Source organism: Pan troglodytes, chromosome X (assembly GCF_028858775.2).
Source record: "Pan troglodytes isolate AG18354 chromosome X, NHGRI_mPanTro3-v2.0_pri, whole genome shotgun sequence".
NCBI classification, from domain to species: domain Eukaryota; kingdom Metazoa; phylum Chordata; class Mammalia; order Primates; family Hominidae; genus Pan; species Pan troglodytes.
Window position 1 is genome coordinate 20,590,652 of NC_072421.2, and position 288,358 is coordinate 20,879,009.

Sequence of the window (288,358 nt, forward strand, 5' to 3'; positions counted from 1 at the left end):
TCTGAATAATTTCTTACCATTATGAACCTTGTACCAGCTACCAGGGCTGTGACCCACAGAGTAGGCCCCTGAGAATCCTTTAGAAGGCCAGGTCCACTGAACAAATGGAATTTATTCTGTCCTCCCAGTGGGCCTAGGAAGATTCGGTTTGTCCTAGAACAACCTACAGGTCCCACAGTGATGACTGAATTCAATCCAACAAGCTTTACGCACGTCTACTGTGTGTGGCACAGCCCTGTCCTACTTGTTAGTTCTGCGTGGATGACTTTCCTGTTGTTTCAAGATGACCCTACACACGCTATTAGGAAAATTTAACTAAAATATAAGTACAGCCAACAAATTGCTGCTAGCTCTAATTCTAAAAAGAAGTTACTTTCCGCAAAGGTTCAATTGCTTGGAACTCTATTCCTTGCATTTCCTGAGATGAGGTGAGATGGGGAAAGCCTGCCTTCACCATTTCTTGGAAGTCCCGAAGGCTGGCAGCTTTCGACACTCCCCAGGCCCCAGTCCCTTGTTGCCAGTTGAATGGCTGCATTATTTCACTGCAGCATAGAAGCCTCGGCAGGAGGTTCTTGTTGATTTACTGCAGAGCATGGAGGGAGGGGAAGGGGGTGAATTCTCCACGGGCAACACCTGCAGCATTTTAGCTCCCTCTGCCTTTTGCAAGGGGACCCTCAGGCTCTGGGCAGTAGGTGATTTCTTTCCACAGTGCCATGAGTGCCCATTGCCATGGACCCTGGCTTGGACCTTAGAGGGGAAAAAGAGGGCACTGAAACACTCCCTCCCTGGTGGTTAACGTGGGGGATCGGTCCCAGAAACATAAGGGCAAGTAGACTCACAGTGTAAGTCACCCCATGCCCGAATCCGTGGTCATTGTTAAAGGCATGCCTCCAAAGGTTCAGAATTTTCAAAGTGTCTTAAATTACAGCTTCCCCCAATCCATGTCTCTCATCAACCTAGGAGCCCATGCTGGGCATCTGAGAGGTGAGCCTGTGTTTGGCATTTGATCCCATGTTTATGAAGTGAATGTGGAACAACACAAAACAGCCCACACTCATTGTGACATAAACATGGTCCTAGTTTGTCCTATTGAAGGGGTAAGATGGGGAAGTGACTGCTTCAAAGAAGAATGCTATCTTCGAACCCCATGTTCTTGCTTTCAGGTACAATGAGAACTTGAACTAATGGCTGATAAAGCCAAGCTTTGCTGCTTTGAGTAGATGAATGGATGACAAACCCTTGAAAAAGCACTCCGGTAAAAATGTTCTAGAATTAGTAGTGATGGTTGCACAACTCTGTGACTAAAGACCACTGTATTCTATACTTAAGATAAATTTTAATAATGTCACTACATTTAATAATATATCTATATCTATCTATCTAATCTATATCTAATTTTGAGACGGAGTCTCATCCAGCCTGGAGTGCTGGAGTGCAGTGGCACGATCTCGACTCACTGCAACCTCCACCTCCCAGGTTCAAGCAATTCTCCTGTCTTAGCCTCCCGAGTAACTGGGACTACAGGCGCCCACCACCACGCCCAGCTAATTTTTGTATTTTTAGTAGAGATGGGCTTTCACCATATTGGTCAGGCTGGTCTTGAACTCCTGACCTCAGATGATCCACCCGCCTCGGCCTCCCAAAGTGCTGGGATTACAGGCGTGAGCCACCGCGCCCGGCCTCAATATGTATTTTAAAGCACCTTCAGAACTAGGAGTTTCCATGAGGGTCCTGGTCCTTTGCTACTCCTTTTATAAGTGCTTGCTCTAGCAAGACTTTTTTTTTTTTTTTTTTTTTTTTTGCCCTGCCTACCCCCTAGCAAAACAGTGTTGCTGCTCTGCAGGGCAGAAAAGCCTGTCAACTTCCCCTGGGGGTACTAAAGCTGGGGTCCTGGAAGTCGGGCGCAGTGGTTTGTGCCTGTAACCCCAGCACTTTGGGAGGCCAAGGCGGGAGAATCACCTGAGCTCAGGAGTTCGAGACTAGTCTGGGCAACATAGGGAGAATGTGTCTCTATTAAAAAATACGTATCTTTAAATACATATAAAAAATAAAGCTGGGGCCCTAGAGTCACAGCCAGCTTTGCCAAGTTCCAGCTGTGTGTGTCCTTGGGGAAGTTACCGTCCCATACCTACCTCAAAGCATGAAATTTTTTTTTTTTTTTTTTTGAGACGGAGTCCCGCTCAGTCGCCCAGGCTGGAATGCAGTGGTGCGATCTCGGCTCACTGCAAGCTCCGCCTCCCTGGTTCACGCCATTCTCCTGCCTCAGCCTCCCGAGTAGCTGGGACTACAGGCGCCCGCCACTACGCCTGGCTAATTTTTTTGTATTTTTAGTAGAGACAGGGTTTCACCGTGTTAGCCAGGATGGTCTCGATCTCCTGACCTCGTGATCCGCCCGCCTCGGCCTCCCAAAGTGCTGGGATTACAGGCGTGAGCCACCGCGCCCGGCCAAAGCATGAAATTTTTGAAGCAACTCAGTACATGCTGTCTGTCATGGCCCACTGCCGCAGAAGCCTAAAGCAAGGTATGCAGAGGCCTGCTGCTCCCCACTTCCTGAGAGCCTGGCACATCGCGGGGGTGCCTGGCAGCTCAAGATCTTTACAGGATGCTCCCAAGCCTTGCATCTAAATTTCATCCCTGACTTAAACATTGATCCATGAGTGGTACCCTCACCTTGGATCTCTTTGCTGTCTTTATCATTTCCTCACTGTGACTTCTGGGCCCCTGTCCCTACCACATCAGAGATTCTAAACTCAATTGACAGCCAAGCCCAGTGGTTCACGCCTGTAATCCCAGCACTTTGGGAGGCCAAGGCGGGCAGATCACTTGAGGTCAGGGGTTCGAGACCAGCCTGGCCAACATGGTGAAACCCCCATCTCCAGTAAAAATACAAAAATTAGCCGGGCATGGTGGTGGGCGCCTGTAATCCCAGCTACTTGAGAGGCTGAAGCAGGAGAATCGCTTGAACCTGTGGAGGAGGTTGCATTGAGCTAAGAGCACTCCACTGCACCCCAGCCTCAGGGACAGAGTGAGACACTCAGAAAAAAAACCCCAAAAAACAAAAAACCCTCAAAGTTGACACTCAGGATACCTGCTACCTCTCTACAAGTACAATGGCCCACGCCCAGCCCCATCATGCATTCAATTCTTACCGATCTTGGGTATTTCTGATCTCTATAGCTATTCCAAATTCTATTTCTCTATCAGAATACCATTTCAGTTATGGAAGTTTTATCATGCATTTTACTATTTGTTGGGGGAAATTCTTCTTTAAAAATTCCTAGGTTTCTTAGCTTTGTGTTCAGCTTTTAAAATGAACTGTACAATTCTATTATTATTTTTGAGATGGAGTCTCGCTCTGTCACCCCGGCTGGAGGGCAGTGGTGCTATCTCGGTTCACTGCCAGCTCCGCCTCCCGGGTTCATGCCATTCTCCTGCCTTGGCTGCCTGAGTAGCTGGGACTACAGGCGCCCGCCACCACGCCCAGCTAATTTTTTGTATTTTTAGTAGAGACGGGTTTTCACCATGTTAGCCAGGATGGGCTTGATCTCCTGACTTCGTGATCCACCTGCCTCGGCCTCCCAAAGTGCTGGGATTACAGGCGTGAGCCACCGCGCCCGGTCCCTGCAATTCTCTTTTCAAGTTGCTGAAATGAAATCTCATTGACTGGAACCAATGTGAGTGCTGCCTATAGGATGAGCCTTCTTCATATGCATAGGATTTCCCATTCAGGGGCATGGCGTGTCTTTCCATTCACTTCAATTCTAACACTCCTCTCGTTTTAGCTGGTTTTTATTTCTATGAAATTTATGGTTTTTGTTGGAACCTATTTCCAGTTTATTGCTGATATGTAAGAAAAAGACTCGTCTGGCCAGGCATAGTGGTGCACACCTGTAATCTCAGCACTTCGGGAGGCCAAGGTGGGAGGATTGCTTGAGCCTGGTTGAAGACCAGCCTGGGCAACATAGTGAGACCTCGTCTCTACATAAAAATTTAAAAGAAATTAACTGGGCATGGTGGTGCACGCCTATATTCCTAGTTACTCAGGAGGCTGGTGCAGGAGAATCACTTGAGCCCAGGAGTTCAAGGCTGCAGTGAGCTATAATCGTGCCACTGTGCTCCAGCCTGGTCCTGTGCCCCTATGCCCCCCCAAAAAAACTATTAATTTTTCTTTGATAGTTGGCCTCCTTGTGAAATCATTCTAAGAGATTTTCATGGGTTTCCAGAAAAAAAGACCATTTGTGAAGCTTCTCGTTTCTGAGAGTTCTTGCTTCATTTTCTTACATAATTGTGCTTTTTAAAAAGAGACAGGGTCTTGCTCCATTGTCCAGGCTGGAGTGCAGTGGTGTGATCATAGCTCACTGCAACCTTGAGCTCCTAGGCTCAAGTGATCCTCCTGCCTTAGACTCTCAAGTAGCTGGGATTACAGGTGTGTGCCACCATGCCCAGCTAAGTTTTTGAAATTTATTTTGTAGAGAACAGAGGTCTTGCTTTGTTGCCCAGGCTGGTCTCGAACTCCTGGCCTCAAGTGATCCTCCTGCCTCGGCCTCCCAAAGCACTGGTATTACAGGTGTGAGCCACTGCACCTGGCCCATAATTGTGCTTTCTGAACAATGCTGAGGAATGGGTATGGAGGTCACCCTGTGCTGTGCCCCACTGTAATGGGTATACTTCTTGAGATGAATTAGTTCTTTACATTTGCTTTCTAAATTAACAAAAGCATCTAATAGGAAACCTGTACACACTAAGAAAAAATTTGCAATGTTCACAAACAAGAAACTGTTCTTAGGAATGACTGGCCACCAATGTAGGCCCTATGGCCAGAGCTCATGATGACATAAGCTACTTCTAATGCCCCTCCCAGAGGTCTGCATATGGAAATAGTGTCTGCTCCTGTGCCCTGACCAGAGGCTTTGTCAACAGAACTGGGGAAGGCAGCAATGACCGGGCCCTCAGCTTCAGAGATGGCAGCCCAGAAGTTACCACAGGGGTCTCTAATTCCAGTCCTGCCCACCTGGCTTCTGGTCTGGCCTGGTACTGTCTCCAGGCAGTGGAAAGCCTGTGAGTTAGACATTAAAAAACAAACAAGCAAACAAAAAAAACTGGTCTGGGTTTCAACTTACCTGAAAATAAGGGTCAACATTCCCATTATAATTTTATTTAAATGCCAAATTGCTATGTGCAATGTTATCATAGATTATGGTAAGGTTAACTGTATCTTAGCTAGAAAGCCCTCACACCAGTGGTATGAAAGTACAGGAACTTGGCTGGGCGTCGTGGCTCATGCCTATAATTCCACAACTTTGGGAGGCTGAGGCAGGAGGATTGATCACTTGAGCCTAGGAGACCAGCTTCAGCAACATGGTGAGACCTTGTCTCTCCAAAAAAAAAAAAAAAAAAAAAAGGAAAGAACAGCAACTTTTTTTACTATACTCAGAAGTCCATTGTGTTCTAGTGACAGTCATCACTTAAGAGGCTTTATGCAGTTGACTCCACTTGGCACTGGCAACAAAGGAATTTTTAATGAGTTTGACAGGGAAAGGACACCCACACAGGATTTTTTGGTTTTCTTCTACACAGGTTTTTAAAAGCCTGGTTTGGTTTCAGCACATTGAGCTTACAGAAAAAATAAAACGCTAGCAAGTCATCAGACTCTTCAATGAAAATGTATTTCACATTAAACACAATGTACATATCATGCAAATGAGGCATCACCATGGTCACAATGGTGCTGTGAGGTACAACAAATCACAAGAAAACAGACATTTAGCAAAATAAGGTTCCAGGAAAGATGAGAGGCATTTTCTGAAAGCCAGAGCATGCTATGGTTTCTGTGTGCCTGTCATAAAGGGACTTGGCCAGTATTTGCCGAGATGGACAGCACCGCATTATGTGGAGGCATGTACTTTATTGAGTAGAGACACATACACAGACATATAATTTCTGTAACTAATACATTCTTAAATGTAGCTGGCTGTAAAAGCACATGAACAAGATTACTACTGAGACTTCTTTGTATCTCCTGGTTGCAAACCTCTCTCAGAATTATGAATCTTTCCAAACCCTTAATTATACAAGTCAAAACAAAAAGTTTCAAAGAAGAAAAGGTCATTTTAATTTGAAAGCCACATTTCGCCACAAGAAACAAAATTAAGAAAACACACCATTATATGGCATAAAATGTGTGGAGTATACATTCTAGTGTCATTTTTCCCATTCAGATTTTTTCTTAAAGTCCATTAAAGTGACATACTGGGTCCAATGTGGGCCCCCTATTGTTTCAGAATGCTATGGTTTTTGTTTGCGCCTGGTTTTATTAAAGCTGGGCAAACACAGGAGCAAACAAAGAAAACTCCCAAGATCCAATAGAAAAAAAATTAGCAAGAACATTGAAAACCAACCACCTGCACGCGAGACATAGGATTCATTCAGCTGGAAAGCCACTCCATGGTCTGGAGTGACTACAGCATGAAGATTTTAAGGTGTGACACGAAAGAGTCCTTGCTAGATTCAGTTGCCCATGTATACACGAATATGCATAAGAGAACAGAAATCATTACTGACTGTTTTGACTTCCTTCCTCAACCAAACTTACTACTTTAACCCCAAAAGAATAATGTGGGGCAATGCATTTCTGCAGGTGGCAAAGCTTAACAACAATTTTTTAAAGGCTTCTTGATACTGCTTTCCAACAGAGAAACTCTGGAGATGGGGAACCTCCTGAATTTCTTCTCTGTCTCAAAAAAGACAGGGAGATATACAGTGCAAGTTGAGTATATGTTGAACTAGAGTTTGGGTAAATGTCTAGAATATTTTACAGGAAAAGACATCTAAATGTTTATGTGCTCCAACTTTGGGAATAAGAATGGTTATAAAGCGAATTGCCGAGCCAGTCACTCAGGTTATTCAGAGGGTCACTATGATAATAGAGAAGTTCAGGAAGTGCTTTATCAGTAGCTGAAGCTCATAAACAGAACTGTAAAAGGAAACTTTGCTAAAGCCCAGCAAGGTGAAAGTTTCAAGGTTTCTACCAAGAGTGGCCAGTGTTTGACATACTACCTAGGAATACAGTTACATTCTGAGCTAATAATTTGGGATCCAGCGGTAAGGGTGACAGAAGCTTCTTCAAGCAGCTAGTAGCTCGGATTTGACTATCAGCAGCTTTACGGGTTCTCCAAACACCTGTGTCAATTCAGAAACAAAACCAGATGAGATCAAAGGGAAAACCAAGTATTGTGCAGTTTGTAGCACTATTCTCTCACTAAAACGATCACAACACACTGTGGCACTTTCTACCTTCTTGGCAATTATATTTTCCTCCTGGGCTTATACAGTATTTCTCAACAGAAGTGATAGAGTATTTTACATAGGACTATTCTTTTAGATGGGTCAAATTTTCCTTGTATGGAACTTTTCTAAAACCTGCAGATGTTTAATGTCTCAAGCTTTGTCTTTCAAATGCCCCCAGCCACTCTGGCAACAAAAACCATCAACGTATGTCCAAACGTCTCCTGGTGGGGGTGGTACCACTTTTGGTAGAGAAGAATTTGAGAACTAGACCTAATCATAATTAAAAATATACAAGCAGTGTGAATAAAATAATTTCAGATTTTTCTTTTTGGACAGGGGTTTTGCATTTCTTTTAGAGATGTAAGAAATAAATTTGAGGACCTATGAATACTCTAATAAATTTTGTGGATTCTCTGTTCCTTACTGTATAGTGAGGTAAGTGAACTGAAGGGAAACTAATTTTAAGGTCAAAGTATGTTAAAAACACAAAAAACCTCTTAATAAATATTAAGCAACGTAACTGTCAGGGAAATAGAATGCTCAGGTGATTTAGTGTTTTAAGTGTCCAAGAAGGCAGCTGCTTTTCCAAACCAGTGATACAGTTTACTCTAAAAGTGACCCACCACACACCAAGAACCAAGAGAAATGGGCTCTCAAACTTGTCTTATAGGCAAGAGCTGAGGTCAGGTAGAAACAAGTATACAAAAAACACAGTGACCTCAGCTCTGTAGCCTCTCCCACTCGTTTCCTCATTTGAAAAATAAAAACATTGGACTGTTATTTTGGCCAGTGAATTTGTTATGGGAGTGAAGTATAAAAAATAAAGTGACTGAGAAAATGCCGAGAATATAAAAATGCTTTTAAGAATCTAAAATGGCCGGGCGCGGTGGCTCACGCCTGTAATCCTAGCACTTTGGGAAGCCAAGGCAGGCAGATTACCTGAGCTCAGGAGTTCGAGACCAGCTTGGGCAACACAGTGAAACCCTGTCTCTACTAAAATACAAAAAATTAGCCAGGCATGGCGGCGTGCACCTGTAGTCCCAGCTACTCGGGAGGCTGAGGCAGGAGAATGGCTTGAACCTGGGAGGTAGAAGTGGCTGTGAGTGGAGATCGTGCCACTGCACTCCAGCCTGGGCGACAGAGTGAGATTCCATCTCCAAAAAAAAAAAAAAAAAAGAATCTAAAATGGATAAATGGATGCAAGACATGGTAGCTCATGGCTGTAATCCCAGTACTTGGGAGGCCAAGGAGAGAGGATCACTTGAGGCCAGGGGTTCAAGACCAGCCGGGCAACATAGCAAGACCCAACCTCTACAAAAACTAAAAAAAATTAGCTGGGCCTGGTGGCATGTGCCTATGATCCAACTACTCAGGAGGCTGAGGCAAGGGGATCTCCTGAGCCCAGGAGTTTGAAGTCTCAGTGAGCTGTGATTGCGCCACTGCACACCAGCCTGGACAACAGAGTGAGATCACTTCTCTTGAAAACAAAAACAGAATCTGAAGCGGGAGGAGCAATTGGAATTATTAAATTATTAAAGGATTTGGTGACAGACTCTAATTATGTTTTCCTTATTCAAAAACAAGCCCCAAACTGAAGTAAATCAAATGTGAGGTATATGTAACTAAGTATACCTTACTACAGAGTGTATATAACTCATAGACATTCTTGCTCAAATGAGAATAGCTTCTGGAAGCACTTTGGCAAAAATAAAAAAAGGCCAAAGGTGGGGAAAAAACCTTCAAGACACAAAAACTGCAGTTCTCTCTCCCTCAGGTATGATCCAAGAATAGCTGTCTGCTTTGGAAGAATCCAGAATGGGTCAAGAGAATAGCAAATCCTGTGGCCCTGTATATGAATGATTCTAGATAGAATGTGGGATGTCACTGAGCAAAACTAGAGGTGGGGAAATTCATCTTATTCATATCACCTTGCAACACTACTAGAGTATTCTTTCCTTGCCCCTAAAAAAGCTACTCAGGCTGGACTGGTAGTCAAACCTTTAGCCAGTGTTCTCAACTTTCCCATCTACACACCCTAAATAGCAGGGTTAGGACAAGGCGGCTCGGCGCTGAAGGCTCGCAGATCAATTAATTGAAATCTGTCTCAATTCTTGTGTGTGTTGTAGTATACCATAATATATTCATGTTTGCATTTTTCAAATAAAATTTGACCATCCAAGAGGCTGAGTGATTTACATCCTATCTTCACAAACCCCAGTTAAAGGGTTATGAAGTTAGAATATAATCAAAAGACTGTACCTTTTATTAAAGGGATGCTGTATTTGTCAACAGAAGGTGTTGAGAGGAGTTTCTTGGCCAGGACTGTTAAATCCTTCGATAAGGTTTTTGTTACAGTCGTCCAGGCTGAGATTTTCACTGGATCTCTTGGGGAATGTGGGGGGACCAGTGAAATCTAAGAGATCTTGAAGTGCTCGGGCATTACCAGTTCCATTTTGGTCCAGAGACACCCCAGGAATCATTTCACTCACTGGTGAAAATTCCGGGATAGAGATAAGCTCTTCTTTTGAAACAGGACTAGAAGAGATGAACGAGAGGGAGAGAGGCAGAAAGAGACAGACAGACAACATGGCACAATATATTAATTCTATTTGCAATATTTTGTTTTACTACTCTTCTAAAGAAGAAGGATTTAGAGTCAGAGTTTTTGTGTAACACACTGTAAAAAATACAAGTGGGCTCAAATCTGAGAAGGACAGATGGTGGACACGAGGCCCCATGTATGAGAACAGGGAAGCAGATTGAGCAGGGCTGTGATGGCCAAGGTCACATTGCCCAAAGGGTGAAAGGACAAAAACCCACAGGCACCAGCATTCTACTACAAAGAAGCAAGGCATTCCAGAACTTTCTAAATGGGACATTCAGACAGAAAGCCAATGCCAAAAGTTCAAAGCAAGTTGAAGAAGAACCCTAATTAACAGTGGGGCTCCCAGTGCTGCCTTTCTAGTAGTGCCACCTTGGGCGAATTGCTTTTCCTTCCTGCAGCCTCAGTTTCTTCGCCAGTAAAATGGGAACAATTGTTTCTCTCTGCCAGGGCTCCTGTGAGTGTGAATCTGATCGTGCTGAGAAGAGTTCATGTGGAAACGCCTGAAGTGCTCAGTTAAGGTTGGGGGGCCCATTATGAAAGGATCCCACCACAGCCCACGTCATCACTGGCAAAGCCAATCTCACGCTCTGCTTCCTCTCTAAAGTGAGGCTTCCAATCCACTCTGACTTATCCAGCTCCAGCCCAGCCAAGGCTGGTTTTCTTTCTCTCTCTCTCTTCCTCTCCGTAGAGATGGAAGGAGGAGTTTCATAATTGCGCCAGCTGTAAGGCCTAGCAAAGGAACAAATCCAGGCTCTGAAGAGTGGTGGGCTGGGGGCCTGTCACCAGGAATCTCTTAACAGCCAGAGTAAAGCTGCTGCCAGGTTCTTCTTTTTCTTCCTTGTGAGATCTTAGAGAAGAATCTAGAAAAACCAGAACTGCAGAAGCTCAGAGGAACTGTCTCTGGTGGAAATTCATCCTCCAGAGCTCCCATGGGGTCAGCTGAGAAGGCATCCTTGCTTAGCGAATTCCCTCCTTCCCCTTTCTCCTGAAAAACTCCCAAGAGCTTTCCTCTAACAAATCACATGCCCTAGAAACTCTGTTCCAGGCTCTGCTTCTAGGGAACCTGACGCAAGACACTAGAATGTTATACCACTGAGAGCTTTCCTGTAATGTCAATCAAACCTGCTTTAGGTGATTTGGTTGTATAAAAGACGAAGAAACCAACTAAAAGAAAGGGTAGTGTTTTGAGAAGTGATGAGGCTTAAATGCAAAAGAAATGAATATACCTCACATCCATAGACTGAACTTCTTCAGTTGAATCATCCAGGCTATTTGATTTCCCATCAAGGGCATCCAGATGAATGAGTCCCCCAGCTGGCTTAAGCCCATTAGAGAAAATGTCTTGGGGATAAGTTTCTGGGGCAGCGTGATCCACACCATTAACTTCCTGGCAGGTGTTCAATCCATTGATTTCTGATCGAGAACACAAAGTCCCTTGTGTTAATCATAAAATGTCTAAATAAAGTAACAGAGAAATATAGATCAAGGCAATTAATTTAATGCTCTGCTTCACTGATACTGCAGCATCTTTTGTGGAAAGAGCCACAAATAACCCCATATAATCACCTTCACACAGGAGAAGAGAAGACAAATCACATTATCAGTGTCTGTGCAGAACCTCTGGAGAAGAGCAGAGTCAGGTCCTAATAGTAATAAAACCTGACCAGCAGTTAAGCTCCGTGGAAAGCACTGTGAGCCAGCAGCCAGAGTGCCTCCTATGCTGGGATTATGGGAGTAACCAAGGAACCCAGTGGGTTCCCAAGTGGAGCTGACAGTCCCTGTGCTGGAGACACATTCCCAGGGAAGGGAAACTGCACAGGCCCCTGCCAGCAGTCACCCTCTTGGGATCCATGGGTCTGTTTACCCTGCACCAAGTCTTACGAGCTTTTGCTACTAAAAGGAAGAACCCAAGAACCAGATGTCACACTCACCCATTTTGTTGGGGACAACCAGTTTTGTCTTCTTTTCCACACACACAGCAGGCTGGACCCCCACTTTGGGGTCTTCTTTCTGAAAACAAATGGAAGGTGAATGAAATGAGGGAAGGCTGACATCACACAGAAAAAAAGTACTTTTTAAAAGCATCCGATGATATTTTGAGCCTGGACCATCTGCCTGTTCTGTGGTAATTCTTTAAATCTTCAGCTGTGTTTCCCTTATTCTTATGTATTTTTATGTCAGGATTCTCTTTTTTATTCATGGACTACTATGCCTCTCTCTTCATCCCACCTCCCATGACTCTAAGGAAATCTCTTACCCATCCCACCTCTGAAGCCCCTCTTTCTTTTCAGGTACCTAACCCTCCTTAACCTAGCCAGGAACAAAGCAGGAAAACTGCATTTTTTTCTGGCTAATCGTCGCCAAGACCTACAATTTCACTGAGTGTATTCTGCTGTTCTTTTCTACTTAGTACATAAACTATTAAAATGGTCATTTGAATTCCTACCTTCACTTGTGGAGACACATCACTTTTCCTTGTTCTCTTCATGATTTCATCTATTCTCTAAAAACAAAAAACAAAAAACAAAATCAAATAAGAGGACAATAAGACCAAAAACATAAAAGTAGCTTGGTTTACATGCAATGTCACATTTCTCAGAAAACTTGTAAAAGGCAAAAGTCAGAAGAGGATAACAAGTATAGAAAGGTTTTCCACTAGTTTTGGAGATGTACACCTCCGGCCCCATGGACAAGGTCAAATGCTTGAGAAGTTAACTAGTACGTATCTAGAATCAATATTCAATTTATATCCCATATTTCTCCTTCTTCTCCTTAGGCTCCGTATAAATCAACAAATTACCACCTGCCATTAAAGAGGACCACCCTACAGAAAGTGAGGCTGAGGCTGAGGTGCATCTCAGGAGAGAAGGCCACAGGCTGGTCTCCTGGATCCCAGGCCTACAGCAATACAAAGCCCAGGTTGGGCCTAGGACACCATGAGAATACTCCTTTATAATCAGTCTGCTTAAACCCAACTTTACCCATAAGTATAGTTAGTGTAAATGGACTAAACACTCCAATTAAAAGACAAAGACTGTCAAACAGAATTAAAATAACAATTCCTGGCTATATGCTCTTTACTTATAAAAACACACAGAAGAAGTTTTAAGTAGAAGGGTGAAAAAGATTTGACATACAGACACTAATCATAAAAGGGCTGTCAGGCCAAGCACAGTGGCTCACGTCTATAATCCCAGCACTTTGGAAGGCCGAGGCAGGAGGATCCCTTGAGTCCAGGAGTTCGAGACCAGCCTGGCCAACATGGTGAAATCCCATCTCTACTAAAAATACAAAAATTAGCCAGGTGTGGTGGTGTGTGCCTGTAATCCCAGCTAGTTGGGAGGCTGAGGCAGGAGAATCGCTTGAACCTGGGAGGTGGAGGTTGTGGTGAGCCGAGATCGCACCACTGCACTCCAGCATGGGCAATAGAGTGAGACTGTCTCAAAAAAATAAAAGGCAGGGGGCTGTCAAAGTAGACTTTAAGACAAGAAATATCACTAGAGACAAAGGCATATCACGATAAATATATATAAAACAAAACCTGACAGAACTGAAAGGAAAAATGGACAAATCCATAATCACAGATGGAGTTATTCTTTTTTCTATTATTTGGGACAGGGTCTCACTCCTGGTTCCCCAGGCTGGACTGCAGTGGCATGATCTCGGCTCACTGCAGGCTTAACTTCCCGAGTTCAGGTCATCTTCCCACCTCAACCTCCTACGTAGCTGGGACTACAGACACATGCCATCACACCCAGCTATTTTTTGTATTTTTAGTAGAGACAGGGTTTCACTGTATTACTCAAGCTGGTCTGGAACTTCTGGGCTCAAGTGATCCTCCCGCCTCTGCCTCCCTAAATGCTGGGATTACAGGTGTGAGCCACCATGCCTGGCTACAGATGGAGTTTTTAACAATCTTTCTCAATCACTGATGGAACGAGATGGCAAAAAACTAATAAAGACATAAAAGATTTGAACAGTGGTATCAATGAACTTGACCTAACTGACAATCCTAGGACCATTCTATCCAATCACTGCAGAAGAGAACTGGATTTACTTCCTGTTCACTTACCCTAAGTCTTCCTGACCCTCAGCCCTTACCTTCTTTCTCTCCAGTCTCTCCTGCTCAATCTGCAGCATAATCTGTTCTCTCTCGAGACGCATCTGTTCAGCTACCTCCCGGGCCTTTGTTTCTGCTGCCTCTTTCTAACAGAAACAGGTAAATCAAGGCAAAGCTTTAATAAGCTAAGAAAACAGTGTGGTAATTCCCTGGCTTTGCACATGTTCCTTCATCTCATCATCTGCCCTAAAGTGGATGCTGCTCCAATGTTCAATGTGGATTTATACAAACCACTGCATGACACAGCAAACATGGTTGGACCTCATTCATATACCCCTGGCTCACCATGCAAATCACCTGCAGACAGTTCTCACACATGGCCAAGGCTTTTCTGTGTCTGTGGGCAGGCTTGGGCCATGAAGTGTGCATGTGGCCAGATCAGAGAGTTAATTCCCCAGGGAGTGACCTTCTACTACAGTGAAGGGCAGGATGTGGTAGATAAGTAGTTCAGTTTCCTCATCCCTCAGCTGGACAATTCTAAAGCATGATCCACAGTCTGTCAGAGGTTCCCAATGGGACTGTGTTCCAGTCACCCACAGTAACATATGCATCAATGCACTTACATTGGCTTTTCTCCTATTCCTCTACCAGCTTCCTGGGATTCGCTTGCAAAAAAAAACTGCTGGCACTCAAATTCTTATCCCAGGGTTTGCCTTTGGGGAAACCCTAACTCACAGATGGCAAACATTACCAACTTCACTGCAACTGCCCCAACTTATATTTAATAACCAGCCCAGACAGTTTAAGAAGAAACTTCAAGTAAACATTATGAGTCATTGAAATTTAACTAATTGTACCTACTATCAAGGTCCTTAAAAAACAAGTAAAGTCCATCTGAGGACTCATACAGTACCTGCTTTTCAATCATGGCTTTCTCTTGTTTTTCTTGTTCTTGCTTTTCTTTCAACAACAGCTCCTCCTCAGCCTTCCGCTTGGCCTCCTCGCCTGCCTTTCTTTTCTCTTCCTCTTCCTGTTTTTTCTTTTCCTCTTCCTGCCGCTTCCTTTCTTCTTCCTGCTTTCGGGCTTCCTCTTCTAGGCGAAGCCTTTCCTCCTCTGCCTTTCTTTTCAATTCCTCTCTCTCCAGCCTTTTGAGAATACAACTGTTGTTAGAAGATGACATGCTCGAAAAGCAAACTGCCAGAGAACTGTGTGCTGACGGCAGAGAATAATGCTCCACATGGTAACACACACACATACCTTTCAACGAGCATTCATTTAATAACATGATTCATCCTTCCTGGAAATCCACTCTGGTCCATATATTTACCAAAAAATATTAACCAGGCTTGACTTTAAATTCTGTAATACAGCAATGAATGATGTGTTGATGTGTAACGCATACTGTATTGAAAACAGATGCTCCTCAGTCAATGAACAAATGACCACGGTGACAGAAAGCCAAGCCATCATTCTTATTGAATGACAATTCTTTTAAAACCTAAGCAGAATATTTAAAACCAATGAAAGCTAGGAAAAATGGGAAGTGTCTCAATGGCCACAAATGTGCCAGTCAGCAATTTAAGAGCAGTGACTATGAACTCAAAAAGTCATACCAATTTGGTTCTAATTGGTATGTGACTTATGAAGCAGCAAATGGAAGAAAATGCTCAACAGAAACTTGACATTTAATAAATTAAAACCTCTATTTCCATTTATTTTGGCAATCTTTAGAAATCTATTTTAGCTTTCTTTGCTATATGAAAATTAAGTGGCATTTAGACATTTTCGTCCACAGTCAGATGAATGGTTCATGGTGTAGTGGTAAAGAGCTCGAAGCAGTAAGGGAAAATTCTGTAAAGTCCAAGAGCTTGTTTTAACCTTTCTAATGTTCCTCCTCCTCACATGTACGTCACTTTCCTTGGGTAATCACTGGCAATGTGATGTATGGGCATGACTCAAATTGTACTCTGATTATGCCACTCACTGTGTGACACCTGAAAAGTCACTCAATGTTCTTGATGCCCATTTAAAAAATGGGAAAAGCTATACTATTGTTCTATGGCTTTACTGTGAGAATGAAAATGCCTGGCCCTAGAAGGTTCTCAAACATTAGTTTGTTTTACAATTTAAAATGAATCCTCTCTCCAAGCCCCAATGTCCTTTAAAGTGCACCTATAAATCTGTATGTCCTTTAGAAATTACCTTCATTTGGAAGCATGTGCCAATGACTTACTGGGATGCTGTTGTTATAAAAAGGTCAAGACTTAAAAAGAGCATCCATCCATCCTAATGGTCAGCTTCAGAACTTGTGCAGGCTAACAGCCTATGTATGACCAAAGGAAATATTTTGTTTATTCATTCAAAGAAATATTTTAAAAGAAAGATAAACAAATACTTAAATATATTAGCCTGAGACTGTAACAATACGTGATAACACTAAATTAGGTCACAATGCCTATAAACCATTGTGAAACAAATTATTAACAGATATTCTGGAGAGGAGCATTATAGAACCTATCAGAAAGAAGCTCCCATTTTCTTAGATTCCTCAATGAAATACTAAGTATGTCCAACACAGGATTATCCAAAATGGATGTGTTAATAACAAGATGTATCTAAAGGTTAACTGAAATACCATTTCATTTCTTACCCTTTATTAACGAGCCAATTATGATTGTCCCAGAGAAGTTAACACACAAAGGATACATTGTGTATTAATTAATGTATAAGCTACTTCATAAAGGACCTGCTGTCTTCATCTCCAGGACCTGAAAATCCATTCTCTTTTTTTTTTTTTTTTTTTTTTTGATGGCGTTTCACTGTTGTTGCCCAGGTTGGAGTGCAATGGTGCAACCTCGGCTCACCACAACCTCTGCCTCCCAGGTGCAAGTGATTCTCCTGCCTCAGCCTCCCAAGTAGCTGGGATTACAGGTATGCGCCACCATGTCTGGCTAATTTTGTATTTTTAGTAGAGACGGGGTTTCACCATGTTGGTCAGGCTGGTCTCAAACTCCTGACCTCAGGTGATCTGCCTGCCTCGGCCTCCCAAAGTGCTAGGATTATAGGCATGAGCCGCTGCACTTGGCCTCTGTTTCTTGTTTTTTACCATCAGGACTTCAGAAGTGCCCAGATGCACACATGTAAGAACATCCTTATGGCCCCTGAACCTCCATAATCCTCATTATCACCCAAAATATAAATCCCCACAAGCCCATGAGACCCTGCTTGTCCTTTCCATAGCACCTCCAGGGAAATCTTGTCCTTTTTTTTCTTTTTTTTTTTTTTGAGATGGAGTCTCACTCTGTTGCCCAGGCTGGAGTACAGTGGTGTGATCTTGGCTCACTACAACCTCTGCCTCCTGGGTTCAAGTGATTCTTGTGCCTCAGCCTCCCAAGTAGCCGGGACTACAGGCATGCGCCGCTATGCCCAGCTAATTTTTGTAGTTTTAGTAGAGATGGGGTTTCACCATGTTGGCCAGGCTGGTCTCGAACTCCTGACCTCAAGTGATCTGCCTGCCTTGGCCTCCCAAAGTGCTGGGATTACAGGTTTGAGCCACTGTGCCCAGCCCCTTCATCCTCTTATATACCAAATTCTCTCCCTTAACCACACTTTGCTTCCCCAAAGTAGGTAAAATTCAACAAAACAAACAACCCTGGCTTCCCCTGTGTGAAACCAGGTCCCTCACAATCCTCTCCGAGGATGAGCATTCCTTCTGTCTCTGCTCAAAGAACCAGACAGCACATTAGATTTCATCATTTTCCCCACCGCCCTCTGCCGTGGGCTACCCCGAGCCTACCGCCCTTGCCGTCATTACTAAACCTCCAAAGTTCATCAGCTCTGTGTGTAGTCCTTTTTTTTTTTCTTTGTAGAGGCAGGGTTTCGCGCTGTTGCCCAGGTTGGAGTGCAGTGCTGCCATCACAGCTCACTGCAGCCCCAACCTCTCAGGCTCAAGCGATCCTCCCACCTCAGCTCCCAAGTAGCCAGGACCACAGGTGAGTGCCACCATGCCTGGATCATTTTTGAATTTTTTTTTAATAGAGACAGGTCTCATTTTGTTGCCCAGGCTGGTCTCAAACTCCTGGGCTCAAGTGATCCGCCCACCCCATTCTCCCAAAGCACTGGGATTATAGGTGTGAGCCAGTGCCTGGCCCTGTGTGTAGTCCTGTCACCCTCTCCATCCTTGTTCTTGTCATTCACCCAAGTCCCTCTCCCTTTCCTCACTATGTACAAAGTACCAGAAAACTGTGCATTACTGTCATCATTTGGCATTCAGTGGATGCGTCATCCCTTGTCCCTGTCACTGGCCATTTGAGGAGGATCTTCATATATTGGCTCCTGTCTGTTGGAAACTCCAGCACCTCACCCCCTTTTCTGTCGCTCCCTGTTAACCTTCCTCATGTCACTGACACAAACTTAAACTTGAATTGTTCAATCTGAGGGACGAGTATGTGGGTTTCACTGGTCTCTATTCTTACGTGCTTAAAAGTTTTCATTTTAAAACAAGCCTAACCTTCAACATTAATCTTCTTTGATCTGATCACACCCCATCCTTCTGCCTTTTTCTCTCCTGACCTGCCCTGGTTAGCGCTGTGCAGTCTACTTGTATCTGCTTCCCTCTCTCTCAGTGTCCCCCAGGCCTTGGGTACCCTTGTGAGCATTTCAGAGATGGCATGGAGGTCACTCTGCTGCCCAACTCCAGGCTTGGGTGGTTTCCAGGACCACTCCTGGGCTGCCAAGCACTGGTTAGAGAGAGGCGTAAACAAGGCTGGCTGGTTATCTGCCTGCTGGCAATTGCATTCCGGCCTTTTAATCCTCATCCCCTGGATCCCTTATGGACACAGTCCCAATTACCACTTTTCTCAATCTTCGTCATCTTCCTTAGTTGATGGTTATCACCAACTGCTATACAGAGAAGACTGAGGCCACCTGATCTGAGCTTCTTAAACTCTCCTCTATGACATTACTGCTCAGAAATGTCCCCATTTGTTCCTCTGCTTAGATGGAAATGCCACCACTTGTGCTGTGAATTCCACATCCTCCACAGCTATGTGTCCCTCCCACTAGCCCCTCTTCCCTTCATTTGTCAGTTTCAACCTTCTGCATGCATGTTTTCCATGTCCTGGAAAAATGCTCATGTCTCGGGAATCACAAGCAACCCTCCTCAGTCCTCTCTCAGCTGCTTCTCATTCATGACTGCTTAACAGCCAGCTTATATTCTGGGCCTGTATCCACTCATCTCTTCAGGCTGCTTTGTCTCTATCCTACTTCTCAACAATTTCCCTCCAAAATCTCTTTTCATCTCCTAAATCCCAAGACCAACAGCCTTCATCTTTGATAAGCCTATGTCTTATCAAAAGTCCTGCCCATGTGGCTCTCCCTACAGCCCTGTGCTACATAAGGCTGCATGACCCTGGCTCTCTCCTACCTCTCTTGGCTTTCCCTTCCTGCCTCAGCTGCTGCTACATCCTGCTGCCCCACATCGCATGTGCCCCCACCTGCCCTAGCTCTCACCAAAACCACCTGCCACCTGTAGGCTCAGCAGCAAAAAGCCAGGTCTGAGCAGCCTCGAAGACCTCTGCCTGTGGTTCCTGGCCTGGCCTAACTCTTGCTTCGACAAGAAACTTTAGCCTGGCTACGTGACCTTGCTCGTAGGGAGCTGTCTAACTGGAATATTCTCTTTTCTTCAATTTTTTAAAAAGATGGGGTCTCGCTACGTTGCCCAGGCTCAGCTCGAACTCCTGGCCTCTAGTGATCCTCCCACCTCAGCCTTTCAAGTAGCTGGGACTACAGGTACAAGCCATTGCGTCTGGCTGGAATATTCTTTCATGTGAACCCCTAGTAGCTATTTTAGCTTTTTAACATGACTTAAAGTGATCCGTCTAGGAATCCCATTAAGATCTCCTGCTTACTAGTTCCTGCCAGTGCCTTCCCCAGGGTGGACCCGGGGTCTAAGGTTTCCTGCCCCACCTCTAAGAATCTCACTTTATATCTTGGGCCATCCACAGCCTGGGGGCTGGGCCCTGTTGTGTTTGGGAATGGACCAACTTTTGTTCTTCTGCTTAGGGCCTGCTTGTCTGGACTCCTGGTTGGCCCTTCTGTTCTGGTTCCCCCATCCTTGACTTGGATGGTGTTTCCCTTACCAGTTTGTGACAATAATTGGGCTTTCCACGGTTTGACTCAAGTAACTTTATTTTTCTCTAAATTATTTTATCTGGCAACATTTCTGTGGCTTTAACTATTAACTGTAAACATAAAACAGATGTGAGGATGATCTTATTCCAAGAGGTGGCCGCTGTGTTCCAGCCCCAGGTTGTCTGGTACTTTCCTTCCTCACTCCTCACCTCCCACGTGGCACTATGCAAAGCTTCACATTCTGGCAAGAGAGAGGAAAACTCATTTGGGGTCAAGTGTATTGCTCTAATTTTTACCTACACCCCCAAGCTTCAATTCCATCTCCAATCATCTGGACGTACCGTAGACACCATAACCTCACCTAAAATCAAATGAATAACTTTTATCTTTTAAAACCAAATCCTTATGTCCTTTCTTTACCTGTTATTGGGTGTACCATTCTCGTAAGACCTTAGAATCAAACCTCAGCATCAACTTCAAATCTGCCCATTTCTTTGGCATTGTGTAAGTCCACAGAGACTGGCTTTTGCAGGTCTGCCTTCACCATACTACTTTAGCCCTTCTGTTCTCTTAACCTACTACTACGATGGTTTCTTAGTCAGGATTCTTCCTCCTTCTGTTCCTTTCTTGTACATTTACTGAGCGCCAGGCACCAGTGATCCAAAGACTATGTCCCAGCCTTTTAAGGTGCTAACTGGGGAAAGGAGGCCTGTAAACAAATGAAGCTATGTTAGTCAACTGAACAGCTGGGCTCAGTATGGGTGAAGAGTGGGGGGTGGTCAGTTCTGTCCCAGGCACAGGGCCAGAAAAGGTACAGGGAGGGAGCAAGACTTGACCTGCATTTTGAGAAATGAAGAGGTGTCTGGCAGGAAGGAGCACAAGTCCACGTGGGGGCAAAGTAAAAGCACAGCTTTGGAGGTGTGGAGCCGTGTGATGGGTGAATGTCAGGGAGCTTTGCACACTGGTGTCTGGAGGAAAGCAAGGAGTAAGAGGCAGGTAGTGGCCAGTTCATGGCAGGCCTTGAGGGCCTGTTGACAGGTTCGGGTGGATCCAGTGGGCAGGGGAGTCACTGGCTTGTTAAAGGGCAGGAGAACAATCATATTTATTTGAGAAAGGTCAGTGTGGGCCCAGCGTGGACAGGGGACAAACTCTAGGAGACCTAGAGCAGGGAGCTCAGTTGGGATATAACAGATACAGTCCAGGTGAGAAGCGATGGGGGCTGGAGCTGAGGAAGGAGAGGAGGGACTGGAAGGGAAGGGAGAGAACAGAGATGCCAATGTGACAGCTGATGAAGACTGGACCTGACAACCACTGGGAAGAAGAAGGAAAGGAAAGAGCTGAGAGTGGCACTGAGACTTTTCACTTGGGTGTCTGAGGAGATGGGAACACAGAGCTCATGAAAGAGAAGGGAAGTTTGGGGAAAAAATACTAAGTTCTGCTTTGGAAATGCTGGATTTGAGATGTATATGGGACACACTCAAACGAAAACTTATTGCAGCTGGAAATACAGTCTCTAGGTTCTAGACCAGTGCTATCCAATAGAACCTTCTGTTGAGTAGGAAAACAATCTATAGATTTGTGCTGCCCAATGTGGTGTGGATCCACATCTACTCAGATGCAGCTCTTGAGCACGGAAATGTGGCGGGTGTGGCTGGGGAAATGAATTTTACTGAATGTATATTTTGGTGGCCACATGTGCCTAGAGGGTCTGATAGTGGACAGTGCAGCCCTAGACAGAGCTTGGGCCACAGGCATAGTTTTAGGAGTCATCAGTACACATGTGTTATTAGTGCCTCCCTTGTTCCAGAAAGTATGGAAGGTTTAGAAAGCAAGCTGCAGTTAGCTTCAGAAACGGACAATAAAACAAGACAAAGGGAAAATGAAGGTGGGAAGTGAGATGACAGCAGAGCTGGTTTAGCACAACAAAGGCTCAACAGAAAGCTGTTGTGTAAAATGTGGGCCCTAAATCTTTTGACGCCATAGGAAACTGGCAGGATGGCAGGGACACTGGCAGAACAGGCAGGAGCAGTGCTGTTCGGGAGAGCTTGTTGGGAGAGAAGCTGGTCCAGGACTAAGGGCTGAAAGCCCAGGCAACATTTAAGGGGATGAGGGGCAGACAGAGGAGGCTATGAAGGAGAGGCCAGAGAAGCAAGGGCAAGCTTGACAAGGCCAAAGCCAACCAAGAAACTGATTAGTAGTTAGGCAACGAGGAGGAGTGGTAGGTGTGAGGTTTGAAGACTGAATGTGAGTTGAGAAAATAAAGACAGAAAGTTCAATCAAGTCTTTCAGGAGCTGGGCTGTGAAGAAAATGGGAGATACAGACGGTGGTAGCTGGAAAGTAAAGAACATCACCTTCTTTAGCACACGACTACGATCATGTTACTCACCAGCTCAGAGCCTACATGGTATCTCCATGGCCTGCAATTATCAAGGCCTGTCATCTGAGGTCCTGTGATTCATCTTTATCTCTTGTGACCTCCCTTCACACACCTTAAGGCCCACCCAAACCAGCCCAAACATGCCACTCGACAAAACAAACAAACAAACAAAACACGTCTGTATTGACCAAAATGTTGGAAACAGGAAAACAATCAAAGAAGTCCCAAATTTCAAGAAGGGACTGTCGAGACCTACCCCACTGTCCCTTTTAAAAAATAGATCAGCAAACCTGTAATCAGAGACCACAAAGACTTACCAAGGTCACTAAAGGATCAATAATATTCTATTATTTATTACTCTAAATTCGGTGCTGGCCTTGAAGTGCTACAGCATTGCCTGCTTCCTGTCATGATAATTCTCTAAACAGTATTGGATTGTACTCTGTGATGAGCCTAACGGCTTCCTTTATCAATTTAATGATAAAATCGACCTTGTCCTTCAACATGCTTTCCTCTCTAAATAAAAAGATCAGAAAAGGAAGGTCTGTCTGTATTGTGACAAAGTACCCTGGTACTAACATCACAGTGGTTCTCAAACCCTGGCAAGCTACTAAAACAGAACAGGGCTGAGTCCATGTGTTTTTACTGCATTCCCCGGATGATTCTGATGCTCTTCAAGGTGTAGGGACCACTGCAATGATGTCTTTTGTCTTGCTCCCAGATGGGACTCCCCATACCTCACTGTTCTTAGACTATGCGGTTGCCCCTACACACAACCCTATGCCTAGGGGACACTGCTCAACCCTCCCCTCTGTCTCTCACTTTGGGGTGTGAGTTAGGATAATTTGATGGAGGAAACAATTTGGAAATCAGAATCAAGACCAAAACCAGAATCTTGAACCTCTTGTTTTCCCAGGGAGAATCTCATTTTTTAAACAAAGTTCAGACTTCCCTGATAGCTCTAGGAGGCCTGCCTGGCCCCAAAGTCCAAGAGGAGAATGGGAAGATGCCTGTGCCATTTAGATCCAAGAGCTATGAGTTTCCAGGTCCTCTGAAAAGAACAAAGTTCCATTGTTATTAATAATTACATCTAATATAAGACTCAGTCTCCTGAACACCTTCCATGTAGTTCAGACATTCTAGGTTCCCATACTTCTGTTCAAGTTTTATCAATACCAACGCTGTAAAAAGAAAGGCAAGCTGCTGTTTCCAACACAACAGTTACATGAGATCACACCGAAATTCTGAGCACTAGCATACCTATCTTGTTCTTCCTTCTCCAGTCGTTCTTGCTCCTCCTGTTCCTTCTGCAGCCGGGCCTGTCTTCTCTTTTCAGCCAAGATCTTCGCAGCCTCTCCTGCATCAGTGGTGCCTGCTGTGGGCTTCCCCAAGGCTGCACCAGAGGAGAGGCATCAAGAGGAAAAGATCAAGGGAAACGAACATAATGATTCCACTCACACAGCAGCTGCCAGTTGGAAGTGAAAAAAAATCCAACTCAGTGTGGTGATGGGAAATGCCGTCCAGACTAGCACAATCGACCACCAAGCAAGAGAAGCTGTCATGGGCTGGCTGGAACCCTGGACGCATTTTACAGTGGAAGACAATAGAAACATGAGGAGGAAAGACAAGGTCACTAGCAAGTGCCACAGCAGCCACCATCTGGGTGAACTCACTGCATCATAGAAGCCTGAAAGTCTAAAGGAAGATCTTCTTTTGTGTGAGGTGCAGATGCGGGCCTGTTTTACTCAGCAACCCCGTGAGCTTCCACAGCCATGAGTGGAGTCAGCCTCTAGATTTCCTCCAGGGGACCCTCAGAAGACTGAAGGAAAGAACTCAGAGCAACGTGCAAACCCAAGAAAGCTGCACGAGGGGATGCACTTGTCCCCAGAGAAAAATCCCTCTCCCTCCCCAAAACATGAGAGAATGGCACGTGGATTGGGTCTGAGGAGAACCGTCTTGGGAAAGCCAAGGCACGGTGGCAGCATCTACCTGCGCTGTTTTCGGCTTTCCCTCCTGCGGCAGCAGCATGCTTCTCGCTGGCATGCTTGTCCACTACATGCTTCTCTAGGGCTTCCTCTCCTTGCGGGCCAGCAGCCAAGGTACCTTCCCTTTCCTTGTTGCTCTTCTCTTTCTCCGCTTTCCTCTTGGGCATGTCTTGGCCAGAAAGGGCAGGTAAGCGGTACTTCACAGGAGACCCTGGGTAGGGAGGTTTCGTTGTCTTTGGAGACTGTGGATAAGCTTTAGTAGCTGTCCTGGAAAACAAAAAATATGCCAGAGGATGATTACTGGGCCTGAACACAGAGCTCTCTGTTCCTAAGACACCTAGTTCCAACAAGCTGAACAATTTCATCGTTCCAGAGGAAGGAAAATAGGGCTTAGCACACACTCAAAAGTCACTAAAGTGCTCTCAGCCCAACAGGAATATACGGTCTCTCTAAGATGGCCCTGGTGGAAAGGGAAACATTTTAAGAAGCCCAGCTGATGATGCCATGTCCTAATCTCACTTAGGTTTCATGACAATGTAAAGATGGAGTATTAGGCACTTCCCTACTCCCTCTTTTTAGGTGAACATCAGGGTTGAATCTGGTTTCAGCATATGGCAATGAACATGCTGGCTCCTTTTAAAAAAATTGTGACAAAACATATATAACACCAAATTTACCATTTTAACCATTTTTAAGTGTACAGTTCAGTGGCGTTCAACTCTCCATTCCCCTCCCCTCAGCCCCTGGCAATCACCCTTCTACTTCCTGTCTCTGTGAATGTGCCTCTTCCAGGTGACTCGTATAAATGGAATGACACAGTATTTGTCCTTTTATGTCTGGCTTATTTTACTTAGCAAGTCTTCAAGGTTCCCCATTTCTTTTTAAATGCCAAGGAACACAGCCAAGAGATGGGGATGGGGGGTGTTTTTTGGAGGGTCTCAGGTTTAAAAGAATCTCTCTTCTCCCAACTGGGCAGATGCAAAAGGTGAGGACAAGCCACTTGGTTAAAACACAGGAGCTCGTCTTATGTCTGCTGGGAAAGGGTCCGTTACAGGTACGCCAGCCTAGGCTGGGCTCCTGGTGAGTGCTGCTTGTTCAGGACAGAGGTAACAGCTTAGCTTGAGATGCCCAGTTTCCCTAGAGGTTTGAACAGGGATGTGGGCATTTGTACAGAGTTCCTCTAGGAAGGATATAAAGTAATGTATACAGAAATTACAAGTCATCACCCTCAATCCTCAGCAGGTTGAACCATGAATTGCTAATATCTGACTTTTTTGATCTATAAAAACAGCAATAAAAATGGCAAATCACCCTGATATTCAAAGACGATTTTTCACCAGAGGCTTAGAGTTACCAAATCAGATCCTGGTAATAAGGGGAAATATGATCAGATCAATATTAAACTTGGTCTTGAAGGAGAAAAGAATCCTCAAGTGGCATGTGGACTTTCATATTGGCCAAGTGGCTTCCCTGTGTCCTCATGCCATTAGGCCTGGAGCAACTCAGAACTCCCAAGACACCTTGTCTTTGTGGATGGTGCTTCGACTCTCTGCAGACTATTTTCCCCTCTGGCCTTGGGCTCAGGCCCCACACTCGGGTTCTCCTAAGGGATGTGGTTTTTCAGAGTGCTTAGCAATCAGGTGGTTTTTTCCAGGTACACTATATAACGCTGGTCTTCTATTTTTTCCTAGACTTTTACCAAGTAAAAGCCATGCAGAGAATCCCCCTGCCCCGCCATACATATACGCCCGCATAGCAGGCTTCCTCAACCTGGCATCACTGACATTTGGGGCTGGATAGTGCTTTGTTGTGGGGTTGTCCTGGGCACTGTGGGATGTTTAGCAGCATCCCTGGCCTCCATTCACTAGATGCCAGCAGCAGTCCGCTCCCCACGCAGGTTATGACAACCAAAAATGACTTCAGACATTGCTAAACGTCCCCTTAGGGACAAGATCTCCCTCAACTGAGAATCCCTGAGACATGGGGTAGGGCGGGGAGGGAGAGAGGGAGAGAGAAAGAGAGGGAGAGAGGGAGAGAGAAAGAGAGGGAGAGAGAAGGGGGGGGAGAGAGAGAGACAGAGACAGACAGAGACAGAGACAGATGCACACACACTCTGTCTGTACCCAGTAGGTAAGAGTGGAGCTGTTCTGCTTGGAGGGGTAGTGTCCAATCCCCATGGTGACCTTGAGGCTCCTGAGAGCCTTGGCTTGAGAGGTAATGTGTGAGTGCCTCTACGATTCAGCACGTTGAGTCCTCATGTGTTCTGACACAGTCAGACCAGGTCCTTACCCTGGCCATTTGGAGCTCAGACCTCCATTCACACTCTCTGCAGTTGTGTCCATGTTTACTGAGTGCTGTCTACACACCAGCCACTAGGCTGCTAAATGTCTACAGACACATATTTGTGTACATATGTGTGTAAATGGTATGACACAGGTACTATTATCATGGCCTCTTTACAGATGAGAAAACTAGGCTTAGAGAGGTGAAATGGCTTCCCACAGTGAACTAAGCCACAGAGCCTTCTTACAGCTCTGCTCTACTTCCTGTGTTGCCAGGGCAGCTAAGTCTGAGTTTGGGGTCACCAAGACCCCAAGATGTCCTTTATAGAACTGGCATAGAGTAGGCACTCAATAGCTGTTAGGTATTGGTGTTGATCAATTAGATGATAAACTAAAAATCCAAATAATCCTCACAGACAAGAATGAACCAAAACCAGGAAGATGAACTGTAATAACAGGGGAGCCCATGTCCTGCTTGCTCACACTGACAGTGCTCCATTGAGCATGGTTTTCCAATGAGTTACACAATGTGTACTAACTGTACACATTAGCTGAGCCTGCATTTAGTCTCAGTTAATATGTATAAAGATACAGCTGGTGGTCTTTTGCTTGGCCACGTCTTCCTTTCACGCTGTTATCTAAGGTGAGTGGCGCCCACAGTAGAGCTGTATACCCGCCACCCAACCACCACGAGGGTGTCTCAAAAGACTTGGTCTAGTGCCTTGCCAAGATCAAAGCACATTACCTCTCCACTGGATTGTCACGTGAATGATATGTGTCCTTTGATCCAACAACAGTACAAGGGCAGGGAGTGGATTTGAAACTTGGAGATAGAGGCTGTAGGAAAGACTACTATCTCGTGGTAGATGATAACAGATGGAAATACTTTCTCATCCCATAAGCATTCCTACCTTGACCTGTTGAGGAGGACTTTCTGGCATTGGAAGGCCTGGCAAATCTCACCTGATCTTCTTGCTTGCCCTCACCCTCCTCCCCGTGGAATGAGGTACGATTTCTCTGATTGGTGAGAATGAGCAAAGCTGCTGGGTGTGCACAACCCTGCCTGTTCTTGTTCTCTCCCTGGAACTGGCCTGCGAGCCCACACTCTGGGCTTCTCTAAGCAGTATAGAAAGAGTTGGGCTCTGCTTCGGGGGTCCCTGAAGTGTGCTGGCACTTCTGCCCATGAATGGGTAGGCAGACAAGGAGCCTTCCTGCAGACATGACTCCGACCACAAGGGTCTCCAGGGCTGGACTGGGGGGAGTGGGTGGGAGGCCTGAACTGGCTGCAGCCTCAGCAGCCATAGCCAGCATCTGAGTTCCAGCACGACCTCTGTGTCTGCTTAAATGGCTCACACACTCAGTCAGTGTGGCAGGAGCCTGTTGGCTATGTCAGACCCATCTAAGTAAATGGAAATACAGGACAAGATCCTAATCCTAGGGAGAAAAGGCCAGGGTGGCCTAGGTGGGGGAGGTTCTGACAGCCTCAAGTTGGCATAGCCCTGAACAGCCTTGCTTGTTTTAAGAGAATGGTCACATGTAGGTTCAGTTCACGCCACAGACTGCAAGGTTCCATTCTAAATAAAACTGGACCAATTACCCATGAGCACACATTTAAAAATAACTTCTACCTGAGAAGTAAGGGTGGATTCTTTGGGATAAAGCTCATTAAGAAGTCTGTTTACAGTCCCCGACCCCAGCCCCTGCCCAATAAACAGAGTAAGTTAGAAAACACACACACTCGTATGCACACACAAACATGACCTTCAAATTAGAAAAGTGTGGGCAAGTCATAGATTTTTTTTTTTACAGTGAGTGAACAAAATACAGAATTAAAAAAAAGAAGTTCCCAATGTTATCTACAATCTGTCAAGTTTCCTGCTCATCCTGCTTTGCCACTTGCTTACATGGACTTTGTACCCTGTCAGCTGCCCTGCAAAAGTGCTAAGCACAGGTATCCGGAAGAAACTAAACCACAAGGCTGGTATGTCAGACTGCACGGCTCTCTGGCCAGCCCTGCTCACATTGCTGAAAGCCAAAGAAAGTCTGGCAAGCTATTTTTCAATTTCCTGGAAATAGGTATTTTGGCTGATTTAAGAAATATGAATTAATTAGGGGAACTCACTGTGCTTGTATGGAGGTTTATTCTGAAGTACCTTCTCATCTATTTAACAAGGGTCTATTTGATTGCCACAGTAATCCAGTGAGGTACGTAGGAAATTGCTATTAACCATATTTTACAGAAGAAAACCAAAGTCCTAAGAGTTTAAACAACCTTTCCCAAAGAAATGCAAACAGACAAGAGTGCCAGGGCTGGCACTCAAGGCATTTGTTCATTGTCTCACTTTTTTAGCTCTTCCACTTTAATTTTTTAAGGTCCAATAAAAATATAACAAAGGGGATTCACAAGGTGTGTTCAGGATGGTAAACTAGACCTTCTAGGAACATAAGGCAGTATGATATAACCTTTTAGGTTCCATGACTGGCAGAAAATACGAACAAACACCTCTGTAAACACAGTGGCAAGAATAACTCTCTGGAGAGGGTTGTCATGCCTCTGAATGTGAGTTGACTGCAAAGTGGAACCCCCAAAAGACTTTTTTCCTCCAATCTTGGAATCTAGTTCCATGTTCTCCAAAACCACTTGACTCCATGCACAGTGAGTGAACACGGCCCACTCACTGCATGGGAGGGGTCTTGGCTTCATCAGCACAGCTCAGCCAACATTCAGAAAAGTTTGTTACTTCCTAGATAAGAAAGAGCAGCAGTTTTATACCGGAGAAACCTGGGAACACCACCTTAATCCAGTAATCAAAGTTAATATCACCAGTAATTAAACAAACTGACATCATAGCCTCCTGATAAGAGGTACTGAGAAGGACCCAACACCTCTGCCACGAGATTCCTGCCCAAAGAACACAACCTGAATGCAATCAGAGGAAACGTCAGGCCTATCCAAACTGAAGGCAGTCCTCAAGACGACTAGCCTATATTCTTTAAAAATGTCAAGGTCAGCCGGGTGCAGTGGCTCACGCCTGTAATCCCAGCACTTTGGGAGGCTGAGGCGGGTGGATCACGAGGTCAGGAGATCGAGATCATCCTGGCTAACATGGTGAAACCCCGTCTCTACTAAAAATACAAAAAATTAGCCGGGTGTGGTGGCATGTGCCTGTAGTCCCAGCTACTCGGGAGGCTGAGGCAGGAGAATCACTTGAACCCGGGAGGCGGAGGTTGCAGTGAGCCGAGATTGCACCACTGCACTCCAGCCTCAGTGACAGAGGGAGTCACCATCTCGAAAAATAAAATAAAATAAAATAAAATAAAATAAAATAAAATAAAATAAAATAAAATAATGTCAAGGTCAGGAAAAAGAATGGCTGAGGAACTGTTTCAGTTGAAAGAAGACTAAGAAGGTGAGACAATTAAATGCAATGTGGGACCCTGGGTTGGACCCTGGACCATGAAAAAAAAAATGATATAAAAAATCTTATTGGGCCAGACCTGGTGGCTCATGCCTGTACTCCCAGTACAAAGGGGAGGGCGAGGCAGGCAGATCACTTGAGGTCAGGAGTTTGAGACCAGCCTGGCCAACATGGTGAAACCCCATCTCTAATAAAAATACAAAAATTAGCCAGGTATGGTGGTGTGCCCCTGTAATCCCAGCTACTCGGGAGGCTGAGGCAGGAGAATCACTTGAACCTGGGAGGCGGAGGTTGCAGTAAGCCGAGATCACAGCACGGCACTCCAGCATGGGCCACAGAGCGAGAGTCTGTCTCAAAAAAACCCAGAATCTTACTGGGACACCTGGCAAAAGTTGCACATACATTAGAAATTAAGTAACAGTACCAAGTTAAACTTTCTGATTTCCATAACAATGGAAAATAATGTCTTCGTTCTTAGGGGCAAAGGGGTATGATGTCTGCAAGTTACTCTCAAACGGTTCTGGGAGAAATCTGGGTATGTATGTCTGTGTGTGCATCTATGGAGGATGAATGTGAGAGACTGTGCAAGACTGAGTGAGGGTGATAGGGGATGGGAAGGATGACAGAAATGTGGCTACACATTAATACAGGATAAAAGGTGGGGAAGAAAGAGTTCTGTGTTCTAGTCTTGTGATTCTTTTGCAAGGTTGAAATGATTTTGAAATTTAAAAGCTGAAAAAATTGGTCTAAATTCAAATGATCCTCTGATAAGACTCAAAAATACAGGACTGAGTGAGTATATAGGTATGGCTGCAAGGAGGGGACATCACTTGACATTTTCAATTACCCTCTTCAGGAAGAATTTCAGGTAAGAATGTAAAAGCCTACTAGAGAATGATGTGGTGGCAAAAACAGCAGTTAAGTCGCCCTTGTGGGAGCCTAGTCTGCTGTAGATGCTTATCTGTGGGAGAGGATAACCAAGCCACACATCTCCCAGAGAAGCTTATGGGAAGGACACTTGGCCAGGATCCATTAAATGTCCTCAGCCACCAAAGGGATAGCCTGTGTCTGGGAGGGAGCCTTCCACGGGCCTGTGATTTGGAGTAAAGTGGGAGGTACTTGTTTTGGGCCATCCAGACACCTTTATCCTAATTTTTTCCCTCATATGGAATATGTTTTGTTTTCAACACATGATAAAGTGAAATTAAACTAGGTCCCTGAAACAAAACTGATCTCAGCTATGATCTACCTCTGGAAGTGATTATCTTTGGCACACTGAATTTTCCAAAGTTGGCCACAATAATATCTCCCATCCCACAAGATCTTATCTTTTGAGTTTATCTCTCCATCCCATTGAATCTAGGTTGGCCCGACTGCTTTGACCTATAAAATACAGCAGACAAGTAAGGCTGTGCCAATTGAGAGCATAGTCCTTCACTGGCCTGACAGCTTCCGCTTCCTGACCCAAAAGATGCTCAATCTTGGGGCCATTTCTTGTTGGAACCCAGTCACTGTGAGAAGCCTAAGCCATACAGAGAAGCCATAGTAGGCACTCTGGTTTGACAGACTCAGCTGAGCTCCCAGCCAATAGCCATCATCAACTGCCAGGTAGGAAAATGGCCCATCTTGAACCTTCAGCTCATCTGAGCTCTAGGTAACTGCAGCTCCAGTCAACACTGGACTGCAATGGCATGGAAGACCCTGAGTAACCCAAGTCAACCCACAGAGCAACTGCACAAAAGATCCAAAGAGAGAACCTCCCAGTAAGCCCAAGTCACAGAACTGTGAAAATGAATAATAAAATACTGTTTAAGCAACTCAATTTTGGGGGCTTTGTAACAGCAGTAATAGATAGCTGAACTATTACCTATCGTAATGACCAAACTGACTTAGAATATATTTCTAAGAATATAAAACCATTAGAGAATATTTCACACTGAAGACCTGGAAGTACAGGCAGCATCAACACTCAAGAGGTAGAGACGGGCTGGACAAATCCACTTGGCCACACTGGATTTCTTTTCTCTAGGTTATGGGAACAAAGCTATGCTCCATCTATGTCTTTCAGAGTGTTGTTGAATCTAGTTTTCTAAAACCCGTGCAAGTACCCAATGATGAAAACAATAAAAATAAACTTGAACGCTTAAAAGAGCAATGCTATTAACATGCACAGCCACCCAACAGTGGCTTAGTTTATCTGACATCAGGCAGGAGAACAATGCACTGTCAGAGCTTAGGACGTCACAGGAAAAGATATCATTAATCACATGACCTGCCTGGGATTCTGGATGGGTGAGTTCATAGGGCTAATTAAGCCCCTTTTCAAAGCCACATCATTTCCAGTGCGTTTTAAAAATCACACACTTGGTCTGCACAGAAAGAATGTCAAAAATACCAGTTTTGGTGGGGGTTTGTTTTGTGTGTGGCATCATTCTAAAAATCAAGTAAGTCTTTTCTATTATGTTTTTCCAACAATGAGTATGCAAGAGAATATTTACAAAACATGTAAGGTATAAAGAATGATATAAATGGCCGGGTGCGGTGGCTCACACCTGTAATCACAGCACTTTGGGAGGCCAAGGCGGGTGGATCACTTGAGGTCAGGAGTTCAAAACCGGCCTGGCCAATATAGTGAAACCCTGTCTCTACTAAATATACAAAAATTAGCCAGATGTGGTGGTGCATGCCTGTAATCCCAGCTATTTGGGAGGCTGAGGCAGGAAAATTGCTTGAACCTGCCAGGCAAAGGTTGCTGTGAGCAGAGACTGAGCCACTGCACTCCAGACTGGGCGACAGAGTGAGACCCCGTCTCCAAAAAAAAAAAAAAAAAAAAAAAAAAACAGAATGATATAACTGGCCAGGTGCAGTGGCTCGCACCTGTAACCCGAGCACTTTGGGAGGCAGGGGCAGGTGGGTCATTTGAGCTCAGGAGTGAACAAAGGGCAAAGTCCTCGAGCAGGTTTGGTCTCAGCATTTTCCCTATCTGCCAGGTGACCCTGCCCTTGCCCCCCAGCTTCTCCTTCCCTTCTTAGTTGCATCCCATACCACTGCTATGTCTGAATGTTTCTGTCTCCTCAAAACATGTGAGTTGAAACCCTAACCCCATGGTGGTGGTATTAGGAGGTGGGGCCTTTGGGAGGTGATTAGGTCATGAAGGTGGAATCCTCCTGAATGGCATCAGTGCCCTTATAAAAGAGACCCCCAGAGAGCTCCCTTGCGCCCCTTCCATCATGTGAGGACACACTGAGAAGATGGTTGTTCATGAATCAAGAAATGGGCCCTCAAGAGACACTGACTCTGGCCATACCTTGATCATGGACTTCCCAGCCTCCGGAACTGTGAGAAATACATTTCTGTTGTTTATAAGCCAGTCAGTTTAGCAGCCAAACAGACTAACACACACACATACTGAGCACCTACTGTGCAACAATAAATCAAGACAGTTCCCAACCTCATAGCAGTCTAGCAGGAGATTGCTAAGTATAAAATACTAACACCAAGCAATGAGGCATAGACCAACCCCGCCTATGCCCTAGTTTCATGCATGGCTCTGCTATAATGTCACCTTCTCAGAGAATCCTTTCCTGACCACCTTATCCAGCTACTCCCTTCCACCACTCTGTCATCTGAACCGGTTTAATTTTTTTTCCATAGTGCTTATCGCCACCTGATCTTATCCATGCTGTTCACTGTCACATAAGCTCCAGGAGGGCAGGGACTTTTGCATCCTCAGCCCTTAGAAGAGGGCTGGATGTTAAGTGAGTGAATGAAAGAGGGCTGCACATGATGCTCTGTCAACACAGAGAAGGGGATGAATTCAGCTTTGGCTGGCTCTGGAGAGGATGATGGCTGAGCAGAGTCCTGAGCAGATGGGCGGCTCTTTGGATTAGGGCCTGTACTGTGCTCAACTGTGTACAAGGCTCCCCGCACCTTGCTGGAGGTTCCTTGAAATAGGGACTGTTCTCACTCATTTGGGGATTCTCTGAGGCACTGGGCATAGTGACCTACATTCATTCATTCCACAAATATTTATAGCACCTACTATGTGCCTACTAGTGTTCTAGACAGAGTGGAAATTAAATTTTTTTTCTCTAAATTAAACTGCATAAAAAAGTCTGGAATTTTAACCAAGTCTCTTTGATCAGGGACAGCTTTTACAAAACTCAGATGATGTGTCCTTTAAAATATAAAATAGTTGGCCAGGCGTGGTGGCTCACACCTGTAATCTCAGCACTTTGGGAGGCTGAGGCAGGCATATCACAAGGTCAGGAGATTGAGACCATCCTGGCTAACATGGTGAAACCCCATCTCTACTAAAAACAAAAACAAAAACAAAAACAAAAAAAACCCACAAAAAATTAGGTGGGTGTGGTGGCACGCACCAGTAGTCCCAGCTATTTGGGAGGCTGAGGCAGGAGAATCGCTTGAACCTGGGAGGCAGAGGTTGCAGTGGGCCGAGATTGCACCGTTGCACTCCAGCCTGGGCGACAGAGCAAGACTCCGTCTCAAAAAAAAATATGTGTGTGTGTGTGTGTGTGTGTGTGTGTATAAAATAGTTCTAGAAACACAATCTTCTTCAACATTTTCGACTTCACATTATTCTAAGTGAACTAATGCAGAAACAGAAAACCAGACACTGTATATTCTCACTTATTAATGGGAGCTAAACAATGAGTACACTTGCACGTGAAGAAGGGAACAACAGATATTGGGGCCTACTTGAGGGTGGAGCGTGGGAGGAGGGTGAGAATCAAAAAACTACCCATTGGGTACTATGCTTATTACCTGGGTGGCAAAATAATATGTACACCAAACCCCTGTGACATGCAATTTATTTTATTTTTTATTTTTTGAGACGGAGTCTTGCACTGTTGCCTGGGCTGGAAGTGGCGCGATCTCAGCTCACTGCAACCTCCGCCTCCCGGGTTCAAGCGATTCTCCTGCCTCAGCCTCCCGAGTAGCTGGGATTACAGGCGCGTGCCACCATGCCTGGCTAATTTTTTGTATTTTTTGTAGAGACGGGGTTTCACTATGTTGGCCAGGCTGGTCTCAAACACCTGACCTTGTGATCCACCCACCTTGGCCTCTCAAAGTGCTGGGATTATAGGTGTGAGCCACCGCGCCTGGCCTGTGACACACAATTCATCTATAGAACAAACCTGCACATGTGCCCCTGAAACTAAAATAAAAGTTTTTTAAAAAAAGATTTTCGGCCAGGCGCGGTGGCTCATGCCTGTAATCCCAGCACTTTGGGAGGCCAAGGTGGGCGGATCACGAGGTCAGGAATTCGAGACCAGCCTGGCTAACATGGTGAAATCCCATCTCTACGAAACATACAAAAATTAGCCGGGCGTGGTGGCGCACCCCTGTAATCCCAGCTACTTGGGAGGCTGAGGCAGGAGAATCACTTGAACCCTGGAGGCGGAGGTTGCAGTGAGCTGAGATCGCACCACTGCACTCCAGCCTGGGTGACAGTGTGAGACTCCATCTCAAAAAAAAAAAAAAAAAAAGGATTTTCAACTTCAAAGAAACAGCACAGAGCCAGTGAGCCAGTTGTGACCTTGCTTCTGAGAAGCCAACTCCAGAAACCCCAAAACCAACGAAAGAACTCCATCCTTAATACTCTGTTCCTCTAGAACTACTCCTGGTACCAAAATACTTCTAGAGGTACAGAAGTAATAGGATAGATGTATATATAAAGGGGAGTTTATTAAGGAGCACTGACTCACAATCACAAGGTGAAGTCCCACAATAGGCCATCTGCAAGCTGAGGAGCAAGGAAGCCAGTCCTTGTGATCTGAACTGCCTATCATGAACTGGGTGCTTTCTGACCTATCTAGCCATAAAGTGGGGTGTGCACAGCAGCATTCTATCATCAAATGGAAATGGTATATACATGATCGGGCTCGAGCAGGTCCTGAGGGCACAAGCAAATTACATGAGGAAGTGGCTCAAATGCCCTGTCACCCTGCCTTCTCTCCCCCAGCCTGCACCGATGGCCTCATGGGTGGTGGTGGGCGGTTCCCTATGATCAGTTGACAGAGGAAGAGAAGACTAGGGCCTGATTTACAGATGGCTGTGGATGATATGCAGGCACCACCTGAAAGTGGACAGCTACGGCACTACAGCCCCTTTCTGGGACATTCCTGAAGGACAGTGGTGAAGGGAAATCTTCCCAGTGGGCACAACTCCGAGCACTGCACCTGGTTATGCACTTTACTTGGAAGGAGAAATGGTCAGATATGTGATTATATACTGATTCATGGGCTGTAGCCAATGGTTTGGCTGGATGGTTAGGGACTTGGAAGAAGCATGATTGGAAAATTGGTGACAAAGAAATTTGGGGAAGAGATATGTGGATGGACCTCTCTGAGTGGTCAAAAACTGAGGATATTTGTATCCCATGTGAATGCTCACCAACAGGTGACCTCAGTAGAGGAGGATTTTAATAATCAAGTGGATAGGATGACTCGTTCTGTGGACACCACTCAGCCTCTTTCCCCAGCCACCTCTGTCATTGCACAATGGGTCCATGAACAAAGTGGCCACGGTGGCAGGGATAGAGGTTACACATGGGCTCAGCAACACAGATTTCCACTCACCAAGGCTGATCTAGCTACGGCCACTGCTGAGTGCCCAATCTGCCAGCAGCAGAGACCAACTCTGAGCCCTCGATATGCACCATTCCTCAAGGTGATCAGCCAACTACTTGGTGGCAGGTTGATTATACTGGACCTCTTCCATCATGAAAAGGGCAGCAGTTTGTACTCGCTGGAATAGATACTTACTCTGGATATAGGTTTGCCTATCCTGCACGCAATGCTTCTGCCAAGACTACTGTCTGTAGACCCATGGAATGCCTTATCCACCTTCATGGTATTCCACATAGCATTGCCTCTGAACAAGGCACTCACTTTACGGCTAAAGAAGTGCAGCAGTGGGCTCATGCTCATGGAATTCACTGGTCTTAACATATTCCCCATTATCCTGAAGCAGCTGGATTGATAGAACAGTGGAATGGCCTTTTGAAGTCACAATTAGGCCAATTAGGTAACAATACTTTGCAAGGCTGGGGCAAAGTTCTTCACAAGGCTGTGTATGTTCTGAATCAACGTCCTATATATGGTACTGTTTCTCCCATAGCCAGGATTCACGGGTCCAGGAATCAAGGGGTGGAAATGGAAGTGGCACCACTTACCATCACCCCTAGTGACCCATTAGCAAAATTTTTGCTTCCTGTTCCCGCAACATTACGTTCTGCTGGCCTAGAGGTCTTAGTTCCAGAGGGAGGAATGCTGCCACCAGGAGATACAACAAAGATTGCCCCCTGGACACTTTAGGCTCCTCCTACCTCTAACTCAACAGGCTAAGAAGACAGTTAGTGTTGACTGGGGTGATTGACCCAGACTATCAAGATGGAATCAGTTTACTACTCCACAATGGAGGTAAGAAAGAGTATGCGTGGAATACAGGAGATCCCTTAGGGCATCTCTTAGTTTTACCATGCCCTGTGATTAAGGTCAATGGAAAACTACAAGAGCCCAATCCTGGCAGGACTACAAATGGCCCAGACCCTTCAGGAATGAAACTTTGGGTCACTCCACCAGGTAAAAGACAACGACCTGCTGAGGTGTTTGCTGAAGGCAAAGAGAATACAGAATGGGTAGTAGAAGAAGGGAGTCATCAGTACCAGCTACGATCACAGGACCAGTTGCAGAAACGAGGACTGTAACTGCATGAGTATTTCTTCCTTATTTTGTTAAGAACATGTTTGTGCATGTATACACTTACTCTGGATATAGGTTTGTCTATCCTGCATGCAATGCTTCTGCCAAGACTACCATCTGTGGACCCATGGAATGCCTTATCCACCTTCATGGTGGATGAAGAAACTATTGTCATTTCCTTTCTCTTTCCTTTATCATGTGACATAAGATTTATTGATGTCATATCAGCATTTAAGTGTTAACTTTATGTAATAGCATTTGGGTTGGGGATTGGTGTGCTTCCAGTTGTAGGAAGGATAGGCATAATTACGACCTTATTATTTGTCTTTATTTGAAGATTATGTATGATCTCAGGAGATGTGTATGGGTTCAAGTCGACAAGAGGTGGACTTGTGATGGTTAATACTGAGTTTCAACTGGATTGGATTGAAGGATGCAAAGTATTGTTCCTGGGTGTGTCTGTGAGGGTGTTGCCAAGAAGATTAACATTTGAGTCAGTGGACTGGAAGAGGCAGACCTACCCTCAATCTGGGTGGGTACCATCTAATCAGCTGCCAGCATGGCTAGGATAAAAGCAGGTGAAGGTGGCTCACACCTGTAATCCCAGCACTTTGGGAGGCCAAGGTGGGCGGATCACAAGGTCAGGAGATGGAGACCATCCTGGCCAATGTGGTGAAACCCCGTCTCTACTAAAATATAAAAAATTAGCTGGGCATGGTAGTGCATGCCTGTAATCCCAGCTACTCGGGAGGCTGAGGCAGGGGAATCGCTTGAACCTGGGAGGCAGAGGTTGCAGTGAGCCGAGATTGCGCCACTGCACTCCAGTCTGGTGACAGAGCAAGACTCCATCTCAAAAAAAAAAAAAAAAAAAAAAAAAAAAAAGCAGGTGGAAGAGTGTGGAAGGACGACTAGACTGGCTTAGTCTTCTGGCCTACTTCTCCCATGCTGGGTGCTTCCTGCCCTCAAACATCGGACTCTAAGTTCTTCAGCTTTTGGACTCTTGGACCTTCGACCACAGACTAAAGGCTGCACTGTCGGCTTCCCTACTTTTGAGGTTTTGGGACTTGGACTGGCTTCCTTGCTCCTCAGCTTGCAGATGGTCTATTGTGGGACTTTACCTTGTGATCGTGTGAGTTAATACTCCTTAATAAACTCCCCTTTATATATACATCTATCCTATTAGTTCTGTCCCTCTGGAGAACCCTGACTAACACAGGCTGTTTCCCTTTCTTATGGTTTGTGTGTTCACTGGAGTAGCACTTTTAATTTCCTTCAATAACTTTTCCTTTGCATTCATGACTTGGCTAACTGGTGCCAGAGGCCTAGCCTTCAGCCCATGTCAGCTTTTGATGTGCCTTCCTCACTGAGCTCAATCATTTCTAGCTTTTGATTTAAAGGGAGAGATCTGTGGCACTTCCTTTCACTTGGACACTAAGAGGCCATTGTTGGGTTATCAATTGGCCTCATTTCAATATTACTCTGTCTCAGGGTGTAGACAGATCCGAGGAGAGGGAGATGGGGGAATGGCCTGTCAGTGGAGCTGTCAGAACACACACATTAAGTTTGTCATCTTATATGGGTGCAATTCATGGCACCCCAAAACAATTATAACAGTAACATCAAAGATCATTGATCACAGATCACCATAATGGATATAATAATAATAATGAAGTTTGGATATTTTGAGAATTGCCAAAATGTGACACAGAGACAAGAAGTGAGCACACACTATTGGAAAAATGGCATCGACAGACATGCTCAATGCAGGGTTGCCACAAACCTTCAATTTGTAAAACAAACAACAACAACAACAACAACAAAAAACAGTATTTGCGAAGTGCAAAGTACAACAAAACTAGGTATACCTATAATTCTCATTTCTATAGAAGATACTACCATTTACAATAATAATGATGAAACTTGCAAGCTAGTATCCCTGCAGGGACCATGAGTCCAAATTCCAGCAAGACAGAGAGAGGGTGGAGCCTGTAAAAGTCTCAGCGTAAACTAGGCTTTTCTTTCTGTTAATGCAAATGTCCAAAATTAACATCAGAGTAATGATGCATGGGTGGAAGCTGAAAAAGGCTCAGAAATAAGACAGAGGTAAACGGATCGTAGAGTCCACATAATAAATTTAAAGAGGTGGTAGGATAACAACACCATAACCAAAGATGGGCAATACTAGCACAGAAAGGTTGCAATGAACTAAAAATAAATAAAGAAAGAAAAGTAGGCTTTTAATTCAGTGATGTGCTATGGAAAGATTTTCCTTATGGAGGACAAACACATCAATGGCAGGTATTAGTAGTGTATCAAAACCATAGTGATCTCTAAAAAAAATTATTAATAGTAGTGAAAAAGTCTCTATTAGAAAGCAACACATTGGAAATTTAAGAGCTGATGTCATCTTTAAATATTTTTGACAAATTCGCAAGTGTTCATTAAACTTGTGTTTATCCAACATTCTCTGAACTAAACTGATACACTGAATAAAGTTTATATGATTCTCTCCATATAAAAACTTTCCTGTTTTCCCAAATTAAATCATATTTCTCTTTCTTTCCCTGTCCTACTAAAGATGGTTTCCACTGTCCTACTGGACTGAGTTATTTACTGAGTCTTTTGTCAGTTACTGTCAGTAAAATATTTTAATGACTTAAGACCTTGGTGGTCACATAGTTATTGTAAATTTTTCAGTTACATGGTTTCCTTGGTGAGTTTACCTAGTTCCTAACAAAAATTAGGCATGGTGGCGTTATGGTGCATGGGCATAGTGGTCCCAGCTACTTGGGAGTCTGAGGCGGGGGGATCACTTGAGCCCAGGAGTTGGAGGCTATAGCGTGCTGTGATTATGCCTGTGAACAGTCACTGCACTCCAGGCCTGGGCAACCCAACAAGACCCCATTTCTTAAAAACACACACACACATATATATTTGCTTCATTAAAATACTGTTGATCATGGCTGACAAGTTATTATTGTCTCTCTATTAAAGAGAGAGACAACAAGGTGGGGGAGAATGTCAGGAGGAGCCCAAGCCCAATGCAATCACTTAAATCCAAATGCAACTGGAAAAAGAATACCAGAAAAGCAGAATGGAATTCATGGACCTAAAGAGAAAATGCTGAATGCATCATCTTGGTAAATAAAAGCCCTGTTACGCACTGGGGTCCCTTAGCAAAGGATCTTTCACCCAGAAGATACACAGAGAGTCAAGCCAGGTAACTCCAAGGCCAGCATTTCTCCCACTTACCTCTTCTGGCTGGCCACGCCTCACGGGGGAGCAGGAGCTGCAACACTGGATGGCACAAAGCCCTAGCAAACTGACTCATGACAGTCAGACTGTCTGGCAAAGGGGAGAGATGCTTACTTGGATATCACAGGAGAAGATGGTCTCTTAGGAATGCCTCCAGAAAACTCGCATCTTCTCAGAGGGGACCCGAAGTTCACAACGGGAAGAGAAGTTGCTGTTCGTTGCCCCCGCTTCACCTTCTCCACCTGTAGGGGACACAGGATAGCCACAGTCCATGACTGGCACTACTTCCACAATTTATAAGACTAATACCCCAGATGGAACAATGCACAGCTTTCTTTCAGAGGGATCGATATGAAGCTGTAACGCTTCACATGACAGGCATCTTTGCGGGGAGGCAGGATGAGGTCATCACATTTGCATTATCCAGTTAAAAAAAATCAGCCTCAAAATGCAAAGATTTCCTTCTCCTTGTTATCTTTCAAAGAGTTAACAACTGAACCATATTATGGTCTTAGACATATAGGAACTGAAAAGAGTATAAAAATGTAAAATCACTACAAAAAAATTACAGGTGGGTAAAAATGTGGTTACAACATCCAAGACAGTGAGCTGTGGCCCCTGATGGTATACATGGTATAATGGGTCTGCAACCCCACCTAGTCCTGTAGGTCTTCCCATTACCTCCTTTGGCAGAAGGGAACAGACATCAGTGCCCAGCCTGCAGAAAGTGCTCCACAAGGGTTAGCTCCCTTCTCTCCCTATCACACTTTTCTGCAGCAAGTCCTCAATTGGCCCCCACACTCACATCCATCAATCCCTTTCAACACTAATCCACTGTATAGTAAAATCCGAGAGTCTAAAACATGCACTTCTAAGAGCCACAACAGATTTGAAAAGAAAATATGGCATTATAAAATGCAGTAGTTTTGAAATAAGTCCTGACATTATTTGATATTCCTCCCTTCGACAGGTGAAGCTTAATTCCTCTCCCCTTGAGTGTAGGTTCATCTTAGTGACTTACTTAAAGGACACTGCAGCTTCCCGATAGCTTGCTTGGAGGGAAGCCAGCTGTGGCATCATTTGGATACTCAAGCAGCTTTATGGACAGGCCCATGCAGTGAGGAACCGAGGCCTCCTGCCAACAGCCATGAATGAGCCGTCTCAGATGAGGCCCAGACATGCTTTCAGATGATGCAGCCCTGGCCAACATCTTGACCACACCTCATGAAAGACCTTGTACCAGAACCACTAAGTCACTCTGAATTTCTGACCCAAAGAACCCATGAATTAATAGATATTTGTTATTTTAAGCTGCCAAGGTTTGAGGTGATTTGTTAAGTAGCAATCGATAACTAACAAAAGTAGTATGGCACTGTGTAATTTCTAAATAAATAGACACAATTGGGGGTGCCTGCTCAACATTTAATTTACTGATAGTGCCAGTATGCCATCAAAAATGTTTAAGCTTGGCATAGTAACATGTGCCTGTAGTCCCAGCTACTCAGGAGGCTGAGGCAGGAGGATTACTTGAGCCTAGGAATTCAAGGTCAGCCTGGGCAACATAAAAAGACTTCATCTCAAAAGAATATTTAATGATTACTTTTGTAGGTAAAAGTTGACGTAGATCCTCAGTTCCACTTAGATGCACAGGCAAGACTGACCCAGAATCAGATATCCGTAACGAGGAAGACAGAGGATATTTAGAACATTCCTTCTGACTCCTGTCCTCTGGAGGGCAGGCTGTGACAAGGACATCATTAAGAATTTGCTCCAAGGTACTAAGACTTAAGAGGGTGCAAAAAGTTAAATGATTTTCAAAGGTTGGGTAAAATTTTGAACTAAATCTACCCTTTCCTGCTTTAAGCAGTCCCAGGAGATTGATGGAAACAGACAGCCCAGGTCAAGCACAGAAGTAATCACACCATCAGACAGAACACAGTCTAGAGGAGTGAGTGGGTGGGTGGTTTTAAACCTACCAGAGAGGCCTCTCCTCCTGAAAGGGCTTCTTTCCCAACATCTCCTGCACCAGATGTAGACGTAGATGTAGCTTTCTTCTTCTCAATGTTTCGAGTGGGTGAAGACTTGTAAGAAGGGTTAAGAGGGCCAAGAGGAGCTAAACGAGGACAGACATGGAATACTAGAAAGTTACAATATAACAGCCAGAAGGACAGAGAGTACAGATGGAAAAAGTAGAGCAGAGAGTTGGGAAGAACACATTTCTGTTAAAATATGACCTGGGCAATCAATATCATACTTTTCTATTGTACACAGGATGGATCTTACCCTAAAAAGGCTCCCATTATGACTCAAGAGTCAAGTTTATTCAAGTTTATTTCAGGGGTTAAAAGTCTGTACTTTGGAGCCACAGAGACCTAGCACTGCCACCTAACAGCTGGATCACCTTGGGCAGGTTACTTAACCTCTCTAAACATCGATTTCCTTGTGCACAAAAGGGTTAACATAGCAGATCTGACTGCTGTGCTTAGAAAGGCCTGCTTATAAGGGTGGCCCTTGGCTGGCATCTGAGAACTTAGATTTCAGGAGGGTTCCCACCATTAACTGATGGGTGTCTAAACTGTTTATACAAACAGTATGGTTTATGCTAAGCATCTGCTTTTCTTGTGGGAGTGTGGAATCTGGGTATGTGCCTGGGAGCGGATGCCTACATATCTAGCCCCCAGTAAAAACCCTGGGCACTGAGTTTCTAGCCAACTTCCCAGCCTGGCAACATTTCATACATGTTGTTACAATGTGTTGGTAGAGGAATTAAGCTCGTCCCATGTGACTCCACTGGAAGAAGACTCTTGGAAATCCACACCTGGTTACTTCTGAACTTAGTCCCATGCACCTCCTCCATTTGCTAGTTTTTTCATGTTTCCTCCTGCTATAATAAATCATAGCCATGGGCCGGGCATGGTGGCTCACCTGAGCTTAGGAGGTTGAGACCAGCCTTGGCAACATGGTGAAACCACAGCCCTTCAAAAAATACAAAAATTAGCTTGGCATGGGGGCACACTCCTGTAGTCCCAACTACTCTGGAGGCTGAGGCAGGAGGATCGCTTGAGCCTGGAAAGTTGAGGCTGCAGTGAGTCAAGATCGCGCCACTACACTCCAACCTGGGTGACAGAGAAAGACCCCATCTCGAAAAAAAAAAAAAAAAAAAAGCTAAGAAAGAAAAAATAAGTCACAGCCATGCGTGGAACTATGCTGATTCTTCCAAGTTCTCCTAGCCAGTCATCAAACCTGGGGTGGTCTTGGGGAACTCTGGCACAACTAGTGTCAGAAATGGGAATTGCTGGAATGACCCTGATTTGCTGAAACGTGGTAAAATCACATTTTGGGAAAAGGACAAAAGGGTGGAGAACAAACTTGTGATGCCTGGGTGGCTATGAAGTTATCCATGGTATAAAACAGCAGCTGAGCTGTTGTGAGAGGTAAAAGTGACCTACGGAATTTAAAGATGACCAAGACAGCTCCAAGAGAGTTGGCTTGATGGATCCCCCTGGCTGCTTTTGACTGTAGCATGCTAGCTAAAGTGAGGGAAAAAGCACAGCCCAAGTGATGCCTTTGGTTTTTGTTTTCTCCTCCAAGTGAGAGTTAGACACAACCTCCTTGCTTTTTGCCAGCAGTGGGTAGGCTGGAATTTAAACTCCAAATATTAGAACCAGAACAAGTCTCTGTAGTAGATTTTTCTGCTATGACTTTTGTCTAATGGAGCCTCTTAAAAAGGGGAGATATGAAAAGACAGGCAATTTCTAGAAAAAGACATGCTTCTGGAGTTTTAAAAATCGAGTAGGGACCACTACAAACATAGAATGCCCTTCATGGGGCCCAAAACTGTAAAAAGATTCTGGATGCTGCTAGACTGGGTCACATACAAGTGCCCACAAGACAGGGCTTGTTCTCTGATGGGACCATCCACAATCAAGCTGCTCATTGGCTCTATTATTTCTGATGCAGAGTCTGATTATATTCCCAACACATGATTCCTACAAAAGCTCCAAGTCACATTACAGGCAATGTGACTCTTTCAGCCATCCCTGACAGACTGAACTCCATCCCCTCTGGGGAAAGTGTCACTGCTGTTGATGCTTTGTGTTTAATTTTCTGGAGTAGCTGCAGTTTGTAATAGACTGAGATCCTGACTATATTTCCTCTACCTTTCTCTCACTACACACGTCAGTAAAGCAATTTGTTAAATGCAGCTGTCACTGGAAAGGGATTGATCTTTTCTAGGCTGCTCACTGGATAAAATGATCAAGATGAAAGGGCTCAGAGGTGATACAAACCTACTTTAAAACGTTTTGAAAACTTAGGATTTTAGCCTAATACCTGAACACAATATATCTTTCTGGTTAAGTTGGATAAAAATGGGTTTTAAGAAATGCTTTTGTCCTTTCTTTGAAAGGTCTGGGTGAGAGTAGGGGATGATTAAGAAAATGTAAAGTTTTGATTATTGAATAGGACATGGAGAAAAACAACATAATCCAACACCTGGGGTAAAAATGATACAGGGATACGGAAGGACATTTGTGTTCTGTTTTCCATAACTGCTCCTGGAAGCGCTCTCCTTCCTGAAGGAAAACTCCTTGTGCTGAAAGCACCTTGGACTCAGACCCATGGCTGAGCCTAGATGGCATGTGACAGCATGACTATGAGCCAGCAGGAGTGGGGCCAGTTCCTACCTGTCCCCACAGAACACCTCCAGATGCCATCTGCACTTGCCAGGAAGATGAAGTAGGGTCACTGGTAGAACTGTTTGGGACTGATGGCCTCAGGCAGCCCCCATAAAACCTGGGACTGAGCTGAATTACCTGCACTGGACTGAGCATCCTGAGGCACCAGTCACCACAGTGGGAGGCCACACTGGGGACTGACTGACCAATGATACCCTGCTAGTGTGCCCTAACATCTTCAACTCTTTTTTTCCAGGGAACCACATGAGCCCTTGGGGATCATAGTTCCTATGTGCGTGCCACGATTATCATGACACGGCGTAAGGCCTGGAAGGCATTCAGATCAGTTTCAACTTACTGGCCAGAGCTTTTCTGGGCCTGAGCTGATGCCACAGGCCAGGTAAAAAGATTCATACAGCAACTGATGGAGGAGGCCACCTGGCTGCCTCAAACAGACCTTTCTAAGGCCAGGTGCAGTGGCTTAAGCCTGTAATCCCAGCACTTTGGGAGGCCGAGGTGGGAGGATCGCTTGAGTCCCAGAGTTTGAGACCAACTTGGGCAACATAGGAAGACCCTATCTCTACAAAAAAAAAAAAAAAAAAATTAGCTAAGTGTGGTAGCACACACCTATAGTCCTAGCTACTCAGGAGACTTAGGTGGGATGATCACTTAAGCCTAGGAGGTTGAGGCCACAGTGAGCCATGATCATGCCACTGCACTCCAGCGTGGCTAAGAGCAACAGAGCAAGACCTTGTCTCCAAAATAAATAAATAAATAAATAAATAAGAAAAAGAAAAGAAAGAGAGAAAAAAAAAGACAGACCTTCTGGTTAATGAGATTTGCTTTAACTGCTAAGTCCCAGAACCCCTAAAGGACATAACTGAGATCAATACTACAGGATGGTCTCACCCCCCGCTATGTGGGGCCCTACTGAAAAATTTTCTGTAAAGACACCTTGGCCAAGGGTCAAGTGGGTGAGCTGTGCAAAAATGAGTTAACATAGCAAGCCTGACTGCTGTCCCTACTAAGGCCTGCTTACAAGGTTAGCCTTTAGCCAGCACCTGGGAACTTACATTTTAGGACGATCCCCCTTTAACTGTTGAGGGGCTCACAGGGCATAAACAAACAACATGGTGTATGTTGAATACCTGCTTTCCTTCTGGGAACCTGGAATTTGGGTATGTGCTGGGCACGGAGTACATGTGACCAGCCCTCTGTAAAAACCGTTGGCACTGAGTCTCTAAAAAGCTTCCCTGGTTGGCAACATTTCATATATGTTGTCGTAACTCATTGCTGGGGTGAAAGGCGTCCTGAGTGACTCCACCAGAGAGGACTCTGCAAGCTTGTGCCTGGTCTTCCCAGGACTTTGTCCCATGTGTCTTTCTCCTTTGCTGACTTTGCTTGCATCCTTTCACTGGGGATCCTGTGAGTCTTCCTAGCAAATCACTGATCCTGGAGTTGCTCTTAGGGAACCCCAACATATTCCTTATTCTCGAAATGGGGTACTTCCTACTTGCTAGGGTTTTTTGATACATAATTCATATACCATAAAATTCACCCTTTAAAAAGTATACAGGACAGGCATGGTGGCTCATACCTGTAATCCTAGAACTTTGGGAGGCCAAAGTAGATGGGTCGCGCTTGAGCCCAAGAGTTTGAGACCAGCCTGAGCAACATAGTGAGACCTTGTCCCTACAAAGAATCCAAAAAATTAGCCAGGCATGGTGGTGTGTGCCTGTAGTCCCAGCTACTTGGGAAGCTGAGGTGAGAGGAGGGCTTGGAGTTCGAGGCTGCAGTGAGCTATGATCACATCACTGCATTCTAGCCAGGGTAAAAGAGCAAGACCCTGTCTTTAAATACATATACATATATATACATATATGTATACGTATATGTATACGTATACATATACACATACAATTTGGAGGTTTTGCTACATTTGCAAGGTTGTGGAACCATAACCACAGTCTACTTCTAAAAACATTTTCAAGATTCCCCAAATAAACTTTGTCCGTTAAGCAGTCACTCCCCTTCCTTCCCTCCTCCAGTCTCTGATAACCACCATCTATTGTCCATCTCCATGGATTTTCCTATTTCAGACATTTCACATAAATAGAAGCACACAATATGTGGCCTTTTGCAACTGGTTTCTTTCACTTAGCACATTTTCAAGGTTCATCCATCTTGTGGCATGTATCTGTATTTTTTTTTTTTTTTTGAGATGGAGTCTCGCTGTGTCACCCAAGCTGGGGTACAGTGGTGCAATCTCGGCTCACTACAGTCTCCACCTCCTGGGCTCAAGTGATTCTCCTGTCTTAGCCTCCTGAGTAGCTGGGATTACAGGTGTGCACCACCACACCCAGCTAATTTTTGTACTTTTAGTAGAGATGGGGTTTCACTATGTTGGCCATGCTGGTCTCGAACTCCCTACCTCAAGTGAACCGCCCACCTTGGCCTCGCAAAGTGCTGAGATTACAGGTGTGAGCCACCATGCCTGGCCTGTATTTCTTTTTATAGCTGAATAATATTCTACTTTATGGGTATATCATATTTTCTTTCCACTTTGTGGCTATTGTGAATAAGTTTTTGTGCAAACATATGTTTTTAATTTCCTTGGCTGTATACCTAGGAGTGGAATTGCTGGGTCGTATGGGAACTCTATGCTTAAGTTTTTGAGCAACGGTCAGACCGTGTTCTACAGTAGCTGCATCATTTTACATTCCCACCAGCAGTGTGTGAGGGAAGAGTGTCTCCACACCTCCACCAACACGTGGTTATTTCCCCTTTTAAAAAAATTCTAGTCATCCTAGTGGGTGTAAAGTGGCATCCCACTATGGTTTTGATTTGCATTTCCCTAATGATTAATGATGTTGAGCATCTTATGAACTTATTAGCTATCTGTACAACTTATTTGCAGAAACAGTATAACTGTTTGGAAGCAGCTACAACTAGGCAGAAGTTTTATCTCATTTATGTATCATCACAACTGAGTACACTATCTGGAGAACAGAGAGTAGACCTGACCTTAGGTGGACACAGTGCTGCTCATCTGGAAACAAAGAGAATGCCAGCCGCCACAAATCCTGACATGATGACTTGATCTGCTTTGATAAAGGCAGGGCTTTGATGGTCTGGTCCAGTGTTTCTCAGACTTCAGTGTGCAGGCTAGGTGGGGCCTTCCAACCAAGCTCCTAGATGCTGCTGCCATTGCTGGTCCATGGACCACCTTTTGAGTAGTGAGGCTAGAAACTTCTCAAAGTTTCTAGCTTTCATTCTGTGCTAATCATTGTGCTATCTCATTTGCATGCACTCTCTCATTTAATCTTCAAAATAATTTAAAATAGCTCCATCTTGTAGATGAGAAAACTGAGGCTTAAAGAAGTTAATTAACTTACCCTCAATGGTGAGAGCTAGTGAGTGGTAGAGCTGGCTATGGGACACCCCAGACTGGTCTACAGGCTGTTTTGCCACACCGTCTCTTAAGAAAAGTCTACTAACCTCCAGAGTTCATCAAGTGGGGTTTTCTTCCCCTAAAGAACATGCTCTCACTCATAAGATAATTTACTCACCTCTGTGACACTCAAAAGAAACATAAAACAGCAAAACACTGGTATAAGACGTTATTAACCAATGAAGACTTTTCACAAAGCCAGCAAATAGGAAGCAAAATCCAAAAATTCAGGAGTAAATCCTAGGCTGACCAACACCTCTTCGGGCATTTTCCTTGGTGTTACCAGCTTAGCCTCTTTTACCTGAATCATTGGCCTGCCCAGAGAGCATGACTGAAGCTCTGCTTCTGGCTAAAGAAGACTGTGTGGGTGTCAACAGTCGCGAAACAAGAATGGCTTCCATTGGACTAAGGTGCATGTGATGAGCTGAGGGATGGAATCAAATGAAAATTTTAAAAAGCAAAATTAAAACAAAACAAAATAAAACATTTAAACAACACAATGCATGGTGCAAATTAACTTTTGGGTGGCAGAACATGGAAAATAAAAATATTTGAACAAAGGATGGATTTGGAATTTGTCATCGTAAAATAAAACAAATAATGTGTCCTTTAGAGTTTGGGAGAGTGCATTAATTGTCACTAGGTACCAAAATCCATTCAATATGCTATTGCAGTACAGTAACCTGTATCACTCAGAGAATTAGCCCACCTCCCAGATGTAATATGGACTCAGGAAATCATTTATGGCCAGGCATGGTGGCTCATGCTTGTTATCCCAGCACTTTGGGAGGCCAAGGCAGTCGGGTCACCTGAACTCAAGAATTTGAGACCACCCTGGGCAACGTGGCGAAACCTCGTCTCTACAAAAAATACAAAAAAATTAGCTGGGCATGGTGACATGCGCCTGTAGTCCCAGCTACTTGAGGCTGAAGTGAGAGGATGGCTTGAGCCCGGGAGGCAGAGTTTGCAGTGAGCCAAGACTGTATCACTGCACTCTAGCCTGTGCAACAGAGAGCCTGTCTCAAAAAAAAAAAAAACAACAACAACAACCAAAAAACCTTTACTCCAAGTAGAAAACAAATTATGCCTATAAAACACTTGTTTTAGGTCCTGCGCTAAGAAGCATTTCATAACACACTGATTTTTAAATAAAATGTCATCTTGTAATAGTATAAAAATATATCTTTTCATACTTTTTACATGTCAATAAGGGTAAAAATTAAGTGAGAGGCACAAAAATACAAACAGCCAACTGATTATCAGCTTTAATGAAAGACAAATAGTAGTATTCATAATCTGGAAGTCAATGACCAAAATATTTAGATCAGTTTTGAATGTATTATATATGGCAATGAATTAACTTTTCCCTCACTCTGTATTCAGCTCTTCATCACTTCCAGGTTCCTGGTGCTTACCATGAACTGCATCACAGATCAGTAGCGTTATGAACCTTATAGGGTCTCTGACACACATAATATGCCTCTGGGATAGAGGTACAAGGTCAATGTCAGTGGAAACAACCAGGAAGGCACACCAGCCTCTGCCAAGTCGCAACCAGCCTTTTGCTCTGCCCTTGGTGATAACTTGTGCTAAACACTCCACTGGCACCTGATACTTCTTCAATGTTGCTTTAGAATAAACATTTAGTGCATGGAGAGCTTCCGTCATTTCCTTAACCTGTATACTCTGAAAGGTATAAACAGACTTTCAGTGACTTATCTGAGCCTTTGTGAGAATGCAGACCGTGTTAAATCTACTCAGGTTCTGGAACTGGCACACGTCCCATACACATCATCTCCTAACTCAAAACAGAGCGCCACCCAACCTTTTCCTCTTTTAGAGGCCTCATTAGTTCTGTGCTTCTCTTTTCATCTACAAAATGGGCAGGCCTATAAACCACAGATGACTGCAGAACCCCATTTTTTCACATATCTAAGCCTCCCATATAACTATAACTTATCAATTCTGCTCTTTCTGGCTAATCAACTGTATTCCATCATTGACCAGGCAGTTACTTTAATGGTCACATCTGCCCACTGGTTAATTAATTCCTGGGCAGGATAACTCCTACATGCAATGTGGAAAACAGAACAGTCTCTTTCAGACTGGGAGACTGCATTAATTCCTACCTCTATTCAACAACGACCTGGCTCTAAAGAGCCGTGCCACGTTCCAAAGTCCCACTGACAAGGCCCTAGAGCTCCCACATTCAGACCACAAGACTAGGACAATGATGGTATCTGCAGAAGGCTCAAGAGGAGACTCTCACAAAGACAAACGTTAAGATGCTCACACCAGAAAAGAAACAAACTAGAGAGACCAAGTCTACATGTTCACTTGCCTCGGTCTGGGGAATAGGATATTGCCACGGTGGACGAAGACAGGCGTTTACTCATGGGAGGCTCCGTCGGCTTTGGCAAACTCATAGTTGATGTTGAAAGTTTGTCACATGCTGCAGAGAAATGCATTAAAGACATTGGTATTCATCACACTACTGTAGAACCAAGAAACACATATCCCGAAGTGTCCTTCCTGTCCTCATCCACGCACCTCCTAAATGTTGTGGCACAGCATGCTCTGCTTTCATCATCCTGGCATCTCATTATCCTACTCTAGAAATGACCAGGCTACAGCAGCCCTTGGTCTGCAGCAAAATCTCTGCAACTTCTTCACTGTGTTGTCATCTTCAATTTCAAATGTTCAACCTCACTCAACTGTTCAACTGAAGCCCTGTTAATCCCACCAACAAATCATTTTCTTTTGTCTAGGGATTTTTGAGCATGCTCACATCACACAAAAACAAAACCAACTTGGACCCAGAGACAAATCACCACTGGAAAACGCCCTATGGTCTGACTGTCACCGCTTGCTGAAACCGACTCTTTTATGAAGGTTATCTGTAGCTCAGGTTGGAGAGAGATGAAATCCGTCCTCTCAGAGTTGTATTTAAAGCAGAACGGCCTCTTTAGCAGTTGGTTTTCCTTTTCTTACTTAGTAAGAGACAGATCAAAATGGTCCTTTTGCAAATGCTTTAACTGTTTGAGGTTAGGATTTTAACAGGCGACCCTGAGTTTGGTGTTCTTATTACGTTCCAGTCATTATTTCAGACGGCAAACAAAGAGATGCTGACAGTGCCCTGTCAAGCTAAGTTAGAGCCTGAGGCCAAAAGAAAAATGTGTGCTCTTGGTTGTAGAAAAAGCAAACTCGTCAATAATATTTTCAAAATCTACTCCTCTGCTCATCGTGTTTTCCCATGAGAACTGCCATAAGAACTGCGATGTTCTATAATTTCTGCTGACCAAATGACAATCTTAAATAATTTTTTTTTTGAGACAGAGTCTTGCTCTGTCTCCCAGGCTAGAGTGCAGTGCCACGATCTCGGCTCACTGCAACCTCCGCCTCCCGGGTTCAAGTGATTCTCCTGCCTCAGCCTCCTGAGTAGCTGGGACTACAAGTGCATGCCACCACGCCCAGCTAATTTTTGTATTTTTAGTAGAGACAGTGTTTCACCATGTTGGCCAGGATGGTCTCGATCTCTTGACCTCGTGATCTGCCTCAGCCTCCCAAAGTGCTGGGATTACAGGCGTGAGCCACTGCACCTGGCCCGATAATTTTTAATTAACTAAAGCTGAAGTAAAAGTACAATAAATTTGATTTGTGTAGAAATAAAACTATTTAAAGTTGAAATTATATGAGTTTTAATACTCTTACTTTTCAATTTTTCCATATTTTAAACTACTTTAATGTTTTGAAAAAATTAAACATTAGAAATTAATAAAACCACGTATATAGGAGTACACATTTTCCCTTTTGCTTCAGGCTCTGATGTGCTCAGCATGGCACCAGTCTTTAGAAATTTGTTGTTTATTATGGATTGTTTTGCATTAATTTGGATTTTAAAAAATATCACATTAAGATATTATTTTATCTTTATTACTGAGATTTTTGGCACTCCCTTAAATTGTATGCTCTAGTCAAGTACTGCACTCATTTCACCCTGGCCCGGGCCCTGGGTGCTGATTCCCAGTGGGTGATTACTCCACCTCTCTGCACCTTTCTTTTTTCTTTTTTTTCAAGACAGAGTCTTGCTCCGTTGCCCAGGCTGGAGGGCACTGGTACGATCTCACTGCAACCTCTGCCTCCCGGGTTCAAGCAATTCTCTTGCCTCAGCCTCCTGAGTAGCTGGGGCTCCAGGCACCCGCCACCACACTTGACTAATTTTTGTATTTTTAGTAGAGGCGGGGTTTTACCATGTTGGCCAGGCTGGTCTCGAACTACTGACATCAAGCAATCCGCCTGCCTCAGCCTCCCAAAGTGCTGGGATTACAGGCACAAGCCACCACGCCCAGCCCCCCTGCACCTTTCTTAGGGGGAAAGCCAGTGCCCACACTAGAGGTAAATCTGCTTGTGCAGCAAAACTGCCGTTACGAAGCACCCCCAGTAAGGATTATTCATTGTCAAAGGAATGTCAGAAACCAAGGATATTGATTCCTACTGCTAATATGACCTTCCGCATTGTTAGTAAATATTGCATCCCTTTTACAGCTTTTTTTTTTTTTTTTTGCCAGTTGAAGATGGATTGAATTTCTAAAGTCATTATTAAATGGAAACAAAGTTTGGCTAGTTCTGTTCTTGATCTAGACCAGGGGAGTTTCCCAGGCCTGTATACAAAACAGACAGCCTATTAAATAAAATCAAGCACAAAGCCAAATTATCTAATTATTTGGATTACCAGTGTTAGCACTGATAAAATTCCTACCACTCCCTCTCAAACACCTCTCCAGGAATCTATCACTTTAACACTAAGCCCAAGTTTTCCATTCAGAACTCCGGGTGATTACAGGTTTTGGTAACCAGAAGTAATCAGAATGCCCTGCTACTTAATGTCTACAACAGATGATGAAGAGATTGTTAAAGATCTGAATGTGCAGAAATCCAACACTGACAAGATTTTCAAGGTAGACGTTAGTGAGTTGAGGATGAAATGTCTCCGGGGCACTAAGATGTAAGGCATGCACCACTCTATAATGACAGAGGAACAAAGAAATATGGGTATGTCATTCACATTGCTAGGAAAAAAAAATTGTGACAGGCCAGACTAAGAAACCAATTGTAAAAGTGCTTGACGCAGACATGGTGATGGGGGAGGATGATCAGAACAGTTATCACAAAATGCTATGGCACAGTGATGCTCGGATATACCGTTGGTGGACTCGGCAGCTGCGGCAGTGGTCCCTGCATCCGGAGGGAGGGTGCTGGCTGCTAAACCTAGAGGAGGGGGTGGGGTATTTTCTGATTCACCTACACAGCAAAAAATCAGAGCAAAGAGAGGTAAAAGAAAAAAGTCCCAATTTCTTGTTGCTTCTTAGTTTCTAATTAGGAAATTAGAAAAAGTAACTGAAATGGGTTGTTGACTTTTCAAAAAAGAAAAAAATAAAGTATATTTACTGCCCAAAGGTGAAAAGCACAATACAGCAAAGTCAAGAACTGTCCTGTAAACACAAATCCATTTGCTCTCAGATAGAGCTAGTACACACCTCCTGCATAATAGAATGCTAAGATCGCTGAAATGTAGTGAGACACTGAAAAGAAGGAAAAGCCATCCAGAGACTAGTAACAATCCATATATTAAATTATACATTTGAAAATTTAAAGATGAGTTTGAACTGGTAATGAAATAAGTCACCTTGAAACAAAGTCGAAAAAGCAACAAAAATTTAAAATGCAGCAGGAAATAGTCCAGCCCTTTTTGGAGGATAACTGCCACTGTGCTTTTCCTGATCGCATCTGGAACAGTGACAGAGCCTCCTGCCGTTTCCCTCCCCTGAAGTCAGAACATCCCTGGGCTTGCCAGCTGGGCCCGGCTCACTGGGCTCTGCGTTCAAAGTCTTCTCTTTTGCTCTCCCTCAAAGCCCAGTTTTTGTGTCAACTGCTGTTTGCTATCAAGAAGAATGCACAGATCCCCTTCATAACAAATGCATGCATAGGAATCTTGGCAGTTTTAAACATCACATCTGAAAGTGGTGCCTCTGAAAAGCTGTGCAAAGCATCCCCCAGATCCTGGAGACACCCAGTGGTGCCCATAATCCCCTGCCTGCTCCATTATTTCCCACCCAGGACCTGAAATACAGGGGCAACCCTACACTCACCATCATGTCCTCCGGGTCCAATGGCCAGTGGTGCTCCCCACGAATACTTCTTTTTCAGCTCCAGCTGCTGTGTGCGCTCCAGGGACCGGCGCATCATCGCCTCCAGCCGTTCCTACACAGTTCGTGTAAGGCAAGTGTTAACAAGATTAACTACCCAGCCCCACCACACTGCCTGCTGCCTCAGTGCACAGTGTGAGTCACCAAATGGGGCTTTCTGTGCTCAGCATCCAAAACCCAGGCATACGTGCTCTCTCTGCCACACCAGCGTGTTCTGAGTAGGTGGAGAGTAAACAATGCGGCTAGGCTAGCACTGGCTCTCAACCCAAACACCGTGTGTCCTGTCCCCTCCCCTCCCTGGGGAGAAGCTGCCCTAGGAATAATGCCCAATAAGCATTAACTCCTTGAGGCCTATCTCAAGCCATTTTGCCCTATCCAGGAGAGCTGGAATTCTGCTCCAGAACCAAGAGCATCCTTTCTAGTTAAAAGCATAAAACATTTTGCTTTGAGAAAATTTTAATGCAAATATAATTTGAGTTTTTGGGGTGATACATGACACTGAGATCTATTTTGCAAAGCTGCATTTTCATCTTAGAACTTCTTAAAGGGGAACCAACTGTTTTACATAGTGTGACGCTTTTCTGCTATATAGTAATCTGGGATAATATTGCATATTTCAAAATTTTCAAGAGGCAAGAGTAAAGAACCTTCTGGCCACAAAAAAAAAAGCATCCATGCGTTCCCAGAGTTACTTAGGTGGAGGAGGCAGGGAGGCAGAACCCAGTAATTTTTAACCAGAAGAGAAAAACAACCATTAGGCTTCGGCTTCTCTCGTAACAGTATTTATCAAAAACACTCTCCTGTATTACCCAAATTGTTACTTTCATAAAGTTGTCCTTGCTGCTGCAGTGAAGGTGCTCTAATTCTGCACTCCCCACCACCTCCGTGACACTGCAAATACCAACTCCTCTCCCTATCTCCACTGGAGAAGGCCTGAGCTAGCAGTTATAATGACACCCTTTTGCCCTCATAAAACCCAACCCCGAGGTGCTCCAGGAACTGGGCTAATCATGGCCCATTCTAAAACAAAAAGATACAATTGTCATGGCTTAAAAAAATACACACAGAAGCAAAATTAATTTAGGACATCATCAACTGAGTAACCATGACTTAAAGATCAGGAAAGGCTCCTTTATGTCACACTTACTAGAAACATATAAAGGTCACTTAATAGGTATCTGGATTTATCCCTTCTGTCTATACCAGAGGGATGAGATGAGGATCTGGCTTCTCCACATCTCAGCCTCCTCTGCATAATTTTTCTCTGAATAGCACTTTGCTAAGAGACTGCCTCTCCAGGGACCTGTGAGCAGAAAGGGGGATTTTTACCTCCTGTAAGTCTTAGATTTGTATTAGCTATTAACTGTGCTCTTGTATTTGGCCTGAGACTCCACAATCGTGAGTATGCATGCCTTGGCAGAGTCCAGTCCTCACGACCCTGGCCCATTAAACGATGATGGCCAACTCTGGCAGTCTGCCTGATAAAAGCTGGGGCTTGGAAGGAAGAGAACTTCTCTGCCATGTGATGCCTCAAGTACAGCCACTCGAGATTGGGGCTGAATAGTATTTCATTATACGGTTTAACGTAAAGTATTTAACCAATGACCTAACTGAAGTGTTGAAACCTTTCATCCTAGAGTGAATTAAGTATTGGGTGGGTTACGGTAGATTTCCCACATGCCAGAAGGACCTCACAAAGTGGTCCCTTCTCTACTAGGGGACCAATGAAAACAAAGAATAGTGAGCTTCACTGAACCAGCCTGACCACTGATCAGCTATCTGGGGGGCACCCTTGTAAGGGAATGAGTGCTCACTGAAAGCCAGACCTGCCCCTGGACTTTTCAGTGGCCTCTAGAAAAACTACCCCTGCCATCCATCCCCAGTCCACTGAGCTGCTCCAAATCCCACCACTGGAGATTCATTCCTTCAGACCTTGAGGAGGCCGATGAAAACACAGTTGTCCCTGAGAGAAAGACACACTCACTTTGTATCACCCACTTTTGGAGAGACGATGAGAAATAGATGATAAGCAAGTTCTAAGAGAAGAGGATTTATGGAACCCCAAAAAGTCAGAATGGGGTGATTCATACATACAGAAAACAAAACTTGTCCAGTGCACAAGTCTTATTTAAGGTTAGTCCTGAATAGGTCAGTATTGCCTCGTGTTTGTGTGTACCTTTTTGTTCCTTCATATGACGAAACAGAAAGGATCTCAGATTTGGAATCAGGAGGTAAGGATTCAAATCCCACCTCTGCCTGACACTTTTTATCCCTGTGACCTTGAGCTAACATTTCAGTCCTGGGCTTCAGTTTCCTTGCCTATAAAATGGGGATGAGCTTACCTACATCACCAGATCACTCTAAGTCTATGGGATAATGACTAGTATGCAGTAAGTCCTTAACCAAAGCTAAGTGAATCTGAATTTAAAGAGGAAGATTCTTATCAGGACCATTTAGAGCAATAGTTCTCAAATCTGAGAGATCAGGTAGGAGAATCCCCTGGAGGAATTATTAAAATCCTGGGGTTTATCCCCAGAGTTTCTGAGTCAATAGGTCTGGGGTCAATAGGCCTGCTGAGAATCTGCATTTCTAACAAGTTCCCAGGTGCTGCTGGTCATGGGACCCCCAAGCAAGAGCCACTGGTTAGAGGAAAGGCTGAGCAACAGAAAGTGAGCATGAGAAAGTTCCATCACATTAGAAAAACAGCATTAATAAATATCAGAACTGCATACTGCAATTCCTGCCAAGTTCTGGTTCTCCTGAGTATCATCTGATGATCAACAGAGGATGGGGAAAGGGCAAGGCAAATCCTTGTCCCTAGAATCTCCTCTATTAGGTAGGGCTTAGTGGAAGGGTGGAAGGAAGGAAGGAAGGAAGGAAGGAAGGAAGGAAAGATAGGAAGGAAGAAAGATAGGAAGGAAGAAAGACAGGATAGATAGGAAGGAAGGAAAGAAGGAAGGAAAAAAGGAAGGAAGGAAAGAGAGGAAGGAAGGAAAGATAGAAAGGAAGGAAAGGGAGATAAGGAAGGAAAGAAGGAAGGAGCGAGCCTCACACTTGATGCCTTGAGGTCTGGCTTTAGATCTGTCTGGATGAACTTGGAGAATCACGACCAAGGTGACCCCGCTGAACTGGCTGAACAGTATTAAAGGTTGCCAGCAGGGCACATTCCAGACACTGTTACTCAGACAGCAGTCTCTGGCAGGAATGGGTGGTAGGGGGTGGCTGTGCCTCTTCAACTGCCATTATATGTGTTCTTTTTTTTTTTTTGAGACAGAGTCTTGCTTTGTCACCTAGGCTGGAGTGCAGTGGTGCGATCTCTGCTCACTGCAACCTCCACCTCCTAGGTTCAAGTGATTCTCTCACCTCAGCCTCCTAAGTAACTGGGATTACAGGTGAGCACCACCAAGCCTGTCTAATTTTTGTATTTTTAGTAGAGATGGGTTTTCACCATGTTGGCCAGGCTGGTCTTGAACTCCTGACCTCAGGTGATCCACCTGCCTTGGCTCCCCAAAGTGCTGGGATTACAGGCATAAGCCACCATGCCCGGCCCATTACATGTGTTCTGGGGATGACACTGCAGGGACACACCCCCAGCGGTCCTCAGCAGGGATGTGTGCAGAAAAGAAAGAAAAGAAAAGAAAAGAGAGAGAGAGAGAAAGAAAGAAAGAAAGAGAAAGAGGCCTTTCTCTTTTCTGTTTAGCATAAGGAACATGAAGTTGGCTTTTCCAAATCCAATTTTCCAGGGCCACTGGTCAGGAAGCTATACTGCCCTGAGAATGGGCTGGCATACCGTGTTGTCAGCCCTAACACAGGTGACAGGAACTTGTTCTGGTAGCTTGGTTCCTGGGAGCTGTGTGGCACGTGAAGGTTCTAAGAACTTAAGGAGTAGGTGGCCTCCAGCAAGAGAATGAGTTTAAGGTCAGGGTGTCAAGTGGACAGTAGAACCACCCCACCCCTCCCTGGGACCCCTCCCTGGGACAGGCCTGACTACTCTTAAGACCTCTGAGAGACAGGCCATTGGTGGTACCCACTTCTGCCCTGGCACAGACATGAGGGGTTATCAAGAGTGACATCATGGCAACCATAGGGATACAGAGCCAGGGCAGGGCTGGGGTGGGGTCAACAGGCCTCTCATGAGCTCCTAAGTATCAGACCCAGAGAGGCAGGATTTGGTGGGCAACAAACACTTTCCAACAGGCTAGAGAAGTAAAATGGCCTGCATAGGATGAATGATCTTCCTGCAGAGGCTTTTCTCTGGCTGACAGAGACAGAACATGACCAAAAAAAAAAAAGACTTCAATCTGACACTGAGAAGAGAATGGAGAACATCCACAGCCAGGCACTGAGCAGGCTGCAGCCCTCCCAGAGCTCCCCTTGAATCATAGGGGCCAGTGCAGAGGGTTTCCTTTGAAGAGGGGCTTCCGTAATGCAGGCTGATCCCTTCTCCCTAAATGTCACCCACGAGAATGCCAAAAAGGCCTCTGTGCCAGCAGAGCACCGACCCAATGTAGCTAACAAGCCAGCCTGTGTGTGGCAAGTCCCTAAGCTACACCTGGGTCCCCTGGGACCCTGAGGGCAGGAGCAGGTGGCAGAAGGAGGCTGCTGTTTCCTTGGGTTGCTACACAACCACAGGAGGCCCAGCCCTCAGCCCTGCCCTGCTGTGCCCAGGGAGAAGAGGGAACCAAGCTCAGCTTGGGCTGACAAGGGTCGGTCGGGCAGCCTCCTGCTTCCCTCCACCACATTAGGGGTGCAAGGAAGCACACAAATAGAAAATTACCCAGAAGGGAAACCACAAAAGATTCAGCTGCATCAGGACCAACCATATGGCATAAAACTCCCTCACCTCCAAGAAGGGGGAGCTGTTCTACTTAATTTAACATGCCTCCAGCACTAATGTTCTGTAGAGAAAAACTATAAACAGAAATTGCCTCAAAAGCAGCCCCCAGTGACAATGCATATGTCAGAGCATGGGAAGTGTCTTATGTGACTTCACAGTACCCCTTCCTGGAAGCAGCAGTGACAAGCTTTCAAAATGGAGAGATCATGGAAGAAGAGGACAAGCTCTAAGTCATCAAGGAATGGAGGATGGGAAGAAAATGGGTGAGTCCAGCAACTCTTGACAAACACAGAAGTTAGGAAAGGAGAAATCTGTCCCAAGTTACCAAAACAGCCTATTATACTGTGGCTTTTTCCCATCTACTGACTCTGTTTCATAAGCTTTTGTGGGTAGCACCCTCTTGACCTTGCTTTAGCCAAGCTCAGCTGAAGTAACTAAACAGAATGTAACATTCCTGAACGATTACTCTGTGCTAGGTGCTTTGCTGGGCACTTTTACAAAAGTCACCTCTTTTAATTCCTGTAACTACCTCTGTTTTGGGCTAAGGAGACAGAGTTAGAGGGGCATGTGACTTGCCCCTGGCCACCAGCTGCTCAGTGGTAGAGCTGGCATTGGAGCTGACATTTGAACTGGGAGCAGATGAAGGCACAGCAATCAGACTGCAGCCAGTAACGGTGAACCATAGCTAAGACACTGGCTTAGACCTCATTTTCTAAGAGGAGGAAAGCAATCACCATGAAAGGGTGCTTCTTGGGCAAAGATGGGTCTGACTGTGTGTGTGTTTTCGTATGTGTTCTTTAAAAAAAAAAGAAGGAAGGGGTAAATATATATAGTGATAAGCAACTGTTCAGAGATTTTAAAAAATACTGAATTTGTACAAACATCTTCGAATCCTATAGGGTTGGAGATTACCAAACCTCTATATTGTTCATACTAAAAGATGAATCATTATACCTTATGAATAAAAAATTATCATCAACTGACATAAGGTTTTTATTACCTCCTAAAAATATAATCGTGAAGAAAATCTATAATCCAAATATGCTTTCTAAATATATTTTCAAAATTTAGTAATAAAGAACTCTGTAGGGGTAATTATGTGCCATTTCTTTTTTAAAAGGTAACTGGAAAGAGCAATTAAAGCAAAGAACTACATTAAAATTTAAATATATTAGCATCTTGGTATTTGAGGGTAGACTAATTTGCCAGTAGCAACTGACAGGATCACATTGTTCTCAACCTCACAAGCTCTTGTTCTGGCCTTGTGCCTGCCCTGGAGGCATGAACTCCCATCTGTAATCCTCAGATTCATCTCACCCAGCCGCTATCCACAATCTCCTCTGAGTCTCTTTTTTTTTTTCCCCTATCTACTAGACCACCAGGGACCCTTTGAGTCTTAGAGTCAGAAAAGGTTATGACTAAAAGAGGCATTGGAGACTGCCAAATCCAACCCTCACTTCACAGACACACAAATCAAGGCCCAGAGAAGCCAACCAGTTTGCCCAAGATCACACAGCAAATTAACACCTGAGTTGAATGGATAAGTCTCTGCGGTTCTATGTCGGTGCTGCTTCGAGTTTCATGTCATGCTGCTGAAAGAAGGCATGGGAGCCACCAAGGAGAAGGTGCACGGCAGGTCTCTCTCCTACCCCAGAGCTGGGCAGGATGCCCAGGCACTCTGAGCACCCTGCTGAGGGGGCTGGAAGGTGGCGGAGGGTGCACCTGGGCCTTACCTCCTCCTCCCGGAGCTTCTGTTTCCTTTTCTCTTCCACAGCAGCTCTCTTTTGGTCCTCCCGCTGCCGCTGCTCTTCCAGTTTTCGCCATCGCTCCTCCATTTGCTTTTCGTACTGCAGCTTGGCTCTTTTCTGTTTCTCCAGGATCTGTTGCTCCCGAGCAGCTGGGGAAGGAAAGTAGAAGAGAGGTGTCATTACCAGAGCATCCCATGCAGTTTGGATTAAGACCAAAAACAAGGAAGCAAGAGCAGAGCCCTAAAAAGAGCCTGGTAGGATCCTAGCATGCAGTGATTGAGATAAAGGGTTCTGGTACCTCTGCCACTAGCTGGGTAACCCTAAGCATGTTAGCTAGATCATCTCTCTGCCTCGGTTTCCTCCTCTACGATGTGGGGACAGTCATGTTTGCCACATCACAGTGTTGTTAAGATTGAACAAGATGATGACCGTGAAGTTCACAGTAAGTGCCTCCCCACGTGGGAGCTATGACTATGACGGCTGTCATTAAGTCAAACTTGTGCATAATGGCTAAACTATATGCTAGGTTGAGCAATGATGCTTATAAGGCTATGTTCATTCAAAAGCAGTTTAACTGTGTGTGCACCAAGCACCAGACACTGAGCTAAGTCAGGGGGTAAAACACACGAACAAAATTTGCCTTACCCTCAAGGCATTTACTAAGGGGCCCTTAATTCCACCTAGCCAAGGCAGGGAAGGGTTCCCTGGAGGAGGCAATGCTTGTACCGATCAGCAGGAGGCAGTGAAGAAGAGAAGAACCTGAAAGCTCCTCATTTGTCTCAATGCAATGGGGAAACGCTATCTCCCTCAGCATCCTGTGAAGAACACTCTGCACTAATCTGTCTACAGCCTGCAAGAGGCAAGACGGCCTTTCTCAACCAGGGCTCTCTGTCCTAAAATATAAAATGACTCAAGTGCTGATTTTCTCAGTTCTCCTGAGGATGGCCCTTTTAGATTCCCAAGAGAGAACCTGAGGGAGTGTACACAGTTGACACTTGAAGGTGTTAGGACTTCCTTCAATCAGGGGCAGCGATTGTTTCTCTTTCTTCAATATCGTAACTGCAGACCCTAACACAGTGGCTAGAACACAGCAGAGGTTCAATGTTTGCCGAGTGAACTATTCTGAAAATTACCTATTTGTGAACATGCCAGTTGCAGTGTAGGTTCACGCCTGATTCTTCATGTTCATCTAGCAACTGTCCTAGTTCCCATTCATTCACAAATTTCTAAGAATCTTCAGAAAAGACACCACCATATCTCCACTCCCTTGGACCAAAATAGCCAAAGTGCATAACTTACCCAGACATTTTTCTCTTTCTTCTCGTCTTTCTTTGGCCAATCTCTGCCTCTCATCTGATTTCAAAAATCCCTCCATGCCTACAAAGGAGAAAACTAGATGATGTTTCAGTTCTTCACTCTTTCCCTATCTGCTAAGTACTATAGGCAACTGGGCATGGCACCCGAGTCTGACTGCACGTGCACATCATCCATCTCCATCACTTCAACCAAAGGAAGTCCAATCTGTCACTCTCCATGACACACACAGCTGAGGGGCAGCAGCGACCACTTTCGCATGCACCTGCCAAGCTGTCCTGTAGTTGGGCCAACATCAGCCCCAGAGGACAAAGCCCCTTCCTTAATCCTTTGCCCCCAGGCAGACAAGGGGTCAGAAAGTACAGTAAGTGACAGACGGGCCTGGCAGTGTGCAGAGAAGCCCACTGGGCCTCGTCTAGTCAGGCTCCCAAGCCTGAAGCAGGACCACCTGGGGGAGAGGAGAAGCACAAAAATGGACAAAATTTTGAATACTGCTCATTACACAGACACTGAACATTTTACTTTTTTTTTTTTTTTTTTTTTTGAGACAGAGTCTCACTCTGTCGCCTGGGCTGGAATGCAGTGGCGCGACCTTGGCTCACTGCAACCTCTGCCTCCCAGGTTCAAGCGATTCTCCTGCCTCAGCCTCTCGAGTAGCTGGGATTACAGGTGCGTGCAACCACGCATGGCTAATTTTTGTATTTTTAGTAGAGATGGGGTTTCATCATGTTGGCCAGGCTAGTCTCAAACTCCTGACCTCAGGTGATTCGCCCACCTTGGCCTCCCAAAGTGCTGGGATTACAGGTGTGAGCCACCGTGCCCGGCCTACTTTCTGAAAGGAGCCAACGTATGAGCTCCTTGGGTGAGCACTATGAAAGACAACACTCAAGTTCAATTTTGGTTCTGCCAAGTTTGTGCCAATGTCAATCTTAGTATCTTAGAATCATCCAAATATCTACAACAAATAAGATGGAACAAATGACAACTTCCCCGAAAATGTCTGAGAAATATCCCTGGAGCTTTTCATCTCCAACCAACCCCTGCAGAACCCTAAAGGGCTTTCTAAACAAAAGATTAAATGGATCTTCATGATCATTTTAGGATTACAAATAATTTACTGCACTCTGTTACAACTGGACCCAGTATATTATCTATATAATATTTAAGCACACCATTCTTTAGAAGTCAGCTTTCATGTTAATATAACCAGGTTCACTTCCCCAGCATCTGCGCCTTCCTCTCTGGGAGCATCACAAGTTGGCATCATAGTGTGCCTTGCTGCCACAGCAACCTGTGCTTCTTCTAAGGAGGTTCCTGCTGCTGTCCAGGAGGGAGGTCTGAAGGCCTGGCCCACAGTGTAGGCAGTGGGAATGAGGAAGGGGGATGGCGTGACAAACACTGGATTGTCATGATTCCCCACATACATCTGGTTTTGCAGCCTAGATTATATATCAGGGATATTAAAATGAGATAAGTACTAGAAAAATCCAAGTGCCATTCTTCATTTTGTTTTTGGTCATCTCTTAATCATTATGACACTATCAACAATATGAACGTCATCAAAAATGTAAAGGCCAACTCCTCAGCTCATTCCAGCCACCCCGCAATCTGACTCCAAACTCTTTTCCCAACTTGACCTCAGCACTGCCCTTTCTCCCATGCACCTTCTAGCTCATGCCATCCCTTATTCTACCCTGCTCCACCTGTTTAAACCCTGCCCATCTTCAAGACCCGCACAGTCCCCCAGCCCTATGATGCTCTGTGCTCCCACATGGTTTGAGGACTCTTATTCTGCTCTCTCTGTAACTCAGTCTCCCCTGGTGTGTTCCAGAGCCATGTGTGGCTGATGCAACTCTGGGTCTATACAGCTCCGGCCACTGTCCCCTTACATGGTGGCTCCAATGCATGCACACAATGCTCAGAGGCAGGTGTGAAGTTAGTGGAAGGGGAACAAGCATAGAAAATCAGGTTTCTTTTTTCTCTAAACACAGTCAGGTTCTAGTGTCTACCTCAAGAGTCTGATTAATAAGAATTAGTTCTGTGTGAAAAGTTACAAAGAAAAGCCTAGGACGCCTAGACAGATGCTCTCATCGGCACCTACACAAACTCACCCACCCAGGCAGGGCCTGAACCTAGCTCTGTACTGCCCATGCTGCCCTCTAGGTGTTCATGGGCCTGCTCCGTATCTAAAGTAAGCCTGAAAATGGCTGAAAGCGCTCTTCAAACAGAGGGAAAAAAGAAAAACAGAGAAGAAAAAGGGCCAAACACACTTGAAACTGCCCACATTACCTTGAGGCTTTACAGAGGCTGCTTGTTCCACAGACATGCATGATTTTAGGCTGCCCTCTCATGGACACACATGAGAGTCACACCTTCAAATCATCTTTCCAGAAAATCTTTATTATCATGCTCACAGTCATCATCACCAGCATCATCATAATAAGAGGTAATAACTGACCAGTTCCCAAGGACAAAGTGCACTGCTCAGACTTTCTCAGCCCAACCACCCTATGATGACAGAGGTGCTGTGATGATCCTTGTCTTACAGGTGTAGAAACAGAGGCACTTGAAGCCAGATTCCAACGCAAGAAACTGGCTTCAGGACCCACTTTAAAAACCATTAAATTTTTTTTTCCTAATCTCTCACATCTGGCTGAAAGGACCCACATTCTCAGTTACCGCTTTTCTGGGCTGCTTCCCTGGCACAGGAAGAAATGTAACACCTTAGTCTTAGTGCTGTAACGAAGTGATGCATGCAGGGAACAAATCTTAACCTGGCCCCAAGAATGAGCTTGCAAATCTAAAGAGAAGTCAAGTGTGACTCATTAGAGCAGTATGAAGTAAGCAGTACTGTGAGCCAAGCGCTGGCCCAGCTGGACACAGATGTGGCCCCTGTCCAGGCAGGCTAATTAGCAGCTTCCTCCTCACACTAGTGGTTTGAAAATGTTTGCTCAGCAATGTTTTAGGGCTGATGCTGGGTGGGGAAGGGGTTACAGAGGACCCTGGGGGAAGCTGTAAGGCCTCTCCTTGCTCATGCCACAATGCATGGCCGTCTCTTTCTTTTTTAAATTCAGTTTTATCCCACTGAAAGGGGTGGAGTGACTCAAACAGCCCAACATGGGCAATGTGGAATCTCTGTGTTCATTTGGTAGCCATGAGCTATACATGGCTATTTAAATTTCATATCAAAATTAAGTACAGTTACAGTTCAGTTCTTTAGTCACACTGGGCACACTTTAGGCACTTAATAGCCACATGTGGCTGGCGGTTACCACCCTGCAGTGAGAAGCCTGGCAGCTCCCTCCTGTGATTCTCTCTCTGCACGTCTAGCTGCTCTGGGGCACATGTGGATAAGGAGGTCTGAGTTGAGTCGGGATTGAGATTTACTGGATGAGTAAAGCTTCTTCCACACAGCATCTGCTTCTTCTGCTTAATTGTTGAGCAAACATTTTGAGAATATCCATTCCAAGAGAAGCCAAATTAACTCATCTCCAGCTTCCACCTTCTGACTCTGTATGTTTCTCCCAAAGGCTGTCGAAAAGCCCTTGAGCTCATTCCGAGGTAAGGAGGGCTGGAGCACAAACCATGGCCTCTAACAAATAAACCAGTTATTACCAAAACACAGCCAGATTTAAACCAGAGGAATTGAGGTAGATTACTGTGAACACTAACACCAGGAGATGCCCTCTAAAGACACAGTGTATCCAAGAAGTAATGCTTGATACGGTTTGGCTCTGTGTCCCCACCCAAATCTCATCTTGAATTGTACTCCCATAATTCCCAGGTGTTGTGGGAGGGAACTGGTGGGAGATAATTTGAATCATGGGGGCAGTATTCCCCATACTGTTCTCATGGTAGTGAATAAGTCTCACGAGATCTCATGATTTTATTTCTGCGTTTGCATCTTCCTCATTTTCTCTTGCCGCTGCCATGTAAGAAATGCCTTTCGCCTCCCTCCATGATTCTGAGGCCTCCCCAGCCATTTGGAACTCTATGTCCAATTAAACCTCCTTTTCTTCCCAGTCTTGGATATGTCTTTATCAGCAGTGTGAAAATAGACTAATACAGTGCTGAATTCAGTTCCAAAAGAAAGTCTTTATGTATGGCCTGAAATCCTAAAATGTCTAACTTTCCTACCCAATCATCCTTTGTCCATGTGCCCTATTTGTGTGCATTTATCATCTTTTTTTAATCTTTTTGAGACAGGATATCACTCTGTTGGTTGCCCAAACTGGAGTACAGTGGCACGATCATGGCTCACTGCAGCCTCCAACTCTTGGGCTTAAGTGATCCTCCCACCTCAGCCTCCCATGTAGCTGGAACCACAGGTATGTGCCACCATGCCTGGCTAATTTTTTTATTTTTCAGTAGAGACAAGGTCTCCCTATGTTGCCCAGGCTGATGTTGGAACTCCTAGGCTAAAGCAATCCTCCTGCCTCAGCCTCCTAAAGTGCTGAGATTACAGGCATGAGCCACAGTCTATGGCCATCTCTTTCTTTTTTTAAAACCAGGGACCCAGTTTTACCTCTGAACTCCATAAGAACTTATGGAGAACAGATCCATGCCTACATGCTTGCCAGGGGTTGAGAGGGTAGGGGTGGGAGGGAAGTGGATGTCTATAAAAGGCATCATGAAATGTACTCTGTCTTGATTGTATCAGTGGTAACATTTTAGTTGTGATACTGTTCTATAGTTTTGTAGGATACTACCACTGGGGGAAACCAGGTAAAGGGAGCATGGGCTCTCTAATTTTTTTTTTTTTTTTTTGAGACAGGGTTTCACTCTGTCACCCAGGCTGCAGTGCAGTGGCACAATCAGCTCACTGCAGCCTCGAACTCCTGGGCCCAAGCGATCCTCTCACCTCAGCCTCCCATGTAGCTGGGACTACAGGCGTGTGTCACCATGCTTGGCTTTTTCTTTTCTTTCTTTTTTTTCTTTTTGAGACGGAGTCTCGCTCTGTTACCCAGGCTGGAGTGCAGTGGTGCGATCTCGGCTCACTGCAACCTCCGCCTCCCGGGTTCAAGCGATTGTCCTGCCTCAGCCTCCTGAGGAGCTGGGATTATAGGCATGCGCCACCACGCCTGGTTAACTTTTGTATTTTTAGTAGAGACTGGGTTTCACCATGTTGGTCAGGCTGGTCTCAAACTCCTGACCTCGTAATCTGCCCACCTCGGCCTCCCAAAGTGCTGGGATTAAAGGCATGAGCCACCGTGCCTGGCCTCGGCAATTTTTTTCTTATTTATTTATTTATTTATTTGTAGAGATGCAGTCTCACTATGTTGCCCAGGCTGATCTTGAACTCCTGGCCTCAAGCGGTCCTCCTGCCTCAGCCTCCCAAAATGTTGGGATTACAGGCATTAGCCACTGCACCCAGCCTATAATATTTCTTATAACTGCGTGTGGATTGACAATGACCTCAAAATACAAAAGTTTAATTATTTTTTTAAAAAATCTGGCCCAAATGTGAAGCCCTGGGAAGGACCTAAAGGGGATACCCTCTCAGAGATGCCCTACCCAGGAGAAGGACAAAGAGCACCCATGTCAGAGCCACCCCTTCCCCACTGTTGATGCAATAATGTTTCCCAGGGCAACAGCATCCAGGCAAACTTGCAACTCTGAAACAGAGGTCTTTTCCTGGGCAATTAATTCCTACAAAAAAATTGGAATAAAACAGGGATACTGAGCAGCCAAACAACTATTTTATGTTAACAGAAAAGCATAAAATCTCATACTTGACTGAGATCCTATTATCCCTGGGCTGCAGGAACACATTTTTAAAAACTAATTTTAAAATGAATTTTATTAGCTTGAAGTACTCTCCTATAGAATATTAATGACCTGATATTAGTCAATTATTCATGGTAAGAACCACTATCAAAATACAAAGTTTTAAAGGGAAGCCAGCTGTGTTCAACTTTGAAAAATTAATCACATTAAATGAATTTTAAAATAACCTTTCCGATCACACTCAGATTTGTGCAACTGCAATGTCCAGAAAAAAAGGGAAGGAGGAATGAAGAGCTCATCCAATAGGAAATACAATGAAGGGTCCTCACCTCCTCTGGGGAGCCATCCTGATCCCTTCAAGGGGTTGCCAGGCATCCTCTGCTCTGTGGACTCACAGGCACTGTTTCCCACCTTAATGGTCACTCTTGGTTGCACTGTGATGATCTGTTTAAGCATGTGGAGACCACCGCTTCTCAACTTTGGCTATACAATGGAATCACCTGGAGAGCTTTCAAAAATATAGATGCCTGAGTCTCCCTTCAGATTCTGATCTAGTCAGTCTTAGGTGTGGTTTAGGCACTGTTGCTTTAAAAGCCCCGCGTGTGATTCTAATGTGCATCCAGACCTGACAGCTGTCCTAGCCTACTGCTCACCACACTTGAGCATGCATCAGAACCACCTGGAGGGCTTGTGAAAATGACTGCTGGACATCACCTCCAGAACTTCTGATGGAGTAAGTCTGGGGTGAGCCAGAGAATCTGCCTTTCTAACAAGCTTCCAGGTGAGGCTGACACCACTGGTCCAGGGCCCACACCTTCAGAACCAGTGTTCTAGATTATGGTGATTCTACAGGGCAGGGCCCTCCCTGTGGCTACTCTCTGTATGACAGAGCTCAGCAGAGTGAGCCCCAAAACAGTCTGCGGAAGGAATGACTGATCACCTGCCACATTCCTCCACAGTGTTTACCTTTGCCAAGGTTGTTACTGTCCTACATGCTATTGTCTAGGTCTGTTTGTTTTGTTTTGTTTTGTTTTCCGTGGAGGTGGAAGGCAGGGGCAGGGGGACTGGGTCTTGCTATGCTGCCCCTGGTTGATCTTTAACTCCTGGCCTCAAGCAATCCTCCTGCCTCAGCCTCTCCAGTCGCTGTGATTACAGGTGTGCACCACCCTGCCAGGCTTTGGGTCTTTTCATTTGACCCTTGTCCTCTAAACTCTTGTCTTATCTCTGAATCTCTGGCACCCTAAAGACTGGGAGGGACTCAAAAAGTTGCTGAATCAAAGGGCCACGAATATTATGTCCCATTGATGGAAACCTCCTAATTTGCAGAATATTTTAACCTCATACCAGAAGTGTCTATAAAAACAACCAACATTTTAAGGCATCTTTGTACCCATTTTTCTGCTAGAGTTGTGGGAGGAATACAAGGGTAAAGAAAGGAAGGCGCTCCATGAGCTGCTCCCCATAGCCCCACCCCCAACACACACACAGATTAATCTTTCCATTGAATTCCATCAGTGCTCTGATTCTCACAGACCTTTTTCCTCTTTACTTCACATTCGGGTCCTTCCCTCTCTCATTCACCACCCTCAGGCACAGGAAACTCTACCCTCCCGATGCCCTCTCTCGCCAACCCTCCCTTTCCAATCCATCCATCAGGATACAAGCTTCTTAAGGGCAGGGCTAAGTCCCATTTCTTCTTGTAGCCCCCAAAGGGCCTAGCACAGTGTTTTGTACACAGTAAGCACTCAAGAAATGTCAAGTTCATGAAGGGGAAGCAGTAACATATACTGAGCACCTCAGTTTTTGTTCTGTCTTGGCCTCCAGGGGATTAGAGGATCCCACCCACGTTGAGGGTGGATCTTCCCCCACCTAGTCCACTCAGACTCACACACCAATTTCCTCTGAAAACACTCTCACAGACACACACAAAAATAATGCTTTACCAGCTCTCTAGGTATTCCCCAATCCAGTCAAGTTGACACTAAAAATTAACCATCACACTGGATAAATATAATATGGCGTTATACATCCATACAATGAAATAATGTTCAGCCATAAAAAAGGAATGAAGGGGATGGGAGACATTGTGAAACACTACTAATGGGTTCAAGATTTCTTTTGGGAGTGATGAAAATGTGATGGTATTTTAGGCAGTGGTGACAGTTTCACAACATTGCGAATGTACAAAATGCCACCAGATTACACTTCAAAATGATTAATGTTATTATTAGTAAATTATATTGCAATAAAAGAATTTGTAGTGATCCCCCCCCACCCCAAAAAAAGCAAAATACCAAAAACCACATCAGGGAGTGTTCCACAACAAGGCTTAAAATCCAGAGCCTAGTTGATCTTATCTGCGGCCTTCTCCCAAATCTTCTAGGTTGCCTGTTTTTCCTTTTCATCCCAAATATCTAGATGATATATCTGGTTCCAAAGGCAAACCTATGTGGTACATGTGAGTATGTAAAAATCATATATATTTCTATAAAGTATCTTTGTCACACAATCCCAACAGCTTTGTTATTAATTATACTTTGTAAAACTGGGGAGCAAAAATAAATGTTAGCAAATTGGAAGAAAAATGAGTGTTTATTTTTAAAAGGGGATGAAAAAAACTGCCAATAAATGATAAATGTGTTGTGATAAACAGCTGCTGTGATGGTTACATGAAATGTGTGGGAAGAACTTCCCGTATAATAAATGCTCATTAAATGTTGCTGGCCATTATTTTTAGAGGGGTTCTTTTCTTTTCTTTTTTTTTTTTTTGAGATGGAGTCTCGCTCTGTCACCCAGGCTGGAGCGCAGTGGCACAATCTTGGCTTACCGCAAGCTCCGCCTCCCAGGTTCACACCATTCTCCTGCCTCAGCCTCCTGAGTAGCTGGGACTACAGATGCCCGCCACCACGCCTGGCTAATTTTTTGTATTTTTAGTAGAGACGGGGTTTCACCGTGTTAGCCAGGATAGTCTCGATCTCCTGACCTCGTGATCCGCCTGCCTCAGCCTCCCAAAGTGCTGGGATTACAGGCGTGAGCCACTGCACCCGGCCCATTTCTTTAATCTAGAAAATAACCTACCGGCCGGGCGCGGTGGCTCACGCCTGTAATCCCAGCACTTTGAGAGGCCGAGGCGGGCGGATCACCTGAGGTCTGGAGTTCGAGACCAACCTGACCAACATGGAGAAACCCCATCTACTAAAAATAGAAAAATTAGCCGGGCGTGGTGGCACATGCCTGTAATCCCAGCTACTTGGGAGGCTGAGGCAGGAGAATCACTTGAATCTGGGAGGCGGAGGTTGCGGTGAGCCATGACTGCGCCATTGCACTCCAGCCTGGGCAACGAGAGTGAAACTCCGTCTCAAAAAAAAAAAAAAAAAGAAATGGAGACTTTAAAACATCAAGTGACCCACCCATCCAATGTCCTATTAAGTGGGAGGAGTCTAATTATCTCTCTGACTTTTAATCCAGTGTGATTTCTTCTGGACTCTGCTGCTCTCCTGGGAGAGAGGAGGTGGGGTCAGATTCAGATCAGTGAAAGGCAGGAGTTGGAAATTCCAGGCAAGGGTAATGATTTATGCAAAAATATGCTAGAAAATAATAAAGCCTGAAATCCAATTGAACTTTTCAATCTTGCAAGTGGAAACTGAAAATCAACTGACAGAATCTAGAAACTTTTTCATTATTGCATGAGGGTATATTGTTTTTGTTCGGAAAGCATCACATACTCCCGCCTCATATTTTTCATTTAAAACCTCAAAACCAATTACAATCCCATAAGGTCACTAAACTTCCCATTTAAATTTCTTTCAGTGTAGGGCTAAATCTCAATTCTCTCCATAACTCAGGATGAGTGCTTTAATACAATGGACTTTTGATGAAAACCAACAGCGAAATTGTGTAGCAACCTAATTTTTCTTCAAAATGAAATTCATAACCATTAAAGGCACTCTGAGAACATCAACAAAACAACCCTTAACAGTGTTAAAATGAGGCCAGGCGCGGTGGTTTACTCCTGTAATCCCAGCACTTTGGGAGGCTGAGACAGGCGAATCACCTGAGGTCAGGAGTTCAAGACAAGCCTGGCCAACATGGTGAAACCCCGTCACTACAAAAAATACAAAAAATTAGCTGGGTGTGGTGGTGTGTGCCTGTAGTCCCTGCTACTCAGGAGGCTGAGGCAGGAGAATCACTTGAACCTGGGAGGTGGAGGTTACAGTGAGCCAAGATCGTGCCACTGCACTCTAGCCTGGGTGACAGAATGAGACTCCATCTCAAAACAAACAAACAAACAAACAAAAACAGTGTTAAAATGAAGGTTTAATCATACCAGCATACAATGTGCAAAAAAAGAAAACCCTAAAAAGTCAATTTAATGTATGATTGGCACTTTCAAAATCCCAAATCATGAAATTTCAGGTGGAACAGCTCTGAGGCCCCATTCAACCAGAGATGAGACTGCTCCATCTCTCTCTCCACCAGAAAGAGAACTCTGTCTTTATGTTCTTGGCTTTTTCCATTCTACCCATCCAATATGAATCAGTTATTGGGCTTTCATTACACAGATGGAGAATATATGTGGGTAGATTTCCAGTACTGTGAGAAATGAATCAGTTTTCATTAATCGACACTGGAAAGGGGAAAAATATGCTGCATGGGGGTGGGGGATGGGGGGAATAAAAGAGAGAAGGAAGTGAAAGAGAGATGAGGGACTAGGAAGCCATGAGCCATGTTGGACTGTTTCTAGGGAGAGTTCTGACTAGGAATTGAGTGAGGGAAGGGTTTTGTGTGACTCTTGGAAGGTACAGTATGTGGGTGTGTCAGTGTGTGTGTGCACAAATAATACTGGGAGCCAGAGGACGAGGCAAAAAGCTGCATATTAGGAATTCATCTTTTGACACTTTTCTAGTCTCCAGTAAATGTATAAATTGCTTTTAATGCCTTTTGACTACTGAATTCTATTTCTTCGACTATTACATGAAGTTCTGGTATTTATTTGGGATACTTATTTTGGAAACAAATACCTAGGCAGGAACTAACCTCAGGGGAATCATATGGTTACAAAGACCTATCAGTGGCCATTTATTCCATTTTCTATCTCTGACAAGAGCAGAACCAGGTGGTTTCAACTTAAATTTGTCTCTCAGGAAGATGCCATTTCTTGCAATAGCTTAATAACTCTTCTGAGCATTTTTTTGGTTGGGGGAGGGTTCTAATCCAATGATTCTCAAGCTTTCGTGTGCATCAGAATCCATTAGAGGGCTTACTAAAAACTGATTGCTGGGCTCTACCCCTAGAATTTCTGAGTTAGTAGGTCTGGGGTGGGGCCTGAGAATTTGTATTTCTAATAAATTCCCAGATGAGGCTGATGCTGCTAGTCTAGGGACCACGCTCTGACAATGAATGATCTAATCCATTTCCTACCTGCTATAATTTTCTGAACTGGCTTAAATTTTCTCTTAAATGGTGATAATAAGTCACTATTATCACCCAATTCATTCCTTGCAACGTGCCCCTTTCAAAGATGTCATGATTCATACTTTTGAATGAGGCAAGTCTAGAACTAAGAATTAAGTTCAATAACTACTGACTACTAGGATGAAGGTATAGACATCCAAAAGGTATAGACAATTAAAAAATGTATACAGGCCGGGCGCAGTGGCTCATGCCTGTAATCCCAGCACTTTGGGAGGCCGAGGCGGGTGGATCACCTGAGGTCAGGAGTTCGAGACCAGCCCGGCCAACATGACAAAACCCCGTCTCTACTAAAAATACAAAAATTAGGCGTGGTGGCGTGCACCGTAATCCCAGCTACTTGGGAGGCTGAGGCAGGAGAATCTCTTGAACCCAGGAGGTGGAGGTTGCAGTGAGCCAAGATCACGCCACTGCACTCTAGCCTGGGCAACAAGAGCAAAACTTAGTCTCAAAAAAAAAAAAAATTGTATACAGATGCCAAAAAGTCCTTGAAAAGAAAGAAGTGGAGAAATAGGGAACTACTTTAAGACTATATACGAATCTACGCCATTAATAGATTTTCATAAAATATGCCCACTAAATTCCCATAGGTTTCCTTTTAAAACAGCTAACTGAATTACATTTTCCAGAAAAATGCAGACATGTAAGATTATTACTAAACAGTTCAAATGATTCCTAAATGATTTTCTTAAATCACAATTGCACAGCTAAGAGAAGGGCCATTTTCCCCACCAAATGTAGAATTGGGCGAAGCCCTAACAATACAAAGTGCATAGTACTTTGACATCAAGGTCAAATAATAATAATGAGACTGGATCCCTCCCCTGACCCCCGACTCCAAAACTTGGCATGTAATCATCACCATTCTGCCACAAAATCCTCTACACACGGTTATCAGAAGAAGGTACAACAGGAGTTCTAGCCGCGCGCAGTGATTCACGCCTGTAATCCCAGCACTTTGGGAGGCCGAGGTGGGCAGATCACCTGAGGTCAGGAGTTTGAGACCAGCCTGGCTAACATGGCAAAACCCCGTCTCTACTAAAAATATAAAAATTAGCCAGGTGTGGTGGCATAAACATAGTACCAGCTACTCGAGAGGCTGAGGCACGAGAATTGCTTGAACCTGGGAGGTGGAGGTTGCCGTGAGCCAAAGTTGTGCCATTGCACTCCACCCTGGGCATCAGAATAAGACTCTGTCTAAAAAAACAACAACGACAACAACAAAAAAAAACAGGAAAGTTCTGCAGGACCTGCTCTAAGCTTCCTCTTCTATAAAATGGAGATAAGAGTAGAACCTATCATAGAGTGAGAATTAAATGAGATATAGGCACTGCTTAACTGTATCCAGCACACAATAGGAGCTCAACAAATCCAGCTATTCTGCGTTGGCTATTCTAATGCACATGCTCCTATTTATTGTTCTCCACCTTCCACTATGGAGGGCCTCTGCACACACACCTGGAAACCTCAATCAGGCTACCTTTCCTAATGGGGGTGATAAGATAGAGTACATTACAACACTGCCAGTGTAAAACTAGGGCAAGGATTCTTTTCCAACAAAAATTATACTAGAAACATGTATATGTCCTCTTGATTTCTCATCTTCTGCAAAGAGTATATCAGTTACCAATCACTGTTTGTTTGCTTGTTTTTGTCTACACATGTAGACACACGCCCTTTATGGTAGAAATGAGAGATCCTGTCTTCAGCAAAATAAGTAATTTCTTATTTAAAAAGTACATAGAGATGACATCTCACAAACACTAATTATGAAGGTGGTATATGATGATGTTATTCTATATTCATACACATGTACTCAGCCACCCCAGGAACTCCTGCGCCAGTAACTCAATCTGGTAAATAAGCTCCCCAGAACCAAAAGACAACATGCCAAGTTATAAAATTCAACAGTGCCTAGTTTTGAGGACTGTACACATATTTGTGGGCTAGATTGTCTTTTTCTAAAAACATGAGTTCCTAAGCACCTACTTCTGGCCAGGCATTATTCTCTACAAATATTATTTAATGCTCACAATAATCCTAGGAGGTGGGAGGCACCCCCATTTTATAGATGAGGAAATTGAGACTCAGAGAGGTTAAGAAATCTGTCCAAAGTCACACAGCTATTAAGTAGCAAAGCATGAATTTGAGGCCAGTCTGGTTGACTCTCAATAATGAGAGGGCCTAAAGGGAAGGAGCACTGACAGAGAGACCTAGATATCTAGAAAATGGTAGCTATTCCTACTGGGAAGCACGAAGGATGATGCTAAGAAAGAGGAGTGGGCTCTGCCCAGCTCAGTTAAATCCCTGCTCAGCACACACTAAGTGTGACTTCTGGGGAAGCTTCTCAGCCTCACTTTTCTCAGCTGTTAAACAGCACCTGTGTTACAGAGTAATGTGGAGCTTAAGGAACAATATATGCAAAGCTCTTAGAACATATTAAATGCCTAATAAATATTAGCTAACAGTATTATCATCATTATTACTGGTTTAGATATGGCCCTTAAATGAGATATGTCCTGAGTATCCAGAAAGCATGAGTATTCCTTAATCTCATTACCTGACCACCACCATGTCTACTACCACAGTCTAGAACCAGCCCCTGACCCTCCCTGATCTTTAATCCTTGTTTTCACATCAGCAATGTCTTCAGCTTGCCCCAAGCCTCCAGTGGGGGACCCATCGGGTAGGCTAGGCCCCGAGAGTGTACATATTTGCCAAAACTCATCAAACAGTAGACTTAAAATTTGTGCATTGTAGTGTATGTAATTTATACCTATTTTCAAAGCTGTAACAACTACAGCAACAAACAGAAAAGGCAAAATTCAGTGCTGACCACCTGCCATATGTTGTTAGTGCCCAAAGCTATGAAGAATAACCCGGGAACTCCCAGGTAACCACATCTTCACTGTGGCCCTGTGAAGAAGTGGGGTGTATTTGGACTCCAAGGGCAGCATGGGAAATAGGAGGTATGCCTCCTGCCAGGGCCAGCATGGGAACTGAAGTCACCTGCAAAGGCCCAGGCAGTGGCTGAAGAGTCAGTGGCTGAAGAGAAAGAGCATGGCAAAAAGGCCTAACCTTGCTGGTTACCAGAAGATAAGGAAATCTAAGAAGCTGGTTCGTTGGTCCTGAACTCTTCCTTGACAGCTGTTATCTTCCAGGGTAACTGTTAACCTGACTTTCTCATGCCTTTAACTGTCTCCAGTCTACATCAGATCCCAGCTACAAATGCCCCAAAGGCCTGGTTCTTTCTACAGCTACCAGTAAAACTGCCTCAATTGGATTTTCTCCCCATTCATAGATAAAGCTCAGCCCCCTCGGCCCTGAGAGCTTCTTCTTGGCTCCATCCATGTGGCCTGCCCAACTGTATCCTAGTCAAGAGACTGGGTAAATTCCTTAACATCTCAGAGGTTTAAATTCCTCTTCTATAAAATAGGAACATTACTACCTACATCCCAAGGTTATGGGGTAGAGGCAAGACCTTTTGAAAATGCTTGGCATGCAGGAGTATTCACAGTTGGCTCCTTTCCCCTGATGATAGAAGAGAACACAGACAAAACAAGTTGGGGCAGATGACCACTGGGCCCCAAATCCTGGAATCATTTCAGTCTTCCCAAGAACCCCATAAAACTCCTCCAGGAAAACCCCCACAACTTCCTAAGAGGTCACAGTTTTCATTCTAAGGCTTTCTCTGCCAAGCTGATAGTTTGCTTAGAAGCTAAGATGAGCAAACTCAAAGGTAGCGAAGGAAGACATAGTCTAGAAAAATTAAACTCAACTGATTATCTACCGAGCACCATGATACGAAAGCTTAGCTCCCACCCTGGATCCTCATCTGGGAGGCAGGAATTACCTAGCTTCCTGTGTTTCTACAATTATATGTAATTTCAAAATAAGCCAATATGCACAGCATATTCTATTCACAGCATGATTTGCTAGTTAAAAGAAACCTATACAGCTAAGCTCAGGGCTCCCTAAGGTAATACATGTGACTCTATGCTAAGGTCTGTCCTCCCAGCCTTCTTCCCTGTGTGGTGGTTGCAAGATCATCTCTCCTCCACCTTCATGCTCTCCTTTCTGTGTAATTCTGTTCATCACAGTTTTTTGTGCATGCCTGTTCTTCAACAACAAGAATGTGGATTCTACCCACCCTATACAAGGTGATCCCAAAAAACCAACAAGCAAATGGGGCTAGAATGAGATAAGGCAGTAAACATGGACAGGGCAGCAAGGGTAGAGTTTTCTACCATGGACAGGGCATGTAGGTCTGGGCATCTGAACTTGGCCTCAGGTCCTTTAGAGATGGAGAGGCTCTGACATGCAGGGCTTTTGCGTGAGCTTCTGGAGTCTCACCTGATAAAGGGCTCCAATCATGCAGACAAAATGACCCTTGAAGAGCACCCCCACATCCCCCAGCAAGTACAGAGAGGGCAGCTGAGTACAGTGCCCTGGGAGCAGGGGCTCCAGAGCCAGGTAGCCTGGGTTCTAACCCCATGGAGATCGCGCCCACTCACTGGATCACTAGGAGCATTAATTGAGAGGGAAAGGATGCAAACAGGAGGAGGGAAAAGAGGGAACTGCTCAGTACACTATGTGCTACACAAGCACTGCTCAATAAATGTCAGGCATCATTATTCCTCAGCCTAACCCAGCCAGTATTTTCCTGTAATGGTGGGGCAGAGGCTGGCTTTCAGGTTACATATCAGGAGAAGCGGTTGCTCAATGAGGGTTGTGTCATGTGAAAATACAAGCTCCCAACTCACCAATCCAAGACAAGACTCAGAAAGGCTTTGAGCTTCTGGAAAGAGGGCCAAGACACGGGGATAAATGACTCTTGCTTAGAAGCTTGTTGCTTTTTCTCAGCAACAAAGCACAAGAAATGTACAAATATCTCTTTTAAACTGTGGACAGAACCCAGCAGGTAATGACTGGTAAAGAGAAATTACCTGTGGAGTTTCCAGTATTAGCAATGTCATTTGATTTCTATTCATGGTGATGTGTATGTGTGTTTAATAACATGAAAGTAAAAGATGTAAAAGAGTCTCATCCTTCCTATAGGGAGATAGCTAAAAAGAAAAAGAAAGAAAAAAGGATCCCAAAGGCTCACCAGAGACCTTTCCAGCCAATCTCCATGGCACTCCTGGCCCAGATGCCCATAAGGCCCCAGGTCCCTACCATAGGACAAGCTGCACTCTTGAGTATGAGCAAGCCAACTGCAAGCTCTTTGTCTCAAGCTGATTATATTGTCCTCATTCCTTGTTTCTGTTTCTGCACAATTACATGTATGTGGTTGTTTGGGGTCCCTCCAACCTCACTGTTACAGGGTTAACAGGACCCTTCAGACCCCTTCCCTGAGGACAGCCCCTTCTTCCTAGGCTGACAATTCTTCCTTGGCCATCTCACTGGGCATCAGATCTGATTTTTTTTTTTTTTTTTTTTTGAGACAGAGTCTCACTCGGTCGCCTAGGCTGGAATGCAGTGGCACGATCCTAGCTCACTGCAACCTCTGCCTCCTGGGATCAAGGGATTCTTGTGCTTCAGCCTCCTGAGTAGCTGGGATTACAGGTGTGCACCACCACGCTCAGCTTTTTGTATTTTTAGTAGAGGCGAAGTTTCACCATGTTGGCCAGGCTGGTCTCAAACTTCTGACCTTAGGTGATCAGCCCGCCTCAGACTCCCAAAGTACTGGGATTACAGGCATAACCCACCGCGCCCGGCCCAGATCTGAGCTTTAATCACTGCTGAGCACAAACTACCCAATGTGAACTGCTTGCTCTCCTAGCCCTGCTATTCCAACTTAGCTCATGGCAATTCCAGCCCACAGCAGAGATGGTCCCAGCTACACCACTGAGTCCAGAGGCCACTGACAAGGCTACTGAAGAGCAATGCAAGTCATTAGGGTAGTGCTTAGGCCTGCTCCTACCACCAGCTAGCTTCCGTTTCAAGAAGATTCCTTAGTTTTAAAACAAAATGCAAAGGATAAATAAAGGGGCTAGGAAAAAAAATCACTCTTTTGGGCTGGGAGCAGTGGCTCATGCCTGTATTCCCAGTGCTTAGGGAGAAAGTGGGAGCATCGTTTGAGGCCAGGAGTTCAAGACCAGCCTGGGCAACATACCAAGACCCTGTCTCTACAAAAAATATTTTTTTAATTAGAGAGTAAAACTCTTGGTATTACAACAATTGGGAGACAGGTTAAAAATGATTTTGAAAGTTAGAACCCCTGTTCCATTTCCATTTGTCTCTGAAAAACATGCCCAGCAGAGTTATCCCCATCCTAGGCCCACAGATCTGTGCGTCTGGCATCCTCAGTCCAGCCACAACATAATTCTTAAACAAGGACAATCTTCAAGGGCACTTTGAGGCCTTGAGGAAACAGCTTCATGGCACAAATAGATTATTATTTTTGTATTTTTTTTGAGACGGAGTCTCGCACTGTTGTCTGGGCTGGAGTGCAATGGCGCGATCTCGGCTCACTGCAACCTCTGCCTCCTGGGTTCATGCCATTCGCCTGCCTCAGCCTCCCAAGTAACTGGGATTACAGGTGCACACCACCACACTCGGCTAATGTTTTGTATTTTTAGTAGAGACGGGGTTTCATTATATTGACCAGACTGGTCTCGAACTCCTGACCTTGTGATCTGTCCACCGCGGCCTCCCAAAGTGCTGGGATTACAGGCGTCAGCCACTGCGCCTGGCCACAAATAGATTATTTTTAAACCACAAAAGCAGAGTACAATGTGTAACCCCATTCAACATTGTTCAGGGCAGTCTGGTTGGCCTTTTAAACAGCCTCGCAGTTATCTCTAGCTTGTCAATTAAATTTACCTCTATCTAACCCACCTCCAGCCTCTAACCGCATCCCTGCTAAAACCCTCTTTGGAAAACAAAAGAACCATGAATCTTAAAGTTCAATTTATTGCTGCCAGTAGTTAAAAGTTGATTTTGAAAATAGTAAAACTACAGATTATGATACAAAAGAAAAGGTAAACGGTGGAACTGAATATTTGGTTCTGGGAAAGATTTGTGAAAAGTAAAACAACGAGGCCTTCAGGGGAGAATTCCCAAGGTTTATGGACATGTACAAGCTTCTCTTTTGGCCGTTCCACAGAAAAGGCCACTGCCATTCCAAAATAACACATAGGAAAAGTGCTTTTCCCATGTGCACTACAGGTATGCCTGAGTATGGATGGTACCTGGGCTGTTGTGGCTGTCACTATTTCTTTCCTTTTCATTTCAGGAAGATAAAAATAAATGATATATGCATTTTCAAATCCTGTGTGTTGCCATTCATCTGTAAAAACGATCATCAAAGAACAGCAATATGCTGTTGCTATTTAAGCATGCTAGCACATCACAGCAATCGGGTTTTGGATGTACCACATTATTTTAAGTTAGCCAAACTGTCATACTTAAAGGTCAATACATACATTTCTATTATAGCTGACCGAAAACTAGTGCTTCAGATGACCACTGCCTTTAAAAATAGCAAGCTACACAATCCTTACACTCTAATACTGTGGTTCTCAATCAGGGGAGACTGTGTACCCCAGTGCTTGGCAACGTCTGGAGATATTTTGAGACTCCAAAATATCTCCTGGGGAGGTGCTACTGGCATCTAGTGGGTACAGGTCAGGGATGCTGCTAAACATTCCACAGTGCACAGGACAACCCTCAGCCTCAAACAAGAATCATCCAGCCCTTGGCTCAGGCCTGTAATCCCAACACTTTGGGAGGCTGAGACGGGTGGATCACTTGAGGTCAGGGGTACGAGACCAGCCTGGCCAACATGGTGAAACCCTGTCTCTACTAAAAATACAAAAATTAGCCAGGTGTGGTGACACGCGCCTGTAATCCCAGCTACTCGGGAGTGTGAGGCAGGAGAATCACTTGAACCCGGGAGGTGGAGGTTCCAGTGAGCTGAGACCGCATCGCTGCACCCCCGCCTGGTCAACAGAGCGAGACTCACACACACACAAAAAAGAATCATCCAGCCCCAAAAGTGAGTAGTGCCAAGGGTAAGGAAGCCTGCTGTAGTAAGCTACACTGCATGTGACAAATAAAAAAACCTTCTTCACAGTGTATACACCTTGGTTGATGCCACATCAATATACGGTAGTAATATAAAACCTCAGAAAACGATAAAGAAAATAAACACGATTCCCATTTGGGTGGCTTTGTTAAAAATGGTAGCAATAATAAAATAATTCTTCAATTGCAGAGAATTAGTAAACTTCTGATAGGTGTTTGACAGCATCAATGGGCATAATTTGTTCCCCTAGGTAGGACTGTACCCTCCCTCCCTTCCTTCCTGTTCCCTCCCTCCCTCCCTCTCTCTCTCTCTTTCTTTCTTTTTGAGACAGAGTCTCACTCTACTGCCCAGGCTGGAGTGCACTGGCACAATCTCGGCTCACTGCAACCTCCGCCTCCCTGGTTCAAGCAATTCTCCTGCCTCAGCCTATCGAGTAGCTGGGATTACAGGTGCGCACCACCACGCCCAGCTAATTTTTGAATTTTTAATAGAGATGGGGTTTTGACATGTTGGCCAGGCTGGTCTCGAACTCCTGACCTCAAGTGATCTATCTACCTGCCTCAGCCTCTCAAAGTGCTGGGATTACAGGTGTAAGCTACCACACCCGGCCAGTAGGGCTGTATCTAAACGCCTTATTAGCAGTGGTAAGGCTTTTAATTATTATGGAATAAACTGCACCAACCTTCCTTTCCCAGATGGCAGTACAGTGAAACCATGGTAGGAACCTACAAGCGAGGCAAACACATTGAGCTGCCTCACAATCTGGAATGGGAAGGCTTACTTGGCCAGGCAACCCTGCTCAACAGGCCACCCTGAGGAGATCAAACACACGCCATCTGCCTTCATATGACCTATACAGGCCCTACCAGGCAAATAAGTCCCCTCCTAAGGACATTAGTATAAATTATACTCTTAGTCATAATCCCTGTTGGTGAAAACAATTCATATTGAGTCTTACAACAAATATCCTGCCTACTTACTGTGGGCACAGGAAAGAGGAGAAGAAGGATGGATGGAAACAGCTTTGATACTTGTAAAAACCCGTAAGTACTGAAAACTGGGTTTACCTGATTTGATCAGCACTAAAAGGAAGTCTGATGTATCTGATCAAAGTTCTTAAAAAAATACAGCATTTCCCTACAGGCACGTTTTTACCATAAAGAATCAGTAAAATGTAGGTTGCCTTACAACCACAGCCACTGTGGCCCTTTTTATAGTAACAAGGAAGGACGTCTGTGTTCCCAAGGTAACCCAACATTCTGCTCATCAATATGGCACTGAGTACTTTCATCGAGCACAGTATCCACCTTCTGAGGTTTCAAAATTGGAGTTCTCTGCTAAGGACAGGGCGTGATGGTTGTATGCACACAATACATAGCCAATATGATCACTAAATGTAAGAAACAAAGATAAAGAGAAGGAACAGGGTAAAATGTTTTCTCAGGTTTTTTTCTTTTTTCTTTTTTTGTGACAAAGCCTCACTCTGCTGCCCAGGATGGAGTGCAGTGGTGCAATCTTGGCTCACTGCAACCTCTACCTCCCAGGTTCAAGCGATTCTCCTGCCTCAGCCTCCCAAGTAGCTGGGATTACAGGCATCCGCCACCATGCCCAGCTAATTTTTCTATCTTTAGTAGAGATGGGGTTTCACCATGTTGGCCAGGCTGGTCTCGAACTCCTGACCTCAAGTGATCCACCTGCCTCAGCCTCCCAAAGTGCTGGGATTACAGGTGTGAGCCACCGTGCAGGCCTGCGCAGTTTTTTTCTAAGTGATCATTCAAGCTGGTAACAAACCATTTCATCCAATTCACCCAAAGACCTTCATTGTATGCAAAGAGATGTCTGTGAGGAATATGCAAAAGCTAATAAAGGCATTTCAAATACAGGCAGGCCCTAAGGTGTGGCCGGTCCTTCTCAGAGCTGCCTTCTCACTGTCCTTTCCTTATCCTGTCCCTCACACTGCTGATGTCCATGTCCCGCACCCAATCCTGTCTTCCCAGCTGCTCCTGTCCCCTGTCCCACACAGGTGGGTCCAGGGCTGGGCCCACGGGAACCCTGTCCTCCCATTTCAGCTACACGGTCCCATTTCAGCTACACGGTCCCATTTCAGCTACACGATAAATGAATAATCCAGATGAGAGGTGATTAGAATCTGAATGGAAAGGAAAGGATAATTCTAGTATGAAAAGGTAGACACTACACATATAGGCAACTGAATGGAGGTGGGGAGGAGAGAGTCAAAGGAGATCTGAAGTTTTGGGCCCAGGAAGCCAGGAGAACAGTGGTTGGCATCGTATGCGGAAATGTGCAGAAATAGGAAGTAGCCTCAGGAGACTTGGGGGAAAAGCCATAAGTTTAGTTGTTAAAGAATTTGGGAGGCATGGAAAATAGCTTAATAAGAGATTTCGATAACAGCCAGTTTAGAGAAATAATGATAATGAGGATAGCAATAATAATGATGATGATAATAATCAACATTGATCATGTCAGGCACAGTCCTAAATGCTGTTTTTTTGTTTTGTTTTGTTTTGTTTTTTTCTGAGACAGTCTCGTTCTGTTGCCCAGGCTGGAGTGCAGTGGCGCTATCTCAGCTCACTGCAACCTCCGCCTCCTGGGTTCAAGCAACTCTCCTGCCTCAGCCTCCCTAAATACTTTACATGTCTACACTTATTTGATTATCCTAACAAATCTATGCAGTAAGTACTATTATTGTACCCATTTTCCAGGTGGGGAAACTGAGACATTAAGACACTTTCCTGAGGTCACAGAACTGGTTAAGTGGCAGAGGTGCATTGCAAACTCAGGCAGTCTGACTCCAGAATAACACATTGGTGGGGGGAGTGACAGTTGCCTAGAGGTGAAAGGCAAGGCCTTGTCTTAAAGGCATGGTTTGCAAAGGAAAATATATTTCACTTCACAACAGAAACCTGTAACACATATGCTATAGTCTGGATAACTGACGTTGACATTTTATCCCCAATATTGGTGGTAAAGCCAGGTGGGAGGAGTTTGGGTCATGAGGGTTTGGTGCTATCCTCGTGGTAATGAGAGTTCTTCTCTGTTAGTTCCCATGAGAGTCCCTCCAGAGCTGGATGTAAAAAAGAGCCCAGCACATGCCTTTCCTCCCTCTCTCTTCCTCTATCTCTGCATGTGGTCTGTGCACATGCTAACTCCCCTTCCCCTTCCACCATGAGTGGAAGTAGCCTGAGGACCTCACTAGAAGCAGATGCTTCTTGCAGTCTGCAGAATCATGAGCCAAATAAACCTCTTCTCTTTATAAATTACCCAGCCTCGGGCATTATTTTATAGCAACACAGACTAAAACAACATATTCAACTCTGGGCTTCTAATTCATTTAAGGAAAAGATTTTCAGAGCCTGTCTTGGCAATAAAACTTCACAAATCTAGCCCTATTTTCAGAAATTACAGTATTTCAGACACATGTGACTATTACTTAGTAAAATATTTAACATCATTTTACCTCTCTGCTAACCATCATGGTCTAACACACAAGCAAATAGCAGGTCCAGGCTTAAAAACATGTCACAAGTCAACTGGGGAGTTTAAGAAGGTCAAAATTCTTTTAACTTATGGATCCAGCAACTAATTTCTTTCCTTTTTTTTTTTTTTTTGAGACGGAGTCTCACACTGTCACTGGACTGGAGTGCAATGGCGCTATCTCGGGTCACTGCAACCTCTGCCTCCCAGGTTCACGCAATTCTCCTGCCTCAGCCTCCCAAATAGTTGGGATTACAGGTGCATACCATCACGCCCGGCTAATTTTTTTTTTTTTTTTTTTTTTTTGTATTTTTTGTAGAGACAGGGTTTTACCATGTTGGCCAGGCTGGCCTCGAACTTCTGACCTCAAGTGATCTGCCTGCATTGGCCTCCCAAAGTGCTGGGATTACAGGTGTGAGCTGTGCCCAGCCTCTATTCACATCTGCACATTTTTGGGGTTACTTGCTGAGCTGCAAGATGTTTTTATTTGCTTATATTTTATTTACAAGAAGGTTGGTCAATAGTTTTCTTTTTTTTTTTGGGGACGGAGTCTCGCTCTGTGTCCCAGGCTGGAGTGTGCCATGACATCATCATAGCTCACTGTCACCTGAAATTCCTGGGCTCAAGGGATCCTACTGGCTCAGCCTCCCTGGTAACTGGGACTACAGGTGTACCCCACCACACCCAGCTAATTTTCTTTTTTTTTTTTTTTTTGTTGCAGAGACAGGGTCCTACCATCTTGCCCTGGCTGGTCTCAAACTCCCGGGCTCAAGCAATCCTCCCACCTCAGCCTCCCAAAGTGTTGGGATTACAGGCGTGAGTTACCACACCCAGCCTGGACACAGTTCTTTGTCTGACATTTTTATTGTGAATATTTTCTCCTCATCTTATTTGCCTTTTAATTTTAATGGTGTCTTTTGAAGAAAAGAAGATTTAATTTTTGATGGTTTGATTTATCAATTTTTTTCTTTTATAATTTGAGCTTCTTGTATTCTAAGAAGTCCTTGCCTATCCCAAGGTGATGAAGGTTTTCTCCTGTGTTCTCTTTTCTTTCTTTCTTTTTTTTTTTTTGAGGCAGAGTCTCGCTCTGTTGCCCAGGCTGGAGTGCAGTGGCACGATCTCGGCTCACTGCAACCTCCATCTCTCGGGTTCAAGCAATTTCTGGCTAATTTTTGTATTTTCAGTAGAGACAGGGTTTCACCATGTTGGCCAGGCTGGTCTCGAACTCCTGACCTCAAGTGGTTTGCCCGCCTTGGTCTCCCAGTGCTAGGGTTACAGGTGTGAGCCACCGTGCTCGGCCTCTCCTGTATTTTCTTCTAGAAGTTTTATGGCTTTAGGTTTAGCTCTATTTTGGAGTTAATTTTTATATATGATGCAAGGTATCAATCACGGGTCATTTTTTGCATATGGATATTCAGTTGTTCCAGCACCATTTGCTGAAAAGACTGTTCTTTTTCCATTAAATTATCTTGATACCTTTGTCAAATATTCAATTACTCATATATGGACTCTGCATTCTCTTCTATTGATATGTTTGTCTATCCTTATGCCAGTATCACACTGTCTTGATTGTAGGAATCTGTGTTTTTAATAAGTACCCCTAGAAGGTTCTCATGATGATGTCCATTTGGGAAATATTGTACTAGATTTTTCTAAAGACCCTTCCAACAATGACAGTATTAAGTTTGTGTATTCTCAATAGCTCAGCCTCAATTTATGCCCTAGTCCTTGCTACTCAGAAGTGAGGTCCACAGACCAGCAATGTCAGCATGAGCTGAAACTTGTTCAAAATGTGGACTCTGAGTCCCTGCCCCAGACCTATTGAATATAAAATGCATTATAAGAAGATCCCCAGGGGATTCCCATCAAGTTTGCAAAGCACTGCCCTAGATGTCATTCCCTTGGAGCAGGAGCTTTCCAACGTTTTAGATCATTAATAACTCCACAATTAGAAATACATATTTACAATGTACATATTTCTGTAGCTGAAATGGGTTTTTACAAAACAATGCCCTCCTATATTTGTGCTTGCTTTTCTATTCCTTTTCCTTTCCTCTCCTCCCTCGTTCCCCCCTTCTCCCTTTCTTCCTACTATAGTTTTCTTGAGGTGTAACTTACATACTGTAAAGTTCACCCATTTTAAGTGACCACTGTGAATTTATATAGTCTTGCAGCTACCCCCATAACCAAGTTTTAGAACACTTCCATCATCCGAAAACATTCCCTTTTGCCTCTTTACAGTCAATTCTATGCTATTTACAATGCTGGCTTTTAGCTCTAGTTAAAAGTGGCTCCCTGCTGGGCCAAGAGCCCTGTGACACGACTTCCAGAACTATTTTTGCACAGGAAGTTATTTTTAGTCTATTTCTGCCATATAATAATGTGTCATAAACTTGTAGGAGCTTTAAGATGTAGAAATTAGTTGCCGAATCCGGCCGGGCATGGTGGCTCACGCATGTAATTCCAGAACTTTTGGGAGGCCAAGGCAAGCAAATCACGAGGTCAGGAGTTCGAGACCAGCCTGGCCAACATAGCGAAACCCTGTCTGCACTCCAGCCTGGGTGACAGAGTGAGACTCTGTCTCAAAAAAAAAAAAAAAAAAAAAGTGAACAAACACTTCACATGGTAATCAACACATGAAAAAATATTGAACATCTTTAATCATCAGGGAAATGCAAGGTAAAACCAATGAGAAACCCATACCATTATACACATACTGGAATGGCAAAAAAAAATTTAAATCCCACAAAAAAATTGACTATAGCAAGTACTGGCAAAGGTGCAAAGCAGTTAGAACTTTCATACACTTCAGGTGAGGGTGTAAAAGAATACAACCACTTGGGAAAAGATTTGGCAGTTCTTTCCACAGTTAAAACATACATATGACCCAGCAATCCCGCCCTGAGGGATTTACCCAAGAGAAATAAAGCAAACACGGGACCACAAGGTGGTTTGCACATGCATGTTCACAGCATCTTTATCCATTATTGCTCAAAGCTGGAAATAGTCCAACTATCCATCAGCAAGAGAATGGATAAAACTTAGCCAGGCATGGTGGCACGTGACTATGGTCCCAGCTACTCAGAAGGCTGAGGTGGGACTGCTTGAGCCTGGGAGGCGAAGATTACAATGAGCCCAGGTAGAGCCACGGCACTCCAGTCTGGGTGACAGAGTGAGACCTCATCTTAGACAAAAAAAAAAAAAAAAGAAAGAAAGAATGGATAAAACAGCAATGGAGCAAAAACACTGTGGTATATTCACGGTGAGTGGAACACTCTTTTTTTTTTTTTTTTTTGGAAATGGAGTCTTGCTCTTGTTGCCCAGGCTGGAGTGCAGTGGCGCGATCTCAGCTCACTACAACCTCCACCTCCCAGGTTCAAGCGATTCTCCTGCCTCAGCCTCCAGAGTAGCTGGGATTACAGGCGGCCACCACCATGCCCAGCTAATTTTTGTATTTTTATTAGAGATGGGGTTTCACCATGTTGGCCAGGCTGGTCTCAAACTCCTGACTTCAGGTGATCCACCTGTCTCTGCCTCCCAAAGTGCTGGGATTGTAGGAGTGAGCCACCGTGCCCGGCCCAGAACACTCTTTAGCAATAAAAAAAACTAGTATTGGCTGGGTGTGGTGGCTCACACCTGTAATCCCAGCACTTTGGGAGGCCGAGATGGGTGGATCACCTGAGGTCATAAGTTCAAGACCAGCCTGGCCAACATGGTGAAATCTCTTCTCAACTAAAAATACAAAAATTAGCCAGGCGTGGTGGTAGCATTTCTTAAACTCCTTCAAAATAAATCAAAAGCCCAAACTTCTTCCCCAAACAGCAGCTTACTCTATTTCTCCCCAAGTGTACTCCAGAATACAAAAAAAGGCAGGACAGATCTTGTTCTAAAAGTACACTGTGCTTCTCTCTGACCTCGCTCAGAAAATTCCACAGCAAGGGCCTGCTGGTACTCGTTTCATTCCCAGCAATACGGAGATGTAATGAAACAGGAGATACATATATGGCATGGAACAAACACTGATGTCTTTTTAACCAAAAACAATCTGTAGATAGACTAAATAGGATCCTGGCTACCTTTTTGGTCGAGGTTATTTGTTTTGAGCAAGATGGTTTGCCTTGAATAAAGCTACCAGTGGCCAATAGTAAATGATAAAATTTTTAAATTATCCACAAGAAATTATAATATCTACAATTCCCAGCAAGAATCTAAGCTTAACCAAACCTTTCATGTGTTGATGGTATCTACAGTTAACACATTGTTTTATAAAAATTTATTTAATAAAATATATGGTTCTAAAGAAACAAGCAAAATGTGGATGCTACCAAGTCTCTGCTTCCCCAGTGTTAACCTGCTAAACTCCTGCACATTATAACATAAATAGGGCTTGAATTCCATTCAAGAAGCTTTGGCTTATTTTTCACAAAACCTAACCTGTGCCTTGTATACAGTAGGCTTACAATAAAATATGGCCTCTTAATAACAGTGTTGGGGCTCAGAAGCAGATATCCCAAAATATGGCACTTTGACGTACTGAACTGAAGAAGCCTCAAGGTCTCTCTGACCTTCCCCCTCCTCCCCCTACCAATGTCTCTCTCAAAGCAGGACGAAGTTGAAGTTCCTTTATGTGCCTAAGGTCCAGACCCACCAAAAGGAACATTTATTTTTTTCTTCCCCTCCTTGTAAGACCAGGAATGTAACCACACCTGAAAGACCCGTTCCCAAGATAGTATACAAGTTATCTTGTCCACTTATTCTCCCTAGTGATCCTCTCAACAGAATTCCTCTTTTTCCCCCGTCTTATAACTTATTTTGCCAGGATGGTATATAAAGCCTCTGAACCCTGTTGGAGGTAGGTAGTCACTCATGGTTCTCCCTGTATAAACGTTAATAAAATGTGTATGCCTTTTCTCTAATTAATCTGTCTTTTGTGAGTTCACTTTTCAGCAAAACTTCAGAGGGCAAAGGGGAAGTTTCATTGAGTTCTGACTCTGTACCAGGTACGAGTAACAGTGCTTCTCAAGTTAAATACTGGTATTTTCAGACTGTAATTTGTAAACTGATTTTGAAACTGTAATTTGACTATTAAATGTTTCTGTTGATAGGAGGATCCAGTGGCTGAATTTATACATCTGGACACTACATTTGTAAGGCAAGCATTTGATTTCTGTCCCAGTACTCACTCACATGGGCCACACACTGAAATCTCAGTTCATTGCTCCCCAGGCTGTGTGACTGATCAATCTGAGACCAGCTTCCACCCAGTTCTCTCTTGCTGGCCTAGCTCGCAGTTCCCACAGCCTCCCAGCCAGTGAAAAGAAGGCTGGCCTCATAGTGACAGAATGAAGGCAGATGACTTCGAAGGGTGTTCGAGGGCTCAAACACACTATTTGTCCATCCCTGGTTTGTTGGATGAATTCCTGCAGTTGTGCCACATCCACCAATTCATCCGGTTTGGGAGCTAATTAAGGAGAATTTAGAGCTAACCTGCTAATATCAGAAGAGGGGAGGGAGGGAAGGGGAAAAGACAAAAATGGAACAGAGATGGAAAAAAGGGTGGTGGCTTATAATTTAGAGAGGAAGAAAGTCACCATTAGCCTGGGCGCGGTGGCTCACGCCTGTAATCCCAGCACTTTGGGAGGCTGAGGCAGAAGGACTACCTGAGGTCAGGAGTCCAAGACAAGCCTGGTCAACATGGTGAAACCCCGTCTCTACTAAAAATACAAAAATTAGTTTGGCGTGGTGGCACGCACCTGTAGTCGGAGCTACTCAGGAGGCTGAGGCAGGAGAATCACTTGAACCCGGGAGGCAGAGGTTGTAGCGAGCCATGATCGCGCCACTGCACTCCAGCCTGGGTGACAGAGTGAGACTCCATCTCAAAAAAAAAAAAAAAAAAAAAATAATAACCATTACACAAGAATGCAAGAACGCTGGTCAAAAATCTATAGAGACTAAGATTAGTAGTTGGGTGGCCTAGGGCAGGGGGTTGGGGTAAAACAAGTGAGGGATTTCTTTTTGTGGTGATGAAAATATTCTGGAATTGATTGTGGTGATGGTTGCATGACTTAATATGCTAAATCCACTGAACTGAACGCTTTAAATGGGTGAATTGTATGACGTATTAAAAAAAGAAAGAAAAGAAAACTGGCCATGTATCTGAAAACCACAATAAAACCATGTCCAAAGCACAAAATATTAAAACCACAACTAAAGGATGAGAACAAGTGAAAACCAGAGCACCCTGGTATATGCATAAATGGCTTGTAATAACAAAAGCAGAGGAGTTGTATTCCTTGTTCCAAAGCAGAGCAATATGAATCTGAAAATCAAATACTTAAGGCATTTATTATAAACAACTTGCTTTATGTTTGGAAATGCAAGTAGCTTCAGAATTTAGGACCAGAACCAGAGAAGGAACAGAAGTAGTTCCCTGCTAGGGAAGGGCATGTGACAAAGCTTATAGCACATGAACACCTGTCTGCTCCTATAGAAGCAGGCTTCCAGAGCATTGCTGGGGAGTCTGACCCATTTGTGAGGTTCTTCAACATCCCGTTCCATAAAACAAGGCCTCACGAGTAGCTGAAAATATGTCAGGTAGCAGGGGAGCCTTTCTAAACTTCAGGTCAGAAAGCCTCGCAGTGGGCAGAGGATTGTTGCTAAAGATTATGAGACATTTCAAGGAATTGGTAATAAAAAAAATACATATATATATATATATATATATATATATATATATATATGTGTTTTTTTTGTTTTTGTTTTTGTTTTTGACAGTCTCGCTCTGTCGCCCAGGATGGAGTGCAGTGGCACGATCTTGGCTCACTGCAACCTCTGCCTCCTGGGTTCAAGCAATTCTCCTGCCTCAACCTCCCAAGTAGCTGAGATTACAGGCATGTGCCACCACACCCAGCTAATTTTTCTATCTTTAGTAGAGATGGGATTTCACCATGTTGGCCAGGCTGGTCTCAAACTCCTGACCTCAACTGATCTGCTTGCCTCGGCCTCGCAAAGTGCTGGGATTAACAAATATCCTGTTTTAAGAGTATTATACATAATCCTGAAAGCTCCCTTCCTTGCACCCAAGCCACTTTCTAGATTCTCCCTCTCCCTTTAGTCCTAAGAGGCTATAAAAATCAGTGACTAGGCCGGGCACAGTAGCTCACGCCTGTTTTCCCAGGCAGTGCAGTGAACCAAGATCATACCACTGCATTCCAGCCTGGGCAACAGAGTGAGACTCTGTCTAAAAAAAAAAAAAATCAGTGACTAGTGGAGATGATCGCATGACCTCGTGAATATATTTAAAACGACTGGGCTGTATGTACACTTTACAAGAATGAAATTTATGTTATTGTGAATTATATCTCAACAATGATTTTAAGGTTTTGTTTGTTTGTTTGTTTTTCAATCAGGGCCAAGGCCACACACAGTGACTCATGTCTGTAATCACGGCACTTTGGGAGGTGGAGGCAGGAAGATCATTTGAGGCCAGGAATTCGAGACCAACCTTGTCAACATAGTGAGACCACATCTCTACAAAAAATTTAAAAATTAGCTGAGTATGGTGACAAGTGACTGTTTTTCCAGCTACTTTGGAGGCTGAGGTGGGAGGATAACTTAAGCCCAGGAATGTGAGGCTACAGTGAGCTACGACTGCACCAGTGCACTTCAGCCTGGGGAACAGAGCAAGACCCACCCTGTCTCCCCACTTCTCCCCTGGCACAAAACAGGGTGAAACATAGCATTTCTATATGATCCAGTAATTCCACTTTTGGGTATATATCCAAAAGAATTGAAGCAGGGACTCAAATAGATGTATGCACACCTATGTTCACAGCAGCATTATTCACAATAGCCAAAAGGGGGAAGCAATCCCAATGTCTACTAACAAAAGAATGGATAAACAAAATGTGGTATATCTATGCAAAGAAATATTATTTGGCCTTAAAAAGAAAAGAAGTCTGGGTGCAGAGTCTCACGCCTGTAATCTCAGCACTTTGGGAGGCTGAGGCAGGTGGATCACCTGAGGTCAGGAGTTCAAGACCAGCCTGACCAACATGGCAAAGCCCCATCTCTACTAAAAATACAAAAAATCAGCCAGGCATGGTGGTGGGCACCTGTAATCCCAGCTACTTGGGAGGCTGAGGCAGGAGAATCACTTGATACCGGGAGACGGAGGTTGCTGTAAGCCAAGATTGTGCCACTGCACTCCAGCCTGGACAACAGAGCAAGACTCTTCCTCAAAAAAAAAAAAAAAAAAAAAGGAAAAAAGAAAAAAAGAAAAGAAAAGAAATTCTGGCTGGGTGCAGTGGCTCATACCTGTAATCCCAACAATTTGGGAGGCTAAGACAAGAGGATTGCTTAAGGTCAGGAGTTAAGATCAGCCTGGGCAACACAGGGAGACCCTGTCCTTTTTTTTTTTTTTTTTTAATTAGCCAGGCACAGTGGTGCACGCCAATAGTCCTAGCTACTGGGGAGGCTGAGGTGGGAGGATCACTTGAGCTCAGGAGTTCGAGGTTGCAGTGAACTATGATCACATCACTGCACTCCAGTCTCCGAGACAGAGCAAGACCCTGTCTCAAAAAAAAAAAAAAAAAAAAAGAAAAAAAAGAAATTCTGACACATACTACTTATACATACAACATGAATGAACCTTGAGGATATTATGCTAAGTGAAATGAGTCAGTACATTGGATAAATTTTTTATGATTCCACTTATATGAGGTACCTAGAATAGGCAAATGCAGGGAGACAGAAAGTAGACTGGGGGGAGGTGGAAAGGGAAGTTATTATTTAGTGGGTATATGTTGTATTTGGGAGGATGGAGAAAGTTCTGAAAACAGATAGTGATAATGGTTACACAACATTGTGAATGTATTTAATGCCACTAAATTGTACACTTAAAATGGTTAAAGTGGTGAAGTTTATGTTATGTATATTCTACCACAATAAAAAACAAATTAAGGTCCTCACCTGTAAGAATCCACACTTGCTATCTACTTCAGGGTAATTCGGCAGCACAAAAAAGACTTCAGAAAATGAATACCCTTTTTGTATTCAAATTTAAGAAGGTTAAAATATTTTAATTGCATTAGTTGATGAGATTTAAAGCTTAGACATTCAACTTGGGTCATTCAGGAGGAAAATCTAGACCACTGAAGCCTGAATGAACATCTATCTTTCCTATTAGTAGACTACAACTATAAGGCAACCCCCTAGACCGGCACTGTCCCATGGAATTTTTTGCAATGACAGAAGTGTTCTATATCTGTGCCATCCAACTGGGCTATGGAGCACTTGAAATGTGGCTTAGTGCAATCAAGAAACTGAATTGTTACTTTTATTTAATTTTAATTAAGTAGCCACACATGGAATTAGTTACCATATTATCCAGTGCAGAGTGTAAACTCTTAAATTTAAAAACTTATAGCACACCAGAAGATTCTCTTGCCAAAAGCCATGTGCAGTTTCCACAGCTCCAGACAGTCAGATGACCTTCTCTTAAGCTCTGGGCCAATGTGTGGGGTGAAGCACCTAAGTAGTGTGTGTCAAAGAGGGGTGGGGCCAAAAAACAAGAGTGCTCTTTTCTTCTTCTATGTCTGTGGAAAAATACTAACTGCACAAAGTGGGAAGAGAAAGCTCACCTAGGACAGTGAGAACTAGGACCTAGGATAAGAGACTTTGACATACTTATAGGAAGAGAAAAATGAACGCTACTGTCAGTGTTGCATTAGGCAACAAATAAAAAGGAATGCTACTGGCTGGACAGCCTCCTGAATAGGGCATCACTGGATACTTCAAGAATTTCAATCATAAATTAAGCACTAGGTGGGAGAAAAAGAAATGTCATTTCTATGCAGAAACTGAAGAACGTGGCCAAAGATAGAGGCCACTTCCAGGTGGGAAGTGCTGTCCTGCTAACCATGGGCCACCAAAGCATAAGTGACTGTCCCTCCCAAAAAAATCACTTGCCTTCGGGACTCATAAATGCACAAAAACTGACCCCAGCTCTCAGCCAGAATGAACTGTTCATCTATAGCCTTATGGTCCATTTTTCTATTTTCATTTATGGTACTTATCAATGCTCAACTTGGATTACAGTAAGTTAGAGACAACCTATCTCACTAGGTTACTAGTTCCCTGGAAGGCAAAGACCATACATAAATATATTAATATGACTATATTGATATAAGTGTACACTATAACAAAAAATCTTTTTTATGTCCACAGACATCCAGCCTAGGTCCTCGTACTGGCTACACGGATGATAAGCTCCCCTCCTACTTCACAGAGTACTACCTCTGTGCAAGACACTGCACTACAAACACTTTCCATGCAACACTTCACAATCCTCCTGTCAACCCCATGAAGTATTTCAGATATGTTCCCATTTCACAGGTAAAGAAGAGGCCAAGAAACTAACCTGTGGCCGGGTCCTATAGCTAGTTAGTGGCCAAGCCAGTAGGTGATCAGATTAAGTGGGAAATTCTTAACCGAGATGAAAGGGCTCACTATGGACAATTTGTGCAAACAGAGAAGAGAGACACCAATGTCACAGGAGTAAACTCCAAATAAAAAGTTACACCAGGAGGGTTTAAACAACTGGAAGTGGTGTAGGCCACAGAAAGGCTCTTGCTCCCCACATTTATGGAGACTTAGAAGTTCTGTGAAAAGGATGCCAAGGGGTTGTCCGCTCTCTCCATGGGGGGGGGGGGCGGGTAGCAAGAGGAGACATGTTTCTATCAACATAAAGAGCTTCCTGACCCAGGAGGTGAAGGGTACCCCTCCAGCCCCAGAGAATGTTGAGCGGAGATCCAGTGCCTGTCCTGGAAAAAGTGAACACCCACCTGATTACAGAGGACAGCTCACCCCATATTCTTTCTCGAGATCACCTCCAGACCTGGATGGCAGGGAGTAAAGAGGGAGTCCAAATCCTAGGGGTACAGTTCTCAGCATGAATGCTGCCACCTGACATTTTCCACATCTCAAACACAGCAGGCAGAGATAAGTGGATGTCTAAGAAGTCAGCAGCACTCCATAAACACACGGCCACAGTTTGGTTCAGGCTGTCCCAACCCTCGTGGTGTGTGTGCCATCCACACTACTCGAGGTCCAGGTGTGACCCACTCTGGCACAGCCAGCTTGTTTCAGATCAGCCTGTGAACCACACATGTACTTATTAAATTACTAAAGCTGTGACACTGTCAGTACATTTTTAAACAGGGACCAATAACTCTGGCACAGGCCTGTCGCAGTACCTCCTATCCTGAGATAATGCTTTTCTTCAAAGACCGACTCCCTTTTGATCCAAATACCAACCAGCCAGGTTTTGGTTGACCTTGTGAGGGCCAAGAAGTCCTCTGCCACATTGCAAGTTTATACTCTCTCTCTCTCTCTCTCTCTCTCTCTCTCTCTCTCTCTCAGGTCACAGCAATGCCAAGCTGCAGGAATGCTGCCAACACCTCGTCAGCCTAGAAAGGTAAGAATGAAGCCTAGAAACCTTACAGCCCTCATGAAACCAGGTGTGTGCCCAGCAAAGTAAACTAGGGAATGAAACAGAACCCAGAAAGTGCTTACTTGCATCAGGATGCTCCCGAAAGAAGCCATCATCCTGTCTGCCTTTTATCTAATACTAATCCCACCTTCCGAGATTCTTTTCTAGTACGAAGACATCTGTGCCCACCATCCTGTGTCCAGGGGCATTGGAAATTCATCTCTACTCTGGCTTCACTTTCTGCAGACATTCCAACCTCAAGTTTCCAAGGTGGGTTTAAGTCTACACACATGACAGACATTCCCTGAGATCAAGAAAGCATTACTTACCTTGGAGTCTTTCCTTCTGTAAGTAAGAAGCTGCAGTATGTTGCTACATGAGTAGAGTCCAAGGAAAAGGAAAACCTGAGTCCCTGCAAAGGGTCCAAGATCAGACTCCCCAGTAGCCAGCTGGAACTGTATTTTCCTCTCATTTACATATACAGTGAAGTCATTTCCAACCAACACCCATAGGAGTCAAGGCCCAAATTTCCTTCTAGGGCATTACTCACTTATAGATTAACTATCTTGGGAAAGACAACAGTGTGCAGAAGGTGGAAGCCAGGTTCTTTGCTCTACTCCTATTTTTATTTGAGGGAAATCCTACTTCCCTCAGATCCGGGGGGCTGAGCAGAGTTGAGACTGGAAGCATGGGCTTTCATTTATATCTTTAGCTCTGCTTCCCTGCTCTGCTGAAAACTGCCCTCAGTCAGTTCTTCGCATCCAAGGACCTTTTATTAAATCAACTACTATATAGCCTGCTCATGAAGTGGTGCTTAGTTTGGCTAAGACAGAGGAATGTAAATACATATTCATAATATAATGCTTATAAGTTGCAATAAAGCTATCACTGGAGCAAAGGAGGATGCACTGCCTGGGGTGGCAGCCTTGGACTTGCCCCTACATCTCCACCAGTATAGCTACAATTCAAAAGACTGACCATACCAAGTACTGACAAAGATGGAGAGGAACTAGAACTCTCATGCACTGTGGTGGGAATGCAAAATGGTACAGCCATGTGGCTGGCAAAATATTGGCCCCAAGCTGTCGATGTTCTAGCTCCCAGAACCTGTGAATATGCTATCCCATATAACAAAAAGACCTTTCTAGATGTGATCAAGTTAAGGCTCTTGAGATGGGGAGATTATCCAGGATTTTCCAAGTAGGCCCAAGGTAATCACAACAGAGGTAGGTGAGTTAGAAAGAAGAGATGTAACAGTGGAAGTAGAGCTGGGGGGGAGGGAGGGGAAGGAGTAAGAGAGAAAGAGATTGGAAGATGCTATGATGCTGGCCTTGAAGACGGAGGAAGGGGCCATGAGCCAAGGAATGCAGGCAGCCTCTAGAAGCTGGAAAAGACAACCGGGCGTGGTGGCTCAAGTCTGTAATCCCAGCACTTTGGGAGGCTGAGACGGGCAGATCACCTGAGGTCGGGAGTTCAAGACCAGCCTGACCAACATGGAGAAACCCTGTCTCTACTAAAAATATAAAATTAGCTGGGTGTGGTGGTGAATGCCTGTAATTCCAACCACTCAGGAGGCTGAGGCAGGAGAATCGCTTGATCCCGGGAGGCGGAGGTTGCGGTGAGCCGAGATCGCACCACTGCACTCCAGCCTGGGCAACAAGAGTAAAACTCCGTCTCAAAAAAAAAAAAAACAAACAAACAAAAAAAAGAAGTCGGATAGGACAAGGAAGCAGATTCTCCCTTAGCGCATCCTGAAAGGCTCTGCTGACACCTTGATTTTAAGACTTCTGACGTCTAGAATTGAGATAATACATTTATTTTGCTTTAAGCCACTAAAGTTTGTGATAATCTGTTACAGCAGCAATAAGAAATGAATACAAGCCACTTTGGAAAATGGTTTGGCAATATCCGCTAATGCTGAATACATGCCTATCCTATCACAGAATGGAACCTGTGTTTTGATTTACCATGTTGGAAACACTCTTTTTGTAGAATCTACGAGGTGACATTTCTGAGCCCATTGAGGCCTATAAGAAAAAATCGAATATCAAGTGATAAAAACTAGAAACAAGCTAACTGTGAAAATGCTTTGTGATGTGTCATTTTATCTCGCAGAATGGAACTTGTGTTTTGATTCAGGAGGTTACAAACACTCTTTATATAGAATCTATGAAGTGACATTTCAGATCCCATTCCACTTCTAGGTATGTACCCAACAGAAATGTATGGGCATCAAGGCATCTGCACAAGCATAACGCTCATAAAAGTTTTAGTCAAAAGAAAAAAAAGCTGGAAAAAAACAATGTCCATCAGCAAGAGAATTGATAAAACAAATTGTGATACAGTCACACAAAGTACTACTACTCAGAAATAAAAAGAAATGAACCACTGGTACCTGTAACAACATAGGTGAATCTTGCAGACATAATGTCAAGTGAAAAGAAAAAAAAAACAGACACAAAGAAGGATATACTTGATGAAAAAGTTCTGGAGATGGATTGTGGTGGTGGCTGCACAACAACATGAATGTACTTAATGCCACTGAACTGTACACTTCAAAATTGCTAAAACAGTAAATTTTATGTTACATATATTTTATCACAATAAAAAAGTATCTCCTAAATGAATCTATTTTAATACAATTTAAAAATAAGCAAAGCAAATCTATAGTGAAAAGAGGTGAGAACAGTGGTTACCTTTGAGAGAAGTATTGACTAGGAGGAGGCATGAAGGAGCCTTCTGGGTACTGAAAGTACTTAACATCTTGATCTGGGTGTGGGTTACATGGTTGTATACATAATCAGACTGTGCACTTAAGATTTGTGTACTTTAGTTTCCAAGTGCCAATCCCAGTTTTATTTGCACATGGTTTATCTGCATTTTCATAATCAATGCTGTAATGGAAAATGAATAAGAAGGGAAAAAACCATCAAAAGTGTGTGTGGTTGGGGAAGGCTTCAGAGAGGAGGTGAGGTGTGAGCCAAGTGCTGAAAGATGAACAGGGTAGACAGGAATGAAGATGGCAGACACAGAGAGGAAAAGAATTCCAGGCGAAGAGAACAGCATGTACACAAGCAGTCACGTGCAAAGTGTGCTGAACATTCTGAGCGGGAGCGGTTACAGGCCAGAGAGATGGGGGTGGAGGGGTAAATTGGAGCCCCATTCCAACATGCCTGAAAACTCCAACAGCAGTTTAGAATATACTCTTTAAGAAGTGCTAGGCAAGTGTCAGAGGAGATTAAAGCAAGAGAATGACATGAAGGATCCATGACAGGGACGGTGACCTGGACGGAGGGACAGAGATCCCTAAGGTTCTTCTGATACTGGTGAGGCTCTAGATGACAGAGTCTGACCCAAAGCACTGGCCATGGGGATGCGGTCATGAGAGATAAAGAAGGCAGAACCCTCGGGTTTGGCTGTAATGGGCGGGGTGGGGGGGAGTCGTTCTAAGCTATGTGGCTGGTGATCCCACTAACGAGAAGGGTAGATAGCAGCCATATGCTTCCCTCTGCTTCCTAGGCCAGCTGTGGAGGATCACAGCATCGCAGAGTTGGAACGCCCCAGTAAGATCACCTTGTGTACAATCTCATTGTACAGACAAGCAACTGAGTTCTAGGGGCCAATGTCTGAGGCCGCAGTTTGTAAGGAGCAAGCTAGAATGAAAGAGCTGAGACTTATCCATTTTACTGAGTACTTGCTAGAGAATAGGGAACACGATTAACTCAGCAAAGGCATCCAATGCCCCCACCAACCTCACTTCCTGCCACGGGGTTCTCTGGCCTAGGGTGTGGTTGAGGTCCCTGCCAACCTTTTGCTGGAAAAGCTCTGCCCACAGCTCACCCAAATCCTGCATAGCTAGCTACTGGTTTTATCTAATGGTTTGGTAATGGCTTGTAAGTCAATCTGGTTTCTCCAACCAAGTTGTGAAACTAAAGACCCTGGCTCCAGTTTTTACTCTTCAGTTGTGCCAAGTTGAAAAGCTGAGACAGGACAGAGAGGATTGGCTGACTGTGGGCACTCCAGGGCCACCACGGAGCCAGGAACAAGTCTTGTCTACCAGTTCGATCACTGTCCTACAGACCTGATACAGTGTCAAGGAGCTAACTGCTGGTTCTGTTCTTGGTGGCCTACCAGCATCTGAGAGTGGTTGAACGACAAGTGCCAAATATCAAAGCCTGTACAGGAGAAACCAAGAGTAGGTGGGTTTGAAGTAACTTTGTTTGAGATCTGAAACTCCTTCCTCATTCCTGATCCTAATCTGTCGAGGTTAGTCAACATCTAGTTAATTGTACAGTCCAATACAGAAGCTACTACTATATGTGTTGATATAAATTCAATTTTTTTTAATTTAGAAATAATTAAAAACTCAGGTCTTCAATGCTCAACAGCCACATGTGGCTAGTGGCCATCATATGGAACAGTTCAGACCTAGAACATTTCCAACATCACAGAAAGTTCTACTGGACAGTGTTGTACCTTGCATGTCTTATCTCTGCTTGAATTAAGAGCCATTTGCTCTGATATAATCTTTACATGCCAAAGTGTAAATAATCCTTTTGATTTTTAAGCAGTAAAGATAAAACTATGTACCACAAAGGACATTCAACACTCCCCAGTAGAAAGGCACTGAGAACCCTTGGGCCTCTTGGTTGAAACAGAGAAACTAAAACACAACTAAGAGAAATTAAAGTTGAACAGGGTATAGTGAAACAGTCCATTTTCCTCACTTAATTGTTCTTCTATAAAAAGGGTTAATCTCATCCCAGAAGATTAGGGATATGTGGAGCTCAATGGACTATTAATAAGAAGCAATTATTCTTCAGAAAAAAATTTGTGACTGGCAAAAGTAAAATCAAGTGAAGTGGAAATTTAGGTGGGTGAGGAGAGGAAAAAGGGAGAGCAGGAACATGTTTTGCAGTAAGAAAATGGCAATTAAAATGCATAATTTTTAATGTTTAGTTTATTATTTTTTTGAGACAGAGTCTCGCTATGTAGCCCAGGCTGGAGTACAGTGGCACAATCTCAGCTCACTGCAACCTCTGCCTCCCAGGTTCAAGCAATTCTCCTGCCTCAGCCTCCCGAGTAGATGGGGTTACAGGCATGCGCCACCACACCTGGCTAATTTTTGTATTTTTAGTAGAGAGGGGGTTTCGCCATGTTGGCCAGGCTGGTCTCGAACTCCTGACCTCAGGTGATCCACCCCTCTCGGCCTCCCAAAGTGCTGGGATTACAGGCATGAGCCACCACGCCTGGCCTAGAATTAGTGATTTTTTTAAAAGAGCTTTTGGTCTGTAGACATAACTACAACTGCTTAAAAATATTGATTATCTAGCTAATGAAAATGAACAATGCTAAATTTTATTCATAACACGTATCTCCACCAGGGGAAAAATTACCCAGGTACAAGGAAAGCTTCCACTGAAGGCTGTCACAGTATTTCACCACCCATTGCCACCCCTGACTGGTGATCAAGAAAACTAAACAAATACAATTAATAGGGTAGAAAAGAGCAACACCTGCTAAGAGGTGATGCTATCCCCATGAACAATACACTTTCCCTCTGGTAAATGTAGTGCTGAAAACGCGCTAGGTATTGAAGGAAGAGAACATACAGGAACCCCATGGGGGGCTGTTTTTAAGAATAAGCACATCAGGAGAATTCGGTTTTGCCCAGTTTACGATTCAGACGGTTACTTCAAGTTAATAGCACATATTAAGGTGTTGTTCTGAAACAGGGATATAGAGCACTGCTTAATAAAGGGCTGCAGGTGCCTGGTGAGACTCCAGCTGCCAGGTCATTTCCTGCCCTCCCTCCCTCCTTCCAGAAAAGATTAAGATTGCTCATATAAAATACAGCAGAAATAAATACAGAAAGTAGGAGAGAAAGAGAAAAACAAGGGTAGGGATAAAAAATGGAGCTGAAAAGGACGTTAATCCCATACATCTACCACAGCAACCAGAGTACCACACTGGTTGAGTTGCTAAACCAAGAGTCAACTCTGAAGGAATCAGTGTCCAACGGTGAAGACAGACCAACTGCTCAGGAAGGAGACAAGCTGGTCTGGGAAGGGGTTCATCCTGCAGGCCCTGAAGCAGGTGCTGGGTAATCAGTCCACTAAGGCCATCTGTAACTAATGGCAGCTCTTTCACATCAAACCTAGAAAGATGGAGGCAGAACCAGCCCAGATACACTGGAACTTCCCTGTTTAATGGTGTAGTTCCCAGAGTTAGGGCATCTGTCCTAACAGTCAATCAGTACCTATTGGTCAGAATCAGCAAGTGGCTTCTGTGGACAAGGCACTAGGAAGACATGACACCAGCTGGGGAAGATGACCAGATCGAATCTCACAGAGCCCATTGAATCCCGACTCAGCAGACCCTACCCAGCAGCAGGGATTCCTGACCCCGACCCCAACACCAAACCCAGGAGATCCTAAGCTGGCTAATACAGCTCTCTCCTCCCACAGTTATGGTTCCATGTTTTTTCAATACCATGCTTTCTGTCTTAGTCTGTTTTCAGTGGCTATAACAGAATACCACAGACTGGGTAACTTATAACAAACAAATTTACTTGGCTCACAATTCTGGATGCTGGTGGTGTCAGCATCTGCTTGGCATCTGGTGAGGGCCTTCTTCTTGCATCAAAACATGGCAAAAGGGCAAGCAAGCCCATGATACAGAGAGAGCAAATGGGGGCCAAACCGAACCCACTATCAACAATAATCCACTCATGAGGGCAGAGCCCCATGGCCTACTCACTTCTTAAAGGTCCCATCTCTTAATGCCATCACAATGGCAATTTTGACATGAGTTTTGGAATGGACATTCAAACCTTAGCACTTTTCCTCGATGACAGCTTAATAATTCCCACAAAGCCAAGTCCATCCCCTTTCCACAGTCTATCAGGTCCCCAAGACAATAATCTGTGTGAGGACCCACTAGTCACAGCCTCGGTGCACTCCCTTCACCCAGGCTGGGGAAAGCAAAATCAGGATATCCCTTCAAAAGCCTGGGGAATCCGGGCCTGCTTTGCCTGATATGGGGGAGCCCATTCCATCAAAGTGTGTTTCCATTTCCTCTACATCCATGAAGAAGAGATCCAAGCTGGACTCACTACCACAGCACACATACTGTGCTTCACGCCATACTTGACAGCACAGTCATCACACTGAATACTTAGTCACCATGAGACTCAATGTAGACCACAAAACTCCCTGCGTGATGGAAATGCTCTAGGTCAGTGCAGTCCAATACAGTAGCCGCTAGCCGCAGTTGGCTATTGAGCACGTGAAACGCAAACAGTCCAAATGGAGACACACTAGAAGTGTAAAATAGACATGGAATTTCAAAGACTTGCTGCAAAGAAAAGAATGTCAGATATCTCATTAATAATGTTTAATATTAACTACATGCTGAGGCTAGGTGAGGTGGCTCATGCCTGTAATCCCAGCATGAGACCTGTCTCTATTTAAAAAAAAAATTCAAAAATGATCCAGGCATGGTGGCACTCACCTGTGGTCCTGGCTACTTGGGAGCTGAGGTGGGAGGATCGCTTGAGCCTGAGAGGTTGGGGCTGCAGTGAGCTGTGATGGCAGCACTGCACTCCAACCTGGGCAACAGCGCGAAACCCTGCCTCTACAAAGAAAAAAAAAAAAAGGACTACACACAGAGCTGATGAACTTTGGAGGTTTAGTAATGACGGCAAGGGCGGTAGGCTCGGGGTAGCCCACAGCAGAGGGCGGTGGGGAAAATGATGAAATCTAATGTGCTGTCTGGTTCTTTCAGCAGAGACAGAAGGAATGCTCATCCTTGGAGAGGATTGTGAGGGACCTGGTTTCACACAGGGGAAGCCAGGGTTGGTTGGTTGTTTTGCCAAATTTTACCTACTTTAGGGAAGGAAAGTGTGGTTAAGGGAGAGAACTTGGTATATAAGAGGATGAAGGGGCTGGGCGCGGTGGCTCAAACCTGTAATCCCAGCACTTTGGGAGGCCAAGGCAGGCAGATCACTTGAGGTCAGGAGTTCAAGACCAGCCGGGACAACATGGTGAAACCCTGTCTCTACTAAAAATACAAAAATTAGCTAGGCGTGGTGGCATGTGCCTATAATCCCAGCTACTTGGGAGGCTAAGGCATAAGAACCGTTTGAACCGGGGAGGTAGAGGTTGCAATGAGCCAAGATCACGCCACCGCACTCCAGCCTGGGGGATAGAGAGAGACTCTGTTTCCCGCCCCCCCCCAAAATTAATTAATTAATTACATGCTGAAAGATAATATTTTGGAATATACTTGACTAAGTAAGTTGTATTATATTAATTTCACCTGTTTCTTTTTCTTAATGTGTCTACTAGAAAAATTAAGATTACATATGTGGCTAGCATTCTGTTTGTATTAGCCAGCACTGACTTCTATTATTTGGTCTTTTTATTTTTAAAATTTTTTTCCTAGACGCCAGGCCCAGTGGATAGTCTTTTTCTTTAAATTGACTTATTTTCGCTTAGTTTTTATAGTTTTTTCACTTTTTACTCATTCTGAAAATATTCAGAAACTGTAGCATGATGTACTAGTTGTAGTTTTAAAATAAATTGAAGAATCAACAGAACTATCAATCTAAAGTTAAAAAGATAAGTCTGTCCACATGCAATCTAAAACCCTCTTATGTACCATACCCTTTGGGAAATACTGGCCCAGAGCAGAGCTATTCAAAGTGTGTCCTGTGGACAGATGCCAGTCTCTCTTTTTTACGTTTTTTTTTGTTTGTTTGTTTTTTTCTTCAGGAAACCCTGAGCAGCCTAACCCTGATGGGCTGTGGGGAGGGAGCACAATCTCTTTATTATTCATTATCAATCTGCAATAAAGAATAAAGGCATAAATTGAGAGCATGCTTCTTTTTTATTTTATTTTATTTTATTTTTTATTTTTTATTTTTTTTTGAGACAGAGTCTCACTCTGTCACCTAGGCTGGAGTGCAGTGGCGCCATTTCAGCTCACTGCAACCTCCACCTCCCTGGTTCAAGCGATTCTCGTGCCGCCGCTTCCCGAGTAACTGGGACTACAGGTATGTGCCACCACATCTGGCTAATTTTTGTATTTTTAGTAGAGGCGGGGTTTCGCCATATTGCCCAGGCTGGTCTTGAACTCCTGACCTCAAGTCATCTGCCTGCCTTAGCCTCCCAAAGTGCTGGGATTACAGGTGTGAGCCACTGCACCCCACCAAGGGCATGCATTTAGAACATTTACAGCAACTGGACAGAGTATTTTGTTACTTAATGAGCTCTTTAAATCTAATATTAATCTAACCTGATATTTAAAAATTGGGACTTGTATTTTCCATGTCTTTCATATATTTTTCTTTACTGTGTTTTACCAAGATATTGGTCAACAGCAGATTGGAAATTTACAAAAAAAAAAAAAAAAAAACTAAAAACTGCTCCTTTACCAGAGTTAGTTTGAGACACACTAGCCTAGAGTATCAGAGAATCTTCCAGGGTCCTTCTAGAGCAATGACCACAGTTACACCAAGAACCTCAATCATACCCAACACAGTGTCCTAAGGCAGGAAGCCGATTAAGGGTATCTTCAGATCCTTAACAATAATTGTGGGCACAGAGAGGATGGGGGGTTCATTCCTGGTAAACTAGGAAATTCCATTAAATGGAACTTATCTTCCTCTAAGCATTTTAATAACATTTTTGCTGTAATTCTAAGAAATGAGATCCCCATCGCCTTTGGGGAGAAAAACAACTGTGTACTAAGTAAAAGGCATACAAGAGCTTTGTAGGATGTGGCTAGATAGTACTGAGCTAGATCCTCAGAGGGGTATAGCAGATGTGGGAGACACACCTCATGCGCGAAAGGAGTTTATTATCCATCCGTGGAGGCACAGTGGCACGGGGGGTTAAAAATTCTCAGCTCTGGGTCAGTCGTGGTGGCTCACGCCTGTAATCCCAGCACTTTGGGAGGCCAAGGCAGGTGGATCATAAGGTCAGGAGTTCGAGACCAGCCTGGACAACATGGTAAAACCCCATCTTTACTAAAAGTACAAAAATTAGCCGGGCATGGTGGTGCACGCCTGTAGTCCCAGCTACTCGGGAGGCTGAGGCAGGAGAATCGCTTGAACCCGGAAGGCGGAGGTTGCAGTGAGCCAAGATCATGCCACTGCACTCCAGCCTGGGCAACAGAGCAAGACTCCGTCTCAAAAAAAAAAAAAAAAAAAAAAAAAGTTTCTCAGCTCCGAAGTCAAACACACTTGGGTGTGAAGCCTGGTTTGCCACTTACTGTGTGCCCTTGGGCAAATAACTTAACCTTTCTTCTTTTTTTAATCTCTCACCTCTGGCTGAATACATAACCTTTCTTAATTAAAACATATAATCAGCCCACTGTATTCAAGGGTTGCATATCCAAGGATTCAACCAACCACAGACTAAAATTATTCAGATTAAGGCTGGGCGTGGTGGCTCATGCCTGTAATCCCAGCACTTTGGGAGGCGGATCACCTGAGGTCAGGAGTTCGAGACCAGCCTGGCCAACATGGTGAAACCCCGACTCTACTAAAAATACAAAAATTAGCCGGTTGTGGTGGCAGAGGCCTGTAATCTCAGCTACTTGGGAGGCTAAGGCAGGAGAATCACTTGAACCCAGGAGGCAGTGGTTGCAGTGAGCCGAGATTGCACCACTGCACTCCAGCCTGGGCAAGAGGGTGAGACTCCATCTTAAAAAAAAAGAAAAGATTCAGATACTCAGATAAAATAAAGTGGATGGTTGCGCCTATACTGAACATGTACAGACTTTTTTTTTTTTTTTTTGGTCATTATTCCCAAAACAACGACACAGTATAGCAACTACTTGCATAGCATTTACATTTATTATCAGTAACCCAGAGATGATTTAAAGTGTAAGGGAGGGAGGGGCACGGTGGTTCACACCTGTAATCCCAGCACTTTGGGAGGCTGAGGTGGGCAGATCACTTGAGGTCAGGAGTTCAAGACCAGCCTGGCCAACGTGGTGAAACCCGATCTCTACTAAAAATACAAAAAATTAGCCGAGCGTGCTAGTGAATGCCTGTAGTCCCAGCTACTTGGGAGGATGAGGCAGGAGAATCACTTGAACCCAGGAAGCGAGGTTGCAGAGATCAGAGATCGCACCACTGCACTCCAGCCTGGGTGACAGAGCAAGACTCTGTCTCAAAAAAACCAAAACCAAAACAAAAATGAGCCAGACATAGAGGTATATGCCTATAGTCCCAGCTCCTTGGAGGGGTTGAGGTGGGAGGATTGCTTGAACCTGGGAGGTCAAGGCTGCAGTGAGCTGAGATCGTGCCACTGTACTCCAGCCTGGGTGACAAAGTGAGACTCTGTCTCAAAAAAAAAAAAAAAAAGTATAAGGGAGGATGTGCATAGGTTACACGCAAATACTATACCATTTTATATCAGGGACTTGGGCATCCTTGATTTTTGGTGTTCTTGAGAGGTGCTGGAACAAATCCCCCATGGATACCAAGGAACGACTGTACTTGCCTATTACAGTAGATATTCTCCAAAAGGGCCACTAACAATTTCTCATTTCCCAGTAGGTGCATGCTGCCCTCACATCAACAGGTGGAGTCTATTTCCTCTCCCCTTGAATCTAGGCTGGCCTTGGGACTTGCTTTGACCACTGAACGCAGCAAAAATGACATTCTGGGACTTCTATGTGCAGGCCTTAAGAGAACTGGCAACTTCTGCTTCCTTATTCAAAGCACAGCAGCCACGCTGTTAGAAAGTCCAGGACAGACTCTCTGTGATTAGGTACCTGGACAATGAGAGACCATCTTGGACATTTCGAGCCCAACTGAGCTCCCAGCAGACCAGCAGACTGTACCAGCATGAGGGACTCCAGGTGACCCCAAATGGAGCAGCAGAACTTCTCCAATAAGCCCAGGCAACCCCCAGAACTATGAGAAATAAGTTTTGGAGTGGTTTGTTACACAATAATAGATAACTGAAACGTCTCTGAAATGACAAAAAGAATATAAAGTGATTGTGAGGATGAAAGTAAAATAATGTGTAAGTGCTTATACTGATACTTGGCACATAAGTGCTCAACAATTAGCGGCCATTACTGTCTGGGAAGCTAAAATGAACATGTGCAGTATGTAACTGCAGACTGCTGTGTACATTACATTCAGGTTCTGAGCGCTTTGCAGGCCCTGTGGAGTGGGAATATACAGGAGGTGAAAAGGCAAGGCTTCAGGGTAAAAGCGCGTCTTAGACCTGAAGGACAGAGTATGCAGAATATTGGTTTCTAAACCTCTAATGCATGAAGACCCACCCACAGACTTCTAGGCAATTGCAACACGTGTCTGCACCAAAGGCTGAAGACTGTCCCGGCAGAAGTCTCGTGGTCTCTATATAGACAGATGGGTGGTTGTGAGGCCGGGGGAATGAAGAATGTCAATGAGTATGGGGATTCTTTGTGGGGTGGTGAACATGTTCTAAAATTGATTGTGGTGATGGCTGCACAACTCTGTGAATATACTAAAAACCATCGAATTGTGCATTTTAAATGGGTGGAATATATGGCATATGAATTTTATACAGATGATAAAGCTGTTTATTTTTATTTTTGAGTCAGGCTCTCACTTTGTCACCCAGGCTGGAGTGCAGTGGCACAATCTCAGTTCACTGCAGCCTCGACCTCATGGGCTTAAGCAATCTTCCCGCCTCAGCCCCTAAAGTAGCTGGGACTACAGGTACGTGCCATCACGCCCAGCTAATTTTTCGTATTTTTTGTGGAGACAGGGTTTTGCCATGTTGCCCAGGCTGGTCTTGAACTCCTGAGTGCAAGCGATCTGTGGGCCTCAGCCTCCTGAAGTGCTAGGATTACAGGTGTGAACCACCACGACCAGCCATAAAGCTGTTATTACAGAAACACAGAGGGTGGGAGGGATGAAGAGGGTGAGATGACAAAGGAGCAAGGAACATTCCAAAGGGTTGCCTGGGGGCTACAAGGCACCAACCTATTTGGCACTGAGAGGAAAAGCCAAGTCTTTTTAGGTGGTGAACGAACCCAGCACTGGTCAGAAGCTAGGAGCCCTGGGGACAGACCCTGTCATTCCAAGGATCTCAGGCATTTGGCATCACTGCTGTTGCCTCAAATGCTTTGCATGCATGTGGCTCACTCATACCTGTTTTCCTTTCGCTTAAATGACAACCCAAACTCTGCTAGTCACAAGGCTTTTAAAAACAGAAAAAGTTCCTAGGCAAGAGGAAAACAAATGCTTCCCAACAGAAAAGCAGATGGGGGCTTGCATTCAGACTGACCTCAGAGGCAGACGAGGCGGGATCCCAAGGCCTAGTCAGACCCAGAGCCTCAGATGCCAAGACGGTAAACTCCATATTTAAATGCGGCCGACTCAGATGTGAGGTGGACAGTGGACACTCCCTCCCTAAGGGCGGCTGCCCTCTACTACCCCCTCTTCCTTCTTCTGGTGAAATTCCTTTCAAAAGGGACCGGAGGGCAGGGCCATGGGAAGTTTTCAAATCTTGGGACTGCCGCCTGAGCCAACTTAGCACATGAACAGCCCCCTAAAACCAGGCAGTATCATTGTATCACCAGCCAATATATCTCATCAAATCCTCTCAACAAGACCCACCAGGATATTTACCAACAGCCCCCAGAAATCTCCATCTCTCGCCTGCCCAAATCAACCTTGTGAATCCTTCTGTTTTGTAAGGCAATCAATGTAATTACAAGAAGACAAAGTGTTCTTTTAAAACACTAGCCACTGCAGAAGATGGGGCACCTGAGAGGAAAACATCCTTTCATGTTGGAGAGGAAGCAGGTTAGAAATGACAGACTTTGAGCAGCTATGTCACCATGGCTAGGATATGAGAAGAGAAATCACAAAGACTTTCAGCAGTTTGTCCTGAAGGTCCTGCTAAGTCTAAGTCCTATGCTGCCATCAGTAAAAAAAGCCAGGAGCCACAAACCAAATACAACTTTGTAGGAAGTTTGTGGTCCTTCCTACTACCAAAGAGACTCTAGAGGCACAAACTCAACTTGTTCTCTTGTTCTTCTTGATCTGAACACTTTTTTTTTTTAAGATCGGAGTCTCACTCTGTCGCCCGGGCTGGAGTGCAGTGGCTCAATCTCTGCTCATTGCAACCTCCGCCTCCCGGGTTCAAGCAATTCCCTGCCTCAGCCTCCCGAGTAGCTGGGATTACAGGTGCCTGCCACCATACCTGGCTAATTTTTGTATTTTTAGTAGAGACAGGGTTTCACTATCTTGGCCGGCCTGGTCTTGAACTCCTGACCTCGTGATCCGCCCGCCTCAGCCTCCCAAAGTGCTGGGATTACAGGCGTGAGCCACCACGCCCAGCGATCTGAACAGTTTTAGGATTAAAGCGTTCAAGAATGGTTTTAAACACAACTTTGAAAAAGGATGAAGAACTCCGATTTCTTGGGAACCCAATGCCTTTGCTACTCGGGCCCACTCTACTTTTTTTTTTATTTTACAATTTTTAATTTTTGTGGCTACATAGTAGGTAGTAGGTGCATATATTTCTGGGGTACATGAGATGTTTTGGTATAGGCATGCAATATGAAATAATCATATCATGCAAAACAGGTTAGCCATCCCCCTCAAGCACTTATCCTTTGTGTTACAAACAATCCAGTCATACTACTAGTTATTTTTAAATGAACAATTAAATTATTATTGACTATAATTACCCTGTTGTGCTATCAAATACCAGGCCTTATTAATTCATTCTATTTTTTTATACCCATTAACCATTCCTACCTCCTTCCCACCCCCCAGTACCCTTCGCAGTCTCCAATAACCACCTACTCTCTATCTCCAGGCCCCACCCTATTTTGTTTTTCTTTCGAGACGGAGTCTCGCTCTGTCACCCAGGCTGGAGTACAGTGGCGCGAGGTCAGCTCACTGCAACCTCCGCTTCCTGGGTTCAAGCGATCCTATGCCTCAGCCTCCCAAGTAGCTAGGATTACAAGCATGCGCCACCAGGCCCGGCTAACGTTCGTATTTTTAGTAGAGATAGGGTTTCACCATGTTAGCCAGACTGGTCTCAAACTCCTGACCTCAAGTGATCCACCTGCCTCGGCCTCCCAAAGTGCTGGGATCCTGGGCATGGTGGCGCAGAAGTTGCAGTGAGCTAAGATTGTGCCACTGCACTCCAGCATGGACAACAGAGTGAGACTTCATCTAAAAAGAAAGAAAGGAAAGAAAGGAAAGAGGAAAGAGAAAGAAAGAAAGAAAGAAAGAAAGAAAGAAAGAAAGAAAGAAAGAAAGAAAGAAAGATCCATCAAAGTGCTACGATTACAGGCATGAGCCACCGTGTCTGGCCCCCCACCCTACTGTGAACCCAAGGGAGGTTATCCTGAACTTCCAGTTTGTACCTCTATATTCTCATGTTCCAGGGCAGGGGATGAAGATATGCAGATGGAAGGACATGAGGAAATGCCATCTTACTGCAAAGCAATTCCCTCCTTCCTAGGGAACAAGGGGCAAAGGAGTTTAATTCAGTAAATAATGTATACTACTCAGGTGACTGGGACACAATAAACTGAGATTTCACCACTAAACAATTCATCCATGTAACCTAAAACCACTTGTACCCCAAAAGCTATTAAAATAAAAAATAAAAAATATTTTAAATAACAGTATTTATCTGTAGAATGCACTGGAAAACTCAATGGGCCTCAGGAAACATGCTTTACAGTTCTATTATCTCAAACTTCTCCACCAACACATTTCTTTAATCCAACTCATCAGTGATTTATGAGCACTCAACCCAGTGTATCTGCTCCCAGCATGATGCGATTGGGAAACAATGGTCACAGACCTACTGTGCACAAATCCCTAAGGAGGGGTAGGATGACGACACAGTCACCTTCTGCACCAGCCAACACTGAGAGAGGTGCCTATAATCTGGACCCAGGCCTTGCTCTCAAGCTAATGATCTAATAGAGGAAATGCATCAGCTTGAGCACTTGTGTGTCAGGCCTGCTTTACAGACATGAATTCCTTCATCCTCAAGACAGTACTCTGTCTCCCAGTGTTGTTCTTCAGCAACCCCAGCCCCCTTATTTGTGTGTGTGTGTGTGTGTGTGTGTGTGTGTGTGTGTGTGTCAAACAGAGTCTCACTCTTTCGCCCAGGCTGGTGTGTAGTGGCCATCATGGCTCACTGCAGCCTCAACCTCCAGGGCTCAAGCGATCCTCCCAGTTCAGTCTCCTGAGTAGCTGGGACTACAGGCATGTGCCACTACACCCAACTCTTTTTGTTTTTTTTCTAGAGATAGGGTCTCACTTTGTCGCCCAGGCTGCTCTCAAACTCCTAGGCTCAATCGATCCTTCTGCCTCAGCCTCCCAAAATGCTGGGATTACGGGTGTGAGCCACTGCATCCAGCAAGTGTGATATACTTGACAACTGCTTCTAAAGCCCATTTTAAACAGGAGAAAACTGAAGCTCACAGATGTCAAATAACTTCCCCAAAATTACACAGTAAGAGAGAGTGCTGACATTCACACCAAGGCAGTCTGGACCTCAGTCTACTCAGCTTTAGTAACAGCAATGGCCAGCAGAGTCCGGCATACAGTAGACACTCAATGACCCTCTGCCTAGAGGAGCATGAAGGTTAATATAATACAGGCAGAGGAAGAGTGCTTGGCTGGAGGTACTGCAGGCACAGATAGGAGGAAGTTCATTAATTCTGACTGAGAGAACCTAGAGGAAATGAATTCCTGAAGGAAAAATGGGAGAAGGGAGTATTTCAGTCTGAGGGGGACACAGAGTCTGTGTTGACAGCGATGCTGTCCGATGTTATGGTTGAGATCTGGTGATTCTATCTGCTGGTTAAAGGTTGTTAAGCAGATTGAAACAAGCACTTGCTCATTTGTTATACTATGTGTATCAGACAAGCATTAAAATGAACAGTAGATCTGGTAATTTCTATTCAGAGGTAATTAAAAGGAAAGAAAGAAGGCATCACTAGGGGGTAATGGGAACATGCACAGGATTTCAATATCGGAAGAACCTGTTGCTAGAGGAAACCACCAGCGGTATTTCCTTTCTGTCTTTTACACAGCTCCCAGGAAAACCACTTGCCAACTCATATCCCCTAAGTGTGCAACACTAAATTGTTGGACAGCCTAAACATCTCAGGTCTTTCTGTATTTTGCAGCCTTGACAGCACCCAGCCCAAGCTTAGGAACAATGGTTGACTCTCTAGAAAAGCAGGTTAAGTCTCATTAGGAATGGGTCCCAAATGCTAAGGGCCTGGGTAACCAAGAATGATCAGTAACCAGGACAGATAATTATAAAACCTCAAAATCATAATTTTTCTAAGGAGACTTTACTTAAGTACCTGGCCTTGCTAACTCCCCCAAACAACAAATGGTGGTATCACCTGGCACCTAAATTAAACATTCCAATTTTACCATACCAACCTTAATGCACATAGGTGCTTATTTCACATTTTAAACCTTCACACGTATTTTTCTATATTTCCAATTTCAAATGAAGGAAGATATCCTTAAGCTAATCTTAATATCAGAAGAGTGCATTAAATGATTCTACAATAGTTTCCAAACAGAACTTATTAAGAATCTCCCCCGCAAAAGTACCTCCTCCCCTTCCCCAATTTTGTTTCCATAAAAAAAAAAACCCCTTAAGTTCCTTCAAATAAAATCCAAGATATACTGAAAACCCAATCGTACCGCCCCTCCCCACCTCTCATGAGTACAACAAAACATCGAAACAAACTATTATTTAAGCTCTCAACCAAATAAAAATGCAAACTGAAACAACCTCTCCTTTTCAGTGTTTTATTATACAAGGTCGCCTCTGCCACGGAGGGTCGTTCTGGTGGGTAGTTTCCAGGTTCTTCCCTAGCAGATGCAGCTTGAGTGTTTCAAGCAAAAAGGATAAAAACAAAAGCACACATTTCAAAGGTAGTTATAACGTTATCCTGTGACAGTTAATGAATTCTGCCTTTAAAATAGCATAATGAAAAATACAAACTGGAAATGATTTAAGCTATCTCCTCCTCCTAAGAATGATGCAACTGAAGGCCCAATCAGAAAATACCCCTCGCCCCCTCAACCCCAGTGAAAAAGCATGTTTTAAGAAGATTTCTCTTGATTTCTTTCCTTTTCTTGGCCCATCGTATATAAAATACTCCCATCTTCACTATGTGATAATTCATTGAATTATAGTTTTGTGTGGTTTTTTAAATGCATATTAGACTGCAATAAAAAAATGTTTTAAAAATAGCCTGCCTTATTAACTAAAAATAAAAAAGTTGTTGTCAGGAAAAACAGCATGAAATCGGTTTCCATGCTGCTTACACCCCCGCACTACCTGCAACCACTTTACAGAACGTTAGCATCAGACCTGCTTATCTAAAATCCTGCCAAATGTCCTCACAGTCTCCTCCGCTGCCTCGCTGGCTTCTGGGCAGCCAGGGACCAGCCCTCCATGGCTCCCAGCATCGGCAGCCTCGAGGGCTGAGAGCCTTGTTTGCCCCGCTGCCTCGATTGAGGGCCGCGGCCGGGCCACCTGAGCAGCGTTCCCAAGACAGGGAGCGCATCCGGGCGGGAGGAGCACCCGGTCAGGGAAAGACGCCTGGCTGCCCGGGCGAATCTGCCTCTGCCAATGGGTGACACGCCGATTTTGCCCCCTGGAAACGCCAAGAGGCGCGAAGCTGGGCCACCTTCGCCGCGGGCTGCAGCGGCGCTCGCGCGCGTTTCCCAGAACGCAGAGAGAGCGCGCGCGGAGGCCGGGGCAACCCCAGAACCCCGCTCGGTTTCTCCTAACGACCCCCATGCCGGCTGCTCCTCGAGGACGGGGACTGGACCCGCAGCACCCCCTCAGGCACCTCCATCCCAAACACACCTGCCGCCCACCCTAAGCCACCCCCCATGTGTACCCACTCACCCAGGTCGCCCCAAGAAAGAACCCCGCCACTCGCACAGAGAGGGGTGCAGCCCTTGGATGCACGTCCGGACGATCCTGGGCCAGGGAAAGGGCGTTTATCTCAGCTCTGCGCCGTGCCCCTTCCCCCCACGCTCGAGGACCTTTGCCCTGGGCCGCCGGGCCCGCCCCCCCACAGGAACCCGAAGCCCTCGGGCGCCCGCCACACTCTGGGGATAATACCTTGAGGCCGGTAGTTGGGCTGAGAGGTCCGCACCGCGCCCGGTTCTGCGATCTTCCCTGGGAGAGAGGTTCCCCGCGCAGTCCCCTCAGGCCGGGATCCCGTCCCGGAGCCACCGCCACCGCGCTCCATCGGGATGAGCCGGCCGCACAGGCGCACCGCCAAGCCCGCCGCGCCGCACCGAACCCGCGCGCGTCCGCATGCGCACGCGTCCTCACGCAGCACGCGCGCAGGGCGTGCACGTGCGATAAGCGCACCGGTTACCACGCACAGCGCACGCAAGGCGTGCACGTGCGATAGGCGCACCGCTTCCACGCACAGCGCACGCAAGGCGTGCACGTGCAATAGGCGCACCGCTTCCACGCACGGCGCACGCAGGGCGTGCACGTGCGATAGGCGCACCGGTTCTCACGCGGCGCGCGCTTGTAGCGTGTGCATGCAATGTGCACAACAGTCCTCACACAGCGCGTACAGGCGTGCACGCGTCCTTACACGCTGCTGTACACAGTGCACACACAGAAGGCGTGCGTACGCACACAGTTCTTCATACGATGCTTACATGCAACATGCACACACAACGTGCACACCCAGCGTAAATGCATCTTCTCACAGTGGCAGATACACACTCAAAGCGTGTGTAGATGTAGGGTGCAGTTTCTCAGACACCGTGCACACACATCCTCACTCAATGTGTGAACACAGAGCACATAACGCGCACACACGTGCTCACTCAGCACGCACACGTTTACACTCACTGGGTGTCTGCATGCAAACTCAGCAATGCAGCCTTGGGAACAATTTCTGGCTAGGCCCCCAGGTGGGTGCCAGTTGGGCCAGTGACATCTGTGCAGACGCCAGAGGACCCGCCCTCCATGCATAGTTAGGTTCCAGTTTTCGAGGCGCACGGGTAATCAGTGTTTAGTGACGCCCCACCCTCAGCGTGCGGTCACCCAGAGAGGGACAGCAGCAAGCTATTGGGGTCGATCTTCAACTAAGAGGCAGCGGCACGCGCCGTAGGCCGACCTAGGCCTTTCAACGACACCCCACTCCGCAGCCAATTTGGTTCCTCTTCTCCTGAGGCGTAAATAATGCTGACTGAAACCTCCGCGATGCCGGGTGTGGTGGCTCACGCCTGTAATCCCAACACTTTGGGAGGCTGACGCGGGCGGATTGATTGAGCTAAGGAGTTCGAGACCCCCGTCTCTACAAAAAAATTTTAAAAATTAGCTGGGCATGGCGACTCATCTGTGGTCCCAGCTACTTGGGAGGCTGAGGCGGGAAGATCGCTTGAGCCCGGGAGGTCGAGACTGCAGTGATCACGCCACTGCACTCCAGCCTGGGCGACAGAGACCTTGTCTCAAAAGCAAAATAAAACAAAAAACCTCTGAGGAGGATCTCTCCGAGAAGACACACAAGAAACTGCTAAACGTGTTGCCTCCTAAGTAGGCACTTTTACCACTGCCATGCACATTTATTATCTTTTCAAAAACATTGAAAAAGACATCTTGGCAGGGCCGGCTCAAGCCTTTTGTTTACCCAGGCCTGCCAAGTGATAACCCGTTCCCATGGAGCCCCAGGCTGCATGTTTTTTCTCGTTGGAAGGTGACCAGCCTGAAAGTTTTATTACCACTCCTGGGGGGAGATATACACGATTAAAAATGAAGCTGAATAATGGGTACAGGTTTTCTTTTTTGGATGAAAATATTCTAGGATTATGATGAGTGCACAACTAAGTATACTAAAAACTATTGAATTGTACATTTTAAGCGGGTGAATTTTATGGTCCCTTAATTATGTCTCATTTTTTTTTTTTTAATGTGAAGCTGAAACTCTCAGGAATGGGCACCTATACTCTTGGCCAAAGCTGGGAAAGTCCCTTTGTGGCACAAAAAATGTTTGTGATGAACGTGTTCCTGACACGCCCAAAGGTGTGCCGGGAGTAGGGTTCAAGTGTGGTGAGAAAGCCAGGAAGTTTAAACATAAATGAGTAGGAAAGTGAGCAGGTGGGGGCTGGTACCCTGAGCTGTAATGAAAACTCGAACACATTGAGATTAAGCCAAATTAAGAGCGTGGGAGCTGTCACTTTCTCCTCCCTTATCTTAGGGACCTTTGGTGAGTTCAATTCATCCAACTCTTGAGCTCATGGACATGTGTGTGTAGCATCCCTCTCTACTTTTATTCTATTTTGGGGGTCCTTTTACTTTCCATTCCTCTCCCTAATTATAAACACCTCCTCTGATATCTTTGCAGCTGCAATTTTGAAATACTGTTTTGAAGATACGCATGTATTTTAATTGTATATAAATGACACTGCATAAAAGCTATCATTCTATATGTTTTTCCTCTCTTGGCATTGTTCTCAATCTACACAAAATCATTAGCCATTCTATCTGGTTTACCCTTCTGTAAATTCCCTGTTCAATCCTTGCCCACCTTTCCACTGGGCTACTCTGGTTGATTTCCAGGAGTTTCTTGTATTCTAGATAATTTCTGGTTTAAATGTTGCAAATATTTTATCCTAGCCAACTAAGCTTTTTAAGATTGGTAAAATTTTCCTTAATTTTTATGACAAAATCCTATTAACATGTTTACTCCATTTACAATATTGCCCTATTTTTTATCAACTGTTTTTTAGAGTAAGTTACATTACAAATACTTCCATGTGTATTTCCTAAGATTATGAATGTTCTGTTACACATACTAGAGTTGACTACCAGCTTAAGTTTCACATGGATACAGTAATTTTCTCTCCATTGGCTGTTCCTCCACCTTAGAGGTAGTTTTCCTCTTGCAAAATGCACTGTGGTGAGGCACCTTAAGGCTATGCAGGTACTTACTCTTCGTCAAAAATTCTCTCTAGATTTAGCATCCATTGATGGTTCTTGCTTGATCTGATCTCATAATGATTACGAAGTGATAAAATCCATAAATTTTTCACCTTATGGTTTGCATTTTAAGAAGTCTTAATACGAACTTCCCTAGTCCCAAGATACTCCCCATTGCCCTCATGCTTATAGTAAAAAACGTAAAAAAAAAAAAAAAAAAAAAAAAAAAAGTAAAAAATGCTTTACTCTTAAGCAATTTTTCTGTATAGGGTGAGGTAAAGAGCCAAATCCACTTTTCTCTCCGAAGTGTAGTTTGGTCAGCACTACCTGCTTACCTATCCTTTCCCCAGTAATTTTTGAAGCCACTTTTTAAAAAATCAAGTACCTAATTTCCATAGTAGGTGAGATAGATTCTGAGCTATCTATTCTGATCTTCCTGTTACTGCATCTATTATTCACTACTATGGCTTAGGGTGCAATTTATTTGTTGAATTCCCTCTTAGCAGTGTTTCTAGAATTCTTTGAAATTCAGTATTTCCACATGAATATATTTTAGGATGTTTTTGCAATCTCCCACCAAGGCCTGCTGTAATACTAAATGTAATTATATTGAAGTCAGAGGTTAATTTGGAGAAAATTGACATTTGCAACATTATGACAGAATATCCAATAGTGTAATTTCTATTTAAGCTTTTAAAAAAAATGACTTTCGAGTTTTCCGTGCTTTTCCCACTACACTAACTTCCTATAAAAATCTATAGCATGGCCGGGTGCAGTGGCTCACCCCTGTAGTCCCAGCACTTTGAGAGGCTGAGGCGGCCAGATCACCTGTGGTCGGGAGTTGAGACCAGCCTGACCAATATGGGGAAACCCCATCTCTACTAAAGATACAAAATTAGCCGGGTGTGCTGGCGCATGCCTGTAATCACAGCTACTCAGGAGGCTGAGGCAGGAGAATCACTTGAACCCAGGAGGCCGAGGTTGCGGTGAGCCAAGATCGCGCCATTGCACTCCAGCCTGGGCAACAAGAGCAAAACCCTGTCTCAAAAAAGAGGTTTTTGGCCGGGCATAGTGTCTTACACCTGTAATATCAGCACTTTGGGAGGCCAAGGTGGGAGGAGCACTTGCATCCAGGTGTTAGAGACCAGCCTGGACAAAACTGTGAGACCCCCATCTCTAAAAAATAAAAACAAAACATTCGGGCTTGGTGGTGCACCTGTAGTCCCCACTACTTGGGAGGCTGAGGTAGGAGGATCACTTGAGCCAGGGAGGTTGATGCTGTAGTGAGCTGTGATATGGCGTCACTGCACTCACCCTGGGCAACAGAGCAAGATCCTGTCTCTAAATAAATAAATAAATGAATGAATAAATAAATGGCTGAGTGCAGTAGCTTACATCTGTAATCCCAACACTTTGGGAGGTGGAGGCGAGTAGATCACTTGAGGTCAGGAGTTCCAGACCGGCCTAGCCAACATGGTGAAACCATACTAAAAATATAAAAATTGGCCAGGTGTGGTGGCGCATGCCTGTAATCCCAGCTACTTGGGAAGCTGAGACATGAGAATCGCTTGAACCCGGGAGGCAGAGGTCAGTGAGCTGAGATTGCACTATTGCACTCCAGCCTGGGCAACGGAGACTCCATCTCAAAAAAAAAGTTAGTGTCTCTGACAATGCAATAAAAATTTATTAACCTGAAGAGATTAATCTCATACACTGGTACATCCTAACCTTTGAGTACACCTTTTCAATATTTCATGTGACAAAGTGGGGAATACTACACAAACCTCTTCTGCATACCAATGTACAGCAGTTGTCTCAAGGAAAAGCATTTGTGATAATTTGTATTCCAAACAACTGGACACTTTCATGAAATATCATTTTTACTTGAAAGAAAAGCTGATAAGCTGGTAATTCAAACTTGGATTTGTGTTCAACATTTTTGCAAAAACGAATAAAATTAGCCTGACACTTCAAGGGAAGCAAGTGACCATATTTGTTGGTGGTGATAAAATTTGGGCTTTCTAGCATGAAAAAAGTTTTACAAAACTAGTATCTGCTACCATTAGCTTGACAACTTCACTAAAGTAAGAACTTTTCTGAAGAGATAGTGACATTAATGAAATGTGGCATCTTAATACTGTAGAATGAAAAGGGTCAACATATGGAAGATCATACCTCTGTCAGTTTTTTCCAAGTTTTCCAGGTGTGTGAAGTTACAAAGTCCATTCATAGTTCAAAATAGACCAATGAATTATAATGTAACAGTATGAAACGTTTGTTGATTTGGTGTTAGATTCCACAGTGCAACTTAAGAAATCACCTCTTGTCAAGATTGTGTGTAGTATCAAAGAACATACAAGTATCTGAAAAGACTATTAAAATCTTCCTTTTCCAACTACATACCTCTGAGGCCAGATTTTCTTCATATGCTTTAACCAAAACTTACTAGGACACATTGAATACAAAAGCAGATATGAGACTGTCTTCTATCAAGCTGGTCAAGATTTGCAAAAATGTGCAACAATGCCATCTCAAATTTTTGTTTCTGTTACTCCTTATTGTTTATGCTAGGCCGGGCGCGGTGGCTCATGCCTGTAGTCCCAGCACTTTGGGAGGCTGAGGCGGGCGGATCATGAGTTCAAGAGATCAAGACCATCCTGGCCAACATGGTGAAGCCCCGTCTCTACTAAAAATACAAACATTAGCTAGGTGTGGTGGCGTGCATCTATAGTCCCAGCTACTTGGGAGGCTGAGGCAGGAGAATCACTTGAACCCGTGAGGCAGAGGTTGCAGTGAGCTGAGATCGCACCACTGCACTCCAGCCTGGTGAAAGAGTGAGACTTCGTCTCAAAAAAAAAAAAAAAAAGTTTATGCTAATGCACTGGGTTTATTCTTGAATTAACATTTTTACAAAATCTATTAATACAGTCAACATTGACAGACAACTCACAAGCAATGTTGCCATTTCAAGGAAAATTGACAGTATTTATTGCCAGTGCTACATTTATACTTTCAAGTAAAAATTAGTTTTAGAAATTTGATCTACCAACATTAGCCAGATAAAAGAGCTCTGTGATTCTTCATTTTTAAGTATATAGTAGGAGTTGGCAAACCCCTTTCTACAAAGGACCAGATAGTAAATACCTTGGGTCTTTGCAGGCCATCTGATCTGTTAGAACAACTCAGTTCTGCCACCGTAGTGCAAAAACAGCCATAGACAACACACACAAATGAGTGTGGCTATATTCCAATAAAACCTATTAACAGAAATAGGTAGTGGGACGTACTTGACCTATCTACTGTAGTTTGTTGCCCCTTGATATAAAGGGCTTGAGACCAGATAATTTGAGACCTGCACTAGACTAACAACTAAGTGGTATAGTAGATTTTAAGGTACTATTCACCCATACTAGAGCTTTTTTTTTTTTTTTTAAGACGGAGTTTCGCTCTTGTTGACCCGGCTGGAGTGCAATGGTGCAATCTCGGCTCACTGCAACCTCCGCCTCCCAAGTACAAGCTCTTTTCCTGTCTCAGCCTCCCAAGCAGCTCCGATTACAGGCATGTGCCACCACGCCTGGCTAATTTTTTTGTATTTAGTAGCAACGGGGTTTCACCATGTTAGTCAGGCTGATCTTGAACTCCTGACCTCAGGAGATCCACCTGCCACCTGCCTTGGCCTCCCAAAGTGCTGGGATTACAGGAGTGTGCCACCACACCTGTCCAATGTTTTTTTTTTTTTTTTTTTTTTGAGACAGAGTCTCGCTCTGTTGCCCAGGCTAGAGTGCACTGGCACGACGTCAAGTCACTGCAACCTCCACCTCCCAGGTTCAAGTGATCTCCTGCCTCAGTCTCCCAAATAGCTGGAATTACAGGCACCCGCCACCACGCTTGGCTAATTTTTGTATTTTTAGTAGAGACAGGGTTTCACTATGTTGGCCAGGCTGGTCATGAACTCCCGACCTCAGGTGATCCGCCCACCTTGGCCTCCCAAAGTGATGGGATTACAGGTGTGAGCCACTGCGCCCTGGCCCCAAAAACCTTTTTTTAATTGCAAGTTTATTTCTATGTTTGCCTTTGGCAGATAACCTAAGAAAATTCCCAACCGGGCATGGTAGCTCACGCCTGTAATCTCAGCACTTTGAAGGCTGAGGCGGGCGGATCACTTGAGGTCAGGAATTCGAGACCAGCCTGGCCAACATGGTGAAACCCCATCTCTACTAAAAATACAAAAATCAGCTGGGCGTGGTGATGCGCGCCTGTAATCCCAGTTACTCGGGAGGCTGAGGCAGGAGGATTGCTTGAACCTGGTAGGCAGAGGCTGCAGTGAGCTGAGACTGCACCACTGCACTCCAGCCTGGGCGACAGAGTGAGACTCTGTCTCAAGAAAACAACAACAACAAAAAAATCCCATTGTTAGATTCCTAAGACAGGTTTAAAATTGTAAATATGTATTAAACGTTATCAAATCTGCGAAGTCCAACTAATTTTGTATCTGACAGCACAGAAATCAGCAATGGGACTTGACTCAGACTTTGTCCCTACTTTCTGATCTACCAACATCAAGTTGTGAACTGAACAAAACAATGGATTGGAATGGCAGTACAGACTGGGCTTTTAAAAGGGGGCAAGTTGGCCAGAAGTGTAAGTATTTACTTCACCTATAGGTCTCTGCATCGTATAAAGTAAGGTCTGTTGAATGTGACTTTGCAATCTGAAGTCACTCTGCTGAAGTGACTTACCATTAGAAAATGCCTTCTTCAGCACAGATTTGTGACAAATTCACTTGCTGAGAAAATGCAACCCCGTATCTGGAATATGGCTAAATGGATTCATTCGGATCAAACAACCAAAAACAGACAAAAATAAAAACAAGGTATACCTTTTCCTTATATATCACAATTAAGTTTTAAAAACAGCAAATTTTTGGAAAAGAATCATATGAATAAATAGTTTAAAATGTTATAAAGTTAGAAAAGAATCAATTGTATACATTGTTGAAAGTTGTTCATATTTTATTTTCTAATTGCAGTAGTTTGTATCTGATTTCTTTACATCATTCCATATGATGGGAAAGGAAACCTCTAAATCAGTTAGTACTAATTAGCTGTCATGAATCTATAGTAAAAGGAATCACTGAAGATTTAAGAATAAAATATTATCAGAGGTATCAATATTAATAACTATAATCTTTTTCTAAAGAAATATAGAACAGTTGGTATTTTGTAAAATATCTTCAAGCAAATGAGAGACTTCATCTGTTAGTCTTATGCCAAATTAAATGAGTTTGGTAGCAATTTCAAATACTATGTTGACATGAATGTACAAATATACATTCTACGTGTTCCTTCTATTGTACGAATCAAAGACTGCACGCAAAAGAAATGGGAAATACAGAATACAGAAGACATGCATCTTCTATCTTACATAGTACTGGATATCAAGTGAAAAGAGCAGACACTGATCTAAGTAGATTACATGTATAAACATCTAAATTATCAATCCTCCCAACAATTCTGCATGACAGGTACTGTTTTCATCATCCCCATCTTAGAGGTGAAGAACCTGAAGCTGAGACAAGCAGGAGAATGTGCCAGTGGTCACCTGCAGGTAGAGGGCCAAGTAAGGGTGGAGGCAAAGGCCCTTTGACCCCAGGATCCATGCTCTCCCCTCTCCAGTACATTGCCTCACAAGTACCTAGCAACTTGCAGGGCTAGGAGGGGGGAATAAGAGAGGACAAAGTCCAATACATTCTCCAAATTGCTCAGTTCATTCTATACCTGAGAGTCTTGTGTCTTTTCACATTTTGCTCTTTTCTGAATAGGAAGAAAAAAAGCAAAGATAAAAAGGATGGTAGTTTAGGGTAAACCAAAAACACAAAGCAGTGTGCAAAAGTTCATGGGAGTCCAGAGAGTATAAATAAAACTTACCCTTACTAAGTAGAATAAAGATAAGCATTTCATACCAATACAAATCATTTTCATTTTTATGACAGTCAGGTAACATCAAAAAAACCTTGCTTTCATTCTGATACTTTAGCTGTCAATCCAGTCAATACCGGTTGTTGTTAAGTCTGTATACAAGTAAAGTATAAATCTAGCTATTTTACTCAAAACATGCTTTTACCTATTTGATTACTCAGAGTTACTCTGAAATCAATAATGACAGCAGTTTATACCTATGAAAGATGTTACTGAACATCATAAACTAATATTTACATTAGATGAGATTAAGTTAAATTACAAGTCACAAAGAGTTTGTAAGCAAACATTTATAGCCATGATTCCACAGATGTGGTGAGTAAACCAACAGCCATTCCTAAATAAAATACAAGAATTTCCATCATGCATAGTTTACAGGCTTGGTAAGAAGCGGTCTCTTTAGGGGCTAGATGCTTAAGAAATATTCAACAAACAATGAAATCTTGGCTTTTTTTTTTTTTTTTTACACAAATGTTTGGTTATGTAGCCACATTAGTGATAAAACATATTCATATTCTAACTGCAAGTGGAATAAACATTGCAACAAAAATGCAACCCAATCAAAATCATTAGTAATAACTATTACTCCCTCTTAGCAGTAAGAACCATTATTCTTGGATTTCAAACATTTTATTTTCTGTGCATAGCTTATAGCACTGTATTATAGGAATCAGAGTGTATAAGCAAAAAAATGAAAAATAAAACTTCTTGAAGACCATTTCCATTATTTATGATTAAATCAATGAAACTATACAATTTCCACATTAAATACAAATTAGTAAAAGAATTCCTCCAAGTAGTATTGCATATAAGCTACAACTTTACCCCAACTATTTTAATCACTATGATTCGAGATTTCCTAGGATTTAACAGCCCAAGATTGGGCTGTTACTACCTCAGCAAGAACAATCACCAGTAAATACATGAACTGGGGTTATAGCTGAATTTTTAGAAACTCTCCAGACAAACCACGTGTTAGAGGAGGTAAGTAGAAAAACTAATGTTTGAGCTGTGCTATTCCTACCAGGAACTATATCAAATATGCAAAGTTCAAACATTCTTAGTAAAATAATATGAAAGGATCTATATATACTGTAAATTTAGCAAAAACACTTTTATGTACAGAAGCCTAAATATCTTAGGATGTTTAGAATACCAATGAAGAGAACTGTTAATTCTTCAAGGCTGGTTTCTTATGAGGATTAAAAACCAGCCCTTAGTCTCAGATGCATTCCACCTAGATGTGTTCACGAACTCCATAGAATAAGAAATATAAACCATGAATATGTACTCTTAATTTCCATTCTTCAACTTAATGTTCTATAGTACCTCAGATTTTTAAATCCAGAGTTTGGTGTACACTTAGGAAATTATAGTAAGAGTAGATTAGAGAAGATTTGCTTGTTTTCCTTTTGAAGCCATGTGAAGGTTTATTACCCTGTGTATTTTCATCACTGAGAAGTTCCCTGGTGACTAATAAAATAAAAGTGTCACAAGCTACATGATGGATCTCTTCTTTTAATGTTGCATACAGTTTCAGTTTGGCTAGTGAGGGCTAACTAGCTCAGCCCTAGTTTCATTTTATTAGAGTTGACCACTAAAAACTAAATAAGGAAGTTACCAGTAAAGCTAATTCCCAATACAAGCAAAAAACAAAAACAAAAAACAAAAACAAAACCATTCACATAATAAAATATATCCTTAACACAAAATAAGGGTATAACATATTCTGCAGCATGACATTTTATTTTATTTCTCAGCTGTAGCTTTTTCATTCAGAAATTGGAGACCATCTTTTCATTGAGTTGTTATTCCTTCCTCTTCCCTTAGCTTAGGGATATGTTGAAAAAGGCTTTTCAACAAGTATTTTATTTTTTACAAGTTGCTATGAAATTAAAATTTATATATATCTTAAGTGTTTATAAAGCACTCAAAATTGTAGCTTACATGTATATGACTTCTGAAAATAAAAATCACACTTCTAACATAATCTTTCTGCTCTGCAAAAATATTCTACATACATGCACATGATCAAAACAATCTTTTCATGTTTGGGGTATTTCTTACACATAGTAAAAGAAAAGTCAACAATTATATCAGTACTTCCCCTGTTAAGATAACTGAGTGCCACCTAGTGTTCAATTTCTGCAACTACTAAGCTTACAAATTCAATACTGCTATTAAAACCCAGGTTCTGAAAACGGCATTTTGGAAATCTTTTTTTTTTTTTTATGTTTACGGTGGCAAAATACGACTATGAAAAGAACATGATATCAAAATCAGTATAAAAATAGCCACAGGCTACTTAAATATGACAAACAGACTTATTTTTTTTCTTCAAATGCAGACTTCTGCCTCCCTCAAATTGTATCAAAATCTCAAGGGAATATCTAGGTAACTGGAATATACACAATGATTCTATACAATCAAGAGGCCAGGGCTTAATCAGATTCCGTGAGGACAAGGCAAATGATTTCTTCAAAACACCCATTTTCTTACTGGAAGTGGTAGGAAAAGCAGCAATGCATTTTTTTTTTTTTTTTTGTAATTAGTAGACATGGTCTTCTACCCATAAGCTCCATTACATTAAAAGAACAAAGTGGGCTTAACATCTCACTTAAGATAATTCAGCATTATTATCAGTTTTAAAAAAACCAAAAATATCTTAGAAACAAATCAGTCTGCTTTAACAAATTGCATTCATGCTAATGAAATTTTAATCTTCTTTGTCATGGTCAAAATCCAAATTGTAGGACAATCTTCAGAAAAGATGGAATGTAAAATGTTGAGTTCAATTTAGATCTGGAAGGGAAAAGAACATCAGATGAAAGGAAAAAGAATTCTTATATTCCAACAGTCTACTCCATATATAAGGGAGACTTTCACCTCCTTAGGCTATGTGAGAAACAAATCCAGTTTGAAGAAGCAATTCCTATAATTCTGGCCTGCTATAAGTAAATCGTGATGATCTCCTTTGTAATGTTACATGTTATGCAAAATATTCTTAATAAAATTTACTGTCTCCTTCCTTTAATGCTTGTAATTTGAGATTTTTGTATCTCACGGATGGGAGCAGACACGGGAAGCATGATATGATTGATCCCGTTCAGTGTGATACTGACCTAATTCTCCTGAGTCAATCTGGTTATAGTTAAAACATCTATAAACCACCTGGAGAAATGTCTCAAAGAGTAGGGTTCTCAGGTGACAGAGCCAACTTTTACAAAATGTTCAAGAGAACTCCTTTAATAATCACTCTTTACCATCCCTTTTCCAGCCAGCCAGCTGGGTCCAGTTCTGAGGAGGCGTTGGCCCAGATCCAGAAATTTTTACTGAGAAAATCTTGACCACGCCTAGATTCTCAACCCATTATCTTGGTGCATGCGGCTTCATATCCATGCATGTTCTCTGGTTAGGTTCCTTAATTTTTTTTTTTTTAAAGAGGCCTTCTACCCCTGCTCAGATGTCAAAATGTTTGGGTTGGCGCTTAATCCACATGTCAGCTGCAAGCTCTTATTTACCAAAGAATAGAATTGTTAACTCTATTGTCAAAATATTAGTAACAGTTTAGTCATAAGACTCCTCTTGGCTCAGGGTCTCCAAAATTAAGAAAATAACGGAACAATATGTTTATTTCTCACTTCCTATTTTTGTGTACATGTTAAAATGTCTATAATATTAGTAATTTAACTCACAGTGTGAGTATTCTTGGTCAGGAACAACTGCTCTAGGTATTCCGAAATTCCATCTTTGCATCAAATTTAACGTTATTATGTTATTTATATAGAGACAAAGTCTGGCTATGTTACCCAGGCTGGTCTTGAACTCCTGGGCTCAGGTGATCCTCCCCTATCAGTCTCCTGAGTAGCTGGGACTATGGGTGCATACCACCACATCTGACTTATTATTGTTTTTGGGTTGAAATACACAGGTGGTTTCTGAACTACATTTTAGTTAAAAGAGGTTTGAAAAGAAGAGCCCAAAACAGATTTAAGAGTAACACCCCAATCGCTAAATAAATTTATACTGCCAAAAGATTAAGTTTGAATTTCATTCAATTACAGTAACAGCAGAAGTGCAGTAAAGCATTTACACTTATGGGCATTACTACTTTACTATTAGGAAAGACAATCCATTTTCCTCAAAATAAACATACCAACTGCAAACCAAGAGTTTGCCAACAGTACACACCCAACAGCTAAAAATACCATAATTGGCAATAGGCTTCCATTTTGACAAGGCTTTCAGGGTATGTTGTGATTCCAATGCTTCATATCAAGCTGGTTCAAACAAGATTCTTTCAACACACTAATATTTCAATTAAAAAGGCATGTTCCTTTGATAAGATCTATTTTTCAACTGTCCACTAAATTTCTTAATGGCTATCTCTTTAGAGACTCTTAATTAAACAAGTTATGATTAGAGTGGCTGGCGTTAATATTGCCAATGCAAACACTGACCTTTTCAGGAAGAGAAATTGAAGAGGGTTATAAGAATTCTCAAAATAGGGCCGGGCATGGTGGCTCACGCCTGTAACCCCAGCACTTTGGGAGGCCGAGGAGGGCAGATCACCTGAGGTCAGGAGTTCGAGACCAGCCTGGCCAACGTGATGAAACCTCGTCTCTACTAAAAATACAAAAATTAGCCAGGCGTGGTGGCACGCGCCTGTAGTCCCACCTATTCAGGAGGCTGAGGCAGGAGAATCGCTTGAACCCAGGAGGCAGAGATTGCAGTGAGCTGAGATTGTACCACTGCACTCCAGCCTGGGTGACAGAACGAAACTCCATCTCAAAAAAAAAAAAAAAAAAAAAAAAAGAATTCTCAAAATATAAACAGTTTGACCAGGTGCCTTCTAAATAATATTATTTAATTCAGACAATTCTCAAAATACAACCTTATTTAAGTGTCCCATGTTCTTAAAATTAATGGATGTTAGGGGAAAGTTGGTTTCTCCATGGATAATAACAAAAATTGGAAAACACAAGGTACATCTACTTACGTCATCAATATCTTCATCATCATCTCCAATGTCATCAAACTGAATTTCATCATCATCTCCAGGACCAAATGTATCAGTTTCATTGATTTTAGCTAAGGACACAGTAAGAAATACTCATAAGTCAGCACTGTAATTTACTCAAAGTTTCATCATAAGAGCATTCCTTTTATATAAGACAATAACTATAAAGAATATTTTATGAAAAAAAATTCCTGCAGTGTCACTGCTATGTCAAGATGGGAGTATTTGTGTTACCATTTTCTTTTGTTTGCAAAGGTATTTTTAGTAAGGAAGGCCCTAATTACACTAATTCTGAAGCTATTGTAACTTTCAGGTATACTTCTCAACATACAAGGAAATATGGTAACAACGTATTTCCTTAAGAATAGCTGGTTCACTAATCATCAGATAGACTCATCAATCAGAAAGATCTGGTCAAATCATGATTACCCCTAAGCAATGAAAATGAACCAGGAAGCGCTAGTCCTATTCCTATATACATTAACATTTCTTAGATCAGAAATGCTAAGTAATTTCAGCAGGACTTTCATGCTTAAGTAAAATATAACAAAATTATGTTTTTTCTTAAGATACAACAGAGCCAAAAATAATAACTGCCAAGTGAAAATGCAGGCCTACAAAACAGTATGTCAAGTACATTTCCCCTTTGATGAGGTTATAAGGGACTTATTTTTAGGTTTTCTGCGTTAAGAATTCATTACTTTTGTATTTGGAAGGGTGAAAACCAAGAAATGTTGCTTTTAAAAAATCCTATGGGATACTATTATACAACGATAAAATGGAAATATAACTTTTTAATAAAAATCAGTAATGAGGCCGGGCATGGTGGTTCACGCCTGAAATCCCAGCACTTTGGTAGGCAGAGGTGGGTGGATCATCTGAGGTCAGGAGTTTGAGACTAGCCTGACCAACATGGTGAAACCCCGTCTCTACTAAAACTACAAAATTAGCCGGGCATGGTGGTGCATGCCTGTAATCTCAGCTGCTTTGGAGGCTGAGAATCGCTTGAACCTGGGAGGCAGAGGTTGCAGTGAGCCAAGACTGCACCACTGCACTCCAGCCTGGGCAAAAGAGTGAGACTCCATTTCAAAACAAACAAACAAAATCAGTAACGGTACCTAATTACTTGCCCTTGCTTCATGGTTTTTTGTTTTTTTTTTTAATTTTTTTTGAGACAAGGTCTCACTTTGTCACTCAGGCTCGAGTATAGTGGCATGATCATAGGTCACTGCATCCTTGAACTCTTGGACTCAAGCAATCCTCCCGTCTTGGCCTCCCAAGTAGCTGAGACTACAGGCATGTGCCACCATGCCCGGCTGACTTGCACTTCATGTTTAACCCATATGCGCACTGACAGTCTCTTGAGGAAGGAATTTTAATAGATACTATAACAAAATTATTCCTTTAGTTAGCATTATGTGGAAGTCCAAAGCTTACAGAACTCCTCACCATATTTATTAGGAACAGAATTCCAGTAATTTCTTTCTTATAGTATCTAGTATTATGAAGCATAGGCAGGCATACTTAAAACTAAAAATGTAAGCACTAAAGTAAATAAGCAAAATCCATAGTTCCTTCACCTAAACAGCAACACATAACCTAAATACCATATGACAAGTTAATATAGTAACTCAGACATTACCATGCTCTGGAAGCTCGCCGTATGCCTTCAGACTTCTAGCTTCGTCTGCATTGTATTTTAAAATTACATCAGCTTTGTTATCCTTAAATAGAGACAAATAACTTTAAAAAACTGATCATAACAAAATATTATCAGTTATTTCATAAATTCTCATATTGAATAAACAATCAAATCTCACCGTTTTACTATAAATCTTTCTCCTTTTAAATTTTAAAGCTTTCTCATACCCTCTGAAAAAGATCCTTAGGTTTAACCCAAGAGGAAGCTTATGTACATGCCTGAATGATTAACAAGCTTGGGAAATATAAAGATCTCACTTTAATAAGAGCAGAACTGTGCATACCTCATATTTTAGATTATTTAATATTACCCTTTGATCAGAAGTCTTTTGAAGTACAAAAGTTCCCTGGGACAATAATTTGCAGGGTGATCAAACACTGCAATTCCAAAACTGAGACTGAACTGAGACTGGTATAATGACCTAAGGAAATTATACCTTTCTGTATTATCTGTGCTTCTTTGCCTAGGTATCAATCACAATCTCCTGTGGAGCTTTTATATCTTCTGAAGATAGATTAGTAGATGTGAAGAGAAGCCCAAGAATTAGTATTGTGAGAAGTTCTTTAGGTATTTCTGATGCAAAAGTCCCATTGAGAAATACTGCCTTAGAATGTTTCTACTTCCCTATTTGAAAATAATTTAACTCAGTTAAGGGAGAAAATTGATTGCTTCAACTTCAAGGACAGTGTGATTCAGACCAGTACTTCTTAAAATGTAAAGTGTATAGAAGCCTATGGAGATCTTATTAAAATGCATGTTCTGACTGAAGAGTCAAAGAACCTGTATTTCTAACAAGCTTCCAGAAGATGCTATCGAGCCACTGACCACCCTGTAAGTAGGAGGGGCACGGAAAGATCATGAATAATTTCAAATCAGAAGTTGGTCCTGGCTGTCACTTTACAGTCAAAATGTTACTCATTTTGGACCCTTGGTTTCCTTATCTATCGAACAGGAAATTACTTATTCTTCCTATTTCTGGGGTTATTGTTAGATCATAAGAAAAAAATGGACATTAAAATGGTATGAATTTAAAGCAAGCTTTCTCACCTCAGCGCTATGGATTATTGTGAGGCGGACCATTCTCTGTTATGGGATGCTGTCCTGTGCCCACCCCAGCCTCTATCTACTACATGCTAGCAGCACTGCACCCATCCCCCAGTTGTGACAACCAGAAAAGTCTCCAGACACTGCCAATGTCCCTCGGAGGGCAAAACTGCCCACAGTTGAGAAACAATGGCTTAAAGTGAAGATTTAAATTATTTATTCTGGATTTTTTTTTTTAAATCAAAGTATGATCGAGGCTATACAAATAGAGATAGTATCATACAGGGATGATTTCCAATAGGTGGATGTCAAATGGATCTCACAGACCCACAATGAGTCTACAGAGTCAAGGGTTACGATCACGAAAGGCAACCACCACTTTCTTTCTTTCCCAAGTGCTCCTTTAGATTTATAGCACATACCTATGTTGTGATGTGTATTGTAATTACTTGTGTGCTTAACTCTCTCCAATACCAGGCTATGAGCCTTTTGTGGGATGGGCACTTAACTCATTCAGCTGTATCCCCTAAAATAATGGCTCCCAGATTTTGATTTAAACATAATCCCTGGGATTCCTAGCACAATGCCTAAAACAAAACTGGCTCTTAAGAAATGGCTCATCAAATTCAAGCCAGTAAAATAGGAAAAATTTACATGTAAATTTTACCTGGTAGTCTCGGAGACCAACCAAAATAATGTCCGAGGTATTTATCCAAACCTACAAAAGAAAAGTCACTGCCCGTCATATTTAAAATAACGAAGAATCAAGAAATTCCAGAGTAACAATCAATTAGTTTAGAAATTAAGAGATTTTAGGCCAGGAGCGGTGGCTTATGCCTGTAATCCCAGCACTCTGGGAGGCCAAGGTGGGCGGATCACCTGAGGTCAGGAGTTCGAGACCATCCTGGCCAACATGGCAAAAACCCGTCTCTACTAAAAAATACAAAAATTAGCTGGGCGTGGTGGCATGCCCTTGTAGTCCCAGCTACTCGGGAGGCTGAGGCTGGAGAATCACTTGAACCTGGGAGACGGAGGTTGCAGTGAGCCAAGACTGCGCTACTGCACTCCAGCCTGGGCAACAGAGTGAGACTCCGTCTCAAAAAAACAAATAAATAAACTTCTTTAAAAGAAAAAAAAAAAAGAAAAGAAATTAAGAGATTTTAGTTTGGGCTGTCACTGTGGCTCACGCCTATAATCCCAGCACTTTGGGAGGTCGAGGCCGGCGGGTCACTTGAGGTCAGGAGTTCAAGACCAGCCTGGCCAAAATGGTAAAACCTTGTCTTTACTAAAAATACAAAAATTAGCGAGGCGTGGTGGCGCATGCCTATAATCCCAGCTACTCAGGAGGCTGAGGCTGGAGAAACACTTGAATCTGGGAGGCGGAGATTGCACTGAGCCAAGATTGTGCCACTGCACTCCAGCCTGGATGACAGAGTGAGACTCTGTCTCAAAAAAAAAAGAAAGAAAAAGAAAAAAAGATTTTAGTTTGGGAATAGAAGGATTAACATACCAAATTAAAAAAAATAAATACAAAATCAGAGTTGGGACCTTTAGTCAACCTGATTAATAAATCTGCCTGAATAACTACTGTGATGGTGAATTAATCATTACTTTCCAAGGCAGTCCATTCACGATGACATTCAAGAGATGCAACATTAATACAAGGCTTATATAACTCATATTCAAATTTTCTGAATGTACACTTTACAGCTATATGTCCAATTCCTAAATCAGAATCCAAACAAGGGCAACCTACTGCATTTAACTGTCAGGTCTCTTTAAGTCTCCTTGCAACTAGAATAGTACCCCAGCTTTTTTTTTTTTTTTTTTTTTTTGAAACTTTCATGACAGTAACATTGCATTAAGAGCTGGGCCATCTGGCTGGGTACAGTGGCTCATGCCTATAATCCCAGCATTTTGGGAGGCCAAGGTGGGCTGATTGCTTGAGCTCAGGATTCGAAACCAGCCTAAGCAACATGAAGAAACCCCATCTCTACAAAAAATACAGAAATTAGCCAGGCATGGTGGCACAGGCCTGTAGTCCCTGCTACACGGGAGGCTGAAGTGGGAGGATCACTTGAACCAATGAGGGTGAGGTTACAGTGAGCCCAGATCATGCCACTACACTACAGGCTGGGTGATAAGAGTGAGACCCTGTATCAAAAAAAAGACAAGGAAAAAAAAAACTGGGCCGTTTGTTTTTGCAGAATGTCTCTCAATTTGGACTTTTTGGGCAGGAATACAATACAAGTGATACAAATGCTTCTTTAACATTAGAACCTGTATAAAATTACCATTACAGACCTTGCTATTTTACTTATAGGTAAATCACTGTTTACCAAGGTAAGTCTTTTGGGAATTTCCAAAAATGAAGTCCATGGACAGTTAAAAACTGTAGAGGGATTTTCCCCCTTAACCAATTTTATATTAAAGTAAAACAAATCACACCTACCTTTTTTCTCAATTTTCCTCTGATGTGACATAACCTCTTTACACCATCGAAACACATTGCTTCTAGCCGTCCATTTCCCAACATTTTGATTACCTGAGCATATTCTAGCGGGGAGAAAGGAAAAGGGTATGGAATATTGTTCAACTTTTGATAACAGCAACTTAAAGTCCACATAAAACTGTCAAGAGAATAAAGTTGCACCAGTTGGGAATAAATACATATAGTAAAAATATAAACAAACATAAGGGAGTGATAAACATCAAGTTAGTTAATGGCAGAGCTAGAACTAAGACTCTATGATGCCATTTCTTTCTTTCTTTTTTCTGAGCTCAGGTCAAGTGTAGAAACCTTCATAGTTACAAAGGTCAGTCGTAAAACCTTTACATCATTGCCCAGAAATGATTAGGCTTTCATAGACATACATACGCACCCCCTCACCCCCAATCTCATTCATTCCTACAACTGCTACCTTTATAAACACGTGTGGGTGCACACACACACCCCCCCCCCCACACACACACCAGATATATGCCCTTATTGTTTTACATTGTTTTATAGTTTTGCTTCTCAGAACTGTAGAGATCATGCATCAGGTAGACTGGAAAGCCTTCTGATGCTCAGATTTGGCTAGTTTCATCATTGATCCACTTCAGTAAAAGCAGATCTCAGAGAATGTAATGCCATTTCTATAATATACTGTCTCTGCTATTAGACATGTTTAAATTATCGACTCATTCTGAATAAGTAGATTGACTACCCCACTTTTGGCTCTCCTTTACCTCAGTACCTTTAGGTGCAAATCTCATAATTTTTAGTTCATTTAGCAAACAAAAACAAACTTCAAACAATGTCTTTGTTGAATTAGAATGTGACTAATCCCCAGAGAGGATGTCCATTAATTTGTAAGTAAATATACTGAGACTTCATTTTGAAAGGCTCAACAGTGGGGATGACTTGTGGAAGTCAATTACTCAGACTACAGTGAGTTTAGCACCCATCTACCACCTCAACATGGTTGGTCAACTCAAAGGCAGCCTTTCTTCTGAAGTGAGGGAAAAAGTAATAATAAAACAGTGTCTGCCCAAGTCAAGTCAGCTGCTATTTTAGAGGCAAGGATGACCAAGGCTAAGAAACCAAAGGACTTTTAGCCAGAAAACGTATCTCATGTTTACTGGTTTATATGTATGGCATAATAAATCCACCCAAAGTTCTATTAAAAGCTAAAGTACTGGAAATAATTGGAATACCTGAGGAAATATGGAGTATATACTAGATATTATATCAATGTCAAATTACCTGAGTGTGATAATTCTCTTCTAGTTATATAAGAAAATATACTTGCACTTAGAAGATACATGATCAAGTAAGGGAAAAGTTAACATGATGTCTCTAAATTTCAAATGGTCCTCAAGAAATCCTACATATGGGGCTGGGTGCGGTGGCTCACGCCTGTAATCCCAGCACTTTTGGAGGCCGAGACGGGTGGATCATGAGGTTAGGAGATCGAGACCCATCCTGGCTAACACAGTGAAACCCCGTCTCTACTAAAAATACAAAAAAAATACCCAGGCATGGTGGCGGGCGCCTGTAGTCCCAGCTACTTGGGAGGCTGAGGCAGGAGAATGGCGTGAACCCGGGAGGTGGAGCCTGTAGTGAGCCGAGATCGCGCCACTGCACTCCAGCCTGGGCGACAGAGCGAGACTCCATCTCAAAAAAAAAATTAAAAAATCCTACATATATATTTCTTTATATGTGTGTGTACAGATGAAGGATTTAAGGGAGTTTGTTGCACTAATACTGCAACTTTCTGTAGGTTTGAAATGGCTCGAAATAAAAGTAACAGGAAAGGGCAAACGATCCAGTTAGGATTTATTTGACTAGTGCTATGTATCTTGGTCTGGCACTTACAATATTCTTCAGTCTAATAAAATCAGTTAACTGTTCAGTTTCATTTTATTGTAGTTTACGAAGTTATATGCTAATGGCACTGGAGAATGGAGAGGTCTATAAGGGCCTCAGGCTCATCCTTCAAATGTCCATGGTCTACTCAACATATTATATGTACCATTCACTACCAGAAATGCTAATCATAGAACTGCCAACTAAATCATAGAACTGTCAACCATAGCTCAATTCCCTCTGAACTATACGACACATTCTTAGTTCCCAGTACTTTGGGAGGTCATGGTGGGAGAATCACTTGAGCCCAGGAGTTCGAGAATAGCCAGGGCAACATATGAAGACCTCATCTCTATACAGTGTTTTTTTTTTGTTTTTTTTTTGAGACAGAGTCTCCCTCTGTCACCCAGGCTGGAGTGCAGTGGTGTGATCTCGGCTCACTGCAACCTCCGCCTCCCAGGTTCAAACAATTCTCCTGCCTCAGCCTCCTGAGTAGCTGGGATTACAGGCACGTGCCACCACGCCCAGCTAATTTTTGTAATTTTAGTAGAGACAGGGTTTCATCATGTTGGTCAGGCTGGTCTCGAACTCCTGACCTCGTGATCCGCCCGCCTTGGCCTCCCAAAGTGCTGGGATTACAGACGTGAGCCACTGCGCCCAGCCTAAAAAAATTTTTAAAATTAGCCAGACATGGTGGTGTGTGCCTGTAGTCCCAAATACTCGGGAGGCTGAAGTGGAAGGACTGCTTCAGCCCAGGAGGTCATGGCTGCAGTGGGCTGTAATCGTGCCACCACACTTCACCCTGGGCAATGGGCAAGACGCTGTCTCAAAAAAATAAAGTCCCCAGCTAAAAAAGAAAGGATGTTATTTTAAAAAGCGTAATTTATGAAAACACTTACCCTGACCATCCTCTTTGAATACCAGTTCTCTTTTTTCAGATTCATTCTCATTCTTACCCCTGCGTCTATTTTTACCTCCTTTACCTGATGGTTTAAAAAAAAGAAAAGGAGGTAAATGACATTAATTATCTGTAAAACAGTATGAAATAAAATGAAATTAAGGCTTATAAAACCATTTTTTAAAAGATCACTTAAATTAAAAAATTCATCTATTTTAGCTACTCACAATCATATTAAATTTACAATCTCCAATCCCAACATTAACACATTATCACCTCCCTACCCTTCTTGGAATTTCCTTTGGGGATTTTTCTGACATAAAATACACATAAATAGCAGATATTATGTTAAAAAAGATAGAAAAACATTTCACTTTAGCACCCATCCTTTTGAAATAAAAATGCAATTCTATACATGTTCTTCTAAGCGGAAATCTTGGGTGTCTTCTAAAGCCAGGCCCTATGCAAGGAACCCGATACTTTCAAAATTAAGTGAAGACAGTGTCTGGACAGAGAACTGTGGTTTTCAAACTTTTGGTAGCAGAGTACCATAAATATTGAAATCTCACTGGGTGCAGTGGTGTGCGCCTTGGGTCTCAGCTACTCAGGAGGCTCAGGTGGGAGGATCACTTGAGCAAGCCCAGGAGGTTCCAGGCTAGCCTGGGCAACATAGCGAGACACTGTCTCTTAAAAAATAAAAAAGATCTGTTCGGTACCCAATTTACTTTCTTTTATAATGCTGGTCCCTACTCAACACCCCTGTTTCTATTATATGACCCCAGTGACCATGCTCTTAACCACTATGCAATAATTCTGCCCATTTACTTGTCACAATCACCCCATGAGGTCATAACATTCATTTATTCCCAGTTTACCCATGAGTTCCCTGAAGCTCAGAGAAGTTAAGTAAGTCGCTTAGCTTCAGTGAGTAAATCAATTCACTGATTATAGTCAGTAAGCTGGGGTGACCAAAGTCACAATGTTTTTTTTGCCCCTAGCCCCCACATAAGCTTACCTCTCCACAGCATTTTGCTCCCATTCCAGAAAGGAAACCACATTGGCAGCCATTTCCAAAAGGCAGGAAAAAGGCTGTAAGTGGTAATGACCCTAAGAGACTCATGGGAAGAGCTTGGAAGCAGCAAAAAGTTCATAACCCAAATAGAATCATGAATGTGCACCTGATCACTGCAAAGACAGACATCTAACTTCTTGAATCGAGTCCACTTACTATCTCCTGGGGCAGTCTCACATTGCTCTGTGCTATTTTAGGGGGGCCTCTACAATTTCCTGACCCACCTAGAGTCCTTAGAATTCAGTATCTGAGGCATTCTTAGGGAACACTGAAACTAATTCCTAGAAAGAGAAAAGTATCAAGCCATTAATCATGCCACATCTGCAAAACAGAGTGCAAGCTCCTTCAGGGCAAGATCATACCTGCTCTGTTTATTGAGTTATATACCTGAGTTCACTAATTCTTCAAATGAATCTGTCAAGAATAGTCCATATATTGCTAACGGAGTGGTGAGTTAAAAATCATAGGCAGTAACTTCTTCAAAGTGTGGGAGCACTATACCCTAAATGCTCATGAGTGGGCCAAATGATACCCCTTTTCCTGATTTGAGGATGGGTTTCTAAGAATTTCTAGAATAAGCTGATATGAATCAATCCAAAGCAAAAGTCACTTAACACATAGTATGTGGCAAATTTTACCCTTACTTGTGTAACCACAGCTTATATTCACAGGGCTTCTGGATTTTCCAATGAAGGAAAACAATAAACGACTTTATTTCTACATTAGTAAATCCCATCTCATAAAATTCAGGGGTCATGAAAAGTACCATTCCTCTAAGTAAGATAACTAAGAACTGATTGGTTTCAGACAGTACAGGAATGATAAACACCAATCTCAGCCTGGTGATTACCTCCAAAAAGAGAGTAAAAGGTGATTAGGGCTTTACCTCAATCTGCGTTGTAATTCTTAAATTCAGAGTAATGGGTTCCCAGGTACATCATGTTAGCTGTATTTTTTGTATGCCTCAAATGTTATTTAAGAAAAGATTAATTACTTGTCAATTTACCAGAATTAACCATACCGGGATCACTCCCCTTTGTATTTTATTGCCATGTAATGGGATGTTCTTTAAATTCTCTGTTGAATGAATGAGACTAGGTCTGAGTGTACAACAATTAAAGTGACATCAACATTCTTTAAACCAGAGTTGTTTTGGAGAAATTCCCAGAGAGGCTCTTTCTTAAGACATGAGGCTAGGGAACTAGATGTGATTTAGTGTAGAAGTCCTATCCCCTTGGAACCAAAGCAGAACCTATTATTCACCTAAGGGTGGAGTCGACAGGAGGTAGGTGACTTAAACCAACAAATATTTATTAAGCATCTACTAATTGTCAAGTGCTAGCAATCCAATGAGATTAAGACAGATACTATTCCTGCCTTGTAGAGCTTACAGCCTGGTGGAAGAATTGGAAAACTTATTACTAGAAATAAAGGTGAGAATAAGATGGAAGTGATCCCCTTACCACCTCAGAGAGAATAAAGGATTATACAGAAGAAAACTCTAAGACTTTAAAATTTTTTGTTTATAACTCCATCTTTTCCAAAATAATGAGCAGTGACTGCACCAACTTGTGCACAGAACACCTCGACCAAGTACCCTAAGGGATAAAGTAATAAGTGACAGCTACAAAGAGGAAATGTGGTAGAATCCCTGGAGCCAGCTGTCAAGTAGAAAAGAGAGCAGAAGTAGGCCTGTGTCAGGGGAGGGTTTCCTCTAGAATGAATAATCAAAGGAGACTACTTACGGACTATGAAGTATGCTCCTCTCCTGTAGGAAAATACAGTATTTTCCCTATATTTACTTGCACAATTTTCTTCAAGTTATACGGCTATTAAAAATGACAGGAACACTGTAAATCTATAAAAGTAATTTCTTTAGGAGTGTTCTGTTTTTTGTTTTTTGTTTTTTTAAGATTAGGCCTTCCGTTTTGGAAATCCCAAATAAAGTTATCCTCAAGTCTGATCATTTGTGAACGCTTAGCCTCAGAACGGAGGACACTTAAATTAGGTCTTTATTCTCACAACATATGCATCATCTGAAGCAAAAGTAGAAAACTTGGCTCAATATGGAATAAGTCTTCAGCAAACAAACATAAGCTATATCCTGTAAAGGGGTGGAGAGAGTAAATCTCTAGAGGTGAGCCTTAGAAATGTATCAAGGTTTCACCCACTGTTCACAAGGGACAGCGAGTAGCCTCAACAATACTGAACTGTCCATAAAGAAACCCATGCAGGAGTACCTGGTGCTCACGAATGCAGACAGCACTCTGAAAGTTCAGAACGGCTTCCAGGGATTAACCCCTCATGTCCGGGAAGGCCAAATGGGCCTATCTACTAAGCCTAGGCCACCCCGGGGAAGGTTCCCGCCACCGTCCCCACCGAGCAGCGGTCAGTCTGGCGCGAATCAGGAGCAAAAGCCCACATTCTCCCGCAGGAGGCCCTACAAAAATGGCGCCGGCTCCACCCCAATGTGACCAAACTGGGCAACAGGAGTTAACTTCCCAGCTCCTCTCCCGAGCTCAGAGTCGCGTGTGGGGCGCCCAGCCGCCGGCAGGCAGGGCGGGAAGGAAAAAGGATCACTGCGGCCTGGGTGACCTGCAATCTACGGGCAGGACCTGGGAGACCCGGCCGAGCAGAGCCGTGGTCCGGGGGTCCGGGCGGCATTACCTTTATTCTTGGGCATGGCGGTGGCGGCGACCTCGCGGCGTCTCTGACTTCTTTCCGGGTAGCGGCGACCGCGGCGGCTGCTGCTCCGAGGGGCGACACGAGGGAGCGCGCGGGACCAAGTAGGTGCTGGAGGCCAGGCAACGTGCGCGGGAGAGGTTGGCGACCGAGCTCTTCAGAGATCCGCCTGCGTCCACGCTCGGCGGCAGCAAATGGCGCCGCGACTCTTTGCGTCGCTTTTCCCCGCCTCCCGTCGCCGGCTGGGCCCGCCCCCAGGCTTTATGACGCAGGCGTGGCCGACTGACTCCTTTTGTTAGAGCCGAGGGAGACGCGTTGTGGGAGGGTGCGCAGCAAGCCAGAGAGGACGCGAGGGGCAGGGCCTCAAGCAGGGAAAAGGCGGAGTCAGGGAGGGAGGGGGAGAGACTCTGCGTCATAGAAAAGGGCGGGTTGAGGTGGCGCTTGCTGCTGGTTAAGACCAGACCTCTGCTGCTTTGTAGCAAACGCGCGTCTCCCGGTTTGACAAGTGGCTGACTCGTTAACCTCGTGGTTAGCTCAGTTTTTAAAAAATATGTATATTTTAATTTTTATTTTATTTTTTGAGACGGAGTCTTGCTCTAGAGTCGCCCAGGCTGGAGTGCAGTGGCGCGATCTCGGCTCACTGCAACCTCTGCCGCCCGGGTTCAAGCGATTCTCCTGCCTCGGCCTCCCGAGTAGCTGGGATTACAGGCACGTGCCGCCACGCCCGTCTAATTTTTGTGTTTTTAGTAGAGACGGGGTTTCAGCATCTTGGCTAGGCTGGTCTTGAACTCCTGACCACGTGATCCACCCGTCTCGGCCTCCCAAAGTGCTGGGATTACAGGCGTGAGCCACCGCGCCCGGCCAATATTTTAATTTTTTTATTAAGACGGAGTCTTGCTCTATCGCCCAGGCTGGAGTGCAGTGGCGCGATCACGGCTCACTGCAACCTCCGCCTCCCGGGCTCAAGCGATTCTCCTGCCTCAGCCTCCCGAGTAGCTGGGATTACAGGCATGTGCCACCATGCCCAGGTAATTTTAGTACTTTTAGTTGAGACGGGGTTTCACCATGTTGGCCAGGCTGGTCTCGAACTCGTGACCTCAACTCGCGCCCGCCTCGGCCTCCCAAAGTGCTGGGATTACAGGCGTGAGCCACCGTGCCCAGCCGGTTAGCTCATAACGCAGTCCTTTCACTCGCCCAGCCGGGTTGGGAGCCTGATGGGAAGGGCAAGGCTTTCCTGGCATCCATTACCAAAGCATAATATTTGCATGGCACTTGTTATTACTCTTTAAGTCTGTCTGTCCTACCTCACTGTAAACCTTACCGGGCAGAGACCATGTTTGTTGCTTACCATTACCCCCACTTAGCTGAATGTCTGGCACATAATAGGTGTTCAATACACACAGAAAGGGAGGGAGGGGAGAAAAGACTTAAGCTCAATGTTAATGGGCTGAATTGTGTCCCCCCCAAAATTCGTATGTTCACGTTCTAATCCCCAGTAACTCAATGTGACTGTATTTGGACATAAGTTCTTCAAAGACGTGATTAAATTGAAATGAGGTCATTAGTGTGGACCCTTATCTGACTGGTGTCCTTACAAGAAGATATTATTAGGCCACAGGCATAGAGGGAGAACACCACGTGAACAAGAAGGTAGCCATCTATAAGCCCAGGAGAGAGGCCAACCCTGTTGACGCTTGATTTTAGACTTTCAGTCTCCAGAACAATGAGAAAATAAATTTCTGTTGTTTAAGCCACTCAGTACGTGGTACTTTGTTATGACAGTCCTAGCAAACTAATACAGCTGGCTAATGCTGGGCTGTACTCTACAAGATTTATTTCTAAGTAAACTTATTTTGACTAAACCAAGTAAACTTATTTTAAATAAATCACCTTTCCACAAACACCAGGATTTGCACATACTTAGAAGACAGAAATAAAGTATCATCATCTAATATAGTGGTTCTTTTCTGTGAACATTTGGCAGCGTCAACCAGAAATGTTTCTGGTTGTCATAACTTGAGGAGGGGGGCAGTGATGCTGGCATCTAGTGGGCAGAGGCCAGGGATGCGGCTAAACATCCTACAGTGCACAGTACAATCTCCCCTCCCCCGTACAAGCAAACAATTATCCAGCCCAAAACATCAGCAGAGCTGATATTGAGAAACCCAATGACAGATGCACTTCTTAGAGTGAAATTGAAAGATAATGGGGGACTCAAAGTTCTGGGTTTCTCTTTCTATCTGCAATATTTTTCAATTTACATAATTGAGGATGAAAGGATTTTTTATGAAATTTATTTAAATTTTGCTCCAAGGTCAAATAATTATGAACTTGAGCTTTGGAGTTAGAGAGGCCTGGGTTCAAATTCAAGCTCTGCAGTAACTTATTACTCTATTTTCTTGGGCAAGTTTTAATCTCTTTACAAGCCTCCGTTTTCTCATCTGTAAATTGGATGTAGGAATAGTACTAACCGGCCAGGCGCAGTGGCTCACACCTATAATCCCAGCACTTTGGGAGGCCGAAGTGGGCGAATCACCTGAGGTCAGGAGTTCGAGACCAGCCTGGCCAAAATGGTGAAACCCCATCTCTACTCAAAAATTCAAAAATTAGCCGGGTATGGTGGCAGGCGCCTATAGTCCCAGCAACTTGGGAGACTGAGGCAGGAGAATCACTTGAACCCAGGAGGCGGAGGTTGCAGTGAGCCAAGATTGCGCCACTGCACTCCAGCCTGGGCAACAAGAGTGAAACTCCATCTCCAACAAACAAACGAACAAAAAAAAAAAAGAAAAAAAAAAAGAATAGTACTTACATTAGGTTGTTGCAGGAATTAAATTGATATAATGCATTCAATTAGCAATTGTGCCTAGTACATGGTAAGTAGTTAGACTCTAAGAGTCTGGAACTCTAAATGTTTAAAAATAAAAAGTTTCTGTCAATTACCCAGTATAAAACCTCAAAGAGGAAAAAAATATCAGGCTTCATTTCTCTACTGTAGGATGGTTCCCCCATCTGACTGATCATCTTAATCACTTGGAAGGAAGTGAGTCAGGTGGACATCTGGGGGAAATGTGTTCTAGGCAGAGGGAACAGCAAGGGCAAAGGCCCTGAGTGGAAGCATGCTTGGTATATTCAGGAAACAGCAAGAAGCCAGGTGCAGTGGCTTCCACCTGTAATCCCAGTGACTCAGGAGGCTGAGATGGGAAGATCGAGCTTGAGGCCAGTAGTTCGAGACCAGCCCAGGCAACATAGCGAGACCCACCCCCCCATCTCTAAAATAATAAACACACGACAGTAAAAAAAGCCAGGCATGGTAGTTCACATCTGTAGTCCCAGCTACTTGGGAGGCCGAGGCAGGAGGATCCTTAGAGCCCAGGAGTTTGAGGATGCAATGAGCTATGATCGTGCCACTGCATTTCAGCCTGGGCAACAGAGTGAGACCCCATGAAAGAAAGAAGGAAAGGAGGAAGGAGGGAAGGACATAAATGAAGGAAAGGAAAGAAGGAAGGAAGGAAGAAAAGAAAGGTCAGTGTGGCTAGAATGCATTGAGCCAAGGGAAGAATTTGAAGAGATGAGATTGGAGAAGTAAGGAGGCCGGATCACTTGTAATCTTCAGTAGGTTTTTTTTTTTTTTTTTTTTTTGAGACGGAGTCTCGCTCTGTCGCCCAGGCTGGAGTGCAGTGGCGCGATCTTGGCTCACTGCAACCTCCGCCCCCTAGGTTCAAGTGATTCACCTGCCTCAGCCTCCCTAAGTAGCTGGGATTACAGGTGTGCGCTACCGTGCCTGGCTAATTTTTGTATTTTTAGTAGAGACGGGGTTTCGCCATGTTGGCCAGGCTGTTCTCGAACTGCTGACCTCAAGTGATCCACCCGCTTTGGCCTCCCAAAAGGCTGGGATTACAGGCATGAGCCACTGCGCCCGGCCTTTCAGTAGGTTTTTAAATAGATCATTTTGGTTTCTGTGTTAAGAACAGACTGTAGGGGGCAAGGGTGGAAATGGAAACCACACAGGAGGCTACTGTAATAGTCCGAACGAAAGACAGTTGTGGCTTGGACTAGGGTATAAAGTTTCTTTTTAGGATGGTGAGAATGTTCTAAAATTACATTATAATAATGGTTGCACAACTCTGTAAGTACTATACTAAAAGACATTAAATTGCTGGGTGCGGTGGCTCACACCTGTAATCCCAGCACTCTGGGAGGCCGAGGCGGGCGGATCACAAGGTCAGGAGTTCGAGACCAGCCTGGCCAATATGGCAAAACCCCGTCTCTACTAAAAAATACAAAAATTAGCCACGCGTGGTGGTGTGCACCTGTAGTCCCAGCTACTTGGGAGGCTGAGGAGGGAGAATCACTGGAACCCATGAGCTGAGATCGTGCCACTGCATTCCAGGCTGGGCAAGAGTGAGACACTGTCTCAAAAAAAAAATAAAAACAAAACAAAACAGTAAATTGTACACTTTTTTTTTTGAGACAGAGTTTCACTCTTGTCTCCTAGGCTAGAGTGCAATGGCGTAATCTCAGCTCACTGCAACCTCTGCCTCCCAGATTCAAGTGATTCTCCTGCGTCAGCCTCATGAGTAGGTGGGATTATAGGCTCCTGCCACCATGCCCGGCTAATTTTTGTATTTTTAGTAGAGACGGGGTTTCGCCATGTTGGCCGGGCTGGTCTTGAACTCCTGACCTCAGGTGATCCACCTGCCTCGGCCTCCCAAAGTGCTGGGATTACAGGCATGAGCCACCATGCCCGGCCTAGATTGTACACTTTAAATGGTGAACTGTATGGCGTGTAAACTATATCTCAATAAAACTGTTAAAGAAATAGGAGATGGATCAAATGACAAATGGTACTGAGGGTTTAGCTGAGGTTAGAAAATATAAATTTGCAGTGGTATCAGTTTGCATAATTATATGGTTTTCGAAACCACCATTGCAAAATTGTAACTGAGACAATGAGATCTGACCTAACCAACTCCAACTCCATCTTGTTTCTTTTTTTTTTTTTTTTTGAGACGGAGTCTCACTCTGTCGCCCAGGCTGGAGCGCAGTGGTGAGATCTCGGCTCACTGCAAGCTCCGCCTCCCGGGTTCACGCCATTCTCCTGCCTCAGCCTCCTGAGTAGCTGGGACTACAGGTGCCCGCCACCATGCCCGGCTAATTTTTTGTATTTTTAGTGGAGACGAGGTTTCACCATGTTAGCCAGGATGGTCTATGATTTCCTGACCTCGTGATCCGCCCACCTCGGCCTCCCAAAGTGCTGGGATTACAGGCGTGAGCCACCGTGCCTGGCCAACTCCATCTTGTTTCTAACCTCCAAGCTGTCCTTGTTCATTCCTGGGTGTAGGCTGGACTAACTTTAGGAGAAATTTAGTTTACAGTTTAAAACAAAAATGATAACAGCCCTTTCCCAAAATGAATCCCCTTCTTGCCTGGGGACTAGACTGCCTTTGTGGGACTAACAAATTAGCCAAAAGATTAGAAATTATGGTTTAGGAGTCATGCAGCTGGAGGCTACAAGATTCTGACTCTCCCCAAATTGCTCCTGGGGATAACATCGCTATCATAAAGCCTAAGATCAGTGCTTGATATATTTTGCAGACCCTGCATTTGATGGATCAGTTGGCACCACCCAGATCAATAAACTGGCTAATATGAGCTTGTGGCCCCCACCCAGGAACTGACTCATTGCAAGAGGACAGCTTCAATCCCCTATGATTTCATCTCTGACCTGGCCAACCAGCACTCTTGACTCACCGCCCCCCCACCCCCCACCAAATTATCCTTTAAAACTCTGATTCCTGAATGCTTAGGGAGACTGATTTGAGTAATAATAAAACTCCAGTCTCCTATACAGCTGGCTCTGCATGAATTACTCTTTCTCTATTGCAATTCTCCTGTCTTGATAAATTGGCTCTGTCTCCACAGAGCAAGGTGAATCCACTGGGTGGTTACATTTCTTCCATACAATAGCTGACTGCGTACAATCATTAACCAAAATGATCCAGGATTGGAGTTGTTTTTTTTTTTTTTTTTTGCTCAGTGGGTGCAGAATAAGGGAAAAATATAAGGAAGTTGCGGGTGCTTCTAAGAGAGAAGTTCAGATTATCAACTATGGGGCCATGAGGTTCAGTCTGGATAAAAAAGGAAATAAAGACTGGGGACTGTGGGGGAAAACCCCAGAGGTATAAAATTCAAATTCCTTAATATGATTTATTATGCCTTTGATGATCTGGCTCCTGCTTATCTCTTGAGCCTCACATATTTCTTCTTCTCTTACTTTTTAAGTTCTAGTCATACAGAACTTTTGAGTGCCTCTAATTCCGAATTTCTATACATTCTATTTTACCCTTCTCCCTTGCCCTTTTAGGTCTCAGATTAGTCATTGTTTCCTTAGACGGTCTGCTCTAATCCCTAGGCAACCCTGCTACATATTCCTATAGCATCCTGCACTTCCTTTACCTAGCTTTTTTTTAGTGTGTCAATTTTATGAATTCAGGGTACATTAATATAAAGCTGCAGAAGCCTGACCATGGCCAATACTGCTACTCTGTGTCAGTCTGAGAAGCCAGGTGTTTCTATAATCATGGTAGGCAGACTAATGAACTTCAAAGATGTCCATGTCCAAATCCCTGGAATCCGTGAATATGTTATCTCACATGGCAACAGGGAATAAAAGTTGCAGATGCAATTAATGTTGCTAATCTGTTGACCTTGAGATGGAGAGATTATCCTAGATTATGTGCGTAGGTGAAATCTAATCACACGAGTCCTTAAAAGTGGAAGAGGCAGAAGAGGAGGGGCAAAAAGATGCATATGGAGAGGACTTGACCCACTGTTGCTGGTTTTGAAGATGAAGGAATGGGCCATAAGTCAAGGAATGGAGGCAGCCTTTAGAAACTGGAAGAGGCAAGGAAACAATTCTTCCCTAGGGCCTCTGGAAAGGAACGTAGCAGCCTTGCTGACACCTTGATTCTAGCTCAGTGAGACCTGTATTGGACTTCTGATCTCCAGAGGTGTAAGATAACAAATTTGTGTTGTTTTAAGCCACTAAATTGTAGTAATTTGTTACAAAAATGGTAGAAAGCAAATACAGTTAACATTCCTACCTTGCCTCAGCATAATGCCAAGTAGACCTTGAAGGTCGCCATCTTATCTCGAGTACCTAAATCCAAGTGGATAGCCCCTGAACCAGCTGTTATGGGCTGAATTGTTACCTTCCCCAAATCCTTATGTTGAAGTCCCAACCCCCAGTACCTGAGAATGTAACAGTATTTGAAGATAAAGTCTTTAAAGAGGTGATTGAATTAAAATGAGGCTGTTAGAGTGGGGCTCTAATGCAACATGACTGGTGTCCTTATAAAAAAAGGAACACCAAGGCTGCACACGCACAGAGGACCAACCATGTGAAGAGGCAGCAAGAGGGCGGCCAACTATAAGCCAAAGAGAGAGGTCTCTGAAGAACCCAACCCTACAAGCACCCTGGTCTTGGACTTCCAGCCTCCAGAACTGTGAGAAAATAAATTCTGATTAAGTCACTCAATGTGTGGTATTTCATAATATGGAACTACTAAGAAATGTCAGCTGGGCAAGAAAAGGCTAACTTCAGGCCTATATAACCCATTCCCTCTCTACTAGGAATCAATGAACTCAATCAAATTTCCTCTAAAATGTGCTGATATTACCAGAGAGAAAATGTAAAGTCCTTATCTCTAAAATGCTTTTAGCAAGATATACTTGGTCTTTATAGATGGTTTATTGTAAAACTTGGGATTTGTGGATTCATGAGGCATGACTGGCTGGAGAATGAGGGCTCATTTAAACTGCATAATGAAGTATAAAAAGGAGATGTTGCAAAATCAAATGACTCCCTTTGTTTGAACAAGGTCTCCACATACAACGCTCAGAAAGAAACTTGTCCTTTTTGAATCCAAAGTGCACCGAGAGAGAAAAGGGCCATTTTTGGAGCTGGACTCTCTAACATTTTGGACTTCTCTAAAAAAAGAATATTTCATCTGTGTCTGGTGATCATCCCATATCCTTTGATTCATTAAAAGTTTGGTATTGGGTAAGATCTATGATTTATGTGTTTGACTTGACAAACCCTTTGAATGAAACAAGATTATGCATGGAAAAATTATTTTGCACTTCTTAAATATTCCTGTTTTATGTTCTATCAATCTAGTTTCAAAAATATCCTTTGGATAGAATTTTACATTATAAAGGATTACATGATCAAAATAATCTGATAAAAGGGACAAACATGCATTGATTTGAAACTTTATTATATAAATTTTCATTTCTTTTAAAGATTACAAAACCTGTTCTATGACAGGAATACAAGCAATATTGTTCCAGGATTATTCATGGATACATCTGAAGAGCTTAGATTACACATTAATAGTATGATTTGAAAACTTCCCAGATTAGACTCTTAAGTAAAACAATTTAAAGTATTTAGTGATATTTGATCCTTTACAAGCATTTTATAATTATGGCAGCAATGCCAAGCATCTGATGCGATTTAACCACCAACAAAAGGTACAATATGTAAGAATTCATGATATGGTATCTTGGGCTTCTGGCATGCCTTACTAGAGAGAAACTAGTATAAAGGAAGATCATATATAACAGTAGAAAAATATTTGTGATTTTTTTCTTTTTTAAAAACTATTTAAGTAGGCACCCACCCCATTCCCACCCATGACCAAAAATGCAAAATAAGTACATCCCTTAGGTGTATACCTTCCCTTTTGCTTAGGGCAACAGTTAAGATAAACTAATACACGTATATGATTTTAAGAGTTAAAAACTCATCACCCATAATCAATAAGGATGCTAAGGAATGGCAATACCTTGAAGCTTTTTTTAAAATTAAAAACCAAAGCTTTAGATGGTAAACTACACTTACAGAAACACAAACCAAAATCTTTATGCCCTTGCTTTGTACGTGAAAGTTCTATTTTAAATACTTGTTTGAAAAACTCATTATACAGTTCATTCAGTACTATGGTGATAATAGGAGTAAAGATGTTCACTTCCATTAGACAATGAACTAATCTACTTAGAGAGGACTATTATAGCGACTCTCTTCTCATATACGTTTACATATACTCTACTCATGGTATGTGCTCTAAGGAGGTTTTATTGAGGTTTGTACCTCTGAACTTAAATCTCTACATTTTCCTTTCCACTAATCTCTATTCAAAATGTCATATACTTTGCTAGTTGCTCTGGGAGAAGTCATGGACATTTAAACAGCTTATCATGCAGTTCAAGATTATATGGCAAAATAATGAGGAAAGTGCCTTAAGAGGTAGGAAGTAGGCTCTCATCCCAACCCTCGGTATGCCCTGTTATGAACAGTTAAAAAACTAGAATCAAAGTGGTAAATGTGAGGCTGATAGTAATACCAGGCTTAAGAAAATTAAGTTGACTTAGTTACTAGAAATCTTTGAGAACACTCAGTCACATTGGAACCAGCTGCAAATCACTTGATCACACAGAATACAGCAGTGTCAAAAACACATAAAGCACACTGTAGATACAAATTCTTCTTGGCCATCCATATTTGGGCATTATCATTCTGGAGATTCTTCATTGGAAAAAGTGGTTAAGTGTGGCTCTGTTGAATACCACAGTCCCAATAAAGTGAATTTCATTCCTTCATTAATTGGTCTCCACCAATGGTCACTTGGGGAGACCAGCAAAATGTAAGCAACCTGGGGTTGAAAAGAGGACTGTTTTCATTAATTGAAATAAAAATACTGAGTTAAGTCAACTTATCTGTGAATTAAGTAAGGCTCAAAGTATACATCCAGTTTAAAGTTAGTTACATGGCATTGGGCCTTTCAGAGGGACACAACTCTAGGACTAGACTGAAACCTCCTGGTTTAAGCACCAAGGTCAGCCATGGAATCCATCATATTTGTTAATCTGAGAAAACAGACCTTTTCTGAACCTTTACATTCCTGAGCTATCTATCCTAATGCCTTCATAAGTCTCAATGCTCAATCAACCATAAGATAGAATTTTCTTTATAAAATATAGTAAAGCAAACTGAAAAATTATAGGTCATTTTTAAAGGCCAGGAAGTAGAGAATATCAAAGCCATGTTGAGATGGGTATTGCTGGCCTCCATGGTGATTAAGCGCATCCATAGCAAGGCCTGCAAATCTTGAATGCTTTTCTGCTCTCATCCCAGGCTGGGCTTACCTGAGTCCCTTTTCTGCCGAATACATTCTGCCCTCTCTTGAAGCCTTTGCTCTGTTCAAATCTTTCCTGGGCTGAAGGTGCAGGGCACAGCTAACTGGACAGCCCCACCTCCCATGATGTCCCCTGGCCCCAACAGCAGTCACTTCTTAAAAAGAGATGGGAAATGGTTGACCCAAACCCGCTTTTTGGAGTACACTGCATGTGAAATGTGGAAACTCTACAGCATACACACCACAGCTTCTCTCCAGACAATCATAACTGACTTTTCACACACACAAGCTTCATAGCATCTCAACTTTGGGCCTTGTCAAAATTATTACATTTTTGGACTTTTGGGGTTGCTTGTGAATAAATGCATCCGTATCAAATCTGTTAAAGTTGGGGGTCTGTTGCATTAGAAATAAGACACCTCTATAAACCAGAAAAAGCTGAAATGATTTATAAAAAACAAAAATTAAAAAAGGATGAAAAACTTACCTTCATTTAACATCATCACTTGAAAGGGAAGATACAAAACACATGGTAGTGTAATTCATACTTTCCAGTATGTGCTTGACAAGCTTAAATTCAATCTCTCATTTTGTAAAAGAGGCCTGATAGTTTAGTTTCTTCTTTCACAATGAAATATCTTTAAGATTGGACTGATACCTTTTGGGAGAAGCCTCAGTAACTGGCAGCACTAGTTGGTGAAAGGCAGGAGCCTTTAGGGGCCTCAATACCACAACTGTAGGGGCCTGAAGAATTGATGTTGAGAAATTAATGGAAAAGTTAACCCAACACAAGCACTATATTTAGAGCACATTGTTGGCCAAGTTTTTCCACTGTATGTCAAAAGCAATGGAAGAGAATAAGAGGACCACAGATGAAATAAATTTAGGTAGAAAGCCTTCCATTTTGTGAACATATAACTTGCTTTTCTCCAATAAAACTGGCTGCTTGGCTAGGCAAAGAAGGCAATTATCTTCGAAAGAAATAAAAGTTGGCATCACATACCAGTAGAGGACTGCCCAAGAAATATGTAGTTTTTGAACTCAGCTACTGGTTGGTGATCATATGAGGGAAAGGCAGCATGGTGTTATGAGGCGGAAAAAAACAAAATGGGGAGAAGTTAAGGATTCTAGACTTTGATATGTGTCTCAGGTTCTCTACATGCAATATGAGAAAGTTGGATCGGGTAATTTATAAGGATTTATGTGTCTACTTCTAGTTCTAAAAGACTATGATGGACAATACTCCTAAGCAATTATGGAGTAGCATCAGTGTAAAAAATCTGAAAATATATCTATTTCTGCTCAGAATGACATTAACATTTTAAAAGTGACAATAATTTGAGATGACCATAGTTTGAAACACTGAATAGAGGAGGGAAAAAAGCTCTCTTTCCAGGCAATGGAAAGCAGCTTTTAATAGCATCCATATATTCAAGAATTTGAAAATACTTTCTCTATCTAGACATTCTGATATCCCTCCCATATATTATTTCATTTAGAAGCTAAACTTACATTTGATTTCTATGCAGTAATCATTTTTGTGTCACTTGGGCAAAAGAAATGTTATAGATTTCCCCTTTCTCTTTAATTGCATAGAGGAGAAATTAAGGAATGACAAGTGGATTTCAGGACATTTAGATAAACCACACTCTCTTGGCTTTGTACTCTTAGGGGAAAATTTAAAGCTTCTGTGGCAGGAAAAAAGGTTTCTGATATAAATGGCTTATTACATGATGACTAACAAAAATCTGTATGAGTACATTCTTTTTTTTTTTTTTTCCTTCTTGAGACAGAGTCTCACTCTGTCACCCAGGCTGGAGTGCAATGGTGTGATCTTGGCTCACTGCAACCACCACCTCCCAGGTTCAAGCGATTCTCCTGCCTCAGCCTCCTGAGTAGCTAGGATTACAGGTGCACGCCACCATGCCCAGCTAATTTTTGTATTTTTTAGTAGAGACGGGGTTTCACCATGTTGGCCAGGCAGGTCTCAAACTCCTGACCTCAGGTGATCCACCTGCCTCGGCCTCCCAAAATGCTGGGATTACAGGCGTGAGCCACTGCGCCCGGCCCGTATGGGCACATTCTTGATGAGGTAAGTTAAATCACTTTTTTCTTGCTCATATGTCTTCTACATTACATACTGATGTATGCTAGGCAGCTTGGCAAAGACACAGGTAATAATGGGGACTGAAGTTTCTTTCATCAAATACGACTGTGGAAACTACCAAATTAGATGCAGATAATGAATACTGCAATCTAAGCAGGCCCAGTGGCCATTATGAAAACTGATCATTCCTGAAGTCAAAGGAAGCAGTATGTGGCTATAAATTATCATGAGGGATTCAGAAAATACTCAATGCTGTTCACTTAGCCTGCCCTACCTATAATTTTAGGTTAGAACAGATACTGTTTGATCAATAATGTTTTATTCCCTAAAATAAGAAAGTTTAAATCCAATTTCATACAGAGGCCTTTGGCCTTTATTACATTTAAATTAGTGTTTAATATAGAATATCTATTTAAACATGAAATATCCAATAGGACTTCAATTACCTGTTGCTAAATTTTCCTTCACCCATCTCCTTACCATGACTCTTAAAGGGCTTTGACGTATATTGGCAAAAACCCAGATGATATGCCAAATTCTAAGTATGGATGCTATGTAAGATTAGAAGTGCAAGGACTACTTCCTTAATTAAGGAAAAAAGTACTCTAAGGAGTTGCAAAGTATATGGACTAACTTCATAGGTGTATTCTTGATTTCATGCCACACACATATGATAACTTTCTCTACCATAACAGCTCTCTAGGTTAGTCTGACAGAGCACCTGACTTTAAGAAACAAACAAATGAACGAACCAGTGAAACAGACATGGGGAAAGATATGTACATTTTGGAAGTATTACATTCAACAGCTGTTCCACAATCTGGCCATTTTTAGGGCTGTCCAACAATACTGTTAATCCAGGTGAACTATTTAACCAGATTTAATAGTCAATTGATTAATAATAATAGATTCCAAGTTAAACAAGGCATGTATACATTAAAGAAAGCAGTACAGAAATGTACTGTATATGAACTGTTTACAAAAACATACAAAATGTTGGATGGCACAAGGGATACAGTGCTAATATAAACGGATTGTTTAAGCTAAGTGCTTAACATAAACTGTCCATCCCTATAACTAACAAAGAATATTTAAGGGACATGAAATATTTCCTATAAAAATAATGCTATATGGTGTACTTTATTCAGTGTATTTTTAGGTGGTATTCATATGTTCATTATTTTTCTCATTGATTCAGTGACTATATCTTCATCATGTTTCCATTTTCATTTCTTCCGAAGCTCCAGGAAAATCTAACTTGCTAACAATCATTTAAAGCGAGAAGAGACGAAAGCAGGAGCAGCAGCAGGAACAGCAGCATTATGGGTACCAGCTGGGACAGTGTGTGCTTGCAGGTGTCTCTCAGATACGTGCTACCTGTCGCCAGAACTTGTGCTATCAGCTTACACCATGGTACCAAATATCTCACTGAGGTCACTTCACAGGGCTGTTGAGGTGATTTTTTTAATACCTCTCCGCTGAGCAAGAGTAGAGCGGCCTACTGGTTCCAAAACTGGTGACTGATTACGGTTCAAAGCAGAATATGTAGCTGCCATGGCACCCTGAACAAAGGAAATAAAGGTAGTAACAAAAGTGACAATGGATAGTCACACGTACACAAATACAAAATGAAGAGTTTTTTCATATGCAAATGTATATAGATTTTATTTGGTTCATAATGAAAATAACCACACCGGTCAAATCCACTGACTTAACCAAAACTGTAGAGGCCAACATGGAGGTTAAAATTATGTATGAGAGAGAACAAAGATAGGCTCATAACAGGCAGTCCTCACTTTTCTCAGGACTATTCAACATTTTTTCCCTTTGCATTCCTTTAATGCATAAAGGCACTAAAGAGACAGGAAGGCATGCTCTTTAAGTTGGGAAATCCATAAGCTTAATCTGTCCTTATTGATAGTGAATACCTACTTATGTAGACTGAGAGGAATTCAAAAGTCGCTCTTAAACTAGTTTTATTACTAATATATTGATATGCCTTGAGCTTTTCGAAGTCACCCACTGTAAGAGAATCCCACAACAGAACTGGATGCAGGATGAAAGAGAAAGGTGCTGGGGGCATGGACAGGGCTTCTTGAAGTCTCTCCTGGAGGACCTGTGGAAAACAGTGACTGTATGGGGCTGCTCACCTTTACTAGATGTGGTGCATCCTGTCTGTTTAGTTGGTATTGTGGCAGTTGGTCCCAGTGGACGATCCAAGGATGTCTGAGCACAAGAGCAGCAGTCAGTCTCTGATGAGGGTCTACATGAAGCATCTTTGACACCAGGTCCTGTAATGGGAATAATAAAACAAGCTTAAACCTTTTGTTTTGCTTCTTTTTCTATGGCTCTTGATACTAATGAACATTCTTCCTTAGCTTCTATGATACTGCTTTTTCTGGTAGCAGCCCTTTGGTCAACATGGTAATTTGGGGGAAAAAAAATCAGTCTCCGCTTTTTCCCTGCTAAATAACAGTAATTTGGTGCATCACAAGGGGTCAATTTAGCACATTTTATATATCTTTAAGTACTCTGGCTCTTTTTTCCTTCAGATTTTCTGAGTTTCCTACATTTTTGTAGGTTTATTTATTTATTGAAACAGGGTCTCATTCTGTCGCCCAGGCTGGAGTGCAGTGGCATGATCTTGGCTCACTGCAACCTCTGTCTCCTGGCCTCAAGTGATCCTCCCACCTCAGCCTCCCAAAGAGCTGGGACTACAGGTGTGCGCCACCATGCCTGGCTAACTTTTATGTTTTTAGTAGAGATGGGGTTTCATCATGTTGCCCAGGCTGGTCTCCAACTCCTGGATGCAAGTGTTACTCCCGCTTCAGCCTCGCAAGGTGCTAGGATTACAGATGTGAACCACTGTGCTTGGCCAGTTTATTTTTAAGTAATATTCAGTTACTTAAGACTTTTTTTGTGCTGCTGGTAATACTGAAAAAAAAACATGAATGTCCAATCACCGGAATTTAATTGGAGGGCTCTAAATGCCCCCTGAAAAGATTATAGTATTTTTTTTCCTACTTCAAAAGCAACCCATGGGCATTAGAGAATAATCAGAAAATACTGGAATGTGGAAAGCACATGAGGAACAGTTCCATAATCCCACTCTTCCAGAGACAGTCACTGTTAGCACTGCATATCTATCTAAATGCCATTCCTATGCATGCAATGTAGATGCATATAATCGCTACATGGTTTTACACTCTTCAAAATAACACCACTGTCATTTATAAAAGCCACCCTTTTTAAAATTTTTCATTCAAAATACATTTGTTAAGTATCCAGTAAAGGCCAGGCATTCTGCTAGGCACTGGGTAGTTAGCAATGAACAACACAGAAATGAAGTCTAGGCAACATTGTGAGGTCCTGTCTCTACAATTTTTTTTTTTTTAAAAGCTGAGTGTGGTGGCATATGCCTGAGGTCCCAGCTATTTGGGAGGCTGAGACAGAGGATCATTTGAGCCCAGGAGGTCAAGGCTGCAGTGAGCCGTGATTGAACCACTGTACTCTAGTCTGGGCAACAGAGCGAGACCCTGTCTCAAAAAAAAAAAAAAAAAAGACAAAATGAACTCCGACTTCATGAAGTTTTCAGTTCAGTGAAGGAGAGATAAAGAATCAATAATCACAAAGCAAGTAAGTTCTTTGACAGGATGAACAAACACCAGGTGCAGCTGGAGGGACACAGAGATACCTGACTGTACTGCGCGAGGTGGCTTAAAAGGGACTCTTTAAGAGGAAGATAAGACCTGTAGGATAAGCAGGAGCTAGATTAGAGAAAGGAAGGGGGAAACACTGCCTCAGGTAGAGTAGAGAGAATGGAGAGTGAGTTTGGAGGAACGCTCTCAGGTGGGAGAGAAGACGACACAGTTAAGGAACTGGCAGCAGTACAATGCGGCTACAGCATAAATTTACCGTGAAGGAGAATGTGGCAGTGGATAAAGTGGGAGAGATGAGAAGGGACCAGATCAGGAAAGTCCCTGTAAGCCATATTTGCAAATGTGGACTTATTTGATGGTAATAAAGTGTTTAAAGTTAGGGAGTGATGCGGTTAAGTAAAAAGATCACATTCACTGAGTGTGGAGGAAAATGGACTGGTGAAAGATGACAGCTTCAGGGAGGTGTATGTAATGGAGAAAATTGGGCTGGGCGTGGTGGCTCATGCCTGTAATCCCAGCACTTTGGGAGGCCAAAGTGGGAGGATCACTTGACCCCAGGAGCTCGAGACCAGCCTGGGCAACGTAGTGGGACTCCATCTCTACAAAAAAGTTAAAAATTAGCTGGGAGTGGTGGTGCATGCCTGTAGTCCTGGCTGTTCAGGAGGCTGAGGTGGGAGGATAGCTAGAGTCCAGAAGTTGGAGGTTGCAGTGAGCTGTGATTGTACCACTGCAACTCTAGCCTGGGCAACACACTAAGACTCTATCTCAAAAAAAAAAAAAAAAAAAAAAAAAAAAAGAGAGAGAGAGAGAGAAATGGAGGTATTTAGGATAAAGAACTGACAGAATCTGGTGGTTAACTAGATCTTGGGAATTAGGGTGATGTTGTCCCAGGTACTCCTCTGCTATGAGACATTTATGGTTTCTTACTTTTAGTTATTAACAGCTAAGAACAGGGATACGCAATTGAACAGAGCTGGAAATAAAAATAAAAAAAATTAGGAACCTCCCTTTTGCAATTCTGAAAGTAGGCAAAAGTGCTTAAAATTGCATAAAAGGTTGCAAAACTGTCCAGGGGTACAACAAAACTCAATTATAATTTTAATCAAATCTATACGTTAATGAGCTTTTGGCGAACTCACTTCAAACTACTTCTCTTACTACAGCCCCTTTAATGGCTACTCCTCCTAAGCTTTCTCTTTAAGTGGTGCTCTCCAGAATTCTTTCCTTGGCTCTCTTACACTCTGCTCAGATAATCTCATTCAAATTCATGGCTTTAGCTACTATGGATGATGACAACTCTTAACTTTTAAGTGTCACCCCAGACTTCTCTTTTAAGACCTATAACCATATAGACAGTTGCCTGATGGACATACATCTCTTAATTTATAATGTCCAAATCTGCAACCACCACTCCTCTCAAAACTACTTCTTTTGTATTCTACAAATCAGTGAAGGATACCACCCCTCATCCATCTGCCCAAGGTAGAAATGGGGACTACATACATTATAACTGCTTTTCTCTCATTTCTTATGTATAATAAACCATCAAGTCTATTATGCCTCCTCAATTTCTCTTCCATTTGGCTCAAATTCCATCACAACTGCTCTAATATAGGTCCTCATCATTCATGACCTGAAATATTGCAAAACCTTACAAGTACTGTCCCTAATATTAGGTCAGTGAGGACTAAATGAAACAACATAGGTAAAAGTGTTAGCACAGTCCTTGGTACATAAATGCTCAGTAAATGCCAGCTCTAGTCTTCTTGCTCTGAAAGCCACATATGGCCCACATGACTGACAACATTCACATATGCAACTTGCTCTTGAGGGGATACACCCAGATTGATAGAGCCCTCCCTTCTATCTTGTGGCTAATCATGGAATTATATCATGCTTGTAGTCACAAGTCTTAACTGTACATATTAGCAACAGTTACTAGTAATAGCATGGAATCTATAAGATAGGCTGTGAGTTGGATGTAATTTTTTATGCTCTGTGTCTCCATTCTTACCTGCCCTTCCTCTCTCACCAAAAAAGCATACCAGGATGTAAGTGAATGAAGAAAATCACAGTGATAACCTCAACTTGCTTTAACTTATTAAAAAATCAATTAATGTGTAAGCCCTGATATTTTATTATTGGTAACATATACTTAATATACCTCACAACCTATCATGACAAAGTTTGTGGTGGACTCCATAGCTAAGAATTACTGCTCCACAGAATGCACTTTAAAAAGGAAAATCTGATCACTGCACTCCTTAATATGTGTTTTAACAGCTCCACAATACCCAGAGTTAAGCCCACAATCCTCAGCACGAGCCACAAAGCCTTTCACAATCTGGGTTCATCAGCTATCCTCTCCCATGCAACCCTGCACTAGTCACATGGAATGACCAGCCTGGAGGCATTCTGCTATTCTCATGCTATCATCACCACCTATCTGCATGTGCTGATCCCTCAGCTTAGGACTACATCTTTCAGCTCCCCAAATCTGCCTGGCAAACTCCTTCACTGCTTCTGGAAAGCTTTCCTTAAAATCCTTCTGACTAAGCATCGTCTGTGTACTTCTTTAGCACAGAAACTGTACCACTGTTACAGCACATGTGACACTGTACCGTATATTTTTGGCTGTCTCCCAACTAGACTGTGAGCAACCTGGGATTGGGAATTCTATCTTTGTCACATCTTTTATCTCTAAGGCCTTCATTTATTAAGCACATTGTAGGCACTCAATAAGGGAACTACAAAGGAAACAAGTACCCAGAGAAATGAATTATCTGGTTTAAGACATTGTTAGAAAAAGGTAAAGGCTAACATTTCATTTTATTTATTTATTTTTATTTATCTTTTTGAGACAGTCTTGCTCTGTCACCCAGGCTGGGGTGCAGGGGTGCACTCTTGGGTCACTGCAACCTCCGCCTCCCTAGCTCAAGCAATTTTCCTGCCTCAGCCTCCCCAGTAGCTGGGATTACAGGCACCTGCTACCACACCTGGCTAATTTTTTTGTATTTTCAGTAGAGTTGGGGTTTCACCATGTCAGCCAGGCTGGTTCTGAACTTCTGACCTCAAGTGATCCGCCCACCTCGGCCTCCCAAAGTGTTAGGATTACAGGTGTGAGCCACCACGCCCGGCCAACATTTCATTTTAAATGCAGTTATAAAACCAAATATTATCTATACAGACATTAAATTGGTCAACTGAGGCTTCGGGCCCTATGCCAACAGAATCTATATACACTTTTGATGTGTTCTATTTACTTATACGATCACCTCAACTCAAGCTTTCACCCCTAAGAAAAAAGAATATGCACTTTCACCAATATGTATCCTCTTTATCTACTCTGTTTTTATTTTGAAGTAAAAAACTTCATTTTTTTAAAAAGAATTCTCTATGAAAAAAGTGAAAATAGAACAGAGTTGGAAAGCAAGTCAGTGCTATTCAGGGGATGGCAGATCTTCCAGTGAGAAGGGCTCCTCAAACGATTTCATGCAGATGCTATGAAACTATACATCTGTTTATCGTGAAAAAACCGAAACCCCTTTCTTCATAATCTGAATTAAAAATAGAACATGGTATAATTATTCTAGGGAATGAGGGCTGTGGAATCATATTTAGTTTGAAGCACCCATGTTTACCTGGTATGTAACATAGACAAGTTCAAATTAACATTCTGGGCTCTGGTTTCCTTCTGTGAAATGGGGATACTGCCACCTATTTCACAGGGTGTTATGAGGATTACATGACATAATTTAGGTAAAGTGGCATGTGAGGCACACAATAGACAGACAAATCATGAAGACTACCACGGTTATTATTTATCACGTTCTTCAGTGAGAAACAGTTTTAAAAGTATAAATAATAAGGCCAAACCAATGTCAGCTGGGGAAGAAACAAAATAATGGGTCCATTTTCGAGTTCAAATTATTTGTTAACATCAGTTTAACATACTAATTTATAAACAAAGGTTTCTAACTGGTAGTATTTCTTCTCACTATGGATCATAAAAAGTTATTTTCTCAAAATCTTATAATAGGAAGTGATACTTACCTTTGCTGTGTCTGAAACAGAATTCCAGTAACCACCACTGAGTGAGAATTTTCCGCTACCTATTCGTGCCAATATTTCCTCTGGTGTATCATCAGGACCATTTGCAAATGGAGTGTAACTAATTTATAATAAAATTAAAATATTAATGAATCAAATTTATTACTTGGTTGGTAATCTCAAAAGTACTCTAATTCAGTTAATGTAATATTTTATTAAAATCTACCAAAGTGAAAAAAATCAACAAAATGAAGCTCCATAAGGCACCAGGTAAAGTATAGGTTATAAAATATTAATTATATTTAATATACAAATTATTGTATATTTACAATAATTACAAATATACAAAATATTTATATTAATAAATATTTTAAGACCTGACACATTACAGAATAAAACATTAAGAAATAGTGTAGGCCAGGCACGGTGGCTCATGCCTGTAATCCCAGCACTTTGGGAGGCCGAGGTGGGCGGATCACGAGGTCAGGAGTTTGAGACCAGCCTGGCCAACATGATGAAACATTGTCTCAACTAAAAATACAAAAATTAGCCAGGAGTGATAGTGCGTGCCTGTAGTCCCAGCTATTCGGGAGGCTGAGGCAGGAGAATTGCTTGAACCTGGGAGGTGGAGGTTGCAGTGAGCCGAGATCGTGCTACTGCACTCCAGTCTGGGTGATAGAGCAAGACTCCGTCTCAAAAAAAAAAAAAAAAAAAGGTCTATGCTTCTGACATGACAAGAGTACAAAAAAGTATGGAAAAAATCAATTTAGGACCTCGAGACATTAATAAATAGCACATTATAAAAAATCAGTAACGATATAGCCTTAAATGTGGAATTGTTACAGAATTGTATATATTAGATAACACGAGAAAACATGGAAAGATATGACAACATCTGAATTAAAAAAAAAAAAAACCTACATAGGCCAGGTACAGTGGCTCATGCCTGTAATCTCAGCACTTTGGGAGGCCAAGACAGGAGGATCACTTGAGCCCAGGAGTTTGAAACCAGCCTGGGCAGCACAGCAAGACCCTGTTTCTACAAATTAAGAAATTAGGCAGGTGTGGTGGTGCACTCCTGTAGTCCTAGCTACTCCTATTCAGGAGGCTGAGGTGAGAGGATTGCTTGAGCCCAGGAGTTTGGGGCTATAGTGAACTATGGCTGTGTCACTGTACTCCAGCCTGGGCAACAGAGTGAGACCCTGTCTCTAAAGAAAAAGCAAACAAACAAACAAACAAAAAACCCCAAACAAAACAAAAACCTAGATAACTTAAGCAAAACATTGATGAACAAATGCTTAGGTGCTTAGAACATATGGTATACACTCACCCGGTAAGCATTGTATAGAGTAGGACACCAAGACTCCATATATCACAAGCAGCATCATAGCCTTGTCTTTTTAAAACCTAGAAAAAGTGCAAAATTAGTATTACTATACCACCATTTTGTATATATATTTGTAAGGCTATGAGTTGAATTATATATTCCAAATCAACACCTATAAGGAAAATTTCAACAGAACATGGTTACCAAATAAGGCAATACGTTAATCCGATTCTAGAACATTCTACTACTAATAATTCATATATAAATTTAATTTTGGTATTCAAATTAATATTTATTGAGTGCTGTAGGTACACAGGAATATAAAACAAACTGCAGATAACTTTCTTATTTTAATGAATTTATATTTTGTTTGGGGCTACAGAAATATTTACAAAAAACAATGCTTTTAAGAACACATACACACACGCACACAAAGAACACACATAACCTAGCACAAAAATCACCAACTTTTATCAGGTATGAACTATGAGAAATACAAAAAACCCCTGATTTCCCCCCCCCAAAAAAAATCTGATGGGAAATAAACATATAAATAGTTAACGACTCAACCTGATAAATATTATAATAAAATCAAGTCTGGGTAGGGTATGGTGGCTCACGCCTGCAGTCCAGCACTTTGGGAGGCCAAGGTGGGAGGATCACTTGAAGCCAGGAGTTTGAGACCAACCTGGGCAACACAGCAAGACCTCTTTATTATTATTATTATTATTGAGACAGGGTCTCACTCTGTCGCCCAGGCTGGAGTGCAGTGGCGCGATCTTGGCTCACTGCAGCCTCCGCCTCCCGGGTTCAAGCAACTCTCCTGCCTCAGGCTCCCGAGCAGCTGGGATTACAGGCATGTGCCATCACGCTTGGCTTATTTTTATATTTTATATTTCGCCATGTTGCCCAGGCTAATCTCAAACCCCTGAGTTCAAGCAATCCGCCTGCCCTGGCCTCCCAAAGTGCTGGGATTACAGGCGTGAACCATGGCATCTGGCCAAGATCTCATCTTTAAAAAATAAAAATAAAAAATAAGCCAGGCACGGTGGTGTTCTCCTGTAGTCCCAGCTACCTGGAAGGCTGAGGCAGGAGGATTGCTTGAGCTGAGGAGTTCAAGGCTGCAGTGAGCTATGGTTGCACCACTGTATTCTGGCCTAGGCAACAGAGGGAGACCCTGTCCCTAAACAAACAAACAAAAACCCCAAATTATGTCTTAAATGTTATAGAGATGAAGATGAGGAAGCAATTTATTCCTGACATGGGGAGAGAAGGAAGGCTAGAGGGTGGCCTGCTTATATTGGACCTATAAGTAAGAGAGCAGAGCAGGCTTAGTGATAGGCCAGAAGTCCAGTGTGTCTAGAACTTCAGGTAGGGAATACCGGAGCAGGTAGGGAATACCAGAGAGACTGAAGGTTTTTTTTTTTTTTTTTTTGAGAGGGGTTCTTGCTTTGTGACCCAGGCTGGAGTGCAGTGGTGTGATCTTGGGTCACTGCAACCTCAAACTCTTGGGGTCAAGTGATCCTCCTACCTCAGCCTCCTGAGTAGCTGAGACTACAGGCACGCCACCATGCCCAGCTAATTTTAAAATGTTTTGTAGAGATGGGGTCTCACTATGTTGCCCAGGCTGGTCTCAAACTCCTGGCGTCAAACAGTCCTCCTGCCTTGGCCTCCCAAAGTGCTCGGATTACAGGCATGAGCCACCATGCCCTGCCTCAAGGTCTTTTATAATATGTTAAGAAATTTAGATTCTTCTGTAGGCAATCAGATGTCATTGAAACATTAAACAGGGAAATGAAAGGCTGGCATTTTATCCTAATTATTTCTTCAGTAAGTCTTCAATTAAATTATTATTAATAATTCGGTATTAAACATAGTGAATGAGTTTTAAAACATACTAATACTGCAAGCAAACTCTCTCACAATTACCTCTGGTGCAACAAAATTTGCAGTGTAACAAGGAGTCATGAGAAGACCATTTTCCGCTCTCAGCTGTTTTGCAAAGCCAAAATCACAAATTCGAATAGATTCCGGATTACCAGATTCATCCACATAAAGAATGTTGCTAGGTTTCAAGTCTCTATGAACCACCTAATTGAAATACAAATTAAAGAGTTATGTTAACAATATATTTCCATTACTGAAAGTTCTTTATTCACAAACTGTCAAGCAATGCACTTAACAAGATGATGAGTGCTGACCTTTAAATTAGCCTAACATTATAAAATACTGATAATGTAAAGCATAACTCTCTAACATAGACCTGGGGCAAGGAGGAGGAGGAAGAAAGAATAGTACTTACCTCCCTCCTCTTTGTCCAACTGAGTAATTGGGTTAAGGAAAATTGCAAACAGCAATAATATATCTACCTCCAGGTTGATCACTCATTTAATATTGAGTGTCTATCATGTACCAGGGTATTATATAAGCTGCTGTAGATACCGTGGTGAACAAGACCCATGAGATCCTGGCCTTTCCATGCTAGGAGCTTACACAGTTCTGGGGGAAGCAGAGAATAGGTTGAGAGATGGGACATAACTAGGGAGGTCACTTTAAATAGGGCAGTCAGGGAGGGTCTCTAGATTAGGTAACATCTGATCCAATAGCTGAAGAACAGAATGAATGAGCCATAAGAACAGTAAGGGAGAGTCATTCTAACTAGAAGGAACAGCACGTACAAGATACATACACAACAAATATATTCTGATAGACTAAATGGAATAGACAGGGCATTGAGGAGTAAAAAGGAAAAAACCAAAACAAATCTGGACTTTATTTTTGGTATTGCCTATTTGATATACAAGGTGTTACACATGCAAGAAACCTCTTCTTTAGAGTTCTGTATTATTTTCCTCTTTTAATGATCTACCTGAGTACAGTAGTCCCCCCTTATCCGTGGCGTGTATGTTTCAAGACCCCCAGTGGATTCCTGAAATTGAGGATAATACCAAAGTCTCTCTATATTTTTTCCTAGCTATATATACCTATGATATAGTTTAATTTATAAATTAGGCACAGTAAGAGATTAACAATGACTAATAATAAATTAGAACACTTGTAACAATATACTGTAATAAAAGTTATGTGAATGTGGTCTCTCAAAATACTGTAATATTTTTGACAATGGTTGACTGTGGTAACTGAAACCACAGAAAGCAAACTTGCAGATTAGTGGGGGACTACTGTACTTTTTTATCATAAGCTTCTCTGACATTCCTTTTTAGACTTAAGTGTGCCTTCTGTCACCAAATTCTGAGTCTGTGTTCCAATCAATCAAATTAGATTTAGTTCCTCACATCCAGGACATCACTTCTCCAGACTATTTTAATAACGAATTACTGATGAGGCATTGGGAAAAGAACACAGAAGACTTTGATGACTTCAAGGTCATAAGTTCCTCAGTGACTACTGAGTTCTACTAATTTCAAGTTACAATACTAGGCAAATCTTGATAAGTTAGAAGTCAGGAAGCTCCAGAATTAACACATTCTACTTGGCTTTCAGGGGTAAAGACAAAACAAGAAGAATGTATTGAAACTGAACTCCTTAAGAAGTAATCTTTTATATATGCATGTATCAAAACATCATGTTGTATACCATGAATATATATAATTTGTCAACTAAAAAATTTTTAAAAAATTGTTTATTTTCCCCTTGCTTTCTGTTCCTCTGCTTCACTCCTCTGCTGTTCTCCTTTCCTCCCTCCCTCCCCTCATTTTCTCCTTTCCTCCCAGACTTCCCTTCTTTTTTTTTTTTTTTTTTTTTTGAGATGGAGTCTCACTCTGTTGCCCAGGCTGGAGTGCAGTGGTGCAATTTCAACTCACTGCAACCTCCGCCTCCCGGGTTCAAGCAATTCTCCTGCCTCAGCCTTCTGAGTAGCTGGGATTACAGGCATGCACCATGACGCCCGGCTAATTTTTGTACTTTTAACAGAGACAGGGTTTCGCCATGTTGGCCAGGCTGGTCTCAAACTCCTGACCTCAGGTGATCCACCCACCTTGGCCTCCCAAAGTGCTGGGATTACAGGCGTGAGTCACTGCACCCGGCCGCCTTGTTTTAAAAATACGATTTTCTCGAACTCCTGACCTCAAGTGATCTGCCTGCCTCGGCCTCCCAAAATGCTGGGATTACAGGCATAAGCCACCGTGCCCAGCCTAGAAATACAATTTTCTTTTGCTGTTTACTAAAAATCTGCATACAAGAAGAACGAAGAGCATATCCACCAGCCGAAGCATGTGACTCCTTGGCCTCATTGTTTTAAGGATTTCCTTTTATACATGAATACAAACCAGGATTCCTTGGTTCTGCTTCTAACCTGAAGTGGGCCTGGTTTTCATGAGTACAGAGTGACCTAGCAGAAACAATGCTATGTTTTCCAGGTCGGAAGAGATCACTTACTTTTTCTTGGAAGCACAAGAGTTTAACATAAACAAGCTAGGTATATCAAAGGTACACTTCAATCTCAATAATAAAAGTTTATATAGAGGAAGGTCAGTAGGATAATTCAGCTAATAGCAGTTATTTTCCATTTCAGGCATAAAGTAATTTCTATCTAATTCTAGCTCAAACATAAAGGAAAAAAGTGTGTGTATGTACATATAGAGTGGTAAAAAGACTTACCCCTTGTGCGTGAAGATATTCAACGGTTTTAGTTATAGTGAACAGGACAGCACTGGCCTCTCGTTCAGAGAAAAATTTTTGTCTAAGAATTTTATCCAGCAATTCACCTCCTTTCATAAGTTCTGTTACTACATACACATATTTTCCATCATCATATACCTATAAATTTCAACATCAAAATGTAAATATTATTTGAAACTATATGTGCCCAAAACAAAGTTTAAAATATAAAAGAAAAATTAAACTCACTTCATATTCAAGACAAATTTTATTTATTTATTTATTTTGAGACAGACTCTGTCGCCCAGGAGTGCACTGGCACAATCTTGGCTCACTGCAATATCCACTTCCTGGGCTCCAGCGATCCTCCCACTTCAGCCTCTCAAGTAGCTGGGACTATAGGCGCATGCCACCACACCTGGCTAATTTTTGCATTTTTTGTAGAGACGAGGTTTTGCTGTGTCTCCATGAGCAGTGATAATCTGAGGAAATTTGAGTTTTGACAACCCCCAGATAAGGCCTTTGGGCCTATTGAGCATCATTAGCAAGAGAAGACTTAACACTACCTGGGGAGTTCACACTGTTTGCCAACACTTTGTTATAATAAAAGTCAAGAGAGACATAGGCAACAGGGTTATCATGACAGTCCAGGGAAAGATACTTTACTTGTCCTGGGGGTGGCAATGGGCAGGGCAGGCTTCCTGGAAGAAGCAGTGCCTTAGCAAAATCTTGTATGTGTGGTAGTTAGCCAGGTAAAGAAAATAGATGGTGTTAGCAACTGAGGGAACTATAAATTCAGACAGAGCAGCATGGAAAATGAGGCATGCGCAAGAAATTTACATACTAGAACACAGAGCATCAGGTGTATGAGAAAGGGTGTGTGAGAAGTCTGAAAACTACAGAGGAAGGCAGGGTCTTAAGCAGCTGGGGACTTTATAGACTGTAGGCAGGGAAGTTAAATGGGTAGTTATGAGTGTTAGATCTCTTTTCTAGTAATGTGGAAGATACTTTGGGGTAGTCTGGAGAGTGAGACTAGTCAATATTGAATATGAACTAATAGTAATATTAACACTGAACATTTAGGTAAGTGTTCAAGTAAGTGCAGATATTAAAAGCAATAATATCGTAAGTACTTTTCTTCTTAAAGCAAAAGTAGAAAAAAATAACTGTACAAACATATCTTTATTGATAAATGAAATTATGCCATATACACATATAAATTGTTTTCAAATCTACTTTTTAAACTTACCATGTTGAATTTTGTTTTGTTTTGTTTTTGTTTTTGAGACAGGGTCTTGCTCTGCTGCGCTGGCTGGAGTGCAGTGGTGCGATAACTGCTCACTGAGGTCTTGACCTGCCGGGCTGAAGCAATCCTCCCACCTCAGCCTCCAGAGTAGCTGCGACTATAGGCATGAGCCACCATGTCAGGCTAATTTTTAAATATTCTTTAGAGACAGGGTCTCCCTATGTTGCCCAGGCTGGTCTTGAACTCCTGGGCTCAAGCAATCCTCCTGCCTCAGCCTCCCAAAGTACTGGGATTACAGGTGTGAGCCACTGTGCTCGGCCCGGCTAATTAAAAAAAATTTTTTTTTGTAGAGATGGAGATCTCACTGTGTTGACCTGGCTGGTCTTGAACTCCTGGCCTCAAGTGATCCTCCTGCCTTGGCCTCCCAAACTGCTGGGATTATAGGCGTGGGCCACTGTGCCCAGCCTATGATGAGTTCTTTGTCTACCACATGATTTTTGAAAATACACTACTTTCAATGTGAGTTAGACAACTGATTCAAATGATCCATATTAAAGAATCTACTTACATCCTTTAGAGTGATAATGTTTGGATGCTGTCCATAACGAAGAAGAATTTCAATTTCTTCTGTTGGGTCTCTCTTGCTTTTATCAATAATCTAAAAGGCAAATGTTTATCACAAAACCTCATCAACTATACAGTTATAAACATTAATTGTTTATAGCTACAGACCTTGGGTATTACCTCATGTAAATAGTGTATAAATAAGCCATTTATCAGTCAGTTTTATTCAACTACCTGGCCAGATTGTTTAATCAGAAAGCCAGTCCTGATATAGATGGCAAGGCTGTAAATTCTAACTCATGAGTCGCATTCCCACCATGCCTCTCCAGTCTAAGTTTGTAAGTTTGTAGTAAGTTTAGGACTTAACCAAAAACTCAAAAAGCCTCGAGAAAAGGTACCAAGAACACAGTTAACATATCTTTTCTTCTATCCTTGAGGCCTTAAACATTTGGGAACTCAGTCAACTTCTAACCCCCCATCAATACAGATAATTAAGAGCTAGATATATCTGTAACACCACCACTAGCATCTGCTTATTGAATTAAGTTTACTTCCTTTAATAAAATGCTTCAATTGAATATCCTGTTAGCTGTAAGCTACTTATAAAAGCTAATTATCTGCTAAGTAGAACAATCTTGTTTTTGAAGTTAGGCAGAAAGCTACATAGAAAATCATACCTAGCATTTTATTTGGTTAGAATTTGGTTTAATTATTATAATAAAGCCCTTTAAAATAGTAATGTAGCTTTCTAATCCTTTTATATTGGCTGCTCCTTAAAAATATTTTTCTTAATGTTTTAATCTGCTCAACTAATATTATATAAAAAAGACAAATTTCGCTTTCTATTCATTCAAAGGGTAGTCTGAAACAAATTAGGTGGCCTTTGTATGTTCAATTTTAAACAGCTTAGTAATTAAGTATGCACTAAATACCCAGACACTCCAGCAACCTAGGAAAGAGGTTACAACTCTCAAGCATGGCTCCAGTCTTCTATCTGAAACGGATTTATAGTTGACCCTTGAACAACACAGGTTTGAACTATGAGGGACCAATTACACGTGGATTTTCTTCTGCTTCTGCCACCCCTGAGACACCAAGACCAACTCCTTCTCTTCTTCCTCCCTCCTCAGCCTACTTAAGGTGAAAATGATGAGGAAAAAGACCTTTATTATGATCCACTTCCATTTAATGAATAGTAAATGTATTTTCTCTTCCTTATATATATTTTTTCTTTTTTTGAGACAGGGTCTTGCTCTGTTGCCCAGGGTGGAGTGTAGTGGCACAATCACGGCTCACTGCAACCTCAAACCCCTGGGCCCAAGTGATCCTCCCACCTCTACCTCCTGAGTAGCTGGGACCACAGGCACACACCACTACACTCAGATAATTTTAAAAATTATTTGTAGAGATGAGGTCTGGCTATGTTGCCAAGGCTAGAGTACAGTGGCACATAGCTCACTGCAGCCTGAACCTCCTGAGCTCAAGCAATCCTTCCGTCTCAGTCTCCTGAGTAGCTGGGACTACAGGCACATGTAGCCATGCCTGGCTAATTTTTAAACAATTTTTCTGTAGAGATAGGGTCTTGCTATGTTGCCCAGGCTTGTCTCAAACTCCTGGCCTCAAGCAATCCTCCCACCTCGGCCTCCCAAAGTGCTAGGATTACAAACGTGAGACACTATGCCTGGCATGATTTTCTTAATAACACTTTCTTTTCTCTAGCTTACTTTATTGTAAGAATACAGTATATAATACATATAACATACAAAATAATCGACTATATATGCTATCAGTAAGGCTTCTGGTCAACAGTAGGCTATGAGCAGTTAAGTTTTCGGGAGTCAAGTTATACGTGGATTTTCAACTGCTTGGGGATCAGCACTCCCAAGTCCTGTGTTATTCAAGGGTAGACTGTACTTGCATAACAGTTCTGTATTTGGAGAACAGGGAAGATAAACATACAGGTGCCCACTGTAATCAACTGCAAATGATAGTGTGGAATTAGGCAAATGGGTGATTAAGAGGAGAGGTATATGGAATAGACATGCTAATTTAAGAGATGACCTGGGACTAGTCTTTTGAAAACCAGAACACACTGGGAGGGGTCGTTTTTGGCATGGATCTGCTAATCTGAGCCCAGTTTGCATTAGATCTATACTTGTGCTTGTGGACCTCAAATATGTGGTAATTTCAGTAGAATCCAGTTGTGTTGGGATTGGTTTTATGAGTCATTTAAGTTACAAAAATCCACAAATAGCTTGGAGGTATTTTTGAGGTTTTAGGCATAGTCCTCAAGGTTTCTGTAATTCAAAGGGGCCTCAGGACATTTCTGCTTTTTATGATGTATTTATGGAGGCAAGACACATCCTTAAACTGCCTACCAAATACATTATTAGTCTTTTCTCCTTTCATGTAAGCAATTTGAAAACTTCTATGTATCTTAGATTTCAGTAAGAGCAATGAATAGGAAAACAGAAAATTAAATGTATTTCTTTTAAGAATTTCCTTCTTTAAAATTAGCTTTATTGCCCTTCCAATGAAGCAAATTAAATGTATTTTTATGGTTCATCCTTCTATCTGACAGAAAGCCCTATAGACACTGACGACTTTAAAGCAGTTACATCTAAGTTTAGGAGAGTGATAACAACTAATGTCACTATCTCTCTAAACATGAGCTATGTATATTTATAAACCAGTCCTAAGGTTCAAACAAGTTGAAAGCTTTAGACATTGTTTGAATTGCTTGAGACTGGAGAGCAGAGGTTACTATTCCAAGAAGTGAAAAGAGACTTGAACATAGTGTTTGTTCACTTACGACTAAAGGTTTGAAATTCAAACTTTATCGCAGAGCTAGGTTCCTTGGTTTTTGGCTTAGAAAATTCTGTCTTAGGATACTTGATGAAATTAAAACAGCCAATGATAACGAATTTTATGATAGTGGTTTTTATTCATTAGTTCCCAGATCCTTTTAGATGCAAAGAAAGGTATGAACTTTTTGCCAGAGAAGATGTAAACATACAAAATTTTGCACACAATTTTGAGGAATTTGCTGACACCCTGAGCATAAAATGAGGACTTCTCAGAGTAAAAAGATACTTTAAAAATCACTTGAGGTAAAAAAAGAAAAAAAATCACTTGAGGTGTAAACTGCTACTGCTCTGGGCAAACTAGATATATAACCACCTTACCTTTAGCTCACAGGGTTCTAGATTAAGATCTCTGAAGATCACTAGCCAGATATTTAACTTTTTTATAACAAAAGGCACTTTTAACAACAAGAGGAGTGTAATTTTTAACTGGTACTGACATGCATGAACAAGAACTGTATGAATTGCACTTTAAATAAAAAAAATTTACCTTCACTGCAAACTCCATGTTTGTAGCTTTATGTATACATCTCTTGCAAACAGAGTAGGAGCCAACTCCAATATCTTCTTTTACTTCATATCCATCAGTAAACTGAATACTGTTCCTGTGTAACTGCTACAAAAAATTATAAATTGGTGAAGAGTCCCATAATGCCTTTAGTGCATTTTATAATAGGGAAGTATGTTACTCAGCATGCATTGTTGATGCCCTACATATAAATGAATAAGAATAAAAATACATCTTTATAGTACTTATTATTCTACAAACAAGTGATTTTGAAAGTGTTTACAATGAAGTGTACAGCAAGAAATATGACTTTAAAAAGCTTATGTTACAAACAAAAATTGAATTTGCACAACAGAAAAAGCAGAGCTACTTGATATGGGGCCTACATCTTTGTCTGTGATTCAGCCTTATTCCAGTCCCCAGTCGGCTATAGGTTTTCAAGTACCTTTGCAAATGAGAAGTTTGAAACCTATGGTATAGAAGGAAAGGATTTAGGAGGATTCAGAATTAGAATATCTGAATTCTTGTCTCAGGTACACCACTTACAGGCTATGTAACTTTGAGCCTGTATTTTCTCAGAGGGTAATGGTGAAGATTAAATAAAAATAATGTATTTGCAAGCAATACCTGTTATCGCCATTTTGGACTTTCAGTAGCCACTCCCTCCTTTCTTCACCCTGAAGTCATAGCCTTACACAACTTATGCTAAAGAAGCTCGTCATGGGTTAGGGACTAATAACACACAGTAGATGATGAACAGCAACTTACTGATTCCATAAACAGGCTGAGGAAAGTTGTGCTGCCCTTGGCTATACTGATATGAGACATCCATGCCTATGAGCTTTGTATATGTTAAAACTTGAATTTTGTAGGATATACAAGTTTGTGGTTTCTATGTTAGGTACAGAATTTATAATTTAAAAACTTGCCATACATTCATGTGCTTGCATAGTAAATGGCACAGACTATTTCAACATGAGCTCTGCTTAAAAACCAGTGTTTTAATTGTTTTTCTACAAAATGGAAAACAGGATAACTGACTCATGAAAAAACTTTAGAGCAAAAGCAACTTAATCATCAAGCAAATCCAAGTACAAATGATATCCTAAAAAGAATCCAATGCTTCAAAAGATATATCGAGTTCCCTTTGATTAGAAAGATGACTTAAGATTTGAGTTCATTTTCATTTCTTGTATCTTTTCTAAGGCAAAGGTTGACAAACTATGGCCAGTGAGCCAAATCTGATTCATTGCCTGTGTGTGTAAATAAAGTTTTATTGGCGCACAGCCATGCCCACTTGTTTATGTATTGTCTGTGGTTGTTTTGTGCTACATAGCAGAGTTGAGTAGTTGTGACACAGCCCATATAGCCCACAAAGCCTCAAGTATTATCTGACCCTTCACAGAGAAAGTCTGCCGACTCCTGTTCTAAGGCATCAAAGAACCAGAAGACCTCAATTCATCATAGCTGACCTGAAGGAGGCAGAGGGTGAAACAAACTCGGCATGAAAAACATTTTGAGGCACAGGAGAGGATATAGACAACATCGTCATGTTTATCTCAACTCTTTTAAAATTCTACTTTCTTTTTTTTTTTTTTTTTCTGAGACAGAGTCTAGCTCTGTCGCCCAGGCTGGAGTACAGTGGCGGATCTCGGCTCACTGCAAACTCTGCCTCCCGGGTTCAAGTGATTCTCTTGCCTCGGCCTCCTAAGTAGCTGGGATTACAGGCATGCGCCACCACGCCCAGCTAATTTTTGTATTTTTAGTAGAGACGGGGTTTCACTGTGTTGGACAGGCTGGTCTCGAACTCCTGACCTTGTGATCTGCCCGCCTCGGCCTCCCAAAGTGCTGGGATAACAAGCGTGAGCCACCGCACCTGGCCTAAAACTCTACTTTCAAGTCACATAGGTATCTAGGATTTTGGTTCTTGCAACCTTTTCGATGACATATGAAAAAAATTCCTAAGAGTAAAGTTAATGATATAAAATGTATTTTATTTTATTTTTTGAGACAGAGTTTCAACTCTGTCACCCAGGCTGGAGTGCAGTGGTGCGATCTCCGCTCACTGCAACCTCTGCCTCAGAATCAAGTGATTCTTGTGCCTCAGCCTCCTGAGTACCTGGAAATTACAGGCACGTGCCACTATGCCCAACTCATTTTTGTATTTTTAGTAGAGATAGGGGTTTCACCATGTTGGCCAGGCTGGTCTTGAACTTCTGACCTCAAGTGATCCAACTGCCTTGGCCTCCCAAAGTGCTGGGATTACGGGTGTGAGCCACTATGCCCAGTCTAAAATGTATTTTAAATTGCTCACTTGAAGTCAGTAGAAAAAGATCTATTCACAGAATGAACTATATCTTACAACATTCCAAATCTAAAATTATTTAGACATCCACTCACCTGAACAATTGAATGTACACCAACTGTCTGCATAGCTTGGCTTTCATCATCTGAGGTAATAGCAACAAAACTAAACCCCCGAAAAAGCTGATGTGCATTAGCACTAGGTGGAATGCCAGGTGAATCTGAAAAGAGTAAGAAGTGACAAAGAAGATTCATTTGAAAGGAAATTAAGGGAAAAACTGTTGACACTATGACCTTTTTCACTTATTCTGGAATTCTATTTCTCAGGTACACAGTATATACCTCTTGCTTTCCAGGATACCTGTGAAGCACTGTATCTGATCTGTTCTGATTGTGTATTGCCATTACAACACCAACATCCTAGTCCCTCGGAGCCTAGAAAATAGCTAATTCATTTGAAGGCTATAATACATCGATGAATTATAGGGTTAATGGTATTCAAAATTAATGCTGTTCCATGGAATTTCCTGAAATGATGGAAATTTTCTTTAACTTTACAGTCTGATAGCCACTAGCTACATGCAGCTTTTCGACATTTGAAACATGCCTAGCGTGACTGAGAAACTACACTTTAAATTTTAATTAATTTAAATTTAATTAGCCACATGTGGCTACTGGCTACCATATTAGAAACTGCAGCCCTCAATAATAACCTAGTTGGGGTGGAACAGGGGAGAAACAAGGTTGATCTACAGCAAATTTAGGAGATTTGAAGATAGCTTAGAGAGTTATCCAGGAAAAGATTTTCTTTTTTTCTTTTTGAGACAGAGTGTCGCTCTGTCACCCAGGCTGGAGTGCAGTGGTGCAATTTTGATGCACTGCAACCTCCACCTCCCAGGTTCAAGCGATTCTCGTGCCTCAGCCACCCAAGTAGCTGGGATTACAGGCACATGCCACCAAACCTGGCTAATTTTGGTATTTTTAGTAGAGACAGGGTTTCACTATGTTGGCCAAGCTGGTCTCCAACTCCTGGCCTCAAGCGATCTGCTCGCCTCAGCCTCCCAAAGTGCTGGGATTACAAGTGTGAGCCACCGCGCCCAGAGTCTGGAAAAGATTTTCTGATGAAACAAGAAAAAAACATATTTGTTGTCTTATATTTGGATTTTCACATTTTCTCCTTACCTTTGGGAGTTTTTGCAGTAAACTCAGGATCAAAATAGAATGTATCTTCAGGCCTGCCCGTTGCAGGTTTAAATGGCGGATGAATTTCTCTTCTATACAGTTTCTGGAGGGAAAAAAAAAGAGACTTAGACATATTTTAATTATAAAGAAATATTTCAAGCAAGTTTTCATTCTATACTTACATTCCAGTCTATCGTTGAGAAAAATGAATGTCTTTTAATTTCTTCAACTCCATCTGGTCCTGCACCTATCAAAAATGGATTCACTGGTAATTTTATTTCAAGGAGAAATATACATATTGCTCAGCCTTTGTTTTCAATACTTGTCTAATTAATTAATTAATTAATTAATTTTGAGACAAGGGCTTGCTCTGTCACCCAGGCTGGAGCGCAGTGGTGTGATCTCAGTTCACTGCAGCCTCAACCTCTCAGGCTCAAGTGATCCTCCTACCTCAACTTCCTGAGTAGCTGGGACTACAGGCGCGCACCACCATGCCTGGCTAATTTTTGTATTTTTTGTAAAGATGAGGTTTTGCCATTTTTCCCAGGCTGGTCTTGAACTCCTGGACTCAAGTAATTCTCCCGCCTTGGTCTCCCAAAGTGCTGGGATTACAGGCGTGAGCCACCAGGCCTAGCCTTGTCTAAATAGTTAATAATTCCACCACAAAACAAATATCTACTCCCCGCTAAAAACAAACACCAACAAACATACAACATAAACAAATTAGTTAAAATTTTTACCTAATCTGTTTGCAGGATTTCGCTTGAAAAGCATTCGTAAAAGACTCTGCGCTTCAGGACTCAAAAACTGTGGCATTCCAAGTTTGGCTCTAAATAATAAATCCACATAATATTTTATTTTTTGGAGGCATCTGTATTTTTATTTTTAAAAATTCTTAAATTAAACTTTTTGAGATACTTGTAGATTCACACTCAGTTGTAAGAAATAATACAGAGAGATCCCCTGTGCCCTTTACCCAGTTTCCCCCAATGGTAACATCTTACAAAACTACAGTACAATATCACATCCAGGATATTGACATGGAGACAATCCAATGATCTCATTCACATGGCACTGGTTTTATTTGCACTTATTTGTGTGTGTGTTTAGTTCTATGCCATTTTATTACATGTATGGCTTCTGTATGAATATGTCACAGTTTGTTTATCCATTATCTGTTGAAGGACATTTGGGTTGTGCCCAGTTTGGGGCTAATATGAATAAAGCTACAGTGAACATTTATGTACAGGTTTTCATGTGAACACATAACTGAATTTTAGTTCATAAGCTAATAAGCTTTTTCATTTTTCAAAATTTTGCAAAGAGCACTGTGAAAGTGAGATCATTTGAATCCTAGTTCTGGCTCTGTTACTAAGAACTTTGTGACAGTGGGAAAGCCAATTATTCTGGGCCTGTTATCATTTCTTCATAAGCAAAGGGATTGGTCTCTAGACCAATAGCTTCCAAAGTATAGCCTCAGAACTCCTCCTCAAAGGGAATTTAAGAAACCTAACATTTAAAGCTGCTAAGAGAACATGTGTTTCATATGCCACTTTTTCCTTTCTATTCCCTTTAACAGCCCCTGAAGGGAAGGGGAACTGTGGGAAAGAGGATTGTGAAATATTGAAGATACACAGTCTAAAAACTGCTGGCCTAGATGAACTTGAAGGTCTGTTTCAGCTCTAATTTTAATTCTTTTTCCAAACCTACAAATTAAAGAAACCAATGATCCTGTAAGTATGACAATAAAAATAGAGCTGGGGAAAATTCCTATTTCAGAAACAGATCCATTTATTATTCAGTGCGTTGTTATTGAGCTATTACATGCCAGACACTGTTTAGTGCTGAGGATACAGAGATAAAGAGAGCCCATGAAACTCATGGTCCATGGTGAAGATGGATACAGATAATGCTAGTACATTAAGAGACAAATGCAGAAGAACATATGCAAAGAGTGACAAGGGAACAGTAGGGGATATTTAATTTAACATGGGAGATTATGAAAGGTCTTCAATGCAATCTAAAGGCTAACAATTTATTCATTTGGCTAGTGTTTCCCCAAATTTTACTGAATAACATTAATCCCTCTAGATAGTTAGCAACAATAAAAAAATTCATGACCCAACGAGCTTGTAGAATGCTATCTATTATATCCCCCTATTAGACACACAGAATTAAAATACACTGCATATAAAAAGGCTGAGAAATCTAGAGCAAACAAATCAGTTTTTTTTTTTTTTTTAAGACAGAGTATCCAGGCTGGAGTGCAGTGGCACAATCTCGGCTCACTGCAATCTCTGCCTTCTGGGTTCAAGGGATTCTCGTGTCTCAGCCTCCCAAGTAGTTGGGATTACAGGTGTGTGCTACCACACCTGGCTTTTTTTTTTTTTTTTTTTTTGTAGAGATGGAGTTTTGCCATGTTGGCTAGGCTGGTTTTGAAGTCCTAGCCTCAAGTGATCCTCCCACTTCAGCCTCTCAAAGTGCTGGGATTATGGGTGAAATCAGTATTTTCTAAGTATTTATTTCCAGCACCTCTTTTTCAAAGAATACCTATTAATATCTTGTAGAATTAATATTCTCTTGGACAAATCTGGGGAAACACTATTGTATTAGGTAACAGGGATGCAGCAGAGGTCCTGAAACTGGACTAACATGACTAGACTTATTTTCAAGAAGGTAACTCCAAGGGTAATAGAGAACAATTTGGAGTGGGAAGAGGTCATAAGTGGTAGGCAATCAACTTAGGAATGTGGTCAGATAGTGTGGGTAAGAGGTCACTGTTTTCTGAATACTTTAAGCAGTTTAATTCAGAGGAAAGGCTGGAACAGTGAAATAATTCTGAGATCGAATTTGGAGAATACCTAATTATGCAAAAGAGAGAAGGAATAAAAAATGATTTCCAGGTTTCTGGCTTGGAAGAGGGTGCACGAAAATGCTGATAACTGGGAGTATAAGAAAAGAACAGCAAATAAAGATACATTTAGTTCAAAGATATGAAGTCATGCATGTAATATGTTTTGGGAGGGCCAGGCAGGTGAGTAAATAGAAACACAGGTCTAATGCCTGGTAAATTCATGTAAGAAAGAGTGATTTGAGAGTAATTAAAATGTGGAGGGTAGTTATAGGAAAGACTGAAGTCAGTCAGGAAAGAGTGCAGAGGGGGAAGAAAAGCATATCATAGACGGATCCTGGGGGATAAGACCATTTAAAAGGTAGTCAGAAAAAGAACAATTAGGGCATTAAAAATAATGACTGCAATTGGCTGAATCACACTGATTATTAAATCCCATGAGTTTATTATGTAAAGTAAGAAAAAGCAAAGTCAAAATACAAAAACTCGACTCACTGGATACTACCCCCACTAGGAAGTAACTAGGGCTCTGACATTAGAAACAATTTAAGAAAAGAATTAAGTATTTATTCTCTTTTTCTTGGGTGAGCGTTATTTCAAGTAATTAAATCATCATAGTTGATGAGGGAAAGTTTGTTGAGAAAATACCAGCTAATAAATGAGGAAGGAATAATAATAATAATAGAAAATCATGGCTGGTGCATAGTGGCTCATGCCTGTAATCCCAACACTTTGGGAGGCGGAGGTGGGAGGATCACTTGAGCCCAGGAGTTTGAGACCAGCCTGGCAACATAGCAAGATACCATCTGTACAAAAGATTAAAGAACTTGGCTGGGCATGGTGGTGCACCTGTAGTCCTAGCTACTCGAGATGCTGAGGCAGGAGGATCGTTTGAGCCCAGGAGTTTGATGTTGCAGTGACCTGTAATCATGCCACTGCATTCGAGTCTGGGCAACAGAGCAAGACCTCATCTCTAAAAAAACTTTTTTTTTTTTTTTAAAAGAAAAGCAATTCATCACTTTTGAATTCCTTATAAAATAACTGTTTCAAGTAATGATTATTAATGGATAGAACCATTAGTTAGAAGCATGACAGGGAACTTTACAACAGAGGAATCAGCTGCAACCACTGGAGCCCATCACTTAAAGTGGGGGCAACCAGGTATTGTAAGCCTCCTGATGTAATAGGGACCACACGGTATTAGCTGTGAAATAATCTTGCTAAAACAGTTTAACCAAAAACAGAATAGAGGATCAAGCTAATAACACTAAGGGAATAAAAAAAAATTTCCATACTCCTAGGAAAAGACTAATTGTTATGTAACCATGGTAACAAGAGAACCACCAGAACTGGTTTTAAATCCTTTCAGTTGGTTTAAAATCCATTGAATTGATCAATGACAACTTGCCTGGTGAACACCTGCAAAGATGAGTAACTGCTCTTTGTCTCTGAAAATTAGCCAAACAGGAATGGACTCACTCCAATAAACACACTTGAATGCCCACTGATCAACAACAGTCCCACCCAAATAATCACATTCTTACAGATAATGTCAACCCACTTATAGACATGAAACTCTGCCACTTCTTGAGCTCCACCCTTCCTCAAAACCCTATATAAGATTAGTGGTCTACTATGTCTGGGGAGACTCTAGCCTTACCATAGCAAAGAATAAAATAAACTTTATGCTTTTTGTTTCAGATATTGAGAGGGGGTCTCATTCTTTGACAAGATAAATCCAGAAAGCAGAGTTCTATAAAACAACTGACTAGGTTTCTATGAATAAACAGGAGGGGAAAAACAGGGATAGATAACAGAAGTTTAAGAAGTACAACCAAATGGAATGTGCAGACTTGATTTGGATCCAACTGTAAAGACACAGTTTTGAAGAAAATCTGAAAAACTTAGTTAAGGACTGATGATACCTAAGCATTATTGCTAGTTTTATGTGGATGTGTAAGAAAACACCCATATTTTTAGCAAGGCAAACTGAATTAAGTAGATATGTCTGGAATGCTTATAATACTTCAGTAAAGAAAAGTAAAGAAGAATAGATAAAGCAAAATGGCCAAATCTTGATGAATGTCGAATCTGGGTAACAGGTATATGTGTTCACTGAATTATTCTGTTTTTGATAATTCATATTTGAAAATTTTTATAATTAAAAAAGGAAAAACAGGAAGAGAAGAAATCATGTAAAAGAGACCAAAAGGGGAATGGTTAGAGAGGTGGAAGAAGTAGATCAAAGTAGGAAAAACTATGGAGGGAGGGAGTGGCCACCAGTGTCAAATACTCAGAGATGCCTTTCTTGAGTGTCCCATCTAATATGGCTCCTGCTTTCTGCTCCTTCCCTCACACAGTAAGGAGTCACTATTATGAGTACAGAATTCCGATTTATTATCCTTATATCTCCTGTTACTATCTGAAATTGTTTAGATATTAATTCCTTGTCTCCCCCACTAAAATATAAGCTCCGAAGACCACCAAAGACCTTTTCAGTCTTGTTAATACTACATCTCAAGTATGAGTAGCAAGAACTGAAACATCTGTTAAATGCATTGTGTGAATGAATGGTAGAGTCATCCTTTTGACAACCTGCCACTGGTTTTAGCAACCAGAAGATCACTGATAGCCACAGAGAGAGCAGTTTCAGTAGAGTGGTGGGGATGAATGACAAATAGGCTGTGGAATAAAAGAAGCCAAAAAAGTAGTAACAGAAAGCATAGACTACTTTTTAAAGAGGCTTTGTGTTGAAAGGATGCAGGAAGATGGTACAGTAACTTGAAAGGAAGGCCAAGTCAAAGAAGGATTTAGTTTCTTCAACACGAGAGTGTTTGTTCGCTGAAAGGGAGGGATCAAAGTAGATGAAGTGATAAAGGTTCAGTGATGAAAGTTCAGTGAACATTCATTTATGTAGCACATCTTTTTAGACCTTTTATATTGTGTAGAATAATATAAAATGCCCCAAAAAACCCCGAACAAAAACACCCAAAGTACACAGCTCAATTATTTACCACAAACTGAATAGTTATCTGGCCAAGACACATAACATTGCCAGAACCCCTCATCCAGTGTAACCACTTCCCTTATTTTGCCTCAGGCTTTTAAGCATCTAAATATGAACCCTAAAAACTATGCTTTAGTTTTGCCTGCTTTGTAAACTTTACAAATAGAATCATATAGTACTTTTTCTTTTGTGTCTGTACTTCCTTAGCTCCACATTCTTGTGAGATTTATCTAAGTTGTTGCATGTAACTGTGGTTTGTTCATTTTCTTTGTTGTATGGCATACCACACCCATGGGCCAAGGCTTCAGCCTGTTTTTGAATGGCTCTCAAGAATTGTTTTATATTTTTACAGGGTTGGAAAAAAAATACAAAGAATATGTGACAGAGACTGTGTGTGGCCCACAGAGTGTAAATACAACAACTTCTATTGTATTCGACTGTACGAATATACCATCATTTATTAATTGATTCTTCTGTTAATAATCAGGTTTCCACTTTTTGGCTATTACAAATGTTGCTATGAACGGCTTTGTACTTGTTTTTTGATGTGTGAGTAACTAGATTCTTTTAACATGGGTGAATGTCTAGGAGTGGGAATTACTGGATGAGGGTATACACATATTTGTCTTTAGAAGATAAGGACAAAAACTGCTTTCCAAAGTGGTTATATGAGTATTGATATTCCTTCCAGCTATGTATAAAAGTTGCCACTGCTTCACATCCCACCATTTTGTACTGTCAGTCTTTTTATTTTTATTTATTAAAATTTTTGTATAGGGCAGCAGTCTGGGCCAAAAATGGTTCAGAATGCTCCTGTCAATCTTTTTAATTTTAGCCATTCTGGTGAGTATGCAGTGATATTTCCTTGTGATTTTAATTTGCATTTTCTGATTAACGAGGTTGAGTATCTTTTCATAAGTTTTTTGGCCACTGAATATCCTCTTCTGTCAGATCCCTAAGTCTCTTGCCCATGTTTTTATTGGGTTGGCTTTTTCTTATTGATTGGGGCTCTAGATAGATTGGTAATGATTTTTATGTATGGTGGAAGGTAGGAATTTTTAAAAAAAATTTTTAATTCTTTTAAAGCAAATTTTTTTTGAGACACGATCTTGCTCTATTACCCAGGCTGGAGTGCAGTGGCATGATCATGGCTCACTGCATCCTTGACCTCCTGGGCTCAAGCGATTCTCCCACCTCAGCCTCCCAAGTAGCTAGGACTACAGGTGTGCACTACCACACCTGGATAATTTTTATATTCTTTAACTCATGGCCTCAAGTGATCCTCCCACCTCAGCCTCCCAAAGTGTTTGGATTACAGGTGTGAGCCACCACTCCCTGCCTATTTTTTATACGAATATTTAACTTTTCCAGCACGATTTATTAAGAAAAGGCTATTCTTTCCCTACTGCTCTGAAATTCCCAATGGTCGCAAATTAAGTGTCCACATATATAGATCTGTTTCTGGGTTCTTTATTCTTTTGCATAGATCTACTTTCCACACTTGTTTCAATGCTGTATTATCTTAGTTACTGTTATAATAAGACTTAATACCTGGTAAAGCAAGTCTTCCTATCTTGGTCTTCGAGAGTATTTTAGCTACTCTTTGTCCTTTGTATTATCATATTAGAATCAGTTTATCAAGATTCACATTAAAAAGTTGTTAGGATTTTAATTTTATTTGCATTGAAACTATAGTTTTGTCATCCATTATAGTAGCCACTAGCTACATATGGCTACTGAGCACCTGAAATGTGCCAATCCACATTGTAAGTGTAAAATACACATTGAATTTCAAATGAGTATGAAAAAAATTAGTTTACAACAAATACCTCAATCAATTTTTAACATTGGTTACATGCTGAAATAACATCTTGGGTACACTGGGTTAAATAAAATATTACAATTAACTTTCCTTTTACTTTTTTATTTTTTTTATTTTTTGAGATGAATTTCATTCATCACCCAGGCTGGAGTGCAGTGGCATGATCTTAGCTCACTGCAACCTCCGCCTCCCGGGTTCAAGTGATTCTCCTGCCTCAGCTTCCCAAGTAGCTGGGATTACAGGTGTGTGCCACCACGCCCAGCTAATTTTTGTATTTTTAGTAGAGACAGGGTTTTGCCATGTTGGCCAGGCTGGTCTTGAACTCCTGACCTCAGGTGATCCACCCGCTTTGGCCTCCCAAAGTGCTGGGATTACCTGCCTCTTTTTACTTTTTTAAATGTAGGTACTAGAAAACTTAAAATTACGTATGTGGTTCGCATTACTTTTCTTTTCTTTTCTTTTCTTTTTTTTGAGACAGGGCCTCGCTCTTCACTCTGTTGCTCAGGTTGGAGTGTAGTGGTGTGATCAGGGCTCACTGCAGTCTTGACCTCCCAGGCTCAAGTGATCCTCTCACCTCAGTCTCCCAAGCGGCTGGGACTACTGGCACGTGCCACCACATCTGGCTAATTTTTTTTATTTTTTATTTTTGTAGAGATGGGGTTTTGCCATGTTGCCCAAGCTGGTCTCAAACTCCTGGGCTCAAGCAATCTGCCCACTTCGGCCTCCCAAAGTGGTGGGATTATAGGCATGAGCCACCATGCCTGGCTGGTTCACATTATATTTCTAGTGGATAACACTGATCTACAGAAATGTTATCTTTACAACACTGGGTCTGTCATAACATGAACATGGTATATTCTTTCAAGTTATTTTGGTCTTTTAAAATTTCTTTAAATAAAATTTTCTGGTTTTTTTGCACAGAGGTCTTACACAACTTCTGCTAGATTTATCACTAGGTATCTGAGAATTTTTACATTGTTGTAAACACTGTCCTCTTTGAAAATTCCATTTTTTTTTTGAGATGGAATTTCACTCTTATTGCCCAGGCTGGAGTGCAGTGGCATGATCTTGGCTCACTGCAACCTCTGCCTCCCGGGTTCAAGTGATTCTCCTGCCTCAGCCTCCCGAGTAGTTGGGATTACAGGCACCTGCTACCATGCCCGAATAATTTTTTCTATTTTTAGTAGAGACAGGGTTTCGCCATGTTGGCCAGGCTGGTCTCGAACTCTGGACCTCAGGTGATCTGCCTGCCTCGGCCTGCCAAAGTGCTGGGATTACAGGTGTGAGCCACTGTGCCCGGATAAAAATTCCATTTTCTATTCCAAGTATAGAGACATAGAATAGATTTTTGTTTATTGACCTTGTATCCAGTAACTTTGCTAAACTCTTATTAATTCTAAGAATTTATATGATCACTGGATTTTCTTTTCTTTTCTTTTCTTTTTTGAGACAGGGTTTTGCTCTGTCACCCAGGCTGGGGTGCAGTAGAACCATCTCAGCTCACTGTAGCCTCAAGCTCCTGGGCTCAAATGATTCTCCTGTCTTAGCCCCCATCTGCCACCCCACAAAGTAGCTGGGACTACAGGTGCTTACCAACACGCCTGGCTAATTTTTGCATTTTTTTGTAGAGATAGGGTTTTGCTATGTTGTGCAGGCTGATGACTGGATCTTCTATGGATACAGTCATGTTATCTAAATAATGATAATTTTATTTCTTCTTTTTAAACCTTATACTTTACTTTTTTGCTTGACTTACCATATTGGCTAGGACTTCCAGGACAATGTGGACACAAGTGAAATAATGGGCATCCTTGCCATATTACAAATCCCAAAAGTAAAGCTTTCAGTATTTCACTATTAACATGAAGATAATATGAGTACTCTAAATCTACACAGTCTGTTCATATTCAAACCACGTAATATTGATGAATTTCTTAGTTATTTCTTATACTACAGCCAACACTCTAAAATCTCATTTTTTAGTGTGAAACATTTATTTTATTTTACTTTTTTGAGATAGAGTCTCGCTCTGTCGCCCAGGATGGAGTGCAGTGGTGTGATATCAGCTCACTGCAACCTCCACCTCCCGGGTTCAAGGGATTCTCCCGCCTCAGCCTCCTGAGTAGCTGAGACTACAGGTGTGTACCACCATGCCCGGCTAAGTTTTGTATTTTTAGTAGAGATGGGGTTTCACCATGTTGGCCAGGCTGGTCTCAAACTCCTGATCTCAAGTGATCCGTCTTCCTTGCCCTCCCAAAGTGCTGGGATTACAGGCATGAGCCACAGCGCCCAGCCTGAAGCATTTATTTTAAAATCTCATCAAAACATCTATATTAAGGGAGTACTTACTTAAGAATCATAGTCATTGTTTCTTTTCGATCTTTTCCTTGGAAAGGTAGTGTACCAGTAAGCATTTCAAACTACAGAAAGGCAAAATAATCAGAAGTGTTAGTCAATAAATATAAAATCTGAAGGCCAGAAGGTAAAAAAAAAAGCATCATTTTAATTATAACCAAATATTCTAAAATCGCTACATAACAAGTGTTTTCTATTTCTACCATATTCGTTACTGAAGTTCTTGATAATTCCTAAAACAACTGAGCTATACAGTTTTTTTTTTTTGTAGAAATCAATCACATTTTTATTTTATTTTTTTTTGAGACAGGGCCTGGCTCTGTTGCCCAGGCTGGAGCCCAGTGGTGCAATCTCAGCTCACTGAAGCTTCCATCTCCTGGGCTCAAGCAATTCTCCCACCTCAGCCTCTCAAAGTGCTGGGATTAGAGGCATGGGCCACCATGCTCAGTTTCATCAATCACATTTCAAATGGCAATTTTAAAGTGTAGATATGTGAACAATTTGATAGATATGCCAATTTCATATGAACTTATTTATTTTTTTTGAGACGGAGTCTTACTCTGTCACCCAGGGTGGAGTGCAGTGGCACGATCTTCACTCACTGCAATCTCCGTCTCCTGGGTTCAAGTGATTCTCCTGCCTTAGCCTCCCAAGTAGCTGGGATTACAGGTGTGTGCCACCATGCCTGGCTAATTTTTTGTAGTTGTAGTAGAGACAGGGTTTCACCATGTTGTCCAGGCTGGTCTTACAGGCATGAGCCACCACGCCCAGCCTAATTTTTGTATTTTTAGTAGAAACGGGGTTTCACCATGTTGGCCAGGCTGGTTTCGAACTCCTGACTTTAAGTGATCCACCTGCCTCGGCCTCCCAAAGTGCTGGGATTACAGGCGTGAGCCACCGCGCCCGGCAGAACTTATTATATATTTTTTGAGACAGAGTCTCGCTCTGTTGCCCAGGCTGGAGTGCAATGGCATGATCTTGGCTCACTGCAACCTCTGCCTCCCAGGTTCTAGCGATTCTCCAGCCTCAGCCTCCTGAGGTGTGTGCCATCCTGCTCAGCTACTTTTTGTATTTTTAGTGGAGATGGGGTTTTGCCATGTTGGCCATGCCGGTCTTGAACTCCTGACGTCAGGTGATCTACCCGCCTCAGCCTCCCAAAGTGCTAGGATTACAGGTGTGAGCCACTGCACTCGGCCAAACGAACTTATTTTAAGGGTCACTTACTAACAGATTTCTGGACCAGTTTCTCCAAAAGACCAAACACCATTAATGCTTTAGATTGTTACTATTAGCAGGAAATCTATGGTAATATTTTTTTTTGCCTTTTCAAATTAGGATGAGATAGACGCAGCTAACAGATTTCATAGTCCTTCTATACTGCATGCAATACTGCTTCTTGGTTATTTATTACATATGGCATAAAATAAAGAAAATAAAAACACCAGTTTCTTTAACATTCACTGCTGATCCTCACTTAACAATCTCCTTCCCCCCTAAAAAATCCCAAATTCAAACCTTACCATTAACACACCAAAAGACCACCAGTCAGCACTCTGAGTATGACCTCGACGATTAACTACTTCTGGAGCCATATACTCCACAGTTCCACAAAAAGAATATGCCTTCTTTTCATGGTCAATAGACTCTTTACTTAGGCCGAAATCTGCCAAAACAAATATCATAAATATCCTACATAAATTTGCACATGTAAATTTTAAACTTTGAGTTCTGACATTAATCATTTAAAATTTCTAATACAAGTTTTTTTTGTTTGTTTGTTTTTTGAGACAGAGTCTCGCTCTGTCACCCAGGCTGGAGTACAGTGACGCCATCTTGGCTCACTGTAACCTCTGCCTCCCGGGTTCAAGTGATTCTCCTGCCTCAGCCTCCCAAGTAACTGGGATTACAGGCGTGCACCACCATGCCCAGCTCATTTTTTTGTATTTTAAGTAGAAACAGGGTTTCACCATGTTAGCCAGGCTAGTCTTGAATTCCCGACCTCAAGTGATCCACCTGCCTCAGCCTCCCAGAATGCTGGGATTACAGGGGTGAGCCACTACGCCTGGCCCTAATACAAGTTTTTAATTTTAATACAGTGTATTACTCAATATTTGTACCACAATCAACCTTAAAGGAAAGTATATATTGTAGGAGAAAATATTTTAATAAAACGAGGATTTTTTTTTTACCTGTTAACTTGATGTGACCTTCTTCATCAAGAAGTATACTGAAAAAAACAAAGAAAATCTTTTAAGAACACTAAATAGAGATTTATAGAAGCTAAGACTGAAATTACATCCTTAAGCATCAGATCACCACATTTACTCTAAAACATTGCTTTAGACTGTGAATAAGATGGCAAAGGCAAAGGAGGAACAAATTATTTTTTGGACACACATTTATAACAAAGCCCAAAGGCAATGCCATAAACTTGTATTAATATGCCAGGGGCACTTGAAAATTATTAGGAAAAGAATCAAATCACCTGTACTCTTCCCAGCTGCTCTTTCTAATGCCTTTCTGCAGACGTAGTTTGACTAAACCCCCTAGTGCCTGCATTAATAGACAGAGGGTCCACACATTTAATTCAAAAACATCAGACATGTCATTCTCTTGGTTATTTTATTTTGCCTTTTTTTCCTTTTTGTGGAGAATAGGGTCTCACTATGTTGCCCAGGCAGGTCTTGAACTGCTGGGCTCAAGCTATCTTCTTGCTTCTGCCTCCCTAAGTGCTGGGATTACTCCCTAAGGTGTGAGCCACTGCGTGCCCAGCTCTCTTGGTCATTTTAAAGGTATCTGACTCAATCATTGTTTCCTTATTTTTTTTTTCCTGACACAACCTACACAATCCTCTTCTCCTTCCCCATACTCCTTGTTTTTCATTGACCCCTCCCTTCACTATACATATTCTCCTGGGTTTTCTCTCTTCCCCAATAAACTGTGAGCTCCTAGAAGGTTTGACCTTATTCATCTTTATAGCTCAGTGTCTGGCAGTGTACAGTACAAACAAGAAATGTTGAATGAATAAGGCCTGTTTGCAAAGGGCCTACAGGGCATTCCAAATAGTTTGGGCTTCTTGTCAAGGACAAGGGAGACCATAAATGGTGTACATTCATGGAGGGTAGAGAAATTTACAGAGAAAATAAAGGGCATTTAGTGAGCTCACTGGGTCATGATAAAGAACAACTGGAGAATGACACTCAGGTTTCTGGCTTGAGCAGATACTTGAGTGGAGAGTAATGCTATTAATCAAGGAGCTACAGAAAGGAGAGAGTACTAAGCTGTAAGCCAATAATTGTGTTAAGTTGGTGCAGAAGTAATTAAAAGTAATGGCAAAAACTGCAATTGCTTTTGCACCAACCTAATATTTCTGGATAGGTATGGGATCAAGCAATAAACTGTTTCACTTATATTTAAAGCTATCCCACAATATAGGCATTTCCTTACTTTTATTTTAACTAAAAATGTGCAAGTCAAACTTTGTTATAAAATTTTACTATAACAAAAATATTACCAATCTTTCTATTTCATAAATGCAAACATAATTACAACAAAGTTTACCACTGAAGGTAATTCAGTAGGGACATATTTTTCAAGTTTCTTTTATCACAAGCACCTGTTATGAAAAATATTAATATTGATTCTGCTTGATTATGAAGAGATCAACACATTTAGAGAGTATAAAGGGCATTATTAGGTACTGTAGAAATCATCCTCCCGTCTAGTGAATACATGAAAAACAGTTCTAAAAACAAAACTTCAAGTCATTCTCGGTAATTCTGAAAGAAAAAAGGATAATATGGCTGAAAGGGCATTAGTTACGCCTTCTGTAGCAAATGCATTCTTCTAAGATAACCATGCTTATACTGTATCTTTGAAAGAAAAAGTCAACTGTATCACTCTCAATAAACAACATTCCTTTTCAATGGTTACTAATTATTTTTAGTCATATTTATTACAACAGAGTTCTAGTTTAAAAGAATCTGAAAAACCCTTAACAGTTCATAAAATATTTGGCCTAAAAATTTAAATTTCTCCCAAGTTCTGTATGATGGTATTTACTTGTATAATTCACCAAGTAAGTGTTATTTCTAATTAATAGCATCATCTAGACATGTATGTTTAAGATCTTAATATAAGCAATCTTATTTACATCTGATCTTATTAAAGCCTTGAGACAGGGCTCAAACTTTAATGTAACTTTATGACCAATGCCAATACAATGGTCTATGGTAAATATATTCAATTAAATAGTATAAAACACACATTTTTATGAATGTTTAATCTTATGTTTATAGTAATTTTTCTAAGGACTATATGCTTGAATATTCATTCTCACCAATAATTATATTTTGTGTCACAATAGTTATAAGTTGGGAAAATAATCAGGAAAACTCAGCAGTTATTTGGGGAATAAAAACAAAACCATATGAAACTTATCCAAAAACAATAAAAAAAACATAAAATATAAAAGCATAACAATTTCTAAATGATCACTTAGAAGAGTTCCAGATGAGCATTTCCTCTCTTCCTGTGTTAATACAGAATTTAAATTTTGTACTAACTTTTTTTTTTTTTTATTATGCTTTAGGTTCTAGGATACATGTGCAGAACGTGCAGGTTTGTTACATAGGTATACACATGCCATGGTGGTTTGCTGCACCCATTAACCTGTCATTTACATTAGGCATTTCTCCTAATGCTATCCCTCCCCTAGCCCCCTAACTCCTGGCAGGCCCCGGTGTGTGATGTTCCCCTCCCTGTGTCCATGTGTTCTCATTGTTCAACTCCCACTTATGAGTGAGAACATGCAGTGTTTGATTTTCTGTTCCTGTGTTAGTTCGCTGAGAATGATGGTTTCCAGCTTCATCCATGTCCCTGCAAAGGACATGAACTCAGCCTTTTTTATGGCTGCACAGTATTCCATGGTGTATATGTGCCACATTTTCTTTATCCAGTCTATCATTGATAGGCATTTGGGTTGGTTCCAAGTCTTTGCTATTGTGAATAGTGCTGCAATAAACATACGTGTGCATGTGTCTTTATAGTAGAATGATTTATAATCGTTTGGGTATATACATGGTAATGGGATTGCTGGGTCAAACGGTATTTCTGGTTCTAGATCCTTGAGGAATCGCCACACTGTCTTCCACAATGGTTGAACTAATTAACACTCCCACCAACAGTGTAAAAGCGGTACTATTTCTCCACATCCTCTCCAGCATCTGTTGTTTCCTGACTTTTTAATGATCGCCATTCTAACTGGCGTGAGATGGTATCTCATTGTGGTTTTGATTTGCATTTCTCTAATGACCAGGGATGATGAGCTTTTCTTTCATATGTTTGTTTGCCACATAAATGTCTTCTTTTGAGAAGTGTCTGTTCATATCCGAGAGAAATATTCAAAATTCTTAATATGATGGTTGTACAACTCTGTGAATATACTAAAAATCAATGAATTATACACTTTTTTTTTTTGAGACTGAGTTTCGCTCTTGTCACCCAGGCTGGAGTGCAATGGCGCGATCTCGGCTCACTGCAACCTCCACCTCCCGGATTCAAGCGATTCTCCTGCCTCAGTCTCCCAGTAGCTGGGATTACAGGTGTGCGCCTCCACGCCTGGCCAAGTTTTGTATTTTTAATAGAGACGGGGTTTCACCATGTTGGCCGGGCTGGTCTCAAACTCCTGACCTCAAGTGATCTGCCTGCCTTGGCCTCCCGAAGTGCTGGGATTACAGGTGTGATCCACTGCACCCAGGCAATGACTTGTATAATATATGAATTACAACTCAATAAAGCTGTTTAAAAATATTCCTGGTAGAGCAAGGCTCGTGCTTATATGCTTATAAAAGGAAAAAAAAAAAACTTTCTTACTCAGTGGTAGATAAACATCAACAAATTAAAATGGAAGTGTGTACAATTTAAATAATATCCGCTTCTTGATGACTGTTATTATCCAACCTGTGGGAAATTTGCTCAATTCACACTTAAAATTTGAAATTACATGGAGAAGAAAATTTTCAATAAATGGTATTTGGGGGAAAGAAAGGATTAGCTTTATACCATTCCTCCTGCCAAAAAATTTCTAAACAATGGAGCTAAAAGAAAAAAAAAAAAAGAAACTATAAAATTAGAAGGAAAATATCTGATCATAGAACTGCGGAAAGCCTAAGAATGAGAGTCAGAATAAATCACAAAAGAAGATTGGTAGATCTGCCTGAAGAAAAAAACGTGCATAAATTAAACAACATAAAGTTAAAATTGAAAGACTGGAAAAAATGTAAATTTTCTTTTTTTTTTTTTTTTTTTTGAGACAGGGTCTCACTCTGTTGCCCAGGCTGGAGATGCAACAGAGCGATCTTGGCTCACTGCAGCCTCGATGCCCCAAGCTCAAGCAATCCTCCTGCCTCAGCCTCCTGAGTAGTCGGGACTACAGGCGTGTGCCACCATGCCCAGCTAATTTTTTGTAGAGATGGGGTTTTGCCATGTTGCCCACACTGGTCTACAACTCCTGGGCTCATGCAATTCAGCCTCCCAAAGTGCTCGGGTTACATGTGTGAGCCACCATGCCAGACCAAAAATAACACTCTGAAAGAAAAATGAACAAAGGCCATGAGCAGAAAATTCACACAAAAATACAAATTGCCAATGAATGCAGATTTCAACCTCATTAAAAAATCAAAGAATGGGATGGTTGTGGTGGCTCACGCCTGTAATCCCAATACTTTGGGAGGCTGAGTCAGGTGGATCACCTGAGGTCAGGAGTTCGAGACCAGCCTGGCCAACATGGTGCAACCCTGTTTCTACTAAAAATACAAAAATTAGCTGGGTGTGTTGGCAGGCGCCCGTAATCCCAGCTACTCGGGAGGCTAAGGCAGGAGAATTGCTTGAATCTGGGAGGTGGAGATTGCAGTGAGCTGAGATTGCGCCACTGCACTCCAGCCTGGGCAACAAGAGCAAAACTCCATCTTAAAAAAAAAAAAATCAAAGAATGCACACAAAAACAGTATTTTTTGATTAACTGAGATTTTTAAAGTATGAAACTACAGTGTTAGCAGAGATGTGAAGCACAGGCACACTAGTGCAATACTGTGGGAGTTTCATGAAGCCACTTGATTTTTTATAATCTCCTAAACAATCATATTACATTGTATTCAACTTAGTAGCATGATTCCTTACTTTTCTGGTTTTAAGTCTCTATAAATTATTCCCAGGCTATGTAGATGGTCTAAAGCAAGTGCAAGTTCAGCCAAGTAGAATTTGACATCTTCTTCTGTGAACATCACCTAAAATAAAACAATAATTTTTCTAAATTTATTTTCTTTTTGTGTCTGTAATTTTTAAAGTTCCACTCTAGAGTTTAAATATCCTAAAAATTTTATAAATATGATAATTATACATAGCTTTGTTTACAATTTATTCGTGAAAGGAATAGCAAAATTATCTAATCAGTCAACCAATCACTTACTAAATACTAACTATGCACTATGGGAGAAATAATTTTACATTTTATTGTTAAGTATATTCAGGGTGTGCCACTGTTGTCCCATGACAGTAACATTTTAGAAATGAAAAGTGATCTTTAAAATGCATGCTTAATTTCTAGTACTAATTGTTTAAGGATATCTTGTTGATACATTATTGCTTCTGGAAAAAACTATAAAAGAAGCAGGGTTAAGACAAAGACTGTTTATTTGTCAACTTAAAGTCCTGCTTTCAGAATAAATTCAAAAGGTAGGAAAAGAACTCTTTTTGGGTCTGATTCTTCCAGAATCTTGTGCCACTAGAGAAAATACAGTAAGCATAATACTGAAACATAACAAAGCTTTAGTTCAAACAGGATGCATGTAAATAGACTAAAAATAGAGATTAATTATATACCTCTTTGGATAAGCGTGTAAACAAATCTCCTCCCCTGAGAAAATCCAAAATAAGATACAACTTCCCTTCAGTTTGAAAAGCTGAATGAAGAAATGAAAATTTTCATTTAGTCCACCATAATTTTTTTAGGTTTACATTAGGTCATTCATAAATGAATATTTTAACAAATTAATTATATCAAATGTCCAAACTTACTTTTACTTAGAAGAAAACCACTGATTTATCTTAGTTTCCATGTGGAAATGTTAAATACAGTGTTTCTTATTATGGAATCACTAGATTTTCAACAGGCAAGTCACTCAGGAATACAATAGTTCTAAACCCATGATACATAAGAAAAACTCCTAAAAAAAAAGACTTACTTAACTACGAAATAACATACAAAAACCATGCCACTAGCTACAGAAAAAAATATGGGTTGGTTAGGTTTAATTACACATAGTAAGAATCACCACACCTTTACCCACTGAGAAAAAGCATATGGCTTTGGGGAAAAGAACAGCAGTGACAATGGTTTTAGGATGTTGACATTAGGGATCTCTTTGGCCTTTAGGGTTGGCTAACACATATAGGCTACAAAAGGCTAGCATATTATTATTCATTATTATTATAATAAAAAAGCAATAATTATCATTACCTGTTCCTATGGCTACCACTCAGAAACTAACTTTATAATATTTTAAAAAAACATAAACTAAACAATAAAAGCTTCTAAAGTTTGTCTAAGAAATAACGGCTTAATTTTCATGACTTATTACTATATAGATCTGCTAACCACATACAAATATATATTTATTTATATTAGTTTATCTGAATGTCCTCAGGGATTTTGAGGGATGAGGTCAAGGGATGATGTGGGAGACGGCTCATACTTACCATAATGCAACTTGACAATAAAAGGATGATTAACCTCTACCAAGATATCACGTTCCATTTTTGTCCGAACTCGGTCTCGAACTATAAAAGATTGTATGTATGCTACATTGTAATATCTTTCAAAGATAATCTTCAAAACAAATTCTTTTTGGTGCCCATGTTAAATAAAATTTTGCTTATGTGTATTAAAATGTGAATGTTTTATCATTCTTGAATTTACAAAATCAATAATGATGTCTTTTACTACATTACATAACCAAAGGAAGTTGCATATATTTATAAAATCCATGCTTTTAAGTTGGAAAAAATATAGAGAAAATATTAGGTATTGGCTTTAACATCAAATGCACAAGTATTTTAATCACAGCCGTGGAAAATGGCAAAAAAGCATGCAACTTTTAAAAAACAAGGCATCCTAATGAAATAGTAAAACATAAAAAATGAATAGGTTTCAACATTCCATCAGTCCTATCAATTAAACTCAACAAACATTCACTAAGCATACCTAAAATGAGGCAGACATGGGGTAAAGGACAGTTATATCCAAAGAGGTCTATTTTGAGGGAAGAAGAAAGGAAGCAAGAGGGAGAGAGAGAACATACTGTGGTATAGCTGAAAGAGCAAATGTTTTTTGGAGTTTAGACAGAAAGATATGAATTCAGATCTGTGTAATCTTTTTTTTTTGAAAAAAACTTAAGCATCACAAGATCTGTACAATCACGAGCAAGATACTTATTTAAATTCTTTGAGACTCAGTTACCTTTCGGCTACACAACGGGGATAACACTACTGTAGCTTTGAGGAGCATATGACCATTTGAGATAAGGTATGTACCTAGAGCCTGGTATGTATGAGATATTCAATTAAATGGTAGCTATTGTTATTATATGCAAAGTAGCACCATGAATATGATTAAGGGATAAAACAATTTACTACCAGCAATGAGTACTGCAGGATTCAGAGAAGGGCAAGATCAGTTTTACTTGCATAGGAAGGCTAGAAGAAAGATGTAGGGTCAGGGAGCAAGCTTTAAGACTTTTGGAGTGGCATTTAGATGGGTAGGAAGGATAGGCCCTAGAAAACAAGAGTCCAAGCATGGAGTACCCAGTGCAAGCAACGATGTGAAGGCATGAATGACAAACAGGAAGGAACCAAATGAGATTTACTACTGCGCCAAGGCGAAATGGGGAGGATCCAGATTCTTGAGAAGTTGGAATGCCAAGATGAATTTATATTTGACCCTGTGAGCAAAGCTCTTTTTCAGCAACCAAATATTTCCTGAGCAAAGTGTATGTGCAATGCACTAGGGATATACATACAAATAAGATAATCTTCAAGAAGCTCATGATCTAGTGGGAAGGACAGACAGGTAAATAAATGATTATAATACATTCTAAGTACTCTGAATGGTTATATGAAACATGAAAATGGAAAGAATAGGATAATCTTTGGAGGAGGGAGAAAGTTGAGTTGGTTTTATTTTCAGTTTAGGGTGACTGCAGATATTTAAAATATAGAAATAAGACCTCTGGGGAAAATAAACAAAGCAGCTAAAAAATGCCCTATTTTTTCCATTCTACCAGTTTTCTATCCCCAACTGGGAGATTTTCATACCACTGACTGAAAATGGGCGAATCAGAAATAGGAATCAATTGCTCTTGATGTCTACGCAGCTCTTTTAACTGACCTGTCCAGTTAGTATATCAAATTCAATAGCAATCTCTGATTTCATTACCTTGCCCGATCGCTACAACTCTGGTATTCTCCTTGTTATATCTGATATGCCCCCTTTTTTTTGAGATAGGGTATCGCTGTCGCCCTGGCTGGAGTGCAGTGGTGTGACTTCGGCTCGCTGCAACCTCCCCCTCCACGGTTCAAGTTATTCTTCTGCCTCAGCTTCCCGAGCAGCGGGGATTACAGGCTTGTGCTACCATACCTGGCTAATTTTTGTATTTGTAGTAGAGACGGGGTTTCACCATGTTGGCCAGGCTGGTCTCTAACTCCTGACCTCAGGTGATCCGCCTGCCTTGGCCTCCCCAAGTGCTGGGATTACAGGCATGGGCCACCACGCCCAGCCTGATATGCCCTTTGTACTTTTTATGTGAGTGAAGTTCATCACCAATACCTGCTGATATTTCTATTCTAGTCTAGCCTAAATCTGTCCTTTTCTCATTATTACCATACAATTTTGGATTAGTTCCTATCACCTTAAAGGTGGGTTCCAAAGTCCTACCTCTTTCAATAAGTATACAAGGCTTATCACTTAAAAATACCTCATCTGCTCAGTAAGCATCAAAAATATCCACCAATAAATGCACTGTATATCCCTCTTGTCTTATTTTACCACAATGAAAAGAACAATTATTTGGGAGTCAAGAACTACAGTTTAGTGGCTATACTAATAACTAGATGAACTCATAACTACCTTGGTCAAATCATTTCATTGCTCAGGGATTTCCTGTTTCCTCCTCTATAAAATGAGGGATTAGAACCAAGATGATTTTTTTGTGAGATAGTTTTCTCTTCAACATTTCCTTATATGTAACATTGATGAGACCTTGTTTAACTGAAAATGAGCAGTGAGAGTCCTTCTCTAAAGAATTCCTTCATTTTGTCTGAGGTAGGCCTGTGTCATAATTCTAATCTCGTTTCTTTTGCTTATGTAAAGACCTAGTGACAATTCTAAATCATCCTATCATGAGGAATTTTAATTAGTATATACTAATTCAGAAGAAGGCATGTTTTATATAGGCCAACTTCTAATCCCAACATAGAATTGGTTAATACTGACTCATGCTGGCAAAGCAACTAGATTCCTCTGAAATATTTTTTCTTCTAGAGTAGTTACTAGATTTAAGCCCTACTTGACTGAACCTGAGAATGAAGAAATGTTGTTTATGTTCCTAGGACTATGCATTAAGAAACCTTTTTAAGCAGTTTACAGAACCTTTTAGACAAACAGACCACTTTAATAGGACAGAAGTCCCCATTAACTTTATCTAATGTTATTGACTTGTATTTGACCCCATTTATCGTATTAATAGGAACTTTAAAATGGGAAGAGACTTCTGGTTAAACATGGATATTTTACTCTCTACATTCTTCCAAAACCCCATGGAAATGACAATAATGGAAAAACTGCATAAACTCACAAGGACAGGAAGCAATAGTAGAAGATGTGCAAGTGGTAACTAACAAAGCAGACCAGAGAAAGCTAAAAATCTAAGCCTAAGGAAAGGAAGCCAATGAAAAATAAGCAAATTCTTGTCATTGAAATCTTTCCAATCAGCTTTCTAGCACCTGACTCTTAAAGAAAAGATAGCAAAAGACCCCCAGGCATTTGGAGAAAGGCTCTAAACATGAAAAACATCAAAATAAACAGAAAAATGGAATAAAGGGAAACAGAGACAATGTGAGGAACAGAAGATAACTTAAACACCACACAACACAACTCAATCTTGTAATTTATGTCCACTGAGGGGGCAAAGATAATATGGCACCTCACCCTTTTTAAAGCTTCTTGTTCTTGTTTAAAAAGGGTGGTGGGGTGGAGGAAGGAACAAGTATCCTCAACAAATAAACTACAAGGAAAAGATAAGAAATGAAGAAAGAGTTCATAGATGAAAAGACTTAAAAACATTATCAACCAATTGCAAAGTTGAGACCTTATATGTATGAATCCTAATTTAAACAGACTGCATAAAGAAACATAAATTTTAATAGTAGGGACAACTAGCAATTTGAACAAAGACTGGATATCTTTATGCTCATTTTTAAGGTATGATAATACAGTTGAACTATCTCTTTTAGGAGTCTATCTTTTTTTTGAGATGGAGTCTTGCCCCGTCGCCCAGGCTGGAGTGCATTGATGTAATCTCGACTCACTGCAACCTCCGCCTCCTGGGTTCAAACGATTCTCCTGTCTCAGGCTCCTGAGTAGCTGAGATTACAGGTGCCCGCCACCACACCCAGCTAATTTTTGTATTTTTAGTAGAGACGGGGTTTCACCAGGTTGGCCAGGCTTGTCTCAAACTCCTGACCTCATGATCCACCCGCCTCGGCCTCCCAAAGTGCTGGGATTACAGGCGTGAGCCACCGTACCCAGCCAGGAGTCTATCTTTTAGAGATATATACTAAAATATTTATGAAAGAAATTCTATAGTGTCTGGGATTTCATTCAAAGTATCAAGAGAAGAAGAAGGAGAACACTGATGAAAAAAGGTTGGCCATGAGTTGATAAATGCTGAAGCAGGGAGAAGGGTACAGGGGGTTCACTATATTCTTCTGTCTCTTTCTTAAATGTTTGACACTTTCCATAATTGAAAAATGTTTTAATGAAATAATCAGAGAACAAGAAAATCTAGGAAATGAAAAGCGATGGCAGAAACAAAAAGGTCAATAGAAGAGTTGGAAGATGGTTGAAGAAATTTCACAGAAAATAGAAAAAATGGAAAATAAAAGATGGAAAAATAAAGAAAATTAAGGAACAATTCAGGAGGTTTAACTAACATATTCCAAAGAGCAGCACTTACAAATGTAGAATAAATGACAAAAACTTTCCCAAGACTGAAGAAAGGAGTTTTTAGGTTGAAAGAGACCACACCTCATATATGATATGATATAGTTTTAGAAACCCACACTCAAGAATACCACTATATAAATTTCAGAACACCAGGAATAAAGAGTAGATTCTAAAGACTCCCAAAGAGGAAAAGCAGCTTACACACAAAGGACTGGGAGTGAGACCAGCAATTAACTTCATCACTGTAACACAGGAAACTAGAAGACAATGGAAGCAATACCTTCAAATATCTGGTGGAAAATTCTTTCTGACCTAGAATTTTATAGTCAGCCAAATTATAAACTAAGTGACAGGTGGTAGAATAAAGCCATTTCCAGACATGGAGGGTCACAAAAAATTTAGTATCCATTTACTCATTCTGAGGTAGCTATGAGAAGATGAGTTCCATCAAAACTAAAAAGTAAACTGAGAAAAAGGTAGGCACAGAATTTATGAAAAGAGACTGAATACAGAAAAGAAGTGAAGGAAATGTGACTGTAGTATACTATTTCGTTCAGCTAGGAACAATTCTTATAAAGCTGTAACAATGAAAACATTATTGGGAAGATGTGAAAAGGGAAACTGTGAGTGGGTGGCAGCATGAGAGAACTGAATCTTAGTCTTCCATGTTAGAAAGGCAATAGATTATGTCTCCAAATGAAAACAAACAATTGCAATATAAAAGTGTTGAATATAAATGTAAATGGCAGCAGCTAAAGAGATGAAAGTCATTGTCTCTGGGGTTCAAGAATTAGGATAGGCAGAAGAGTGGGCAAAGCATAGCTATGTTATATGATAAGACTCTACAGATATTCTTTTGATAAACATAAAAATTTAAGAACACATTCACAATTATTCAGCAGTTTAAAATTCCAATAAGTCAAATATTTTCACTTTTCTATCATCTCTTTTATAGCTAATATCTATACAATTTTACATACTTGTAGCTCAATTTGTTCTAATTTTCACTACATTCATTTTTGTAATTTTATTTAAGATACTTTATTTTAATAATATCCTCTTAAGTGGTAAACCATAATTTTATAACATTTCTCTATTTTTCCTTATTAAAAAAATTTTTTTTTAGGGACAGGATCTCCCTCTACCCAGGGTGGAGTACAGTGGTGCAATCAAAGCTCACTGTAACCTTGAAGACTCAAGCGTTCCTCCCGCTTTAGCCCCCCGAGTCAGCTGGGACTACAGGCACACGCCACCAGGCCTGGCTAATTATTCTATTTTTTGTAGAGATGAGGTCTCACTATGCTGCCCAGGCTGGTCTTGAACTCCTGGGCTCAGGCAATCCTCCCACCTCAGCCTCCCAAAGTGCTGAAATTATAGGAATGAGCCACTATGCCTGGTCACAATTCCTCTAGTTTTCCAGTGTGTATGTGATTTCTAACTTCTTGCTATTATAAATAATGTTGCAACAAGAATTTTCAAGCCTATGAATCCTTTTTTTGAAGCTATTTCCGCAGGTTAATGTAGCAGCAATAATGGCTTTCCAATTTATGCTGCCATCATATGAAATAACATGCATTCATCTCACTCTGTCACCCAGGCTGGAGTACAGTGGTGTGATCACAGCTCACTGCAACCTCAAACTCCTGGGCTCAAGAGATACTCTTGCCTCAGCCTCCAGAGTAGCTAGAATCACAGGCTTGCACCACTACAACCATCTGATTTTATTTTTATTTTTTGTAGAGACAGGGTCTTGCTATATTGCCCTAGCTAGTCTTGAACTCCTGTCCTTAAGCCATCCTCCCGCCTCAGCCTCCCAAAGTGCTAGGATTACAAGTGCGAGCCACTGTGCCCAGCAAACTTTATTATTTTAATATGCATCTTTGACTTTCACCAAAACTGAACATTTCCCCAAAGATTATTTATCTCCTTGTGTAAACTTTATTCAAAATCCTCCAGATGGAGGATATAATGGTATTTCTTATCAATTCCTAACTCTTTCATTCTTTTTACGTTTATTAGTTGGAATTATATTGCAAGAAAGAGTTTTCCCTTTTCCCCCATTAATTAACTTATGAATTAACCTATGGCTTCTTATTTTATTCAACTGGGTTGTAATCTATCACTAACATTTATTATTGCAATGTTTAAGTTGCCCCAGATTTGGCCAGTAGAAGCCCCTTGGCCAACTCCTTATATTAATATATTTTCCTGTCTTCCTATTTATACTATTTTTCATTGTATGAAATGTTAACAATTTTTGTATTACTAATTTGTTTGTAATTTGCTCAATATTTCCTCACAAGTTTCCTAGATGTGTTAAGTTGTAAAATTCAGTTAGGGTGGAGTTTGTTATGGTGTTATTTTCCAGCTTGCTCAGGGGTATTTCTTTTTTCTTTTTCTTTTTTTTTTTTGAGACGGAGTTTTGCTCTTGTCGCCTAGGCTGGAGTACAGCGGTGCGATCCCGGCTCACTGCAACCTCCGCCCCCCGTGTTTAAGCGATATTCCTGCCTCAGCCTCATGAGCAGCTGGGATTACAGACACCCACCACCATGCCCGGCTAACTTTTTTTGTATTTTTAGTAGAGACGGGGTTTTGCCATGCTGGGCATGCTGGTCTCGAACTCCTGACCTCAGGTGATCTGCCTGCCTCGGCCTCCCAAAGTGCTGGGATTACAGGTGCGAGCCACTGTGCCCGGCTGAGCTCAGGGGTATCATTACTTAATTTCCCATTGTTCTGTATGCCTGTTTTGTCATACAGCATGGCAGGTACTCAATATTTTTGTAACAAATACACTAAAATTTGATATATATATGTTGTACTATTTTGTTCCACTGATTCTATGCCTGTATTACTCCCCCCAATAACACACTAAGTTAGTGCTACTTGAAGCATTAGGATCTGAGAGAGCTTGTTCCCTTATTATTCTTCTTTTCCAAAATATTCTGGATTCGGAAATAAACTTCTGAATTATTTTGTTAAGTTTTAAGGAAAATGCAGCTGGAATCTTAATGATATTGAGGTAACTGAATGGCTAGAGGAGTAGTGAGATTCTTAACGGTTGGCCTTCTCTAATAGGGATTGGGCATTTATTTCCTTTCCTGGTAACTTTTAGGTTTCTTAGAGTTTTGTAGTTTCCTTTACATACACTATGCAAAATACAAATCCTGTTAAATACATAAAATCAAACTACTTTTGTTGCTTTTGTGAATGAACTCTCTGAGTCTCATCTATGCAGCTTTGTAACACGGGATTCATGAGTATAAAGTCACAAATGCAGTGACAGAAAGGCAGGGGATTGAGGATATAATTTAATTCCCTGGTCCTAGCAGGAATCAAGTAAGTGGTAATGCCATGGGGTAGGACTGAATAGGAAAGAAAATATGTTCAGGAAGGGAGTAACAGAATGGAAGCAAACGACAGTGTTTACAGAGAGAAGTGAAATTTCTTGGGATGTCCATGGTGGGTAACTAATTGGGAATAACAGACATAATAAATGATCATTGCAAATATTAGAGAATATTTTCAAAGCTTTATAAATTACATGTAAATTGAAGAGGAAAAAATGGACTTTTAGTAATCAATACACAAAACATCTAGAGGTTATGAGGTTAAAATAAGTGATACCACTAAATTAAAGGAAGAGTTAAGTATTTTTAAATCTATATTTCTTCTTAACTACTTTTTTTTTTTTTTTGAGACGGAGTTTCACTCTTGTTGCCCAGGCTGGAGTGCAATGCCACGATCTCGGCTCACAGCAACCTCCGCCTCCCGGGTTCAAGCGATTCTCTTGCCTCAGCCTCTGAGTAGCTGGAATTACAGGTATGTGCCACCATGCCCAGCTAATTTTTTGTATTTTTAGTAGAGATGGGGTTTCTCCATGTTGGTCAGGCTGATCTCGAACTTCTAACCTCAGGTGATCCGCCTGCCTCGGCCTCCCAAAGTGCTGGGATTACAGGTGTGAGCCACCACGCCCGGCCTCTTCTTAACTACTTTTTACCTATGAGAGCCAAATCCTGCATTAGGGTTTTCAAATCATAGGCTCAGAATAAAAACTTACTTGGAGACCAGAAGTCATAAAGTCCTTTAGAATAAAAGCTATTTTGCATCCAGTAAATCAGTACGTTTTTAAAAACATTAAAATAAATATATAAATTTGAAGATGAATCAAACCCAGTTTTAATCTTCTAAATGTTTACTTGTATAAAACTCAATATGAATTTATAATACTTCTTTTATAACGTGGCAACTCTGGTTCTCACTAGTTATATGATTCCTAGCCTAGCAGGAAAAATTCACTAAAAGTCAGCCTAAATTTAAAGCTGGTAACAGGAACCTATTCAGAATGTAAATAACATGCCAAGGAGTCCCATGAGCTCTATTGAGACCTTTCAGTTTGTTTAGACTACATGAACATTACAAATAGCAGCAACACTTACCTTTCAGTGTGGCCTTCTTCAATACCTTCATGGCATAAAGCTGCCTAGCATCAGAGCCTGAGATTTTTTTAACTAAGAAAACCTGCATTTAAGTAAGAGAAAATAAATATTACAAAGTAGTATAAACTATATCCTTGTTAAAATAAGACCCTGCTATAATACAGTTTATTATTATAATATAGATTCAGATATACTGTAGATTATTTCCCCTAAAATGTATCAATTATAAATACTAGTTATAAACATTTGTTATAACTTGAGGTGTCAATATAAGGGAATACATTTTTTTCATTTTGTTGTTTGCCAGTTCCCAAAGGGCATGTAACACATTAAGACAGAAAAAAAACCTTTAAACTACATATGTATGAATTAGATGGAAAAAATCCCAAAATGTTTAAAGTATAACACAGGTGGTATGATGTCCTGCTTTTAACAAAACAGAATTCTACTGAGCCCGTCAAAATTGTTATACGGCGGTTCCTTCTTGACCACAATTTCCTGTTGATACAAGTATTCACTGATGGAGGGTCTTTTCTGTATACAAAAGCTGCATATAAATCTCACTGCTCAGCGGAACAATTTAAAACACTTACATTGGGCTGGGAGTGGTGGCACACCCCTATAATCCCAGCACTTTGGGAGGCCAAGGCGGGTGGATCACCTGAGGTCAGGAGTTCGAGACCAGCCTGACCAACATGGTGAAACCCCATGTCTACTAAAAATATAAAATTAGCCAGATGTGGTAGCTGGCACCTGTAATCCCAGCTACTTGGGAGGCTGAGGCAGGAGAATCACTTGAACCCGGGAGGTGGAGGTTGCAGTGAGCCGAGATCGCATCATTGCACTCCAGCCTGGGCAACAAGAGCCAGACTCCGTTTCAAAACAACAACAACAACAAAATGAAAAGCAAAAACAAAAACAAACAAACAAACAAAACTTACACTGAAGAATCCTGTGCACAAATATTTAATGTGACTTAAGTTAGAACCCACCTCCCCACCTTTTTATGGTCAAATTATCACATACACCTAAATATGAAGAACACAATTCTCAGGTATGTTATTGGGCATCCTGACTTTCCAAATATTTGCGCAAAATGAATAAAGCCTGTTCTAAATAACTCATGGTCATTCTATAACATGACTAATACAAGACTACCAATACATCTCTTCTACTCACTTTGACCATTAGGTTCATGATCATTTCCACTGAACCTTTAAATAGATATGCCAAATAGATTTGAATTTCAACTCCTCTTCCCTATCCATTCTTTTGTAGCAGTGTTCTTATGCTTCCACAGGTGGGAAGAAGAGAAGCAATCACAATCAAGAATTAAGTTTAGGATCAGCTTTCATTCATCTGAATTAGCACATCAGGCTATTAGCACAAAATTAAAAAATGATTCATTCAACTGATTCTAGGACAAGGCAGAGTTTCTCACTTTGAGAAATTGTGCCAAGTCAATGGGCAAGATCCCAAATCAAGTGAAAAGCACCACAACTCGCGGAGAAACCCTGATACAGGGTGTGTTGCTCTCCAATAATCACCACCCCCTTTCACCATGCCCCACGCTTTAGCTCCTTTCAGCCAGTTAGTGGGGAGCCAACCTAGGGAGAGAAAAGCGTCCTTAATCAGGGTGGATGTAAGCTCTGGAATGATGTTTAAGTATTAAAGGTAATCAGAGATTTTTAACATTTTTGATGGAAATAAAATCTGATTAGGTAGAGATAATTAGGATTTATTTGATATTTAATGTTCCTTAAGATTCCCTAACCATTCTGCAAGAAAAATTCTCCTGGTGAATTCCAAACTTTCAACTGTTCTTTGAATGCATCTTCTTAACACTCCAGCACTTCTTAGTTTGCAAAATACTTTCACAACAATTTGTAATAAATCATCGTGTCAATTTTGGGAGGCAGACCTACTAGGCAATGCCTATTTTATAGCTGTCCAAACTAGGGCTTAGGGGGTTAAGTAATTTGCCCAGTGTCACAGTGGAGGTACTGGGACAGAGTCCGTGTCAGTCACCCAGTATTCTGCTTCTGCTCAGGGTGCTGTTTATCTGTTCCCTTTGGCCAGTAACCAGGCAAGCCCAGCAGGAGCAGCAGCGGTCCCAGCTGCCATCTCTTCCTCCACCAGAGCATTTCTGACCTTTTCTCACTCCCCCATGAAGCTATTCTAGTCTCTGACAGGTCATCCCTGTTTCCTTGGCTTACTGTGGCCTTTCAGAATGAGTAAGAAAGGAGACAACCTATTTTGAATGTTTGGTATTTATAGTATGATATTTAAATTACTTTTAAAGACGTAAAGGGAGAAGCATGCTAATTCCAACAACTTAAATATTGTGTTCCCTGAAAATCTAATGTATAAAAATTACCCATCTATTTGGGTTTGAGTGGTGTGATAATTTAATTTAATACCAGATATTATGTGCTTGGCCTTTTATCATTTAATTCTCACTACTCTCCTATGGAGTCAGAACTATTACACACTCATTAATTCTTTCCAGAATTATATGCCAGGCACTGTGCTACTGGTTCAATGCTGAGACTTGATACAAGGCATGACCCTTCCTTCACTCATGGAACATTTAATCTAGTGGGGGAGACAGCCACTAAACAAATAATTAAACAAATGAAAAACTGCAATTGTGGCAAGTGCCATGAAGATGACGTATGTAATGTTCTGAGAGGGTATAACCAGGGAACATAACCTAGGAAGGATGCAGGGAAAGCTTCCTTGACATCACAGGTGCAAGAGGAGCTAACCAGCTGAGGAAGAGGCAGGGGTAGAGCAGAGTGTTTCAGGCAGAAGGAATAAAATATGGAAAGGCTTTCTAGCAGGATGGAGCTTAAGGACTTGGTCCTGCTTAAGGACCAACAAAGGCAGCCAATGTGACCGGAACACAGAGAGTGAAAAGTATGTAAACTGATGCTGGAGAGGTAGCTAGAGACCAGGCTGAGAGGCTCCTCAGCCATCTTAAGAATTCATCTTTATTGTAAAAGCAAAGAGAGGCCACTGAAAGGTTATGGAGGGGTAGAGTAAAAGATTAGTTCATGCTGGCTATCATGTAAATAATGGATCAAGGCAAGAATACATTTGGAAAGACCCAGTTAGGAGACTCCTTCAATAGACCAGGAAGAAAGGTGGTAGCATATTCTCAAGGGGTGGCAGGCAGGCTTTGAGAAATCTTTACTGAATCTACAGTACTTGGTGACAGATAAGATTGGCCAGGTCAGAGTGGGATAGGGGAGGTAGGGACTAGAAATATACATCAAGAATGCTTCCCAAGTTTCTAAATTGCTTAATGAGAGAAAATGAAATAGAACAGTTTGAGGCTTAGGGAAAGATCATGAGTTTGGTCTCAGACATGTTGACTTTAAAGTGCTTTTAAGACATAGAAAAAGAGTAAGCAGCTGTGCATAAGAATTCAGAGCTTGGAGGAGCAATCTAGATTGGAGATATAAATGTGTTATGTCAGCTGTATGTGAGTTACAATTAAGATAGCAGGCACAGAGAAAATCAATTAGGAGAGTATTAGTAACAGAGAAGAAGGCAGCCTAGAATCGAACCTTGAAGAACTTCAATATTTAATGACTGGCTAGAGGAAGGAAATGGGGATCCAAGAGGTTAAGTAACTTGCTCAAGCACACACAGTGAATAAATAGAAGAAAAAAAATTGAATCGAAGTCTGGCTGACCTAGAGCCCAAACTTACAACCATTACGCTCTGATGGCTACTTACTCTATATTTGGATTAAAAGCATCCTTTTGGGTTCAAAAGAGGTTAACAACTGTAACAAATTACCTATGTTAGCCAAGAATTGCTAAATACCCCCACTAAAATACAGAAGAGAGCTAAACTGGTGCTGTTCTGAAACTTGCAAAGCATGATATATTCAAATATTTCCTTACAGAGAAGTGGTAAGGAATCACTGCATTGTGAAAGTTGAATACAATCTCCAAATTTTCCTCTTGCCAAGAAACAATCTAGACCAGTGATCCCCAACCTTTTTTAGCACCAGGGACTGGTTTCATGAAGATAGTTTTTTCACAGACTGGCACGGTGGGAGGGGGAGATGATTTTGGGATGAAACTGTTCCACCTCAGATCATCAGGCATTAGATTCTCATAAGGAGTGCACAACCTAGATCCCTCCCATGTGCAGTTCACATCAGGGTTCGTGCTCCTATGAGAATTGAATGCTGCCACTGATCTGACAGGAGGTGGTGCTCAAACGGCAATGCTCGCCCGGGGGTTGGGGACCCCTGGTCTAAACAGATCAAGCAGTAGTAATTATGATGCTGTACTTCTCAAAATGGAGTACAGAAGTGCCCCTGAGGTGTGCAGTGTGTATGTATGTGGTGGGAGACAAGCGCTACATGAAAAACACTGATAAAGATGTTGCATCTTCGGCCGGGCGTGGTTGCTCACGCCTGTAATCCCAGCATTTTGGGAGGCCGAGGCAAGTGGATCGCTTTGAGCTCAAGAGTTTGAGACCAGCCTGAGAAACATGGCGAAACCCCATCTCTACAAAAAAACACAAAAATTAGCTGGGCGTGGTGGTGTGTGCCTTGGTCCCAGCTACTCAGGAGGCTGAGGCTGGAGAATTGCTTGAACCTGGGAGGCAGAGGTTGTAGTGAGCCGAGATCATGCCACTGTACTCCAGCCTGGGTGACAGAGGCAGACCCTGCCTTCTGGAGGAATTTTCCTTGGTGGCTTTGGGAAACATTTTTTGATATTAAAAACAAACACGATGTTACTGGATAAAATGCAAACTTTGCATTCATTTTAAAGACAAGCCAGGAGTCAAGAAAACTTCAAAATTGTAGCGGTAGCCCCCAACCCTACTTCTTTGGGAGCGTCACTCACTTTATGCTGGTATTAGAGTACGCTGGAAGGGAGGCTGAGATGCGCTGTATTGCAAGATCACCTTCCAACCCTACCCAAGGACTCAAAAAGAGGCCAGTGTATCAAGGGAATATCTTGTGATTTTTAACCATTTAAGAATCACAACTGGAGAGGTCATGTGGTCTTGAAGATAAAGTAGGAAGCAAATACTACCAATTTACTGAAGTCTCCAACGTACTTTTGAACAACTTTATTCACTTTCCCACTTACTGATAGTGAGAAATGTAAAAAAACAGAAAACATTGCTGGTAGGAAGACTGGTAGCATTTCATAAAATATTTGTTTCCTCATGTATATGAAATACATATGAATTGAAAAGACAACTCTTAAAAAAGCACACACTCATGACTTACCTTTCCAAATGATCCCTGCCCTAATACTTTTAAAAGTTCAAACTGGGAAGGATCTGCCTTTTCATGTCCTTCCTTTACATGATGTGTGATTGCAATTTCTTTGATACTGACTTCTTCCTGTTGAGATAAACGTAAGAGAGGCAAACAGGGTTAGCCAGAGCTATTTTCTCCCGCTAAAAATCAAACAATATTAATTTAATCTCACTAGAAATTAATTAGAAATCAATCTAATTTCTAAACATATTAGAAATCCCAAATTAACATACAAAAACCACCTTTTACCAACCCATCAAGTGAATATGCCACACACATATACTTTCAGGTTAAATGTCAGAGATAGTTATTATACCAGCCTACTACATAGGCCAATTTAACCTCAACATGACATTTAGTACTAAGTATTTCCAAGTCTTCATTCTCTCTACTGGAGATAATTAGAATAGTTTTATTGGGTGGGGGCAGAGGGTGTAAAGAAGTCTGAAAATAACAGATTGGAATAATCTGCTGTGCTCTGGTGTATGGTTATGCTACGCAGAACTAATGCTATTTAAAAAAAGTGTTTATTGAGGAGAGGGGTTGAAAAATATTCCAGGGTAAACATGGAGATTTCTAACCTCAATGTGGCTGTTTAAGTACACTAAAGTTTTATTCCTTTGAAATGTCTAAGTTACTTTCTGTTTCTAGAATAATCTGGGATCTGAGAGGGGAGAAAGGAGTAACTCTAAAACACAAAAGGAGAAAAGATTTAACATTTGGATGGATAATCAGACATGGAGAAAAATGACTATTCAGCATGATGGAACAGTGAGAAGTATCTGGGTTAAGAGAAGGATTTTAAAAGACAGTGAACATTTTAATATATTTGAGGAAAAGTGTCAGAACAAAGAGAAAATGTATGAAATACACACAGGATTTCAATTACTTATGTGAGATCAGCAGATTAGGTTATCTTATTTAATCAAGAAACATACTGTATGTTATAGTCAAAAATTACAACAAAACAAAACCTGACAAAATTAGAAACATAAGCCTGTCAAATAAAGACTAGCATTTCTATTTTGTTGACTATAATGTTATTTTTTTCTAGGTGCGTAAGTACTGTTAGTAGAATCTCAATGTGTTATGTAAACATAACTAATCCATTGTTTTTGTTATTATCATATCCCATACAAACATTTGCATTCAATTAACATTTTCTGAGATGTCCTTAGAATGCTGGCAATATAAGGAATTACAAAGATTTCTCAAAAGGACATACCAGAATACCCTAACATGGTAGCTTTTGAAAATGAGTAGTAAAAGGAAAAAAGCTCCCAGAAGAGGAGAAAAAGGAATCCAGGCCCACTACTTTATTTTGAAGACAGAGGCTGTAATTTGTAGGTTATCCTACTACTTAGGCAGTTCAATCATATTGGACTCTCCTGGGACTTCGGAAACAATAATCAAATCATTTCCTAACATCAGTTTAGCTCTTTATTTCACAATTTCCCATGCATTATCTCCTTTAATTCTCACAACGATCCTGTGCAGTAGGTATTAGCATAGAACCAAGCATTAGCTGACTCTTAAAACGCTACCTCTTTCCTCTAAATAAGACCAAGGTACAAGGGTTTCAGACACCCTTTTCTCCAAATGAGACCAAGGGCTTCAGAGTGATAGCTGTTAGTAGCCATTAGTACAACAGGAAAGGCAGGAAGCAAATTACCAAATTTAAAAAAAAAAAAAAACCTTTCAAAGAACAAAGTATATGTGGGATTAAGATTTAGATAGAAATCCAGGAAATACTATTATTGAGCACCCACTACATATCAACCCTGTGTTAGGTGTTTTTTCATGTTTTATATTCATGCTTCACAACAAATCTCTGACCACATATTTAATGTTAGAGAGGGCTGATACAACATAAACGAGTAAACCTTAGAACAAGCATAAACATTTCAGAGTTTTCTATGTACTCTCCCATTTACCACTAGAAATTTGACACATACTCTAAAAACAAACTGGTTTGAATATTCTATAGTCTGAAATTTAAAGAGATTAATTGAAGGCTTAAGATCACAAGCCAGTAAGTGGTAGACTTAGGGCTCAATTCTAGGTCTCCTGACTTTGAAAACAAGGCCCTTACCATTACACCACACTGAGATCAATGACAGGAAACCTATAGGCTTATGACCCTGGTCTTTGTAACCGGTCTGTTAGCTCAGTTGATTAGAGCAGTGTTCTTTGAACTTTTTGGTAGCACATCCTTAGCAGGAAAAAACAACAACAACAAAAAAAACCAAAACAACAAACAAAACAAAACAAAACAAAACCTACATACACAATATTTGTATCCTTAAAATTATATACACGTAAAGAAGTTCTCTTCTTTTCTTTTTCTATACCCCAAAGTGCTGTCACATCACACTCTGAAGACTAACCAAGTTAATGGGCTGGATTCCAGCATGTGTCAGTTAGCCTCGTATTAAAAAACAAAAAAAACCAAACCAAAACAACAACAACAACAACAAAACAAAAAAACTATCTGTTCAAGAGCCTAATTGGAATCTAGCAGCCATTTATGCCTTTAAATCATGAGGTCATGAAGAACTCTATTTTGTAATGTTATATATTTTTTACATTTTTCTTTTTTAGGTAAGTGGGATGTGATTTATCAGGTTACAGTATTTTTTCACCTTATATTTCATAGCAAATTCTACAAAAACTGATGGTCACAAATAAAGATGCAACACAAGCAGGGAAGAATAATCACTGAATTATAAACACATTCCATTTTGTAGCAGGCATACAGGATCAACCGTTACCCTTAAATAGTGTGAGCTACAATCAGGCCATGAATTTCAAAATAAACAACAATTACTACTCTCATCTTTGATGACTACCCTTCCTTTCATCTCATGTCAAATAAGTTACTAAAAAAATGCAGAGTCTGGCTGGACACGGTGGCTCATGCCTGTAATCCCAGCACTTTGGGAGGCTGAGGTGGGTGGATCACTTGAGGTCAGGAGTTCGAGACCAGCCTGGCCAACAGGGTGAAATACTGTCTCTAGTAAAAATACAAAAATTAGCTGGGCGTGGTGGTGGGTGCCTGTAATCCCAGCTACTTGGGAGGTTGAGGCAGGAGAATCACTTGAACCCAGGAGGCAGAGGTTGCAGTGAGCCAAGATCACGCCACTGCACTCCAGCCTCCTGGGTGATGAGAGCGAGACACCATCTCAAAACAACAACAACAACAAAAAGTCGAGTCTAGCCTGGGCAATATAGTGAGACTTTGTCTCTACCAAAAAAATTTACAAAATTAGCCAGGTGTGGTGGTTGGTGCGAGCCTGTAGTCCCAGCTACTCAGGAAGCTGAGATGTGAGGATCGCTTGAGCCCAGGAGGTCGAGGCTACAGTGAGCCATGATCATGCCACTGTACTCCAGCCTGGGCAACAGAGCAAGACCCCGTCTCAAAAGAAAAAAAAAAGTAGTGTCTCCCTTTGGTCCCTTCAGTATAACAACCACATACCGAAACACTTACTATGGATCAAGCACAGTGTTGAGAACACTTTTCATTCTTTCTTTTTCTATTTCCAGTGGTATCATCAAGGTATAAGCCTTCATTACCTTTCAGCTAGAAAACTGAAACTAGATTGGTTACTCATAATATCCCTTTCTGCCTGCGTCCACTCCAATTCATCTTTTTGACAAATTCATTTTCTGAAATTATACAGCTCCAGTCATATGACCAGGCTGTTCAGAAACTCCAAGTTTTCTCAAATTAAATGCACTGCTTCACCTTGGCATTCGAGGTCCTCTACAATATGGCCTCAACCTACTTTTGTGATATTATCTCCCAACATTCTCTTACACATAGCCTTTTGTCAACCCAGGTTATTTCTTATTCCCTAAACTTTTGTTTTTAAAATCAAAGTAATACATGCACATTGGTAATAAACAGCGGCAGAATAGCTTATGGTGAAAAGCAAGTCTCTTCTCACCCTCACGCCTAGACTTGAAAAAAAATTAGTTCTGCATCTACTTTGATAATTTCTTAATTTATTAACCTTAAGACAATGTCTGCTGACTTAAGAAAGGTGAGGGACTTACTTACATTATGCCCCTTCACTTCATGATCTTCCTCTCTATTGTTTGGTAATTATATTACCTTTACATACACTTCTTATCTTTTCTCTGCTTTGGACAGAATCCTAACTCTTCCCTTTGCAAAAGGAGGCTAATAGTGCCCATATATTCTTCTTCTTAAACTTCTTCCCATTTGCTGCTAGCTGTATGTAATTTTATTAATATTAAAGCTATTAATTTTAAGAAAATTAACATTTCCTGAGTTAATGGGCACAGCACACCAACATGGCACATGTATACATACGTAACAAACCTGCACATTGTGCACACGTACCCTAAAACTTAAAGTATAATAATAATAGAATAAAATAAAATAAAATAAAGAAAAAAAAAAAGAAAATTAACATTTCCTCCTGCAGCCACAACCAAATCCTTCATGCTCTCTCTATAGCCTGATTCTAAAGTTGAAAGCCTATAGACAACAGCATCCACATTATCATGACAATATATGGTTCAAATGAAGGCTAGGTAATATATTAAATTTCCTTTTATATGGGCCCATAACAACGACTCCCAGGCCAATCTGAGGGGACTTAAAAAAAAAAAAAACTTCATTAAATGTTTAAATTCATGATAAATTTTACTTTGATTCCCATTTGGATCATGAATTTATCATGCACTTTTCTATTTTTTCCTATTTTTAACAGCCTTCCACCATTCTTGGGGAAAGGGAAAAGTAATTTGACCACTATTCTTAATGTTTTCTTAGCCCTTAGCAATATTTTCCTTTCTTCTGAGAGCTCCTTTCTATCCTGGAGACCTCTCTTACTCTCCTATCGGGATTGGTGGTTCTGTAGGCCCGCTGCACAGCTATCATCTTGGGATAGCTCTTCAGTGATTTTCTGGTTGAATTCACTGTTTTCAGTTTTCTATGTCTCTTTCTTAGATTACCCCCTTGTAACTTCCAAAGAAAGGTGATGTGGAAGAAAACTTTCTGAACCTCACACATCTGTAAATGTTGTTATTTTGTCTTCCCATTTGTATAGTTTGGCTTAGTACCAAATTCCAGAAGAAAAATAATCTTGCCTCAGAACTTTGACACCATAGATCCACTGCCTTCTAGCATCCAGTTCTGCTGATGAGATGGGTGATGCTAGTCTAGTCACACTTTTTGGTAGGTCTGGTTTTTCCTTCTGGAAGCTTTAAAGATTTTCTCTGTCCTTGTGTTTCTGAAATTCCCCAATAGTGAGATAAATAGGGTCTTCTTTCCTTCAGAATGCCAGATGCTTGCTGAACCTTTATAATCTAAAGACCTGAATTCTTTAACTTTGTGGGGAATTCTAACATATCTTTGATAATTTCCTTCCACCCATTTTTCAGGGCTTCTCTTTTTGTGACTCTTCTACTAGTTGAATATTGTACGTCTGAAATGGAATCCTTTATATCATTTTTTTCTCCTATTTTCTGTTTCCACTTTTTTTTCTTTTTTTCTTTTTTTTTTTTTTTTTTTGAGACAGGGTCTCACTCTGTCACCCACGCTGGAGTGCAATGGTGCGATCTCAGCTCACTGCAGCCTCAACCTCCTGGGCTCCAGTGATCCTCCCACCTCAGCCTCCCCAGTAGCTGGAGCTACAGGCATGTGCCACAACACCTGGCTAATTTTTTGATTTGTTTGTAGAGACAGGGTCTCAACATGTTGCCCAGGCTGGTCTGAAACTCCTGAGCTCAAGCAATCCGCCTGCCTTGGCCTCCCAAAGTGCTGGGATTACGGGAATGAGCCATCATGTCCAGCACTGTCTCTACTTTCTAAGAGACTTTCTTGACTTTATCTTCCCACTTTCATACTAAATTTTTTATCCTGGCAAATCTTAAAGTAAATTTTCAAGTGTTCCTTTTCTTTGTGTGTGTGTGTGTGTGTGTGTGTGTGTGTGTGTGTGTGTGTATGTGTGTTTTAAAAAGCATCTTCCTCCACTCCCTACTCTCTTCCCCCCAAAACAGATGCAATCATTTCAAACCTCTTTAGGGATACAAACAGGGATTTATAAAATATTTTTCTAAATCAGGACTCAGAGAGTACGGAAAATACTCTTGAGGGTAGAGAGAAAAGATCAATTCCTGTGGCAAGTTTGACATTGGCTCAAGTTTCAAAAACCTGCCACTTGTTTTATCCTGAACACGCTTTTCTGTTCCTTCTAAGTTTAAATTTCATAAGACTTAAATTTTTACTAATCACACCAGCAAACTATTTTCTATCTACTTTATATATATGGAAAATTACAGTAGTATAATAGGCAAAATATCCTGGGTTGAGATCTCAATGCCCAGATTGTACTTAATGTCACCAGGTCATGGGACCATGACTATTTTAGAAATGAATCTAAGGTTCAACCAGGACATAATACTAATGCTTGGGCAATCTTGGACAACAGGTAGGAAAGCAACAATGTACTTTTCTAGCTCATACTTGGAATCTAATGAGATGGATGCAGAAAGGAATATCAGATTTCCAAGGGCAGTGATAAGCCAAGAACAGACTGACATGTGCATGTGACAAACATATCTTATGTCACTAAATCACCTGTTACTGAAATAAATCTGTCACATGAAAACATAAAATTATAGTTTGACTTGACATTTTGTAAAACTGTATTTTTGCCTATAAGTACATGGTAAAGCAGCTATATTAATAGTTTTATGGAAAAATATTATGTTAATAAACTGGAACATAGATATAAATTATATACATTCTAATTATTCTGTGAGGCTCACATATTTTTACATTCTCTGGCACAACTGTTTTTTAAATGATAAATGGATATCTGTCCATTCATTACCACAAAAAACTTACTTTGTGCATTTAAAAACAGTAATAATAAATTCCATGCTATTATTTTTACAAAGACTGTTGATTTGATAAGCAAAAGTCTGACTGTGGGCAAAATTTTCAGGATGGCAGCAGATCTACATCACGTCCTCTTTCATTCTTCCTACATTTCCACCCCTTTCAGACATTTGCCACCTCCCTCAGCCTAGGTGTTCAATACCCTTAAGCTATGTACGGGAATTCACTAATTCATTCATCCATCCATTTAAACATTTATTTTTGAGTACCTGATACATGCTAGGTACTCTTCTAGGCGCTGGGATATACAATAAGTCAAATGGACCAAAAACTTTGCCGTTTTGACAACAGACCAAATAATAATAATAGGTAAATAAAGGTTAGAACATGATAAATACTATGAAGAAAAGATATTGAGTTGAGTAAAGAGATGAGAATAGCAGATATGGAAAGGGGGGGATTGTAATTTTCAATAAAGAAGTCAGGGCAGGCTTTATTAAGAAGATGCTATTTGAGAAAGACCTGAGGGAGGTGAGAAAGTCAAGCACCTGGGGGAAAAGCATTCCTGGGAGAGGCACAAGCCAGTACAAAGGCCACAGCGGGAGCACACCTGGACACTAGAGTTTAAATCAGAGAGTATGAAAGAGAGGTAGAGAAGAATGAGGTCAAGAGAGAACTAAAATTCAGGCGGCTCTCCTGCTTTTGCTTTTTCCTGAATGCCTGGTCCCAGTGAAAATGTTTCTGATCTATGACATACTCTGTTAGGACCATTCCTTTTTGTTGGAAGGCCATTCAAATTATGGGCTAGGTATTGTACTAGGTGTTAGAGATACTAAGACAATTTACCTGGATCTCAAAGATTTATTATTAGATAAATATCTGTTGAGATACGACCCCTGATGGATAAAACAAAGTCAGTTCAGTTGAAACATATACTTTTAGAAATTCTGTAAAGAGTGTCATTTTGGACATCATGGAAAAATGAAGAGAAAATTTATGGGCAGGTGGATCTTTTGGTGTCCCTCAGTCACACAAAAAGCCACCCAGTTTATTTCCCAGGACCAACAAAACGTCCTTAGGTTTATACCTCAATGGTCTTTAAGGTCCACTCTTTAGTGGGGAAAAAATAATCTAATGTTTCCTTTTCAAGTTGTGAGAGAAAAATATCATTTTGATCTTAAAATGTAAAAAGGATTAAAGAAAAGAAACTGAAATTAATGTTGTCTATTTGAATTATCGAAAACCTAATATTGTAACATGCTAACTAAGAAAACAAACTGAGAGATATTAACTGATTTCAAAGAATGATTCAACATTTGGCATTATGCCCTGCCTTGTATACATAATTTCCTTTTTCCTCCCCTCCCCTGAGTCAGGAAGTGTGTTCTTGAGGCATTTGTATTTTCTAAATTGTTTTGAATGCCAGAAAATATTATTGAAGCTTGAAGTAAAATATTTAAATGTTCCTTGGTAAAAGTCAATAAGTACTTTCTAACTATGGATGTGTAACCATTTTTTGTTGTACCATAAAAAAGACCTTACAAATGAAAAATGCATACTTTATTTGCCCCTTAAATGTCATTCTAAATTAAACTATCACCCTTTATATAGATACCTATAGTTCTATAACATGTAGTTTTATTTTAAAAAGATATGTTAACCTCTTTGTAGATGATCAAGATACATAAAAATTATTTTGCTGTGACACAAAATTAGGCTGGTTATTCAAGCCATGGTGTGAAACTACGTATTAATATATTCTAGATTACAATCTGACTGAATTCAATTTACTTCATTTGCTGATGGAATGATAAATAAGCTCAACATTTTTCATTTAACCAAATTCTTTAAGAGAGCTTTAAGCTCTTATAAGTCAGCTCCTTTTATCTATGTTTGAGAAAACAGCAAGCTGGTTCTCCAGATTAACATTTCTAATCACCGCCACAAAGAGCAGAGTTTTCTCCCAATCTGGAATCCTGATCAGCAAATTTAATTCTCTTTAAAGAGCTGCTGGATAGCACAATTCTCATGGCAAAATATCAAGTTGATTTTGGCAGGATTGTAGATTAAATATATTGCAAATTAACATCCACTAAGCCCATTTTAACAGAATAATTCTTTGAAAATTGTTCCTACTCTAAGTCAGATAAAATTACTTGCTTAAAGTTACTTAAATATGGAGTTGCTTAAAAACTTCCAAGTTTTTACAGGAACCAATTTCCACCAAAATGTGATTTTAAGTTATTGACTGCTTAAAATAACATACTCTCCTACCCACTAAAGTTGTTTTCATTATAGTAATCTCCTAAATATTAGCAATTTTGCAATTCTGTTTATGCCTGGTTTAATTTTGAGAGTTACAGTCATTTGTTTTACTATACAAAATTACAAACACTAGCAAGATAAAAATTACTCTAGCACTAAAAAAAAACAAAAACAAAAAAACAACGTAAAAGTCAGTTGACAAAATATACAGAGTTGAAATGTATAATACACATAACTGGCTTTTAGTAAACAGAGTTATTATCCTTTAAAAGTTCTATCAAAACTGGCTTTGAATTTTGAAAAGCTGCTTTAAAGAACATATAAAACGAAATAACTAATTACTATAATTATAGTTAGCTCCAACTAAAACATTTTATTCTATAAAAGAAGCTGAACAGAGCTTACCTGTATAGAGCGAACACGAAAAGACAAAAATTTAAACATGGCTACGAAACCATGATGGTGATAAAAGAATTTCTGACGGTAAAACTTAAGTTAGAAAGGGAAGGCCAAGCCCCTGCAAAGTTTTCTCCTACCAGCTGTTCCGGCAATTAGAAAATTTCCTGTCAGGCGGGTCCTGAAAATGCTAGAAAAAGAGGCTGGACAATTTTCCTGTGGTAAAAGAAAGAAGAAACCTGCCGGCAGGGGCACTAATGTAGCTGGATAGGTAGGGAGGCCAGAATAGGAAACCAAAACAGATTTGCTGATAGCCAAATCCTGTTGAAATATTCTTTTCTCCTAGTTCCCAGCAATCCGGACAATTTTCACAACCAGTGAAACAAACGTTATTATTTTAGAATCCTGAGAAATGCCAGAATTTCTTAACTGTATGACCCTTTAAAACAACTGAAACTAGTTGCCACTACTAAAAGTTGCTAAACTGATGCACAAGTGGAATTTGACCCTTTGCAGTGTGTTTATACACACACTCAAGCCGTGGTCTCAAGATAATTTTAAGGTTATACACAGGCATGTCATGGGTGTTCCCTGTCAATGAGGAAGAGTTTCATAACTATAGGTAGAAAATGAAGACCACAGGCAAGAAACTTTTAAAATTGTGATGTAAGGACAAATGCTACCTGTCTTAAATGAAAGTAAATTACTTTTGAATTTATGTTAGTCATAAGCATTAATTATCAACCAGGTTAAAGACTTAAAGGCCCATAGTTAAAAACTCACATTCCTAGTTGATAAAATATAAGTTAAAAAAAAGAAGTCCAATCCTTGGGTTATTAGCAAAATGAAACACTTAAGAAGCCATGTTGGAAAAGAAGGAGGGGTCAAGCTACCATATAATCCCTTACTCCATTTCATTTCATCCTCTAATACGTTATAGAAGTTTTTCTAAGGTATTTTTACTTTGGAAAATGACAGGTATGCCAATATTCAGAACATAATCACTGTAATAGTGGCATTTAAAACAACCAAAGGACAACAGCTTCAAGAGTTGTGGGATAATGCTCTGCTTAATGAACATTTAATCTATGTGGAACCAACAAAAACCTCAAGTGTTAATCTGCACAGCCTGTAAGAATTTAATAAAAGCATGGAATTTTCAAAATCTAAAGACACTCTAGAAAATACCAAGAATAATCAGCTCACTTTCTGGATGAAGAAACTGTGGTCAAGGTAGGCCCATATTTGGTGATAGAGCTATCTATAATGGGAGTTCAGTTTAGTACCCATTTATTGAGCAAACATTAGAGAGACCATTTTGTGCTACAGATTCTACATGAAAAGCCAGGGCTCTTCCTCCTCTATCAAATTTTTATGAAAATGTTCTATAAATGACCTAATGGAAGTTGAAGAGTAACTAAAAAAAAAACCTTGCTCAATTTAAAAAATTATCTTATACAATCAAATACATTAGCAGCAACAGGAACCCAAATAAATATCTAAGATAGAACTTTGAATTCCGCCCGGAAAACTGTGCACTCCTCTTGTTTAAAAACGCATGCTTCAGTTTTTCAGCAAGGCAGACACTTAGGAACTCTCCCATCTCCCAAAAGGAATTACTTAAGACTCCTTACAATGGAACTCCAAAAGGGCAGCAAGGCTAGGACAACGGCCTAACACAGAATGGCAGTCTGAACATGAGGTGGCTCTTGAGACTATGTCAGGAAAAAGCATCATCTTTACTGCACAACTCATGAAGTAGGATATCTCTGTTAAGTAGCAGTCATTGACTTTATTCAAGTAATATTTTTAAACATGAGCAACCAAATACCCTTTTTTAAACTTAAAGGATTAGTGAAAATTGGCTTTAATTACTACCAGTGCTCAGGTTAATAATTCACATTTTGCGTGTGTTATGGTTTTTAATAATCAGCACTAAAATGAAGCAATATTTCAGACACCAAAATCTGAAATAAGTCTCCAAGTTGAAATAATACCTTAATTAAAACAGTGTGGTACTGCTGTAAAACACAAATAGAGTGACTGAAAAGAATGTGGCACTGTACATCAGAGGGAGATGTTAGGATATATGGCTACCTGTTTGGAGAATGCACACACCATAAGGGATAGTATTAATACAGATTTGATTATAAAATTTTAAAAGGTCTTTACATCAAAAGGCACCAAAGTTAAAAGACTAGCTCATGTGATTGGAATTCCTTATAATCACATTACAACTCATCAATGAGCAATTGCTTTATTCAGGTGTTATCTATCTCCTAACCAGAATGTGAGCTCTTGAAGTCCTTTGGTACATCTCTTATGGTATTTATTACTGTTTAAGCACATCCCATTGCCAGATTAATCTTGAGATTAATACCAAATATCACACATAAGACCTCAAATAAATGGCTGCCTTAATAAATATCATATGCTGAAATCTGAAATGGATGCTACTTGTGTGGTTGTGCACATGAAACTAGATACTGTTCTTTTTTTCCATCTCTAAAATTTCTTAAAATTTATCTCACTAAAGTTTTGTTTTAAACATTTTATTGATTTAATCATTTACCTTATTATTTAAAAAGTAACTACTACTATAAAAATAATGGATGCCCATTATAGAAAACTTAGATAATAAACAAAAAGGGAAAAAATTTTAAAAAATCACTATTTTGGTGATTTTCTTTCCAGTCTTTTCTATGCACATATATGGACCATACTACACATAGTATCACTTTTTCTGTAAAGGGACAGATAGTAAATATTTTCAGCTTCGCAGGACATACGGTTTCTGTCAACTCTGCCAGTGCAGTGAGAAAACGAATGGGTAAGGCTGCGTTCCAATAAAACATCTTTTACAGAAACAGGTGACAGGCCCATGAGTGTAGTTTGCTGACCCCTGTTCTCTAATCTTCAATGCATTATTAAGAACTGTTGAAAATTCTATTATACAAATCTCCTATTGTTGGGTCTTTGCTCTACACGATGGTCTGTCCCATCCTTTGTACACATTCACATTTAGAAATAATTTCTAGAAGTAGAACTGTACATTCAAGAGTATGCAGCATTAAGGTTTTTGATCCTAACTTATTTGGCACGTTGTCCTCCAGGAAGAACCTGAATAATAAGGAAGGAACCACATCAAGACCTTGGGCAGGGGTAAACTACAGCCAGGCCTGGCCAGCCTAAGGGCCAAATCTGCCCATGTCCATCTCTGTTTAAATATTATCTTCAACTGTGTTTGCCCACAATGGCTACCGCCGAGTTGAGTATTTGCAAGAGAGATCATATGGCCTACAAAGTCTAAGATATTTATTTACTATCTGGCCCGTTATAGACAAAGTTTGCTGACTCATGGGGTAGAGTCCTCAAACAGAATGAACAGCAAATGCCAAAGCACAGAGATAGGAATTAGCTTAATGAATTCAAGACACAAAGGAAAGGCCACAGTGGCTAAAATGCAATGAACATCAAGGAAAGAGGAAGGAAATGAAGAGGTAGCTTAGGGCCATATTAAGTGAGGCCTTAGACCCAAGAAATTTGGGTTTGGATTTTATTTCAAGTGTAATGGGAAACTAATCTTGCTCATTTTAGGCAATGACATTATTACCTATCTCAAAAACCTATGAGTCCTTTCTGGTCTTTCCTTTCTTATCTAATTTCCTTCCTTTCATATTTAACCCCTCAATAAATTCTACTAATTTTATCTCAAAAATAAACCTAAAATCTGTCTATTTCTATTTCCTCTGCCATTCCCAGTACAAACTATCATCTATTGCCATAAGACTGGTTTCTCTGCTTCTAAATTTTCCCTGTGCAATCCTTTATCTTCACGGCAGCCAGAATAATCTTTTTTTTGTCAGAAATTTTTATTTATTTAAAGAAATAACATTGGTTATTGACTAGACGTATATCATTATGGTTTAGGGTATGAGATATAGTGTCCAATGTGGTATCATTAGTTTAATAACAGCAGCCAGAATAATCTTAAAACAGAAAGCAGACTAATTTATGCCCCTACCTCAAATTCTTCAATGGCTTCCCATCACAGAACAAACTCCAAACTTCCCATCGTCTACAGAGCTTAAAGTAAGCAGTAGTAAATGCTATCTTGATCCTGACTTGGAGATATACTCACTAATTCATTCAGACATAATGTGAATATTTGGTTTTAGATATATAGTGTTAAAGTCTAGTTCCTCTTTACTAAAAGAGGAATGAGTGCTAAGTTTTGTGTAATGTCTTTTTATCTATTAATATTGTCACTTAATTTTTCTTCCTTTGATCTACTGATAACTTAGACAAATAAATTTCTTAATATTGACCTATGCTTGTATTTCCGGGAAAAATCCATTGTTTTAGTATAATTCTATACTTAATTTGTAAATATTTTATTTAGGATTTTTGCATTTATATTCATAAATTAAACTGGCACATGGTTTCCTTTTCTATGCTAACTCATTTTCGGGACTATGCTAATTCTATAAAACAAGAAGGCAAGGCAGATTTTTTCCTATGTTTTGGGACAACTTAAAAGACCACAGAGTGATCTATTTCTTGAAAGTTTAGAAGATTTTTCTCTTAAGAAATCACTGAACTTGGCATTATAATGGTGGACGGAAAGTGTGGTAGTGCTAATTTTTTAAGATTTCAACTTCTCCCAAGGCTATTGGTATACTGTTTCTCTCTCCCTTCCCAAATTTAGATTTTCCTAAAAAAGCATACATTTCACCAACTTTCATATTGGTATACTGTTACACTTAGTATTCTATTAAGTTTTTGAAATTAAACCTAAGGAAAATTTCAACCATATGCAAAAGTAGACAGAATAGTATAACCTTCATGTGCTCATCACCTAAGTTTAATAATCTTCAACTCACAGCCAATCTTGTTTCATATGCTCACTTCCCCAGCTCCTGTAGTTAATTATTTTGAAGCAAATCTCAGACATTATATCATTTTATCTGTAAATATTTGGGTTGTTATGATGTTTTAATCTCCTTCCTATCTGTGCTTATATCCTGTTTTGCTTTCCTAATGTTGTGGATTTGCTTTTGTGTGTTTTCCCTTGTTTTCTAATTCGCTGATTTTTGAAATTATATTTAATTCCTTCCTCTTGCTTTTTATAGGTTTACTTTGTAGTTCTTTTTTTCTAGTTTCCTTCACTGAGTCCTTAGTTGCTTTGAGTTCTCTTATTTATTAATAAAGTTTTCTTTCAAGTATAACAATAACATTTAAGATACTACTATATTCTAGGCACTGTGCTTTACATGAAATTATCTCAGCTGATTCTCACCAATGAGGTAGGAACTATTATCCACACTGGATGAACAGACTAAGGCTTAAAGAGAAGTTAAATAATCTGCTGCCCAAGTTCTTATAGTTTGGATGTGGAAGTGGTCATGATGTTGGTGGATGCATAACCAGGTAATTTGGTTTGGGGAAGGAGAGTGCACATGAATGGTCGGTGACTGACTTAGGTAAAAAAACAGGAGGTGCTGAACCTTTTCATCAGACCCCAAAGGAAGAGGGCTGAGTATGGGGACTGTGACAGAGTTCCTGAAAACTTTTCTACACCATACATAACACCTGTCTGGCAAAACCCCAACCATGATAAAACCCAACTATTAACCATCCTCATGACCCCATGATGACTGAACCCTGTTGAAAAAAAAATCGACCCATACGACAAAAGCTTAAAATTAACATGTTCTTAATTGATTCCACTGGATACTTTTGTGTGTGTGGATCATTCCTTTTTTCAGACACTAAAAGATTTAATTTATAAGGATTTCCATCTAAGTGCAGGACAGTTAATTTTTTTAAGCACACATCCATCAATAGACAGTGTTATAAAGTGGTAAAAGCCTAAGGTTTTAAACCAGAAATGGGAAATAAGTTTCATGAAGATGATCAACTTGAAACAAATGGTAGTGTCTTCCTAGAGCACTGAGCGGGATTTCCTAGAGCACTTTCAAAGTCCTGTCTAAATGGAAAGCATGCTATGTTTCACTCACAGAATCTCCCGTGGGCATGAAGAGAGGGTGAGAGGCAGCAGCACCATAGCCCCAGGTCTGAATTTTGCAGTAAGTCACAATATACCCTAGGTGGTATCACTTCTCTTCCTGTCCACACATTTTTTTTCTTGCTTAGCCTGAAGTTCTTTTTACTTAGTCATGCTTGTCTAAAATAGTTAAATTACAATACTCATTTAGGTAAAGGGGTTACAACTTTCGATATGCCAGTATTTCAGGTTGACTCAACCAACCAACCATTCATACTTGAACATAATTAAGTCACTTTGCTTTCTTTCAAAATATGGATGAGATCACTGAAACTGAAGGAATGGGTATTGTGATGAATATACTAGAACAGAAGAGAAGCAATTTTGGGTCAGAGGCACCATAGGAGGGAGGTAAGCCATGATAAAAAGGGGAGGTTTTTTTTTTTTTTTTTTAAGCTCTTAGGGGTGGAGGAACAGGACACTAGGAAGTGAAAAAATAGCCCTGAAAGACAGCCAAAAATGTAGCAAAGGGAAACCTTTGCCTGTGCTTGGAAATTTTCCTGGTGTATACACCCTATTTAATTCCACCATGCAGTACTAATTATACTGCTATTTATCTCAGAAATATTTTCCTAAGTGGTATATACTTAAATCTACTAGGGTATTTTCCCCCAAGCTCTGAGTGCTCAAATACACTCTCAACCAATGAGAGTTAGAACGGCAGACAATAAACAATCAGTCAATAAGTGTTATTAATATACCATGGTACAAATTTTCCCTGCCAATGAGCACTCTATTGTATTTTCCTGTGTTGAGTGAGTAATTCACTGCCTACTGTCTACTCTGCTAGGGCTTCTCTTTCCACAGTTTGTGTTTGAACCATGATGGCTGTAATAGGTGTGCAATGGTATGCTGTTAACATGGCTGTTAAGGATCATTTTGGATGCTCAAATGCAAGTTTTAAGGCAACTTTGTGTGAAGTAAAAGTTTTTACTTCAGTTAAGTAAAGACAGGAAAAGGTTGAACCTTTAGAAAGCCAGAAGAAAGGATAACAGCATTAAAATGCCAGAAGATGGAAAAGAAGTGGGGCCGAGTATGGTGGCTCATGCTTGTAATCCCAGCACTTTGGGAGGCTGAGGCAGGTGGATTACTTGAGGTCAGGAGTTTGAGACCAGCCTGACCAAGACAGTAAAACCCCATCTCTAAAATACAAAAATTAGCTGAGTGTGGTGGCATATGCCTGTGATCCCAGCTACTCGGGAGGCTGAGGCAGGAGAACTGCTTGAACCTGGGAGGCGGAGGTTGCAGTGAGCCACTGCACTCCAGCCTGGGTGACAGAGTGAGACCCTGTTTCCAAAATAAATAAATAAATACATAAATAAGAAGTAGATCTAAGATACGGGAGACAGGCAGATAGCAGGGCAAAGAACAAAGGGCAAAAGAAGAGATTAAGTGTGTGAAGAACAGAAAAATCCAGCCAGAACAGAATGGCTCTATCACAAATAGAAACCAAGGGGATATGTTCAAGAGACATCACAGGATTAACTCCATACACTAAGAAGGTCTGAGTGACGGTATTTAATGTTCAGGAGAAATCGGGCTCTCCTTCATGACTATCCTTTTAGTCAAACTGATTTAGCTATCTCCAACACATCTCACTTTTCCTCCCTTTGACTTTTGTTTACACCATTTTCCCATAAAAGTGCATTTACCCAAATGTTGACATTTACTTCTCAAAAATCCTGTACCTATTTTTTAAGAATCAGGTTAAATTTCATGCCTTCTGTGAATTTTTGCCTGATCACACCAGTTACAACTACTTTTTAAATTTCACTTGAATTTTTATCAAAGGCTTTATAAAGGGTCAAAAAACATTTCAAGGCTTGTAATGAGAAAGCAGCAATATCTATGCTCTTGGTACCCTTTCAGTTCTTTTCATTGTTCCCTCTGGTATTTGCCTTTATGTGATAAATAATAACCTTATAATACTTTCTCTTGATTGATCAATTTCAGATATTACCTTTAGACACCCTATTATAGATGACTTGGCACTCATATCACGGATTTTGGTTAAATCAATATTTAGTCTTTACAATTATTATGACTATGTAAACACTGCTCACTGCCGAGGTAAAGAATATACTTTAGTTACATCTCTTGTGTACAATTTTTGTTTTTCCTTAAGTTTACAGTTGCTTTGTTTTTTAATTTGCTTTTATTTTCTTTGTACCTATTTCAAATTCTTCCTACTCTGCAACAGCCTCTCAAGTGAATTTTCAATACCCAAGTCTATTTAGATTCATCACTTCTATTCCCCCACCTCTTCCCCCAATCCTATTCCTGGAGGCAGCATTCTTGAAATTATCTGTCTACTTCAATCTGGACTGAGTACTCTCTAAGCTTACTGAATGAACTAGTCTTCTGAAGCTTCCTTTAATCATCATAATGGGAATAAACTTTCATCATGCTTGTAGTACTGGATCTTTTGTTGCCGAATCCCATGTCTCTCTTACTTAGTTAATAACCCTCTAGTGTTGGCAGAGCCCATTTTCCAGCGACTTCCTAAAATAGGTCCATATCTGAAAATATCTTGGCTGAAAATCATTTTCACTAAGCATTTTAAAGGCGTTGCTCCTTGTTTTCTAACTTTCGATGCTGAAAAGTCTAATATTCTTCTAGCCAATCTTTTATATAGGATTAAAAAAATCTCTAAAAGCTTTTAGGGTCTTCCCTTTATCACTAGTGTTTTGATATTTCAGAGATGAGCCTTCTTGAGAGTAGGGCTTTTTAAAATTTCTCTCATTAATAGGCTTTCAGAGGGACGTTGTAATCTGGAGACTCATGGTCCTCACTTTGGAAAATTGCTTTTTTTTTTAAATTTGGTATTTTAGTATTCCACTTAATCTAAAAGCATGATTATCACTATACCATTATGAAAGAAAAGATGCTGTCAATTAATATATGTCATACTATGGATTATAATAACCATTCTGATTTCAGAGATATTACAATGTAAAAAAAAAAGTTTCTTATGGTATTTCTTTCCTGCTTTCTTCCCCTTCATTTCCTCTATTGTCTCTTTCTGGAATTCCTATTAGTTAGATGTTAGATTGCTCTTCTTTCTTTTTCTCTCCTACTTTCTACCTCTTATTGTTCTACTTTTTGAGAGCTTTCCTCAATTTTAGTTTGTAAATGTTCTACTAAAATACAAAACATTCCTATTATATTTTTAACTTCTAAGAGTTTCTTCTTTTATGATTTCTTTTTTATGGCAAGTTACTTTTTCTTGGGGAATCAATTTTGTCTCAACACTCAGAGGACACTAATTAAACTTGCTTTTTCCCTGCATTGTTTGTTCCTCCAAGATCTCATTCTTTTATACTGGAAGACTTCCTCAAATAACTGGTGATATTTGGCTTTCCATAAATATTTGAGTGAGGCATTAAGAAGTGGCCTGGAAGTTATTGGCTTGTCAACTGGGAGGCTTTCTTATAGGTTAACTAGCCAACCAGGCAGCCTTTACACTAAAGGTCGCCCAAAGGACAGTATCTGACATTTCTTCAGTCACAACGCTCATCCTCCTTCCTGGAGGATATGGTCCCTAGTGGTTGGAATGGGACCAGGTCACCATTCAGTAATAGGTTTTCACTTGACCTCCCTGTTTCCAGCCCAGTGCCTTACTCTACACTTCTTCCTGTGTCCAAGGTGCCCAAGTATACAGCTTCTCTGGTTTTCTCTGTGAAATACCTTCTGTCTCCAGAGGAGAGAGGATCTAGAAACTCTTTATATCAATATTCAACCAATCTCTGTTTTCAGCCCCATGCCATACGTCCATGTTCCACAGTACCTGGCGACCCCATTTTTGAGCTCTTCTGAGGCTCTGTGGGCCTTGAATAAGACTTGCTCACCATTAGGATATTCCTCTAAAATCACTTATGTTCTATTAATTTCATCTTGTTACCACTCTTCTATCTGCTTTTCATATTTATATCTTGTGGTTCAAGTTACAGATATCTTCTGATTTCAAAGACCAAAGTTCTGATTTCTTATTCTCCTTGTTGTTTTGGGCGGTAATTTCCCAGAGAAGAAGAGGACAAAAACAACTTTATTTTGCCATTTTTAAAGCTGCAAGTTTCCCTTATATGCTTCTGTAACAACGAATGTAGCAGAGTACTTGGCACCTAATAGACATTCATTAACTACTTTGTTAGTGAATGACTAGATGTAGTTAGAATATGGACTAAGCTACTATAAGAAAAAGATCCCCAAATGCGACAACTCAAACAAAGTAAGTGCCTTTTTTTTTTTCCCCTCACAGAGCAGTCCATAGGTTAAGAGCATACTTTTGGGTGAAGAGGTGTCACTAGACCATTAGGTCATTAAGGGACCCAGATTTCTTCTCTTATTATCCACCTTCTCTACTGTCTTGTTCTAGTCGAAAGTGGCTTATCATTACATTCTGCATTCTAGCCCATGGAAAAGGGGCCAATGAACCTGCAAGAAAGCCTACCAGCTGACGACCTCCATACATAAATTTATTATCTCACAGTTTTGGTGGACCAGGAATCTGGGCCAGCAACTATGTGAGCTTAGAAGCAGATCCTTCCCTAGTCAAGTTTCAGATGAAACTCTACCCCTGGTCCACACCTTAATTTCAAGTCTGAGAGAGCCTCTGAACCAAAAGATGCGGCTAAGCTCTGCCCAAATTGCTGGTCCACAGAAACTGGGAGATAATAAATGTGTGTAGTTCTAAGCCACTAAGTTTGGAGTAATTTGTAACACATCAAATAGATAATACAACATCTCAACGTTCCCTATGTAAATTATTAGTAGTTGACAAAAGGAAAACTTTTAATTATATATAAAAAGCAAATACAATTTTAAATTATAAGGTTAATAAATATTTTGACAATCTTTTGTATTTAATATCATTAAATAAATATTAAATACCAGGCTTTTATCTGACACCTAAGCCTAATTTGTATAATCTGGAATGATCTGCTCAACAGTCTCATCCACATTGCTGGTAGTATCTTAGTCCTGCATCTTTCTGACCTGTCTCTAGAATGCAGGTTCTTGCAGATGTAAATGCTACTAAAGCCATGAGTAGGAGAAAGTACAAACCATTTAACATCACAATGGAAAATGCTTTTAGACTACAGAGAATAAAAAATTTGGAGGTTTTCCTTCTGATTGTTTTTACATTAGCTTACATGTAAATATATATACTACAGACTAATGAAGTAAACTGCCTCAAATGGTTTTGGAGAGGGTAGGAATCTGAAGGTAGCTCAGGGCACTAGGCCCCATGCCTGGGTCCCTATGCTAGCTAAAACTTAATCCATTCATTCATTTAATTAACAAATACTTATTGAACACCAACTGGGTACTGGGCACAGACATAAAACAAGGAATAAGTCAGACTTGGTCACTGCCTCATTCAACTCACAGTTTAGTAGGGAATATAGACCAAGTAAATAAGCAATGGAATCTGGTATGGTGTTGCCATTTAAGGTATGCATAGGCTCCTGTGGCAGCAAAAAGGAAAAACACTTAACTCAAGGTCAAAGTGGAAGTGGTAGTTGTAAAGGGAAGACATCTCAGTTGAAATGACATCTAAACAGATCTGAAAGATGACCAGGAATTAAGTAGTGGGGATGGCGGTAAGGGAAAAGAATTCTGGGAGAAGGAACATTGCCTTTGAAAGCCCATAAGCAAAAGAGAAGCTGATACATTTGAGTGACTGGACTTTCAGTAGAGGGTAGAGGTGTGCGGCTAGAGAGGATGTGGAGAGAAGTATGCAAAGCCTTATTATGCAGGGCCTGGTAGGTCATGTTATGGAGGTTGGGTTTTTATTTAAAGGAACCATAAAACTATGGAGGTGTTTTAAGCAGAAGGTTAAACTGATCTTATTCTTCCACAACTGACATAACGTTCATGACAATTTGTTTGATTTCTGAAAAGTTAACACTCCTAAGATGCTAAAAAACAGATAGAAACACCTAACATTTTAAATATATATACGCAATAACCAGATGGAAAACATAGCAGAAAAAAAATCCCACTTACGACATAACAAAGACTATAAAACTATAAAATACCCATAACTTGTCTTAACAAATGCACAAGAACTGTATGTAAAAAACTATAACTTTTTTTTTTTTTCAGACAGGGTCTCACTCTGTTGCCCAGGCTGGAGTGCAGTGGCATGATCATAGCTCACTGCAGCCTCAAACTTCTGGGTTCAAGTGATTCTCTGCCTCAGCCTCCCAAGTAGCTGGGACCACAGCATATGCCACCATGCTTGGCTTATTTTTAAACCTGTAGTAGAGACAGGGACTTACTATGCTGCCCAGGGTGGTCTCGAACTCCTGGGTTCAAGCGAACCTCTTGCCTCAGCCTCCCAAAGTGCTGGGATTACAGGCATAAGCCAACACGCCCAGCCAAGAAACCATAAAATTTTGATAAAGAATATAAAAGAAAATCAGAAAGAATGAATGTTCCTGAATGTGAAGACTCAATATTGTTAAAATAATTTTTCATGTTAATCTGTAAATTTAAGGCAATTCTCATAAAAATCCCAATAAATTTTTCAGAAGTACTTGATGAACTGATTGTAAAGTTTATCTGGAAGATTAAATGTGTAGGACTACATTTATAAGACTACATATAAGACTTTTTACAAAAGTAAAAAGGTGGGAAGGCTTGCTTTACCACATTTAAAAAAAATATAATAAAATGACAGTAATTGAAAAAGTATGTAAAGTCAAAATATTCAGGGGGATTGTGGGTTGAATTGTGCCCTCCAAAAAGGTATGTTCAAGTAATCCCCGGTAACGGTGAATGTGACCTTATTTGAAACCAGTGTCTTTGCAGATGTAATTAAGATGAAGTCATATTGGAGTGGGATGGTCCCAATCCAATGACTAGTGCTCTCATGAGAAGAGGGAAATTTAGACACAGACACAAACAGAGAGATCATCTGATGCCCGAGGCAGAGAGTGGAATGATGTATCTACAAGCCATGGAATGCCAAGGATTGCTGGCAAACACCAGAAGCTGGAATAGGCAACAAAGGAACCTCCCCGAGAGCCATCTGTTGTTTTAAACCACCCAGTTTGTGGTAATTTGTTATGGCAAAGCAGGAAACTGATACAAGGGGTATAAGGCAATTTTATACATGATAAAAGAGGTATCTCAAATGAGTAGGGAAATAATAGATTTTATTTATTCAATAAATAGAGGTTAGGATAACAGGCTATCTATTTGGAAAGAAAAGTTAGATTTCTACCTCATACCAGGTACTAAATTCCAAGTGGATCACAGATCTAAATGTAAAACAAAACAAAAAACACCAAAAAACTATAAAAGATCAAAATGTAAAAGGATTATTTTTATAACCTTAGTGTAGGGAAGGATTTTCTAACCAAAGCATGAAACCCAGAAGCCAGATGTGACCATTTAAAAATGAAAACTTCTGGCCAGGCGCAGTGGCTCTCGCCTGTAATCCCCGCACTTTGGGAGGCCGAGGCGAGCAGATCACAAGATCAGGAGTTTGCGACCAGCCTGACCAATATGGTGAAACCCTGTCTCTACCACAAATACAAAAATTAGCCAGGCGTGGTGGCGCGTGCCTGTATCCCAGCTACTCAGGAGGCTGAGGCAGGAGAATCGCTTGAACCCGGGAGGCAGAGGCTGCAGTGAGCCGAGGTAGTGCCACTGCACTCCAGCCTGGATGACAGAGCAAGACTCCGTCTCAAAAAACAAACAAACAAACAAACAAAAAACAAACAAACAAAAACTTCCGTACATACTACAATGAAAGGCACATAATTAATGTTTAAAAAAAATATTACAAGATACATAATAGACATGGAGTTAATATCCAGAATATATACAGAGATTGTACAGACCAATAAGGAGACAACAAGTAACCCCAAAGAAAACTGAGCAAAACATAAAATAACAAATGCCAATAATGATAGATACTCAACCTCACTAGTAAGCAAATGAGATGCAAATTAAAATGGGAAAGTCAGCCAGGCATGGTGGCTCACGCCTGTAATCCCAGCACTTTGGGAGGCGAAGATGGGTGGATCACTTGAGGTCAGGAGTTCGAGGCCAGCTTGGCCAACATTGTGCAACCCCATCTCTACTAAAATTGCAAAAATCAGTCAGGCGTGGTGACGGTTGCCTGTAATCCCAGCTACTCGGGAGGCTGAGGCAGGAGAATGGCTTGAACCTGGGAGTCGGAAGTTGCAGTGAGCTGAGATCACACCACTGCACTCCAGCCTGAGCAGCAGAGCGAGACTCTGTCTCAAAAAAGAAAAAAAGAAAAAGACAAAAAGGGAAAGTATTATTTATCTAGAGTCACTCAAATTAAAAATATTTTCTGATAATACCTAGTGTTGAGTAGGCAATACTCAAACAGGTATTCTCATATACTGAAATTTTGACGGGAAATTTGACAAATGTCTATTGATTTAAATGTTTATGCCCTTGGTTTCAGTACATCCTTTTCTAAGACTATAGCCTACTGAAACACAAATTCACAAAAACAGGGGAAAATTACATTAAATATAGGATATTCATAAAATAGAATACTGTAACTGTGTAACCACTTAAAAAAGAGGTAGATCTGGCTGGGCATGGCGGCTAACACCTGTAATCCCAATGCTTTGGGAGGATGAGGCAGGAGGATTGCCTGAGGCCAGGAGTTCAAGACCAGCCTGGGCAACATAGCAAGACCCCATCTGTACAAAAAACACAAACATTAAAAAAAAAATTAGCTGGGTGTCGTGGCATATGCCTGTAGTACTAGCTACCAAGAAGGCTGAGGTGGGAGGGTTGCTTGAGCCCAGGAGTTTGACGTTACAGTGAGTCATGACTCTACCACTGCACTCTAGCCTGGGTGACAGGGAGAGAGACCGTGTCTCAAAAACCCCCCAAAACAAAAAAACAAAACAAAGAAGAGGTAGTTCTATATGTACTGTCATACAAAGATGTTCAAGACATGTTAAGTAAAAAGAACAAGTTGCAGAATATGTATTTTGTAAACATAAATAATAATTATCTTATGTACAAAATATCAAGATGACTATAACTTAGCTGCTGACAATGGTTATTCTGTGTGTGGTGGTAGGGAACAATTTATTAATTCATTTATGTAATATTTAATGAGTGTCCATTATGTGCCAGGCACATTGGTTTAGTTACTGGGGATTCAGGAGTGAACAACAACAAAAAAACCAGATGAGGAAATGGTGAATGTCCACTTTCTATGTTAAACGTATCTGTAAAGTATGACCTCTATATTTTTGTCTTTAACAAATTTACGTTCAATTTGGTTATTTAAAAACATAAGCTTCAGGCTAGGCACAGTGGCTCACGCCTGTAATCACAGCACTTTGGGAGGCTGAGGTGGGCAGATCACCTGAGGTCAGGAGTTTGAGACCAGCCTGGCCAACTTGGTGAAACCCCATCTCTACTAAAATTACAAAAATTCAAAAATTAGCCAGGTGTGGTGGTGAGCGCCTGTAATCCCAGCTACTCAGGAGGCTGAGGCAGGAGAATCCTGTGAACCCAGGAGGCTGAGGTTGCAGTGAGCCAAGATCGCACCATTGCACTCCAGCCTGGGCGACAAGAACAAAACTCCATCTCAAAAAAATCCCCATGAAACAAAAAAACATAAGCTTTAGGCACTAATGAAAAACTTTCAACAATATAAAGCAATTTGTTTTATCATTCTCTTAAAATCACTCTTATCAAACAGTTTTTAGAAAGGTCCCTGGCATACTCAATAATGTAGTCTGGTAAAGTTAATGTGAAAGGATCGACAAGTTTCTAATACTGTAAAATGATTACTCTGCTCAGTTGAAAAATAATAATAACTTTACAGTATTTCATTTATCTATACCCTTTGTGATAAAATATTTTACTTACAGTTTGTGGGTTAATCTCCTCCTCTCCCATAGGTTCATCCATAATTTGCTGTCCATTCTGTGAAAAGCACAGCAAGCAGGAAGTTACCAAAACAGACCTCACATCAGTTAAAGTTAAATGAAGGCAGACAAAAAAAAAAAAAATTGAGGAAGATTTTCACCCCTAAAGGGCTCTAATGAAGTAGAACCACCATATGAGTATGCAGTTGCTAAATTTGCAACAGGATGTGCTTCAAAAGTTAATTATTTGAAACTATAAAAACATTTTTTTCATGGAAATCATATAATAAATGATTATTACCTTTCCACGTGAACCCTTGAGTTTAATAGTTAAATGCATTACAAATGGTCTCATTTAAGCCTCACCAAACATCATTACAACAGTGTATGGCAAAACACACTCTAAATTCCAACTCCATTCATAATTAATCAAGGGAACTGATTAATTATTTCAGAGAAAATTAAGCCCAATCTCTACATCAAAATAAATTCCAGATGGATTAAACATTTAGATGTGAAAAAATAAAATTGTACAAGTATTAGAATATAGGTGAACAATACTCATGGGGTAAGGAGGGTTGAAATCATAAAGAAAAAAATGACATTTGAATCTATAAAAGTTTAAAACTTCTGCCAGACACAAAAAAAGATAAAAGACAAACTGATTACAAAAAAAAGGCAACATATAACAAAGGGTTGGTATCCTCAATACATAAAGAGCTTTGTTTTACAAACCTGTAAGAAAAAACGATGAACCTCAACAGAAATGAGCAATAAGGGAAAAAAGAGTTCAGCCTTAGTACTCATCAAAGAAATGCATTTAACCCAAAGACACCTTTTGCCTTTCAAATTGGTAATGATTTACAAAACAAAAACAAAAACAAAAACAAAAAACCATTCAGTATTAACGAGGGTACGGGGGAGAGAGCACTCTGGACATACTGCTGGAGAAAGTGTGAATCAGCACAAACTTTCAGGAAGGCAATCCGAGTTCATATTTTAAAAAAACCAAAATACCACACATAAAATTTTGAAATGTCTCATCAATTCTACTTCTTTTTTAAAAAAAGTAGACAAGTGTACAAAGATGTACATACAAGAATGCTCACCATAACTTTTATTCCAAAAAGAACTTCAAATTGGAAACCTAAATTCCTAACAATAGAGAACTAGTTAAATATATTATGGTACATCCTTATAATGGACTACTATGCAGTCATTAAAATGATGATAAAGGTGTAAATTCATTGACATAGAAAGACAGTCACACGTAAGAAGTGAAAAAGCAGTCTACAAAACAATATGGATTGTAATGATCCCATTCTAAATAAATATATACATATTCCAATGTATATATTTTTATGGGAAAAACTCTGGAAGGATATACACCAAAATGTTAACAGTGGTTATCTCTGGGTGGTAGAATTTTAGACAATTTAAATTGTTTATTTTTGCTTATTTGAATATTCTAATGTGTCTACAATGTCTACAATGAATACATATTATTTGTGTAATTTTTAAAAACCACAAAAACGGAAGTCAGGAACACATAGTTTCTTCTCTCATTCCCTTACTGGAAAAAGGAGTAGTCCCGACTATTAATTCAACAAGTATACAAGGATCTAAGCTAACCATCTTTGGAACATTATCACCTGGGAAATAAAAGGCAGCCCACCTATCACCTCATACTTCACATGAGGCAGCTGCTCTAAATATGAACTCCCCTCTTTGTTTTTCTCATCCCTATTTACCATCCATCCATTCATTCATTTCATTTCATTCAAGCTATGTTCTAGGCACTGAGCTGGAGACAGAAGTTAATAAAACATAGCCCCTATCTTAGAAGGTCTACTGACCTTATACAAAGGGCACCTTTCATTTTCACCACTCATAGAAGATGTTCCTAGATGAGGGAATGCCTATATAATACTATGAAGCACAGAAACAGTGCCAAAATTCAGGAAAAGGTAGGGAGGCAAGTATAAAATCTTTATTTTCCTAAGGTATGTTCAAAGGCTATAACACTGCCCATTTCTTTGGTATAAAGATACTCATGTATCTCCAGAATATTTCTTTTTCCTCAAAGTGACAACCATTTATTCAACTGACTGACTACTGGTTGTTCTTATCCAAATGTCCCAAAGAACTAGCTCCTAACAACTGTGGCTCTGTTGTCAGACATAGAGATTCAAATTCCTATCTCACCCTATTAATTATGAAGTCTTGGACAGGTTCTTTCAACAATCTAAGCTTTTCAGTTTCTTCATATGGAAAATGAAGATTGAAAAGTCTTATCTTCAGAGGGTTGTAGTAAAGATTAAATGAGTTAAATGATATAAAACCCTAACCATAGTGTCTGGCACTTAGTAAACAATCAATGTCAGTTAGTTTTCTTACGTCCAAAATTCAATTACCTCACCTCTGGCCCACCAATCTGCTCCCTCCTCTCCTATATTTGTCATCTTAATGAATGGCACCATCATTCATCTAGCAGCCCAAACCAGATTTTTTCATTAATTGTAAACAGTTATCTTTCTGTAACACAGACTTGCCCCCATGACTCCCCATTGTTTGGCGTTTAGAACCCTCAGTCTAACTTGAGCTACACGTACGTTTTTCATAGGAATAAAATTTAAGACCCATCTGTTCCCTGCAATTTTTAATGTATGCAAAGCAAGTGTCACAACTTATAACTTACTTTTAGAGAAAACTGGTACAGGAGAAACAGCACTAAACTTGGAATTCGCAGACCAAGGATAGAGCCCTAGGCTGCTGCTTATAAGCTTTATGATTTGAGGCAATTCAGACTTTCTCTTAGCCTATTACTTTACCTGTTCAAAATAAGGACACTTGTCCTATCTACCCAAAGGATTATTACCAGGCTCAAAAATGAGATAATTCAGAAGAAAGAACTTTATAAATGTTAAAGAGCTGTACCAATGCACATTATTACTAAGGTGAGGTAGCTTCATGAGGATAAAATACTCTGTAAAGTCCTTTTGATCTTGGAATTTAAAAAATCTTTGAATTGATAAGGCATCTCAAAAGTCTTCTGTTCCTACTACACATAATATGTTTCAACTCTTTCTACTCCATTCTTACTTACGCTTAAATACTACCAGGACAAGAAGGTACTACCTCACTAGGCACTATAATATCTCTGAGAAAGTACTGCCTGCTACATGAAATTTTTCATTATATAGCAACTTTCCTCAGCTGTGAATTCTCTTTAAGAGGATTACTAATAAATGATGACTAACTTGCCTGTACTCTATCTGCAAAGTCACAGGAAGTAAATCTACATCTATGACTCTAATCCACCCTGAATCTTATCTTTTCTAGATAACTTAAGTTCCTTCAAACATTTATTTAAGACAGATAAGACTCATCACCATCTTCTTCTCTGAACACACTCCAAATCATCTTAAAGGGTGGTTATGGAATTGCACGTAATTAACATTTCAACCCTCAAACGACCAATGCAGAGTAAAGGTCATATTATCTCCCTTGTCCTAGAAAATAAACTTATGTTAATGCAGTTCACATATGCATTATTTTTGGAATGCCCTCAACACAATGCTGACGTATCAAGTTTTCTGATTAAATCCTTGTCTTGCACTGCAACCACACCCTGCATCCTCTATCCATACCTGTTGTTACTCTTAGTTCCATGAATAAAACTTTATTTAAAATTTTTGATTCATCTTTTTCCAGCTCTCATCCATTGCTACAGTCTCTATATATTAGATTCCAAATCTGTCAATCAGCCTCTTCACTATTTTCAGCTTCACGTCATCTCAAATTTTACAATAAACTTTCTTTTCTCAAATACTCACCCAGCTAATAGTATAGTATATACTAACAAAGCAACCTAAGAAAAAAATTGAGTGAAACATAATCTGAAGGGTATTTTACGCTCTACTTTTTGTAAAAATAGCTACCTCCTGAGTTTGGCAATAATTTAAAATGTTGAACAATTTAATTTTTAAAGCAGCGAGCCAACATTATCCTACATACCAGTGAAGCTTTACAAAGCTTTTTCTACCAAAAAAAGCACCTTTATTTAAATGAAACTTTTCTATCACTTCATCAAAACAAGGATTCAAATGTTATCTATTAGAAATGAGCAAAGAGTTACTTCTACAGTTAAGTTTCCCATTTGGAAAATGACGGTTGGTTTTATTAGAGATTAGGTTACATGGATTATGAGTCTTACTCAGTATTTTACTTTCTATTGTTTCCTAGTTTAAGGAATAGTACTTGTTAAACAAGAAAATATATTTCTCTAATTTTAAAAAACAAGTGGGAAAAAATGTGTTCTAAAGCTGGTCAGTACCACGTTTAAACCCCAATTCTGTCACTTACTGGTGTAGTTACCTGAACTTGGGTAAGTTATTTAACATTTTGAGCCTCAGTTTCTTCACTCACAAGATGCACATAATATCTACCTCACAGGGATGTTGTAACTAAAAAGATCCACCAAGAGACAGTCTATGTTCAGTAAATGTTACTTCTTTTCCTCTCTTTTGCCTCAATGGACTGTGTAACATTACATTTCTATAGGTAACTTCTAAAGATGTAATGCAATGAAGAAGTATAGGAGAGTGTTGAAACACCTGTTCCATCATTCACTACAGTCAATTTTCCACTAAGCAGGGTGGAAGAGATCATTTATGTATGTGCTATATTTTTATACAATGTAGCTAGAGAATGAGTATGGACAAAAAATAGTTTAAAAGTGAGGCAAATGTATTTATCCTCTCTCATCCCACCATAATGCCTTCCAGCCAAAAAATTTCAGAGCCTGGCAGATTGTATATATGCAAATGTGATGTGAAATACTGGAAAAGGTTAGGAAATGCTAATCATGCTTTACTTTGTTAGCCTGAAATGTGTATAAAGTCACACATTAGATAACCTACAATATGGGTCTCATCAGAACAAATCAGATAAAGGAGACTGTTCCCTTGACTTTCAGCAGGAATTGTTTTCAATGTTGTAAAAAATTATCACCTAAGATCATCTTCCAGGCTTAAAGAGGAAGAACAATTCCAATCAGTATTTCTGAGTCAAGGTGTCAGGAACTCTAGAGTATTCCTAACTATTTTATGGAAAATTCTTAGGTTAAAAATATTTTGTTAATTTAAAAACTTTCATTTTAAGCAACTTTATTAAGCAGATTGCTTTGTTGTAATGGCATGATACAACAATGTACTTTTCCAGGCTGCTGTTTGATACCTCTGAAAATATATAATTAGTTAAAAAAATACTTTGATTTCAGCAGGAGATCATCATGTATAAGTATGCTAGGACCAAAAGATGATCTGTGACTGATAAAATGCTACCTTGAACTCAGCAGGGTATATCATCTACTGACATTCTCCTACCTAGAGATGAAATGGACGTACGGACATTAAGAGAAGAATCTTCAGAGAGAGTAACAGTCTGAAATAACAGGAAGGGAAGAGGAAAAGAAAAGATCCAGAGCCCTAGTATATTAATATGGAGACCCAGGCTGTAGGAATGAACAAGGACCATACTTTTTTTTTTTTTTTTTTTTTAACCACCCTCAGGTTTCCACAAGTATATCTACTTTCCAAACTCCCTGATATCAGCAGTGGTTTTCCTGTCCAAAAGCTTACACAATAGGAATTCCATCATGAAGGTGCTGAGCATGAGGCATTAGAAACCTCTCTCAAACTTTGGTTAAGATACCACCAAATTGTTCAGAATCCAAAGAATCTTCTATGCAATCACAATGAAACAATAAGAAACAAGCACTTTATATTCTTAATAAGGAATGTATATAATCCTTACCAATGTGACAGGATTAAGAATCAGCTCCTCATTTATCCTAAGGAAATATCAGAGATGTGCATAAAGACTTATGTACAGTGATATTCATCATACTCATTATACTGAAAAATAGAAAACAATCTAAATGACCAACAAGGGACTGGTTAAATAAATCATAATACATCTATTCATATGTAGGAATACTATGCAATGGTTAAAATCAGGGCCTCAAAGAAAATTTAATGATGCAAAAAATATGCTTGCAATATATTACATTAAAAAGGATACAAAACTATAGTATGACCCAATTTTGCATCCCCTCCTCCCAACATGTGTGCATGTAGCTGGCAAAACATACATAAAATCTTATCAGTCGTTACCTGGGTCACAGGATTTTCTTCTTTGTAATGTATTTTCAAAGTTATATGCACTTATTATGTATTAATTTTATAAAGAGAAAAACAATACATGTAATTAGAAAAATCAGTTTATTTCTAGTTAAGGTGCCCTTATGCCTGCTTTACTATTCCTCTAGCTACTTAAGGTCTGTTAGTACCCAACATTGTTCTATTTTCTAGATGAGGGTAGGAATGACCTCTGGTTATATTTACATTTTTATGTTTAAGAGGACCCTTTCAGAAACTTTTTTTTTTCCTGGTCCTGTGGTTGTGGCCAAGTTTCAGGCTGGGATCCACCTCATATTTTTTGAAGTGTTACCGTCTAAGGGGGATTCTGCTTATGAAACAAGAGTATGTTGAGATAGGAATAAAGAAATGAAAACATAGTAGCCAAAATTAAATCTGCATTGTGAATAGCAAGTATTAGAATTGACACTACAGAAAACGGAATCCATGCCACAGAGGACAAACGAGTAAATGAAAAAAAAAAAAAAAAAAAGAAAGAAAGAAAGAAAGAAAAGATTTAAAGAAACTATGGAAGACAGACATAGAAATAATCTATGAATAACAGATGTTCCTAAAGAAAAAAAAACAGGCAGTTTAATCAATCAAAAGTATAAGAAAACTTTCCAGTTCTGAAAAAAAAATACCTGAGACTGGAGACTGAGAAGGTTCAACAGAGATCATCAACACCAAGACATGTCCTGGCAAATGTTTTTAAATTTCAAGGATAAAGATATAATCCTACAAGCATACAAGCAGAAAAAAATAGGTTATTTCAAAGGAACTGAAATCAGACTGACCTCAGATTTCTCCTCTGCAACAATAAAATGCCAGAAGACAATGAAGTAATCACTTACAGAGAATTGAAAAGGAAAAGTTATGATCTAAGAATTTTATACCTCATTCTAGTTTTTCGTGTTCAAAGCTCACAGGAAATTATTCTTAGATCTGCAAAGTCAAATTTTCGCCATCCTGGTAGTTTTTTTAAAAAATAAATGGTTCAAAGGTACATCCTAGACCATCAAAAGAGAATAAGAGATAAAGAATATTGAGGTAGGAAAGAACTGGTGAAGTATACTGACACCAATCTAATATCTAGAAATAACTGAGTAAAACAGTTAATCCCACTAAAAGAAAAGGGTTCAATAGTGAAGAATAATTGATATGAGTATATAAACAATATAAAAGAAAAAACACTTCAGAAAGTTCAAAGTAGGATTTGTAACATCAGGTTAAATTAATGTGAACTCAAAATAAAAGAGGTAGTGGGAGAAGCCAAGATTCTAAATTCTCTTTCCTAGAAGGATATTTTAAAACCATTAGTTTTAGTAGTTATCCAGTAAATACAAATTTTGGAATGTTTTGAAAAACCATACAGTAACCAAGAATAGATATTACAGTTCGAATCACTAAAGATAACAACTGGCAGAGACTATTAATAATACTTTATGCAGGCATCACATTCAACCCTAAGAACATGAGTCAGGTATAATTATTCCTATTTTATAGTTGAGGAAACCAAGGCTCAGCAAAGTTAATTACTGAATGGCAGAAGCAGGATTCAAACCCAGATCTTTTTAGCTCCGTAATTCATTCTTCTATATTTCATAAGCTCCTCAAACAAAACAATTTATATGGAAGAAGAAAAAAACCTCACAAGAATAAAAAATGTAAAATAATATGACGGAAACCATTCCAAAAGTAATAATGTAAGAAATGTAAAGTTTAAAGTGTTTAATTATACAAGGAAGTGGCTTGCTGGATATTAGATGTCATTAAAGAATTACTGATGTTTTATGAGTGATGATAGTAAGGTCCTTATGAATTTTGAAAGTCTATCTTTTAAGAAGTATAAATGCAAATGTTTATTGGAGGGTGGTTAGGGGAATGAGAAGAGGAAACAGAAATGGAACAAGATTGGCCATGAGTTTGATAATCCTTGAGGCTGGGTTATGGGAATATGTTGGTTCATTACACTACTCTCTCCAGTCTGGTATGTGTCTGAAATGTTTGATAATCATAACTTTAATAATCAGGTTATATTTTTTAAAAAGTAAACCAACAACTATTTACTACTTTAAAGAGAAACCCAAACCAAACAGATAAGTATAAAAAAAAATAAAACAAGCGTTTATAACATTAATACCAAAAATAAAATGTAAGGCAAAAACCTTAAGCTGAGTTAAAAAAGTCATTTTATTTGGATTAAAGATATAATCAATATTGAATACACACAGTAAAAATGATTGCTATCATTTACTGAGCTCCACATACCAGGCAAATGCTAAGGACTGTTATCTTTGATGCTTCTTAACCACTCTGTGAGGTATTATCACCAGTTTACAAATGAGGAAATTAAGCCAAGATAGGTATGTCAAACTTTCTAAGCACTGGATCCCCAGTCCCCTAGCAAAATGCCTGGCACACACAGTAGGTGTTCAATAAATATTTGTTGAATACATGAGAAAGTCTAATATACTGCCTAAGGCTAATAAGTAGAGCCGAAATTCAAACCCAAATCTAATTCTAAAACCCCTACTCTTTTGGTTTTTGTTTTGAGATGGAATCTGGATCTGTCACCCAGGTTGGAGTGCAGTGGCACAATCTTGGCTCACTGCAACCTCTGCCTCCCGGGTTCCAGGGATTCTCCTGTCTCAGTCTCCTGAGTAACTGGGACTACTGGTGCGTGCCACCACATCCAGCTAATTTTTGTATTTTTTTTTTTTTTTAGTAGACACTGGGTTTTACCATGTTGGTCAGGCTGGTCTCGAACTCCTGACCTCAAGTGATCCACCCGTCTCGGCCTCCCAAAGCGTTGGGATTACAAGCGTGAGCCACCACGGCTGGCCCTAAAACCCCTACTCTTAATCACATAAAAGTCTTTTAATAATATTCCATAGTAAGAGTGCAGAGGTTTATTTCCTTCTCTGTATTTTCTACAATTAGCATGTATCACTTTTTAAGCAAAAAAGTCATTAAAAACAGTAAATGCATAATAGTATTGAACATTTAACCATGACTAAACCAACCACAAAACAGAAGAACAGATGCCTTGGAGAATATAACATAAACTAAATGGAAAGAAAATGGATGGGAAAATTTTAGTGCACTAATATCAACTAGCATAATAAATAAGGACAAAGCATTTGAAATAATTTATATTAGAACAGGTAGATAATGAATTTTATAATGTAAAAAGAATATGGGTTGTTTTCAACTTTTAAGTTTCTATGAAAAGTTATAAAAACTGACCATGTCACCTAGGATGGAGTGCAGTGGTGCAATCTTGGCTCACTGCAGCTTCAAACTCCTGGCCTCACGCAATCCTCCCACCTCAGCCTCCGAAAGTGCTAGGATTACAGGCCAGTTTAAAATTCTTAAAGGCAGGAATTACACAGGTCACATTTTCTGATTACAATAAAATATTGAATAAGGAAATAAAGCACTCACTCAGAAATTAATATTCTTCTAAATAACTACTGGGTCAAGGAAATAAGTAACAGCTATCATTTATTCATTGCCTATTTTGTTCAAACTACAGTGCTACCTGTGTTACACATATTCTCTCACTGAATCCCAATTAATAATTAAAAATCATCCATGAGGTGAGTTACTACGTAGAGAAGAAAAAAAGTTAGGTTGAGATTTTAATAACTTGTCCAAGATCATAGAGCTATTAAATTTGCAGATAAGATAATTAAATTCAAGTTCAAATACAAAGCTCCTACTACTTACATAGAAATGCTGTTATACTGCTGTTAGAGTTCACGTACAAGCATCTAGCTATGCTCATTTTTCTCCATTCATAAAATAGTTTTGTAATAAAAGTGGAGAAAACTAGAGTTCTTCAGCACATGTTCTGAAAGTATTTATTTGTTAAATACACTATTCTAGGAAGGTTATGGTTCATTTTTCTATCATTGATCAGATAAAATACTTCAAATTACATAATCTCCTAAAAGGGATTTCTTTAAATATACTTATTTTTATTAGGACAATGAAAAATGAAAGAAAACATAAAAATTAGGTGAACAAAATAGGGAATATAAGGAAAACATGACTTGCCACTACATTTATTTCTAAAAACTGGTGTATCCTTGGAAAAGTTGCTTTTTTCTGGTATTTATCTGTAATCCATGAGTTCTATGGAATCTTGGCCAGCATGGATTTGAAAGTCTGCCACCAACTGTGGGCAAGTCCCCAAGCCTCTCTAAGTTGTGGTTGCTTCATCCATAAATATGTGACTATCCAGGAGCTCTCCCAGCTTGAAAGTTTTACGATCTTCTATAAAACTTGAAGGATTAAAGTTTTAGATTAAAGTTATTTAAAATTTTGGGGGGTTTTCGTACCCAAGGAAGTTACTGATTCTATGTTTAAAGCTGTTTTTAACGTTACTTCTAAGTATAACTTTTTCTTCCACTTCTGCATTTAGAATAGATTTATCTATACCTGTCAATGGTGCTTTTGTTCCCCAATGTAAACATAGATAATGCCAAAGAACTCACTGTACGAATGTTGTCAAATAAAAGAAAAAAATACAATATTGGTTTTTGTGCAGATTAAGGGAACTTAAAGCAATTTTATAATTTCCACAATCTGATCTATTATTTTACTAGAGAAAATTAGTAAAGTATCAATTAAAAAAATTGGGATCTACTCCTAATCCTATTCCTGCTTCTCCAATACCTTCAAACCCTCTTAGTACACAATGGCATTGGTAATATTTTCCAATCTGCCTGATGATCAAAATTACCTATGGTTCCTGTTAAAGATATATTACCTGGACCTATCTCAGCCCAAGACTGAATCAGAATTCCCAGAAGACCCATTGTTAAGTATATTATTTTTTAAACAGGCACCTTAGAGGATGCCTGTGATTACACAAGACTGGGAGGCCAGGCGCGGTGGCTCACACCTGTAATCCTAGCACCTTGGGAGGCCGAGGCAGGAGGATCATGAGGTCAGGAGGTCGAGACCAGCCTGGCCAACATGGTGAAACCCCGTCTCTACTAAAAACACAAAAATTAGCCAGGCGTGCTGGTGCATGCTTGTAATCCCAGCTACTCAGGAGGCTGAGGCAGAAGAATCACTTTAACCTGGGAGGCGGAGGCTGCGGTGAGCCGAGATCGCGTCACTGCACTCCAGCATGGGCAATGGCATGACTCCATCTCGGAAAAGAAAAAAAAAAAAAAAAAAGGGAAACCCCAGTGTAAAGATCATGAGCTCTGGAGCCTGATACATCAAGTTTCAAAGCCTGGCTTTGTTCTTTATTATAGGTGTGACTTTGGGTAAGTGACTTAACATGAATCTCAGTTTTCTAATCCATAAAATTTGGATCCTAATTATGCTGGAGGTTGTGGTACAGTTCAGTATGCCCAGCCACACTGGGTGTTTAGGAGGTGTCAGCTTCTCTTTCCTCCTGCTCATCTTGTCAGGGGAAACGACAATTACTGTTATTTGAGGGGATTTTGAAGAGCCCTTTGCCCTAATGGGTCCACTTCCATTTCTAGGGCTAAAAATCTGAGTTCTGGATAACCCTTTAATATATTACTTGGGTTGGCTAATTCAGGGGTCCTACAAACAAGTTAAATGATTTATTCTGGTTTCCAGAGGTTTAATGAAGCCCTCCTACCCAAAATAGATACACCATTATGCTGGGCTTCAAAGTCCAAGCTTTTATTTGCTGTGACTGTGGCAAAAATCATTTAAACCTCTGTTTCCCCATCTGTAAGACAAGTGATGCTAAATGTCTACTGAACTAATAAACATTATTGATAACATAACTATTAATTAACACTTAAACATATATATTCTTACAAACATCTTTATGTACAAAAAGATAGCATTAATAAGTTACAAGGAAAACGATACAATGGTACTTGCTCAAATACACAATAAATCAGAACCTGTTTAACAGAATTCTTGTTTGTGTAATATCAACTGTATCTCAATACAAAGTGTTTTAGGCATGTTTTTAGGTGAACTGACTTAGGAAGAAAAAATCCAAATGATCCACTCTAATTAAAATATGTATGTGTGTGTATATATATATATATATATATATATATATTTAAAACTCACCCTAGGTTTAAATATAACCTAGTAACAAAGCCATCAAAACTAATTTCTGAAAAGATAACCACAAATGTAGTTTCTAATTAGAGTTCCATGATTAATTCTACATGCATATTTATTAAGCATAAATACAGAGTATTAATAGGAATGCTTTACTAGGCTGGGCGCAGTGGCTCACGCCTGAAATCCCAGCACTTTGGATAGGTGGATTGCTTGAGGCCAGGAGTTCAAGACCAGCCTGGCCAACATGGTGAAACTCTGTCTCTACCAAAAAATACAGAAATTAGCTGGGCGTGGTGGCACATGTACTCGAGTATTCCCAGGTACTCAAAGGATTAGGCAGGAAAATCACTTGAGCCCGGGAGGCAGAGGTTGCAGTGAGCTGAGATCGTGCCTCTATCCCAAAAAGAACAAAAGAGAACACTTTACTAAACGTTGTTAAGTTTTAACTGCTCACATAAGCTATAACTTAGAGAAACCTAAGGAAATTTTTAAAAACGAAAAATCTGAGGCCGGGCGCGGTGGCTCATGCCTGTAATCCCAGCACTTTGGGAGGCCGAAGCGGGTGGATCACGAGGTCAGGAGATCGAGACCATCCTGGCTAACACGGTGAAACCCCGTCTCTACTAAAAACACAAAAAAATTAGCCAGGCGTGGCAGTGGGTGCCTGTAGTCCCAGCTACTTGGGAGGCTGAGGTAGGAGAATGGCATGAACCCGGGAGGTGGAGCTTGCAGTGAGCCGAGATTGCGCCACTGCACTCCAGCCTGGGCGACAGAGCGAGACTCCGTCTCAAAAGAAAAAAAAAAAAAAAAAAGAAAAATCTGAGAATATTTATTCAAAACAAAGGAAAAGTTACCCTCAAATCTTAAAAAAATAAAAAACAAAAAAACCTTCAAATCCTATTGAAAGTAATTTAAATTACATTAAAGAACCATAGCTTTTTTTCTCATTTTTTCAAATTGTTCTTTAATGCAATTCAGTGATTTTCTTCATTTAGGTCTTGTCCTTTGCTTGTTATATTTCTAGGCATTCAACATTTTTGTCGCTATTATGAATGAGATCTTTTTTCCATTACAGTTTCTGTTTATGGCTCCTAAACAGGAAAGCTGTTTGTTGATTTCTGAATACATTTTGTGTAATATCACCTTAGTAGACTATCATTTGTTTTAATAAACCTTTTTAGTGGATTTCCTTAGGTTATCTAAGAGGATAATGATATCATATATGAATAATCTTTTATCTTTTTGAATACTCTTTGATTTTCTTATTTAATTGCATTAGCAAGCTCTTCTAGAAGGTAAAATAGAAGTGAAAATAGCAGGCATAGTTTTAATGAGAATGCCCACAATATGTCCCCATGAAGCATGATGCTGGTTATTGGTTTGAGATGATTTTTTTAAGTATTAAGGACATACCCTTTTATTCCTATTAGTAAAATTACTGGGAGTAAGTTTTTAATTGAGAATAGACACTTTAATGCTTTTTAATTTCTTTTTATTTTTTGAGACAGAGTCTCGCTCTGTCGCCCAGGCTGGAGTGGAGTGGCGTGATCTCTGCTCACTGCAAGCTCCGCCTCCCGGGTTCATGCCATTCTCCTGCCTCAGCCTCCTTCCAAGTAGCTGGGACTACAGGCGCCCTCCACCATGCCCAGCTAATTTTTTGTATAAACTTTTTTTCTTACATTTTATTTAGACATGATCAAATGATCATAAAGTCACAGGAAGTTGCAAAAATAATACAGAGAGGTCCCATACACTTTTAACCTACTTCACCCCAGTGGTAACATCTTATATCACTTCCTGTCAAAGCCAGGATATTGCAACTGGTACAATGCACAGATCCTACTCAGATTTCACTGGCTTTACAGGTATGTAGCTGTGTTTTCTAGGCCATTTGATCACATGTGTGGGTCTCTATATCCACCACTACAGTAAAGATACCGAACAGTTTATTGCCACCAGGATCCCTCATGTGGCCCCTTTACGACCACACTTCCCTCCCCTTTTCCTAATTCCTGACAATCAGTAATCTCTTCTCCCTTGCGATAATTCTGTCATTTTAAGAATGTCATATAAATCATATAGCATGTGACCTTTTTTTCACTCAGCATAAATCCCTTGAGATTCATCCAAGCTGTTGTGTGTATCGACAATTCATTCCTTTTTAGTTAGCGAGTAGTATTATTCCATGATGTGGATGTGCTACATTATTTGACCATTTACCCATTCAAGGACATTTGGTTTCTAATTTTTGGATAGTACAAAGAAAGCTGCTAGGAACATCTGTGCACAGACTTTTATGTGGACATAAGTTTTCATTTCTCTGCGGTGAATGTCCAGGAGTACAACTGCTGGATCATATAGCAAGTATATGTTTATTAATAAATGGCCAAACTATTTTCCTGAGGGGCTGTATCATTTTATGCCCTCACCAGCAATATATGAGTGATCTAGTTTGTTTGCATCCTCGCCATTTATTATTGTCACTATTTTTTATGTTGGCTGTTCTAATAGGTATGTAGTGATACCTCATCATGTTTTTTCACTTCCCTGATAGTTAACCATGCTGAACATCTTTTCATATGCTTATCTGCTATTCATCTTTGGTGAAGTGTCTGTTCACTTCTTTTGTCTATTTTTTGCCTGGATTGCTTGTCTTTGTTATTGCTGAGTTTTGAGAGTTCTTTGAATATTGTAAATACAAGTCCGGTCTCAGTTACAGGTTCATACCCTTCTCAGAGTCTTTTTCATAGATAAAAGGTCTTGAATTTTTCAGAAGTTCAATTTATTGTTTTCTTCTTTTATAGAATTTGCTTTTGGTCTCAGGTTTAAATGCTTCATTTAGCCCACAGTCCTGAAGATCTTCTCCTATGTCTAAATTCTAAAAGTTTTCTAGTTTTACATTCAAATCCATGATCCATTTTAAATTAACTTTTACACAGTACGAGATTTGGGTTGAGACTTATTGTTTTACCTATAGATGTGCAATAGCTCCAGGCACCATTGTTGAAAAGGCTATTTATCCTTCCTCTATCAAACTGCTTTTGTAACTTTGACAAAAATCAGTTGGCTGTACTTACGTGGGTCTATTTCTTGTTCTCCATCTTATTCCACTGATCTATGTGTGTATCCCCTTGCCAATACTACAGTATTTTGAGTACTGGATATAGTAAGTCTTAAAATCATTTGGAAGGGTTCCTCCCATTTTATTTTTAGAGACAGGGTCTTGCTCTGTCACCCAGGCTGGAGTGCAGTGGTGTGATCATAGCTAACTGCAGCCTTGAACTCCTGGGCTCAAGGGCTCCTCCTGCCTCAGTCTCCCAAGTACCTAGGACTATAAGTGCGTGCCACTATTCCTTGCTAATTTTTAAAAAAATTGTTTTTCTAGACATAGGGCCTTGCTATATTGCCCAGGCTGGACTTGAACTCCTGGCCTCAAGTGATCCTCCAACCTCAGCCTCCCAAGGTGCTGGGACTACACCATTAAGTTTTATGTTAGCTGTAGGTTCATTATCAAGTTGAGCAAGTCCTCCTCTATTAGGTGGCTGAGTTTTTATTATGAATGAATGTTTAACTTAGCTAAATTTTTCTCTTTCTCATAAGCCATTTTATGATCAAGAAAAAATACGTTTTCTCCATTAGTATCATGTGACTTGTCTTCTTTAACCTTTTAATATGGTAGGCTACCTTGAATGATTTTTGAATACTGTGTCTGATGTGGAATAAAACCCACTTGGTCATGGCATACAATTCTTATATGTTGTTAGATTTGTTTTGCTAGTTTTTGTTGAGGATTCTGTGTCTATGTGCTTCAGGGATATTGACCTGCAGTTTTCTATACTATCTTTAGGTTTTGCTATCAGGATAATACTGGCCTCATAAAATGAGTTGTAAACTGTTCTCTATTTTCTGGAAGAGACTATGTAGAATTTATGTGATTTCTTTATTCCTGACAGTCCAAGTTTCCTTCTTTTATCATTCTCTTTCAGGGTCTGCTACTCACAAATTCTCTTAGTTTTCCTGGATCCAAGACCACTCTGATTTTACCTTCATTCCTGAAGGATATTTTCACTTGGTATAGAAATCTGGGTTGACAGTATCTTCTTTCAGCACTTGAAAAATGGTGTGCCATATCCTTCTGGCATCCATAGATGTTTTGAGATGAGGTCTCACTGTGTCGCCCAGGCTGGAGTGCAGTGGTGTGAAGATGGCTCACTGGGGCCTTGACTGTCTGGGCTCAAGTGATCCTCCAGCTTCAGCCTCCCCAGTAGCTGGAATTACAGGCACGTGCCACCATGCCTGGCTATTTATTTTTATTATTGTTATTATTTGTAAAAATGGGGTCTTGCCATGTTGCCCAAGCCGATCTCGAACTCCTGGGCTCAAGCAATCCTCTTGCCTTGGCCTCCCAAAGTGCTGGGATTATAGGTGTAAGCCCCTCAAAGTGCTGGGATTACAGGCGTAAGTCTCCCAAAGTGCTGGGATTATAGGCGTAAGCCACTGTGCCTGGCAGACGTCCATAGATTCTGATGGAAAATCTGCTGTCACGTGAATTGTTCCCTATAGGTAACAGTTCATTTCTCTCTAACTGCTTTAAAGATTCTTTAATTTTCAAAAGTTTGATATTTTACTTTTTCAATTGTCATAAAACATAACATAAAATTCACTATCTCAACTATTTTAAGTGTATGGTTTAGTAGTATTAAGTATATTCACATTATGCAACTAATCTTCAGAACTATCTTGCAAAATTGAAACTCTGTATCTATTAGACAATAACTACTCATTTTCAAAAGTTTGATTTTGATTTTGTCTAGGAGTGGATTACTTTGGGTTTATCTTATTTGGGATTCAGTCAGCTTCCTGAATCTGTAAGATTATGTCTTTTGCAAAATCTGGGGAAATTTCAGCCATTATTTCTTCAGGTCCAGTTTCTTTTTTCCCTTTCTGGGACTCTGATGACATAAACGTTAAATCTTTTGTTAATGTTCACCAGGCTCTTGAGGCTCTGTTCATTTTCCAGTTTATTTTTTCTCTATTGTTCATTTCTATTGCTTTATCTCCAATGTTATTCTTTCCTGTCATCTCCATTCTTCTATCTAGCCCATGTAGTAAGTTTATTTGTTACTGTATTTTTCAATTCTAAAATTTCTATTTGGTTCTTCCTTATGGCTTCCATTTCTTTTCTGAGACTAATTTTTCATTTGTTTCAAGAGTGTCTGTGATTGCTCACTGAGGCATTTTTGTGATGGCTGCTTTAAAATTCTGGTCTGATAATTACAACATCTGAATTATCACAGTGATGATGTGTGTTGACTGTCTTTTCTCACTCATGTTGCGATTTTCCTGGTTTTTGGTATAAGTGATTTTTTACTGTCTAATGGATATTTGGAGATTATAGGACTCTTTCCTATTTAATCTTTTTTTTTTCCCCGAAGCAGGCAGTCCTCCTGTTGAGGTGGAGTGTGTATGTTCAACTTCCCTCTGGGCCGCACCAACATCACCCAGGCAAAAGTGGAGCAATGACTCACACTGTTTTGTTGCAGATGGGTGGGACGGAAGTTCAGCTCCACTCTTAGTCCCAATGAAAGTAGGGCACCAACCTGTATCACCTCACTGCCTCTGAGTAGGGGTGTAAGCTCACCTCCCTGCTGGGCCCCACTGATGACAGGGAGGAGGAAAGCAGAGGGCTGACTCATACTTCTTTGTTGCTGCACTATAAAGCCAAAAGCTCAGCTCCCCAAAGGACCCAGCTAACAACAGGGGAGGGTAGAGAAGGAAGCAGAATGCCAACTAGCCCTGCCACCCATCACTTGCCAGATGGGAGTGAAGGCTCAGTTCTCCACTGGGCCCTACTGACATTAGTGGAGGTAAGATGTGTTGAGAATCCTACCTCCAACCATCTTGTTCTGCCTCGTTGATGTAAGGTGAGGGTAGAGTATGGATTAGCCCTGGCTCACGTCACCTTGTTAAGTGTCATTGCTTCTGGGTTGGGGTGGAGGCTCAATCTGCTACTAGACCCCACTGCTGCTAGACACCACCCTGGCAAGAGCATAACTTCCTTCAGCTTGAAGTGGAATGAGGGAAAATGCTTCCTGCCTGGTCTGCCAAAACCACCCAGCAGGGGGAACCAAAGTGCTGTCTGCTTTTGCTGGGCAAAGAAATGGGTGCTTAGGTCTCTGATCTCCCCAGCCCACACCACTGGGTTGGGGAGTGAGAGCACTGTTATTTGCTTCTTTGGGGTGGGGTGGGGTGGGGTTTTTCTGATGGTATTTGGCCAGGGTAGGGTGAGTATTGTCAAAAAGGTTTAGACTTACTTGGCTACCTTTCCCCCAGTTGTTTGTCTAAAGGAAACAGGCTTTTTCTCAGAGCTCTTTTTGTCTGTGACTGTTGGCAGTTCTAGTTTGGAGGCTTTCATAGCACCCTGTCTGGGATATATGGGAGGTGACAGGAAGAACACAAATAGTGAATTCCCTGGGTTTTCTTGAGTCTCAAGGTCTGCAGGCTGTTTGCCTTCTCTTTCCACCTTTAGAGTGTTCCTGTGCTTGTTTGTTATGTCTAAAGTGTTTTCGCTGTAAGGGAGATCAAGGAGGAATAGGGGTCCTCTATCTTGGCAGAACCAGATGTATCCTCCAAGTGATTAATTTTTATGTTGAAAATAACATTTATTTTCTAATTTTCCACATTATGGTTGAAAATGTACTACAGAAAACTGCTGTAACATTATAGGTCATAATTTCCTCCTAAAGATCCAATTACATCTGCTTATATTATTCTTTACTAATTTACCTTGTTTCATGCTATTAAACTTCCTGCCCACCCCAGTACTTCTAGACTTTAATGTTCCAAAAGAAAATAATTCCATTTAATTCATTTTCACCTAGTAGTATACTATACATACTCAGAAGAGCTGGCGGGGGAGGGGAGGTGGTGGGCAGGAGATAGCTTTAAAACTCATTTATGAGCTCTTTTTATTAATCCAAGGCAAAACTTATTTTTAATTTGCCTATGACATTTCTCTAAGGATTACTTAATATGAACATCCATTTTGATAGCTATTACTCTTGAATTATACCAACAGCCAGCAGGAACTTGAAGGAAAAGAGGCAAATAAGGTTTTGTTTTATTTGCATTTTTACTTCTTCAAGTAACATACCTGTATACGTTACTTCACTTGAGATGGATTCCTGAATTCATTTATCTGTTGACTTATATTTAATTTCAGAGATTCTAGGCGTATTATCTTCCTATTAAGATTAATAATTAATCTTCAATTAACTCTTGCACTTTTGCTTTAAATAAGAAACTATAGACTAGTTTAGGCCGAGGAGACTCTAAGGAAAAATATCACTGCCCCAGTCTTTGTTTTCTTTCTGTAACTTTCTTTTTTAAGTTCTATAATCAATATTTAATTCTTTGTTGTGTTCCTCTAGGAATTCCACTCTGGCTGAGAGAAAGGGTGCCCTAGGTGAGAGGTATCCTAAGGCACTTTCATAGAACCTAGAGCTCTATTAACCCATTTGGAAAACCACTATTTTAGGAAAAGCCTTGTATTTATCAAATCTAAAAAGAAAGAAAATATCTTAAAAGCACGTATTGAAACTAAGTTTTCTGAGAAGAAATACATATACAAGGAACTTCCCTATCAGCATTAGAACAAAAGCCAACTTAAGTCCCTAAAATGGTAACAAAATAAGCACGTGAATTATGTATACGAATGGACAAGAAGCACATGAAAAGATCCTTAACATCATCAGTCATTAGAGAAATGCAAATCAAAACCACAATGAGATACCATTTCACACCCAGTAGGATGGTTATAGTAAAAAAGACAATAATAAGTGATGGCAAGGATATGGAAAAGCTGGAACTCTCATACACTGCTGATGGGAATGTAAAATGGTACAGGCCAGCTGGAAAAGTTTGGCAGTACCTCAAAAAGCTAAACATAGATTTACCATATGACTCAGCAATTCTACTCCTAGGTATATATCCAAGAAAACTGGAAACATATGTTCACATAAAAACTTAATACGAATGTTCACAGCAGCATTATTCATAATAGCCAAAAGGTAGAAACAATTTCCAACGTCCATCAACTGATAAATGGATAAACAAACTGTGGTATATCCATACAATAGATTATTCAGCCACATAAAAGAATGAAGTCTTCCTACATGCTACAACATGTATGAACCTTGAAACATGTAAGAACCTTGAAAACAGACACAAAGGCCACATACTGTAGGATTCCATTAATATGAAATGTCCAGAATAGGTGAATCTAGAGACAGAAAATAGATTAGTGATTGCCAGGGACTGGGGGAATGGAGGAAATGGGGAGTGACTGCTAAAATGTATGAAATTTCTTTTTGGGGTGATGAAAATGTTCTAGGAAATAGATAGTGGTGATGGCTGCACAACCTTGGGAATATAGTAAAAGCCACGAATCATATACAAGGGTGAATTTTATAGTATGTAAATATCTCAATTAAAAAAGGAATTAGGCTGGGTACGGTGGCTCATGCCTGTAATCCCAGCATTTTGGGAGGCCAAGGCGGGCGGATCACCTGAGGCCGGAAGTTCGAGACCAACCTGGCCAACATGGCAAAACCTTGTCTCTACTAAAAATACAAAAAATTAGCCAGGCGTGGTGGTGGGCACCTGTAATCCCAGGTACCTGGGAGGCAGAGGCAGGAGAATCACTTGAACCCGGGAGGCAGAGGCTGCAGTGAGCTGAGACTGCACCACTGCATACTCCAGCCTGGGCAATAGAGCAAAATTTCGTCTCAAAAAAAAAAAAAAAAAAAAAAAGGAATTAGGCCGGATGCGGTGGCTCATGCCTGTAATCTCATCACTTTGGGAGGCAAAGGCGGATGGATCACCCTGAGGTCAGGAGTTTGAGACCAGCCTGGCCAACATGGAGAAACCCCATTTCTACCAAAAATACAAAAATTAGCCAGGCGTGGTGGTGGGCACCTGTAGTTCCAGCTACTCGGGAGGCTGAGGCAGGAGAATAACTTGAACCCAGGAGGCAGAGGTTGCAGTGAGCCAAGATTGAGCCACTCAACTCCAGCCTGGGTGACAGAGAAGAAATACATATACAAGGACCTTCCATATCAGCATTAGAGCAAAAAGCTCTGGGTGACAGAGTGAGACACCGTCTCAAAAAAAAAAAAAAAAAGAAAAAAAGAAAAAAAAAAGGAATTAATTAGGGCTATTTGACCTGACAGTCTAAGAAAAAAAAAAAAATGATTGCATAACTTTCCTTTTAAATTTCCTTTTCTTATACGATAGCAAGATAATTGTTAACATTTTTGGGTTGAGCCAAATTCTGTTTTCTGGCACTTTGAGGGAACATCAAGTAGATTTTTCTGAAAAGAGGATGCAAAGATAGAGAGGTAACGATTTAATAAGCTGCAATCAAAGAACAGAGCACATTTACTCAGGCATACACCTAGAGGCTTCTGTAAAGAGAGCTGTTAAGTAATGTCTAGGCAGGCCCCCCTTTTTCCAAGTACTGTAATTTTTGTTTCAAACGTTAGACATTTTGTTTTATTTGTAAGACAGCTGGTTAGAAATCTCAAATAATCTTCCCATACAATGCCATAAATGCTGTTTTTCAGGCCAACTCACAAAAGCCTATTTAACCCACTGTATTTCGAAACTAACATCAACTTCACTCAGTTTTACTAACTTTTTAAACTTTACCTATTGACTACTTAAGCACTGTCTCTATTGTGAACAGCATTCCTAGTTCATGCCAGGATCACATCATCTCTACAGGCCTCCTTGGTGAGAAGAGGGCTTCATGCTACATACATACATATATTTATATATGTGAGAAGTCACCTATCTCTCTAGGTTATTCTCTACATCTCCACAATAGCTACCCATGTAAACTACCTGGAACCTTTTTCCCCTGTAGCAGATTTCATTTAGACTGAGTCACTCACCTGGATGTTCTCAACTCAAACAGGGCTGTGTAGTGAAAAGTCATTAGAATTTGCAATCTGTGAGACTTGGGTTTGAATTCTGGCTCCTTCAGTTACTAGCTGGGCAACCATGAGCACGTTATTTAACCCTTCTAGGCTTCAGTTTCCTCATCTGTAAGTTGAGGATAATTCTGTATACTTCATTCAAGTTGATATACACAAAGTGACTTGTCAAGGGGGGCACTCAATAGACGTGAGCTTCCTTCCATCTTCACTTGGGAAAGAAAGAGCAGTGATCTCAACGTACCCCTCACCCTTCGTTTGTAGGTAGGAACATTCTGAAGTTGTTTTTGTAAACTAAGGACTGTATTTTCCAGACTTATAAATTAAGGCTAAGGCAAGACTGTATATTATCTTGGATTTGAGTACTCTGACACAGCAAACGAGTTAAAATTAGCAGACAGGAGAGAAAAAGTAATATTTGAACTTTTGTGCATTGTGGCTCTTTCAGAATTTGTATTTAAGATAGTTTAGATAAAATTAAAGAGTTGTATTGATATGATGTGGATGACAAAATGAATTTTAGTGAAATGAATGTGCTGCACACCCCAACTCTGACTTTGTTAACATATCACCTGCAGCAGGTCTGCCTGAACAGGTCTCAATTTTCTTACATAAATAGGGTAGGGCTAAGTTGTTCTCTAAAATTATATGCTAAAAAAATTTAAATGCTTTCATATTTCAAAATGCACCAATCCACTTTTTCCGTTTTAACTAGCACAGTACAGTGAATGCAACACAATATTTAAACAAATTACCATACAGTAATTTATTCATCCAATAATATAGAAGATAATTGTATATTTTTCTACCCAGAGACATTAGTCTTACTGTTTATGTCTCGGTCTGTAAGCTCGGTGCACAAGAGGAAACTTGTAATTACAACATTTTTTGATATTTAAATTTCCCCCAATGCTTTAGTGTTATCACTTGAATGAGATGTCACAGTAAAACTATTAAAGCTGTAGGAAGAGTAGAATGGTGATTTGTGGGGTATGTACCACCCTAGAGGGTTTATCAGAATCTTCAGGGTAGAAAAGGACAAAACTAACCTGATTAAACATAATTTGAAAAAGCATGTTAAATATTTGTTTTTAGAAAAGGTTTAGCCTATTAATTTCAAGATACAAATCATACAAGGTAGAAATGAAAAAAACACTGGTGTAAAAAATGCATTCAATTTGTACTAATCCTGTAATCTGGAATTGTACTGTTCAACATGGTAGCCAATAGCCACTGGTGACTATTAGGTAAAATTTAAAAGTTCACTTCCACACTAGCCACATTTCAAGTGCTCAACAGCCACATATGGGTAGCAGCTACTGTACTAAACAGTGCTGATCCAGAAATTTTTTGTGATTTTAAGTAAATCTTTATTATTTTATATTATTTTCAGATAGATGCCTCTGTTCCTAAATGTGAAGAAATGAAGTAACATTCTAGGTAGCTGAGATTTTTGCCACAGGTTTTACAAGATTTCTGGAGTGAAGATTTATCCCAAACCACTGCACTTGAGATGCATTTCAATCTATTAATGTCAAAATGATCTTTTGCTTCAGGCTATCATTTGACATCTGCTTCTAACACATATCAAATGACTGAACCAAGTTTCCTAGGACAAGCTTTGTGGCCCAAAGAATTAGAGACAAGCTCACAGAAATCTAAATGACCAGGTCAGATTTGAAGATGAGATTATCACCATATGTAAGATTATAAAAATCAATTTATATGGTGGACAAAACAAGTTTTTAAGTTATATAAGAGACCATGGATATATTAGTTAAGATGGGAAAATTCGATTTAACTTATGGTTGTAATTCTACTATGACAAGAAATCTAAAAGTGCTTTTAGATTTACACCTACGTGTAGAGTAACAAATATTTAGGAAACTAGCACTATTTTATGAGAACAACAGAAAAGGACTCACAATGTGGAGATGTGACTCCAGGCAGGGCAGTAGGCTAGCTTTCAATTTAAAGCTGCCTGTTTTTTAGTTCATTCATGTTCTACTTTCTAGCTGACATCTTCAAGAGAGGAAGGTAAATATGCAGGGCAGGTAATGTCAGCAATTGAGCCATTCTGTTATGGTATGTAAAACATAAAATCACTATTCATTATTTGGTAATATGCCCAACAAATACCCCTGACCCCAGAGGTATTTGTACATGATGAGCAGAGACCAGAAAAAGAGTGAGGATGCTATTTTACATTATTTGGAAACTGTAACTTTTTTATATTACTAATCCTAGCTATCTATTCTCTAGTAAGTGAAAACAAGAAGCAATTAATTCAAACAGGAAAATGGGAGAGAAAAGCAGATTAACAGTGGCATAAAGTAGCATATAAGAGAATTTTTAAACTACAAATATTAGACATAAGTTACAGAAACAGTCAAGGTGCAGGCCATTTAGTAGGGGCAATTAGCTTGATATTAAGTAGAATATGACCATTAATTTTCAGAACAGTGAATCAAAAGTGTAAATTATTTTTAACTTTTATTTAAATTATTATTAAATTTATATTCACTATTAAGACGGAACATTTTTATACAATTTAATTTAGAAAGATTTCAATTCAAAATGAAACAAAACTCTTGACAGTTAAAGAAAACACTTCAATATAGTCAATTAAACATAACAGCTCATTTCCAGGCAATACTGGATCGCGTTACTGTAGTTATCAGACTTTCCAAAACTGTGTTCTGCAAAGCACTTTGTGTCCACTGAGACTTCAATAGATGGTTCACAAAAAAGGGGTTCTGACATCAAGTCTCAAATGCTGTGGGCCATATCCATTTTGCAGATTCATTGTATACAACATCTTAAAAGTTCTAAATTATACAGTAAAGACAGGTTAAATCTTATTTAATGCCACATTTCCCCAACTTACTTGATTATGCCACACTACCTTGTTTTTTGAAGGGGGGTGATTCTTGAGGCATGGATACACCTTTTAACATCATATCTCCAGAGACTTTTCAGCTTGAAAAATACTATATATACTATTTAGAGTTCTGTAAGAACCAACACCACATTACAGACAAAATCTAAAGGATTACATTTCTAGACAGGAAAACCCAGTTACCCTATGGCATTTCGAAATAACTAAAACAAATGTATTTATAGTAATGGGGAAGGAGGTGTGACATATTAATTTCCTTCCCTAAAAATTAACAGAACGGATTCATCCTAAAATATAAAAAGGTGTGCACATTTTGTGTTGGTATGTTTTAGAAAGAAAGTTAAAATTCTACCTATTGATGCTATAAACTGACTTTAACCATTTCTTCAGGGACACATTATCTTCAAGAGGTAGACATACAGAATACACTATATTTCATTGATTAAAAGATACAATCAAGTGTAAGATACACTATTATTTTATATATTGTTAAGGAAAAACATGCTGCTAATTAAACTATGACATCCCATGGACTGTGAGACATCTTCCAATTTGAGCAATGTTAAAAATGTGAACAAACTTTCCTTTCTTCCTTCTTCCACATATATTCTTCACAATGTTGTTTTTTCCCTTTAAAGACAATACTGAGGAAGGGATCAATGCAAAAAGGGTAAGATTCAAGAGATTTCTGTTCCCCTTGCCCTTTCAATTACGTTCAGATATTACCATGACTATTTAAACTGATCAATCAAATAAATCACTTTTAATTGCTTTGCTGGATTCTAAAAAATTACCCCAGAGGAAAAACAAAGAACTGAGACAGTTCTTTAAGAGGGATGATTCATTGTAACTATTGTTTATTAAAAACTTAAACCATGTACTGAACCAAGTACTTTACATATATTATCATTTCATTTAATTCTCACCAAAACTCTATGAGGTAGACATTATTTTCATCCCTATTTTACAAATTAGGATGTTGAAGTATAGAGATATTAAATATAACTTGCATAGGGTTACAAAGTTATTAAGTGGCAGAGCCAGGACTCAAACACAGGTCTTTATGGCTCCAGAGCTTATGTTCTTTAACACTTTGCTATTAATCCAAATAACCCCACAAAGTCCCTTCTAAGTTTTAAGAATGAGCAAAAACCAAAATACTTAATTACTAGTAACTAATGTATTTGCTTAAAACAGGTCACATGACAAAAAGACAAATACTGCATGTTCTTACTCACATGTGGGGCTCATAGGTAGGGAGTTTCTACTCAGAATGAGAGTTACTAGAGGATAGGACGAGTGTGGGGGTTACAGAGGGGGTGGGGGTGAAGAAAGGTTGGTTAATGGGCACAGTACATACAATTGGATAGAAGGAATAAGTTCTAACAATGGATAGCAGAGTAGAGTAGGGTGACTATAGTTAATAACAATATTTTATATATTTCAGAATAGTTAGAAGAGAGGATTTGAAATGTTCCCAACACACAGAAATGATTAATGGATATCCCAAATACCCTGATGTGATCATTACACATTCTATGCATGGAACAAAATATCACATGACCCCATAAAAATATACAAATATTATTTATCAATTGAAAAGTAAACATTTTGGTGTGCCAAAGTTTGCCTTTCAACAGTTTGTTTAACCAAAGAGACAACTTCCTCCTATGTTTCTGTACATTAGGGATTAATAAATATTGGCTTTTAAATTGTACAACTTGATAAACTGTCAAAAAATAAATAGGCCAAATGTATTAAAATAATCATAATGTGCTATATGGATACATTTTATCCTGAACCTGTTTTATAAAACACATACACACACAGACACACACACATTTGCGTTTGTTTTGCTAAATCATGACAAAACTTAATGATTAAATATGGTAGTTTTTACTGAATGATTAAATAGGGTAGTTTTTCTTTGTTTTAATGCTTTTTGGTGTTAAACTGATAAACTAGAATATCTGAGATCTGATATCTCCAGGTTAATGATACAGGTCACTGTATTAATTCCAAAAGAACACACTGATGGGAGTGGGGTGGAAGGAAGACATTGAATGCTAGGTATTACAATTTAGATACTTGTTTTTTTCTATTTATGTGAATTGGGGAACGGGATGTATAATATATGTACTTGCACAGCTGCATTTCAATGCTTTAAAATGTGTTATCCACCAAAGCACATAAACAACTGAGCACTATCACACGCAGGCATTACCAGTGAGACCACCACCATGTCAGTGTGTCATTCATTATAATCTGAACCGTTGGGTCTAAAGCACCCATTCTGCACTGGGTCAACCAGGCAACTGTGACCTTACCCATCATTCACAGCCTGGCAGATCACATGTCCCTGAGCATTGAACTGTAGAGCAAATCTTGTTAATTATCACAATGGTATGAATTTCTTAGTAATAAAAATTTTTAAAAACTTTAGGACAATTGTTCTGCAACTCAGACTTCTAGATAAGTGATCTGTATTTTTGGTCATTCTATAATTTAGCAAATGTCAAGTCCTTGGTCAGGAGTACACAGTCCAATTATGCCACCTGTCTTATTAAAAATAAGATATACTTATTGTGGTTTCCAGAAATGTATACTAAAGAGAAGACAAAGTCTGCCTATATTTGCTCCTGTAATTAGATAAAAGTTTTATTAATAAAATTTAAATGCATCCAGCAACTTTCACATTTTGAATCTACCCCATTACTACAGGATCAAGCTGCCAAAATAAAGCAAAGTTTTCTAGATTTTACAAAACTGACATCCTCTATCATAATCACTGAAAACAATGAAGTGTTCAGTAATGTGTCACAGTTACTTGACAGTTGACATGTAACAATACCTGTCCTCTCCTCAGATCTTCACTTAGGGGAAAGAAAAAAACCTGAAAGGTGGTAAAAATAAAACAGGAAAAGGAAAAGAAACAATAAAACATTTTTTTTCAAAATCAATGGTTATACTTTAATAGAGCATTTTCCCTATAGATAAAATAAGAAACCTATATAATATTGATATAGTAGAAATACTATAAAATCTATGTACTATACTATAGAATACTACATAATCTTTGAGGTTAAAAATGGCTGCACATTCACTAAACATGATCTCCCACACAAAGGCCTCATTTTCTATAATAAAATACTTATATAGTTGATTTTTTAAATATTTTTCAGTGCATCATGGGTACCTGTTATTTAAAGGAAGTCGAGGTAGCTATTTTCATACAACACATTGCATAATACACATTGTATACAACACATTATATTGTGGCTATTTTATATAACACATTTCTATAAAACAAAAATAACCTCCATAATTTTATCATTTTGAAAACTTCATATTTAGATTTACTATCATTTATACCTACTCTATTGCAACGGAGAAAAAAGTATCACTCTAGGTCAGGCTTATGATCCAGTAAATGCTGTCTCTGACAGCACTGGCAAAGAATTTGTAGAACAGAAGAGCCATAATTCCTACCTATCCATCCTCTAAACAGTCAAATATTCAAAAGCATATTAGCATCTTTAAGTAACTCACTAAAGAGTTCACCTAGACCAGTTAGGAAGCTAGTTTGTTTTTTATCTTGTACCAACCCTTACTTTGCTTACATAGTACTTCCTTTATTATCCTAAATTTGCTTCTTTAAACATTTGGCCTAGTTCTAGCCTATCATGTTCTGACCCACGTTTGAGTTTAACCACAAGGGTTTTTTTGTTTTGAACACCATGAGATTCGTGTGAGGTCTTAAAGCAGGAAGGCCAGTGTAAAGGAACTGAAGAAACTGCCTGTGTTTTTACTGAGGCACTGAGGTCTTTTTAAATTGTTCATATTTTAATGAGATTAAAATGATAAAAAACAGATAAGATTCATAATCATCCTATTCCTGACTTTCATGATTCATTCAGCAGATATTTATTAAGTCCACAATATGTCAGGGCCAGGCATTGTGCTGAATGCTGAGGATTCAGAGAGGGGGGGAAAAATGTCTGCTTTCAAGAATTCACAGTGTACTAGGGATGAGACCATAAATGTAAACTCCTACACAGACCAATCCTGAAATCTTTTAACCTGGAGAGAAGTATTTTGATGTATTTACTCAAGTAAATGACTCTAAAAAAACTATGTTACTCTGGTAAAATACAATTATCTGATAGGAACCTACTGGGGGAGGAAACGGTATAATAGTGAAAATATTAGACCTCTGAGTGGAACTTTTCAACCTTTCCCTCACTGTCTTCAATATTTCCAAATTGTATCAGAAGTAATTTACTTGAAATAGCTGAACAAGCAAAGGAAATTAAATATCTAAAGGCAATTTGTTAGAATTTAATTTTAATAAATCTTGGCAACACTGGCTCTGTTTGACATACTTTATGCCAGAATAGCAAGAAAACTCTTTGAAAATAGCAAATTGTGGAATCCTATCTGTCAAGTTCTGGAAAACATGATAGTAACTGAAATAACAAGGCTTTACCAAATGAGACCTCTTATAATACTCTATTTGTTTCTGGAAAATAGATGACCTCTAACTACTGGCTTATTTATACCTCGAATTTTTCCACAAAAGATTTGGAACAGCTACCCTGATATAAAACGAAGCACATGAATTGTATCCACCTGGCTTTGAATTATGGCTCTGCCATTTACTATTTATCATCTTTGTACCTTTTAAATTCTGAGATTTGGTTTCCTAATCTATAACAATGGGGACCATAATCCTACCCTGCTGGGTCACAGGAAGGATAAAATGAAATAGTAATGTAGCACAGTACCTGGCATATAGTTGGTGCTAAATAAATATGTTTTGTCCTTCCTTATCCAAATGCATTCTAGATAGAAAAAGGATAAGGTGGAATTTTAAACGATATTGTTTTCCTATCACACTGATACATGCCAAGCAGAAATGTGGACTGATCTTGAGTTGCAATTGTTAATGTTTGTATGTAAAAGTCAGGCTCAAAGCAAATTTAATTTCTTTCCACAAGTTCAGTACTTTGCGAACATTTTATTAACCTTTTAGCTATATTATTTAATGCAAAAAATTTTCTGGGGAAAAATATGACAAGAGCTCTTGCATACTGTTTTTCACACTACCCATCTAAAGGATTATTAAACATCATAAATTTGGCTTTTTAATAAAATATTTATAGTATTAGTCTGGTTAACAATTTTAAATAAAGTTCTTGTGATTCTGCCAGTCTTAAAAACATGATTTCCTTTCTTTCTTTCCTTTTCTTTCAACATATATCAATGTCTTTTCCATTGAAGAGCAGCATTTAGTTCAGGTTTTACAAGTATGATCCAAGTCGCAAAATACTAAGCACCAATCATAAGCACTATTACAACTCTGCGTGCGTTAAGGAGAACAAGCAAAATTGTTATACAGCAGCGGAGGTGACTGGGCGAAAAAGTGAAAAGCGATTTGAACTGATCCCTCGCCCTCTCCATTATACCGGAGAATGCAAGTGTCCCGCATCTCAGATTAAACTGAGCCTCAGTTTTACCGACGTAACCAGTAACCCTATCTACTTCTCACACTGCGGAGGCCGGCAGGGCAGCGGCTGCCGCCAAGCACACCACTCATCAGAGCCTGCCCCGTTCCACCCCCGCGTTTCAGTCATGCTTTCCAGAAATGGGGTCACTCACTCAGTAACTATTACACACACGCAGCCTATCATCCTGTAATCCCCTAAAGTCCGCTGCGGGGAGAGAAGGCAGCAAAAAGTCAAGAAGGAAGAATCACAGACGCGCCACCATCAGGAATTGATTTTCCACTCCGGAGAGGAGCGGTGATACCTTGGAACGGGTCTTGTCTGGATTATTTTCGCAGACCCCGAGTTGTTCTGGGACAGGGGCGGTTCAGGAAAGCTCGGTGTAGTGATGCGCCCGGGGAAATTCTGTTTTGCCCTGTTTGGGTATATTGTTTGGGTTTTGGGCACTAGGATGGGTGTCTCAGGGACGGTCACCAGATCCCGGGCGAGGAAAACCAGAAAGCCTTTTACGGCGGCCGCTGATCTCCTTGAATATCACCCTCTCACCTCCATGGACAGGAAACTCAAGTTAAACTCACAGGGACGGGGGTCTAGCTCTGCGACCTCAGAAACGGAGGGGGTAGGGGACCTTAGGCTTCCACTTTCTTCTTTGCAGCAGCAGAAACCGCTGCGGCAGACGAGGGGGAGGCAAAACCCTGCACCCCCTACCCGAAACCCCCACAGGTCGCCGCCGCCCGTGCCCCGCGCGCCGGTCTCCCCGCAGCAGCCCCTCCCTCGGCCGGACTCGAGAGTCCCTGCTCCCCGGTGAACCCGATCCCTACCCCTCCCTCATCTCCCAAAGTCGCCAAGGTCCGGGAAAGCCCCCGACCCGGCTGGGCCAAACTTCCCAACTCCCCGCCGGCCCCCGCTCCGCCTCCCGCTTCCCCCACGCAAAGTTGATTAAAATTGGCTTCTTGCAAAGCCCCAGCGCCCACTCCAAACCCCACGCGCCACCACACTGGCAGCCCCCCGAGCGAGGGAAGGAGGTGAGGGTGAGGGTGGAAGGAACAGACAGACCGGCAAATAGACCCACCCCAACAACCCAAACCAAAACCCTGAGCCCGGGGGAAAGACGCGAGCGGGATCAGAACGGGCCGAGTGGCCAGCTCCGGGGAGCGAAGCGAGCCGGCGGGGGCGCGAGGAGGAGATGCGCCGGCCCCGGCCGCCCTGCTGCACTCACCTCAGCGCTGTCGGACGGGCTCTCCACAGCCATCTTCTGCCACGGGTCCGCCAGCTGCGCCAGCGGCATCTTCCCCCCCGGCCCGCCGCCTTCACCGCCTCCTCCCTCCCCGCCCGCCCCACGGCCGGCCCCGCTCCGTCGCCGCCCGAGCCCCACGGCAGCGGCGGCGGCGGCGGCGGCGGCGGCAGCAGCAGCAGCAGCAGCGGCGGCGGCGGCCCCAGAGAGGGCTCGACGCCGACGCCGACCGCCCGAAAGCCGCGCGCCTGGCCAGAGACGCCCGCGCGCTGAGCGAGAGCCTCGCGCCTCCGCTGGGCACCGGGTCTCGCCCCTTTCTTCCTCTCCTCCTTCCGCCGCCGGGACTACGGCTCCGCCCCCCCCGCCGGTTCCCGCGCCCGCTCCCAGCAGAACAGCGACCGCCGCGCGCTCCCCCACTTCCGCTCACAACATGGCGCCTAAGCGATACCTGTCTCTCAAAGCGAGGCTCGGCCGCCGCCACCACCGCCGCGCGCACCCAGGGGCTGGGCTAGTGGAAGACACGCCCCCGGCCGCTGCGCTCCGCTCCTCCCTCTTCCCACCCCCCTCCTTCTGCGCCCCAACCTCAGCTTCTGGGCCTCGCCTACTTTCAGGAAGGGCGAGCCCAACAGATCTGGGGGCGTCGGCGGGAGGCGGGGGAAAGAAATGGGAAAGGCAGGAGGGACGAAGGCTGGGAGCCTTTCACCGCCAAGGGTCTAAGCCGGTCGGAGGCTCCTTGGGAATGAGGGAGAACAGTGGTCCCCGCCCAGCTGGGGAGGGAGGTGGGCAAAGTACCGGGGGCGCAGTCCCGAGCCAAGGACCCGGGGAGGGGTGCGGAGTGTCTTTTCGGCTTGTCTCCTCCGGGGGTGCGTGCGTGCGGACGCGCCTAGTCTCTGGGCGCATCCCGTAATGGCCCAAGACCCTCCCTCTTCAGGGTCACATGCTGGGAAATCACCTGCCCCCCATCTCCCCCGACGGAGGCAAGGGAGGCTTCGTGCCTAGGAGCCTCCTGGGGGCTCGGCTCCCGGTTTGATTCAAGTCTTTTCAAGTTGACGCTCTTTTGTTAAATTGTGGCTATTTGGGATTAATTCCTCTTGTATTAGTCGCTTCCCCCGCACCGCCCCCAGCCCAAATTCTCCTCCCCAAGTGCGCAGAGCTCTCGGCCTTCAGCTGCGACCCTGGAACCGCTGCCCCCCGCCCCACGTCTGCTACCTAAATCTTCAAGAGGGGAAAACAGGGAGGTTCCTTAAGGCTGTCCCTCTCGGTAGAGGTTGGAGAATTATTTAAAAATATCTTGTAGGCAGGAGCGCGGGGTTCCTGCTCCTCTGTTGACTTTAAATAAGAGATTAGATTTAAAAATCAGGCTGGCCGTGGGCGGAGGAGGAGGAGGAGGGGGACAGAGGGAGGGGAGGGGTTCTGACTCCTCCTCCTGCCCAAGATGGGGAAGCCCTGGATTAAGGAAACCCAATGCCCCGACGGCGACGGAGCCCCACAGGACGGCGAGAGCTTGGGGGGGAAGGCCTGGGCGTCCGGGGTGCGTCCCAAGAGGACTCGACCCTGTGTTCACTGCGCCAGGAGCCGCTGCGCGCTAAGTGCGCCCGGGCAGAAATGTGTAAAAGTCGCAGGGCTGAGTGGAAAGCTACTGCAGCCCCTGGCTAGTCGCCCAGCGAGGGGAAGAGAAAAAGCAAAGGGAAATCTCCGAGCCGGCCTGTCCCTTCAAACCCTCAGGCCGTGGCCCAGGCATCCCGGTCTTCCCACGCCCAGCGACCACGGCGCGTCCGCTGCTGCGCTCCCAGCGCACGCCTATTAACAGCTTCCTTTCATCCTCCCGGGACCCAGACACCTGGAGAACCCTCGCCTGCCTCCCTAAGCAGGTGTGAGGATGAGATTAGAGCCCCAAACCCAGCCGGCCAGGTCTGCGCGGGCGGTGCGAGGTTTCTCGCTGGGCCTGCGAGAGGCAGGTGATGGGCTCTTTCTGCTGCCTTCGCCAGCGCGCCCCTTGGCACAGGCTCGAGGCCGGGGAACCTCGTGGCCATTTAGGGAGGCTCCAACTGTTTAGGGAGCCTGAGAAGGCGGCAGGAAGTCCTCGTTGCGCGCCTTCTCCCGAAGCTTTGGACTCAGGGGGACCGCTCAGGTTGGACAACATCTGGGCAGACTCAACGTGGTCTGGGGAAGAAGGCGAATGGGGCCACTTGGCTCTTGCCTTTGTCACTTCCCTTCACATGCTATATTCAGGTGTTGCAAATCCAACCTGGGCCCAAACTCAGCTAATTTGGCAGCACCTTCTCTGTGTAATTCCCGACGGTAAAACGTGCTTGCAGAAGTTTGGAGGATAAGGAGTTGTGTACTATTTTGCATTTGTGTACAAAATGCTTTATTCATTTACATTGCAGAGTCACATGACCACTCCTTATAGCGAAAAGAAGTTCGTTAATTCGGTTGGCTTAAAGTAAATTAGCTCCCCCTACCCTTTGATCAATTATTTCAGTTAACATTCTTGCATTAGTAAAAACATACGTAGTTGAAGAGAGACCGTTATGTGGCTAACACTGTTCAGTGCTAATTACCCCCACGCAAAGAATGAATATTTTAAAATAAAGCAAATTGTATGCCATTTTCAGTATCAACTTTTATTCATCTCTGTTAACCTTGAGAACCAGAGGAATAACTTTTAAAACAGAGTTACCTGATCTGTAAAAGTAATGTGAGCGGTGGTCACGTTTCAGTGAATTAAGCATTACATGAACTGTTAATAATGGGTTAAAGTGGCCGGGTGCGGTGGCTCACCCCTGTAATCCCAGCACTTTGGGAGGCCCAGGTGGGCGGATTACCTGAGCTCAGGAGTTCCAGACTAGCCTGGCCGACACGGTGAAACCCGGTCTCTACTAAAAATACAAAATTAGCCGGGCGTGCACACCCGTAATGCCAGCTACTCGGAAGACTGAGGCAGGAGAATCGCTTGAACCCGGGAGACGGAGGTTGCAGTGAGCCGAGATCGTGCCATTGCACTCCAGCCTGGGCGACAAGATCAAAATTCTGTCTCAAAAACAAACAAACAAACAAACAAAAAAACCAGTTAAAGTACCACTACCACAGATGTCTTGCACAGAGGATCAATTTGATAAGTATTTATGAATTGATTGAATTTATTTAGAAGAACATTACTCTTCCTTTTGCCCCAAAAGCAAAGAAAATGATTTTTTGTTGTTAACAATAAACTTTTTCTCTTTTATTTCTTCTATTAAATCCAAGAGCAGTGCAACCACTCTCTTTGGTTAGGAGAATTTGGAAAAATCAAATGAGGCTGGAGGATTTTTCTTGCAGGTGGTAGCAAAAAGAGTTATTTGAACATAGAAGCTGATATTGCCCTAAGCAGGATTACTTTTCCCCTCTGTTTAACAAAGGAGAACTCTAAGTGTAGCTGTTCAAAGAATAGCTGCCTCAGATCGCCAGACCTGCATGGGTTAATACGGTGGTTAGTAGCCACACATGGCTACTGAGCACTTCAAATGAGGTTGGCTGGTCAAAGTTGAGATGTGCTGTAAATGTAAAGTTCTTTCTAGATTTCAGACTTAGTAAAAAAAAAAAAAAAAAGAATATAAAGTATCATTAATAATTTTTTATATTCACAACATGTTGAAATGATATTTTTGATATATTGGGTTAAATAAAATATTTCATTAAAATTAATTTCACCTTTTAAAAACTTTTTAATGTGGCTACTATAAATGTATACTTACATATGTGGCTTTCGAGACTTTTATGTATTCCTACAAGTCATATAATGTTAAGTGATATCTTCAGATTCCAATGTCTTTTTGGCTTCCTTAGTGCAGAATCAGCAGAAAGGGCTGATTCAGTTACCTACTGATCCCCACCCTCCCCAACAAATCTCCCAGTCAGAACCAAAATATTGGAAAGTTATTACTTGAAACTACAGTAGAGCGAAACAGCCAACCTCAGTAGAAAATCTGAAGGAGGTTTCCAAGAAATCATTCCTAATGTATGACGGGACAACTAGATTTAACCTCCTCTGCCCCCAACAATTTCCTGCTATAATTATAACCTTTGTATACAAGTTTAAATGGGCATTTATTTAACAAAATAACATTTGTTCAAAAAATAGAGTTACATCAGTCTGGAAAAGTTGCAAGATGACTAACTATGGCTCATGGCGCAATCTCTACCTCATATACATCCAAAGTTCACAGCTCTGTACATATAGATTTGTCACTACTGTAGAAAATCCCAAAAGTGTAATCATCATCACCTCTAGGAAGAAGTTTTTTCCTTTCATCTGGATTATCCAAATTATATTATCCAAAGCATATTTATTTCGATCCATATTTATCCAAAGCCTATTTATTTTTTCACAAAAAAAGGAAAGGTAATAGCCAGAGACTATTTAACTTTCTTTTCAGAGAGAAAGAAAGGTAAGATTTAGGCTCAAATCTTATCTCATATAAGACAATAGTTTAACAAAATACATGGTTATATATGTTTCATGTGTGTGAATTTTGTTTTTTCCTTGAAATGTCTCCAATAAAAATTATTAAGGCTATTTTCCTGACTGACACAGATCTTAAAGAACAGGCATTTCTACATCAATTTGAACATTTTATTTGAGAAAATTCAAATTTTGGAAAATGTAAGGTTCTAGGTTCCCTTCCAGATACAAAGTTCAAAGATTTTAGAGTTGCATATGATGAAAGACAGTAAAATCTATAAAGGTGAAGACAATCTATAATACAAATACATGAAATGTTTAACATTCTTTCCAGTTAGGCAGGATGGGGTCATGGTAAGAGCAGAGACAGGCCTGTGTCCAAACTTCAGAATTCTTTATCTTAGCTTCAGCTTTGCTTAGACCGGTATGTAGTTGCTGTTCAACAAATATTTGCAGAATAAACTTTGTTTTTCTCATCTGAAAATAGGAATAATAATACTTGCCTTGTATGATTGGTGGGAAGATTAAATGGAGGTAATGTCTGTAAAGCATTAAGCATGGTGCCTGCCACATAGGAAACATTCAATAAATGGAGGTATTGTTATCAGCTGCAGAAAGGGAGTACTCCTGCATACATAATGTAATTCAAATATCTCACTCTTGAAAGTTACTCGTTCCATTTGCTGTGTGAGCATTTTATTGTAGTGTGATCTATTTCTTTAGGGCACTCTTGTATCACAAACAATGATACTGTAAGTAACCTGTGAAATGCAAATAAAAGAATGTAGAGCAACTTACTCTTCTGTTTTTTGAGCTACATATGTTGAAATGCAAATGATTACAGGTCAATTGCCTCATAGGCTATGATCAAAATCTAGTTTATGTAATGCTCAAAATAAACTAACAAATATATGATTCAAAGTGAACATTACCTGACTCATACTTATGTAGGGAGAATGAGAGGAACAGGGAACTATGAAGGAGAGGCCTGTGTCAGACATGCTTTAATGTCTTCTTCTTTTATTGGTTTCCGAAATGTTTAATCCTCAGAGGTGTCATTTTCTTCCAAGAGTCATTTGAAGGGAAAGAATTATGGGGCTTTGATACTTGACAAGGAACTGAGAAGCCATTCTGGAAGCTTTAATAAGCTACTGTTTTACTTTAGTTTTCATTTTGCTAGAACTGAAAAGACCCTCTAAATTTTCTTGTTTATAAACACTAATTCATAAGAGGGAGATAATACATTAAAATTTCATTTCAAACTGATGTTGAAAACGGTTGCTTTGACATTAAGCAAAAATCTCGGTATAAAGTATTCCTTCAGAGAATAAACGTTCCCATTTTGTAACTATCAATTTACTTTGGTTGGTTAGAACAGTGGTTCTCACATTTTTTTTTTCAGTCCACAAACCATTTTGAAGCAAAAACCCAAGGACCACCAGTTCCTACTCATCGCCATGAAAAAAAAAATTTCAAACTTTATTGAACTCTTGCTTTAAAACATGGCTGTTATTGTGGTTATGTTTTTTAAAACTTTATATTTGTGCTTTTGAATGCAAATTTGAGTCTGCAACTGGAAAAGATACTTTTTTTAAAAAATTCTTTTTTAGTGACTTGTATTTAAGACCAGCCCATAGCCAGACCTCAACTGGAAGTGTCTTTGCAGAACACGATGGAATTAAATGGAACTCTATTCTTTGACCACCAGCTGAATCCCAAATCTCTATGTTTGGAAACTCTGCAGCTTTAATCACAAAAATTGTGTGAGTGAGGCACTATCAAATCAGGTCCATTGCTGGAAAAACTGCTCATGGATTAATAATGCCATATTTGTAAGTAAAGTACATTTTCATTAAGCAACAGATCAATTATATTTCAGTAGCTTATTTTCAAGTCATGTTCTTGGTAACTAATAAAATAAGAATAAAAACCTGGGAAGGGGTTAAACATTAAGGAATTCCTTTTTTAAATAAGAAAACTGAATTGAAATAACTTACAATTGCCTAGAAAATAAGAGATGAATTCTATAGATTAAATGGCTTTATTAAAAATTTTAAGACTAATAAGACTGTATGCAAATAGTGAGTTCACGTTTAAGCAAGAATAAGCCAATTCGAAGTAGTATTGGCAGTTTTGGACACTTTACCAAAAGTTTTGAACACTTTTTATAATGATGGTGATGATGATAATAATAGCTAGACACTTACTGAGTACTTACTATGGGTCAGGCATTGATGTAAGTGTTTCACATGTAATTTAATCATCATTGCAATGCTAAGAGTACTAAATATATATTAATAGCAGCTAACAGGGCTGGGTGCAGTGGCTCACTCCTGTAATTCTAGCAGTTAGGGAGGCCGAGGCGGGAGGATCACCTGCGGTCAGGAGTTCGAGACCAGCCTGGCCAACATGGAGAAACCCTGTCTCTACTAAAAATACAAAAATTAGCCGGGTGTGGTGGCATGCGCCTGTAGTCCCAGCTACTCGGGAGGCTGAGGCAGGAGAATCAGTTGAACCCAGGAGGTGAATGTTGCAGTGAGCTGAGATTGTGCCACTGCACTCCAGCCTGGGCAACAGAATGAGACTCTGTCTCAAAAACAAAAAACAAAACAAAACAAAACAAAAAACAAACAAAAAAAGTAGCTAACAGCTGTTGAGTACTTGCAAACTGTTAAATGATTTACATATGTTATCTCATTTTATTTAAACAATAGGTACTGTTAGCAAAGGTTAGTGTTTCACTCTGATAAAGAATGAGTATTTCTTACTATAATGAGTTCTCCCAAAGATTTCAGGAAAATGCTTAGGAAAATGTACCACAAAATACAATTAAATAAGTATTTAAACGACTATGTTTATTAAATATATTCATATGCTGTATTGCTCTCTTAGTCTTTATTTTATTTTGCCTTGGTGGACACTGTAAGATTCTATGAAATTTCATTTTGAAAAAAAAAGAAAATAAGTTTCAGCTTCTCCAAAGAGCAATATAAAGCTTTTGAAAGGGTGTTAAAATAGATAATTTTCAAATGAAAATTTTTGTTTTCATAGTTTACCATGGGTCTTTAGACCACTGTTATGGGTTGAATTATGATTCCCCTAAAAAAAGATACGTTGAAGGTCTAATCCTCAGTACTTCAGAATGTGACCTTATTTGGAAATAGGAGTGTTGCAGATGTAATTAGTTAAAATGAGGTCATACTTGAGTAGGGTGGGCCCCTAATCCATTAGGACTGGTCTCCTTATAAGAAGATAGCCATGTGAAGACAGAGACACAGGGAGAATGCCAGGTAATGACAGAAGATTGGAATGATGTATCTATAAGCCAATGAATGCCACAGATTGCTGACAAACCACCAGAAGCTAGGAAGTGGCAAGGAGCTAGGAAGAGGCAAGGAAGGATTCCACACAGAGTCTCTGAGAGAACATGGCCCTGACAACATCTTGATTTTAGACTTCTAGCCTCTAGAACTCTGAGACAATAAATTTCTGTTGTTTTCAGCCACCCAGTTTATGGTACTTTGTTATGGCAGCCCTTGGAAACTAATACAACGACTGGGAAGATTTTTGCTTATACACTTGCAAAGCATTTTTCACTTCTGAAAACACTACATCCACTATTAAGGATTTCCTAAAATAGTAGGCATATCTCTGTAAGCAATAGGGAAAAAAATAACAACAGAGAGGAATTTGGAATGTGTTTACAAATGGATTAGGAATAGAGCCTAGAATTTAATTTCTTCAGGTTAAACATTTAATGCTAACAAAATAATCCCTGATTCTTCTTTATAGATCTCCAGAATCCAGACAACTCTATATATGAGTAATTTCCCCCTAATATGTACTCACTATTATTTATCAGACTGAAGTGAAAAAAATTATACTGTAGCTTCTTAAATCTTTCCTTCTGTCTGGGAAGTCCATGTTTGGGCAGACTTCGTTTCTCATTTAGGAGCTAACTCCTCTCTACTTCTCTTCCTGTATTTCTCAAGGAGTTTTGTGGCATCACCATTTATTTAATTGACCATATCAGAAATATAGGGTTCATTATGTCATCCTACCCTCCTCCATCTCCCCTTCTTCTCGCACCTCCCACATTATTTTACTAGATTTTTGGATTCTCCTTTCTAATCTGGATTCTGTCAAACTCTCTCTCGCTCCACTACCCCCACCCCAGTTTGGGCCCTCCCCATCTTTGGCCTGAATTATGACAGCTCCCTTCAGAGCCTTCCTGACTTTCACCTGTTCTCTACACAAGGGATAAAGGGTGCATCCTAAAATGAAAATGTTATCTTGTTCATCCTATGTGCTTAAAACCCACAGTGGCTTTCCATAGCTCAGGATAAAATCCTGGCACCTTTGCCTAGATGCAAGATGCCTACCTTTCTTTCTTTTTTGCCAGCCATTAATGGCAATATAAAAAAAATTAAGAATTTATCATGCTTTTTCTTATACAAACTGTATTTCAGGTGAACCGTATAGCATTAGTTGATGAAAGAATGGTCTTTACAGAAGAATTCTGGCTTATAAATGTAGAAGGAATGCTGGACTTAGAAAAGCACCACTTTGAGACCATTGACACTATGAAGAAACTGCATCAAGTAATGGGCAAAATAACCAGCTAGCATCATAATGTCAGGATCAAATTTACACATAACAATATTAACCTTAAATGTAAATGGGCCGAATGCCCCAATTAAAAGGCACAGACTGGCAAATTAGATAGAGTCAAGACCCACTGGTGTGCTGCATTCAGGAGACCCATCTCACGTGCAAAGACACACATAGGCTCAAAATAAAGGGATGGAGGAAGATTTACCAAGCAAATGGAAAGCAAAAAAAAAAAAAAAAAAAAAAAAAAAAAAAAAAGCAGGGGTTGCAATCCTAGTCTGTGATAAAATAGACTTCAAACCAACAAAGATCAAAAAAGACAAAGAAGGGCATTACATAATGGTAAAGGGATCAATTCAACAAGAAGAGCTAACTATCTTAAATATATATGCACTCAATATAGGAGAACCCAGATTCATAAAGCAAGTTCTTAGAGACGTACAAAGAGACTTAGACTCCCACACAATAACAGTGCAAGATTTTATCACCCCACTCTCAATATTAGACAGATCAATGAGACAGAAAATTAACAAGGATATTCAGGACTTGAACTCAGCTCTGAACCAAGCAGACCTAACAGACATCTGCAGAACTCTCCACCCCAAATCAACAGAATAGACATTCTTCTGAGCACCACATAGAACTTATTCTAAAATCGACCACATAATTGGAAGTAAAACAGTCCTCAGCAAATGCAAAATAACGGAAGTCATGACAAACAGCCTCTCAGACCACAGTGCAATCAAATTAGAACTCAGGATTAAGAAACTCACTCAAAACTGCACAACTACATGGAAACTGAACAACCTGTTCCTGAATGACTACTGGGTACATAACAAAATTAAGGCAGAAATAAATAAGTTCTTTGAAACCAATGAGAACAAAGACACAACATACCAGAATCTCTGGGACACAGCTAAAGCAGTATTTAGAGGGAAATTTGTAACACTAAATGCCCACAGGAGAAAGCAGGAAAGATCTAAAATTGACACCCTTACATCACAATTAAAAGAACTAGAGAAGCAAGAGCAAACAAATTCAAAAGCTAGCAGAAGATAAGAAATAACTAAGATCAGAGCAGAACTGAAGGAGATACAGACATGAAAAACCCTTCAAAAAATCCATGAATCCAAGAGCTGGTTTTTTGAAAAGATTAACAAAACTGATAGACCACTAGCCAGATTAATAAAGAAGAAACAAGAGAAGATTCAAATAGACACAATAAAAAATGATAAATGGGAGATTATCACTGATCCCACAGAAATACAAACTACCATCAGAGAATACTATAAACACCTCTATGCAAATAAACTAGAAAATCTAGAAGAAATGGATAAATTCCTGGACACATACACCCTCCCAAGACTAAACCAGGAATAAGTCAAATCCCTGAATAGACCAATAACAAGTTCTGAAATTGAGGCAGTAATTAATAGCCTACCAACAAAAGAAAGTCCAGGACCAGACAGATTCACAGCCGAATGCTACCAGAGGTACAAAGAGGAGCTGGTATCATTCCTTCTGAAACTATTCCAAACAACACAAAAAGAGGGACTCCTCCCTTTTATGAAGCCAGCATCATCCTGATACCAAAACTTGGCAGAGACACAACAAAAAAAGAAAATTTCAGGGCAATAACCCTGATGAACATTGATGTGAAAATCCTCAATAATATACTTGCAAACCAAATCCAGCAGCACATTAAAAAGCTTATCCACCATGATCAAGTCAGCTTTATCCCTGGGATGCAAGGCTGGTTCAACATATGCAAGTCAATAAACATAATCCATCACATAAACAGAACCAATGACAGAAAACACATGATTATCTCAATAGATGCAGAAAAGGCCTTCGACAAAATTCAACACCGCTTCATGCTAAAAACACTCAATAAATTAGGTATTGATTGAACATATCTCAAAATAATGAGAGCTATTTATGACAAACCCACAGCAAATATCATACTGAATGGGCAAAAGCTGTAAGCATTCCCTTTGAAAACTGGCACAAGACAAGGATGCCCTCTCTCACCACTCCTATTCAACATAGTATTGGAAGTTCTGGCCAGGGCAATGAGGCAAGAGACAGAAATAAAGCATATTCAAATAGGAAGAGAGGAAGTCAAATTATCTCTGTTTGCATGTATATTTAGAAAACCCCATCGTCTCAGCCCCAAAACTCCTTAAGCTGATAAGCAACTTCAGCAAAGTCTCAGGATACAAAATCAATGTGCAAAAATCACAAGCATTCCTATACACCAATAATAGACAAACAGAGAGCCAAATCATGAGCAAACTCCCATTCACAATTGCTACAAAGAGAATCAAATACCTAGGAATCCAACTTACAATGGATGTGAAGGACCTCTTCAAGGAGAACTACAAACCACTGCTCAAGGAAATAAGAGAAGACACAAACAAATTAAAAATCATTCCATGCTCATGGATAGGAAGAATCAATATCATGAAAATAGCCATACTGCCCAAAGTAATTTATAGATTCAATGCTATTCCCATCAAGCTACCATTGACTTTCTTCACAGAACTAGAAAAAACTACTTTAAATTTCATATGGAACCAAAAAAGAGTCCATATAACCAAGACAATCCTAAGCAAAAAGAACAAACATGGAGGCATCACACTACTTGACTTCAGACTATACTACAAGGCTACAGTAACCAAAACAGCATGGTACTGGTACCAAAACAGATATATAGACCAATGGAACAGAATAGAGGCCTCAGAAATAACACCACACATCTACAACCATCTCATCTTTGACAAACCTGACACAAACAAGCAATGGGGAAAGGATTCCCTATTTAATAAATGGTACTGGGAAAACTGGCTAGCCATATGCAGAAAACTGAAACTGGACCCCTTACTTACACCTTATACAAAAATTAACTCAAGATGTTTTAAAGATTTAAATGTAAGACCTAAATCCATGAAAAACCCTAGAAGAAAACCTAGGCAATACCATTCAGAACATAGGCATGGACAAAGACTTCATGGCTAAAACACCAAAAGCCATGGCAACAAAAGCCAAAATTGAACAATGTGATCTAATTAAACTAAAGAACTTATGCACAGCAAAAGAAACTATCATCAGAGTGAACAGGCAATCTACAGAATGGGAGAAAATTTTTGCAATCTATCCATGTGAGAAAGGGCTAATATCCAGAATCTACAAGGAACTTAAACAAATTTACAAGAAAAAAACAAACAGCTCCATCAAAAAGTGGGCAAAGGATATGAACAGACACTTTTCAAAAGAAGACATTTATGCGACCAACAAACATGAAAAAAAGCTTATCATCACTGGTCATTAGAGAAATGCAAATCAAAACCACAATGCGATACCATCTCACACCAGTTAGAATGGCGATCATTTAAAAAGTCAGGAAACAACACATACTGGAGAGGATGTGGAGAAATAGGAATGCTTTTACACTATTGGTTGGAGTGTAAATTAGAACCAACCCAAATGCCCATCAATGATAGACTGGATAAAGAAAATATGGCACATATACACCATGGAATACTATGCAGCCACAAAAAGGATTAGTTCATGTCCTTTGCAGGGACATGGATGAAGCTGGAAACCATCATTCTCCACAAACTAACACAGGAACAGAAAGCTAAACACCACATGTTCTCACTCATAAGTGGAAGTTGAACAATGAGAACATATTGGCACAGGGAGGGGAGCATCACACACTGGGGCCTGTCGGGGGGTGGGGGGCAAGGGGAGGGATAGCATTAGGAGAAATACCTAATGAAGATTATGGGTTGATGGGTGCAGCAAACCTCCATGGCACATGTATACCTATGTAACAAGCCTGCATGTTCTGCACATGTATCTCAGTACTTAAAGTATAATAATAAAAAAAGAAAAGCACCACTTTGAAAACCATAATGGAATAATTGATTCAGGCAACAATCATACATGAATAAAGCCATTAGATGAAAGGTGGATGGGGAACTTGAAATGGGAAGGATCAGGCTATCACCACCTGAACCCACTGATTAATCTCAGCATTGGTAAAGGTGAACAACCAGTCACTATAAGCCTCTTATGTCATGCAATAAGAAATACTTAGTACTACCTATGAAGTATTGTTTTCAAAAACCTGAAGCTGAATTCAGTTAAGCCTCTATAGCTTCACTGTCCAATACGGTAGCTGTGACATGTGGATATTTAAATTCAAATTAATTAAAATAAAATAAATTTTAAAAATTCAGTTCCTTATTCACACCAACCACATTTCACGTGTCAGTCTTCACCTGTGGCTATGGTATCAGACGGCGCACATTATAGAACATTCCCACCACGGCAGCGAGTTCTATTGGAAGGTACTGCTCTAGAGCTTTCATTTTTGCGGGGAGACAAAAGGACTAGAGAAATAAATTAAATGACACACAAGGAAGCAAATAGACAAATACAGAATGTGATATATTCTCTAGGTTTGGTTAACTTACTTTCTGCAGCAAGTCAATGGAATGAACGAAAAAGAGGAGGGGTAATTCTTTGCATTGAGAGAGGCAACCAGAGGTAATGTGTGGACCTTGTTTGGATCTTGATTTGAACAAACCAATTGTAACTACATTTTTGAGACCATCATGAAAATATGATTATGGACAGAATTTTGGTTGTTTTTAAATGTCACTGCAAATTGGTATCCCATTCGGCTCTTGGAATCTGCCCATTTCCCCAACTTTAACATCTGTGGTAGCTTCAGGTGAGTTTTTCAGGTCTGATCACAAAACATCCTGGATATAATGAATGAGCAAGCAGGGAGCAAGGCTGAACCAGGCAAATGTGGGCATCTGGGATGGCAGAAGGGCTGTCCTTTCCCTGGCAGCAAAAGAACAGCCCACAGTAAACAAATCCCTGAGTGTGGCAGAACTTTAGAACCACTCTAGGCATGTATCACTCTTCTAGAGATGTCTGCTCTCTGGGAGCAAGACGGGGCTGTGGTTCTGTGAAGGCTTGGAGGCCGACCATATTATTAATAGTGGATAGTCATTCTGATGTGAAGCCAAGGCTAGATAGAACTGAGGTCCAGGATCAGGAGATGGGACTGGCAAAAATAAGAAAAGAAGGTAGGTCCAGGGCTGGAATTTCCACAAGGATATTATCAGCCTGGAAAATAGGATAAATCATGTGAACTCTAGAATCCTGGAGAGATGAGGGCCAGATAAGCAGATGGCTCTCTTCCTCCCTCCAGTGAGGAAAGGCTAAATTCTGGAGCCCCTTATCTGAAAGTGATAGAGAACAAAGATAAGAGAACCATTTTCAAACTCCACTTGGTAGATTGGTTTCCATTAGTTCCAGATTGGGCAACATTTGTTTCCTTTTGTTCCCTTTTTCCTGTTCACCCTAAATATGGATAATGTCTAAAGTTCTATTTTTATATTTTATTTTTAATTGTGGTAACAAATACATAACATAAAATTTGCCATCTTACCTATTTTGAAATGTATAGTTCATTAGTGCTCAGTACATTCATATTATTGTGCAACCAATCTCCAGAACATTTTCATCTTACAAAACTGAAACTCTGCACCCACTAAACAGCAACTCCCATTTTTTCCTCTATCCTCAGCCCCTGGCAACCACCATACTACTTTCCGTCTCTGTGAGTTTGACTATTCGAGATATATAAGTGAAATCATACAGTATTTGTCTTTTTGCGACTGGCTTATTTCACTTAGCATAATGTCCTCAAACTTCATTCATGTTGTAGCATGAGACAGGATTTCCTTCTTTTTGTTTTTTGTGACGAAGTCTTGCTCTGTTGCCTGGACTGGAGACTGGAGTGCAGCAGTGCAGTCGTAGCTCACTGCAGCCTCAAACTCCTGGGCTCAAGCCATCCTCCCACCTCAACCTCTTGAGTAGCTGGGACTACAGGCGCATGCCACCACTCTTAGCTTATTTTTTATGTTTAGTAGAGATGGGGGGGTTTCATTATGTTGCCTGGGCTGGTCTCGAACTCCTGGGCTCAAGCAATCCTTCTGCCTCAACCTCCCAAAGTGCTTGGCTTACAGGCATGAGCCACCGTGCCCGCACCCTCTTTAAGGCTGAAAAATATTAAATTGCATGTTGTGACATAATAAGAAATATGCATTAGGTCTCTTTCCCCAGTTCCTGACACAGAGCATCTAAAGCCATTATAATTTCCTGAATGATAGGAGTGCCTTTTGTTCTAATGAGGTGACTCTTGCTGGGCTTCTGGATGAGGGCTACTCACTAGAAAGACTGAGCATGATTAGAAACTTGGAACTTTCAAGCCCCCCTACTCCACATCCTCCTGGGAAAAGAGAGAGACTTGAGATTGAGTTAATAATTGATCATGCCCAGGTGATGAAACCTCCATAAAAAAATCCCTAAACTATGGGGTTTGGAGAGCTTCCAGGCTGGCGAACACATCCATATGTTAGGAAAGTGGTGCATCCCAGCTCCATGAGGACAGAAGCACCTTTGCTTAGGACCCTTCTGGACTTCACTCTATATACCTGTTCCTCTGGCTATTCATCCGTATCCTTTGTAATATCCTTTATAATAAACAGAATGTTTATGCCACATTTTGTTTATCCATTCATGGTCAATGGACACCTGGGTTGCTTCCACCTCTTGGATATTGTAAATAATTCTACTATGAATATGGGTGTGCAAATCCAAAGTTCTATCCTTGGCTATGTGGTAGATTGCAAAATGACCACAAAGTATTCCCCTTCCTGTATCCATGCTCCTTTGCAATGTGACTTTGCAGTCTCCCATCAAACTATAAAGTTTATTTTCCTACTATTTGAATCTAGGACAGCCTGATGACTAGCTTTGGCCAACAGAATGTAATGGAAGTAATGTGGTACTGGGTCCAAGTCTGAGCCTCAAGAAGCCTTGCACACTTCGGTTTTCTCTCTTGGAATTTGTGTGAACAAACCCAAGTTAGACTATTAAAGGATGTGAGGGCACATAGAGCAGAGATGAGCCATCTTAGATAAGACTTGAAAGATGGGAGGGTTCCTGACCCAGATCAGCAAAGCTGACCTGATAGCTGACTGCAAATGCATGAGTGAACCCACAAGAGACAAGTACAAATGTCCAGCTGAACCCAGCCCAAATTGCCAGCCTGTGGAATTATAAACCAATCAATGGTTGTTGCCTTAAGCATTTGTGATTTGCTACGTGGCAATAGGTAACTAATACATATTATTTCTCTTTTAACTATGTACGTTTTTCTTTGGAAATCTAATATAATTTCATACTTCAATGATCACTTGAAAGACTCGAAATTATTCTCCCCAGCCTTGACCCTGCCTTTCTTACAGCTCCATCTTGAATTTGCAACTCCCTGTTGAATACTACAACTGGATATCATGTTAACATTTCAAACTCAATATTTCCAAAATGGAATTTGTCATCCTATATCCAAGCCTTATGTTCTCCATTGATGTTTCTGTTTCTGCTGGTGGTACTACCATTGTTTCAACCACACTTGAAACCTCAGTGTCATCTGATTCCTCTTTCTTCTTTCCATAATTAAATGACATCTTTCAAAGTATCTTTTTGTCAACTTTACTCTCTTTGTGTCTATAGAACTACGGGCCTATTGCCTATCAATAGCTTCCCTACCTTTTTCCCACCTCTGGCCTCTGCATCCTCAATTTTTTTTTTTTTTTTTTTTTTTGAGACAGAGTCTGGCTCTGTCGCCCAGGCTGGAGTGCAGTGGCGCCATCTCGGCTCACTGCAAGCCCCGCCTCCCGGGTTCACGCCATTCTCCTGCCTCAGCCTCCCAAGTAGCTGGGACTATAGGCGCCTGCCACCACGCCTGGCTAATTTATTTTTTTTTTGTATTTTTAGTAGAGACGGGGTTTCACCGTGTTAGTCAGGATGGTCTCGATCTCCTGACCTCGTGATCCTCCTGCCTCGGCCTCCCAAAGTGCTGGGATTACAGGCGTGAGCCACCGCGCCCGCCCAAATTAATCTTATTTACCAGTTAAAGATTCTTCTGAGATACAGAATAATAAATTTACTCCTCAACTTTATTCACTACGGGCATATTTTCCTTTTGTCTGCTAATTCTAACATCTGGGTCATCTCCATTGATCCTCTCCATTGATTACCTTTTCTTCTGAGTATGGGTCTTGTTTTTCTATTTCTTCATATGTCTAACAATTTTGAATTATATCCTGGATATTGTAAATGACACATTTTAGGGATTCGGGATTCTGTTCTGTACCTTCAAAGGTCTTTTTGTTCGTTTTTGCAGGCAGCGAACTTGGTTGAGCTCAAATTCCAAACTCTCTCTCCCTTGTGGTAGGCAGCAGCTGAAATCTTAGTCCAATTTTTTTAGCCTTAGCTAGGCTTCTTGGAGTCTACCCTATACATGTGTACTTCCAGGATCAGCCAGAGATTTAGACAAAGTTTAAACTTAAGTACCCCCTTTCAAGCTCTCTCCTTTCAGAAATTTCCACCCCCTTTCCAAACTCTGTCCTCTGGTTCTTCAAGCCATTAAGACTGCTGGTTTCAGCTACCAGGCTCAGTGAAAACTGGGACGTGCTCTTCGGGCAAAAAGCTGTAAAATCAATATGGGAAACTCACAAAGATCTGGTGCTTTTCTTCAAGTATTGACCTCTAGTATCTGCCTGCTTTTGTTTATTCTCTGTGCCTTTAGGTAGGGTTTAAAAAATATTATTGTCCAATGTTTGTAGTTGTTATCTAGAGAAGGGTGATCACATATAGGAACTACTCATATATTATCAGAAGCAGAACCACTTTGTTAAGTTTAAAACCTTCCATGATTCTCCATTGAAGTCTGTGGACCAAATCTAGGCCTTGGTATCTGTTATGAGCTCTCCCTAAATGGATTACCCATGCTTCCCCACTTATGCTAAGTACTTTCCTGTCTTTGAGTTTTTCCTTCCTGTTCAATGTCCTTTCCATCTCTGGCTATTAAAATAGTATCCATCTTTCAAGTGCCCCAGGGCTGGGTCCCGGGTCCCTGTCCTACTCTATTAACACTTTATCCCTATTGATCTTGTCCAGGTCCATGGCTTTAAATACTGTCTATTTGCCAATGACTCACAATATATCTTCAGCCCTTATTCCTCTACTGAGTTCCAATTTTGTATATGTAATTGTCAACTTGATATCCCCACTTGGATGTCCAACAGGCATCTCAACTTAACATGGTCAAATTAGAATTCTTGTTCATCTCTCCCCTCAAATTCACTCTCTCTGTAGGCCTTCTCAATTCCAGTAAATGCCACCACCATTCACAAGCCAAAAGTCTGAGAGTCATCTACATTCTTGTACTTCCCTTGCACTCCACATACAGTCTGTCAGGAAGTCCTTTTGGCTCTGACTTCACAATAGATCCACTTTTCTCTAGCCCCTTGGCTACCATTAGAATTTAAGTCACCATGATCTTTCACTGGGACTCTTTCAGTAGCCTCCTGAGAGATGTTCCTGCTCCCGCTCTTACCTCCCTATAATGCATTCTTCACCCAGCAGCTACAGTGATCTTTAATGAAAACCAGATCATGTTGTCCTCCTGCTCAGCCTGTCAGTGGTTTTCCAAAGCATTTAGACTAAAATCCAAATTCCTTTCTATGGCTTACATGGTCTTACATGATCTGAACCCTTTGACCTCATCTCTGATCACTCTCCCTTTTTCTCACTACACTCTGCCCACATTGGCCCTATTTCTGTTTCTTGATTTTACCAAGCTCTTTACATTTCCCTACAACACTCCACTCCTAAATCTTTATCTGCCCGTTGTCTGTCTTCCCTATCAGGTTGCACTTTCTGTGAAAGAAGGGGCATTTCCAGTAAATTTTTCTTGAAAGAAGGAATGAATTCAACATCAATACACTTTCTCCATAAAGCCTTTCTTATACCTCTCTGATGGCAATATACTCTATGCTCCTTAAATTTTATGTCCGTGTCTCTTTTAGCATTTACTACCTCTTATATAATGTTATGGTGTTTTTTGTATGTGTTTTATCTTCCTTAAGTCATTAACTATGACATCAGAATGGGCAGAGTCCCTGCCTGATTCATCTGAGCATTCCCCATGTGGCATACTACAGGCCTTTGCACAGAGCAATGCTGATGAATGTTGAGTAAATGAGTGAATAACAAAGTCAATATTCATTTCTATTGAAAGGGAGTATTATTAATATTAAAAACAGTGCCAACAACGGTCTTAGGTTATTGCTAAATTTCTTTGGAATTAATGAAACATAATTTTTAGGTTATTGCTAAATTGCTTTGGAATTAATGAAACATAATTTACTCAATCAAGTCTATGTTATGAAGTTTTTTTAATATCATTAATGGTTTCATATCATTAATGGTTCTTAATGTTTTAGTGCTTCATTAGAAATAGTAGAGACTACTGAAGTATTCTGACTGAGGCACATTTGAACAACGCTCCCTGAAATGTTCATGCAACTAATATATCTAAATGTTATAAAAACATGCCAATGAGTCATGACTAATTTGGCCAGCAGAATTCCGTGGGTATATTCAATATAATGGATAGGTAGCAATTATAGAGTTTTACTCAAAAAGTTTGAATAGCGAGTTTTATCAAAATCCATTTAAACATAATTCCAGTCCCTGAAATGGAAAAGTTTTCACTTTAATTACACAAATATCAGACTTGAACCTTAAGTAGACTGCTTTTTATGATCTCATCTTCCTCCTTGGCTTCATTTTACTTATTCTTTCTAGTTTTCCGTCCCTTGCTGCCGAACTATGCTTTTATTCTAGTACTATTTCAAGCTTCTACTCAGCATCTAAACTCGTTCACCAGACCCATTAATGTCATAAGAGCTTCACCTCAGAGAGACATACTTTTTTTTTTTTTTGAGACAGAGTCTTGCTGTGTCGCCAGGCTGGAGTGCAATGGACCCATCTTGGCTCACTGCAACCTCCGCCTCCCAGGTTCAAGCGATTCTCCTGCGTCAGCCTCCCGAGTAGCTGGGATTACAGGCACCCACCACCAGGTCCAGCTAATTTTTGTATTTTTAGTAGAGACGGGGTTTCACCATGTTGGACAGGATGGTCTCGATCTCTTGACCTCTTGATCTGCCCACCTCGGCCTCCCAAAGTGCTGGCATTACAGGCGTGAGCCACCGTGCCCAGCCAAGACATACTTTTTAATATTTTTTTAATCCAATAGAACTATTCACAAGTTTTATTGCCATAGTTTGCTGGTTATTTATAGTTCTTTTTACTTGCTGTGTTAACTGTTTGTATAACAAGATCAATGTTTTAGATTGTGAATTGTTTATTTGGGGTGATTGTTTACTTATTCCCATTTTCCCTGTTTTTGTATTTTGCACATATTCTGTTGTATTTTGCACAGGTTCAACCCAGAAGATTTCAATAAATTGAAAAGAGAAATTGAAGCATAGCCAATATGGAAAAACATATGATCGAAGACTATGTGACCAAGGTAAATTAAATGCAAAGTTAAGATGCTTCTAATCTTGAACTGCAAAAGACATTGCTCATAAGTGACAGTGTGGAACAAGGTATTAAATAATTCAAGACCATTGATGTCATTGTTATCTGTACAAACGTATTTGACTGAAGATGAAAAATCTTTTCTCCTTCAAGTTATTTTGTAGAAGAGATTTTCCCCTTTTCACACAAAATTTTTATTCTATTCATCTTTTTATCTCGGCGGTTAAGCTTTTAGAGTGGTGCACAAAAGCAAATGTAAAATGAAGTTGAAGTGTTGTACTTTGTATTTACACCAAGGAAGGTTTCTCATTTGAAATGTTTTTGACTGCAAAGAACTGAATACTTAAAGTAACTTAAGGAATAAGGGTATTCATTTCCTTATATAACAAGAGGACTAGTCGTTGGGTGATTGTGAGGTTAGTTAATTCAGTGGCTTGAAAATGCAGTTGGAGCCCA

The 288,358-nt window shown here is 41.0% G+C and overlaps 3 protein-coding genes and 3 non-coding genes across 35 annotated transcripts; all 6 read right to left on the reverse strand.

The window, feature by feature from the left end:
• Positions 1-5,647: 5,647 nt before the first annotated feature.
• Positions 5,648-117,041, reverse strand: MAP7D2 (MAP7 domain containing 2). Of its 15 annotated transcripts, none has more exons than XM_016942858.3 (18): positions 116,731-116,947; positions 63,348-63,425; positions 62,034-62,197; positions 55,407-55,518; positions 54,460-54,525; positions 51,599-51,709; positions 49,559-49,681; positions 43,107-43,267; positions 41,245-41,372; positions 24,452-24,714; positions 23,723-23,855; positions 14,866-15,097; positions 13,994-14,098; positions 12,339-12,395; positions 11,824-11,902; positions 11,119-11,305; positions 9,547-9,822; positions 5,648-7,179 (listed from the first exon to the last, which is right to left on the reverse strand). In XM_016942858.3, exons 1-17 carry the CDS (start codon positions 116,858-116,860, stop codon positions 9,573-9,575), a joined length of 2,379 nt encoding a protein of 792 aa, XP_016798347.1. In that variant the 5' UTR covers positions 116,861-116,947; the 3' UTR covers positions 5,648-7,179; positions 9,547-9,572. The 15 variants fall into 15 exon arrangements, with proteins under 15 accessions (XP_016798347.1, XP_016798346.1, XP_016798351.1 ...); XM_016942857.3 differs by having other exon boundaries at positions 54,460-54,558; XM_016942862.3 differs by lacking the exon at positions 116,731-116,947 and adding an exon at positions 116,512-116,593 and having other exon boundaries at positions 54,460-54,558.
• MIR23C (microRNA mir-23c) lies at positions 15,853-15,963 on the reverse strand. Its single transcript, NR_106635.1, is given in 1 exon segment — positions 15,853-15,963. It is a non-coding gene; the product is annotated as a microRNA mir-23c (primary transcript).
• Positions 117,042-126,145: 9,104 nt separating the features above from the next.
• On the reverse strand, positions 126,146-142,650 carry EIF1AX (eukaryotic translation initiation factor 1A X-linked). The gene is made up of 7 exons (XM_024353042.3): positions 142,286-142,650; positions 138,548-138,631; positions 135,750-135,853; positions 133,965-134,015; positions 132,194-132,275; positions 130,531-130,622; positions 126,146-128,333 (listed from the first exon to the last, which is right to left on the reverse strand). Exons 1-7 carry the CDS (start codon positions 142,299-142,301, stop codon positions 128,328-128,330), a joined length of 435 nt encoding a protein of 144 aa, XP_024208810.1. The 5' UTR covers positions 142,302-142,650; the 3' UTR covers positions 126,146-128,327.
• On the reverse strand, positions 136,074-136,143 carry LOC112207208 (small nucleolar RNA U2-30). Its single transcript, XR_002941662.1, has one exon. It is a non-coding gene; the product is annotated as a small nucleolar RNA U2-30 (small nucleolar RNA).
• On the reverse strand, positions 136,315-136,394 carry LOC112207209 (small nucleolar RNA U2-19). Its single transcript, XR_002941663.1, has one exon. It is a non-coding gene; the product is annotated as a small nucleolar RNA U2-19 (small nucleolar RNA).
• Positions 142,651-150,558: 7,908 nt separating the features above from the next.
• Positions 150,559-268,279, reverse strand: RPS6KA3 (ribosomal protein S6 kinase A3). Of its 16 annotated transcripts, none has more exons than XM_063804053.1 (25): positions 268,159-268,279; positions 242,556-242,669; positions 242,304-242,397; positions 241,277-241,313; positions 235,461-235,517; positions 209,944-210,060; positions 204,681-204,762; positions 195,723-195,803; positions 194,847-194,926; positions 194,145-194,251; positions 189,155-189,192; positions 188,486-188,628; positions 186,960-187,030; positions 177,671-177,759; positions 177,113-177,177; positions 176,931-177,033; positions 175,845-175,969; positions 173,427-173,552; positions 170,077-170,166; positions 168,263-168,421; positions 165,572-165,733; positions 163,646-163,722; positions 162,319-162,436; positions 156,757-156,897; positions 150,559-156,168 (listed from the first exon to the last, which is right to left on the reverse strand). In XM_063804053.1, exons 5-25 carry the CDS (start codon positions 235,500-235,502, stop codon positions 156,046-156,048), a joined length of 2,139 nt encoding a protein of 712 aa, XP_063660123.1. In that variant the 5' UTR covers positions 235,503-235,517; positions 241,277-241,313; positions 242,304-242,397; positions 242,556-242,669; positions 268,159-268,279; the 3' UTR covers positions 150,559-156,045. The 16 variants fall into 16 exon arrangements, with proteins under 16 accessions (XP_063660123.1, XP_016798369.1, XP_063660124.1 ...); XM_063804055.1 differs by having other exon boundaries at positions 154,261-156,168; positions 173,427-173,549; positions 268,159-268,257; XM_016942880.3 differs by lacking the exon at positions 242,556-242,669 and having other exon boundaries at positions 241,277-241,377; positions 268,159-268,257.
• Positions 268,280-288,358: the final 20,079 nt, after the last annotated feature.

What these genes read in the sequence shown, in the direction of transcription:
- RPS6KA3 (XM_016942876.3), bottom strand. Translation starts at nt 267,420, where the DNA reads ATGCCGCTGGCGCAGCTGGCGGACCCGTGGCAGAAGATGGCTGTGGAG. An exon ending in GGCAGGGATCATTTGGAAAG is followed by an intron (nt 204,763 to 209,943) that starts GTAAGTCATGAG and finishes ACTTAAATGCAG; the next exon opens with GTTTTCTTAGTTAAAAAAAT. An exon ending in GTGTACATTCAATTGTTCAG is followed by an intron (nt 173,553 to 175,844) that starts GTGAGTGGATGT and finishes AATTTTTTGTAG; the next exon opens with CAGTTACACAGGAACAGTAT.
- MAP7D2 (XM_016942857.3), bottom strand. Translation starts at nt 116,860, where the DNA reads ATGGAGCGCGGTGGCGGTGGCTCCGGGACGGGATCCCGGCCTGAGGGG. An exon ending in AGAAGCTCCGGGAGGAGGAG is followed by an intron (nt 55,519 to 62,033) that starts GTAAGGCCCAGG and finishes CGAACTGTGTAG; the next exon opens with GAACGGCTGGAGGCGATGAT. An exon ending in GAAAGCCGAAAACAGCGCAG is followed by an intron (nt 23,856 to 24,451) that starts GTAGATGCTGCC and finishes CCTCTGGTGCAG; the next exon opens with CCTTGGGGAAGCCCACAGCA.
- EIF1AX (XM_024353042.3), bottom strand. An exon ending in TTGGTCTCCGAGACTACCAG is followed by an intron (nt 132,276 to 133,964) that starts GTAAAATTTACA and finishes TCTCTATTTAAG; the next exon opens with GATAACAAAGCTGATGTAAT. An exon ending in CGGCGAGCTTCCAGAGCATG is followed by an intron (nt 130,623 to 132,193) that starts GTAATGTCTGAG and finishes CTGTGTCCTTAG; the next exon opens with CTAAAATCAATGAAACTGAT.